This window comes from Clinocottus analis, unplaced genomic scaffold (genome assembly GCF_023055335.1).
Source record: "Clinocottus analis isolate CAN_PGR_092001 unplaced genomic scaffold, fCliAna1.0.p SCAF_2, whole genome shotgun sequence".
NCBI lineage: Eukaryota > Metazoa > Chordata > Actinopteri > Perciformes > Cottidae > Clinocottus > Clinocottus analis.
In genome coordinates, this window is record NW_027175931.1 from 18002636 (window position 1) to 18286413 (window position 283778).

The 283778-nt window shown below is 42.0% G+C and overlaps 19 protein-coding genes, 2 non-coding genes and 3 pseudogenes across 35 annotated transcripts in view; 9 read left to right on the plus strand and 15 right to left on the minus strand.

Annotated features, from left to right (window-relative positions):
• Window positions 1-5730, minus strand: part of LOC137790137 (extracellular calcium-sensing receptor-like) — a 5979-nt pseudogene extending 249 nt beyond the window's left edge.
• Window positions 5731-6992: 1262 nt separating this feature from the next.
• On the minus strand, window positions 6993-13156 carry LOC137790135 (extracellular calcium-sensing receptor-like). Its single transcript, XM_068584117.1, has 8 exons — window positions 13128-13156; window positions 12483-12777; window positions 12100-12389; window positions 11564-11867; window positions 9128-9316; window positions 8769-8990; window positions 7984-8107; window positions 6993-7897 (listed from the first exon to the last, which is right to left on the minus strand). Exons 1-8 carry the CDS (start codon window positions 13154-13156, stop codon window positions 6993-6995), a joined length of 2358 nt encoding a protein of 785 aa, XP_068440218.1.
• Window positions 13157-14156: 1000 nt separating this feature from the next.
• On the minus strand, window positions 14157-20436 carry LOC137790143 (extracellular calcium-sensing receptor-like). The gene is made up of 7 exons (XM_068584122.1): window positions 18980-20436; window positions 18596-18885; window positions 18075-18382; window positions 16989-17182; window positions 16664-16885; window positions 15430-15553; window positions 14157-15344 (listed from the first exon to the last, which is right to left on the minus strand). The coding sequence occupies exons 1-7, from the start codon at window positions 19238-19240 to the stop codon at window positions 14440-14442; spliced, it is 2304 nt and encodes a 767-aa protein (XP_068440223.1). The 5' UTR covers window positions 19241-20436; the 3' UTR covers window positions 14157-14439.
• Window positions 20437-21952: 1516 nt separating this feature from the next.
• LOC137790139 (extracellular calcium-sensing receptor-like) lies at window positions 21953-27844 on the plus strand. Its single transcript, XM_068584119.1, has 8 exons — window positions 21953-22017; window positions 22422-22716; window positions 22811-23100; window positions 23319-23614; window positions 24931-25133; window positions 25268-25489; window positions 25711-25834; window positions 26752-27844. Exons 1-8 carry the CDS (start codon window positions 21968-21970, stop codon window positions 27654-27656), a joined length of 2385 nt encoding a protein of 794 aa, XP_068440220.1. The 5' UTR covers window positions 21953-21967; the 3' UTR covers window positions 27657-27844.
• Window positions 27845-31014: 3170 nt separating this feature from the next.
• On the plus strand, window positions 31015-35676 carry LOC137790136 (extracellular calcium-sensing receptor-like; annotated as a pseudogene).
• A 3083-nt stretch (window positions 35677-38759) lies between these two features.
• On the plus strand, window positions 38760-44400 carry LOC137790138 (extracellular calcium-sensing receptor-like). The gene is made up of 8 exons (XM_068584118.1): window positions 38760-38824; window positions 39231-39525; window positions 39621-39910; window positions 41388-41691; window positions 42480-42668; window positions 42802-43023; window positions 43287-43410; window positions 43496-44400. Exons 1-8 carry the CDS (start codon window positions 38766-38768, stop codon window positions 44398-44400), a joined length of 2388 nt encoding a protein of 795 aa, XP_068440219.1. The 5' UTR covers window positions 38760-38765.
• Window positions 44401-47690: 3290 nt separating this feature from the next.
• On the plus strand, window positions 47691-52072 carry LOC137790140 (extracellular calcium-sensing receptor-like; annotated as a pseudogene).
• A 3320-nt stretch (window positions 52073-55392) lies between these two features.
• On the plus strand, window positions 55393-59933 carry LOC137790627 (extracellular calcium-sensing receptor-like). Its single transcript, XM_068585028.1, has 9 exons — window positions 55393-55517; window positions 55610-55904; window positions 56169-56255; window positions 56529-56798; window positions 57504-57719; window positions 57805-58080; window positions 58411-58638; window positions 58743-58866; window positions 59020-59933. Exons 1-9 carry the CDS (start codon window positions 55408-55410, stop codon window positions 59931-59933), a joined length of 2520 nt encoding a protein of 839 aa, XP_068441129.1. The 5' UTR covers window positions 55393-55407.
• Window positions 59934-61170: 1237 nt separating this feature from the next.
• LOC137790184 (extracellular calcium-sensing receptor-like) lies at window positions 61171-65566 on the plus strand. The gene is made up of 9 exons (XM_068584167.1): window positions 61171-61313; window positions 61406-61700; window positions 61964-62050; window positions 62324-62593; window positions 63134-63349; window positions 63436-63711; window positions 64044-64271; window positions 64376-64499; window positions 64653-65566. The coding sequence occupies exons 1-9, from the start codon at window positions 61204-61206 to the stop codon at window positions 65564-65566; spliced, it is 2520 nt and encodes an 839-aa protein (XP_068440268.1). The 5' UTR covers window positions 61171-61203.
• Window positions 65567-67846: 2280 nt separating this feature from the next.
• Window positions 67847-73734, plus strand: LOC137790185 (extracellular calcium-sensing receptor-like). Its single transcript, XM_068584168.1, has 10 exons — window positions 67847-67890; window positions 69638-69790; window positions 70000-70294; window positions 70450-70536; window positions 70775-71044; window positions 71344-71550; window positions 71645-71920; window positions 72299-72523; window positions 72628-72751; window positions 72824-73734. The coding sequence occupies exons 2-10, from the start codon at window positions 69681-69683 to the stop codon at window positions 73732-73734; spliced, it is 2505 nt and encodes an 834-aa protein (XP_068440269.1). The 5' UTR covers window positions 67847-67890; window positions 69638-69680.
• Window positions 73735-75077: 1343 nt separating this feature from the next.
• On the minus strand, window positions 75078-80080 carry olfcr1 (olfactory receptor C family, r1). The gene is made up of 13 exons (XM_068584169.1): window positions 80074-80080; window positions 79067-79289; window positions 78729-78907; window positions 78464-78555; window positions 78009-78188; window positions 77432-77620; window positions 77112-77323; window positions 76787-76982; window positions 76416-76625; window positions 76217-76340; window positions 75941-76134; window positions 75577-75858; window positions 75078-75500 (listed from the first exon to the last, which is right to left on the minus strand). Exons 1-13 carry the CDS (start codon window positions 80078-80080, stop codon window positions 75078-75080), a joined length of 2511 nt encoding a protein of 836 aa, XP_068440270.1.
• Window positions 80081-81935: 1855 nt separating this feature from the next.
• LOC137790187 (extracellular calcium-sensing receptor-like) lies at window positions 81936-86773 on the minus strand. Its single transcript, XM_068584170.1, has 11 exons — window positions 86514-86773; window positions 86014-86249; window positions 85784-85866; window positions 85463-85642; window positions 85170-85358; window positions 84575-85078; window positions 84240-84449; window positions 84041-84164; window positions 83765-83958; window positions 83298-83579; window positions 81936-82358 (listed from the first exon to the last, which is right to left on the minus strand). The coding sequence occupies exons 1-11, from the start codon at window positions 86771-86773 to the stop codon at window positions 81936-81938; spliced, it is 2685 nt and encodes an 894-aa protein (XP_068440271.1).
• A 3745-nt stretch (window positions 86774-90518) lies between these two features.
• LOC137790188 (extracellular calcium-sensing receptor-like) lies at window positions 90519-94022 on the minus strand. The gene is made up of 10 exons (XM_068584172.1): window positions 93818-94022; window positions 93622-93713; window positions 93304-93483; window positions 93002-93190; window positions 92419-92913; window positions 92086-92295; window positions 91887-92010; window positions 91611-91804; window positions 91247-91528; window positions 90519-91162 (listed from the first exon to the last, which is right to left on the minus strand). The coding sequence occupies exons 1-10, from the start codon at window positions 94020-94022 to the stop codon at window positions 90740-90742; spliced, it is 2394 nt and encodes a 797-aa protein (XP_068440273.1). The 3' UTR covers window positions 90519-90739.
• Window positions 94023-95600: 1578 nt separating this feature from the next.
• On the minus strand, window positions 95601-143230 carry plch1 (phospholipase C, eta 1). Of its 6 annotated transcripts, none has more exons than XM_068584600.1 (25): window positions 143133-143230; window positions 137846-137961; window positions 123389-123535; window positions 121721-121964; window positions 121437-121566; window positions 118337-118507; window positions 117675-117768; window positions 115985-116188; window positions 115357-115477; window positions 112733-112904; window positions 110332-110439; window positions 107859-108014; window positions 106652-106714; window positions 105474-105568; window positions 104464-104561; window positions 104142-104321; window positions 103145-103252; window positions 102743-102867; window positions 102487-102571; window positions 101904-102050; window positions 101388-101467; window positions 101206-101265; window positions 100269-100662; window positions 99796-99820; window positions 99341-99427 (listed from the first exon to the last, which is right to left on the minus strand). In XM_068584600.1, the coding sequence occupies exons 2-24, from the start codon at window positions 137922-137924 to the stop codon at window positions 99813-99815; spliced, it is 3069 nt and encodes a 1022-aa protein (XP_068440701.1). In that variant the 5' UTR covers window positions 137925-137961; window positions 143133-143230; the 3' UTR covers window positions 99341-99427; window positions 99796-99812. The 6 variants fall into 6 exon arrangements, with proteins under 6 accessions (XP_068440697.1, XP_068440699.1, XP_068440698.1 ...); XM_068584599.1 differs by having other exon boundaries at window positions 99796-99823; XM_068584596.1 differs by lacking the exon at window positions 99796-99820 and having other exon boundaries at window positions 95601-99427.
• A 1813-nt stretch (window positions 143231-145043) lies between these two features.
• Window positions 145044-148038, minus strand: c18h3orf33 (c18h3orf33 homolog (H. sapiens)). 2 transcript variants are annotated; one of them, XM_068585347.1, is made up of 5 exons: window positions 147895-148038; window positions 147399-147458; window positions 146814-146973; window positions 145677-145837; window positions 145044-145536 (listed from the first exon to the last, which is right to left on the minus strand). In XM_068585347.1, the coding sequence occupies exons 1-5, from the start codon at window positions 148030-148032 to the stop codon at window positions 145273-145275; spliced, it is 783 nt and encodes a 260-aa protein (XP_068441448.1). In that variant the 5' UTR covers window positions 148033-148038; the 3' UTR covers window positions 145044-145272. The 2 variants fall into 2 exon arrangements, with proteins under 2 accessions (XP_068441448.1, XP_068441447.1); XM_068585346.1 differs by having other exon boundaries at window positions 145044-145533; window positions 147895-148032.
• Window positions 148039-148752: 714 nt separating this feature from the next.
• Window positions 148753-167721, plus strand: LOC137790460 (mediator of RNA polymerase II transcription subunit 13-like). The gene is made up of 30 exons (XM_068584717.1): window positions 148753-149611; window positions 150396-150630; window positions 151524-151692; window positions 154209-154354; window positions 154452-154649; window positions 154986-155180; window positions 155303-155459; window positions 155589-155696; window positions 155809-156525; window positions 156637-156853; window positions 157170-157197; window positions 157309-157430; window positions 157557-157647; window positions 157739-157935; window positions 158026-158225; window positions 158887-159779; window positions 159902-160069; window positions 160176-160399; window positions 160522-160717; window positions 160802-161180; window positions 162098-162314; window positions 163098-163289; window positions 163390-163613; window positions 163710-163852; window positions 163968-164126; window positions 164861-165043; window positions 165171-165316; window positions 165789-165953; window positions 166593-166693; window positions 166788-167721. The coding sequence occupies exons 1-30, from the start codon at window positions 149546-149548 to the stop codon at window positions 166918-166920; spliced, it is 6369 nt and encodes a 2122-aa protein (XP_068440818.1). The 5' UTR covers window positions 148753-149545; the 3' UTR covers window positions 166921-167721.
• A 6605-nt stretch (window positions 167722-174326) lies between these two features.
• On the minus strand, window positions 174327-179283 carry zgc:112083 (uncharacterized protein LOC550461 homolog). Of its 2 annotated transcripts, none has more exons than XM_068584121.1 (10): window positions 179226-179283; window positions 178597-178794; window positions 177634-177860; window positions 177432-177543; window positions 177187-177339; window positions 177017-177091; window positions 176517-176637; window positions 176201-176339; window positions 175990-176114; window positions 174327-175430 (listed from the first exon to the last, which is right to left on the minus strand). In XM_068584121.1, exons 2-10 carry the CDS (start codon window positions 178745-178747, stop codon window positions 174998-175000), a joined length of 1536 nt encoding a protein of 511 aa, XP_068440222.1. In that variant the 5' UTR covers window positions 178748-178794; window positions 179226-179283; the 3' UTR covers window positions 174327-174997. The 2 variants fall into 2 exon arrangements, with proteins under 2 accessions (XP_068440222.1, XP_068440221.1); XM_068584120.1 differs by having other exon boundaries at window positions 178948-179275.
• Window positions 179284-181015: 1732 nt separating this feature from the next.
• map6b (microtubule-associated protein 6b) lies at window positions 181016-188243 on the minus strand. 2 transcript variants are annotated; one of them, XM_068584824.1, is made up of 4 exons: window positions 187123-188243; window positions 185469-185682; window positions 184908-184950; window positions 182772-182845 (listed from the first exon to the last, which is right to left on the minus strand). In XM_068584824.1, the coding sequence occupies exons 1-3, from the start codon at window positions 187863-187865 to the stop codon at window positions 184912-184914; spliced, it is 996 nt and encodes a 331-aa protein (XP_068440925.1). In that variant the 5' UTR covers window positions 187866-188243; the 3' UTR covers window positions 182772-182845; window positions 184908-184911. The 2 variants fall into 2 exon arrangements, with proteins under 2 accessions (XP_068440924.1, XP_068440925.1); XM_068584823.1 differs by lacking the exon at window positions 184908-184950 and having other exon boundaries at window positions 181016-182845; window positions 187123-188233.
• A 242-nt stretch (window positions 188244-188485) lies between these two features.
• thap12b (THAP domain containing 12b) lies at window positions 188486-192311 on the minus strand. The gene is made up of 5 exons (XM_068584822.1): window positions 192006-192311; window positions 191390-191510; window positions 191196-191303; window positions 191068-191104; window positions 188486-190950 (listed from the first exon to the last, which is right to left on the minus strand). Exons 1-5 carry the CDS (start codon window positions 192092-192094, stop codon window positions 189041-189043), a joined length of 2265 nt encoding a protein of 754 aa, XP_068440923.1. The 5' UTR covers window positions 192095-192311; the 3' UTR covers window positions 188486-189040.
• Window positions 192312-192762: 451 nt separating this feature from the next.
• trnap-agg (transfer RNA proline (anticodon AGG)) lies at window positions 192763-192834 on the plus strand. Its single transcript has one exon. It is a non-coding gene; the product is annotated as a tRNA-Pro (tRNA).
• A 222-nt stretch (window positions 192835-193056) lies between these two features.
• Window positions 193057-193128, minus strand: trnap-cgg (transfer RNA proline (anticodon CGG)). Its single transcript has one exon. It is a non-coding gene; the product is annotated as a tRNA-Pro (tRNA).
• Window positions 193129-196179: 3051 nt separating this feature from the next.
• dyrk1ab (dual-specificity tyrosine-(Y)-phosphorylation regulated kinase 1A, b) lies at window positions 196180-205078 on the minus strand. Of its 5 annotated transcripts, none has more exons than XM_068584490.1 (12): window positions 204259-205078; window positions 202376-202445; window positions 200548-200744; window positions 200142-200234; window positions 199804-199992; window positions 199396-199543; window positions 199007-199293; window positions 198687-198833; window positions 198189-198329; window positions 197739-198042; window positions 197425-197549; window positions 196180-196933 (listed from the first exon to the last, which is right to left on the minus strand). In XM_068584490.1, the coding sequence occupies exons 2-12, from the start codon at window positions 202386-202388 to the stop codon at window positions 196346-196348; spliced, it is 2232 nt and encodes a 743-aa protein (XP_068440591.1). In that variant the 5' UTR covers window positions 202389-202445; window positions 204259-205078; the 3' UTR covers window positions 196180-196345. The 5 variants fall into 5 exon arrangements, with proteins under 5 accessions (XP_068440591.1, XP_068440592.1, XP_068440593.1 ...); XM_068584491.1 differs by lacking the exon at window positions 204259-205078 and adding an exon at window positions 203882-203944; XM_068584492.1 differs by lacking the exon at window positions 202376-202445 and having other exon boundaries at window positions 204259-205077.
• A 4957-nt stretch (window positions 205079-210035) lies between these two features.
• On the minus strand, window positions 210036-243090 carry LOC137790595 (CD166 antigen homolog). 3 transcript variants are annotated; one of them, XM_068584980.1, is made up of 16 exons: window positions 242780-243088; window positions 220677-220783; window positions 220220-220436; window positions 220010-220074; window positions 219519-219603; window positions 219132-219305; window positions 217744-217868; window positions 217494-217626; window positions 217045-217160; window positions 216823-216949; window positions 216135-216256; window positions 213992-214124; window positions 213217-213246; window positions 212680-212791; window positions 211702-211837; window positions 210036-211607 (listed from the first exon to the last, which is right to left on the minus strand). In XM_068584980.1, exons 1-15 carry the CDS (start codon window positions 242838-242840, stop codon window positions 211735-211737), a joined length of 1710 nt encoding a protein of 569 aa, XP_068441081.1. In that variant the 5' UTR covers window positions 242841-243088; the 3' UTR covers window positions 210036-211607; window positions 211702-211734. The 3 variants fall into 3 exon arrangements, with proteins under 3 accessions (XP_068441081.1, XP_068441082.1, XP_068441083.1); XM_068584981.1 differs by lacking the exon at window positions 213217-213246; XM_068584982.1 differs by lacking the exons at window positions 210036-211607; window positions 213217-213246; window positions 213992-214124 and having other exon boundaries at window positions 242780-243090.
• A 36047-nt stretch (window positions 243091-279137) lies between these two features.
• The window catches only part of zpld1b (zona pellucida-like domain containing 1b), a 5156-nt gene continuing 515 nt past the window's right edge, over window positions 279138-283778 (minus strand). The window contains exons 2-10 of the mRNA XM_068585612.1: window positions 283058-283278; window positions 282755-282936; window positions 282379-282451; window positions 281417-281514; window positions 281009-281089; window positions 280626-280797; window positions 280442-280547; window positions 279458-279487; window positions 279138-279310 (exon numbers count right to left, since the gene is read on the minus strand). Of these exons, the coding sequence (XP_068441713.1) occupies window positions 279138-279310; window positions 279458-279487; window positions 280442-280547; window positions 280626-280797; window positions 281009-281089; window positions 281417-281514; window positions 282379-282451; window positions 282755-282936; window positions 283058-283278 (1136 nt within the window). The remainder of the gene's footprint in view (window positions 279311-279457; window positions 279488-280441; window positions 280548-280625; window positions 280798-281008; window positions 281090-281416; window positions 281515-282378; window positions 282452-282754; window positions 282937-283057; window positions 283279-283778) is intronic.

Below are 283778 nucleotides of genomic sequence, written 5' to 3' on the forward strand. Positions count from 1 at the left end.
AAAATTATCAGGTAGTTTCCGGGCTAGAACCGCTAACACAAAGCAAAAGACAGCCAGCAGACCGATGTACCCGAGCACAGCCCAGAACCCAATAGATGAGCCTAATGCACACTCCAGGATGATTCTCTCCTTGTATGTGGTGAGGTTTTTCCTTGGAAAAGGAGGACTAAGAATCAACCAAAGAGTACATATTATAACTTGAATGAAGGTGAATGACACTACAGTCATCCTTTGCTGTGGAGGACCAAACCATTTCATAACATTACGACCTGGGAGTGTGGCTTTGAATGCCATTAACACAACTATTGTTTTTCCAAGAACACAAGACATACAAAGGACAAAGATGATCCCAAACGCTGTGTGGCGCAGCATGCAGGACCACTCAGAGGGTTCTCCAATGAAAGTCAATGAGCATAAGAAACAGAGAGTCAGAGAGAAGAGCAGCAGGAAGCTCAGCTCAATGTTGTTGGCTCTGACAATTGGGGATGTCCTGTGACGGTGGAACACAGCCGCTGTTATGATGGCAAGACAGGCACCACCAACTGAGAATGCAGCCAGGATGATTCCTAGGGCCTCGTTGAAGGAAAGAAACTCTACAAGCTTGGGGAGACAAGTGTCTCTCTTTGCATTCGGCCAAAATTCCTTGGGGCAAGGGAAACAATCAGGGGAATCTGAAAAAATACAACAAAAGAGGGCTTTTAGCACTCAAGCTCAATATTTGATGTTGTACAGTAGATATGCATTCAGAGAAACAATACCTGTAGCGTTGCTAATCTCTCCTTCAGGACACGGTATACAATCATAACAGCAGATGGGTTTTCCTTTCTGCAGCACCTTACGAGTTCCTGCAGGACAGCTGTCAGAGCACACTGACACAGGCACCTGGCACATAGATACAAACAAAGTCGCACATATTCAGATGTGCTTCAAAGCTCTAAGGATTAAAGAATATGTTTGAATTATTTTCAAGTCTGTCTAAAACATGTTAAACTCTCACGTTAAAATAAGTATGTGTTTTTGTCAATGCAAATGCTGGTGAAAAAAAATCCACAGTTGTGTAATAAATTATTTCTAATGTTTAGCAAAATGAGGCAGTCTGGTTGGACAAAGCAAGCAGTTGTCTTCCAAAGAGTAATTTTGTTCAACAACCTGTTTTTTTTTAACTTTTCCCAGCAAAAATTCTCCAGCAAAGATTCATTTTTGTTGAAACCATTCAGTGTGTTTTCAGACTGAAAATGCTGTAACATTAGAACAAAAATATTCCCAGTATATGTCTCTGTTATTGAACTGAAGGAACCGATCCAAAGACACATATTACCAAAATGTGAAATTAGAATGTGTTATAATATACACTTTGGGCTCTGTGTAGTTATTTCAATGTGTGACCCATGATTCATTACATTGAAATCAGATTCGGGACAGATATCTTTACTGCCATTATTTACTGGGGTAACAATTGCAGTGACCCAAAGTATGTGTTCACATATACCATTTAATATCATTTAAGTTTTAAATATGTAATACATTTTGCTCCTTACTTGTGTGCTACCCTCCACCCAGGTGAGGTTCCTGTCTATACGGAGTTCCTGGCCCACCGGCAGTGATGCATCGTAGTGCCCTACTGCCACCAACTCAATGCTGCCACTCTCAGTTTTTTGCCAGTTAACCAGCTCGTATGTGGCCACAGGATCCCCGTTGGCATCAAATGACACATCATAACCATTTTGGGAAAACTTAACTTTCTTCAACTGAGTAAGAACCTGTGAGGATGTTGTAGTGGAAGATGGAGAGGGCGAGGAAAGAAACAATGTATGATACAATGTATATTTTTTTGTAGGAAAATGTAAGGTATCGCAAAAAAAAGGACATTAGTGTTTTGACATATTTGTTTTGACTGACCTGTTTGGACTCTATGCTGGTGAGTTTATCACACTGGGTGATAGCATATGATTCCTGACACACTGCATTATGAATGGCATGTGCTATTGCATAAACAGCCTTGTACACCATGTTAGTGATTCTGAGCTGAGATGTGTCAGTGTACGGGCTCTGGATCGTCTCTATGTCTTCACTTCCATCACACACATTCTTGTCTGTGGTTGCTGTTAAAAACACACAAAGAGACAGGCAGGTGGTTTTTTATGTTCAGAAAATTATTTCATCATTTCAAATAATGTTCTTTTTAGTTTTATTTAACCTCCAAAACCTTTATTAAAGCTCCTTGTATATATCTACATACATAAATATCAGTGGTGGGCCATCAGGGCCTCCTACCAAGCCTTCTCTGCTGACCTAAATAATCACAAAGTTATAGCTTTTTTTTAATAATTAAAAGTTATAACTATCCCTTCACTTCCATCACACACATTCTTGTCTGTAACTGCTGCTAAAACACACAAAGACACAGGAAGGTGTTTTTTAGCCTTGATGATTATATAATTATTTCTCATGTATAATGTATCATGTATAGAGAGAGTGATGGAGACAGAGAGAGAGAGAAATATATTATTCTAATTATAAAACATGCTTATTTTCCATTACAATTCAAATCACTTTTTTTGTGTCATAATCTGTTTTTTCATGGCCCTACGTTCTTCCCTTTTTTCCCTTTTGTATATCAGCTCAAAAAGTATTTTCCTTGAATTGGATATTGACCTGTTGAAATGTCAAACGAATAAATGATCTATTAATGCAAGTCAATATAACAATTTATTGAGACCAACATACATATTTTGCCGCAATAATGCAGGATTGTTGTGTATCCATATATACAAACAAAGTCACACATATTCAGATGTACTTCAAAATTCTGATGATTAAAGAAGACTTTTAAGTTCTTTTTAGGGCTGGGCCAGTGAACTTGTTAAAAACGTGTTAACTCAGTAATCCTAATTATTAATAATTATTTAATCATGCAATTATGTACGTACGAACGTGCTTCCGTAGCCTCGCTGACAGGCAGTGTTGACGACTTGCAGACTTAAGGCCTGATGTCAAAGCACGTGTTGTTATGCAGTTTCTGTCCTCAGCGAGCAGCAGGTGCTGCCACGAGCTGCTCCGCTTACCAAAGCTCTCACAGGCGGTCAGTCTCACAGGAGCCCACTTGGCTTCTTGTGAGACTGATCACTTGGAGTCTCTGCAGGCTCTAAGTCTTGATTGAAAAGGAATTGTGCAAAGCTCCTGACCTTGCGGTCTGATACACTATGGCAGAGCACTTTAAGTCAGTATCACTTCTGGATCTTTACTCTTCTCTGAAACAGAAGAACTTTCCACACATGAGGAGCCACGCTAATAAAATGTTAAGTGCACTCGTTCAAGCCAACACATTCTGAACTTTTTTCACTGAGCAAGAAAAACTGAACTGGACTGGATAACATCCAAAGCACTCATTGCTTTTGTATATAGTTAATCAATTATTGGTCTTTAACATACATCTTTAAGTTAAGCAACAAACTACATCAACAACAACAATGAGTCGACCTATAGGAAGGAAGCCCGGCACCCGGCTGCGTGGTCCGCCAACAACAACCTGACCCTCAACACCAAGAAAACCAAAGAACTCATCTTGGACTTCAGGAAGACAAAATGCTGCACACACTCCTGCATCTGTATCAATGAAACAGAGGTTGAGCGTGTCTCCAGCTCAAGCTTCTTGGATGTCCACATCTCAGAGGACCTCTCTTGGACCCTCAACACCTCAACCCTGGTCAAGAAGGCACATCAGCGTCTCTTCTTCCTGAGGAAACTGAAGAAGATCCACGTCTCCTCCGATACTGGTGAACTTCTACCGCTGAATCTAATTTGTTGTAATGTATTACTCCCAAGGGGCCTACATACTGTCTATATAGTGTATGCTTGTGTTTAGGGCTTTAGTGTTGACATCTTCTCCAAGATAGCAGAGTGCCTCAACTTGACCTGAAAGATCTTTTTTTCAAGTTAGATTATTCACAGAGACCTTATTTCCACTTCATGTCTTTGTTAAATAACAAAAGATTTTCCTTTAAATCACTCGGAGATTGGCATGTTGATGCAGCTGCTTCTCCAGTCAGAGAGAATAACCCATCTAAGTGTTATGTTAAAGATCAGCCAAACTTTCTCACTTTTTCCCAGCCTGCAGTTGAAAGCATCCTCCCAGAACTCAGTAAACACTGGAGAGGCAGTCACTTTAGAGGGAGAGAGATCCAACAGGAAGTCTCTCAGACCTGGGATGACAGATCGCTCAATGCCAAATCCAACTGCTCCAGCACATAAACTGAACCTCAGCATGTCTGGGTCAGTTACCCAGGCCTCACTGCCGATCCACTGGCGAGAAGGAGAGGGCTTGAGCGATAGCTCTTCCAGCAGAATCCTCATGTCTCCAGGGGATGTAAATGCCACAATCACCATAGCTGTTGACCTTGAGAGAAATAAAATTGCATTGTATGAGATAAATAATGACATATATTACAAAATAAATTGTCTCTTTATATATTGAGATAATTTGAACAGTTTTTGGTCTCACTCAATTTGCCTCTAACGTGAGAAAATACTCTTCTGTCATATAATTTACAGAACATTGTTATGGACTTGTGTACATACGATCAGTGTGAACACTGGGAACAAAAGCACATAATCAGTGACTACAAATACCTGTTGATAATGTCTGCTACTCTCTTGATCCTGCTTCGTGGGTGGGTCCGATAGAAAGATTCTGAATATTCCACACAGATTCCCTCTTTGTGTGCTGCGTCCAGGAAAGACGCCATGCCATTGTTTCCATAATCCGTATCCGATCGGATAGCACCTATCCAAGTCCAACCAAAGTGTTTGACCAGCTTTGCCAGCGCGTCAGCCTGGAACTGGTCACTTGGGATTGTTCTGAAGAAACTCGGGTACTGCTGCTTATCGGACAGGCATGCACAAGTGGCAAAGTGACTAACCTAAATGAACACAACAGTGTAATTATTGAACAGGATAGACACAAAATAGCACAGGTCTGTTAATTCTTAAAGTCTGTAATTCACAATATTTACTTGAGGAATGTTAAAAGGTCCAATGATGCGAGACATGCTGATGGATGGCGTGGACCCAGACTCACCAACAACAGCCATCACCTTACCAGATTGTGAACAATTGTCACCGGTGTAAAACATTGGGTCCAGGCCGCTTGACAGCTGGAATGCCACATGCACTGATACAGGCACAGAGGCACACGAGTCGTAGATCTGATAACCGAGTTTGATGCCCGGCAGCAGCTCTGTGCTGTTGTTAATCTCCTCGATGGCGAAGATCATTGCACGTGAGAAGCGCAGTTCACGGGTATCAATGCTGCAGACAGACACTTGTGTCACTGTTTAAAATATGGTCAACATAGTGATGAGGACAGAATATTCAACTAATTTTAACAGAAATACATAATAGGTAAGCATTTAAAACCAAAATTCAACACAGATATCAGTACAAAATGCACAATAATCTTAATTCATGGATTAACAATAGTTGGATATTTTAAACTCTAATGTTAGTTTTCATATTGTTTTCAGTTAAAATAAAAATAGCTAAAATTCTCTCCTATATTGTTAACATAATACTTGCATATAATATCATGTTTTTTTTCATAACCAAACAGTAATGCATTCAAACTAGAAAAACATCCACTTAATCCCAACATCTTCCACTTACTAACCTCCCTGAGCATCTTAGTGGATCAGGCATGGTGGTGTAGTTATGCTTCATCGCGTGCATGGAGTAATGAATGGAGAAACTACCACCAATAACATAGTCACCATCCATTGAGAAAGCAGGTAGACGAGTGGTACCCTGGAGCTTACATTTCACAGATGAGGCTTCAGTTCTCACCCCAACACCAGTCCTATCCTCTGTGAGCTCATTCCTTTGTTTCACACCATCCACAGAACCATTCAAGGCAAGAGCTGAGTTCAGCTCACACAAACCCAGAGACAGGATCAGGCCAATGAAGAGAGCTGAGATCTCCATCCTCAACTGTCCTCTTGTGGGCATTCTGTGTATTTACTGGTTTATATAGATTTTCTGACTGAATCTTTCCTCCTCCTGTACGTCAGCTTCCTGTACGTCAGAGAGAGGATGCTCTTACCCTCTGGTGTTGATTAACTCTTGTACAAGTATTTTTTGTGAGCTTTGTGTACATTATAATATGCACCAAGTGCACATGTCTCTTTTCTCTTCTTTTGAAGTTACCATTGTAAACCTTAATATCTTCTAAATTAAGTCATTTACCTTTTAAATGTCTAATAAATGTCCAATATTAATGCATTGTTTGTTTGGTTGTATTGCATATTAAATATTGCCAACACAGAAATATAAATAAAGAAGCACTGAGTTAATACAAAAAAAATACATTATACTGTTAGTTTTCCTTATATATTTTCAGGCTGTGATGAAAGATTATTTTTTAAATAAGATAAAAACATTCTTGAAAGTACTTACATAAAATTAGATTCAAATTAATGTACTATTTAATGTATAAAAAAAAAGAAGAAAAAAGTAAATATTTGGTGAAACAAGATGATGACTGAATGTGCACATCATGAACTATATACTAAATGTTGCTGTTGGAGCCATAATATAGTTTTCTGTCTTTATTATATCCTCACTGAAAACACAGAGTACATACATGCAGTTCTGACATTGAACACAGATTGGAGCACTAACTCATGAAATGCACGCAGAGCTACAGGTGATGAGAATCAGGTGTGTTGAACAGTTCTTTAATTACGTTACGTGTTGGAGGGAGAACATGGCTGGCGTGCTTAGATTGTGAATATAATGAATTAAAACAAATATTTAATAAGCAAAATGCTGCTATTTACATTTTGCCAGTGAGCATAAATGTCAAACTACCAACTGAACGTTGGTTTATTTTTAGCAAAGAGCTCACATGTGAAACATGTGAGCTCTTTGCCCTTTGGGGTTTAGGCATTGGGATTAAAAGTTCCTTTATTGTCGTCTTTGTTTTCTCCAAACTATATATTTTAAGATTGACTTTTGTTCATTAAATGTTTCTTGGTGTTTTTCTCTGGCTTAAACAATATGATGAAACACTTTGGAGCAAATATACACAATATGAGTCCAAAACTGGAGGCAAGAATGGCAAATATCTCCACAGCCACAGTAAATTTCCCAGGAGAACTGACATATGCTGGGATGAAGGTGACCCAGACTGCACAGAATATCAGCATGCTGAAGGTGATGAGCTTGGCTTCATTAAAATTATCAGGTAGTTTCCGGGCTAGGACCGCTAACACAAAGCAAAAGACAGCCAGCAGGCCGATGTACCCGAGCACAGCCCAGAACCCAATAGATGAGCCTAATGCACACTCCAGGATGATTCTCTCCTTGTATGTGGTGAGGTTTTTTCTTGGAAAAGGAGGACTAAGAGCCAACCAAAGAGTACATATTATAACTTGAATTAAGGTGAAAGACACTACAGTCATCCTTTGCTGTGAAGGACCAAACCATTTCATAACATTACGACCTGGGAGTGTGGCTTTGAATGCCATTAACACAACTATTGTTTTTCCAAGAACACAAGACATACAGAGGACGAAGGTGATCCCAAACGCTGTGTGGCGCAGCATGCAGGACCACTCAGAGGGTTTTCCAATGAAAGTTAATGAGCATAAGAAACAGAGAGTCAGAGAGAAGAGCAGCAGGAAGCTCAGCTCAGAGTTGTTGGCTCTGACAATTGGGGATGTTCTGTGATGGTGGAACACAGCCGCTGTTATGATGGCAAGACAGGCACCACCAACTGAGAATGCAGCCAGGATGATTCCTAGAGCCTCGTTGAAGGAAAGAAACTCTACAGGCTTGGGGAGACAAGTGTCTCTCTTTGCATTCGGCCAAAATTCCTTGGGGCAAGAGAAACAATCAGGGGAATCTGAAAAAAAAAGAAAAAGAGGGCTTTTAGCTGTCTTGCTTCATATTTGATGTCATGCAGTAGATATGCATTCAGAGAAACAATACCTGTAGCGTTGCTAATCTCTCCTTCAGGACACGGTATACAATCATAACAGCAGATGGGTTTTCCTTTCTGCAGCACCTTACGAGTTCCTGCAGGACAGCTGTCAGAGCACACTGACACAGGCACCTGGCACATAGATACAAACAAAGTCACACATACTCAGATGTGCTTAAAGCTCTAAGGATTAAAGAATTAAAGAATATGTTTGAAGTATTTTCAAGTCTGTCTAAAACATGTTAAACTCTCATGTTAAAATAAGTATGTGTTTTTGTCAATGCAATTGCTGGTGAAAAAAAATCCACAGTTGTGTAATAAATTATTTCTAATGTTTAGCAAATGAGGCAGTCTGGTTGGACAAAGCAAGCAGTTGTCTTCCAAAGAGTAATTTTGTTCAACAACCTGTTTTTTTTTAACTTTTCCCAGCAAAAATTCTCCAGCAAAGATTCGTTTTTGTTGAAACCATTCAGTGTGTTTTCAGACTGAAAATGCTGTAACATTAGAACAAAAATATTCCCAGTATATGTCTCTGTTATTGAACTGGAGGAACCGATCCAAAGACACATATCACCAAATTTGAAATTAGAATGTGTTATAATATACACTTTGGGCTCTGTGTAGTTATTTCAATGTGTGACCCATGATTCATTACATTGAAATCAGATTCGGGACAGATATCTTTACTGCCGTTATTTACTGGGGTAACAATTGCAGTGACCCAAAGTATGTGTTCACATATACCATTTAATATCATTTAAGTTTTAAATATGTAATTCATTTTGCTCCTTACGTCTGTACCACCCTCCACCCAGGTGAGGTTCCTGTCTATACGGAGTTCCTGGCCCACCGGCAGTGATGCATCGTAGTGCCCTACTGCCACCAACTCAATGCTGCCACTCTCAGTTTTTTGCCAGTTAACCAGCTCGTATGTGGCCACAGGATCCCCGTTGGCATCAAATGACACATCATAACCATTTCGGGAAAACTTAACTTTCTTCAACTGAGTAAGAACCTGTGAGGATGTTGTAGTGGAAGATGGAGAGGGGGAGGAAAGAAACAATGTATAATACAATTTATATATTTTTTAGGAAAATGTAAGGTATCGCAAAAAAAGTACATTGGTGTTTTGACATATTTGTTTTGACTGACCTGTTTGGACTCTATGCTGGTGAGTTTATCACACTGGGTGATAGAATATGATTCCTGACACACTGCATTATGAATGGCATGTGCTATTGCATAAACAGCCTTGTACACCATGTTAGTGATCCTGAGCTGAGAGGTGTCAGTGTACGGGCTCTGGATCGTCTCTATGTCTTCACTTCCATCACACACATTCTTGTCTGTGGCTGCTGTTAAAAATACACAAAGACACAGGCAGGTGTTTTTTTTTAGCCTTGACGATTATATAATTATTTCTCATGTATAATGTTCTCTTTTAGTTTTATTCTGAAAACCTAGCTTGGAGCCTCTTGGAGAGAGAGAGAGAGAGAGAGAGAGAGAGAGAGAGAGAGAGAGAGAGAGAGAGAGAGAGAGAGAGAGGAATATATTATTCTAATTTATATTATTCTAATTAACTTATAAAACATGCTTATCTTCCATTACAATTCAAATCACTTTTTTTGTGTCACAATCTGTTTTTTCATGGCCCTACGTTCTTCCCTTTTGGATATCAGCTCAAAAAGTATTTTCCTCGAATTGGATATTGACTTGACCTGTTTAAATGTCAAACGAATAAATGATCTATTCATGCAAGTCAATATAACAATTTATTTAGACCAACATACATGTTTTGCCACAATAATGCAGGATTGTTGTGTATCGATATATACAAACAAAGTCACACATATTCAGATGTGCTTCAAAATTCTGACAATTAAAGAATATTTTAAGTTCTTTTTAGGGCGGGGCCAGTGAACTCGTAAAAAACGTGTTAACGCAGTAATCCTTTAACAGCGTTAATTATTTAATCATGCGATTATGTACGTACGAACGTGCTTCCGTAGCCTCGCTGACAGGCAGTGTTGACAACTTGTAGACTTGCGGCCTGATGTCAAAGCACGTATTGTTATGCAGTTTCTGTCCTCAGCGAGCAGCAGGTGCTGCCACGAGCTGCTCCGCTTACCAAAGCTCTCACAGACGGTCAGTCTCACAGGAGCCTCGTGCCTCGTGCAGGACTTGAAGCCTCTGCAGGCTCCAAGTCTTGATTGAAAATGAATCGTGCAAAGCTCCTGACCTTGCGGTCTGATACACTATGGCAGAGCACTTTAAGTCAGTATCACTTCTGGATCTTTACTCTTCTCTCAAATAGGAGAACTTTCCACACATGAGGAGGCATGCTAATAAAATGTTCAGTGCACTCGTTCAAGCCAACACAGGCTGAACTTTTCTCACTGAGGAAGAAAAACTGAACTGGATTGGAAAACATCCAAAGCACTCATTGCTTCTGTATAAAATTAATCAATGATTGTTTTTTAACATACATCTTTAAGTTAAGCAACAAACTTAACATGGACAAAAGAAGGAGTGGTTTGTCCCTCACAGAGACCCTTACTACTGAACACACTGTTTATGTTGTTCTCTGATAAAATACAAATGTTTCTTCTGGTACCTGCTCAGAAAAAAAGAAAAGTGATCCATATACTATGTATGTATGCATATTAACTTGCTGTTGCTCCAGAGTGTCTGTCATATTGTTCTGATGACATTACTTTGAAATAAAAGCGTGCAATACACTAGTTTTTACTGTATTGTTGAATTTGGCGCAAAATGCAATTAATCGCAGAAAAATCATGAGAATAATCTTTTACATTTCGTAACTTTGCTCAGCCCTAATATTTAAATAAATACTGGGTCTGATACATACTTAAAAAAAAACATTGACAAGATGTCGGCGCGTGCACAACATGAGGCTCTGCGTCTCTTCGGACTTTGCAAAACAGTAGTTATCTGCCTATTTGTCTTAAGCCTATTTACATATTAGAGTCATGCAAACATCTTCTACAGCCAACAAGAACTTCTGGACATCCTTTCCCATAACTTGTTCCACTATATCGTCAATCTACAACTCATGCCTGAAATCTTTAGGAAACCAGATACAATCGATCAAGCTCCGACGGCAGGAAGGGCTCGCAGGCGGGGCCAAGATTGTAAACAAAGGCAGGGGGCGAGAGGAGGCCTAAGCTAAGGCTAAGGCTAAAGCTAACGCCGCATCGGCTGTCTTTACCCAGCATCTTCCTTGCCAATGTGCGATCTTTGTCGAACAAATTGGATGAGCCGCAGCTGCGGACCATCATTCAGTAAAGGATTATGGAGTGCAACTACATGATCTTCACGGAAGGTGTATGCTTGTGTTTAGAGCTTTAGTGTTGACATCTTCTCCAAGATAGCAGAGTGCCTCAACTTCACCTGAAAGATCTTTTTCTCAAGGTAGATTATTCACAGAGACCTTATTTCCACTTCATGTCTTTGTTAAATAACACAAGATTTTCCTTTAAATCACTCGGAGATTTGCATGTTGATGCAGCTGCTTCTCGAGTCAAAGAGAATAACCCATCTAAGTGTTATGTTAAAGATCAGCCAAACTTTCTCACTTTTTCCCAGCCTGCAGTTGAATGCATCCTCCCAGAACTCAGTAAACACTGGAGAGGCAGCCACTTTAGAGGGAGAGAGATCCAGCAGGAAGTCTCTCAGACCTGGGATGACAGATCGCTCAATGCCAAATCCAACTGCTCCAGCACAGTAACTGAACCTCAGCATGTCTGGGTCAGTTACCCAGGCCTCACTGCCTATCCACTGGCGAGGAGGAGAGGACTTGAGTGACAGCTCTTCCAGCAGAATCCTCATGTCTCCAGGGGATGTAAATGCCACAATCACCATAGCTGTTGACCTTGAGAGAAATAAAATTGCATTGTATGAGTCAAATAATGACATATATTACAAAATAAATTGTGTATTTATATATGGAGATAATTTAAACAGTTTTTGTTCCACTCAATTTGCCTCTAACGTGAGAAAATACTCTTCTGTCTTATACTTTACAGAACATTGTTATGGACTTGTGTACATACGATCAGTGTGAACACTGGGAACGAAAGCACATAATAATAGAATATAAAAACCTGTTGATAATGTCTGCTACTCTCTGGATCCTGCTTCGTGGGTGGGTCCGATAGAAAGATTCTGAATATTCCACACAGATTCCCTCTTTGTGTGCTGCGTCCAGGAAAGACGCCATGCCATTGTTTCCATAATCTGAATCCGACCGGATAGCACCTATCCAAGTCCAACCAAAGTGTTTTACCAGCTTTGCCAGCGCGTCAGCCTGGAACTGGTCACTTGGGATTGTTCTGAAGAAACTCGGGTACTGCTGCTTATCGGACAGGCACGCACAAGTGGCAAAGTGACTAACCTAAATGAACACAACAGTGTAATTATTGAACAGGATGGACATAAAATAGCACTGATCTTTTAATTCTTAAAGTCTGTAATTCAAAATATTTACTTGAGGAATGTTAAAGGGTCCGATGATGCGAGACATGCTGATGGATGGCGTGGACCCAGACTCACCAACAACAGCCATCACCTTACCAGATTGTGAACAATTGTCACCGGTGTAAAACATTGGGTCCAGGCCGCTTGACAGCTGGAATGCCACATGCACCGCTACAGGCACAGAGGCACACGAGTCATAGATCTGATAACCGAGTTTGATGCCCGGCAGCAGCTCTGTGCTGTTGTTAATCTCCTCGATGGCGAAGATCATTGCACGTGAGAAGCGCAGGTCCCGGGTAACAATCCTGCAAACAGACGCTTGTGTCACTGTTTAAACTATGGTCTACATATAATTCGGACATTAAACAAATTTTCATAATACATAACAGGTAAGAATTTTAAAACAAAAATCACAAAACAGATATCACTACAAAATGCACAATAATCTTAATGCATAGATTAGCGATAGTTGGATATTTTAAACTCAAATCTGAGTTTTCATATTGTTTTCAGTTAACAAATTATACATAGCTACAATTCCCTCCTATTTTGTGAATATAATACTTATATTTTATGTATTTTTTTCATAAACAAACACGAATGCATTCAAACTATAAAAACATCCATTTTGCCCCAACATCTTCCTCTTACTAACCTCCCTGAGCATCTTAGTGGATCAGGCATGGTGGTGTAGTTATGCTTCATTGTATATATATAGTGGTGTATAGAGAAAACACCACCAATAACGTAGTCACCATCCATTGAGAAAGCAGGTAGACGAGTGGTACCCTGGAGCTTACATTTCACAGATGAGGCCTCAGTGCTCACCCCAACACCAGTCCTGTCCTCTGTGAGCTCATTCCTTTGTTTCACACCATCCACAGAACCATTCAAGGCAAGAGCTGAGTTCAGCTCACACAAACCCAGAGACAGGATCAGGCCAATAAAGAGAGCTGAGATCTCCATCCTCAACTGTCCTCTTGTGGGCATTCTGTGTATTTACTGGTTTATATAGATTTTCTGACTGAATCTTCCCTCCTACTGTACGTCAGCTTACTGTACGTCAGAGAGAGGATGCTCTTACCCTCTGGTGTTGATTAACTCTTGTACAAGTATTTTTTGTGAGCTTTGTGTACATTATAATATGCACCAAGTGCACATGTCTCTTTTCTCTTCTTTTCAAGTTACCATTGTAAACCTAAATATCTTCTTAATTAGGTCATTTACCTTTTAAATGTCGCACAAATGTCCAACACTAATACATTGTTTGTTTGGTTGCATTGCATATTAAATATTGCCAACACAGAAATATAAATAAAGCACTGAGTTGATACAAAAAAAAACATATCGTCAGTTCTCCTTTTATATTTTCAGGCCGTGATGAAAGACTATTTTTTAAATAAGACAAGAAAATATTTAAAAGTACTGACACAAAATTACAATAAAATGAATATAATAGTTAATGTAAAAAAAACTGAATATTTGGTGAAACAAGATGATGACTGAATGTGCACATCATGAACTATATACTAAATGTTGCTTTTGGAGCCATAATATAGTTTTTTTTGTCTTTATTATATCCTCACTGAAAACACAGAGTACATACATGCAGTTCTGACATTGAACACAGATTGGAGCACTAACTCATGAAATGCACGCAGAGCTACAGGTGATGAGAATCAGGTGTGTTGAACAGTTCTTTAATTACGTTACGTGTTGGAGGGAGAGCATGGCTGGCGTGCTTAGATTGTGAATATAATGAATTAAAACAAATATTTAATAAGCAAAATGTTGCTATTTACATTTTGCCAGTGAGCATAAATGTCAAACTACCAACTGAACGTTGGTTTATTTTTAGCCAAGAGCACACATGTGAAACATGGTTTCCCTCTTTGCCCACTGTGGTTTCGGGATTTGTTTTAAAAGTCCCTTCAAATGTCGTCTTTGTTTTCTTCAAACTATATGTTTTAAGATTGACTTTTGTTCATTAAATGTTTCTTAGTGTTTTTCTCTGGCTTAAACAATATGATGAAACACTTTGGAGCAAATATACACAATATGAGTCCAAAACTGGAGGCAAGAATGGCAAATATCTCCACAGCCACAGTAAATTTCCCAGGAGAACTGACATATGCTGGGATGAAGGTGATCCAGACTGCACAGAATATCAGCATGCTGAAGGTGATGAGCTTGGCTTCATTAAAATTATCAGGTAGTTTCCGGGCTAGGACCGCTAACACAAAGCAAAAGACAGCCAGCAGGCCGATGTACCCGAGCACAGCCCAGAACCCAATAGATGAGCCTAATGCACACTCCAGGATGATTCTCTCCTTGTATGTGGTGAGGTTTTTCATTGGAAAAGGAGGACTAAGAACCAACCAAAGAGTACATATTATAACTTGAATGAAGGTGAAAGACACTACAGTCATCCTTTGCTGTGGAGGACCAAACCATTTCATAACATTACGACCTGGGAGAGTGGCTTTAAATGCCATTAACACAACTATTGTTTTTCCAAGAACACAAGACATACAGAGGACGAAGGTGATCCCAAACGCTGTGTGGCGCAGCATGCAGGACCACTCAGAGGGTTCTCCAATGAAAGTCAATGAACATAAGAAACAGAGAGTCAGAGAGAAGAGCAGCAGGAAGCTCAGCTCAGAGTTGTTGGCTCTGACAATCGGGGATGTTCTGTGACGGTGAAACACAGCCGCTGTTATGATGGCAAGACAGGCACCACCAACTGAGAATGCAGCCAGGATGATTCCTAGGGCCTCGTTGAAGGAAAGAAACTCTACAGGCTTGGGGAGACAAGTGTCTCTCTTTGCATTCGGCCAAAATTCCTTGGGGCAAGGGAAACAATCAGGGGAATCTGAAAAAAAAGAAAAAGAGGGCTTTTAGCTGTCTTGCTTCATATTTGATGTCATGCAGTAGATATGCATTCAGAGAAACAATACCTGTAGCGTTGCTAATCTCTCCTTCAGGACACGGTATACAATCAGAACAGCAGATGGGTTTTCCTTTCTGCAACACCTTACGAGTTCCTGCAGGACAGCTGTCAGAGCACACTGACACAGGCACCTGGCACATGGATACAAACAAAGTCACACATATTCAGATGTGCTTTAAAACGCTGAGGAGTAAAGAACATGTTCAAGTTTTTTTATGGATGGGCAAGTTAACTCGTTCAAACGGGTTCATGCAGTAATCTTCAACAACGTACATTTTTTGATCATGCGTAACTGCATTTTTTTTATTTGTTATGTATTGTGGGGGTCTAATCACTCGGTCAGTATCACTTCTGGATTTTTACTCTTCTCTCAAAGAGGAGAACTTTTCATGAGGAGACATGCTAAGAAGAGCTTCAGTGCACTTTTTCAAGCTAATGCAGACTGCACTTTTCTCACTGAGGAAGAAAAACTGAACTGGACTGGAAAACATCCAAAGCACTCATTGCTTTTGTATAAAGTCAATCAATTATTGGTTTGTAACATACGTCTTTAACGTAAGCAACAATCTGAACATCGACAAAAGAAGAAGTGGTTTGTCCCTCACAGAGACCTTTACTACTGAACACACTGTTTATGTTGTTCCCTGATAAAATACAAATGTTTCTTCTGGTGCCTTTTAAAAAAAAAAGAAAAATTATTTATATAATATATATGTATGTATGTTAACTTGCTGTTGCTCCAGAGTGTCTGGTATATTGTTCTGATAACATTACTTTCAAAATAAAAGCGTGCAATTTATTAGTTTTCACTTCATTATTGAATTTGGCGCAGAATACGATTAATCGCAATTAATCACAGAAAAATCATGAGATAAGTTAAATTTGTTCAACTTTGCCCAGCCCTAGTTCTTTTCGAGTCTGTCTAAAAACATAACTCACATGTTAAAATAAGTAAGTGTGTTTTGTCAATAAAACAGCTGGTGGAAAAAATCTGAATTGGACAAAGCAAGCAGTTATCTTCCAAAGTTAGTCTTTTTGTACTTAGTCATGTTTTTGTTACTATTCCTCAGCAAAGGAAGCTTTTTTGTTGAAACTATTAAGTTGTATTTTAGACTGAAAATGCTGTAACTTGACAAAAACTCTCTTCACAACCATTATGGACTGGATAACCAGGGACCAAAGACACATGTCACCAAATTTGAAATTGGAATATGTTATAATATACACTTTGGGCTCCCTACTTGTGTACTTCCCTCCACCCAGGTGAGGTTCCTGTTGATGTGGAGTTCCTGGCCCACCGGCAGTGATGCATCGTAGTGTCCTACTGCCACCATCTCAATGCTGCCACTCTCAGTTTTTTGCCAGTTAACCAGCTCGTATGTGGCCACAGGATCCCCGTTGGCATCAAATGACACATCATAACCATTTTGGGAAAACTTAACTTTCTTCAGCTGCGTGAGAACCTGTGAGGATGAAGTAGTGGAAGATAGAGAGGGGAAGGAAAGAAACAATGTATAATAACATTTATATTTTCATTGGTGTTTTGACATATTTGTTTTGACTGACCTGTTTGGACTCTATGCTGGTGAGTTTATCACACTGGGTGATAGAATATGATTCCTGACACACTGCATTATGAATGGCATGTGCTATTGCATAAACAGCCTTGTACACCATGTTAGTGATTCTGAGCTGAGATGTGTCAGTGTACGGGCTCTGGATCGTCTCTATGTCTTCACTTCCATCACACACATTCTTGTCTATGACTGCTGTTAAAAACACACAAAGACACAGGCAGGTGTTTTTTATGTTGAGAAAATTATATAATCATTTCACATGAATATATATATATATATATATATATATATATACATATATATATATATATACATATATATATATATATATATATATATATGTATATATATATATATATATATATATATATATATATATATACAATATTATATTATAATATATATATAATATATTATACATATTATAATATATATATATATATATAGAATTTTAGAAAAAAAGTATTTTCCTTCCTGGATACTGACTTGACCTGTGTAAATGTCTTTGAAACAAATAAATTATCTATTATCCATGTCAATATATCAGTATATTTAGATTAACGTACATCGTTACATATATACTGAAACTGATACATACAAGTAAATACAATATGTTGTACTTTATTTCACTTAAAGTGGCCTAAAGACTGTCTTTATAGTGTGCCCTTGTGTTTAGGGCTTTAATGTTAAAATCTTCTCCAAGACAGCTGAGTGGCAAAACTTGGCCTGAAAAATACTGTTAAAAAATTAAATAAATAAAAGTTATATTATTCACAGAAATCTTATTTACACTTCATGTTACATTACATTTCATTTAGCTGATGCTTAGAAACAAAGCGACTTACATTAAGTACCAATCGTTCAATCGTTAGAACAAACTCAGAATAATACGAATCAGGAAAGTACAATTTCTTCAATAAAGTCAAACTACAAAGTGCTATCAGTAAGTGCCATCTGAGTGCTACTAAAGTGCTGCTCTGCTCTACCTTCTTGATGTTTTTGTTCAATAACAATAGATTGCCCTTTAAATATCTGTCACAAGACACAACTGTAAGTGTTATATTCAGAATCAGACAAACTTTCTCACTTTTTCCCAGCTTGCAGTTGAATGCATCTTCCCAGAACTCAGTAAACACTGGAGAGGCAGCCACTTTAGAGGGAGAGAGATCCAGCAGGAAGTCTCTCAGACCTGGGATGACAGATCGCTCAATGCCAAATCCAACTGCTCCAGCACATAAACTGAACCTCAGCATGTCTGGGTCAGTTACCCAGGCCTCACTGCCGATCCACTGACGAGGAGAAGAGGGCTTGAGCGACAGCTCTTCCAGCAGAATCCTCAAGTCTCCAGATATTATAAACGCCACAATAACCATAGCTGTCGACCTGGACATGAATAATATTGCATTTTAAGAGAACTATATTACAAAATATTTGTGTGTGTATCTCTCTCTCTCTCTCTCTCTCTCTCTCTCTCTCTCTCTCTCTCTCTCTCTCTCTTTATTTATGTATATATATATATATACATTGTAACATATATATATGTCACAAAATCATTAACACAGGGAACAAAAGCTCATAATAATAGAATATAAAAACCTCCGGATAATGTCTGCTACTCTCTGGATCCTGCTTCGTGGCTGGTACTTATTGAAAGATTCTGAATATTCCACACAGATTCCCTCTTTGTGTGCTGCGTCCAGGAAAGACGCCATGCCATTGTTTCCATAATCTGAATCCGACCGGATAGCACCTATCCAAGTCCAACCAAAGTGTTTTACCAGCTTTGCCAGCGCGTCAGCCTGGAACTGGTCACTCGGGATTGTTCTGAAGAAACTCGGGTACTGCTGCTTATCGGACAGGCATGCACAAGTGGCAAAGTAACTAACCTAAACGAACACAACAGTGTAATTATTGAACAGGAAGACACAAACTATTCCTGGTCTGTTAAACACCTTATTTTCAGAAATTTAAAATATTTACTTGAGGAATGTTAAAGGGTCCGATGATGCGAGACATGCTGATGGATGGCGTGGACCCAGACTCACCAACAATGGCCATCACCTTACCAGATTGTGAACAATTGTCACCGGTGTAAAACATTGGGTCCAGGCCGCTTGACAGCTGGAATGCCACATGCACCGCTACAGGCACAGAGGCACACGAGTCGTAGATCTGATAACCGAGTTTGATGCCCGGCAGCAGCTCCGTGCTGTTGTTAATCTCCTCGATGGCGAAGATCATTGCACGTGAATAGCGCAGTTCACGGGTAACAATCCTGCAAACAGACACTTGTGTCACTGTTTAAACTATGGTCTACATAATGATGAGGACAGGACATTCCACTAATTTTAACAGAAATACATAATAGGTAAGAATTTCAACACAGACAGCAGCACAAAATGCACAATAATCTTAATGCAAAACAACAATAGTTACTAACCTCCCTGAGCATCTTAGTGGATCAGGCATGGTGGTGTAGTTATGCTTCATCGCGTGCATGGAGTAATGAATGGAGAAACTACCACCAATAACATAGTCACCATCCATTGAGAAAGCAGGTAGACGAGTGGTACCCTGGAGCTTACATTTCACAGATGAGGCCTCAGTGCTCACCCCAACACCAGTCCTATCCTCTGTGAGCTCATTCCTTTGTTTCACACCATCCACAGAACCATTCAAGGCAAGAGCTGAGTTCAGCTCACACAAACCCAGAGACAGGATCAGGCCAATGAAGAGAGCTGAGATCTCCATCCTCAACTCTCCTCTTGTGGGCATTCTGTGTTTTTACTGGTCTATATATAGATTTTCAGACTAAAGATTCCCTCCTACTGTACGGCAATTAACTGTACGTCAGAGAGAGGATGCTCTTACCCCTCCTAGGGACTTTATGACAACCGGCGTGCATCACCCAACAAATGGGACAAACCCTTACCACTGTCTTCGACCTCCCCCGGCGAGGGGAAGGGGGGTGGCCACAATTAGTAAAGCGCACGGGGGCATCGGCCTGGGCCTGTGGCGAACCGCCTGGAACAACCCGGAGGCCTCTGGGTTCTACGGTCGCAGAGTTATGATTTTTCTAAGTCAACACACATTGCTATTGTCATGGTACCTCGCTCGGCCACCAGGTGGCAGAGTGCGGTTGACAAACAGAACAAATCCTGACAATCGGGGACAACAGGCGGGCCCAGTTGCTCGTTTGTCAACCGCCATTGCCATTTCCTTATAATACGGTTCTTGGTCCAGGTCTACTGTAGGGGGTCCTGATGCTGGTCCTGGTCCTCATAAGGCTCTAGATCACTCTAACACACCCAAGGAATGAGTGCTCAAGTCCGGGTACTGGTCTGGATGCACAGAAAAGATCGTGAAATTAACAACATGCGAACCGAAGGAAGATAAGGGAATCATCGCTTTGCCCCCCTGATGTCAGGATTTGTCATACTTGTCATTCTGGAAAAGCTCTGTAGAACCAGACCCATGTTTCAATGAACTCATGCCAAGAATCAAGCACTTTTCATGGGTAAGTGACTGGCAAAGGCGGCCTCTAGCGTATCAGAGCCATGTTTCAATAAACTCATGGCCAGAATCAAGCTCTATTCCTGGGTAAGTGACTAGCTCTGGAGAACCAGACCCATGTTTCGATGAACTCATGCCAAGAATCAAGCACTTTTCATGGGTAAGTGACTGGCAAAGGCGGCCCCTAGCGTATCAGAGCCATGTTTCAATAAACTCATGGCCAGAATCAAGCTCTATTCCTGGGTAAGTGACTAGCTCTGGAGAACCAGACCCATGTTTCGATGAACTCATGCCAAGAATCAAGCACTTTTCATGGGTAAGTGACTGGCAAAGGCGGCCCCTAGCGTATCAGAGCCATGTTTCAATAAACTCATGGCCAGAATCAAGCTCTATTCCTGGGTAAGTGACTAGCTCTGGAGAACCAGACCCATGTTTCAATGAACTCATGCCCAGAATCAAGTTCTAATCCTGGATAAGTGACTAGCACAGGCGGCTCTGGAGAACCGGAGCAAGGGGTCTCGATCACTCTGAGTGACCAAAGAAGGAGACCCCAAGTCCGTGTACTGGTCTGGATGTGGGTCCTGGTCCTCAAGGGGGTTCCACATCACTCAGAATTACCCAGTCAGAGTCCACAAAGTCTGACTGGCGACTTATCCAGGGTGTGCTCTGCCCTTGCCCATTGACAGCTGGGATCGGCTCGAGTGCCCCCGGGACCCTAAACAGGATAAGCCGTTCAGATTATGGAAGGATAACGGGAACCATGGATTCGGCTTGATTTTCTTGTCAGACCACTTGACCGAGGACACGCCTCAGAGAAGGCCAGAGACCTTGGCATTTTTTAATATGCAATTCAAACAAACAAATAACACATTAGTGGTGTGCATTTGTTGGACTGAAATATTCGATAAAACTGGAAGGGAATTACTAAAAAAAGATGTACGACTTAATTAAGGAGACATTTATGTATACAATAGTAGTTTTACAAGAAGAGAAAATATACAAAGAAAAATAGAAACTTAGTGCATATTATAATTGTACACAACTCACAAAAAAGAAGAGTTAATCAATAGCACTAGGTCAGATCATCCTCTCTCTGACGTACAGTAAGCTGACGTACAGTAGGAGGGAAGCTTGAGTCAGAATATCTATATAAACCAGTAAAAACACAGAATGCCCACAAGAGGAGAGTTGAGGATGGAGATCTCAGCTCTCTTCATTGGCCTGATCCTGTCTCTGGGTTTGTGTGAGCTGAACTCAGCTCTTGCCTTGAATGGTTCTGTAGATGGTGTGAAACAAAGGAATGAGCTCACAGAGGATAGGACTGGTGTTGGGGTGAGCACTGAGGCCTCATCTGTGAAATGTAAGCTCCAGGGTACCACTCGTCTACCTGCTTTCTCAATGGATGGTGACTATGTTATTGGTGGTGTTTTCTCTATGCACCACTACGCATATACAATGAAGCATAACTACACCACCATGCCTGATTCACTAAGATGCTCAGGGAGGTTAGTAAGAGGAAGATGTTGGGACTAAGAGGATGTTTAAATAGTTTGAATACTTTGAATGTGGTCATTAAAAAGCATATATATATATATATATATATATATATATATATATATATATATATATATGTATATATATAATGTATATATATATATATATATATATATATATATATATATATGTATGTAAGTATTATATTCATAAAATAGTAGAAAAGTAAAACTAGGGTTTAAAATATCCAACTTCTTGATATATATATTAAGATTATTTTGTATTAATATCTGTGTTTCGAATGTTTGTTTTAAATTCTTACCTATTATGTTTTTCTGTTAGAATTAGTGGAATGCCATGTTCTAATCATTATGTTGACCATATTTTAAACAGTGACACAAGTGTCTGTGTGCAGGATTGTTACCCGTGAACTGCGCTACTCACGTGCAATGATCTTCGCCATCGAGGAAATTAACAACAGCACAGAGCTGCTGCCGGGCATCAAACTCGGTTATCAGATCTACGACTCGTGTGCCTCTGTGCCTGTAGCGGTGCATGTGGCATTCCAGCTGTCAAGCGGTCTGGACCCAATGTTTTACACCGGTGACAATTGTTCACAATCTGGCAAGGTGATGGCTGTTGTTGGTGAGTCTGGGTCCACGCCATCCATCAGCATGTCTCGCATCATCGGACCCTTTAACATTCCTCAAGTAAATATTTTGAGTTTCTGCAAACTATGTGTTTAACAGACCAGTGATATTTCGTGTTGTCCTGTTCAATAATTACACTGTTGTATTCATTTAGGTTAGTCACTTTGCCACTTGTGCATGCCTGTCCGATAAGCAGCAGTACCCGAGTTTCTTCAGAACAATCCCAAGTGACCAGTTTCAGGCTGACGCGCTGGCAAAGCTGGTAAAACACTTTGGTTGGACTTGGATAGGTGCTATCCGGTCGGATTCAGATTATGGAAACAATGGCATGGCGTCTTTCCTGGACGCAGCACACAAAGAGGGAATCTGTGTGGAATATTCAGAATCTTTCAATAAGTACCAGCCACAAAGCAGGATCCAGAGAGTAGCCGATATTATCCGCAGGTTTTTATATTCTCTAATTATGTGCTTTGGTTCTCCGTGTTCACACTAATCATATGTACACAAATCTACAACAAAATTTGTGAAATGTAAGATATATATATATATATATATATATATATATATATATATATATATATATACACACACAGACACACAAATATTTTGTTATACATTTTGATAATATTGTTCTCATACAATGCACTATTATTTCTCTCCAGGTCGACAGCTATGGTGATTGTGGCGTTTATAATTTCTGGAGATTTGACGATTCTCCTGGAAGAGTTGTCGCTCAAGCCCTCTCCTCCTCGCCAGTGGATCGGCAGTGAGTCCTGGGTAACTAACCCAGACATGCTGAGGTTCAGTTTATGTGCTGGAGCAGTTGGATTTGGCATTGAGCGATCTGTCATCCCAGGTCTGAGAGACTTCCTGCTGGATCTCTCTCCCTCTAAAGTGACTGCCTCTCCAGTGCTTACTGAGTTCTGGGAGGATGCTTTCAACTGCAGGCTGGGAAAAAGTGAGAAGGTTTTGCTGATCTTTAACATGCCTGACACTCACAGTTGTGTCTTGTCTATGCTGTGTTTTCTAGTGATGTAAAGAGAAATATGTTGTCATTGAACAAAGACATGAAGTGGAAATAAGGTCTCTGTGAATAATCTAACTTGAAATGAAGATGTTTCAGGTCAAGTTGAGTTACTCTAGTGTCTTAGAGAAGATCAGAACACTAAAGCTCTGAACACAAGCACACACTATATAGACCAGGGCTGTTCACACTTTTTTGGCTCGCGAGATACTTTTAAAATTGCCAAGAATAGATCTACCTACATCAATAATGGTAAATATCCACCGTCGGGGCCTTCTAAGCCTAAACAGAATCACAAAGTTACAGCTTTCATAATTGTGTGGGTATATATCTATATATATATATATATATATATATATATATATATATATATATAAATATATATATATATATATATATATGTATATATATATATATATAAATAGTTTTTTTTGATAATTAAAAGTTATAGCTTTTTTTAAATAATTTAATTGTTTTTCACAAATGCACTACATGTATTATAATTATTTTTGCCTATTACCTTACTTTCTCATATCACAGCTGCCTTCATCTGTTCCTCCTTTTTTTACATTTACAGTCCTATTTAATCATAAACAAGCCACAGTGCTGCAGTTGTTGCTGCACCTGGGGCTGCTGGTGAGGGAAGAGGTTGTCGCCGGCACAGCTGTGCTGCAATCTCTGTACACTGTGCAGGGTCCGTGTCACGGTTTTGCCGATCGATTTGGACAATATGCATTGTTTTTGACATGACAGGCTTGGGCTCTCCCCTTGCTGTGTTGGCCCCTATCTGCCAATGTCGGCAACCTACCAGACTGGTGTTGAAACACGGACCAAGAAGTGGTGCTTTTTTTTCTTTCTCGTCACATGGAGAGGCTCCGAGGGTCAGTCCCCTCGCCCCGGATGCTTGTGGCGGAGCGGATGGTGGACTGTATGAAAGCGCCGTGCATTGGTCTGTGGCAGTAACTGCAGGGACACTTTTTTCCCCCAAGTCCACCCGTGATGTGAACTGGCACTCATTGAAGGCCTAGCTCTAAAACCACAGCCCACCTCTGATATATATATATATATATATATATATATATATATATATATATATATATATATATATATATATATATATATATATATAGGCTCTAAGAAAGATCTTTCGTGTTAAATAAAACAAAAAAAGAACATTATACATGAGAAATATTTATATAATTGTAAAGGCTAAAAAAACACCTTCCTATGTCTTTGTGTATTTTTAACAGCAGTCACAGACAAGAATGTGTGTGATGGAAGTGAAGACATAGAGACGATCCAGAGCCCGTACACTGACACCTCTCAGCTCAGAATCACTAACATGGTGTACAAGGCTGCTTATGCAATAGCACATGCCATTCATAATGCAGTGTGTCAGGAATCATATGCTATCACCCAGTGTGATAAACTCACCAGCATAGAGTCCAAACAGGTCAGTAAAAAAAAAAAAAGTCAAAGCCAATGTCCTTTTTTTTTGCTATACCGAACATTTTCCTAAATGAAATATACATTTAATATATGTTTAATTTTTCCCCCTCTCCGCCTTCCAATAATTCATCCTCACAGGTTCTCACTCAGTTAAAGAAAGTTCAGTTTTCCCAAAATGGTTATGATGTGTCATTTGATGCCAACGGGGATCCTGTGGCCACATACGAGCTGGTTAACTGGCAAAAAACTGAGAGTGGCAGCATTGAGTTGGTGGCAGTAGGGCACTACGATGCATCACTGCCGGTGGGCCAGGAATTTCACATTAACAGGAACCTCACCTGGGTGGAGGGTAGCACACAAGTAGGGAATCCAAAATGTATATTCTAACATATTCCAATTTCAAATTTGGTGACATGTGTTGTTGGTCCCTGTTCCTCCAGTTCATAGTGACAGTGAAGAGATTTGTTCTTAAGATACATCATTTTCAGTCTTTCCACCAAGTTATAATGACCTATTCTTTAATCCTCAGCGTTTTGAAGCACATCTGAATATGTGCGACTTTGTTTGTATCTATGTGCCAGGTGCCTGTGTCAGTGTGCTCTGAGAGCTGTCCTCCAGGATCTCGTAAAGTGCTGCAGAAAGGAAAACCCATCTGCTGTTATGATTGTATACCGTGTCCTGAGGGAGAGATTAGCAACGCTACAGGTATTGTTTTTCCTAGTGCAGATTATACAGAACCTGGCACATTTTAACGGTGTTTCGTTCCTGAACCTTTAGCATTTTGCCGTGGAAATGTTTAAACACTTTAACTGAGCAGATACAATTGTCCTGCGAGTCTGCAGGTACATGCTACCTATTATCTTCTTGCAGATGATCACATCATCCTTGTGCCCTAAAGCCTTCACTGGCTCCCTGTCCCACAACAGAGCCCATTCAAAGTCCAATATCATCACTCAAAAACCCCTCCATAATCAACTCAGCCATAGCTGCTCAATCCGCAAACAATTCCAAAAACTGCACCAAATGCCCATTTTCAAATATAAAATCGAACCTTGTTATCACTTTATATTTTATATAACTGAACACTATTTAGCACTAGTAAAGCAGGAGTAAAGACTTAATTCATCATTTATAAAGCATTGTTTCCACATGAACACATTCGTAACTCATTAGTAAACAATTCATAAAAACAGTTATACATGTTTTATTCTTGATTATTAAGCTTGACTATTATGCATTTCATTATTAGGTTTTCATACTTTATAAATGATGGATATCCCTTTAATTAAGTATTAAGGATGTATAGATGATTAATGAGGTAATTTATAAAGTGTTAGTAAATTATACAAAAATATTGAAATGTCATTTATTCATGCAATTATTTATACATATGATTATTTAAATATGCACTAATGTTTAGAGACTATGTTAACATGTGCTTTATGAACAGATTTTATTCCTGCAATTCATGATCGACTTAGGCAGTTACTGTTCATTAGTTAAGTTCTCTAAAGGCTCTTAAAATATGATGTTTTTACCATTAATATTATTGTTTTATTATTTACAACCAATCAGAAATATATACTACGACTAAAAGCCCTATTTTGTTGTATTTTTTTCAGATTCCCCTGATTGTTTCTCTTGCCCCAAGGAATTTTGGCCGAATGCAAAGAGAGACACTTGTCTCCCCAAGCCTGTAGAGTTTCTTTCCTTCAACGAGGCTCTAGGAATCATCCTGGCTGCATTCTCAGTTGGTGGTGCCTGTCTTGCCATCATAACAGCGGCTGTGTTTCACCGTCACAGAACATCCCCGATTGTCAGAGCCAACAACTCTGAGCTGAGCTTCCTGCTGCTCTTCTCTCTGACTCTCTGTTTCTTATGCTCATTGACTTTCATTGGAGAACCCTCTGAGTGGTCCTGCATGCTGCGCCACACAGCGTTTGGGATCACCTTCGTCCTCTGTATCTCTTGTGTTCTTGGAAAAACAATAGTTGTGTTAATGGCATTTAAAGCCACTCTCCCTGGTCGTAATGTTATGAAATGGTTTGGTCCTCCACAGCAAAGGATCACCGTAGTGTCTTTCACGTTCATTCAAGTTATAATATGTACTCTTTGGTTGGTTCTTAGTCCTCCTTTTCCAATGAAAAACCTTACCACATACAAGGAGAGAATCATCCTGGAGTGTGCATTAGGCTCATTTATTGGGTTCTGGGCTGTGCTCGGGTACATCGGCCTGCTGGCTGTCTTTTGCTTTGTGTTAGCGGTCCTAGCCCGGAAACTACCTGATAATTTTAATGAAGCCAAGCTCATCACCTTCAGCATGCTGATATTCTGTGCAGTCTGGGTCACCTTCATCCCAGCATATGTCAGTTCTCCTGGGAAATTTACTGTGGCTGTGGAGATATTTGCCATTCTTGCCTCCAGTTTTGGACTCATATTGTGTATATTTGCTCCAAAGTGTTTTATCATATTGTTTAAGCCAGAGAAAAACACCAAGAAACATTTAATGAACAAAAGTCAATCTTAAAACATATAGTTTGGAGAAAACAAAGACGACAATTAAAGGGACTTTTAATACCAATACCTAAGGGAAAAGGGAAACCATGTTTAACATGTGTGCTCTTCGCTGAAAATAAACCAACGTTTAGTTGGTAGTTTGACAAATATGCTCACTCGCAAAATGTAAAACAGCATTGTCCATGTTAAGCCTCTGGAGTTGGGTCATTTTCTTGATTTTACATAATTTCTTGAATTCACTTTTTAAATCACTTGTACATGATAGATACCTATGTGTTTTACATCAAAAAATGCAGAACAATCTTAGCTCTCTATATAATGAGGCAATTGAAAATGAACATGAGCAAAGCTTTTGAGATTACAAAAATGAAATTTCACCTATTTTACATCGTCTCAAACTGTTTTGTTTGCATAAAGCATTCAGTGTCCATGTTATAGGCTTATATATGTGTCCATGTCCAGACGTTTTAGAGATTTGTTTATCTCCCTGAACCAGTTCCTGTCTAGCTGACACATATCCCATTATTGCACTCCTCACACATCCACGCAGCTTTTAAAGGCAGCTAGTACAGTGTTTACCAAGAATGGCCGTCTGTCTGTTCTTTTCCCACTGTCCTTTGTGTTTGTGGGGTCAGGAAAGTGGCCTTTAGTGGGGGGTTTAGGTGGACCAGCAAGTGGCTGAACTCTCAGAAACTATCCATCCATCCATCTATTTTCAGCCGCTTATCCGGGGTCGGGTCGTAGTGGCAGCACACCCAGCAGACCGACCCAGGCTTGACTCTCACCCGCAACATTTTCCAACTCATTCTGGGGGACCCCGAGACGTTCCTAGGCCTGTCGGGAGATATAACTCATCGAGCATGTTCTGGGTCTTCCCCGGGCCTCTTCCCAGTTGGACGCGCCTGAAAAACCTCTAATGGGAGGCGTCCAGGAGGCATCCGGATTAGATGCCCGAACCACCTCAGCTGACTCCTTCTGATACGGACGAGTAGCGGTTCGACTCTAAGCTCCCTCCTGATGTCCAAGCTCCTTTCCCTATGTCTAAGGCTGAGCCCGGCCACCCTACGGAGGAAGCTCATTTCAGCCTCTTGTATCCGCAACCTCGTTCTTTTGGTCACAACCCAGAGTTTGTGATCATAGGTGAGGGTTGGAACGTAGCCCGACCAGTAAATGGAGAGCTTCACCTTTCGACTCAGCTCCCTCTTCACCAAGACAGACTGGTACAGCGCCTGTTTTACTGCTACAGCCGCACTGATCCGCCTGTTGATCTCCTGCTCCACCTTACCCTCACTCGAAAACAAGACCCCGAGATACTTGAACTCCTTCGCTTGGGGCAGGCATTTTGTGCCCACCTGGAGGGAGCAAGCCACCGGTTTCCGGAAGACAACCATGGCCCCAAATTTGGAGGCGCTAACTCTCATCCCTGCCGCTTCACACTCGGCTGCAAAACGCCTCAGCGAATGCTGGAGGTCACGGTCCGAGGAGGCAAACAAGATCACATCATCTGCAAACAGCAGAGAGGCGATCCTGAGGCCCCCGAACCAGAATTCCTCCGCCCCTGGCTGCGCCTAGAAATCCTGTGCATGAAAATCACGAACATGTCCGGAAAGTAGCCTTTAGTGGGTGGTTCAGGTGAGCCAGCAAGTGGCTGAACTCTCAGAAACTTTACTAATACTAAGATTTACAACCCCAACATATTATTTTCAAAGAAAACTCTGCATGCAGCCACACGCCAGTCATGCTCTCACTCCAACATGTAACATAGTCAAAAACTCCAGTGCTCCAATTTGTGTTCAATTTCAGAACTGCATGGATGTTCACACTGGGTTTTTAGTAAGAATACAATAAAGACGAAAACCTACATTATGGCTCCAACAGCAACATGCATGAGGCTCATAATCTGCACATTCAGTCTTCATCTTGTGTATCATGGGGCTCAAACTATTGTGGCTCAGTGGTTAGCAGGTTCGTCTTTCAATCAGAGGGTCGGTGTTTCGAACTCTGCTGATGTCGATGTGTCCTTGACTTCAACTAAATGTAATGTAATCTAAATATTTAGGGTCCAAGCGACTGACATAGTCAGTTCGAAGGACCCTGTTAAAACTGTTGATTTTTATTTTCCCACATTGGGCGCCTTTTTGGGGGACTTGTCGTTCTCCAAAACTCACCAAATTTGGACCCCTTGCCAGGCCTGGTGAAAATTGCCATGTGATATAGTAAAAAAAAGTACCACAAAATAGCTTTCTAGCGCCCCCGAGAAGATAGTGCGCCAATCTGTGTTAAATTTCAAAACAGCATGGATGTTCACTGTGTTTTGAGTAAAGATACAATAAAGACAAAAACCTACATTAAGGCTCCAACAGCAACATTTATGAGGCTTATAATCTGCACAGTCAGTTTGTATCTTGTGTATCACGTGGCTCAAACTATTGTGGCTAAGTGGTTAGCTGGTCCGTCTTTCAATCAGAGGGTCGGTGTTTCGAGCCCCGGCTCCGCCGATGTCGATATGTTCTTGACACTTAACCCCTAATTGATCGCTGTTGCTGTGTCTGCGATGTATCGAGCAAAAATGCTTTGGATTAAAGTGTCAGCTAAATGTAATGTAATATGACGATATATATATATATATTATATTATATATATATATATATATATATATATATATATATATATATATATATATATTATATATATATATATATTAAATATTTTATGAAAATGTAATGTCATTTTTCAGTGCTTCTTTATACATATTTCTGTGTTGGCATTTCTTAATATGCAACTTACCTAAACAGTATTAGTGGTTGACATTTGTTAGTTTGTAATATTAGCTTAAACACAGAAAAAAAAAAGAAGGTATATGGGCATTATTTAATTAAGAAGAAATTCATGATTACAATGGTCGTGTCAAAAGAAGAGAAAAGAGACAAGGGCACTTGATGCATATTATAATGTACACAAAGCTCACAAAAAAGACTTATACAAGAGTTAATCAATACCAGAGGGTAAGAACATCCTCTCTCTGACGTACAGTAAGCTGACGTACAGTAGGAGGGAAGATCTAGTCCAAAATCTATATAAACCAGTAAAAACACAGAATGCCCACAAGAGGACAGTTGAGCATGGAGATCTCAGCTCTCTTCATTGGCCTGATCCTGTCTCTGGGTTTGTGTGAGCTGAACTCAGCTCTTGCCTTGAACGGTTCTGTGGATGGTGTGAAACAAAGGAATGAGCTCACAGAGGATAGGACTGGTGTTGGGGTGAGCACTGAAGCCTCATCTGTGAAATGTAAGCTCCAGGGTACCACTCGTCTACCTGCTTTCTCAATGGATGGTGACTACGTTATTGGTGGTAGTTTCTCCATTCATTACTCCATGCACGCGATGAAGCATAACTACACCACCATGCCTGATCCACTGAGATGCTCAGGGAGGTTAGTAAGAAGATGTTGGGGCTAAGAGGATGTTTATATAGTTTGAATACTTTGAATTTGGTCATAAAAAACTATATATATATATATATATATATATATATATATATATATATATAAATATATATATATATATATAAAATATATATATATAAAATATATATATACACATATATATATATATATATATATACACATATATATATAAAATATATATATATATATACACACATATATATTCATATTTATATATATATATATTTTATATATATAATATATATATATATATACACATATATATATATTCATATTTATATATGTATATATATATATAACAAAATAGTAGAGACGTCCTTTGTTAACTGAAAACATTCTGAAAACTACAACTAGAATTTAAAATATCCAACTTGTTGATCTATACATTAGGATTATTGTGCATTTTATACTGATATCTGTGTTGTGAATTTTAGTTTTAAATTCTTACCTATTATGTATTTCTGTTAAAATTAGTGGAATGTCCTGTCCTCATCTTTATGTTGACCATATTTTAAACAGTGACACAAGTGTCTCTGTGCAGCATTGTTACCCGTGAATTGCGCAACTCACGTGCAATGATCTTCGCCATCGAGGAGATTAACAACAGCACAGAGCTGCTGCCGGGCATCAAACTCGGTTATCAGATCTACGACTCGTGTGTCTCTGTGCCTGTATCAGTGCATGTGGCATTCCAGCTGTCAAGCGGCCTGGACCCAATGTTTTACACCGGTGACAAGTGTTCACAATCTGGTAAGGTGATGGCCATTATTGGTGAGTCTGGGTCCACGCCATCCATCAGCATGGCTCGCATCATCGGGCCCTTTAACATTCCTCAAGTAAATATTTTTTTTAACTTCTGAGAATAATGTGTTTAACAGACCAGTGATATTTTGTGTTGTCCTGTTCAATAATTACACTGTTGTATTCATTTAGGTTAGTCACTTTGCCACTTGTGCATGCCTGTCCGATAAGCAGCAGTACCCGAGTTTCTTCAGAACAATCCCAAGTGACCAGTTCCAGGCTGACGCGCTGGCAAAGCTGGTAAAACACTTTGGTTGGACTTGGATAGGTGCTATCCGATCAGATTCAGATTATGGAAACAATGGCATGGCGTCTTTCCTGGACGCAGCACACAAAGAGGGAATCTGTGTGGAATATTCAGAATCTTTCAATAGGTACCAGCCACGAAGCAGGATCCAGAGAGTAGCCGACATTATCAACAGGTTTTTACATTCTCTGTTTATGTATCTTTTGATCTCATGTACACAAATCCACTACAAAGTTCTGTAAAGTATAAGATAGGAGAGGATTTTCTCCCCTTGGAGGCAAATTGGAAAAGTATTTTTTTTTGTGCCACGTGTCTTTATCTCTTATTTTTTAATGATCTTTGTTTTGAAAATACTCAGTGACACCAAAAACTTTTTTTCCAATCATATATATACAAACATTTTGTAATATGTTATTATTGGTCTCATACAATGCACTATTTTTTTTCTCCAGATCAACAGCTATGGTGATTGTAGCGTTTATAGCCACTGGAGACATGAAAATTCTGCTGGAAGAGCTGTCGCTCAAGCCCTCTCCTCCTCGCCAGTGGATCGGCAGTGAGTCCTGGGTAACTGACCCAGACATCCTGAGATTCAGTCTATGTGCTGGAGCAGTTGGATTTGGCATTGAGCGATCTGTCATCCCAGGTCTGAGAGACTTCCTGCTGGATCTCTCTTCCTTTAAAGTGGCTGCCTCTCCAGTGCTTACTGAGTTCTGGGAAGATGCATTCAACTGCAGCCTGGGAAAAAGTGAGAAGGTTTTGCTGATCTTTAACATAACACTCACAGTTGTGTTCTGTCTATGCTGTTTTTTATTCTGTCTGACTGGAGAAGTAGCTGCTTTAACATCCCAATCCCTGAGTAGTTTAAAAGGAAATATTTTGTTATTGAACAAAGACATGAAGTGGAAATAAGGTCTCTGTGAATAATATAACTTGTAATGAAGATCTTTCAGGTCAAGTTAAGGTGATAACATAAACAACACACGGCTGTTTTGGAGAAGATTACAACAAAAAAGTCCTGAACACAAGCACACACTAGACAGTCTTTAGGCCATTCAGCTAAATATATTTTACTCAATACTGTAAATCAGTTACAGTATATAAATATGTATGTTGGTCTAAATATACTGTTATGTTGATGACCATTTAGAGATTTTTTTTTTTCGTTTGAAAGACATTTAAAGTTCAAGCCTGTATCCAATTCAAGGGAATTTCCTGACAACATAACCTGATATAGAAAAGGTTAAAAAATAAATAAATTTTAAAAAAAAACATAGGACAATATACAAACTGAAACTGGACACATTGAAACAATAAAAAAAACAGATAAAGACATGTCGGGAACAACATGTTTTTAAATGAAGATAAGCATGTTTTACAAATGAATTAGAATTATACATAGATGTGTAGAGAGAGAGAGAGAGAGAGAGAGAGAGAGAGAGAGAGAGAGAGAGAGGTTCTAAGAAAGGTTTAACAGGTTAAATACAACTGAACAATAACATTAAACATAATAAATTATCAAATCTATCTAATAGTCTATTGTCTAGACTAAAAAACACCTCCCTGTGTCTTTGTGTGTTTTTAGCAGCAGCCACAGACAAGAATGTGTGTGATGGAAGTGAAGACATAGAGACGATCCAGAGCCCATACACTGACACATCTCAGCTCAGAATCACTAACATGGTGTACAAGGCTGTTTATGCAATAGCACATGCCATTCATAATGCAGTGTGTCAGGAATCATATGCTATCACCCAGTGTGATAAACTCACCAGCATAGAGTCCAAACAGGTCAGTCAAAACAAATATGTCAAAACACCAATGTACTTTTTTGTTATACTGTACCTTTTACTAAATAAACATAATAATTGTATCACACATCATTTAATTTCTCCCCCTCTCCGTCTTCCACTAATTCATCCTCACAGGTTCTCACTCAGTTGAAGAAAGTTAAGTTTTCCCAAAATGGTTATGATGTGTCATTTGATGCCAACGGGGATCCTGTGGCCACATACGAGCTGGTTAACTGGCAAAAAACTGAGAGTGGCAGCATTGAGATGGTGGCAGTAGGGCACTACGATGCATCACTGCCGGTGGGCCAGAAATTCCACATCAACAGGAACCTCACCTGGGTGGAGGGTAGCACACACGTAGGGAGCCCAAAATTCATATTTTAAAACATTCCAATTTCAAATTTGGTGATATAGAATTTTTTTCCTCAACTATGGATTTTTTCCACCGGCTGTTGCATTAACAAAGCACGCATACTCATATTGACATGCGAGTTATGCTTTCAAACAGACTTGAAAGGAACTTGAACATATTCTTTACTCCTCAGCGTTTTAAAGCACATCTGAATATGTGTGACTTTGTTTGTATCCATGTGCCAGGTGCCTGTGTCAGTGTGCTCTGACAGCTGTCCTGCAGGAACTCGTAAGGTGCTGCAGAAAGGAAAACCCATCTGCTGTTATGATTGTATACCGTGTCCGGAAGGAGAGATTAGCAACTCTATAGGTATTGTTTTTTCTTAATGCATATCTACTGCACAACATCAAATATTGAGCATGACTGCTAAAATACCTCTTTTGTTGTGTTCTTTCAGATTCCCCTGATTGTTTCCCTTGCCCCAAGGAATTTTGGCCGAATGCAAAGAGAGACACTTGTCTCCCCAAGCCTGTAGAGTTTCTTTCCTTCAACGAGGCCCTAGGAATCATCCTGGCTGCATTCTCAGTTGGTGGTGCCTGTCTTGCCATCATAACAGCGGCTGTGTTTCACCGTCACAGGACATCCCCGATTGTCAGAGCCAACAACTCTGAGCTGAGCTTCCTGCTGCTCTTCTCTCTGACTCTCTGTTTCTTATGCTCATTGACTTTCATTGGAGAACCCTCTGAGTGGTCCTGCATGCTGCGCCACACAGCGTTTGGGATCACCTTCGTCCTCTGTATCTCTTGTGTTCTTGGAAAAACAATAGTTGTGTTAATGGCATTCAAAGCCACACTCCCAGGTCGTAATGTTATGAAATGGTTTGGTCCTCCACAGCAAAGGATGACTGTAGTGTCTTTTACCTTCATTCAAGTTATAATATGTACTCTTTGGTTGGTTCTTAGTCCTCCTTTTCCAATGAAAAACCTCACCACATACAAGGAGAGAATCATCCTGGAGTGTGCATTAGGCTCATCTATTGGGTTCTGGGCTGTGCTCGGGTACATCGGCCTGCTGGCTGTCTTTTGCTTTGTGTTAGCGGTCCTAGCTCGGAAACTACCTGATAATTTTAATGAAGCCAAGCTCATCACCTTCAGCATGCTGATATTCTGTGCAGTCTGGGTCACCTTCATCCCAGCATATGTCAGTTCTCCTGGGAAATTTACTGTGGCTGTGGAGATATTTGCCATTCTTGCCTCTAGTTTTGGACTCATATTGTGTATATTTGCTCCAAAGTGTTTTATCATATTGTTTAAGCCAGAGAAAAACACCAAGAAACATTTAATGAACAAAAGTCAATCTTAAAACATATAGTTTGGAGAAAACAAAGACAACAATTAATGGTACTTTTAATACCAATACATAAGGGAAGAGGGAAACCATGTTTAACCTGTGTGCTTTCAAGGGACTTTTAATACAAATACCTGAGCCCCAGAGGGCAAAGAGGGAAACCATGTTTCACATGTGTGCTCTTCGCTAAAAATAAACCAACGTTTAGTTGGTAGTTTGACATATATGCTCACTCGTAAAATGTAAAACAGCATTGTCCATGTTAAGCCTCTGGAGTTGGGTCATTTTCTTGATTTTACATAATTTCTTGAATTCACTTTTTAAATCACTTGTACATGATAGATACCTATGTGTTTTACATCAAAAAATGCAGAACAATCTTAGCTCTCTATATAATAAGGCAATTGAAAATGAACATGAGCAAAGCTTTTGAGATTACAAAAATGAAATTTCACCTATTTTATATCGTCTCAAACTGTTTTGTTTGCATAAAGCATTCAGTGTCCATGTTATAGGCTTATATATGTGTCCATGTCCAGACGTTTTAGAGATTTGTTTATCTCCCTGAACCAGTTCCTGTCTAGCTGAAAACATATCCCATTATTGCACTCCTCACACATCCAGGCAGCTTTTAAAGGCAGCTAGTACAGTGTTTTACCAAGAATGGCCGTCTGTCTGTTCTTTTCCCACTGTCCTTTGTGTTTGTGGGGTCAGGAAAGTGGCCTTTAGTGGGGGGTTTAGGTGGACCAGCAAGTGGCTGAACTCTCAGAAACTATCCATCCATCCATCTATTTTCAGCCGCTTATCCTGGGTCGGGTCGTAGTGGCAGCACACCCAGCAGACCGACCCAGGCTTGACTCTCACCCGCAACATTTTCCAACTCATTCTGGGGGACGCTGAGGCGTTCCTAGGCCTGCCGGGAGATATAACTCATCGAGCATGTTCTGGGTCTTCCCCGGGCCTCTTCCCAGTTGGACGCGCCTGAAAAACCTCTAATGGGAGGCGTCCAGGAGGCATCCGGATTAGCCACCAGTTTCCGGCAGAGAACCATGGCCCCAAATTTGGAGGCGCTAACTCTCATCCCTGCCGCTTCACACTCGGCTGCAAAACGCCTCAGCGAATGCTGGAGGTCACGGTCCGAGGAGGCAAACAAGACCACATCATCTGCAAACAGCAGAGAGGCGATCCTGAGGCCCCCGAACCAGATTTCGTCCGCCCCTGGCTGCGCCTAGAAATCCTGTGCATGAAAATCACGAACATGTCCGGAAAGTAGCCTTTAGTGGGTGGTTCAGGTGAGCCAGCAAGTGGCTGAACCCTCAGAAACTTTACTAATACTAAGATTTACAACCCCAACATATTATTTTCAAAGAAAACTCTGCATGCAGCCACACGCCAGTCATGCTCTCACTCCAACATGTAACATAGTCAAAAACCTGTTCTACACACCTGATTCTCATCACCTGTAGCTTACCTATGTGCACTTCATGAGTTAGTGCTCCAATTTGTGTTCAATTTCAGAACTGCATGGATGTTCACACTGGGTTTTTAGTAAGGATACAATTAAGACGAAAACCTACATTATGGCTCCAACAGCAACATGCATGAAGCTCATAATCTGCACATTCAGTCTTCATCTTGTGTATCATGGGGCTCAAACTATTGTGGCTCAGTGGTTAGCAGGTTCGTCTTTCAATCAGAGGGTCGGTGTTTCGAACTCTGCCGATGTCGATGTGTCCTTGACTTCAACTAAATGTAATGTAATCTAAATATTTAGGGTCCAAGCGACTGACATAGTCAGTTCGAAGGACCCTGTTAAAACTGTTGATTTTTATTTTCCCACATTGGGCGCCTTTTTGGGGGACTTGTCGTTCTCCAAAACTCACCAAATTTGGACCCCTTGCCAGGCCTGGTGAAAATTGCCATGTGATATAGTAAAAAAAAGTACCACAAAATAGCTTTCTAGCGCCCCCGAGAAGATAGTGCGCCAATCTGTGTTAAATTTCAAAACAGCATGGATGTTCACTGTGTTTTGAGTAAAGATACAATAAAGCCAAAAACCTACATTAAGGCTCCAACAGCAACATTTATGAGGCTTATAATCTGCACAGTCAGTTTGTATCTTGTGTATCACGTGGCTCAAACTATTGTGGCTAAGTGGTTAGCTGGTCCGTCATTTATCAGAGGGTCGGTGTTTCGAGCCCCGGCTCCGCCGATGTCGATATGTTCTTAACCCTAACCCTAACCCTAACCCCTAATTGATCGCTGTTGCTGTGTGTACTATGTATCAAGCAAAAATGTAAATTGCTTTGGATTAAAGTGTCAGCTAAATGTAATGTAATATAACGATATATATATTTATATATATATATATATAAATATATATATATATATATATATATATATATATATATATATATATATATATATATATATATATACACAATATTTTATTAAAATGTAATGTCATTTTTCAGTGCTTCTTTATACATATTTCTGTGTTGGCATTTCTTAATATGCAACTTACCTAAACAGTATCAGTGGTTGACATTTGTTAGTTTGTAATTTTAGCTTAAACACAGCAAAAAAAAAAAGAAGGTATATGGGCATTATTTAATTAAGAAGAAATTCATGATTACAATGGTCATGTCAAAAGAAGAGAAAAGAGACAAGGGCACTTGATGCATATTATAATGTACACAAAGCTCACAAAAAAGACTTATACAAGAGTTAATCAATACCAGAGGGTAAGAACATCCTCTCTCTGACGTACAGTAAGCTGACGTACAGTAGGAGGGAAGATCTAGTCCAAAATCTATATAAACCAGTAAAAACACAGAATGCCCACAAGAGGACAGTTGAGGATGGAGATCACAGCTCTCTTCATTGGCCTGATCCTGTCTCTGGGTTTGTGTGAGCTGAACTCAGCTCTTGCCTTGAATGGTTCTGTGGATGGTGTGAAACAAAGGAATGAGCTCACAGAGGATAGGACTGGTGTTGGGGTGAGAACTGAAGCCTCATCTGTGAAATGTAAGCTCCAGGGTACCACTCGTCTACCTGCTTTCTCAATGGATGGTGACTACGTTATTGGTGGTAGTTTCTCCATTCATTACTCCATGCACGCGATGAAGCATAACTACACCACCATGCCTGATCCACTAAGATGCTCAGGGAGGTTAGTAAGAAGATGTGGGGGCAAAGAGGATGTTTATATAGTTTGAATACTTTGAATTTGGTCATAAAAAACTATATATATATATATATATATATATATATATATATATATATATATATATATATATACACATATATATATATATTCATATTTATATATGTATATAGTACTATATTCACAAAATAGTAGAGACGTCCTTTGTTAACTGAAAACATTATGAATTTAAAATATCCAACTTGTTGATCTATGCATTAGGATTATTGTGCATTTTATACTGATATCTGCGTTGTGAATTTTAGTTTTAAATTCTTACCTATTATGTATTTCTGTTAAAATTAGTGGAATGTCCTGTCCTCATCTTTATGTTGACCATATTTTAAACAGTGACACAAGTGTCTCTGTGCAGCATTGTTACCCGTGAATTGCGCAACTCACGTGCAATGATCTTCGCCATCGAGGAGATTAACAACAGCACAGAGCTGCTGCCGGGCATCAAACTCGGTTATCAGATCTACGACTCGTGTGCCTCTGTGCCTGTATCAGTGCATGTGGCATTCCAGCTGTCAAGCGGCCTGGACCCAATGTTTTACATCGGTGACAATTGTTCACAATCTGGTAAAATGATGGCCATTGTTGGTGAGTCTGGGTCCACGCCATCCATCAGCATGTCTCACATCATCGGACCCTTTAACATTCCTCAAGTAAATATTTTGAATTTCTGCAAACTACGTGTTTAACAAACCAGTGCTATTTTATGTTTATCCTCTTCAATAATTACACTGTTGTGCTCATTTAGGTTAGTTACTTTGCCACTTGTGCATGCCTGTCCGATAAGCAGCAGTACCCGAGTTTCTTCAGAACAATCCCAAGTGACCAGTTCCAGGCTGACGCGCTGGCAAAGCTGGTAAAACACTTTGGTTGGACTTGGATAGGTGCTATCCGGTCGGATTCAGATTATGGAAACAATGGCATGGCGTCTTTCCTGGACGCAGCACACAAAGAGGGAATCTGTGTGGAATATTCAGAATCTTTCAACAAGTACCAGCCACGAAGCAGGATCCAGAGAGTAGCCGACATTATCCGCAGGTTTATACATTCTCTAATTATGTGCTTTTGTTACCTGCGCTCACACTGATCATATGTACGTAAATCTACAACAATGTTCTGTGAAGTGTAAGATAGGAGAGTATTTTTTCACCTTAAATACACATTGTGTGAGACCAAAAATAAATATATATATATTAGGGCTGGACATGATAACGTGTTAACGCAAGATTAATCTGGCAATACTTTAACGGCGTTAACCATTTGATCATACATTAACTGCCTGTTTTGTTTTTTTTTGCATTGGGAGGAGCTTATCACTTTAAATCTCTCCGTAGTTCAGACCTGGCGTCTCACGGCTCTCCCAGTCCGGCCCACGTGATGTCAGTCAAACATGAAAAATTAATAAATAAGATGCACGCTATGAACGCATTACAGCGGCACTGCTTTCACTTTGAAGGCGATTCATAGATGTGCGCACGCACGCGCTTCCGTAGCCTCGCCGACAGGCAGCATGACGAAGTGAGTCTGACGTGAAAGCACGTATTGTTATGTAGCTTCTGTTCTCAACGAGCAGCGGTGCTGCCGCGAGCCGCTTCACACGTGCTCACAGACGGGCAAATACACTACATGCAGGCAGGCTCCGCGTCCAGATTGAAAGTTAATCGCGCATGTGCAAAGCTCCTGACCCCGCGGTCTGATCCATGCAGAGCACTTTAAAGCAGCATCACTTCTGGATCTTTACTCACTCACTGATGAAGAAAAACTGAACTGAAAAATCTGAAAAGCACTTATTGCTTTTGTATAAAGTAAATCAGTTGCTGGTCTTTAACATACATCTTTAAGGTAAGCAACAGACTGAACATGGACAAAAGAAGAACAGTACCTGTTCAAATATATATATCTATATATATAGATATATTTATATATCTATATATATTTATAAACTCTATATGTTAACTTGCTGTTGCTCCAGAGTGCTGTTATATTGTTCTGATAACATTACTTTAAAAGAAAAGCTGCAATACACTAGTTTTTTACTTCATTATTGAATTTGGCGCATAATGCAATTAATCGCAGAGAAATCATGCGATTAATCAGTTAATTTTTATCAACTTTGTTGTTAGTTTATATATATTACACCACATTTGTGTGTGTGTGTGTATATATATAAATATATATATATATATATATATATATATATATATATATATATATATATATATATTTGGGCTGGGTAAAGTTGAAAAAAATTGAGATTTAAAGCGATAAGCCCCTCACAATGCAAAAAAAACCCCCATACAGTTAACACATGATCAAATAGTATTGGATTGCCAGATTAATCTTGCGTTAACTTGCCCAGCCCTATATATATATATATATATATATATATATATATATATATATATATATATATATATATATATATATATATATGTATAAACATACACACACAAACATTTTTGTTACATATTTTGTTAATATTGGTTTCATACAATGCACTATTATTTCTCTCCAGGTCGACAGCTATGGTGATTGTGGCGTTTATAATATCTGGAGATTTGACGATTCTCCTGGAAGAGCTGTCGCTCAAGCCCTCTCCTCCTCGCCAGTGGATCGGCAGTGAGTCCTGGGTAACTAACCCAGACATGCTGAGGTTCAGTTTATGTGCTGGAGCAGTTGGATTTGGCATTGAGCGATCTGTCATCCCAGGTCTGAGAGACTTCCTGCTGGATCTCTCTCCCTCTAAAGTGGCTGCCTCTCCAGTGTTTACTGAGTTCTGGGAGGATGCATTTAACTGCAGGCTGGGAAAAAGTGAGAAGGTTTTGCTGATCTTTAACATAACTGACACTCACAGTTGTGTCTTGTCTATGCTGTGTTTTTATATTTTGTCTGACTGGAAAAGCAGCTGCATTAACAATCCCTGAGTGATTTAAAGGGAAATCTGTTGTCATTGAACAAAGACATGAAGTGGAAATAAGGTCTCTGTGAATAATCTAACTTGAAATGAAGATGTTTCAGGTCAAGCTGAGTTACTCTAGTGTCTTAGAGAAGATCAGAACACTAAAGCTCTGAACACAAGCACACACTATATAGACCAGGGCTGTTCACACTTTTTTGGCTCGCGAGCTACTTGTGTGTGTGTGTGTGTGTGTGTGTGTGTGTGTGTGTGCATATTTGAACATGGACAAAAGAAGGAGTGATTTGTCCCTAACAGGCACCCTTACTACTGAACAGTATCTGTTCAGAAAAAAAATGTATAAACTATATATGTATGTTAACTTGCTGTTGCTCCAGAGTGCTGTTATATTGTTCTGATAACATTACTTTAAAATAAAAGCTGCAATACACTAGTTTTTACTTCATTATTGAATTTGGCGCATAATGAGATGAATTACAACTAATCACAGAAAAATCCTGCGATTAATCAGTTAATTTTTTTCAACTTTGCCCAGCCCTAATATATGTACACAAGAGGCTCTGAGAAAGATTTTTCATGGTAAATATAACTAAAAAAGAACATTTTACATGAGAAATATTTATATAATTGTCAAGGCTAAAAAACAGCTTCCTTTGTCTTTGTGTATTTTTAACAGCAACCACAGACAAGAATGTGTGTGATGGAAGTGAAGACATAGAGACGATCCAGAGCCCGTACACTGACACATCTCAGCTCAGGATCACTAACATGGTGTACAAGGCTGTTTATGCAATAGCACATGCCATTCATAATGCAGTGTGTCAGGAATCATATGCTATCACCCATTGTGATAAACTCACCAGCATAGAGTCCAAACAGGTCAGTCAAAACAAATATGTCAAAACCAATGTCCTTTTTTTTCTATACTGAACATTTTCCTAAATGAAATATACATTTTAATATATGTTTTTTTTTCTCCCCCTCTCCGTCTTCCACTACGTCATCCTCACAGGTTCTCACTCAGCTGAAGAAAGTTAAGTTTTCTCAAAATGGTTATGATGTGTCATTTGATGCCAACGGGGATCCTGTGGCCACATACGAGCTGGTTAACTGGCAAAAAACTGAGAGTGGCAGCATTGAGTTGGTGGCAGTAGGGCACTACGATGCATCACTGCCGGTGGGCCAGGAACTCCACATCAACAGGAACTTCACCTGGGTGGAGGGTAGCACAGAAGTAGGGAACCCAAAATGTATATTATAACATATTCCAACTTCAAATTTGGTCACATGTGTCCTTGGGCCCTGTTCCTCCAGTTCATACTGACTGTGAAGAGATTTGTTCTCAAGTTACATCATTGTCAGTCTTTCCACAAACTTATAATGACAAGCAAGTTATGTTTTTAGACATACTTGAAAATAATCTGAATCTATTCTTTAATCCTCAGAGTTTTGAAGCACATCTGAATATGTGCGACTTTGTTTGTATCCATGTGCCAGGTGCCTGTGTCAGTGTGCTCTGACAGCTGTCCTGCAGGAACTCGTAAGGTGCTGCAGAAAGGAAAACCCATCTGCTGTTATGATTGTATACCGTGTCCTGAAGGAGAGATTAGCAACGCTACAGGTATTGTTTCTCTGAATGAATATCTACTGCATGACATCAAATATTGAGTATGACTGCTAAAAGCCTTTTTGTTGTATTCTTTCAGATTCCCCTGATTGTTTCCCTTGCCCCAAGGAATTTTGGCCGAATGCAAAGAGAGACACTTGTCTCCCCAAGCCTGTAGAGTTTCTTTCCTTCAACGAGGCCCTAGGAATCATCCTAGCTGCATTCTCAGTTGGTGGTGCATGTCTTGCCATCATAACAGCGGCTGTGTTTCACCGTCACAGGACATCCCCGATTGTCAGAGCCAACAACTCTGAGCTGAGCTTCCTGCTGCTCTTCTCTCTGACTCTCTGTTTCTTATGCTCATTGACTTTCATTGGAGAACCCTCTGAGTGGTCCTGCATGCTGCGCCACACGGCATTTGGGATCACCTTTGTCCTCTGTATCTCTTGTGTTCTTGGAAAAACAATAGTTGTGTTAATGGCATTCAAAGCCACTCTCCCAGGTCGTAATGTTATGAAATGGTTTGGTCCTTCACAGCAAAGGTTGACCGTAGTGTCTTTTACCTTCATTCAAGTTATAATATGTACTCTTTGGTTGATTCTTAGTCCTCCTTTTCCAATGAAAAACCTCACCACATACAAGGAGAGAATCATCCTGGAGTGTGCATTAGGCTCATCTATTGGGTTCTGGGCTGTGCTCGGGTACATCGGCCTGCTGGCTGTCTTTTGCTTTGTGTTAGCGGTCCTAGCCCGGAAACTACCTGATAATTTTAATGAAGCCAAGCTCATCACCTTTAGCATGCTGATATTCTGTGCAGTCTGGATCACCTTCATCCCAGCATATGTCAGTTCTCCTGGGAAATTTACTGTGGCTGTGGAGATATTTGCCATTCTTGCCTCCAGTTTTGGACTCATATTGTGTATATTTGCTCCAAAGTGTTTCATCATATTGTTTAAGCCAGAGAAAAACACAAAGAAACATTTAATGAACAAAAGTCAATCTTAAAACATAAAGTTTGGAGAAAACAAAGACAGTAATTGATGTCACGGATTCCGGCTTATGTTAACTGTTTTCATCCTGTCTGTCAGTTCTAACCACTCTCCTGTCATTCCAGATCTTGCCACTCACCCCTGATTACCTCTCATCACCGTAACCTGGTCCTCACGCCCTTCTTACCTGCAGCCCATTCCCTCATTAGCGCACTTTGTCTGCACAGAGGTAGACTTCTTTCCCTATCGGCTCCTAAGATTAAGACCATGGAGAAATATATTAATGACTCCTTAGCCGCTGGCCTCATTAGGCCGTCTTCTTCTCCGGCTGGAGCTGGCTTTTTCTTCGTCAGCAAGGACAAGTCCTTGCGTCCCTACATAGATTACAGAGGACTTAACAACATCACTGTCGAGAACAGGTACCCCCTCCCACTCGTTTCCTCTGCTTTCGAGTTGCTCCATAGGGCAACCGTCTTTTCCAAACTCGATCTCCGCAATGCGTACCACTTGGTGAGAATCCGAAAGGGGGACGAGTGGAAGACCGCATTTAATACGTTATGAATACTTGGTAATGTCATTTGGACTCACCAATGCCCCCGCGGTTTTTCAGGGGTTGGTTAACGATGTTCTCCGAGACCTGCTTGATGTTTCTGTGTTTGTATATCTAGATGATATCCTTAACTTCTCTAAGTCACCACAGGAACATGTGGTACATGCACGGCAAGCTCTCCAAAGACTCCTGGAGAACCACCTGTTCGCGAAAGCCGAGAAGTGAGTTCCACACCTCTGAGGTGTCATTTCTAGGATTTGTTATCAAAGCAGGTAGCATTCAGCTAAGACCAGCGCAGTGGAGAGCTGGCCTACGCCTGCTACGCGTAAGGAACTACAACGCTTCCTCGGCTTCCCCAACTTCTACCGGTGATTTATCTGTAACTACAGTTCTGTGGCTGCCCCGCTCACTGCTCTCACCTCCCCAGCGTGTGCCCTTCAGGTGGACCTCCGCGGCGGAAGAGGCCTTTGGTCAGTTAAAGACAAGTTTCTCGTCTACTCCCATCCTGATATTCCCAGATCTGACCCGCCAGTTCATTGTGGAGGTGGACGCCTCGGACACTGTCGTTGGGGCTGTTCTCTCGCAGCGCGCTGCCAGGGATCAGAAGGTTCATCCATGTGCCTTCTTCTCCCGGAAACTGTCGCCTGCAGACAGGAATTAGGACATTGGGAATCAGAAGTTGCTGGCAGTGAAACTAGCGTTCGAGGAATGAAGACACTGGCTGGAGGGAGCGCAGCAGCCGTTTGTAGTCTGGACAGACCACAAAAAGCTGGAATATATCTGCTTGGCGACGCGGCCGAACTTCAATCAAGCTAGGTGGGCTCTGTGTTTTAACCGTTTTGAGTTTGCTGTCTCATACAGACCCAGCTCCAAGAACATGAAGCCCGATGCCCTGTCTGCCCCCAGCGAATGCTGGAGGTCACGGTCCGAGGAGGCAAACGGGACCACATCATCTGCAAACAGCAGAGAGACGATCCCGAGGCCCCCGAACCGGATTTCTTCCGCCACTTGGCTGCGCCTAGAAATCCTGTACATGAAAATTCCGAACATGTCCGGAAAGTAGCCTTTAGTGGGGGGGTTCAGGTGAGCCAGCAAGTGGCTGAACTCTCAGAAACTATACTAATACTATTATGTACAACCTCAACATATTATTTCCAAAGAAAACACTGAATGCAGCCATACGCCAGCCATGCTCTCACTCCAACACGTAACATAGTCAAAAACCTGTTCTCCACACCTGATTCTCGTTACTTGTAGTTTACCTATGTGCACTTCATGAGTTATTGCTCCAATCTGTGTTCAATTTCATAACTACATGGATGCTCACTCTGGGTTTTTAGTGAGGATACAATAAAGACAAAAACCTACTTTATGGCTCCAACAGCAACATGTATGAGGCTCATAATCTGCACATTCAGTCTTCATCTTGTGTATCATGGGGCTCAAACTATTGTGGCTCAGTGGTTAGCAGGTTCGTCTTTCAATCAGAGGGTCGGTGTTTCGAACTCTGCCGATGTCGATGTGTCCTTGACTTCAACTAAATGTAATGTAATCTAAATATTTAGGGTCCAAGCGACTGACATAGCCAGTCCGAAGCACCCTGTTAAAACTGTTTTATTTTCCCACACTGAGCGACTTTTTGGGGGACTTGTCGTTCTCCAAAACTCACCAAATTTGGACCGCTTGCCAGGCTTGGTGAAAATAGCTATCTGATATAGGTGTAAAAAAAAAGTACCACAAAATGGCTCTCTAGCGCCCCCTAGAAGATAGTGCTCCAATCTGTGTTAAATTTCAAAACTGCATGGATGTTCACTGTGTTTTGAGTAAAGATACAATATAGACGAAAACCTACATTATGGCAACATTTATGAGGCTCATAATCTGCACAGTCAGTTTGTATCTTGTGTATCACGTGGCTCAAACTATTTTGGTTAGCAGGTCCGTCTTTCAATCAGAGGGTCGGTGTTTTAAGCCCCGGCTCTGCCGATGTCCTTGACACTTAACCCCTAATTGATCCCCGTTGCTGTGTCTACGATGTATCGAGCAAAAATGTAAGTCGCTGTGGATTAAAGTGTCAGCTAAATGTAATGTAATCTAACGATATACTTTTTTTTTACATTAAATATTTAATTAAATTGTAATGTTGTTTTTCAGTGCTTTTTTATACATATTTCTGTGTTGGCATTTCTTAATATGCAATTTATCTAAACAGTATTAGTGGTTGACATTTGTTAGTTTGTAATATTAGTTTAAACACAGCAAAAAAAAGGTATATGGGTATTGAGAAGAAATTCATGATAACAATGGTCGTGTCAAAAGAAGAGAAAAAAGACATCGGCACATGGTGCATATTATAATGTACACAAAGCTCACAAAAAAGACTTGTACAAGAGTTAATCAACACCAGAGGGTCAGATCATCCTCTCTGACGTACAGTAGGAGGGAAGATTCAGTCCAAAATCTATATAAACCAGTAAATACACAGAATGCCCACAAGAGGACAGTTGAGGATGGAGATCTCAGCTCTCTTTATTGGCCTGATCCTGTCTCTGGGTTTGTGTGAGCTCAACTCAGCTCTTGCCTTGAATGGTTCTGTGGATGGTGTGAAACAAAGGAATGAGCTCACAGAGGATAGGACTGGTGTTGGGGTGAGCACTGAGGCCTCATCTGTGAAATGTAAGCTCCAGGGTACCACTCGTCTACCTGCTTTCTCAATGGATGGTGACTATGTTATTGGTGGTGTTTTCTCCATACATTATTCCAGGCACGCGATGAAGCATAACTACACCACCATGCCTGATTCACTAAGATGCTCAGGGAGGTTAGTAAGAAGATGTACTCTGTGGTGATGGAAATGTTTACATTTTTCATTTTAATGTATTAGTATTTTGTATTAAAACAAATATGTTTAAATTGTCAAAATTGTAGAGAATAGAGTAAATGTTTTTTGTCTTTTAATACTGAAAAGAATATGAAAACCAAAAATGTAATCCATGTATTACAATTAGTGTAGGATAAGTGTCTAATTCAGTTCTCCGTATTGTGTTTTTCTGTTAAAATTGTGAATTATCCTCATATGTAGGCCATATTCATACAGTTACTCAACTCTGATTGTGTTTGTATCCATGTACAGGTTTATAGCTCGTGAACTGCGCTTCTCACGTGCAATGATCTTCGCCATCGAGGAGATTAACAACAGCACGGAGCTGCTGCCGGGCATCAAACTCGGTTATCAGATCTATGACTCGTGTGCCTCTGTGCCTGTAGCGGTGCATGTGGCATTCCAGCTGTCAAGCGGCCTTGACCCAATGTTTTACACCGGTGACAATTGTTCACAATCTGGTAAGGTGATGGCCATTGTTGGTGAGTCTGGGTCCACGCCATCCATCAGCATGTCTCGCATCATCGGGCCCTTTAACATTCCTCAAGTAAATTTTTTTTTTTAACTTCTGAGAATAATGTGTTTAACAGACCAGTGATATTTTGTGTTGTCCTGTTCAATAATTACACTGTTGTGTTCATTTAGGTTAGTCACTTTGCCACTTGTGCATGCCTGTCCGATAAGCAGCAGTACCCGAGTTTCTTCAGAACAATCCCGAGTGACCAGTTCCAGGCTGACGCGCTGGCAAAGCTGGTAAAACACTTTGGTTGGACTTGGATAGGTGCTATCCGATCAGATTCAGATTATGGAAACAATGGCATGGCGTCTTTCCTGGACGCAGCACACAAAGAGGGAATCTGTGTGGAATATTCTGAATCTTTCAATAGGTACCAGCCACGAAGCAGGATCCAGACAGTAGCAGACATTATCAACAGGTTTTTACATTCTCTGTTTATGTATCTTTTGATCTCATGTACACAAATCCACTACAAAGTTCTGTAAAGTATAAGATAGGAGAGGATTTTCTCCCCTTGGAGGCAAATTGGAAAAGTATCTTTTTTTTTGTGCCACGTGTCTTTATCTCTTATTTTTTAATGATCTTGGTTTTGAAAATACTCAGTGACACCAAAAACTTTTTTTCCAATCATATATATACAAACATTTTGTAATATGTTATTATTGGTCTCATACAATGCACTATTTTTTTCTCCAGGTCAACAGCTATGGTGATTGTAGCGTTTACAGCCACTGGAGACATGAAAATTCTGCTGGAAGAGCTATCGCTCAAGCCCTCTCCTCCTCGCCAGTGGATCGGCAGTGAGTCCTGGGTAACTGACCGAGACATCCTGAGATTCAGTCAATGTGCTGGAGCAGTTGGATTTGGCATTGAGCAATCTGTCATCCCAGGTCTGAGAGACTTCCTGCTGGATCTCTCTTCCTTTAAAGTGGCTGCCTCTCCAGTGCTTACTGAGTTCTGGGAAGATGCATTCAACTGCAGCCTGGGAAAAAGTGAGAAGGTTTTGCTGATCTTTAACATAACACTCACAGTTGTGTTCTGTCTATGCTGTTTTTTATTCTGTCTGACTGGAGAAGTAGCTGCTTTAACATCCCAATCCCTGAGTAGTTTAAAAGGAAATATTTTGTTATTGAACAAAGACATGAAGTGGAAATAAGGTCTCTGTGAATAATATAACTTGTAATGAAGATCTTTCAGGTCAAGTTAAGGTGATAATATAAACGACACACGGCTGTTTTGGAGAAGATTACAACAAAAAAGTCCTGAACAAAAGCACACACTAGACAGTCTTTAGGCCATTAAGCTAAATATATTTTACTCAATACTGTAAATCAGTTACAGTATGTAAATATGTATGTTGGTCTAAATATACTGTTATGTTGATGACCATTTAGAGATTTTTTTTTTCGTTTGAAAGACATTTAAAGTTCAAGCCTGTATCCAATTCAAGGGATTTTCCTGAAACATAACCTGATATAGAAAAGGTTAAAAAAAAAAAAAAAATTTAAAAAAAAAACATAGGACAATATACAAACTGAAACTGGACACATTGAAACAATTAAAAACAGATAAAGACATGTCGGGAAAAACATGTTTTTAAATGAAGATAAGCATGTTTTATAAGTGAATTAGAATTATACAGAGAGAGAGAGAGAGAGAGAGAGAGAGAGAGAGAGAGAGAGAGGTTCTAAGAAAGGTTTAACAGGTTAAATACAACTGAACAATAACATTAAACATAATAAATTATCAAATCTATCTAATAGTCTATTGTCAAGACTAAAAAACACCTCCCTGTGTCTTTGTGTGTTTTTAGCAGCAGCCACATACAAGAATGTGTGTGATGGAAGTGAAGACATAGAGACGATCCAGAGCCCGTACACTGACACATCTCAGCTCAGGATCACTAACATGGTGTACAAGGCTGTTTATGCAATAGCACATGCCATTCATAATGCAGTGTGTCAGGAATCATATGCTATCACCCAGTGTGATAAACTCACCAGCATAGAGTCCAAACAGGTCAGTCAAAACAAAAATGTTATAACACCAATGTACTTTTTTGTTATACTGTACCTTTTACTAAATAAACATAATTGTATCACACATCATTTAATTTCTCCCCTTCTCCGTCTTCCACTACTGCATTTTCACAGGTTCTCTCTCAGTTGAAGAAAGTTAAGTTTTCTCAAAATGGTTATGATGTGTCATTTGATGCCAACGGGGATCCTGTGGCCACATACGAGCTGGTTAACTTGCAAAAAACTGAGAGTGGTAGCATTGAGATGGTGGCAGTAGGGCACTACGATGCATCACTGCCGGTGGGCCAGAAATTCCACATCAACAGGAACCTCACCTGGGTGGAGGGTAGCACACAAGTAGGGAGCCCAAAATTCATATTTTAAAACATTCCAATTTCAAATTTGGTGATATAGAATTTCTTTCCTCAACTATGGATTTTTTCCACCGGCTGTTGCATTAACAAAGCACACATACTCATATTGACATGCGAGTTATGCTTTCAAACAGACTTGAAAGGAACTTGAACATATTCTTTAATCCTCAGAGCTTTGAAGCACATCTGAATATGTGTGACTTTGTTTGTATCTATGTGCCAGGTGCCTGTGTCAGTGTGCACTGACAGCTGTCCTGCAGGAACTCGTAAGGTGCTGCAGAAAGGAAAACCCATCTGCTGTTATGATTGTATACCGTGTCCTGAAGGAGAGATTAGCAACTCTATAGGTATTGTTTCTCTGAATGCATATCTACTGTACAACATCAAATATTGAGCATGACTGCTAAAATACCTCTTTTATTGTATTCTTTCAGATTCCCCTGATTGTTTCCCTTGCCCCAAGGAATTTTGGCCGAATGCAAAGAGAGACACTTGTCTCCCCAAGCCTGTAGAGTTTCTTTCCTTCAACGAGGCCCTAGGAATCATCCTAGCTGCATTCTCAGTTGGTGGTGCCTGTCTTGCCATCATAACAGCGGCTGTGTTTCACCGTCACAGGACATCCCCGATTGTCAGAGCCAACAACTCTGAGCTGAGCTTCCTGCTGCTCTTCTCTCTGACTCTCTGTTTCTTATGCTCATTGACTTTCATTGGAGAACCCTCTGAGTGGTCCTGCATGCTGCGCCACACAGCGTTTGGGATCACCTTCGTCCTCTGTATCTCTTGTGTTCTTGGAAAAACAATAGTTGTGTTAATGGCATTTAAAGCCACTCTCCCAGGTCGTAATGTTATGAAATGGTTTGGTCCTCCACAGCAAAGGATGACTGTAGTGTCTTTTACCTTCATTCAAGTTATAATATGTACTCTTTGGTTGGTTCTTAGTCCTCCTTTTCCAAGGAAAAACCTCACCACATACAAGGAGAGAATCATCCTGGAGTGTGCATTAGGCTCATCTATTGGGTTCTGGGCTGTGCTCGGGTACATCGGCCTGCTGGCTGTCTTTTGCTTCGTGTTAGCGGTCCTAGCCCGGAAACTACCTGATAATTTTAATGAAGCCAAGCTCATCACCTTCAGCATGCTGATATTCTGTGCAGTCTGGATCACCTTCATCCCAGCATATGTCAGTTCTCCTGGGAAATTTACTGTGGCTGTGGAGATATTTGCCATTCTTGCCTCCAGTTTTGGACTCATATTGTGTATATTTGCTCCAAAGTGTTTCATCATATTGTTTAAACCAGAGAAAAACACCAAGAAACATTTGATGAACAAAAGTCAATCTTAAAACATATAGTTTGGAGAAAACAAAGACGACAATTAAAGGGACTTTTAATACCAATATCTAAGGGAAGAGGGAAACCATGTTTCACATGTGTGCTCTTCGCTGAAAATAAACCAACGTTTAGTTGGTAGTTTGACATATATGCTCACTCGCAAAATGTAAAACAGCATTGTCCATGTTAAGCCTCTGGAGTTGGGTCATTTTCTTGATTTTACATAATTTCTTGAATTCACTTTTTAAATCACTTGTACATGATAGATACCTATGTGTTTTACATCAAAAAATGCAGAACAATCTCAGCTCTCTATGTAATAAGGCAATTGAAAATGAACATGAGCAAAGCTTTTGAGATTACAAAAATGAAATTTCACCTATTTTACGTTGTCTCAAACTGTTTTGTTTGCATAAAGCATTCAATGTCCATGTTATAGGCTTATATATGTGTCCATGTCCAGACGTTTTAGAGATTTGTTTATCTCCCTGAACCAGTTCCTGTCTAGCTGAAAACATATCCCATTATTGCACTCCTCACACATCCAGGCAGCTTTTAAAGGCAGCTACTACACTGTGTCCACCCAGAATAGACTTCTGTCTGTTCTTTTCCCACTGTCCTTCTTTGTGTTTGTGGGGTCAGGAAAGTTGCTTTTTGTTCGGGGTTTGGTGAGCCAGCAAGTGGCTGAACTATCAGAAACTATACTAATACTATGATTAACAACCTCAACCCCAAAGAAAACACTGAACGCAGTCACACGCCAGCCATGCTCTTACTCCAACATGTAACATGGTCAAAAATCTGTTCTACACACATGATTCTCATCACCTGAAGCTTACCTATGTGCACTTCATGAGTTATTGCTCCAATCTGTGTTCAATTTCAAAACTGCATGGATATTAACTCAGTGTTTTTAGTAAGGATACAATAAAGACAAAACCTACATTATGGCTCCAACTGCAACATGTATGAGGCTTATAATCTGCACATTCAGTCTCCATCTTGTGTATCATGGGGCTCAAACTATTGTGGCTCAGTGGTTAGCAGGTTCGTCTTTCAATCAGAGAGGGTCGGTTTTTCGAGCTCTGCCGATGTTGATGTGTCCTTGACACTTAACCCCTAATTGCTCCCCGTTGTTGTGTCCACGATGTATAAAGCAAAGTTGATAGTCACTTTGGATTACAGCTAAATTTAATGTCATCTAAATATTCACATTTTATATATTTTTTTACATTAAATATTTAATTGAATTGTAATGTCATTTTTCAGTGCTTCTTTATTCATATTTCTGCGTTGGCATTTCTTAATATGCAATTTATCTAAACATTATTAGTGGTTGACATTTGTTAGTTTTTAATATTAGCTTAAACAAAGCAAAAAAGTTATACAGGTATTAATTAAAAAGAAATTCTTGATAACAATGGTTGTGTCAAAAGAAGAGAAAAGAGACAACGGCACTTGGTGCATATTATAATGTACACAAAGCTCACAAAAAAAGACTTGTACAAGAGTTAATCAATACTAGAGGGTCAGATCATCCTCTCTCTGATGTACTGTAAGCTGACGTACAGAAGGAGGGAAGCTTCAGTCAGAAAATCTATATAAACCAGTAAATACACAGAATGCCCACAAGAGGACAGTTGAGGATGGAGATCTCAGCTCTCTTTATTGGCCTGATCCTGTCTCTGGGTTTAAAATATCACACTTGTTGATCTATGCATTAAGATTATGGTGCATTTTGTACTGATATATGTATGCACGTAGCAGAGCGGGTAGGTGGTGGACTGTTTGAAGGCGCTGTGTATTGGTCTGTGACAATAACTCCAGGGACACTTTTTTCGCTCAGTCCACCCGTGATGTGGACTCATTGAAGGCCTAGCTCTAAAAGCACGGCCCGCCTCTGATAGGTGTATGTGTGTGTGTGTCTATATATATATATATATATATATATATATATATATATATATATATATATATATATATATATATTTATATATATATATATTCCCAGTGGTTGCAACAGGGACAACAACCAGCATGACATCCAGTGTAAAAAACTACAATTCCAACTCAGCAGTGCAAGCAGGCCAAGGCTGCTGCACAGCTGAAAGGGATGAGGCTGATGACCGTGAAGGCTGTTCATACTCGGGTTTTGCGCAGACACGCAAGCACGCAAGACACGCATGGACCCCCTTGCGTAGTCAAATCAGCCATTTTGCATGCGTCACCCAAAATTTCTGACTATCTGTCAAAACTACGCGAGCCGTTCGCAGCCAGGCTGTGATTGGTCTGCCAACCAGATCCTTTCTGAGTCTCGCACTTCCGGTTTCATAGCATAATACGGCTGTTTTTTAAAGCCATAGCAAAAACACAAACAATTGATCCCGTTGAAAAACGTTTGGCTGAAGAGGTTCACAAATATGAGCATTTATATAACCCATCTTTGACGGAGTATAAGACACGCAGATGACGGTGAATTCCTGGAGGGAGATATCGGTGAACGTCGGCGTGCAGGTCAACTCTATGGCCGTTGCGCAACCTACTGTTCTGGCGTATGGAAAACGCGCAGGAACTATAAACCAAAAGGAGTCCGTCAATCCAACTGCGTGGCCAGCCGCAGTTGTAGTTGCAGGAGTATGAATTGCCCTTGAGGCTGAAGAAAGGACAGGAGCACAGGAGAGGAAGGATATTGTAAATTATGTTAAAGACAATAAACCAGGAGAAAACTGAAGCAATTATGTTTGTTTTTTCCAACGACTTTTTGTTGGAGTTAAGTTTACCTTTTTGTTAAGAAGAATCTGAATACAGAACTTTGAGTTAATGAAACCCTCGCCTTGATTTATGTACCCACGCCTCACCTCACGATCCCATCCTCTCAAGACATCACTATATATATATATATATATATATATATATATATATATATATATATATATATATATATATATATATAAGATAAACTCAAGATGAGCTCCAATAGCACAAAATAATTTTAAAAAATGAAAGCGATCAACGGACAATAAATCACATAAATTATGTTATTATATTCAATGTCTGGTGAGCTAATTTGATATGGGTTTGTCTAGCCTCCCACATGGCTGCTTTTCCCCTGATAAGTGGTGTGAAATGATGACCAAAACCACCAAAAGGGACGACTCAGACCTGCATATAAAAGTAAATCATTCTTCATGAAGCTCAGAAAGGGAGGAGGGCAGATATGGGGGCATTTCTAGACAGGTTTTTATCCTTGTATGTCTACCTGATCTTGACTCTGTTCTCTTCCTCCTTTTTGGTATCAGAGTCTTCCTCTCTTTTCTCATCTTGTAAATTAGGGCGACACTTTTATCTTAATGGGATGCACAAGCCTGGCGATGTGGTTTTGGGTGGGCTGTTTGAGGTCCACTACACCTCTGTCTTCCCTGAGCTCTCGTTCACCTCAGAACCAAGTCAGCTCAGCTGCCAAGGGTAAGTTTCTTATTCATGTAGCATACAACATGTGTAGATGATTATAAATAATGAATTGCTTTGTAATCGTTAACCATTACATTGTGTCTTAGCTTTGACAATGCAGGGTTCAGGCATGCCATGACCATGGCCTTTGCCATTGATGAGATCAATAAAAACTCAAATCTTGTACCTAATGTGACTCTGGGATACAGTCTTTATGACAACTGTGCCACACTTGTAATTGGATTCAGTGCTGCATTGTTGCTGGCCAGTGGTCAAGAGGAGCAGTTTCTGCTTCAGGAAAAATGTTTGGGGACCCCTCCAGTTCTGGGAATTGTGGGTGATTCCTTCTCAACATTTTCTATCGCCACCTCTGATGTGCTAGGTTTATTCAATCTGCCCATTGTAAGTTCACCTTCTTTAGTCTTGCATCGAGCTGAGCATTTGATGTGCCATATTTGTATGTATTTAGACTTGTACAATGATTGGACAGGAGATATACGTTCATTTTCAGCTTCAGCTTCTCCAAAAAGCTTGTATTTGGTAAGAAGGAACCGTCTTAGTTTAGATTTGAAAAAGGGGAATCGTAATATAAGGTTAAATTGTTTACGTGTTTCTGTTAATTTGCATGAGAAGTAAAGCCTGCATGTCTACTATGTTTCTTCATAGGTCAGTTACTTTGCCACATGCTCCTGCCTGAGTGATAGGCAAAGGTTTCCATCCTTCTTCAGAACAATCCCAAGTGATGCTTTCCAGGTGAAACTCTGGTCTAGAAATAGCAAATGCAAAATATATTTTAGATAAAGTGAAATAAGCTTTAAAACATGTTCTGGCAATGAAAGGGAGATTGTGTCTTGAAAAGTAAATTACTGTATGTCTTTGTCCATCGTTAAGGAAACTATATGGATTTAGGAAAAGAGTATAATTATATCAACTAACTGTAATTTTTTGTGCGACATGAATGGGTATGTTTCCTCTGAATGATCATTGAAAACCTTGCACTAATATTACTACTTTCTATTCTATAAGGTGCAAGCTATGATTATGATTCTTAAACGCTTTGGCTGGACTTGGGCTGGTCTGCTGGTCAGTGATGATGACTATGGACTCCATGTTGCCCGAACTTTCCAATCAGACTTGGCTCAGTCTGGAGGAGGTTGTCTAGCCTACTCAGAGATTTTACCCTGGGGTGAACACCCTGCGGAAGTAAAGAGGATTGTGGAAATAATGAAAAAATCCACAGCTCGGGTGGTCATTGTGTTTGCTCATCAGATCCACATGATTCAACTCATGGAAGAGGTATCTTATTTTCTCAATATGATCTCACTTCCGACTCGTTTAATACTGGCCCTTGGTCAGTGCCCCTCAACACTTGATACTGATGTACGGAGGGAACCTTTAGCGTCTGTATGCAAACAACCAAGCTTTCAACTAACTTTAATGTAAACCGATGTGCTTCAATATTAGCCTTTTGAGGCAACTGATGTAGTATAAAGTGGGTGGTCAATCAAATGCAGAACTTTCAGCCAGAAGACCAATGACTGTGTGAAACAAAAAGTCAACGTTGATGTATTGTTTCAGGTCGGTCTCGTGAGCCATTAGTCACGTGAATCGCTAGTGAAGTAACTCATTGGGAACTTGCTAGTCACATGTGTTGTTAATCACTTGGTAGTCACATGTGTTGTTAATTACTTGGTAGTCACATAGGTTGTTTGTCAGTAAAGTTAATGTTAACCACAAACTTCTCCTAACCTCACAGAGTGGTTTTGTTTTTAAAAGCTACTATGCATGTTGCGACTGAAACTGACACTTTGTCGCTGACACATCCAAAACTGACACCAGAGGGCTACCAATAGGGTCATAGTTTGAAGCTTAGGACCAATGACCAAGTATTTGACGAGGTGGGGTGAGAATGCGTTGATCTCTTTTCTAATTCAGTCCGACAAAGTAGTAGTAATAATTGTTGCATGAAAATAAATCAATTTGATTCAATAAAATACACAGGTGGTGAGGGAGAAAGTGACAGGCCTTCAGTGGATTGCCAGTGAAGCCTGGTCAGCATCGTCTGTGCTCCAGACTCCCAGCTTTATACCATACTTGAGTGGCACACTTGGCATTGCCATCCGCCGAGGAGAAATACCAGGGCTCAGGGATTTTCTATTAAAAATACGTCCTGACCTTCATTCAAGTAGTAGTAGTAATAATTATGGACAAAGCATGGTAAGATTGAAACTTTACAATCAGATCTGTAATAACATTAAAAATATTGTCATTTCTGTTAAGACTTGTTATGAATACATTTCAGGTCATGCAGTTTTGGGAAAACACGTTTGATTGTAGATTTGCACCACCTCCAGCAGATTGGGTGGCGGCTGGGGGAGAACTTTGCACTGGACAGGAAGATCTAGCGAGTGTCGAGACTGAGTTCTTGGATGTTTCTGATCTCAGGCCTGAGTACAATATTTACAAGGCTGTGTATGCCCTAGCATATGCATTTGATGACATGCTGCAGTGCAAACCAGGAAAAGGGCCTTTCAGTGGACACAGCTGTGCAACTTTGCAAACATTGGAGCCATGGCAGGTGTGATATCCGTTTACACTCAAGCTGTTTAGTTTTTGAAAAAAGTCGTTGCATTTTGAGGTGTAACTGAAATGTATTCTGTGGAAAGAAGACATTATAAACAATGCCAGTAGTAGGCCATTTGACCCCTACTGAATGTCTTTGAATAGATGAATAAAAGTTGCAATACAATATAAAATGTCCTTTATTGATCAAATTTAGAGACCATATATTGCACTGTTTTTGGAAGCTTACAATCTATCACACAGAACATCTGAAAGAATATACACAATTAACAAACGTATATTTGTATTTGAGTGGACCCATTCATTTGAATTTCCCCATGTATAGCTGATGCATTACTTGGAAAAGGTCAACTTCACCACATCATTTGGTGATCAAGTTTCCTTTGATGAAAATGGTGATGCCTTACCAATATATGATGTCATGAACTGGCTGCAGCTTCCTGATGGTAGGACTAAAGTTCAGAATGTGGGGCTTGTTAAGAAGTTGGCCTATAAAGGTGAAGAACTCACACTCGATGATGACAAAATCTTCTGGAACTTTGACTCCAAACAGGTTACACGTTTGTATTGTTGATTTTATCCTAGTACTGTATGACACAGAATAACTGAATGAAATAGTTTAAAATAACTGTGATGTAACTCTAACAATCCCTTCAGTCACCCCTGTCAGTGTGCAGTGAGAGCTGTCCTCCAGGTACCCGGATGGCCAGAAAAAAAGGGCAGCCTTTTTGCTGTTTTGACTGTGTACCATGCTCTGAGGGAAAGTTCAGCAATGACACAGGTGGGTATCATTCTAAAACCATATGTTGAATTATCGAAGATGAATTTTATTTGGGAATCTTGCCCTTTTTGGTGACCAGGTGATGCATAGCCATTGTGTTTACAGGTGGGAGAGACAATGTTCTTGATGGTCTGTTCTTGTGTTTTCATGTAGACTCCATGGAGTGCACCAGTTGTCCAGAGGACTATTGGTCCAATGTCCAGCGTGACCACTGTGTTCCTAAGAAAACAGAGTTTCTCTCCTACCAAGAGCCTCTGGGTATCTGCTTGACAACCACCTCATTATTGGGATCATTTTTCTGTGCTATTGTCTTGGGAATCTTCACCTACCATCGCAGTACACCCATGGTACGCGCCAACAACTCAGAACTAAGTTTCTTGCTCTTGGTGTCTCTTAAATCATGTTTCCTGTGTTCACTGCTGTTCATTGGCCGTCCCAAGCTGTGGACATGCCAACTGAGACATGCAGCATTTGGGATCAGCTTTGTGCTTTGTGTCTCATGTATTCTGGTAAAAACCATAGTGGTTCTGGCTGTGTTCAAGGCCTCCAAGCCAGGAGGAGGAGCCGGTCTGAAGTGGTTTGGTGCTGTGCAACAGAGAGGAACAGTTCTGGTCCTGACTTCTATTCAGGCAGCAATCTGCACTGCTTGGATTGTCTCTGCCTCACCAGCTCCCAATAAAAACACTCAATACCACAACGACAAGATAGTTTATGAGTGTGTCGTTGGGTCCACGGTTGGTTTTGCAGTGTTACTCAGCTATATTGGCTTACTGGCTCTCCTCAGCTTTGTGTTAGCATTTCTAGCAAGGAACCTTCCAGACAACTTCAATGAGGCCAAGCTCATCACTTTCAGCATGCTGATCTTTTGTGCTGTGTGGGTGGCCTTTGTCCCTGCTTATGTCAACTCTCCAGGAAAATATGCAGATGCTGTGGAGGTATTTGCTATTCTGGCCTCCAGTTATGGTCTCTTGTTGGCACTGTTTGGACCCAAATGTTATATAATCCTGCTGAGACCAGAGAGGAACACAAAGAAAGCAATCATGGGCCGCAGCATCACCAAGACATAAAGCAGCACTTATAAAAGCGTGCTCTTGTTAATTTACATTTATTTAAGATTGATCTGCTCATAATTGATCTACATTCAAAGTAGCTGTTGTTTCAGCATCAGAACATTATTAATCTTACATGAAAAAAAAAACACAAGAAAATGAAAAGTGATGAAGCTGTTCATAAAGAACTAAGTCAACCATCATGATTGCCTATGTTCTGATTATTTACGCTTTCTTGGGATTTGATAGAAAAGTGCTTGACTGTCGGACTCTGTTGGATAGTTATACTATTGTCATGTTGACATAATATATGACATACTTTCATTCCACATGGCCTGGCACTAGTATTTCACTTACTTACCTTTGTATTCATCTTTACTCTTTCCGAGATATAGGCCGATTCCTAATTGCATGCTCTGAATCCCATTATGTCAATCCAAAAAGGCTAACACCACAAACCCTCTTCCTAGGTTTATACATGACTACGAAGAACCCACACTAAAGACTGAATCCACCAAAGAAGGCGCCGCCACATACTACGTCTAAAATCAAATAATTTGTGTTAGAACATCCAATTTGCTTTGACGCAAATTCAATTCATAGAAATTATCCTAAGGAGGTCCCATGAAGTGACCACACCGGGTGGGATGTGTTTGCATGCCTCGTGGAGGCTGTAAATCATAGCTGTCAAAATCCAGCACAATAGCGGTTAGTCTTGAAAACACCTTTCTAAAATTACTTAAAATGCTGCACTATTTGTCTACAGCTTGCTGAGTTACTGTAATGTATATTACAACACCTGGAACTGTTATGTTTATTTATTGTTCAGTTATTGTAAGAAAAAATTCCCACCTCAATATATCGCACACATCAAAACATATTGTTACAAAATCCAGATGAGCTCCAATAGCACCAAATAATTTTGAAAAATGAAAGCGATCAACAGACACTTAATCACATAAATTATGTTATCACTATATGCCTTGTCTGGTGAGCTAATTTGATGTGAGTTTGTCTAGCCTCCCACATGGCTGCTTTTGCCCTGATGGGTGGTGTAAAATGATGACCAAAACCACGAAAAGGGACGACTCAGACCTGCATATAAAAGTAAATCATTCTTCATGAAGCTCAGAAAGGGAGGAGGGCAGATATGGGGGCATTTCTAGACAGGTTTTTATTCTTGTATGTCTACCTGATCTTGATTTTGTTCTCTTCCTCCTTTTTGGTATCAGAGTCTTCCTCTCTTTTCTCAACTTGTAAATTAAGGCGACGCTTTTATCTTAATGGGATGCACAAGCCTGGCGATGTGGTTTTGGGTGGGCTGTTTAAGGTCCACTACACCTCTGTCTTCCCTGAGCTCTCGTTCACCTCAGAACCAAGTCAGCTCAGCTGCCAAGGGTAAGTTTCTTATTCATGTAGCATACAACATGTGTAGATGATTATAAATAATGAATTGCTTTTTAATCGTTAACCATTACATTGTGTCTTAGCTTTGACAATGCAGGGTTCAGGCATGCCATGACCATGGCCTTTGCCATTGATGAGATCAATAAAAACTCAAATCTTGTACCTAATGTGACTCTGGGATACAGTTTTTATGACAACTGTGCCACACTTGTAATTGGATTCAGTGCTGCATTGTTGCTGGCCAGTGGTCAAGAGGAGCAGTTTCTGCTTCAGGAAAAATGTTTGGGGACCCCTCCAGTTCTGGGAATTGTGGGTGATTCCTTCTCAACATTTTCTATCGCCACCTCTGATGTGCTAGGTTTATTCAATCTGCCCATTGTAAGTTCACCTTCTTCAGTCTTGCTTCGAGCTGAGCATTTGATGTGCCATATTTGTATGTATTTAGACTTGTACAATGATTGGACAGGAGATATACATTCATTTTCAGCTTCAGCTTCTCCAAAAAGCTTGTATTTGGTAAGAAGGAACAGTCTTAGTTTAGATTTGTAAAAGGGGAATTGAAAGTAAGGTTAAATTGTTTAAGTGTTTCTGTTAATTTGCATGAGAAGTAAAGCCTGCATGTTTACTATGTTTCTTCATAGGTCAGTTACTTTGCCACATGCTCCTGCCTGAGTGATAGGCAAAGGTTTCCATCCTTCTTCAGAACAATCCCAAGTGATGCTTTCCAGGTGAAACTCTGGTCTAGAAATAGCAAATGCAAAATATATTTTAGATAAAGTGAAATAAGCTTTAAAACATGTTCTGGCAATGAAAGGGAGATTGTGTCTTGAAAACTAAATTACTGTATGTCTTTGTCCATCGTTAAGGAAACTATATGGATTTAGGAAAAGAGTATAATTATATCAACTAACTGTAATTTTTTGTGCGACATGAATGGGTATGTTTCCTCTGAATGATCATTTAAAACTTTGCACTAATATTACTACTTTCTATTCTATAAGGTGCGAGCTATGATTATGATTCTTAAACGCTTTGGCTGGACTTGGGCTGGTCTGCTGGTCAGTGATGATGACTATGGACTCCATGTTGCCCGAACTTTCCAATCAGACTTGGCTCAGTCTGGAGGAGGTTGTCTAGCCTACTCAGAGATTTTACCCTGGGGTGAACAACCTGCGGAAGTAAAGAGGATTGTGGAAATAATGAAAAAATCCACTGCTCGGGTGGTCATTGTCTTTGCTCATGAGATCCACATGATTCAACTCATGGAAGAGGTATCTTATTTTCTCAATATGATCTCACTTCCAACTTGTTAAATACTGGCCAGTGCCCCTCAAATACAGAACTTTCAGCCAGAAGACCAATGACTGTGTGAAACAAACAGTCAACGTTGACGTATTGTTTCAGGACGGTGTCGTGACCCATTAGTCACTTGTTTGTCACGTGAATCGCTAGTAAAGTAACTCATCAGGCACTTGCTAGTCACATGTGTTGTTAATTACTTGGTAGTCACATAGGTTGTTTGTCAGTAAAGTTAATGTTAACCACAAACTTCTCCTAACCTCACAGAGTGGTTTTGTTTTGAAAAGCTACTATGCATGTTGCGACTGAAACTGACACTTTGTCGCTGACACGTCCAAAACTGACACCAGAGGGCTACCAATAGGGTCATAGTTTGAAGCTTTGGGCCAATGACCAAGTATTTGACGAGGTGGGGTGAGAATGTGTTCATCTCTTTTCTAATTCAGTCCGACAAAGTAGTAGTAATAATTGTTGCATGAAAATAAATCAATTTGATTCAATAAAATACACAGGTGGTGAGGGAGAAAGTGACAGGCCTTCAGTGGATTGCCAGTGAAGCCTGGTCAGCATCGTCTGTGCTCCAGACTCCCAGCTTTATACCATACTTGAGTGGCACACTTGGCATTACCATCCGCCGAGGAGAAATACCAGGGCTCAGGGATTTTCTATTAAGAATACGTCCTGACCTTCATTCAAGTAGTAGTAGTAATAATTATGGACAAAGCATGGTAAGATTGAAACTTTACAATCAGATCTGTAATTACATTAAAAATATAGTCATTTCTGTTAAGACTTTGTATTGAATGCATTTCAGGTCATGCAGTTTTGGGAAAACATGTTTGATTGTAGATTTGCACCACCTCCAGCAGGTTGGGTGGCGGCTGGGGGAGAACTTTGCACTGGACAGGAAGATCTAGCGAGTGTGGAGACTGAGTTCTTGGATGTTTCTGATCTCAGGCCTGAGTACAATATTTACAAGGCTGTGTATGCCTTAGCATATGCATTTGATGACATGCTGCAGTGCAAACCAGGAAAAGGGCCTTTCAGTGGGCACAGCTGTGCAACTTTGCAAACATTGGAGCCATGGCAGGTGTGATATCCGTTTACACTCAAGCTGTTTAGTTTTTGAAAAAAGTCGTTGCATTTTGAGGTGTAACTGAAATGTATTCTGTGGAAAGAAGACATTATAAACAATGCCAGTAGTAGGCCATTTGACCCCTACTGAATGTCTTTGAATAGAAGAATAAAAGTTGCAATACAATATAAAATGTCCTTTATTGATCAAATTTAGAGACCATATATTGCACTGTTTTTGGAAGCTTACAATCTATCACACAGAACATCTGAAAGAATATACACAATTAACAAAAGTTTATTTGTATTTGAGTGGACCCTTTTTTATTTGAATTTCCCCATGTATAGCTGATGCATTACTTGGAAAAGGTCAACTTCACCACATCATTTGGTGATCAAGTTTCCTTTGATGAAAATGGTGATGCCTTACCAATATATGATGTCATGAACTGGTTGCCGCTTCCTGATGGTAGGACTAAAGTTCAGAATGTAGGGCTTGTTAAGAAGTTGGCCTATAAAGGTGAAGAACTCACACTCGATGATGACAAAATCTTCTGGAACTTTGACTCCAAACAGGTTACACGTTTGTATTGTTGATTTTATCCTAGTACCGTATGACACAGAATAACTGAATGAAATAGTTTAAAATAACTGTGATGTAACTCTAACAATCCCTTCAGTCACCCCTGTCAGTGTGCAGTGAGAGCTGTCCTCCAGGTACCCGGATGGCCAGAAAAAAAGGGCAGCCTTTTTGCTGTTTTGACTGTGTACCATGCTCTGAGGGAAAGTTCAGCAATGACACAGGTGGGTATCATTCTAAAACCATATGTTGAATTATCGAAGATGAATTTTATTTGGGAATCTTGCACTTTTTGGTGACCAGGTGATGCATAGCCATTGTGTTTACAGGTGGGAGAGACAATGTCCTTGATGGTCTGTTCTTGTGTTTTCATGTAGACTCCATGGAGTGCACCAGTTGTCCAGAGGACTATTGGTCCAATGTCCAGCGTGACCACTGTGTTCCTAAGAAAACAGAGTTTCTCTCCTACGAAGAGCCTCTGGGTATCTGCTTGACAACCACCTCATTATTGGGATCATTTCTCTGTGCTATTGTCTTGGGAATCTTCACCTACCATCGCAGTACACCCATGGTACGCGCCAACAACTCAGAACTAAGTTTCTTGCTCTTGGTGTCTCTTAAATCATGTTTCCTGTGTTCACTGCTGTTCATCGGCCGTCCCAGGCTGTGGACATGCCAACTGAGACATGCAGCATTTGGGATCAGCTTTGTGCTTTGTGTCTCATGTATTCTGGTAAAAACCATAGTGGTTCTGGCTGTGTTCAAGGCCTCCAAGCCAGGAGGAGGAGCCGGTCTGAAGTGGTTTGGTGCTGTGCAACAGAGAGGAACAGTTCTGGTCCTGACTTCTATTCAGGCAGCAATCTGCACTGCTTGGATTGTCTCTGCCTCACCAGCTCCCAATAAAAACACTCAATACCACAACGACAAGATAGTTTATGAGTGTGTCGTTGGGTCCACGGTTGGTTTTGCAGTGTTACTAAGCTATATTGGCTTACTGGCTATCATCAGCTTTGTGCTAGCATTTCTAGCAAGGAATCTTCCAGACAACTTCAATGAGGCCAAGCTCATCACTTTCAGCATGCTGATCTTTTGTGCTGTGTGGGTGGCCTTTGTCCCTGCTTATGTCAACTCTCCAGGAAAATATGCAGATGCAGTGGAGGTATTTGCTATTCTGGCCTCCAGTTATGGTCTCTTGTTGGCACTGTTTGGACCCAAATGTTATATAATCTTGCTGAGACCAGAGAGGAACACAAAGAAAGCAATCATGGGGCGGGGCATCACAAAGACCTAAAGCAGCACTTATAACAGCGTGCTGTTGTTAATTTACATTTATTTAAGATTGATCTGCTAATAATTGATCTACATTCAAAGTAGCTGTTGTTTCAGCATCAGAACATTATTTCTCTTACATGAAAGAGAAAGGCAGAAGGAAATGGAAAGTAATAAAGCTGTTCATAAAGAACTGAGTCAACCATCATGATTGCCTATGTTCTGATTATTTACTCTTTCTTGGGATTTGATAAAAAAAAGTGCTTGACTGTCGGACTCTGTTGGATAGGTATACTATTGTCATGTTGACATAATGTATGACATACTTTCATTCCACATGGCCTGGCACTTGTATTTTTGGTAAGGCCAGCCAATCAATTTCACCAAACATCCCTGTATAATTTAATGCAAAAAAAAGCTATCATGCATTGCGACTTTGCAGTTAAATATTTAACATTTATTCCAACACTTTGACATATGAGTTTGGCATATTATAGTTAAAGATGGGTATAGTTTAGGTTTTTTTCAATACCGGTGCCAAAATGGTGCCTGAACAGATTTTAATTTTTTTATTGCCAAGGCAACTTTTTTCTCTCCAAATTGAACAATATATCAACTGTTTGAAGTATAGTATGAATACAAATAAATGAACACAAAACACTTGACTTCAAACTATAAACAATATATATATATATATATATATTTTAAAAAAAAAGATAGTCTATGATGATCTTATAGAAGTAAATTGACAAACTTAAATAACTTAAATAAATAATAATTATAATTAGTAAAAGAAGATACATTTAACAAATTCCTACAAAAAGTCCAATCAAAATGGCCATTAGGAAATTGAATGGTTGTGTGTATGTAAGCAGCTTTGTCAAATGTATTACTAATAATTAAAAAGGAACAATCCTGGATCAATTGCAGTACCACCTTCATTTTCTATATGCTATCCTTGTGGAAAACTATAGAACAGCGGTTCCCAAACTAAAGAATGCCGCGGCCCAATTTGAAATCTGCGGCCCATCCAAACCTTTAATCCCAACTCCAGAGCTGCCAACTTTTAAAAAAACCTTGTAATGAGATTTTGTCAACGGAGGGGTGGGGGGTGACGAAGACAACAAATACGTGCCGCCAAAGAGCTGACAGCTGGCAACCCGACTTAAAGAAGACCGGACTCGGCGCGACAGGGGCTCTTACTGTCCCGGACCCGGCAGGACGAGGGCTGTTACCTTCAGGCAAGCGGTCTTCAGACCGGTCCCGGGCCGTTACCGGCACATCAACCTCACACTGGCGGCCAACCGGCCCCGTTACCGGCCTCACACCGCCCCTTTTCTTTTCCTCCGCAGAGTTTAGAAATTCAAATATGCTTAAATTCAGTGGGAAAGTAAGAAAACAATAACACAAGCACACGATTATAAATGTCGGCCAAATACGCCAATTTACAAAACCACTTGAAGTCACAGAATTGGTCTGACAGTTCAAACCGGGAGTTCACAAAAAATGTCCTGACTTCGTCACACAGTTCAAAAAGTCGGTGAGCACCTTACCAGTAAAGCCACCGGACTTCAGTGTGCAGGATAAGCTGCCGGTGGTCGCTTCCCATCTCCGCGCATAATATGGCAAACAGGTGCAGGGGACGACTTTTGATGAAATTTACTGTTCTCACTGCTTCATCCAAAACCGCCTTTAATTCATCGTCTTTGTTGCCAGTGTAAGCTATTTTATTGTGTTTCTGGGGCTTTTATTTTGAAGGATGAAAACGGAAGAAGAGGTGCTGGGAAATGTTGGTGGTGAAAATGTTTATTAGTACCACACAGTATAGGCGCAAAAAAAAAACCTCGGTTACACCAGTAAAGAATAACACGTAATTCAAATTATAAATATTTTTATATTAATTTCAAACTTTTCAAAATTGAAAATAAAAACGTTTTATTTATTTATAAATGATCTCTCAAATGACCACTGATGGACCGCGGCCTACACTTTGGGAATCGCTGCTCTAGAGAAAAAAAACAGAAAACACTTGAAACTGGATTTTTGAAGGCCTGAAAATAACAACTATGCAATAGCCAAATAATAATAATAATATAGTAATAACAAAACTATCCAACAACATTAAAAACCTGCACACACACACACACACACACACACACACACACACACACACACACACACACACAAACAAACACACACAGCTGCTGCCCCTTGGAGGGCAGAGCTGTACCCTGGATTGACCAGCAGCAACAACAGCAGCAACCGCAGCAACAACAGCAGCCACCGCAGCAGCAACAACAGCAGCAACCGCAGCAGCAACAGCAGCAACAACAGCAGCAGCAGCAGCAGCAACAACAGGAGCAACAGCAGCAGCAACAACAGCAGCAACAGCAGCAACAACAGCAGCCACCGCAGCAGCAACAACAGCAGCAACAACAGCAGCAGCAGCAACAACAACAGGAGCAACAGCAGCAGCAACAGCAGCAGCAGCAGCAACAACAGCAGCCACCGCAGCAGCAAAAACAGCAGCAACCACAGCAGCAGCAGCAGCAGCAGCTGCAGTGCTGTGTATAATTAAATATGACTGCACATGTGAAAAATAAGTTACATAGCCAGCATTTCACTTACCACATTTCTGTAATCCTCCGTAGGCCTCATCAGTACACAAGCAAGTCATAGTTCACCAGTAAGCTAGCTTTTTGGTTGTAGATTAAAGCTAGAAGTTTCTCGCCTTTCCTGAAACGTCCGCCGTGAGAAAGGTGTTGCCAGTCTACTCCTTCAATCATAATCAAGCTAAACTATAAAAATGTAATTGCTTCTCTAAATATGTTTCAATAACTTACTCCTTCCTTCCTACTGGGTTCAGCCAGCTAGTTTTCTAGTAGTCAGAGGTCACGGTGCCCCATTGACCAATCACAGCGCATGTTAATGGTCACGCGGGCTCTGTGACCAATCACACGTTCAGGGTCTCCAGAAGGCTCTGCTATGTATTTTAACCAGGCTGCTCTTACGTGGAGGAAGACAGGTGAAATGTCATTGGATAAATAGCCATACAAGAGGCCTGAAGGAGCAGAGGAACAGATGAAGGCAGCTGGGACATGAGAAAATAAGCTAATAGACAGAAATAATTCTAATAGTGTATTTGTGTAGAACAATTACATTATTTAAAAAAGCTATAACTTTGCATTATAACAAATAAAAATAAAAACTATATATATATATATATATATATATATATATATATATATATATATATATATATATATATACATGTATGTATATTATATATTTTAAATTATAAAATAGTTATAACTTTGTGATTCTGTTCATAAGTACTCACCCTTCCAGTTGTCCTGCCTGTAATCCTAGAAATACAAATTTTACAGACGAATGTGGAAATATGTCTTTCCCACATTCTTCTGCAGAACTGATCATATTTAAGCCAACCAGATACCCTTCCACCAAACAGACAGTCCAAGGAAAGATGCATTATTTCACAAAATATCTTGGTATGCTGCTACCATCTAGTGGACACACATGTCGTATACACATTCATGGACATACCCAGGGCTGAATTGAGTTTTTGGTGTTTTTATTTTGGTTTCCTTGTCACACACATTTGGGATTATACTCAGTGTAAAGTAACTCTTCCCATACTCAACATGTATTAAACCAAAGTGACCCTTGTATTTTACAACAAGGCAAGTACTAAAAGGTGAAACAGCCTCAATAATATCTGCAACCAGATATAGCTATCAAAATCAATACACATTCAAACAACCTAATAAACAAAAAATATAACATGGCTGTAGTGCAAATTTTAATAAACATGTTAAATGGCTCATTAAAAATTCGGCTCATTAATTCTACAATGATATGCAATTTAGGTCCTGCCCTTACTTCTGCGTATGTCTGATGGGTGGCATGTAGGATTAAACAATACTGCAAGGGAATAAAAGGACTTACGATTGTTCAGCAAAATGATAAACAGGAGGAAAGTCATGAGGGCATTTTTAGATATTAACTTGCTCTTGTTCGTGCACTTCTTTTTGTTGTATTCCTACTTTTGTTCTTCTGTGCCCTCCCATCTTTATTCCAGCTCCTGCCGGCTACAGGGACAGTTTCATCTAAATGGGATGCACAAGGCTGGAGATGTGGTTCTGGGTGGTCTATTTGAGATCCACTTCTTTTCTGTCTTTCCTGACCTGTCTTTTACCTCAAAGCCCCAACAGCCTACCTGTCACAGGTAAGTCTGCCAGGGAAACGTAATAATAATAATAGTGCATCTATTGTATTTATGCCATTTTGGCCACATAGGTTTTTTGCATAGCCTTTTTAGTATTGTAAAGAGTTTTGCTATTCAACTGGTTAAACTGTTTTAAAATATGTAATTGTGCAACATGTACATGTCTATATGATGTTGTTATTTTTTCAACTGTGGTATTTTTGTGTTAGTTTTGATGTTCTAGGATTCAGGCAGGCCCAAACCATGGCCTTTGCTATTGATGAGATCAACAGAAACACCAACCTGCTCCCTCATGTGACTTTGGGATACAGTCTTTATGATAACTGCGTCAAACTAGGAATTGGATTCCGTGCAGCATTGTCATTAGCTAGTGGTCAAGAAGAGCAGTTTATATTAGACGATACCTGTGTGGGAACCCCTCCAGTCATAGGGATTGTAGGTGATTCTTCCTCTACACGTTCTATTGCTATCTCCACTGTCCTTGGATTGTACAGAGTACCGATGGTAAGGTTTCCGCCGTAATTTGTTTGGATTATTTTCATTTAGTTTCAAATTTAAAGTCAATCGTAAACATGAACTAAGCCACTTTAAAGGTTGAAAGGGCTTATAAAAAAAAAAAAGAAGGCATTTTTAGGCTGTACAGTCTGTGTCTTTCACAGGTGAGTTATTTTGCCACATGTTCGTGTCTGAGTGACCGGCAAAAGTTTCCATCCTTCTTTAGGACGATCCCGAGTGACGCTTTCCAGGTGAATAAAAAAGCATTAAAAAGAACATTTGCACTTAAACCTTCCTCATAAAGAACCTCCCTGTATGGCAATGAAAACAACTATCTCTTGTGTGTCACATTTCTTGTGTCATTGATGAAGCTGTTTTGTCTGAGCTAACAATGCTAAAAATGCAAAAATTAAACATGGTCCAGCGGGGAACCTGTTCATCAGATTGTTCCAGTCTTGGCACTAATCCCATCCCTTTGTATTTACTTAGGTGCGTGCAATGATTCAGATTCTCAGGCACTTTGGATGGACTTGGACAGGTCTGCTGGTCAGTGATGATGATTATGGACTTCATGCTGCCAATTCCTTCCAATCTGACTTGGCTCTGTCTGGTGGAGGATGTCTGGCCTACCTCGAGGTTTTGCCCTGGGGCAATGACCCAGTAGAACTAAGGAGAATTGTGGATGTGATGAGGAAATCTACAGCTCGTGTGGTCATTGTGTTTGGACATGAGAGTCACATGATTAACCTCATGGAAGAGGTTGGGCATGAAGTAGTTTAATCATAATGTAATATAGTTATATTAATGTTTTATTTATCAAACTGAAAGATTTTAGTTGCAATAAAACAGATTTTATGTAATAAATCACGGTGTTGTTAGCAGGGTATTTATTAGACTGAAATCACTAACTGAGACAAATTACATTGACCGCCATATAATGAGATCGCTTTGCTCGTGATACTGCATAAAACACAGGATTTGACATATGCTTGAATGACTATGGCAAGACACCTGTTGACAGTATAAATTTACAAATGTTTGCATCACGCATTACACAGGTAGTGAGGCAAAATGTGACAGGCCTGCAGTGGATGGCCAGTGAAGCCTGGATTGCAGCTACTGTGCTTCAGACCCCGCAACTCATGCCGTACCTAGGTGGCACTCTGGGCATTGCCATCCGTCGAGGAGAAATACCAGGTTTCAAGGACTTCCTGCTAAAAATACGACCTGACCTACAACACAACAACAGCTATGGAAATAGCATGGTGAATTTAACTTTGCAATCTGATCCGGTATTTGTAATACAAATACATGATGTTGTCATCATTTACGACACTCTTTTTTTTAAATGTATTTCAGGTAAATCAGTTTTGGGAATACACATTTCGGTGTAGATTTGCATCACCTCATGCAGCTTGGGTGGAAGCTGGAGGATCACTTTGCACTGGACAGGAAGATCTAGAGACTGTGGGGACTGAGTTTTTGGACATTTCAAACCTTAGGCCAGAGTACAACGTGTACAAGGCTGTGTATGCCCTGGCGTACGCTCTTGATGACATGCTGCGCTGTGTGCCGGGGAGAGGGCCTTTCAGTGCGCATAGCTGTGGTACTTTGCAAACACTGGAGCCATGGCAGGTGGGATATCAGTTTACACTCCACCTGTCTAGGTGACTAAATCCTGTGCTTTAGCAGTTCTTGTGGAGTAGTGTTAGGATATAGAATTAAATACAAAGCTATGTGTTTACTAATCCTGAAGAAATTCCTGAAAGGATTATCTCTACTGCTAGGATAACAATATCAAGTTGGAGGCAGCGACTTTTGTCACTGGGTATAAGGTATCATCAGTTATGTGACTTCTCTTTAAAGTAAATGCTGTGTTTGAATTGTTAGTTTTTTCATACGTTTGTGAGTATTCAGTTTGAATATTGAATACTAAGCACTAATGTGTTCACCGTGGTTATTTTTTTCCATCTTATTTTTATTTTCCTCTATCCCTTATTTTGATATTTATAGCTTGTGCATTATTTGAAAATGGTCAATTTCAGCACACCATTTGGTGATCAAGTGTCATTTGATGTGAACGGTGATGCCATACCAATATATGATGTCATGAACTGGCTGTGGCTCCCTGACGGAAGAACAAAGATTCAGAATGTGGGTCAGGTCAGAGAGACAGCCAAAGGTGAAGAACTCACACTTGATGAAGACAAAATCTTCTGGAACTCTGAATCCAAAGAGGTAACTCCTGAGTACTCTGACAACGATGCCGTGTCCGACGGATGACTTAGTATAGCATTTGTAAAGTAGTCTAGAAAAACCTATATTTAATTTTCTACCTACAGCCCCCCAGGTCAGTGTGTAGTGAGAGCTGTCCTCCAGGAACCCGGATGGCCAGAAAGAAGGGGGAATCTGAGTGCTGTTTTGACTGCATCCCTTGTTCTGAAGGAAAGATCAGCAATAAGACAGGTTGGTAATCAATTTTAAACAGTTGGAGATACATTTTAAGCTTGTACCTCAACACTTTCCCTGTTTTTTTAGACTCCATGGGGTGCACCAATTGTGCTGAGGATTTCTGGTCCAGCCTCCAGCGTGACCACTGTGTTCCCAAGAAAACTGAGTTCCTATCTTATCAAGAGCCTCTGGGTATCTGCTTGACAACCACCTCGTTGCTGGGCACATTCATCTGTACTTTTATCCTGGGGATCTTCATCTATTATCACAGCACCCCAATAGTACGCGCCAACAACTCAGAACTAAGTTTCTTGCTCTTGGTGTCTCTTAAATCATGTTTCCTGTGTTCACTGCTGTTCATCGGCCGTCCCAGGCTGTGGACATGCCAACTGAGACATGCAGCATTTGGGATCAGCTTTGTGCTTTGTGTCTCATGTATTCTGGTAAAAACCATAGTGGTTCTGGCTGTGTTCAAGGCCTCCAAGCCAGGAGGAGGAGCCGGTCTGAAGTGGTTTGGTGCTGTGCAACAGAGAGGAACAGTTCTGGTCCTGACTTCTATTCAGGCAGCAATCTGCACTGCTTGGATTGTCTCTGCCTCACCAGCTCCCAATAAAAACACTCAATACCACAACGACAAGATAGTTTATGAGTGTGTCGTTGGGTCCACGGTTGGTTTTGCAGTGTTACTCAGCTATATTGGCTTACTGGCTCTCCTCAGCTTTGTGTTAGCATTTCTAGCAAGGAATCTTCCAGACAACTTCAATGAGGCCAAGCTCATCACTTTCAGCATGCTGATCTTTTGTGCTGTGTGGGTGGCCTTTGTCCCTGCTTATGTCAACTCTCCAGGAAAATATGCAGATGCAGTGGAGGTATTTGCTATTCTGGCCTCCAGTTATGGTCTCTTGTTGGCACTGTTTGGACCCAAATGTTATATAATCTTGCTGAGACCAGAGAGGAACACAAAGAAAGCAATCATGGGCCGCAGCATCCAGTCATAAAACATGCACTATAGGTTTCCAAGACATGATGTATTTTCTCCTTACAATAGAAACATACTAATAGCAATGTTTATTTATTGTGAAAGCAATAATAACTATTTGTGTACACTTTGAGAACAAAGGCCAGATCTAAGAAGAACGTTTTTGCTCTTATAAACAATAATGAAGAGTACTACTTTCCACTTTAGGTTACTTTATTATTCTAATCCAATATATCTTAGATCCAATTTTGATGCATTATTGAGTAGTATATAGCTTAATTATTAGGTATAATGAGTGAGAGATTACTGTCACTGATGAAGTAGAAGGTGACGGAAAAACAACAAAACTGAAAATAAATATCTTGTGAGTTTCAAAATATCAAAAGAAACTATTTGGTTTTAAAGAAACAGTAATCCATGATTATCTTGTATAAAGGCAACTTAATGGAATTATCCACTATCAAATACAAGCGTCTGAGATAAAAGATGAAAACAGTTGCATAACCACACAGAGCCTCTGGCTTCCACAAAGTCAGTGTCTCCCTCTGGAAAGACTGACACTGTTGCGGGGTCAGAAGGCTCTGCTTTACACATAGTATACACTGTGCTCAACTTACCGTCAACGCTGCCGTCTTTATATGCTTAGAAAATAAGACTCCATATGTTTTATTCTCACATAACAATGAATGCAATGCAACAATAATAAAATGTCTTGCCATCAAATGAATTGCTTTAATTGGTTTCTCTACCATGTCAACTTTTTTTTTTTTCTTACAGTGAACATGGGATATGTATCAAATGCACACCTGTTCTTTACTCAAAACACTGTATTTTGTAACTTGCACTGGCAGCGCTTCAGTACATGTTTTCGAGACCATTGCAGTAAAGAGTATTTGTCTTCCTGATATTGATCACAATCAATTCACGACAACATATGCAGGTATCAGGTCCAGATACATTTATTTTTCGATGAAAAAACCCTTGAACATACATCCATGGTACAATCTGAAAATTCCGAACTCAGTATAAAAGCAGACTCCGATATTCAGATAGGAGTCTGCTTTTATCCTGTGGTTGGTCTTTTGACAGAGCCTACAATAAAGAATGACATTTTGTTTTTCCAATTAATGTCAAAGGTTTAATATCTTCAGTAATTATAGATATGGCATTCAGGCAATGTACAGATATGCTAAACACTGAAGCAACAATATTTACTATATCATATTTTATTTCCTATTTTTGGAAAATCTAAAAGAAAATTTTATAGTTGCATGACACTAAACTTGAGGAATGATAAACGCAAAGAAATCGAAAGGAAAGGAAAACAAAAAGGACCTGAAGAACTCGGATTGGATTGGACTGTCATCGGGCCATGAGGTGTTTCTTAGTGTTTTTCTCGGGCCTAAAGAGAATGATGAAACATTTGGGGGCAAACATGCAGAGCAGTAAACCGTAGCTGGAGGCCAGGATTGCAAAAATCTCCACAGCAACAACATACTTCCCAGGAGAGCTGATGTAAGCAGGAACAAAAGCTATCCAAACGGCGCAGAATATCAGCATGCTGAACGTGATCAGCTTGGCCTCGTTGAAGTTGTCAGGGAGTTTCCGAGCAAGAAAGGCCAGGAGGAGACTGGTGCAGGCCAGCAGACCGATGTAACCCAGAACCAGAGAGAAGCCCACCACAGAGGCCATGGCACACTCCAAGGTGACCTTTGACCCTTGGAAACCCAGATCCCATTGAGGCACAGGGGGGCTGAGGGTCAGCCATGTCGCACAGATGATAATCTGGGTGAAAATAAAATTGATGTAAAATTTTGTGTGCCAAAGTTTAAGCACATAAATTAATATAGAAATGTAGTACCTGTACACAAGTAAGAAAACAAACACTTCCTCTCTGTTGACCCGGACCGAACCACTTTATCAAGGCTCCAGCACCGGGCCGAGCTGAGCCGAACGCTGCCAGAACCACTATAGTTTTGACTTGAAGACAGGAAACACAAAGTACAAAGCTGATCCCAAAAGCTGCCTGTTGGAATCGACAAGACCAGACTGATGGACGACCGATGAACACCAGAGAGCACAGGAAGCACAGCTTCAGCGACAGGAGAAGCAGGAAGCTCAGTTCTGAATTGTTGGCTCGCACCTTGAGGGCAATCAGATGAACAGACTAAGATATGTGGAAGAATGTTTAATGCATACTGTGTTATATCACTCAAGGTTCTTACCATAGGTGTTTGACGGTAGTAGAGAAACACCAGAAACACAACTGTTGTCACCGCAGCACCAGATACAGCTGCTGTCGTCAGGGTGATGCCCAAGGTTTCATTAAAGGAAAGGAAGTCCAGCTGGCGAGGGATGCAGGCAGTTTGCTCTGCATTGGACCAGAACTCATATGGACAACGCTCACAGTGAAGGGAATCTAGCAGAGGAAAAGAGAGGAGGTGAGGAAAGTACAACTCAGAGAGGAACATGGAGGGGTTCTCATGGAGTCGTGTCCTCACCAGTTTGATTGCTAACCTCCCCTTCAGCACATTGGATACAGTCAAAGCAGCAGACAGCTTCTCCTTTCCTGGTGGCCTTTCGGGTCCCTGGGGGACAGCTCTCACTGCACACTGAAGTTGGCACCTAAGCAACAAGTAAACATTCAAACCATATTCTCAGGACATAATGCCTCAATCAATATTGTTCTTTTTCAACCACCTGATTGGATCCTGTACTCCACTGAATGGCTGATTCATTAAGGTGGAGGTCAAACCCGTCCACACGACCGATCAAAACCAGTCTGAGTGACCCCTCAGGGGTGTTTTGCCAGTTGATGAGGTCGTACTTTGCTGGAGTGTCACCCCCTTGGAAATAAAACATCTCCCCTTGTGGTGTGGTGAAATTCAATGTGTTCAAGTGCTGCAACAGCTGAAAGTATAAAGATATAATAAATACTCACATTGACACACTGACACAGCATGTGCAAAATATTGGCTCTCACAAACTTATTTTGGGGATTACTATTATCATAATTAATTATGGAATTTTTAAAAGCAAAGTGTTGGTTTAACGCTGATTATTATGCTTGCCTCAATCGGTTTAATATCTTTTGGAGAAGAGCATCTGGAGCTGTGGTTTCCGGGTGAGCTTTCTCTGTCAGGGCAGGACAAGAGGCTGTGAAGGGCGTGGGCTGCAGCGTAAACAGCAAGGTAGACATTATAGGTCACTCTAAGCTGGGAGATATCAGTGAAGTGACTCTGCACTCCCTGCAGGGACTCTGTCCCACTGCAGAGTGGCAGAGAAGCTTTCTGAGGAAATCCAATGGCAGGAGATGATGCAGAATTATTTATTGGGGTTCCAGATTTGAAAGATGGAGAGGAATGTGAAAAAATAGGTGAGGCCCCAGACCTGCACCCAAATTCTGTCTCCCAGAATTCTCTTAAGAACTCATCTTCCGGACGATGAACCGGGTTCAGCCCTCTGATATAATTTTCTAATCCGGGTATAGCAGAACTTCTAATGGCAACACCAAACACTCCTTTTGCTACTTTAGTTGAGACAACATTTTGGAGAAGATCACCACTGGTGCTCCAAGCCTCACTGGCCAGAAACTGCCTGTCAGTCACCTACAGACGGTGAGAAGACAAGATTGCCATCAAATTCAGAAATATTTCTTAAACCTATATCAATTGCGTTCACTATATTCTAAACATAAGTGTCTTTCACTGGCTCACATTGATCTTGGCTAGTTGCAGGAACAGTTCCCTCACATCTGTGTACCAGGTAAAGATCAGAATCACTTTCGCAGTGGAGGCCTGAATCGTGAGCGCTGCTCGTCTGGCATCACTCACAATGTTTTCCCTTCGGAGAGTCTCTACGAATGCCAGACACACGCCGGCACCCCGAGTCTGCTCCTGAAACACCTGACACACACAGTCGAAAGGAGCAAAAAGATTAGATTAATAGAAAGTATTGAACTGTTGTGTAAGGCAAGGCAAGTTTATTTGTATAGTGATTCAAAGTGTTTCACATAAAACTATTAAAAGCATAAAAGAATTATGCAGAAAAAAAAACAGATTTAAAAACAATTAGGAACACTCATGAAAACATTTTTTTTAAAACTGTCAAAAAGCTCAAATAATACAAGTTGCAGTGCAGTTTAATAAAATACAGTAGTGAGATGCAGAAATTAATAAAAGAAAATCTTTCAAACTGGTTCAATCAAAGGCAACAGAAAACAGAAAAGTCTTCAATCTGGATTTGAAGGAGCTGTGAAGATGTGTAGATGCCTTCTACAACAAATGGAAACACCTTCATTGCCACGAGGCCGTAATCGTTGTTTGCTACAACTGCTCCGATCCAGGTCCAGTGGAAGCGAATGGAAAGCTGGGCAAAAGCCCGGGCTTGGTAGATATCACTGGGCATGGTCCTGAAGAAGTTCGGAAATTTAATCCTGTTGCTTAGACACGGGCAGCTCGACAGGTAGCTGATCTGAAATATCGGAAGAAAAAAAGTTACATGAAAAATATGATTTTCTTAAAAGAAGCAGTTGCGTTCAAAGTGATTTCCAGCCAGACTCATTGTCTTCATTCCCAAATGCTATCGTTTTCCTTCCCTAAAAGAACACTTTTCACTGCAGTTTCATGTAAAATAAGGTCCTCTCCCAGAAGTATGCCAAGAATAATGAGTAAATGGCACCACATCCCTGAAATGAGGAAGAAGAAGTTACAGTAGAGTGATTATTCTGTATTAATAATGAAACTCACTAAAGGTACAGAGAGTGGCCCCAGGGTTCTGGAGAGTATCTGCCCTGTTACGGATGAAGCACCACCAATGATCACAGGAACACGACGAGCACCTAAAGGCACCAAAAAAAGATCAAGCTAAGAGTTTGCTCCATGAAAAATATTGTTTACAGCAACAAAATGCATAATTTAAATGATGCTATGGACAGAATATAGATACACAACAGGCTACCTTTCTCTTCTATGAATCCTTCTCCAGCAGAATCTGGAGCGTCGTTTAAATCACAGCTGGCGCTGTCTCCTCCGACCAGTGACAGCGCTGTCAGGAGAGCCCATGGTGGTCGGCCACAGCTATCTAAGATACGGTACCCCAGCTTCACACCTGGCAGCAGCGTTGGACTGTAATTGATTTCTTCCACCGCAAACACCATCGCATATATGTACTGTAATGGAACATCTTCTAAACTGAGCCCACAGAAGAGAAGAAACAAGAGAAATATAATTTTAAATGTGGAAGCCGCCAGTATTGAAGTTTTTGTCTTATAAAAAAAGACCCAAGATGCAAAGATGCTAACTATTGTTATGCCAACATTGTCAAATAAGGAGTGCAGAGCAGAGTTTTACCCGATGCATGGCTTGAAGTGCGGCAGCTGAGTGAAGTTGTTGTCCATAGCTGGAGGTTGGTAGTGAAGATTAAAGAGCCCGCCAATCAATACATCTCCATCCTGGAGCAGACCTCGGTTGTCAGGCGCAGCCCACCGAGAACAAGACACCGTCTCAACACACTGCAGTCCCAGCCTGAGCCCCAGCTGCCTGCCCACAAGCCCGACGAGGAGCAGGGATGGAGCTGAGGAGGGCCACAGAGGGAAGAGACAGAAGAACCAACACATGGATGCAGACGTTCTGGACACTTGATTATTACAATATATCCAGTTAGATTTATCAGAGGCACTTCATTCAACATGTATAAACAGTTGTGCAATGAAGAAGTTAAATATTTTGCAAGCAGTAGGAAAAAGTAATATTTTTTTCTCGACTTCCACCTCGAGCAAAACAACCCTTTGAAGTTCAGTTGCGTTGCCAAATGACACAATATCCAAAGTGTGACATGCCCCTCTGTAGCCTGAACAGTCGATGTAAGTACTTATAATACATGGAAAGCCTTTTGCAACCAAGTAAACAGGATGACACACAATCCCAAATTACTCCTCTCAAGAGTGACAGTAATACAACAACAGCGTGATTGCAAATTATTATTATTGTGTGTGTGTGTGTGTGTGTATGTGTGTGTGTGTGTGTGTGTGTGTGTGTGTGTGTGTGTGTGTGTAGGCGGTTGAAGTGTGAAGTGTGTGTACATGCAAGCCAATGTATTTGTATTTCCTTTATTACATTGAGTTGTTCTATACTTCATTTTATGTGCAGGATCAAACTTATGTTTTCTTGATATTTGGTTCTATGGGACGTCGCACAAATTCACATTTCAAGCAACAGCTGATCAAGGTCATACAGATCTCTTTTTTTTTTTTTGAAGAGGCATCTGTAAGGCTAGCATAACTGTCGTTATTAATGCGTTTACTGGTCCAGCCCTTGTAAATTCACATATATACAGTACGTGACACTTATGTGCATACAGTACATCCTCATAAGTATATATTCATTTGTATACGACTGCCAGCGGACACATTTCATCTTTTGAAAACAATGCATTCAAATCTTCTCACTCCCATTTTAAGTCCCAGCATGCCCCATTCTGACAATCTTTTGGCATAAAATACATATTTTTTTAAATTTTTGAACTGAACAACAGTTTTTTAACTGAAACTCCTTCCTAACAGGGTAATCTTTGTTTTATTGTGATCTTTGTTGCAGATCCCGATTTCTTAGGTCCTAATCTTTCCAAAAAGGTGTCTTTGTCATGGGTTGAGTTTTTGTTCCTGTTTTATTTTGTAGTCTTGTGTCCCCTGCGTCTCTGCACTTCCTGCCCTGGTGATTGTCTGGGATTGTCTGTCTACTTGGTTCCTGATTGTGTATTCCCTTCACCTGTGCTGCCCTCATTGTGTCCACCTGTTTCTCGTTACCTCCCTCTTGTATTTAAACTCCATTTGTCTTCTGTCTCCTTGTCGGTTCATACTGTTTGTCGCCCCGGTGTAACGCTGTTGCTTGTGTCCTGGCTCTGGTTTTGATCGTGTTTGTTTTTGATGAGTGGTTTTCTTTTGATGTTAAATATTATTTCAACTGGTTTTGGAATCTGGGTCCTGCTTCCAGTATCTCACATAACAGTCTTATTGACGCTCCAGGAGGCATTTTGGGGGAATCTGGCTCACATCATGCTGGATGTTCATAGTTACGATCAAAATATATATTTTTTGGCAGATATACATTTTTTTCCCAAGACTTTGCTGAATAAATACAATAAACACAAGTATTGGAATTAATTTGGGGTTCCTACGACGACTCAAACACAGAGGAAATGGTGGCCCGGAGCCAATATTTGTTCCACAGTTTTCAATAGGTTGACTACATATAAATTTTGTTTGAGCTGATGACGGACTAAAAACTAGCCGATAAATTCTCCCAACCCTGACGCATTAACCTTTTTTTGCGATGCTCACGTCTAGACCCCGCAGCGTGGACGTGTTAAGCTGCGTTCACACCAGCCTTTTTAGTGTCGACGCAGCATAAGACTTTGCCATGATTAAGGTCTGACATCCTTATATGCGATCATGATCATCTCCTGCACGAGAGCAGAGGAAAAATGTGTCTTGTCCTTTGAGTTTATTTGCCATTGTAGCGTTAGAAGATCATGGATTCTGTGCTCGATTCTGTGTCCTTTTGAAGCAAACGGGCCCGCGCAATTATCCAGATGACTGACGTCTGGTTTGAATTAACGAGATCGTTTGAGCACGGAGCAGCCATTGAGGAACCGAGTTAGCCTGATGTCAATCATCTCGGTAATTTAAGCTGGATAATAGAACATTTAATCGATTTTGTTGAAACACGGCCCTAACCTACTCATACATAACAACTCTGTAAATCATTGTGACATTTAAACTGATGCAACTCCTTTTCACTTTGATTATCTGCTCAAAATATACGTGGATGGAAGAAGCTGTGATGCAAATAGTTGCATAACTACACAGAAACACAGAAACACAACCTTAAAATGTTTTTATTTATGTGTATTAATGTTGCTGTTTTTTTCAAGCAGTACAATGTTTATTTCATTATTAATAGTTAATAATGTTGAGGTAATAAAATAGGCCTATGTTTTGATTCTTGATAACATAAACAAAAAATAATTGTTTGGTTTTTATAACACAAACTATTGAATTGGCTGTGTGAATACACCTGACATTATTGGTCAATAACTGATAGCAGCAAGCAGAAAGTGTAAAAACTGAATAATTTCAGCACATTTTAGTCAAATCTGAATAAAACCACCTGATATATGTACATAAAATAAATGCAAGGACGTATGTTGTTAACTTTTCTGCTACCTGGCCATCAGATGTTTCTTAGTGTTTTTCTCAGGCCTCAAAAGAATAATGAAACACTTTGGCGCAAAGATACAGAAAAGTAAACCATAGCTAGAGGCAAGAATTGCAAAAATCTCCACAGCAACAGCATATTTCCCAGGAGAGCTGACATAAGCAGGAATAAACGATATCCAAACAGCGCAGAATATCAGCATGCTGAACGTGATCAGCTTGGCCTCGTTGAAGTTGTCAGGGAGTTTCCGAGCAAGAAAGGCCAGGAGGAGACTGGTGCAGGCCAGCAGACCGATGTAACCCAGAACCAGAGCGAAGCCCACCACAGAGGCCATGGCACACTCCAAGGTGACCTTTAACCCGGGGATCTCCAAGTCCACTTGAGGCACAGGGGGGCTCAACAGCAGCCAAACGATACAGATGAAAACCTTTGAGAGAAAAAACATTGTACATTATCAAGTTAATGGAAGCAAAATATGGTCACACTTGATGATAACTACACTATTTAGCATCAGTAAACACTTAAGTCATCATTTATAAAGCATTGTGCCAACATTCAAACACTTAATAGTAACTCATTAGTTATACATGTTTTATTCTTGATTAATAAGCTTCACTATTATGAATTTCATGATTAGGTTTTCATACTTTATAAATGATGGATTCCCCTTTTGTAAATGAAATAATATATATTACAACTAATTATTAAGGACTTATAGGTGATGCACTAACAATTAACATGTGCTTTATAAACTTGTTTTAATATTGCAATTCATGATTAATTCAGGTAGTTATTAGTGTTGTGTCTATTTCCCTTTTCTGTTGAGAAGATAACTGAGACTTGTGTTTGCTTTGAGACACTGCTGGCCTGTCAATGTCATTTATAAATGCTTTGTAAAGCACAGACAGTCCTCACTTTAGATGGGGTCACATACAATACTTAACTAATAGTTAACTAATGACTAATAACTACCTGTATTATTCATGAATGACAATATTAAAACACGTTTATAAAGGGCAAGTTAACCAATAGTGCATCATCAATAAGTCCTTAATAATTAGTTTGCAATATATATATATATATATATATATATATATATATATATATATATATATATATATATATATATATATTACATTTATTGGGGAATACAGAATGTATACAATTTGAAATGCATAATAGTCAAGCTTATTAATCAATAAAAGTGTTTATGAATTGCATATGTTGGAATAATGCCTTATAAATGACAAATGAAGTGTTTACTCATACTTTACTAATGCTAAATAGTGTGCAGTTATTATAAAGTGTTATCAAATATTGTAATAAGTATTAATTTTGTTGTTAAAAAGCTTTTCCGCATGTTGACCTGTATAAAAGAAAAGAGGCAGACGCTTCCTCTCTGTTGACCCGGACCGAACCACTTCATCAGGGCTCCAGCACCGGGCCGAGCTGAGCGGAACGCTGCCAGAACCACGATAGTTTTGACTTGAAGACAGGAAACACAAAGTACGAAGCTGATCCCAAAAGCTGCCTGCTGGAATCGACAAGACCAGACTGATGGACGACCGATGAACACCAGAGAGCACAGGAAGCACAGCTTCAGCGACAGGAGAAGCAGGAAGCTCAGTTCTGAATTGTTGGCTCGCACCTTAAAATAAGAATTGGGATTATTCTAAAAAGACAAGCACATTAACAACAGAGAGATTAATTCTGATCATTTCAAACACATTCTAATGCACAGTTATGCACAGTTTTATTTTGTCTGAGTAAATGTACCATATAACGACACATTGTTAGGTTATTATTACAAACCAAAAACCTTTTGGCTCTTACCATAGGTGTTTGACGGTAGTAGAGAAACACCAGAAACACAGCTGTTGTCACCGCAGCACCAGATACAGCTGCTGTCGTCAGGGTGATGCCCAAGGTTTCATTAAAGGAAAGAAAGTCCAGCTGGCGAGGGATGCAGGCAGTTTGCTCTGCATTGGACCAGAACTCATATGGACAACGCTCACAGTGAAGGGAATCTAGCAGAGGAAAAGAGAGGAGGTGAGGAAAGTACAACTCAGAGAGGAACATGGAGGGGTTCTCATGGAGTCGTGTCCTCACCAGTTTGATTGCTAACCTCCCCTTCAGCACATTGGATACAGTCAAAGCAGCAGACAGCTTCTCCTTTCCTGGTGGCCTTTCGGGTCCCTGGGGGACAGCTCTCACTGCACACTGAAGTTGGCACCTAAGCAACAAGTAAACATTCAAACCATATTCTCAGGACATAATGCCTCAATCAATATTGTTCTTTTTCAACCACCTGATTGGATCCTGTACTCCACTGAATGGCTGATTCATTAAGGTGGAGGTCAAACCCGTCCACACGACCGATCAAAACCAGTCTGAGTGACCCCTCAGGGGTGTTTTGCCAGTTGATGAGGTCGTACTTTGCTGGAGTGTCACCCTCTTGGAAATAAAACATTTCCCCTTGTGGTGTGGTGAAATTCAATGTGTTCAAGTGCTGCAACAGCTGAAAGTCACAAAGTTGTAATACGTATGTTTTCAATCTAAAAGAAGATGAAGCAGCTGCATTGGTCACATACACAATTCAGTGATACTGTTGATGTACATGTTGAAGTAAACATAATTGTTTACCTCTATGGGTTTGATGTATTTAGGAGTGGAGCATCTGGAGCTGTGGTTTCCGGGTGAGCTTTCTCTGTCAGGGCAGGACAAGAGGCTGTGAAGGGCGTGGGCTGCAGCGTAAACAGCAAGGTAGACGTTATAGGTCACTCTAAGCTGGGTGATATCAGTGAAGTGATTCTGCACTCCCTGCAGGGACTCTGTCCCGCTGCAGAGTGGCAGGGACTCCTTTTGGAGCAACATGTCTTTTTGAGGCGGCCGTGAAGATGTATTGTTGGAGAGACGCGTGGCCCCAGGACTACAGCCAAATATCTTTTCCCAGAATCCTCTTAAGAATTCATCATCGGGACGAGCAGATGGGTTCAAACTCCTGAGAAAATGTTCAAATCCGGGTATAGCAGAACTTCTAATGGCCACACCCAGAACACCGCTGGCCACTTTAGAAGTGACAGGATCTTGCAGTAGATCACCACTGGTGCTCCAAGCCTCACTGGCCAGAAACTGCCTGTCAGTCACCTACAGACAGCGACAGTCAAAGATCATTATACAAAGCTTTTGTGTATCTCAGATAACATCGACACAATTCTGGTGTCTTTCACTGGCTCACATTGATCTTGGCTAGTTGCAGGAACAGTTCCCTCACATCTGTGTACCAGGTAAAGATCAGAATCACTTTCGCAGTGGAGGCCTGAATCGTGAGCGCTGCTCGTCTGGCATCACTCACAATGTTTTCTCTTTGGAGAGTCTCTACGAATGCCAGACACACGCCGGCACCCTGAGTCTGCTCCTGAAACACCTGACACACACAGTCGAAAGGAGCAAAAAGATTAGATTATTAGAAAGCATTGAACTGTTGTGTAGATGTCTTGCATAAATGCCTTCGACAACAAATGGAAACACCTTTATTGCCACGAGGCCGTAATCGTTGTTTGCTACAACTGCTCCGATCCAGGTCCAGTGGAAGCGAATGGAAAGCTGGGCAAAAGCCCGGGCTTGGTAGATATCACTGGGCATGGTCCTGAAGAAGTTCGGAAATTTAATCCTGTTGCTTAGACACGGGCAGCTAGCTGTGTAGCTCACCTGAAGTAAAACACAAACACCCATAGATATTTTAAAATCACATAATTCTGAAATCGGTTACACATAGAGATCGCTATCATTTTCTAAAAAGTTGTGTTCAATTAAACATTTTGAGATTTACACATAACTCACTAAAGGAACAGCGAGCGGCCCGAGCATCCTGGAGAGAATCTGAGCTGTTATAGATGAGGAGCCACCGATAATCAAAGAAACGGTCTGCTCACCTGAATAAATGGAAAAATACAATGAAATAAAGTCATTTGTTAAACTTTTGGTTTCGTTTTAGGAGCAACATTGTGGTGTTTATGCGTTCATCATTGTGTTCACTTGTTGTTCATATAGAAGGAAGGATGGGAAGCTTAATGAAGTACCTCTCCTTTCTCTGACTCCTTCTGCAGCAGAATATTCTGGCCGGGCTGTTGAGTTACAGCTGCCACTGTCTCCTCCAACCAGCGACAGCGCTGCCTGCATAGCCCAAGGGGGAAGGGCACAGCTATCACGGATGTGGTAGCCAAGCTTCACACCTGGCAGCAAAGTTGCACTGTGATTGATTTCTTCCACCGCAAACACCATCGCATATATGTACTGCAAGGGAAGATTTCCCAAACTGAGACCAAGGAAGACAAGAAATGAGAGAAATATCAATTAGAGCACGGGAGTGACTGTGACAATTTGTAATCATTTGTAAATATTACATTTAATTCCTTTGTGCCCTCATTGTATAAACTAGTATAATGACACGCTCTAACAAGAAAATTAACATGTGAATGTGAAGAAACGACCAGTAGTTTTCTGCCAATGAAATAGAATAGATAATAGATTTGTCAAACAGACGCATCCACAGTTTTCACAGTAAATCGTTCAGTTTTACCCGGTGCAGGGTTTGTAGTGGGGCTGCTGAGTGAAGTCGTTGTCTACAGCTGGAGGCTTCAAATAAAGACTAAAGAGCCCACCAATCACTACGTCTCCCTCCTGGAACAGACCCTCGCCGCTCGGTGTAACCCACCGGGAACAAGTTGCTGTCTGCAGCGCTTGCACCCCCACCCTGAGCCCCAGCTGGCTGCACAGCAGGCCCACAAGGAGCAGGGGTGAGCACAGCCTCAGAGCGAAGAACCAGGATGACGAAGACATGGACGGAGATGCTCCCGGCACTTTGAAATGTGCAATAAACTCAGTTAGATACTTTAGCTTGTTGTTGGAAAAAACAATAAATAAAAAGGAAAAATAAATAAACTGTCAACAGTTCCTGAAATTATAAAGTAGAATTTGATTAAATCCTCCAAACTCCATCTATAAGACATCCAGCTGAAAATCTAAATACAATTAAATGACAAAATGTATATTTCAAATACAAGTAGCACTGACAACTGACATGGTATATGACACACATACATACACGTACACACAACACACACACACACCCTCCTACTCTGCACAACATAGATGTTGTTCCATGTATTTATACGGGAACATGTGTATTCACCTGCAGGGCAGTGGCCATAGATATCCCAACAGAGTTGCATTTTAATCTTGAACATTTCGTTGAAGTAATTCACAGTGACTGAGATACACAGCCACGCCTCTCACACCGGGGCCCTGCAGAACGTTTAGTATGAAGACCACTTGAGAAAGTGTAGTTTAAAAGAATGGATCATGCATATTATGAAGCTAAGTCAATATTTGGTGGATCTACATATTTGTTTTACTTCTTTTTGGTATAGTAACTTTCATAATAGTTATGACTTATTTTTCCAGGTTTGTAGATATTAAGTCAACAGCAACATCTCTTTGGAGTCTCTGAGTCATAACCATGGACTATTTTCAGAGGAAAAATATGTTTTTGTAGATGCAATAATAGGCAGCCATTGCTGTGTGGAGTTTGCGTTTGCATATTTTCCACGTGTCAGCGTTGGTTTTCTGCAGTTTCATCAGTTTCCTCAAACAGTACAAAGGCATGCCTCTCAGATTAAATGAGGACTTTACATGGTGTCAGCCCTACGACGGCCCGGCGACCTGTCCTGGGTGTATCGTGCTTTTACCCAATGTCAGCTGGGATCGGTCTGTGTTTCCATGGGAATGAATGATTTGCAACAATGGTCTTTGCAACTAAAAGTTAAGCAATGCCACACAACATTCATGAAGATGTGTAAACCTTCATGTCAACATTTGCTCCAGTGTCTCCTTTCTGGCTCCCAACTGTGATGCGTTCATGTGTGGTTCAAGATGGCTGTTTGTTTGTTTTTTCAAGATGGCTGCTGCTGTGCTTCTGTAATCTTGTGGTTGGCAATTCTGTCCAACACTAATCTGAGGAATCCTACCTAGAACTAAAATCCCAGTCTTAGACTGAACTAAGAAGTCTACAAACAACCTTTTTACAGCAAAACTGTGGACATGTATTGCTGCGTTGTGAAGGTTTCTGGCTTCATCCTGCTGATCTTTGGGCCTGTAGGCCTTGAAGCATAAGAACGAAAAGTACTGAAATGAAAAGTACTTTATTAATCTCCAAGGAACCCAAAGCTTCTAACAATGCTAATAAAGAATATGTTATCATGGCTCAAGTGTGTGAATTATTGGACCAGAAAAAAGACTTCTACAACAGGAAAAAAGCTTTAAAACCTGTGTACAGATAGTTGACTCTCCAAACAGGAGGAAGCGAGGCTCACTTTGCTCAGGCTCATGAAGCCCAGGACGGCCCTCCTTCAGGACAGTAAAAGGTCATCTCGTCTCAAAGGACGAAGTTACATCACAATTAATTCTACAGAGTTAAGTGAGGATGAGACGCAGGTGTGCAACCGCTCACCTCCATCATTCATCAACAATCCTACTACACACTGAGAGAGCGGAGGCCCAGAGGGGCTGTGTGCATGTTTGTTGTTTTCCTAAGGTGTTGTAGATCACAGCTAACACACGGCCATCATTGTTTTAAAACTCTGCGATAGATACATTATTATACTATCGCTGCTGCGTGCAACTCAACCTTTTGAACAGATTTATTTACAAGATCGCTCAAACCAAAGGCTCTGGCATTCATAGTTGGCTTTATAGAACACATGCCTATTTCATGGCATAATTAAACTAAAAATGGCATGTAGGTTTCATCTCCAAAGGCACGTGAACAAACCTTTTCATCAGACAGACGGTAGCCCTTCGCGGGCTCTGGCAGTTGTAAAGGCCACACTCAACTCTCCTGATCGGCATTACGCACACGTGAATAGAAGCAAACAACTCTCTCACGAACCCATCTGGCTCCCCGATGGGAATAGATGTGGAATGGGTGTTTGGCATCTGAACAGTCAATGCATTGTACACTAGTCCCATTAAACATGCGTTACTTTTTCTTTCTTCTGACTATATGGTGGACAATTAATGTATGTAAAGTGCTTGATCTTAACAAACATCACATTGCCTCATTCTAACAAAGTTGATTAAGAATGTTGAAGGGTACAGTCTTTTAACCAGAGTTACTGTACACAGAGCTAATGCTTCACTTAGCAGGAGAGAAAGAGAAGGATGTTGCACGAAGGAACGCACATCTTGAGTGATGAGGAGAGAAGCAGTAGAGCAACATTAATGGTATGATACTTCCATCTAGTGGTAGGGATTTAGTACACGTACATTTAGCACATGCAGCAGAAAAAAATAGGACAACAATATAATCACCATATTAATCCTTCTTTAAGTGATTCAGCTATAAACTGCAGTTGGTATGATTGGTAGCCAATTTTCTTTTAAATCACACATTAACCTAACTTTTAGTTTAGTTTACATATTTCTTCTGCTCATTTTTTCACAATACACAATTTGGCCATGTAAAAATGATCACATATATCAAATAGAATTATGTTATTTATGATAACCTAAATTCTCCCCAAAATAGCACTGAAACAAAGCAAACAAAAATACAATAAAATGAATTAACTAAATTATTGTAATTAAAATAAATAACAACAAAAAAAAAGAATAGTCAGTCCTTTTCTTAAAAATAAAGTATAATCAAGAAAAGGCCTTATAAATTAGAGACAGTCATTTCCTACTTTCTATCTTTTAGTAAAAATAATTGAGTTAATTTTCTTAAATTTACTGAGAGGGAGGACTGGGTATTTTCCCACATTGTAAACTTGTGAAACTGTTTTACTTCATGTGTTGTAGTGCGTCTTGTTTGAACGGAGCGCAGACAGACAGGCGCTGCGTCCTGTTTGTGGCTGTTTATCAAAAGATAACAATTTACTGAACCATCTGACCCACTTCCCACTTTGCTTTCTGACACATGGAGGTTCGTGGCGGTTGCTTTTTTCAGCCTCTGTTCACCGGAGAGACTCTCGTTAGTGCCGCCTGTGAGCAATTGAGGCAACAAAAAAAAAAATGCATTTACATCGGAGATCAACCTGAAAGGTATTTCTTTGTCATGTATTTTTACACAATATATCTGTTTTTTTCCAAGGTTCAAAGAACATTAACCATGACATAACAAAAAACTGCTCTGTAGTTTTATAGTTTATTATGTAGTAAACTGTCTGAATAGTGACTGCCACTTCACTTAATGAAATGTAAATGGAAGAGCGCTTAGACACACTCTTATATATCTTATATCTATGCTGGTAGTTGTTGGTGGTCATACTGTTCTTGTATTTCTGCCATTACTGATTTTATTGGTGTCACTAAAAGTATAATTTCTGTCATCCCATTGCATCCGTCCATCCTGAGAGAGAGAGAGAGAGAGAGAGAGAGAGAGAGAGAGAGAGAGCGGTCCCTCACATGTTTCCACAGAGTATTTTATATTATGGTGTGTAGTAAAAACTGAAGCGCCGTTTGATTCAGTTCAGTTTATTTAAAACACAAAAAAGAGAACAACCAACCATATTAATGAGCAGATTTTAATTTAAAGATGTTTTTCTTCAATGGTTGATGATATATGTTTACATTTCTATTACCAATGAAAGCCAGAATAACGTGTAGCTGCGAGGGGGTTTGCTATTTCAAACAAGCATTAAGAAGCATTGATTAGATGAAAGGAATTGACAAAGCATACACATGAAACACTGTCGTGATACCGGAGCTACTGTTATATGCAGTATGCTCATGTTCAAGACAGAAAAACTACCTGGCCATCAGGTGTTTCTTTGTGTTTTTCTCGGGCCTAAAGAGAATGATGAAACATTTGGGGGCAAACATGCAGAGCAGTAAACCGTAGCTGGAGGCCAGGATTGCAAAAATCTCCACAGCAACAACATACTTCCCAGGAGAGCTGATGTAAGCAGGAACAAAAGCTATCCAAACGGCACAGAATATCAGCATGCTGAACGTGATCAGCTTGGCCTCGTTGAAGTTGTCAGGGAGTTTCCGAGCAAGAAAGGCCAGGAGGAGACTGGTGCAGGCCAGCAGACCGATGTAACCCAGAACCAGAGAGAAGCCCACCACAGAGGCCATGGCACACTCCAAGGTGACCTTTGACCCTTGGAAACCCAGATCCCATTGTGGCACAGGGGGGCTGAGGGTCAGCCATGTTGCACAGATGATAATCTGGGTGAAAAGTAAAGTGTTATCATTGTTTATATCAGGTGAAGAAATGTTCTCATCACTAAATAAATAAAACAATATTCACACCTGTATAGATGTAAAGAGGCAGACGCTTCCTCTCTGTTGGCCCGGACCGAACCACTTCATCAGGGCTCCAGCACCGGGCCGAGCTGAGCGGAAAACAGCAAGAACCACGACGGTTTTGACCAGCAGGCAGGAAACACAAAGTACGAAGCTGATCCCAAAAGCTGCCTGTTGGAATCGACAAGACCAGACTGATGGACGACCGATGAACACCAGAGAGCACAGGAAGCACAGCTTCAGCGACAGGAGAAGCAGGAAGCTCAGTTCTGAATTGTTGGCTCGCACCTTGAGGGCAATCAGATGAACAGACTAAGATATGTGGAAGAATGTTTAATGCATACTGTGTTATATCACTCAAGGCTCTTACCATAGGTGTTTGACGGTAGTAGAGAAACACCAGAAACACAACTGTTGTCACCGCAGCACCAGATACAGCTGCTGTCGTCAGGGTGATGCCCAAGGTTTCATTAAAGGAAAGGAAGTCCAGCTGGCGAGGGATGCAGGCAGTTTGCTCTGCATTGGACCAGAACTCATATGGACAACGCTCACAGTGAAGGGAATCTAGCAGAGGAAAAGAGAGGAGGTGAGGAAAGTACAACTCAGAGAGGAACATGGAGGGGTTCTCATGGAGTCGTGTCCTCACCAGTTTGATTGCTAACCTCCCCTTCAGCACATTGGATACAGTCAAAGCAGCAGACAGCTTCTCCTTTCCTGGTGGCCCTTCGGGTCCCTGGGGGACAGCTCTCACTGCACACTGAAGTTGGCACCTAAGCAACAAGTAAACATTCAAACCATATTCTCAGGACATAATGCCTCAATCAATATTGTTCTTTTTCAACCACCTCATTGGATCCTGTACTCCACTGAATGGCTGATTCATTAAGGTGGAGGTCAAACCCGTCCACACGACCGATCAAAACCAGTCTGAGTGACCCCTCAGGGGTGTTCTGCCAGTTGATGAGGTCATACTTTGCTGGAGTGTCACCCCCTTGGAAATAAAACATTTCCCCTTGTGGTGTGGTGAAATTCAATGTGTTCAAGTGCTGCAACAGCTGAAAGTCACAAATGTTGAAGAGACTATTCACATTTAAATGATGTAGTCTGTTTTCAGAAGATGCATTGATGATATTAATTAGCCCTTCTGGATAAGATGACTAAGAGACAATCGTCTTTACCTCTGTGGGTTTAATATCTTTTGGAGAAGAGCATCTGGAGCTGTTGTTTCCGGGTGAGCTTTCTCTGTCAGGGCAGGACAAGAGGCTGTGAAGGGCGTGGGCTGCAGCGTAAACAGCAAGGTAGACGTTGTATGCAGCCCTAAGCTGGGAGATATCAGTGAAGTGACTCTGCACTCCCTCCAGGGACTCTGTCCCGCTGCAGAGTGGCAGAAAAACCTTCTGAGAGGACCGCTTCTCAGAGAAGAGGGATGCTGCAAGTGATTGTTTCGCTCCAAGACTGCATCCAAACTCCTTTTCCCAGAATTCTCTCAAGAATTCATCATCAGGACGACGCGATGGGTGAAAACTTCTGAGATAATTTTCAAATCCGGGTATTGTTGAACTTCGAATGGCCACACCAAGAACCCCGCTTGCCACTTTGGAGATGTCAAGGTCTTGAAGAATTTCATCACTGGTACTCCAAGCCTCACTGGCCAGAAACTGTCTGCCAGTCACCTACAGAAAGAAGACAGTGAAATAAACTTTGACAAGAAAAACATGTTATTTACAAACTGTATGTTTGGTGATGAATCCCTTTGCTTACATTTATCTTGGCCAGCTCCAGAAACACTTTCTTAATCTCTGTGTACCAGGTGAAGACCAGAATCACCCTGGCAGTTGAAGCTTGAATTGTGAGGGCGATACGTCTGGCATCACTCACAATAGTTTCTTTAAGGAGCGTCTCTATGAATTCCAAACACACCCCTTTCCCCCGGGTCTCTTCTTGAAATGCCTAGAGGCCAAAATAACAAACAATGTTCATAAAGATATTGTTATCTTCTATTCAAGGAAATCCACAAGATACTTTTTGAAGGCGATCCACTGTAAAATAACAAAGGCATACACCTGTATTGCCAGACGACCATAATCCTTATTCACGATCACAGCTCCCATCCACGTCCAGCGGAAGCGGATGGCCAATCGGGCCATGGCCCGGGCTTGGTAAATGTCACTGGGGATTGTTCTGAAGACATTAGGAAAGTTACGCCTGTCACTCAGACAAGGGCAGCTCGCCAGGTAGCTGATCTGAAAGAAGGACGCAGAAATATTACTTTGCCGCTGCATTTCTAGCAATAACACAATCGTACCTTTACTTAAAACATGTTCAAACAGCGTCCGCATGAATACAAATATAGGCTTATTTCCTTTGGTTTTGAAACTCACGAGTGGCACAGAGAGAGGCCCCAGGAGCCTGGACAGGACGATGGTTGTTGTTGACGAGATGGGCCCAATGAGCAAAGGAACAGGCTGACCCGCTATAGTGAACATATAATCACATGACGTTAACCTTTTTATACTATAATGATGGAAGTTCTTGTTTTCACGGATATGGTAAATGTTTAATTAGATCACATCCTACCTGCTGCCGCTCCAGGTGGTCCATAAACTGCAGCATGAGGCGGAGAGAGTGTCACGTTGCAGCTGTGTGTGTCTCCTCCGACCAGTGACAGCGCAACTTGCTGAGCCCAGTAGGAGCTGACGCAGTTATCAAGTATACGGTATCCCAGCTTCACTCCTGGCAGCAGGATGCCGTTTCTATTGATTTCCTCCACCGCAAACGTCATAGTATAAGCATTTTTTAATGACTCTAGATCTAAACTGAGACCACAAGAGATTAAATAATTAAATACACTACAATATCAGTGAAAGATATAATATATATATATATATATATATATATATATATATATATATATATATATATATATATATATATATATATATATATATATATCAAAATGTCCTTTATACCAACATAAACGTACAGCAAGTGTTGAAAATATTATATGGTTTTACATTAAACAAAATGTGCTTATCTCAGATATATGCAACTTTAACATGTTTGTTATTAATGAACACATTATAAAACACAATGCATATTAAAAATATGATAGAACATTATAGCTCAACAGTTTGTAGAATATATTTTATCCGTAACAGAAACACATGAGCACCATAATGACATATTACCCTGTGCAAGGTTCATAGTGAGGCAGCTTGGTGAATTCCTGCTGGACAGCTGAACTTGTGGAATAAAGATTAAAAAGTCCACCAATAATCACATCCCCATCCTGCGAGAGGCTCTTGTTGATCTGCACTCCCCACCGGGAGCAGACGATCGCCTGAGCCACCTCCAGCCCCGGCTGTCTGTCCATGATGCTGAGCAGCAGCAGAGCTGAGGGGGACCACGGCGTGAAGAGCCAGGGGAACCGAGACATGGAAGCAGCTGTTCAGGAACATTGAGCACACATATAGGTTATCTGAAAGTCAGAACATGCATTAATATGTTCCGTCACATCTAACCTACGATGTCAAACCTGACAACTGAGTGAATTCAATTCCCAAAACGTGCTATACCTCATAGTACCTAAGACAAATCCCATTGAATTTCACATCTATATCTAACATCGTAGCCGACTGTCAAAGAGAACAAACAGAAACATGTCTCACTTGGTTAAGCTCCTATCACAAGGTCAATAGCTGACTCTGAATATGACCTGAACATAACCACCCCTCTCTGCTCAAGGTGCGTGTTGATGTGAATATATATAATAGGTGTAGAGCCTTTTGCAAGGAACTAAAACTGATGACACAGAAGCCAAAATGACTCCTCTCTAGAGTGATGGTGGAAAAACAATTGAATGTTAGCAAGTGATTAGCGCTCTCTTTGTGTGTGTGTGTGTGTGTGTGTGTGATGTATAGTACGGTACAGACACACTATTGTATGATTTCATTCAAAAGACCCAAGGTAACTGTGATACTGTACCTCAGGATGAACAAGTATGTGTCTGAAGGCTGTTTTTATGTAAATGAGCTGAAAAGTGGAGGTAAAACATAAAAGAAAACATCCAACGTAATGGATCCATTTCTCTATTTACAAGGAATATTGTCCTGTGATTGATCTCTACAACATACCAAAGTGCGGCAGTCTGGTACGGGGAATTGTATGCCCAGAGCAACAGGTGTGCTGTTAGTCAGCTCTATTATACAGTCATTTCATGAGCAATTACATCACATTATGGTGGAGGTGGCATATGGGGAAATATCAGGCTGTTTGTGAACTTCAATGACTTGATTTTGAGCTTCATTAATCATATTCTGTGGAGCCTTTTGAGTGTAACAGAAAATAAACATAGAATATGTTGAAATCAAATATTTCAATATTTTATTGCATTGGTAGGAAAATGCTCAGAGTTCGCCGATGAGCAACAATACAAAGAAAATAGGATGGCGTAACACTGTAACAATAGAAAACAGACTGCTGCTTTGCCCCCCTCCCCCGCCTGGCCCTGTGTGGTTGTCACTGTGTTTTTTCATTCCATGAAGTTATACAAAATAAAACAACCGTAACCAACAAGAGATTATTTTTGCAGTCTGTATCAAAGCAATTATAAAAATAAGACTTTTAAACTCCAAATCTTTCAAATTTGCAATCATGTTTTTAAATCCTACAAATCATAGAGAGCAACAAGTCCAAGTAAGGAAGTTAATGTACTGTATTGCACCTAATACAAACAAGCCTTCGTCCTCTTGTATCCAATGCAGCTATTTGTTCTGTGCAAATGTTGTTCGGCGATGCAACATCTATTTCATGAGTTGGTGCATAGTCATGCTTGACATGTTCACAGGTAACATGCACAAACAAACATGTTCAGTTCGAATTCTCAACCAAAACCCATCTCCATGTTAAAACAATGACAGAAATATTACACACATCACACATGAAGAAATACCACTGAAAAGAGAAGCAAGACTTACATTTTGTCCTTGGACCCCATCTATTAAAAGAGCTGTTTGATTATACTACACATTCAAATGATACAAAGAAAGACATTCCCTCTCTGCTTGAAACCCAATTCTTTTTTTTGCTTCATAGTCAAAGTTTGCAGTTTGGAAAGTACATCACAGGGACAAAGATAACAAGTATCTGTACAATCAGTCGAGGAAGCCTGGAGGAAATCAAAGTTCCCAAGTACATTTACACATGAAGCAGAATAGACAATACACTGCCACACTAGAAAGACCATTCACTTGAAATGAGGGCATTTCATACACAAAGTTCATGCTGTCAGATCCAGCTATAGGTTACAAGTGATGTTTGACATACATTGTACAGACTATATCTTTCTCTAGAATTAGCCCAGAATAAGATTCACTGTCATGATGGAAACCTACTGGTCTTTGAACATGGGAAAAAACAATGGCTAGTATATATATATTTCCTTGATCTTCTGGCTTTTTGTGTCATTGAACATCATCAAGAGTCACAGCGTGATCAATAACCTAATTTTAGGTGATGGTCAGAGCTACAGTCTGAGCAGAAAGTAGACCTCAGGTTCGGAGTGGTGGGAGTCAGCAGGTGGAAGAGAGTCATCTGTGTAGAAGTGATCTCCAAAATTATCCCCGTTTCCATAACGCAATGATGTACAAGCTCCTTCAGGAAGTCCCCTGTCTTCCAGATGACCCAGGTAGCCCGCTATGTAAGAACCAGTGGAGTGTCTGTTTGCTGGTGGATTTTGCGAGGCTGGTTTATTCCTCAGCACAACCCCACCAATGCCGGCAGTGCTGTTGATCACCCCGCCTGCCCGAGGCTTTAGAGCCTCTTGCAGCTTTTCACGAGCGCGGTTGTTAATGTGGCGCACTCGACTTTGGCTCCGAGAAGATAGGCGACGGGTGAGGAGAGGAGGGGAATCATCTACAGAGGCTGCACGTGTTACTGTGTGTGGCTGTGGCAGTGGGGGTTTCGCTTCCTGATGCAACAGAGGAGGCTCAGGTCTGTCACTGTCGTCCCCTTCTAGACTGACTAGCCTACGCAGCTGTGCTGTGAGTGGATCACAAGACTGTGATTGGAAAGTGACTTCCCCCATGGTGCCCATCCTCTTTTGCTTTCTCATATGGGGAGTGATGAAACTGCGACTTATAATGTGGTATTTGCTCTGGAAGTTGCATGAAATATCTTCTGAGGTCAGGTCTCCTAGGGACTTGGATTTACATGGACTGGGGGCGGTGGTGTCATTGGTAACAAACTCGGGTCGTGTTGGTGTAGGGCCTACGTTAGAGAGGAGAAGATCTCTGGATTCAGGGTGTGTTTGGTGTCTCGTGGTGATGAGGGCAATGTTTTGGTTCCGGGAATGAGTCGGGGTGTATGATTGTGTTTGCTGGGTGTTTGGAGGAGCCGAAGACTCTGACGAGGGCGTAATGCAGTCATAGTCCAGCTGGCTGTACACGGCATCGCAGTCTGAAGAAGGGGAATACAGGCCTCTCTCTCTCCCAATGTTTGCAGACGCAGCAGATTGCCCAGGGGTTTTTTTGTCAGAAGAGGAGATACAATTATAGAAGGACCTTCCTTGCTCCATCTCCATTTGTTTAAACCCCAGCTTCTCTTGATCGGACCTGTTCATGTTCTGGCTGCTGTAGCTCCTTTGTTGTGCGTAGGAACTCCTGAAGTCATTGCTGTTGTTCAAGGCATCAGATTTGCCCTGCTGAACAGAGTAGCTGGTCGAAGATCGAGAGTCGACGGGTCTGTGAAAGGATGAAGCCTGGGAGTTGTTCTGGTGTTGGTGGCGATTGGCCAGCTGAGAGGAAGGTTGATTCATTGGAGGGGGACGCTGTAAAAATACATGCGACGGGTACTGCTGTTGAGGATCACGGTATGACAAAGGCTGTTTTTGTTGGGAGTGCTTTGGAGTGGACTCGTGATTTTGGTAAATAGCATGCCGTTTGGTTGGACTTATAAGTCCCTCCCATTGGTTGCCATGTTTCGGCGAGGTCATCATCTCCAATGGATCCTCATCGACATTTATCTCCACTTCTGTGAAAGCATTTCCAGCTGAGTCATGGGGAAACTGGAAACAGCTATTGTTCACAGAAGAGCCTGTGTACCTTTTAGAAGTACTTTGCTCGATTCCTGGTACTGACGATAGTGTTGGTGGATCATACACCTCCTCGTACACACTCTCTTCTGCCTCCTCACTTTCTTCAGCCCCGCCCCTCTTGTTGTTCACGTCATCCCAGCTCAGATTGTGCCTTTTCCCTAAACCCTGGACCACCTTGGCTGGAGAGGACCACAAGCTATTTAAAGGTGTGCTCTCCCTCGTGTCTGTCTGAACATGGACCGTCTGCTTTCTCAGGTTGTACACTGATACAGGCGACAGTACCTCCTCATCAAGAATGGTGTAGACCTCCTCCAGCTCAGCGGTTTCTGGGCTGGAGAGGAGAGCTGGAGCGGTTGCTCCTGCCTCGGAAATCGTGTGTGGTGATTGGATTTCATGCTTTGTTTTTTCAGCTACTTTTTGGGGAGTTAAGCGGTTCTTTTTAGTCGATGTGGTCTTCAGAGGTGACCTTACATCATGCAGTGTGATGGGGGTGGTAGGCATGTGGCTTGAATGATGGACCGGGCTGTTAAGATGAGACAATGTGTGTGATTTGCTTTGGTCAACAGAGCTTTCAAACTGACCAATCAGAGCAGAAATAGAGCCACAAGTGTCTTGCTCGTTGCCTAAAGACACAGCGTCGATGAGTCTGGAGATAGTGCTGTCATGCAAAGAGCTCGGACTCTTCAGATCACAGTCCAGACTCACGGGGGAAAGAGGGGGCAAAGAGGAGGGGGCGGAGGATGAGGAGATGGAAGTTGCAACTGTAAATGTTGTGCTGTTTGATGATGTTTCTGCTTTATCTAATCTCATCTGGCTGTTCCTAGAAGGCGAAACAAAACACCTTTTCTCTGCTCCTGTGGTGATGTTCTTTGATTTGACTCTATTGTCTTCTGACTGGTAATTGGCATAATCCTCTTCCTTTCTTTCTTTGCCTCCACCAATAACCAGATAAGAAGTCTCCTCTGATGGGTCAAAGTCTTCATGTCTATTGATGTATGTCTTAGAAGGGGAAGAGATGTTTGGTTCAATAGAAAATGAGGATTCAATGAAAGGGTCCAAAGAAGAAGACCTGGGTCTGTTGAAGGGGCGAGCTCCTGTGGACACAGATAATTGAACAATAGATTAATAAAGATAGGCTCATATATACACCATTTGATGTAGAACACTAAGCCAACCAACAATTAAATGACAACAATAAACAGTCCAGCCAATACAACGCAATAGCAATACACAGACAAATGGACTACCAAGTACAACGGTGAAGGGAAAGTGGGAAATGAGGTAAAATAAAAAAAGAAGAATCCATGTTTGAGGATATCAGATTAGGAAAGAGATGGTCAAATGGGATTTCATGACAGCAATATATTTCTCAGACCACTTTTGGACAAAATACACTGGGTGGACGCAATACTGGTATGTTTTTGGACGATGCAACCTTCAGACAATACATATTTTAGATTACCTGCTGGAATATCCTAGTCAGTTCTCTACTATAAAAAAGCACAACAAATGAAGATAGGACAGAAAAGGCATGTTAAGATATCATGGAGAGAAGGTATGTCAGTTCACATGGATATTGTACATGGATTTTAGATAGCTGTAGCAGAATATGTAAAGCAAAGGAGTGAAATTTGAAAAAAAACAAACACTTTTCAATGTGCAAAACCAGTCGATGCAAAATGCTGCTTTCAGACACTCTAAGCATTTTATCACAAAGAAAGTAGCACTTAAAGAAATTACTTGAATAAAACAGCACAACTGTTTTCATAGCCAATAGTGACTCTGTTATTAATCAGATCGTGAATCATCAGATTGATGTGGCTTGGTTACGAATTGTACAAATTTCCTTTGCTTATTAAATAGAGGTAATTTGGGTGTATTTGCATAATTCCAAAAGTACTTAATTCTTTGACTGTGATGATGAAAAATACCCACCGATGACCGTGTCTGAGCCCATGTCACTTTGTTCCTTGTCTGGGGAGCAGAGGGACAGCTGCCCTTGCAGAAGCCGGTCTAAGGGCATGGACATGGGTCTGTGGATGAGGGGCCCACGCGGCTCGTAACCTTTCTCCACACCTACTTCCTTCCCTGACATGCCCTCTCCTCTCGCTCTCGCTCTTGCGCCCAAGCCGTTCTTTTGCTCTGATATTGAAGCCACTGACTCCGACAGCGCCATCTTGGTCTTCTTCCGACCCTTTGCCGGGGCGCTGGCTGTGCGCCGGAGGAGGTGATCGCTGATTGAGCGTTTCCGGGGGCCGCCGGAGTTCGTGTCCACACAGGACTTGGACGAGCGGTTAAACAAACCCCGGATACCTCGCAGCTGATGACCCTGAGGGCAGCAGGAAAAAGAACAGGAAAGAAATAAGAAGTGTGGGGGGGGGGGAAGATAACAAGAAAGAAGCGAGACGTGCCACTCAGAAACACATTAACAACAACGGTGCACTTCAGACAAAGACTGGACAAAACAGTTTGAAGTTAAAGTGTCAACTTCAATGAGAACAGTCAAAATACATACCAAGTACTGAACTTAACTCACAGCTAATAACAAGTGCATGCTATTAAATGAATTGCCTACAGATGGCACCCTCACACCTGAGGTAACCACGACACTGTGCAAGAACCCATTGAGGATTAGGAATGCCGGCTTCCTTTGCAATTATTCCGTCTTTGTTGAAAATGAGACAACCTCAGTTGATTTTTGTTGTTGTTCGAGTTTTCATAATGATGAGGTTATTAGCTAACTTTATTCCTCAGTGGTTCAACGTAACACACAAACATGTCATTAGAGATATGGAGACACACAATCTGCACTTTTACATCATGCATTGCTGTTTCATGCAGCACCACACAGAGCCTCTGGGCATCAGGATACCTTGTTAGATCCTAGAAAGTGCATAATGGTAAAGCTGGGGTTCAGGACTAGAGGACTCCACTAGAAAGACAAAGGATGGGGCTTAAATAGATACATGTGTTGAGGGAAACACATTTCTTTCTGCTTGACAAAAGTGGGTCACAGGGGCAATGCTCCAATGAAGACCAGGATCCAGCACTCACCTTTCCATACACATCGTGCACCGACACGTGCACAAAGATGGACGCCTCTGTCAGCCCCTCCAAGTAAACATGTCGGTAACCTGTTGTTTGAGATGAAAAGAGAAAGCGTGTGAGTGGGATAGAGTGAGCCATAGAGTGGTTTAAAGAAAGATGTGGGTTGTCATCAGACTGGTGATTGCGTGGTAGTTGCCTGCGGAGAGGGCATTGAGAGTTCAGGGACTACTCTGATGGATGTGAACAACACAAATAACCTAACAAGCCAAAGGTCTTTTACATACAAATCACGGCTCACTAGATAACTTGCCCCACAACCGCAGCCCTTCCAAAACCTTAAAGGGAAATCATGTGTTTAATTGTAAGTCTGTCGGTCCGTTGGTGTTCATTAAATAGCAAAACTATAATGATTGTGACTCGCAGTGCCACGTTGTACTCCCTCTTAAGTTCATATTATTCACACACAACAAGTTAATTTTGTTCCCAAGGAAAGCTGAAAACACTGAGGATTGCTGCACGTACCAGGCATCAGGCTGCTGAAGGCAACAGTCCGTTGACCAATAAAGTCTCTTCCAATTGGGTCATGGTCCCAGACCAGGAAACGCACCAGAACCACCTCAGCCATGTGAAGTGTGAAGGACAGAGTCTCCTCCCATACTGGATTAAAACCTGAGAAAAACGCACTTTGTTTAGCTTTGTTTCATTATCATCAAAACACATATAGAGTATACGAGACAAAAATAACTAAAAAATGAAAGAGATTGAGGTAGTGATTTGTAAAATTATGTATTTCACTATTCGTATAATATTGTTGTGGTTCCACCTCCGCCCTGCCGGGTAATGATCTAAGCTTTATAGGTAAACGGTGTGCAGAGGTTGTTGCCATTCCTTAAATGTGATCAATAAAATGATTTATCCCGTTTCACAATTTGACTTGCAATAGCAGCCACAGCTCAAGTGTCACTAATGGCATTAACGACGGCTCAGCTTTCTTCAAATAGACGTTCTGTTGGTTCATCACCACGAGCGACTTTCTAAAACGTGCTCTTCCTCAGTGGTTCAGTGCCAGGCGTTGTGACGCTGTTCAAGTCTGTGTGTGTCTAACCGTTGTCATCAACAACTCGCGTCTGTTCCTTGCAGCAATCAACTGGCAGGCCGATGATCTCTACTTCCACGAATGGATCGATAATCTGATAAGAGAAAAGAGGTTAAAAAACATGAATTGTATATTATTTTATGATGCTGAATATATTTGCAGCTGAAAGCAAGTTGCACATTTTTCAATAGTCGTTTGTGTGTGTGTGTGTGTGTGTGTGTGTGTGTGTGTGTGTGTGTGTGTGTGTGTGTGTGTGTGTTTATACCTCTCCACGGTCCCCCAGCATGGAGTCTGGTGGTTTGGGCAACTGCTGTCCACTGATGATCTTGAGGATGAGTTGTTTCTTGGGGTAAGCGGGAAGCGGGTCGTCACTGAACGGGTTGAAGGAGCCTTAAAGGAATAAAAGACACCAGAGGAATAACTTTGATTCATGTCATCACTCCTACAGTCCAATCTTCTCGCATTGTTCCTGTCAAATACAATATTAATTAAATAGAAAGGTGAGAATATCCTATGTACAAACACATTTCTGTAACTAACCTGCTGTTGTTGTCTTATCGCAACACAGACACCTTGATCTTCACATCAGTTTTTACTTGTTTGAATAAACAAGGACTTGCATGTTTGGGTGCTGGTGTGAGTGTGTGCGGCCTGTCGGTCGCCTCACCTTTACACATGGGAGGGGGCTTGAGGACGTAACCGATGCCTCCGTTCACCATGAACTTGGCTCTGTTGAGCTGCATCATCCGGCCCTCTGTCTGGTAGTTCAGAGCAACTGAAGGAGAAACACTTCTTAAGATACCAAACGTCACTGAATCTCCACTATCTTCAATTCTTATCCAGACATAGTTTTTTTATTATACATAAACTGTGAAAATCAGAGAGAATGCTCAACGATGGGGAACAACAATGATATGAGGAGATTTATTCATTAGGACTGTGAGTGAACACAACCTTGAAATCGTAATTAGAAAACACAGATGAGGAAGGGAACCAGCAACAAGGAAAAGGAAACTAAAAGGTAGATTCACAGTTGCTTCAATATTATTCTGTGTTTGCTTTTCATTTATCAGTTTGACTTCCTTTCTCCGTTGTAACGGTTTCTATTTGAGCACCTGACAGACATTTCATAGAGATGAAGAGACCAATACTGCTCTCTGAATTCAATTTTTTTTCTTCTTTTTTTTAATTGGCAGTGACCGGCAGGGATTCCTTGGATCTTGGATTTCCTGACGCTGCTCATTTCAGCAAAGATTACAAATAATAACGATCAGATTTTTTTTGCCGTTGTCTTTTTATTTATTCATGTATTTCTCCCAAATCCTCCAAATGTCCTGTTCCAACTGCAGCTCGACAAACATACTTGCACATACTGAATTATACACGACATGCAGATACACACAGCACAAGCACATATTTTGCGTATTCATGTGCAATTACCAATTACCTTCACTGGCAAACTACACATGTGATATCTGTAAATTATTTGTGTGGTGGGCAGGCTACAGATGAAATGTGTGTGTGTGTTTGTGTGTGTGTGTGTCGTATGGAGTGTTAGTTAATGTGTCATGACAAGTACGGCTGAAGGGAAGGAATCCGGCGTTGTCATTAACAGTGAACCTCCGTACACGTCAGAAGCTTGGAGCGACAGACAGACGACTTACCCAACTGACAACCCACGTTCCAGTAGAACTGGGGGTTGAAATTTGACGAGTCGATGCGATAGGCTGAGGGATAAATCCGGGACAGCTGCCTCTGGTTGAAAGCCAGGAATTGTTCGGCTCTGTGGTTGACCAGCGACTGGGCTCTGGTTTCGCTGAATGAAAGAACGTCACCTGGAGTACCTGAAGAGAAGGGAGGGTTAGTCGGGAAAATATCTTCCAGGTGTGACTGTTGTGACGGTTGTGTGTGTGTGTGTGTGTGTGTGTGTGTGTGTGTGTGTGTGTGTGTGTGTGAAGGTGCCAGAGCTGTGTGAAGGCGCTTCACCTTCATTCAGACACTCCTGGGAGGCGACGGAGTTGGTGAACACCACCAGGTTTGACAGATCTCTACTCAGTTTCATCGTCTTCCTCTTCCTGCCACACCTACAATGATTGCCAGACGACAGAAGACAATTGCGAGAGAGGACATAGAGGAGCATAAGTGAGATCTTTTTTTTTTTTTTTTTTTTTAAATACGGGAAAGCAGGAAGACGTGCTTGAAGATTTTACAGTTGCAAAGCAAGCAAGACGATTGTCCATCATTGAAGGAGAGAGCTTCTAAAGCAAAAAGCTTTACAGGGACCAGAGTGCATGACGTGGATCCACACACACACGCACACGCACACACACACACACACACGCACACACACGCACACGCTTGCAATCAGTAAGTCAGTCACACAGACGCATGCTCGCCATAATCTGCACTGTGACATGCATGTATTAATATTATGCAACCGTAACAAAGACAGATACCGTGATAGACAAAGAGAGACTAAGGGAGGAAAAGACAGCTGAATTTACATACTTCTCGCCCAATAAATACTCACGAAAAAACAAAACACATGAAAGAGGTGTGTGTATGAAAGAACGAGGATATATTCAGGGTTTCATCTGTTTTCCCTGTGTTTGTTTGTTTAATAACAACGGGATTGGGGCGTGAAAAAAAAGATGTGATCGGATATGTTGAATTCTATTGTGGGTCTCTTCCATGTGTGCATATATCCAATTTGTATGAGCGGGACGTTGTGATCAAGCAGCAAGGCTCGCAGAGTAAACACAGCCTGTCCTTCATTTAATGTAAACATATCAAATATGACACATAAGAGGAGGGGGAACCAACCAGTCTGCCCTTTCTTTGCAGTCTGCGGTACCTCAAACATAAATGAATGCTGGAGGTAGCTTTAGCGGTTAGCATGGCCCTGCTGATGCCCTGGACCGTTCAGTGCTGCCAGCAGTCAGCAACTATCAAACCTCCCAGCTGTCAGTGTTGTGGTGAAGCCGGTCAAAGGTTACCTGTTGAACTGTCCTCCGGCCTCCCTCCCAGACCCCTCCTGAACGTCCTCCTCCTTGTCCATGCTTTGACATGACAGCCTGGATTTGGAGTGCCTCTGGACAATGGAGACACACACACACAAATATATATACATGAATATATATATATATATATATATATATATATATATATATATATATATAAACAAACACACACTAGAATAAAGGCATTGGGTACATCCTTGTCTTTAGTTGCCGTCCTGATAAATGTGTGATACTGCCTACACACAGCTCACAGCAAAGTGTTCTTCAGTGCTCATGGTTGATAATGTGTCTTTGGCTAATTGTATGTGTTGTTGTAGTTGTTTTAGGTAAACCCTATGTAATTATATTTGGTAAAGTGCGCATTTTCAATATTTCTACTAGGGCTAAAGTGGAGGAGCGGATGAGGGTCACTGTAATTACGGGTTTTAGGCCGGTTGCCAACACATGCACCCGTGTAGCAGACATATACACGCACACGTGGGAGGATGCATTATATGCAAAGAGGGAGGCATAAAAGAATGAAGAGGAGACGCGAGTGGGTAAACTGCACAGAGAGTAGAGGGAAGGTGGAATGGTGCAAATGAATGGAGAAAAACAGAGTAGGAAATAATCCGGCTGAGAAATGAGGGAATGTAAAGGACATGTCTTGAACAGAAACCCCCAGCAATATCCAGACCTATACCATATTGTCAAATGAATAAAAGGAAGGGATCGATGCAACATGCATCTCAAGAAAAACCCTGAAGGAACAGAAAACATCTTAATCAATTTCACTGTGAGAGAAAAACACATTTAGTGAGGAACTGAATCATATCGGCTACATGCTCTGCGTCTGTAATTTACACACACACGAATAACGCACACGTCCAATGCATTGATCTGCAGTGTGGGATTGAAAGATACGTAGGAATCTTAATTTTGATATACAGCAGAACAATGAAGCACGTTTTCTGCTTCCGTTAAGGAAAGTGTGACGGGAACGTATAGCAAAAACACTAGAGTCACCAACTCGTGTCAAGTTGCAGACTACGTCTACGTCCGAATCATCAGAAGCAGTGGAGCGTGAAGTATTTTATTACCTGCATTTGCCATTTGAAACCTCAGAAAAAACTCAAGAATCGAGCACAAAAAGTGAAACCTCTCTTTCTCCTCACCTTTTGTTTCAGCGTCGTGATGAAGGATCTGCTTTGGGATTTCTTCAGAACCCCTTTGGAGCTCTGGAGACAAGAACACACATTATGTGATGGGTGTTTGTTCGTGTGCAAGTTTACATCCATGTGTGTGGATCATTGGATGAGAGTCTAATCCCTCCCACAGGTAGAACAATAACGCTTCCTAACGGGTTCTTTAAACGGCTGTGTGGTTCCACGAAGGACCATTGCATCAATTGGATAGTTCTACACATTTGTCATATGATTCTTTGGGATATTAAAGGATTGGTTTAGTTCATGTTTGAGTTATTGGAGAGTGGTTTGCTTTGTTCTTAGAGAACCTTGAATTTCATCAAATAATCATTTTTGTATTGTTCTTCGAAGCACCTTTTCTGGTGCTTTGAAGTTCTATTTGAACCTCCTGAAACATATTTTAAAGAATTGTTTAAGGAAATGGTTCATTACAAAACCATCGGTCCGAAAGGTTCTTCGTGGAACCAGAAATGGTTCTCCTGTCACATGACTCTAAAAACCTATTTTTGGTGCCAGATGGCACCTTTATCTTTCTCGGTGCACATGAGCACACATGAACCCTGGAGCTCAATAGCTAGCGGGGCTGCATCAGACATTAGCTACACAAAAGCAGAAGAAGAGAGTGGGTGAGAAATGAGAAAATAGAGAGAAGCTGGTAATAAAAAAAAGAAGAGGAAAATTACAGTCAGGAAGACCGGGAGAAAGAAGGCGTCAGAGACAGATCGATGGGAGGGGGATCACCAACAAAGAAGGAAAGAGCGAAGAGAAAAGGAAACCCTGATGCACACCCACGACATTAAAATGGCTGTCAGGAAACCGAAGCTTCTAAAAATAGCACAGGAGGCGAGCTGGGAAATTAAATATTAAGTAACACTGCAGACGTTTAGTTTCTCCTCACTTTCGGTCGGTTTTGACACGCTTTGGATCAAAACAACGCCAAGCTGGGAACGCTGGAGTCCCTGCAGACCGGCCTGAGGAGGCGCTGCTCAACTGCACTTTTACATTGTTCAGTGAGCGTGTTTGACCTGTGAGTGCTGCTGTAACTCGTCCACTCTTTTATCTCCCCACTTCCGTCTGTGACTAACAGCGTGGCCTAGTTTTACTCCCCAACCCTCCCTTTGCTTTCTCGCTTCCTATCCTCTGCACGCGGCTCTACACAAAGCCTCGGGTGGTGTACCTGCCGCAGGTTCTTCTGGAGACCCTGGTGAGTCGCCCTGAGCAGCGCTCTGATGCTGAAGCTGTCTGTATCTTCCTTGTCCCCGATCCGAGACTCCTTCAGCAGAGAGTCCAGCTTTTTTCTGATGTGAGATTCCACCTGGTGATGCCCGTTGTCCTGCGTGAAAGAAGGAGAGTCGTAAGGAAAAGGGAAAGGGAGCCGGTAAGTACGGAGGTCATTTTCAAGACGGACGCAAGAACACACGTATTGCAGGAAGAGGACGCAGTGTCGCAGCGTCTTGGTACAGCGGCGCACGACGATGACGGATGTGAAGGCGCGGTCAACCAAAACCCAGCAACGGCAGAGCGACAGCAACGGCAGAGCGACAGCAACGGCAGCGCGACAGCAACGGCAGAGCGACAGCAACGGCAGCGCGACAGCAACGGCAGCGCGACAGCAACGGCAGCGCGGCCCGTAGACAACAGCGTTCACTCCAGCAGCAGTTCAGAGCTGCAGATGGAGACGCATAGATGTGCTATCTATATTTTACATTATATTTTCTGCGTAATATTGAATAGAACAAAGTTTCGACGACTCTGAGTTCCTGTGTGTGCTGAGAAAGCTTAATGTGAGCTTTCTTTCATTTTGAATTTAGAAAATAAACATATAACAATAATCTGCATTGTACTTCAATGGCGCGAGTCTAAAATGACAAACATTACAACTATACAGACACACAAGCTGTGTCCAAAACCACGCACTTGTCTATAGGACAGACGCTGAGTAGTTTCATCTGTTGTGAGCTATGAATTGAGATTTGAGACATGATAAGTGGTACAAGTGGGAGAATACAACTGTAATTTTCATATTCTTCTATTTTACTGCAAATTTTTTTCTTCTTCAATCCTTAATCTGTTTATTACCGTTCTACTGTTTATTTATATTACTTGTTTATTTTATCTTATTACTTGTGAGCAGTGTTCCTGTAATCCTGTAATTTCCCCACTGAGGGACTGATAAAGAATTATTTTATCTTATCTTATCTTACAACAATATACAAGTCACTCAGTTTATCACTATTAGACAAAAGCTTGAGCACAATATTAATGCGACGTTAGTTGTGACTGCTGTGAAAGTATTTTGGTTTAATGAGCTCAATACAAAAGCTCTCATCAGTGAAAACCTGCCACCACCCTGTTATTAAAATGGCAATGATCATAAGTGGCATCTGCAGCCTCGTGCCTCCAGCTAAATGTGGAAGAATGATGCCATATTCTGTTACACAACCCAACCATCTGGAAAAGAACTGGGTGTTTTCCTTCTTTAAACGTGGTGAGGAGGACCCTGGCACTATAAAGGAATAAATAAACAGGATTAGGAATGATTATGAAAGTGGCACAAAGCAAGTTTAGGAGTGATTTGCATACAACAAGCAGCGATGAGATCCTCTGGCACGTCTTACATGTTTCTGAGCTGCTCATCTATTAAAAACAACTTTAGATGCTTGTATATATATGTAAGCATGAAGCATTGATTATTCCCAAACTTCACTGCAGTGAAGATCAGTAAATCCAACATTAATAGCCCAATTACTGAAGTCATTGTGCACAACAATGTCGTTAAGATCCCGTGTAACGGACGGATTAATATCATTAACATTATGGATTAAGCAGCTGTTTAATAACTGAAAAAGAAAGAAAAGAAAGAAAATAAAGCGAGAGAGAGACAGACAGCAGTTTGGATTAAAGGTTAAACTGAGTTATTTTCATGTCTTTCTTTTTTTAAAAGGCATTCTGTTGTAAAGGTACAGAATAAAAATAATAATCAAAAGTTCAAAAAGCAGAGTTGTGTTTCACTCATAATCTATATTTAGCAAAATATTGCTCTAATTTGTGAGAGAATACATTTTTATTAAAAATAAATTCAGTGGTTTTCTAAAGCATGTAAAAAAAATAAAATAAATAAAAATATTTGAATCACCTCAAGTGTGCAATATAAATACATGTATTTTGTCTGTATATATAATTTGTATATATAATATTGTTTTTGTGCATTCTTTACTGTTTTTCTTACTATTTATTTATATTACTTGTTGTATTTAATTGTATTTCTCTCCTGTGTGAACCTTTACCTCAAGTTTGCTGCTGTAACCTGCAAATGTCCCCACTGCGGGACGAATAAAGACAAATCTAATCTGATGTAGAAAGACAGGTACATGAAAATCAACATGCAGCCATTTTAAAAAAACACAATACATTGCATTATTACATTAAAACGGCCTGCCTGAGCGGCTGGTTACCCTGCCATTGCACATCGCTGTCTGACTGATGATAATAGTGAATAAATGAATGCCAAAAATAAAGAGAGAAACCTCCATTGATGGGCACGACTGGCCTATGAATGACAATACTACCGTGAGGCAACGTGTCTGTCCGTGACTCGCTTGTTCAAGCATTGCTGTGTGCATATCTACAGCCACAATCCTCTCTCTTACATTACTGCTCTTAAGCTTGAAGTCATCCTCAATTTCATCAGCGCTGTCATCATCAGACACTTCGCCTTCCTCGGCGTCTGCAGACAGATAAGCAGGCAGACTCTTCCCCTGGAGAGAGAGAGAGAGAGAGAGGGAGGGAGAGAGAGAGGACAGACAAAGAGCTGAGCAGAGACAAACATTTAAAGCATGCACATGTCTTCAGATCGTCTCTAACATACTAGAAAGCCCACGCAGGTTGCGCCTGAAAGCATGTTTTACTTATTTATGTAACGGCACACATGCACCTTGAAGTGATCTCTGTTATGTGACACCTTTCTCAGTATTTTTAGGCAGAGTGAAAGCCAATACTGCCGTATAGAAGCACACAAGAGTGTACAAAACACACACTTGTGTGTGCACAAACACCAAATTATACAATCTGCTACAGATTCTCCTCGAAGCTCCCGAGCAGCCTTTCCAGCGGCGTGGAAGCCCATTAGTGGATCGTTCTGAAGGTGTGAGTGGGAGTCGAGATTTTCTAAGGTTCCTCCAAAATCAATGGCAGACTTCCCCGCAGTACATCGAGTGTCTCACGGGCTGACATCACCGCCCTTGTGACAACCACTGCCACCAGCTGTCTATCTCCTCTTCCTTCTATATCTGTGACTGTCAAAAATGTGAGGCCATTTTTCTTTATTGCGTTGTGGCTCTCTGCTCTTTTGCTCCGCTGAGGGATGGAGAGAGGTTAAAGGCTCTCAAACGAGGGCATGAAGGGGGAAGAGAGATGGAGGGAAAGTGGTAGAGGAGTAAAGGTCTTTATAGAAAATCAATAATGCTCTTTCACTTTCCAGACATCTGGCTGGAGAGGGACAAAGCCCGAGCTCCTTTTGTCCCGGGGAAAATGATGGCTATTTTTTCCATTACAGATAAAGTCAATTTGATTTTGTGCTTATAAAAATAAAACAAAATCCATGAACGCTGAAAGCTTTTGACCAACAAGATGCTCTCTGTTTCTGAACAACATCTTTTTTTTGCGAGGACATTCTGACTCTGAGTCTGTCAAAGTGAAAGCTTGTATTAAAACAAAAAACACATGCTGGGTTTTCATTCCTGTTGAGGATGATCATGTCACTGTGGGGCAGGCGCTACACAACCGCTTCACACACACCTTTCTCACCAGTCATCAAAGCCCGTTACGGCCAACAAATAGAAACGTCTAAAACAGACAAGTCAACCGCGTCGCTGCCGTGAATATGTCCTCAGCACTTCCCCTGCAGAGCGCAGGTACTCTGTGTGGAAGTGGAGGGGGGGGGGGGTCTCTTCCCGCCTACCTCCAGGCTCGAGAGACGCAACCACAAAGCCGGCAAAGCGCTTTTCGGATAGGGCTTTACCGACCGCGCCACCCCGAAGCACACAAACATCTTTTCAGTGTGTCTGATGAGGGCCGTGCACTCAAAATATAATGCCTTCGCATCAATTGTGCAAAGCATCGCGGAGCTTTGCCTCCCTGCCCCCGGCGTGGGGTGGGATTTGGTTTGAGTGAAGCCTCCTCTGCGGTCACCACGGAGCACCGGCAGGGGGATTATTTCACACGCTCTCTGAGCTGAGGTTAGAGCAAGCCGCGACGTTGTCTTGAACAACAACGTCTTAGGAGAGGAGCGCTCCAGAGGCTCGAAGGGACCCGTCACCGAGGCCTCGTTTCAGCATAATACGGCATAACGTGGCGACCTGCAATGACTAAAAGCTGCTCCTGCCTCGCTCTCTGAAGAGGAGGGACGAGGAGGAGCAGCGGAAAAGCGGAAAGCAGCCTTCTTAGCCATGACACGTGTGCAAATATGTCCACCCCCGGGATTGCCACGCTAGTCACGGGCAGTGGGTGTTGTGGCGGTTGGTGGGCAAATCTAAAAAAAGCTAACCTCACAGCTAAACTTTAAACTCTGCTGGGTACCACCGTGTCTCGTGGAATGCAATCCCTTTAAATATGTTATCCATTTGTCGTGGTTAGTTAGACTAGCAGCAATTAATAGTTTGAAAGCCCCAGCTGACTGCAGGTTGTGTTTGTGCTGTGTGTGTTTTCCTGTTTGTGCATGGATGTGTTCGAAAAATAAAAAACCAGCAATCTGTTTTGTAATTATCCTATGCCAGCATCTCGTCCTTATCTCCTTTCCCCACCATACAATGACCTAGTTTTGTCCTCCCTTTTTCCTCTTCATCTGTTTATGTGCAATTATTAGCTGCCTTGCAGTTCCTCTCCCTCTCCCCGTCTCACACATACAGTAAGTAAACATGGTCCTCTGCTTCCTTCACTCAAATAACGGAAAGGAAATGGAGACGTGCAATGCAGATGGTTTGATTTGCAAGCAAATTAACAATTATTTTTCAGTCCACCCTCCATCAGCAGTATCCACAGATGTGTTCTTACTTTGATGAGTATCTTGCCCTGCAGGCTTTGAGGGCTGGGGAGTGTTTTTGCATCTCTGCTCAGTGCATCTCTCACATCTAGTTTGTCTCCAAAGATTTCTCGCAGGTACTGAGCAATTTTCTTCTGCTGCTGGATGCTACAGTGGTTCTCTATGGACAGAATCACTGGGTACCTGTAAGAAAAGAAGGAAATCAATTCAGATTTCTATAAATTACATCGCTGGTAACACGGAAGACTCGTCTTGAATGCAACTGATCTCATACGAGTATGAGCCACATCTCTAAGTGTACTTCAATTTCTAAGGTCCAACCAACAGAATAGCGAGAGGGTAAATTATTAAATTAAGCCGCATAAACACCTCTTCACCTCTGTGGCATGGTGTGTGTGTGTGTGTGTGTCAAAGTAGTGTGTGTGTGTGTGTGCCTGTGTTTTCATTAGAAAAAGGTGAAATGACTTGTGGCCACGCGTCAGCACAGCTCAAATGTCAGATTTGTCAGACTGACAGCTCTCCCTGAGGGGGACACGCACACACACACACACACACACAAACACACACACACACACACACACACACACACACACACACAGAGACCCACACGTCTATCGCCAAAGTAAAACAAAAGACAATAGAAAAAACAATATCCAGTCATTTCTCTTCGACACACAGACATTGACATCTAGGAGGGGGGAGAGAGAGAGAGAGAAAGAGAGAGAGAGAGAGAGAGAGAGAGAGAGAGAGAGAGAGAGGGAGAGAGAGAGAGAGAGAGAGAGCAGAGAATCGCTCCTTTTTATTACAGCCGAGGCGCCATTAATCATATTAACAGGTGGCACTGATAATAAAATATCAGCTAAATGTAAAAGGTGAGAACAGCAGAGAGGAGGACAAGAGATGAAGGAGGGATGTTACATTTATTCATCTGTTCTTGCTGTCGGGAATTAAAGATTAGGAAATAATAAGGCATTCGTTTTGAGAATGTAGAGATTCCTGTTTCATGATTTCTTTCAGGGGGACATTGAACATAAGTTGTTTGATTTAATCTACAGAGAAATACAAAGTTACGCCGAGGATAAAAAAAGAAGAAGAATGATGCAATTTTGTCAAAAAATGCTTAAAGGATAGAAATACCTAAATATTATATTCTATTATTTTTTCTATTATTTTATTCCTATATTATTTTAATTTGAGAGAAATCAATCAAATTATTTCTCAATGAACTAAATAATCATTTGGCTAATTGAATAATCAGTTTATAAACTAATCGTATCTGCAGAGTCAAAAGACATTCAGAAATTAGTTAAGAGAAAATAACAAAAAAGTGAAGTGGGTTGTGTGTGTCTTTGGTTCTCTTTCCTGTTCAGTTAAACGTTTATTGATAAACCCATAAGATCAATACTGTCATTTGTCAGTTAAATATGACGCTAAAGCTCGCATATTAGCATAGCTTAGCATAAATAATGGAAAGAGGAAGTCTGTCCATAGGTTGTCCAAAATCCAACTAAGCTCCGGTAACACATTTGTGTCGCCTGCTCAAAAACCAAAGAGAAAAACATGACAATGATTTCATTTAGTTTACGCTACGTATGGCTAATGCTACGTTATGCTACGTTAAGCTTATGTTACGAGTTTATAGTACGTTAGGCGGCTGCTCGCGTTAGCGAGTTGTCTCCATCGTACCATCTAACTCTTTGTAAGAAAGCCAATACGCACATTTCTCAAAAAGCAGAATCATCCCTATGATACCGTAGTTTACTGCGATATTGAAATTTTGAATATGAATGTCTATAAGTTGACAACTAGAAAAAAGAAGATTTAAAAAAACCAAACAGATACACAGATATTCTCCCAACAAGCTAAAGCTAAATGTACTTCACTTTCTAGTTCAACTACATGAAATATATGAACTAATTCTGCTTTTATTGAAAATGTTTTTATAACACACATGCTGCACTTATAAGAAGCTGCAATAGACGTCAAAGTGAGCCAATGTAACAGCAGGAAGCTGCATCATTCATCACTTTGTTTGGGTATTGTTGGCCCCAGCAGAGACTAACGGTGGCTCCTGGGGGAGCCAGAGGAAACGCTGCTGAGCAGATGGTTCAGTAATAGGTGCTAATTACTGCCAGAAATCAGTGTTCTCTGAAAAACAGCAACCTGGCTGTCTAAATGTTGCAACTTTTTTGTTCAACATTGTCGGAAAATCCTTCCATTAAATTCAGAGATATTTCCTTAAAGCTGTGTGAGAAAGACTTGTTTGATGAACATTATAGAAGTCTACCGCTTTTTTTATGATGCAATCATATCCCATCCTATAAGGGGGGCATGTGTGTGTGTGTGTGTGTGTGTGTGTGTGTATGAAGAACGGTTCTGCCATTTGTCCTGGTGTAAAGGATATTATCTGCTCTATCCTGTATGTCAACCAGAAATGATTCAGCCATATTTATATGAGCGAGTAAACTGAAGGAGAAATATGTAAAATGGCATTTCTATTTGGCATTCTGGGCCATTTTCTCACAGTACTATACCTACGGGATAATGGAAGTGTCGAATTTCCATAAAGTGTCACAAACAGTCACATGCTATCACACGCACAGACACACACACAACAATGATGCTGTTGACTCACTGGTTATTTATGAAGGCATATTTATTGATGGTCCCGATGACAGACTTGAACGGTATCTTGGAGGTCAGAGTGTAGCCGTGTTGGACCATCGGCTCTCCGTCGGGGCCATCCCAACAGTCCACTGCAGGGAGCAACGGAAGAAAGGATGCATGAATAACACTGCATCATGTTACTGTCGTCAGCTTCCTTTTTCCTCTTATGGTTCATCTTTGAATATTGGAAAGACGGTCTCCTTCAATGGAAATGTACGTCTCAGCTGTGTCTTATTCTGGCGTGAAATTATTCTCTGACACAAAAACATCTTCCATAAACAACCCCGGCATCGTTTGTTTTATTCCACTTTCAGCACATACCATTTGAGGGCGATAAGCCAGTTTGGTGCAATTAAAAATCCTCTTGTCCAATTAAAATGGACATTTTTTTCCAGCTGCCTTTTTGATCTGGCATAATAGGAAAAGCAACTCTGTTGTGTGGAAGTATCCCAGTCAGTAATGCATGATACCATGAAACCAGCAACTGAAATGCCTAAACAGAAAGTGTCACGTTCTACTGTGACATTTTCAAATGTCTTCCGGGTTAAAGGCGTAATGCATCCGCAGTGACATTAGACTCAGGTCCATATGCATACCTTCTACACAGCGGCAGCCCGACTGCAGCACCCAGGCATACATGTCGGTCTTGGAATGGGAGAGGAGCTGGTCTCCGGTCAGGTATGTGTTGTGAGAGGAGGCGATGAAGTAGTTGCACAGCGGCTGCTCCATGTCCTGATTCACCTCGTGGTGCAAAGGGTTGAAGATATCACACGTTGGACTGCGCATGAAACTTGTAAAGCCTGAAGGAAAATACACAATTATTGAGGGGAAAATAAGATGAGACTAAAAACAGGCACTGATGAAGAACATTGCTTTCTTTTAATGATGTTTTATTGCTTTGAATATTTAACATTTGTTTCAGTCGGACGGCAACGCCGTTGCTGAGTGTCAGTCCGGACTAAAGTATTGGATGTATTGCTATGAAATGTACATTCACTCTTGCATAAGATCTACATTTAGATGTAATATCTTGGAATAAAAATGAACAATGCAACAAAAATGTTCCATTTTCAAACTACCAGCTTCGAGGTCATATCATGCACCTTCTAACAGCTTCCAACAGAGAAAGCTAATGTCTCTCTTCTGTCTCCGGGGATGACAGACAAGCACATTCAAATCAGAGCGCTGTGGTCGGGGGTTTGAAACCATGCCACAGCGGATATAATTCACACATCCAACTTTTTTTTTTAGGCGGAAAAGCACGAGAAGGAGTGAGAGGGAAGAAAGCAGCTTTCATCCAGAGAGGAGGGGTACAAAATGAGACAAGAATACCAAGAGCATGGGGAAAAAAAGGAAATAAGCCTGAGAGCAAAGGAGACAAGGGGAAACTAACGGCTAATGTGGGAAAGGAGACTTAAAATGTGTAAAGAAGGATTTCTTGGTCTGGAAAGTCAGTGACACAGGATCTCTCTATGGTGGCTAAGTCCTGTACACAGGATATGACATGAAATACTGCAGGTAACAGCTTGTCACAATGTAAAAAGATGTGAATGTGGATTTGTTTGTACATTGCTGTCACATGTGTGCACAGATGTTGAAACATATTCCTGGCCTGCAGGCTCACTGGTCTGATCAGTCAGACACACACAGTGTTAGCCTTCATGCCTCCAACAACAGGATTAGTCTCACCCTTCTCCTACCCCTCTCATCTCTTTTCCTCACACTCCCTTCTCTCGTTTCTGTCACACGCTCATTTTCTCTCTCCCACCGCCCTCATTCTGACTTCCCAATTGTGTCACTCCAGCCACCTTCCTCAAGCCTCGCTCACTCCGTCTTCTTCTCCCTTAAGCTCACCCTCCAGCTGTATGCGGCATTACTTTAAATTGTGAGAGGAACGCTTGCCAAAGACAAAAGTCCCAAACCATTCACGGCCATCCTTCAAGTCAGGGTTTGAAACACGGTATTTCAAAAAGAAAACATGTAATGGTGATGAGGTGTGTTGAGGTCAAGGTGAAGGTCAAGTTCAGAGTCAGAAGGGGGGGGGCTTTACGCCTCTGGACCGAGTTGACAACACAAAACTTTACAGGTGTGTGGTTGACGTCACAATAAATGGTGCCATCGCAAATCGGTTGTTAAAAACTAAATTAAGGACATATATGCATAAGCAAAAGTGTTTTTCTGAATGATATGTTACATTTTAATGTAAGATGAATGACTGCCCAGGTTGAAAGAAGGAAGAGAATTGTGGGAGCGTAAATAAAGAGATAAAATAACAGTAAAATTTACCATCAATCCCCAAGACGCCACTTTGTTTATTCTCATCAGACATCTCAAACTTTTCAATGATTTCTGCGACATACTCTGGAGTCACGTTGGCCATCTAGAGAAAAAGAGATGAAGAAAACATTTTACCTTTGAGATGTATTAAACCCCTTGTAAATGCTAAATGGAGTCAGGCGGATCTCCCGTCTTCATAACATATTTGTGTTGCTATAAATTAATTACCAGCCATGTCAGTCAAGCAAGCAGCACAGACTGAGAACAGTAATAATGCCGAGTATCAAAGGCAGGAGGCGGTAAATGCAGCATGATGAAAACTGACACCTTCGCAGTGTAAGAAAGAAAGGAATTGTCAGATACACAAAAAAAAAAACACTGAAAGAGAAAACGTGTGAAGAACAAGAAATGGGCTCCCGGGAGACACAATTTTCGGCGTGATGGATCGGCTTAGTGGAGCAGATTCTTCTGGGTCGGCAGCTGAGACAGAGGGAGTTAACGTACATGTTGGACTAAAGGGAGGGAGACGGGGAACCCGATCGTTCTCTTCTGAGCGGCTGGATCTCAAATTGAACGGCTTCTTGGGGAGAAAGTAGTTTGGACGTGTTGGGTGTAACGTCACCACCTGACTCTTTCATTGCCTCCGGTCTGGCAGAGGCGCGACCTCTCACCTTCTGTTCGATGCGCAGGAAGTTGGCCAGCTCATCCGCCGTCAGGTGATCCTTCCTGTCGCTGTACGCCATCATCAGCAGGAACAGATCCCGCCGCAGAGACATCATCTTGTAGAAGACGGAGAACTCCTCGTAGGTCAGCGTGCCCTGCTGATCGTCTGTGTCTGCTTCCTGCGAGGACGACCGAGTGACATCTCAGGTGTTATATCTTCATTCTGTATTAACTCATGCATGCATTCAAACATATATAACTCAATTAAATAGCTTCAACACATAATAATATAAATAATAATAAATAATCATTATTTATTTAATATACCAAGGAACGCTTAATTCAATTTTTTTGCAGTAATTATCAAATTGTTGTAAATTACATCCACACAAACAAATATAGAGCATCCCAGCATGCACTGGATTTAGAGACAGAAGTGTCTTGTTGTGTGTTTTCCTGCCTTGTTGATGGTGTAATTGTGTTCTCAACTGTTTTTTGCTTCACTCTTTGCATGAATGGGGTTCAACTGGGAATCATGTTGTGTTCAATGGTTCCTGTTAACGTGAACGCCAGGAGGGTTCATTGTTGTGCCGACGATCGACTGCAACCAGTAAAGTTGCTGTTCATTGTGACATTTCCTCCTAGCTTTATAGATCGTATAAAAATGCAAGTTATAAGAAGTTTCAAATTTACTTGACTTCTTTTTTTGCATATTTAACAATCAATTAGTCCAGAATGAGAATGTCTTCGTACGTATGCTATATAGCTAGCTAGCTGGGTACACAATAGCAGCAAAGAAAATGACAACAAGTCTGTAACAATTTCACACTCCTGAAGAAGACTTTTACAAACACAAATTATTAAATAATAAAAAATTTAAAACGTAGATGTGAAAAACCTTGAGACACTATCGCGAAATATGGCGCTAACACTCACAAAGGTCGAAGCGAACACATTTTTACAATGCTAGAAATGGCTGTTAGCTGTTAGCTCCAGCACTGGAAATGGCTGTCACCTCCCACCCTCCCTCCAAAAAAAAGAAGTCCATTAGCCACAGCGGCTGGTTAAATTCAACGTATTTTAGGATTTTCTGTCATCTCAGAAATCAGCTACCATGAATACGACGTCAAGCTGAGTAGATGTCAAAAGAAACGGCAATTCAGTCTCCTTATTGTGCTATGATATATGCCCAAAAGCAATAAATGCTGAAAGCGATAAGTCAATATCAGTCCAGTCTACTGTCGGTCAACGCATCGCTGTGAGATTAGAATAGACCTGCAAGCAATGGGCGGGGCAATCTGCAAACTGTCTCCTTGTTTGTTTCTCTCCTTCTCGATGCATCTGTCTTCATGAGACGAACACATTACTTCTTCAACCAGTATTTTCTTCGCTAACCTCATATCTTACGACATAATGCCCGAGGACACCCGCAGCCGAGCTCGTTCTCTGGCGCTGTCTCGCCGGGCAGCGTCTCATTCCACCTGCGTGTCACACGGGGCCCCGTCGACTCTCCACCGAATCTAATAAGACCGGCTAATGCATCCATCACACTCCCGTAATGAGCTCGCTGTGTGCATTGGGGATTCGATCAGAGAAATAATCTACAAACAAGCAGCATTATAAATCACTGTGATGGACTTCATCAGAAATGCATAGAAAGAGAACAAAGGGAAGCCGGGTATACTACACAACCTGTGCCAGCCTGCTGCCACGTTATCTGCCAGTGCTTCAAATATGTAAGAGATGAAGTAATGGAATTTCCTTCATAATCTCGACCCAAAGAGGGATTTCTTTAGAGAGCAAAATTATAGTTTAGTTTATTATGAAGAGACACAAAACACTTTGAAATCCACTGGGTCAAGTGGGAGGAGAAGCCTTTAAAATAGTTTCAATGAGGTTTAGGATCACTCTGAGCTGAGTTACAGATATTTAGTCATCCGTTTTCTTTATATTTCGGTATAGGCTGAAATAAATTAACATTATAATTCTGTTAGAAAGCACATGGAGCAAAAATGTGGCATTCTAATCAATTTAGAAAAGGGCATTTTTAACACGGGGTCATTCATGAAATGACCACATGACCCTGAGGTCTGGAGCAGATGACTGATGGCATATTGTCCCATGCAGGCGAGCTTTCCTCGGCATGGTTTCATCTGATTAATCAACAACTGACTTTCATTGCCGCGGTCCCTCTCGTACAGGACTAACCTCTCCTGTTGTTCTACTTCTGGCCATTTTAATGTCGGCCTGCCGCTTCACCAGTCACTCTGCTTCCCGCTTCAGAGCCAGCGTACTTTCTGCTTGTTGGCTAATCTTTGCAGTCCGGTTTTTGCTTCCTTGTGCATTGCTTGGTCCCTAGGGTCCTGAACGGTGACTTTCTTGCAGGAATTGACCATATGTCTGATCTGATGAACCTCTAAACCTCATGCCTTGTGAGTCTGCTTCAGCCATCACTTCTGTGCCAGCGTCTTGAACCCTCAAACTTCTGAGCGCGCTCAGTTGAGACGGCCAAAACAAGTTTTCCCGTCAAAATTGGGCCTATTCTCCAGGGTCCAAATTAAAAGATCAAAAGAAATACTCTCATCTCGTGATTAACTATCACTATCAAATTAAAATTGCTGGTCAAAGTCAACCATGACTCCTCGAGCAAAGGTATATTTGTATTTCTGGTCAACAGATAAAAGAAAGTAAAAAAAAAGTTTTCCTGCAAACTATAAACTTCATAATAAAAGCTAGTCGACACTATTTGGATTCCTGACATTACTCAATGTGACATCACTTTTAAAAATTAAATCAGCCCTCTCCACACCCTTATTCATCTATTTCCTCTTAAGTGTCTCTCTCTCGCGCATGAACATATTAAATATTTCTCACACATGAATTTGAATTTCACAAATGTGCACGAAAATAAAAAATGCAACAGTAATGTGACGTCGGTGACCTTAAATACTTCAATTAAAAGCAATGTTATTTTCCAACAGGGCTTCTTCATACATGTATGCACATGTTTTGATATTTCATTTCTACTCACTGATACAGTGATATTAATGTGAGAACCGTTTATTGGATTTGAAACATAAAAATAGTGAACTGGCTTCATATTCTGACCTGAAACATTTGTTTGACCTTCCTTCGTGGCAGGTTGACGTTCAGCTTGTGGAGAAGTTGGTAGATCTCTTCGATGTTCAGGAGACCGTCTCCGTTCTTATCGGCCTCCTCGAACGTCTGCTTCAGCCACGTCACACACACACACGTTAAGGACAATGAGGTGTGTGTGAGGTGAAGGCCTGTGTACATAAAACCTGTGCGCGTGCAGAATTAAATGATGACATTTTAGGGATGGAGCCGCTGAGTCTGCACAAACAGACTCTGAACAGCGGGCTGAAGGATATTGGTCGTGTGTACGCTGTCGTTTCGCCAGCGAGTCCTCGTCGCTGATGCCGGCCATCAGGTAGCGGAGGCCCGTTATCCATGTTCTGGCCTCCTCCGCGTTGGACGTCACCAGGTCGAGAGACTCCATGTGGTTCCCGTGGTACACTGTGAAGCAGCAGGCTGGGTCGAAGCTGCCGTCTGCATGCCGATGAAAGATGTCTGACTGACTGCCCTCGGTCACTTTGTAGAGGGAATCAATGGTGACTGAGGAAGTGGGGAGGAAAGGAAAAGCCCAGTTTGATTATTGGGAACAAGAATAATGATTTCTGTGTTGGCTTGAACTAAAACATTGTTGGTTTTCCTCCAATTTGCTGACAATAGGACAAAACATAACACCAGTCTTATCCATTAATTCTTGGCTCTTCACCTCTTTTCCTCTGTGTTTGAGTTGTCGTAGCAACCCCAAATTAATTCCAATACTTGGTTTTATTGTATGTATTTGTTCAGCAAAGTCTTGGGAAAAAAAAAATCACTTTTAAAAGATATTTTGATCGTAACTATGAACATCCAGCATCGTATGAGCCAGATTACCCAAAAATGCCTCCTGGAGCCGTCAATAAGACACCTTTTTGGAAAGATTAGGTCCTAAAGAATCACAATCTGCAACGGAAATCACAATAAAACAAAGTCTTGGTTTGTTAGGAAGAAGTTTTAGTCAAAAAACTGTGTCGTTCGGTTCAAAAATGGAAAAATTATGTATTTTATACCAAAAGATTGTCTGAATGGGGCATGCTGGGACTTAAAATGGGAGCGGGAGGATTTTCAAGCACGGTTTCCAAAAGGTTAACTTGACTAATGAAGCTGGTTTTATGCTTCAGGAAGTCAGGAAGTGTTGAGAGGTGGACTAAAACATGGTTGGTTTTCCTCCAATTTGCTGACAATGGGACAAAAAAAACACACCAGTCTTATCCTTTAAGACTGTAACCAAGTTCTTGACAATTCCCAGCACAGAATATTTATACAAGAATTGAGCAGACGGAATAATTACATCCATTTAAAATGGAAGAGCAACAAAAGCAGCTTATCTTTTTGAAAAATAGTAATGACCAACATTGTGTGAGTTCCTCTCTTTCCCTGATTGTCTCAGGTTGTCTCTGATCTTGTTAAACACATGGAGTGTACAGTCCCTGTATCACAGACTAATGAGAGGATAAACTTACATTGATTCTGTCGTTTTGTTAGAAGTAAACTACATCCTGTTCAGTCTCTTCTTTCAGATGTGTCTCATTCCATTAAACAGATTAATTAATGTCCTCATCAATGCACTAATGTGTTTTCCTCAGGACAATGGACCTTCATGATATCGGAAACATAATTATGTTTGAATAATTGATTAAAGAATGAATGATATGATGAGTCAATTTAATTAATCGACTTCTTAACCAAAAATACTATCCACTCCACAACGATCCCTGTTCGTTTCCCATCACACTGTCATCCCGTTACATAATCTCATCCCTGAAATATGTATACACACACACACACAGGTCTCTAGACAGATGTATGTTGCAACATGAAACCAGTGATGCTTTGAGGACTGTGAGGGTGAAATGCTTCCAACGTGTTTTGTTAAACCCGCATCTTTCGACCTCCACATCGTGTACGTGCGTGTGCTCATGCATACTCACTCTTGGCCTTCTCACTCTTCCGTGAGGGCTTCCAGCGAATGCAGGAGCGATGATCATCCAGGTAGAAAAGCCTCACCAGCCCTTTAGATCCTGCTTTCAGCTTCACCATCTGTGTCCCGGACTGCATCACACCCATGCATCGCTCCACTGCGGAAGAAAAGGCACAAAAACACAAACACTGGGCTCAGTGGAGCACTATATCAGGACACAAATGGAACAGGTGTCTGTCCTGACTTGTCTTTTCTCAGGAGGAAGTAAGGCCAAGTGTCACAGAGTTGGCCAGTTAGCAAAGCAGCCAGCAGCTGACGTGGATCACAGTCCAAACGTAGACAGAGATGCTGCTGTGTGGACGCACAGGGCTGCCTTTCTGTTTCCCGCTGACCTGCTACTGGAAGCAACGGAGAGAGGGAAGAACGAGAGGATGGGAGAGCGAGAACTGATGTGTGTCTCTTTGATGTGAGTTTCACAGAGAGCCTATAAGCTGTTCAAGGAGAAGAAATCTACACATCACGCTGAGGCAGGTGGGAGCTTCGGCTGGTAAAACATAGTGAAACAGTTTTAGTCTCACAGTGACGACTCAAGATGTCGGTTTACCCAGACAGAAACCCCAGCAGAGCATTTTGGTTTCCCCGGAGAAAAGCAAGAAGAAAAAAAACACATCACAGTCTGCGACTTGTCTCAGCAGATCATTTGGGTTTCGTGTGATTGGATCGTTAGCCTCTTTGTTAGTGATTGTGATTTAGTTGGCATGAAAACATAATCAAAAAATTGAAAGGGAAAATATCTTTTCCAGAATCGTTGTCCCAGCGACGCTGTGTTATCCACACACCTCTGTGTGCATTGGAACTCTGTCTTTTGTAGAAACTTGAAACTGCAGGCTGATGACCGCTCACTTCCTGTTACTGCAATGCATTGCTGTGCCGCAGCATACAGTCTATGCAATACACTCTGAAAAGTAAACTTAATTACTAGAAGTCATCTACATGCGACGGTTCAATTAAAGACACTTGAATTTAAAAAGAGGAGTGTTCTGAAGAGAAGAACACAGCGACTGAGAAGTGACTTTGTGTTTGTTTGTTTGCCGCCTGGCTCTGTCCAGTATGAATAAAGGATGAAAGACAAAACTTAAAACTTTGTACTTTCTGTGACAGCTTGTGGCTGTGATACAGACAGAGATGGCAACAGAGAGATGGTGGCATTTCCATCCTCATTAGTAGAGCATGTGCATGCAAGCCTGTGTGTGTATGTGTGTGTGTGTGTTTGGCTATGAATGTGTGCACGCAGCGTAGCACGTGTTTGAGTATGTCTTCATGTCTACAACATGCATCAGCACACACAGACGGCACATCATTTGTCTTCACAGTAAGTAAGGAGTTTAAAGAATACATTTTGTTTTTTTACCATGATGTAATAAATGTTCATATTTAATCAATATTTACTCCATACAACCTTGGCTGTGAAGTATTCTGTGGACTCCGCGTCATTGTAGTGAGTAAAAGGTGAGGAGCAGATGATGGAGACGAGGGAGGAAATCAGGTTGCAGCTTGGCCACAGACAAAGAGCTTTTATGTCACAAGACTCTCTTTCCTCTCTTAAACATCAGTTTCGTTTGATTTCATCTCCTGACTGCAGTAAAAGAACATACATACATAAAAGGAGAAAACTGCCTTATACCACTGTGCAAAACCATGTATGCAAACAGGCATGGGAACTCTAACAAGGGAGCCCAATGACTCTTCAGGGTTCAAAACAACAATAAAAGACTATTAGCCCCTTGGAAATATGTAAAAGGTTAAGTGGAAGGATTTCTAATGTAATCACAGAAACACACACAATCAGACAACAATATAAAAATCCATTTCCTTGGATGAAATGGCAGATTATCTTCAAAGACAACTAAAGTCAAACATCTCAATATCCATAAAACATATCTAAGAATACATAGCAGAATACACGCTGAGTAAAGTACTTTCTGTCCTGAGGAGAGGCTTAGCAATGACACAAATGTTATTCTTGATGTTAGATGACTTCTTTGCGTCTCCAGAGACAGTATCAAACACACACAAGCTAAGCACATGGCCCTGGGCCCCGTGCGTCATCTCGCTAGGTGCATGGCGAATGCATCATAATGGTCACGCAACGTGCCATATTGATAACACAAAGGAGTACGTGGGAGGAGAAACAACCATCCCTGTAAACAAGAGATTAGGCTTAAGCCACGTTGGATAAAGAAATAACACCACTATGGGCAAAAAAAAAAACTCAAATTAACTCAATACGTTTTTTTTTTTCTGAACCACACTTAAGCACGTGCATTTCTTTGTATCATGGTCATTATTATTTTTTCAACATCAAGCAGACATAGGGCAAAACTGGCATTCAATACGTCTAATGTTAGATTGTTTTAGCTCCATGGTCTCTATACCGACTCTTCAGGGAAACACGAGAGCTGCTAAATGCTGCATTACGTTCACGAGCTTGTCGCTAACTGTCTCTGCCGGGTTGGGGATAGTTCTCTGTGCGCTCATCACTCCGAGCGACCCTATTTACATCGCACATTGTCATTTGTGCAATTAAAAAATGGAACAACAATGAAAATATTAATTGGTGCGGCTTTAAAACTCGTCAGCAACAGCCAAAGTTCACAATTTGCAACTGCTTTCTGTTGCACTTTAATAACAAAGAATTGAATTTGTCCGGTCTTTCCCGATGACAGAGGATCAGAAAAATATGTAATAGTATTGTTGTTTTATATTTTTTGTATATTATGAACAAAAAGCACATCATTCCTTGAGTGCCACTGCGATTTCCTTCGAGTATAATGTACACCATGAAGCAGAAGAGGATCTTAACCTAAAAGTATCTGGTAAAGATTGACACTACTGGTGAAGAGTAAAAGTTAATATTCTTCATTTATTACAGTAGATATCCTGCTCTTAAGGATCATGTATCACATTGTGGGAATCGATTCTCTCTGCTCATATCCTATGGGCTCGTATCGTATAGCATTGTGACGACTCTTCAGCGCTGCAGAAAACAATGGGACACCGAAGATTCAGGGGAAGAGAATTAATCAGAAACAAGAAAATAGGTCGTTTTAAATTATTTATCTCACATAGTCACTTCTGAAATTCACAGCTTCATTAACGACGGAATTCAATGGCGGTCACTGTCACGTCTGAGTTTACTGCGGTATTGATCACCGACAGGCTCGGCTCCAGCGAACAGACTTGTGCTTCTGGGATCTTTGATCTCACACCATTTCAAGCTGAAAAGAAATCAATGACTCAGACAAGACAAGCCTTTTCCAGCACTTACATGTTTGCTCACATGTGTGCTTACATGTGTGCTTACATGTGTGCTCACATGTGTGCTTACATGTGTGCTTACATGTGTGCTTACATGTTACAACATAAAATCTGGCCCAAAGTGCACATTCTCCCGCAATTCCCATGGAGTATAAATATGTAAGAGTGTTTTTTTTCCCAAGAGGCAGTCAGATATATTTCCCAAGAAAATGCTAAAAGGGAATAGAGAAGTCTGCTTTATTTTCTTTCAGCTCAACAGCCAACATGAACATCTCTCCAGAAATAGAAGACTGACATGTACAGGTAGTCATCGTCTGTTGGTCTGTTTCTTTGTATTGAAGCACAACTTAAAAGAAGGATACTCCTTATTGTTGGATCTCGTATATCTGTCTCTGGTACTGCTTGACATTTCGACAGACACTCTCCAGTCACTTTACTCTTCATCAGCTATGATAACAACCATAAAGAGTGAAACCCTTAAAGCTATCGAGGCCGACGATGGCGAATCAAGAGAGCAAAGAGGAGTGATAGCAGGATTAATACCCGCCCAGGAGAGGGGAGCCGCCTCGTAATCAAAGATGAGAACTGATGTAAGTGGTTCTGGGAAGAGCCGCAATGGCTGAATCAAAGACCAGTGAGTGCCCTTCACATCTTCATCCCCATCTCTTGTCCCGCTTTCCCTTAAGCAGTAACACTCAAACTATCTGAGCGTGAGGATTTAAATGTACAGTTTAGTTTAAACTTGCAATTCTGGTATTTCTTTGGACGTCTGAAAAAAAATGAATTGATGTCTTCTAGTAGGCAACCTAGTAGGTAACCTACCTAGTAACCTAGTAGGTTATCGCTCTTTGTGCTTTGTCGGCAGCTACAGGATCCCTGCGTTGCCATTTCTCTCCTTGCAATCTCACGGACAAACTCAACCAAAGCATGACAAGAATGGGACTTTCAGTAAAAGAATACAAATATATGTAATACATCTTTTTTTCTTTGTGCCATCTCTACTTTTTTTGGACACAGAGTCCGTGCGTGCGCACTCACTGTGTGTTTGTCTTGATGTGAGCGTGTGCATGTGCCTCGGCTCATCATCTCGGTTGGTGCAGAGCAGAGAGGGCACATCAAAGCGTTGTCTTGCCACAGAGGCCCAGGCAATTCAAACATATTGTAATGGGGTCGGTGATAGAGACCACTCTGTGGTAACCTGATGAGCGGAGCCGTCGTCGCTGGGATCCGTACAACAACGGCGAGGCCGCGACAGCAAACAGCAGCATCCACAGCCGTTTCCGCTCCACATTTTCAATCTACTCTTCTCATCTCAACATGATGAGACGATGATGAGAGATTCCTCTCAGCGATCCCCGTAGTCGTCATACTATGAGTTTATTATCTGTCCAGTCATATTTCAATTCTTAAACAGCTCCGTGTGAGATCTCTGTTAAGATTTGGTCAGAGGCCGATGGCTTGAACGGACCACCAAAAGATTTCTCATGAGTTATTCATAGCTACATAAATTCATATTCAGCAGCATCTGTCTGATCCTTCATGCACTATTCATGTGACATAAGGCAGCACCACCTGAACTATTCAAGCCAGTCTGACTGTTGAAACACAAACACGGCAATCAAACCAGAATATAACGGTCTGAACGGAGGCATGGCCTCGTGGTTTTTCCCTCGCTGCTCCGTCAACGCTCAAGACCTAAAGGTTTGTTTTGAGTGCTGAAGTTTAATCAAGCGGTGATTCAGTTTTGGTTGACTAACTGTCCACGGGACATAAATTAATGACATTTACACATAATTATTGCTCTGACGAGTGGCAAAACAAACAGAAATCAACACACAAGACACATCTTCTGCGCACGAGCAACATCTCATTAAGACATGCTTCACAGGTTCAACGTTACAGGAGTGAGCAGGTTGATCGTCCCGGGGATATTCTGATCCATAAACATGAGCTCTTTTACTGGGCTATAAATAGTACCGACAAGCAGTATGTTCAATATGCAGTGTGTTTGTCCACACACGTACATTTAGTCTGTAAAAACACAACCCGCTGAAGAAGAAAAACAGACGAACAGAAGGATTTCACACAAGATTTTACACAAAATATCAATCTTAGTGTTGAGGGGTAGAAAATGCAATCGCTTATGTTTGTTATTTTGAATGAGTTTTAATCTGTGGAGCATATTGAGTTATACTGTTTAGACTCCCCAACACGCACACACTTACCAATTTGTGTGAGCCTGCATTTCTGTGGCACGGCCACGGTGCCGCCAATATGGAAGACGTTACGCGCCAGCAGAGTCGCGACTGTTAAGGCTGCCGATTTTTCAGCAGCACCGTGAAGAAAAGTGGGTCGAACTTTATTTGCAGGTAATGCAGTGGGACCGAAAGAAATTTCCTCCATTTTCTCTGCAGAAAACTCGGAGCCAGTAAGGAGTCCTCCTTTGCTCAGTCCCCGTGTGCAATACACTCCACCTGTAGCTTGAAAAACTCTTTAAAAAAGAAAGAAAAAAGGGCTTTTGGTTCCCCTCACATTGGACTTGATAGACCCTCCACACTGACAGAAAGCCTCCAGGCTGCAGACAACAACCACACCAGCCCTCCTGCTGTTGGTCCTCCTCAGTGCCGTCCTGTGATCTGTGGCGGCACCTTCAACTGGCAATCTTCTGTGTGCAAACACACACACACACGTTTCCAGCTTTCTCCTGGTCATCTGTTCTCCACTCCCCCTTGCTACCACTCTCTGATGTTTGCCGCCTCTGAGAATATGTGCTGCTGTGCCAGTGTGCTGCCACCCTGCCGCCCTGATGCACAGACTTCAATTAATGCGTGTAACAGCTCCAGCATTGTTGTGTAGTTTATGGCGCGATTATGAAGAGCGGAGTGCAGCAGATGTGTGTCTCTGCACATCATCTGGGTTCATTGAGGTCATACAGTGGGATATGGGGATAAGGGGATGACATAACATGCATGATAATGCATTACTCAAAGTAAGATTTAATGGGTTGACCTGTGGGATGTGTGTGTGTGTGTGTGTTTGTGTGTTTGTGTGTGTGCTGTCCATCTGTTCATCGTGAACTAAATGCGCTTCTATTTCACGCTTTGCCCTCCTCAAGGGGAAGTCCCCTTTGCACACTTTCCACTATGTGTAGCTTACTTATATTTCCATTACTAAAGCCGGGAAAGCCCATTCTTTGGGGAAAACAACATACTATTACGAAAAGAGACTCACATTTGACTTTGACGGAAAAGTCATGGAGCTTTATTTTCTGTAAAAAGGGCGAAATGGCAAAATGGCGAGCTATTATCCAGACGCAGAAACAAATGGGCATGATTAACAAAATAAGCAATTTTGTTAACCAGGCTCAGCTGGACGCATCAAGGAGGAAGTGAATATATTACCAGGGGGGAAAGTTATATATGAGGCTATATTATATAGTTTAGCAAGCAGCTTCATGTTTAAAATCATGGCAGGAGACGGCGTTGCAAACTATGACGTTCTCGCTGCAGTTTTGGATCGTTTTCCGGTTGTCTCATCACATCTTCTTCTTTAATATATAGTTCTGAATTTAAGAGTTTACGTCATCAGGTTCTCGGCCCCGTTTCCCCTGATCCTCTCGGGACATTCAACAGCTTGTGAAATTAAATTAGTCAGGCGCGCAGCTTCAGCTTGATGACTTTGGGATAACCGTGCCGGCAAATCAGGATCCACAATGGACGGACGAAAAGCCAGGAGCACATTTGTGACAGTACTGAGCTCGAGTCAAAATTAAAACTCCATCCTCTGCTCCACCAGTGTGAAGGCCAGATGAGTGACTGCCGGGTGGTCATATTTCTGTTTGTATTCAGGGTCGTGGAGCCTTTGACAGCATTGCATTATGGGTGGGGGGGCCAACCTGAATCAGTTGTCAGTCAGAGCTCACACAGATAGACACACGGTCATACGCCTGGCGCCGCTGGAGTCTGATGTGTGTCATTGGAAGGAAACACAGAGGAAACCTGCATGGAGGCAGAGATAACATGCAGACTGCATGCAGGAGGGAGTGGAGCTCAACACTAAGCCACCATGTCATTCATTAGCTCTTTTTGTTAGCCACTGGAAAAATAAATGGGTGAGCGCACGTCCAAAAAATGTTAACACAGGTAAACAATCCAACCTCTGGGATGTTGATACGTGATGAATTCTGATTGGTGCATGAAAAAGCGTGAAATCGCCATCCTCAAGCAAGTAGAGGACAAGAGAATATGTTGTGTCAAATAATCCGTATGGTTTTAACTGTGACAGATATAAAGCTCCCCAAGAAGGATCCAGTCACTCACAGAAAGAAGCCGATAAAGAAAATGAACTCCTTTAACCTAAACGACATATCAGGGAGTTCATAATTGCCTCCCGTTGAGATCCAGTTGAGCATTTTCTCATGTGGCCCCCCATCAGCAGTCAGTGCGATACAGGATTCCTGCAGCACCCCTCTTTGTGTTTGGTTACACATAAGCAACTATGCTTTGTTGAGGCCATGGGGGGAAATCGCGGTCTTGGTTATAAGAAACGTACTTTGACACTTCATGGAACACGACGTCTGTCAATCAAACCACACAAAGTCGTCAGTCATCATTCACGACCGCAAGAGGCCACTCGTAGGAAAACGGAAGCAAGGAGACGCCTGTGGTTTAGAGGTCATGATGTCGACCTTGAACCACAACATCTGGTTGAAACCGACGTGGGAATACTGGATGGCCTGCTCCAGCGTCAGGTTTTCTACAGGCATTCATGTCTTATTGTGTTAATTTGATCTCCTGGCTTTTTATCTAGCTCCATAACCTGATCAAACGTGTATTCTTTTACTTTAATTATTTTGTTTTCATCGAAAGAATAACACCAGCCTCAGCTGTACTCTGTGCTAATGAAACGTTTGTTTCATGTTAAACACGGTGAACATGGGTGACATTGTGCTTGCTCACCAGCAACATGGTCGTACATTATCATTGCTGATGTGAGCTCAATTTGGTTTTCACACTGCACAGATCATGAATAACATGAAGTTCTTGGTGAAACAGCTGCTGTATGACTCGCAGTGTAACAGCTAATCCATGATGATGGAGATGGCAGCTTATCATTGTAATCTTTGTTTGTCTCCTCACTGCCTAAACGCTTCATATTCTACAGCAGCATAACAGCAGGGAGTCTTAAATGTTCACACCCATCGGGGGGACAAATTAAAAATGTAAATTACACAATACCTGCATGGAAGTAGTCATAATTATGTTGGTGTTTCCTCTTCTTAGCGACATAAAAGGTTAGGACACACAGAGAAATGACGAGCGAAAAGCGGGAAAACACACACCCTTATCTTGCAGTCGTTCACTTCGTCTAATTAAGAGCACCCAAGGCAGCGCTCTAACCAGCCACAGCTACAAATGGATCCCCGGGTGCCCCCAGGGTGCAGAGGATTGCGCAACACCGGAATGAAAATAAACACATGACAACTGCAGCATGATAATGCATTCACCAAAGATGCTACCCGGGGCTCCCAGAATGGCCGAGTTCAGCATCAAAGGAGGGAACTGAAGCCTTGTGTGTGTGTGTGTGTGTGTGTGTGTGTGTGTGTGTGTGTGTGTGTGTGTGTGTGTGTGTGTTTGTGTGTGTGTGTAGAGGGTATGGATTAATGTTCATGCAATGTTCTAGCTTCTTCTTTCTGCCTAAGCCAGCCTGCATGAGAGTGACTAGATTGAGATACACTATCTTTGGCAGCAGAGCTATAGGCTGCCATGCAGACTGCCACTTTAATGTTGGAGTGAAGCTGCGCTGCTCGAGCTGCTTGAAACTGGACCTAGCTTCTGGGTGGTGGATGAAATAAAAGCCAGTGGCTATGGATCATTTTTATTTCTCGCCTAGACGCAGGCATGGGCGGCTGGAGCTCATGCAGTCGTCCTGAAACAAGGTTTCCGAAAGCCGGTTCGATCTCCGCGCTAAATTAGCATGTCTTAGCGTCCTTGAGCAAGGCACTGTATTTTTAGAAATGATTTACCACCACCTGAGTTCCAGCACCGGTTTCGTAACATTACTTTCTTTGAAACCTTACTTTGCAATTTGCAACAGTGAAATGTCTAAAATTGGAAAGAGACGATATCTTATTGGTCAGATATTCAACACCAGATTTTGGCACTCGACAGTTTATCATTAATCGGTGCCACAGAAACATTTCAGTCGCTAAAGGTTGAGGTTAGATAGGAAAGGAGAGGGGAAATATTCATTGAATTATTCTAGTTCTTACATCTTACTTTGAGAAATGTGTCTACATTTGACATGAGTAAATCATAAATCAGGAGCTATTCCACATTCAGTGCCTGCCTCTTACATTACGGCTTTCAAGACTCATACTCAACACATTTCCGTCAGAACCAATGAAGTATTTAGGAGAGGAAAGGAAATGAGATTGAAAATAACCAAAAAAGAGAGCTGAAATGATGAGAGTGTGTTCCTCCCCTGGTGTCTGTTAGCTGTTTCTCTGCCCTGGAGCGACAGAAAGAAAGAGGCAGAGACAAAAGGGGGCGCATGCTGAGATTCATCATCATCATCAGTACAGGAGAGACACATGAGGAAAAACCCATTTTACATAGAAATGCCATTTCCTTCATGTGGAGGAGATTAGCAGCCGTGCATGTGGCTCCAAACATTCCTCCCGCCATCATTTTCTCTCCTCTTCTCTCTCAGCAGGGGCTCCTCAGCACAAGTGTTGCCAAAATGAATTAAGAGGCAGCCCTCTTGGCCGTTGATGAAAGCAGGAACCTCCCGCTCACACCCCGACGCTCACATGGATAAAGAAAAGCAGGCGCTGTAGGGGTGAAGACTGACAGTTTGACACAGCCAGGTTTCAAAATGCCAGGGACGCGCCAGATTTCTTGACAGCGTACAGGGGAGAGCAGAGGGGGTCACTCCTACAGCCAGGGGACAGTTTGGACTTAAATGTTGTCATCAAAGCTTGAGTCATCGTCACAGTGTGTGGTTCTCAGCATGCCCCGCTCGGAGTTCCTATTTCTGCTGATGCCAGTGACAACAACAATGCACCCTCTGACTTTTGGCATGCGTTAATGCGATGGGGGTCTGGCAGTCTCCTGGTGCTGCAGAGACAGGACCCATAAGCATCTCAGTTATTTCTGTGACCAGTGCAGAGGAGGCGGGACAGTAAAGAGCAGGCACATCCACACCTAGGTGGTGTTGTATGGTCTGAGGGCAGAGCAAGTCCTGCACAATCCGAACCAATTAAGAGGCTTTCCTGCCCCCTAGTGACAAGAACAAAGGGGCATGTTGAGGGACAGATCCCTGCTACTCCAATGATGATCAAGAGCTTTCATATAAACTGACAAAAACTGTTTATAAATGTATTTCACTTCTTCTTTTTAAAAAACAATTCGGACGTTTTGTACCCCACCTGTCCATAAAACATTAAGTATTGCATAATCAAGCCGTCATGCTAATTGACAATCCTCAATTAAGATTCATTTTGAAGCTGTTTCTTGCAACGCGGGAGATGAAAAATCTCCACATAAACAACTACAAGGGAGAAATTACGCATGGGCTTCTGCTGGTTAGCAATGTAGGATTCTGGGCATCCACGTATGTGCCCCACACAGTATTTCTCTCCATATGTGAGACTGAAAGATGAAATAACCAAACGGGGGAGAGAAAAAAAAGCTTGACAATTATAACTTACCCTTCTCCAAGCTGAGATTCCTGCAAACTTCAAGTTCTGCCATTTAGGACTCGAGTTGTTGGTCTCACTAGGTTCCTCCATGCGTCTTGGACATAATTGTTTATCTCCTAATTGCAGCAGCTCGAAAAACCATCAAACGGTGCCTGACTAGTCAATGTCTCCATGATGATCAGACGTTCACATGAAATGCGCCATGATAATGAAGTGTCACTTTTTTGGTGCTAAAAAAGAACGGACCCAAGAAACAAACCAAAAAAAAAAAACTGCTCCTCGGCACCTGCCTCCCCGGAACGATGTGTGGAGTGGCTTCCCAAAACCATCAAACCTCTGACATCCACAGCCGCCGCGCGCACATCCTCTCCTCTCACCCGCCGCAGCGCACAGGCGATAAGCCGATTCCTCACGCGCTTGTTGGACCGACGGAGTGCTTGTTAATGAGCAAGGGATTAGCCAATGCGTATGGCATGAGCGAGAGTGGACAATGGCGCACAGAGAAGCGGCTCCCCCGCCAGAGTTAAGGCATTTGGGGCATTTTTTATTAGCTTTGTCCGGCGGTCTGGTTTGAATTCTCACCCAACTGAACTCGTGCTACTAACGTGTGTGTGTGTGTGTGTGTGTGTGTGTGTGTGTGTGTGTGTGTGTGTGTGTGTGTGTGTGTGTGTGTGTGTTTGTATAGGTCGGCCAATCCTCTGTTTACGTCCTAAACAGTCACCATTGCGCAGGGATGCCAGCGCTATGACCTACTTTACACTCTCGGTGTGTGTCTCGTTGTGTGCTTCCTCAAAGACGCAGCGGGGGAAACGCAACATGAGGCTCTGTCGCTCTGCGGTGCGCGCGCTGCGCGGGCCGCTCGTGCAGAGAGAGAGGGAGAGAGGGAGAGAGACAGAGAGAGAGAGAGAGAGAGAGAGAGAGAGAGAGAGAGAGAGAGAGAGAGAGAGAGAGAGAGAGAGAGAGAGAGAGAGAGAGACGCAAATTCTGTGTGAACATGTATTAATAGTGCCGCCTTTAAAAAGTGAGTGTGTGCGCGCGTGCGTGCATGTGTGTGTGTGTGTGTGTGTGTGTGTGTGTGTTGTATGTATCCTAGTTTAGTCCATTAGTTTTGGTCCATGTAGAACTCCAGATGAGTCTTGCCCATTGGACCATGTTAAAGACATTTCATTGAGGATTGCAGGAGACAATTATGGAGTGACCAAGCTCACTCAGCAACACACACTTGTGCATGCATGTGCACAAACCCATGCACGCACACACACACGCACACACACACACACACACACACACGCACACACACACGCACACACACGCACACACACACGCACACACACACACACACACACACACACACACACAGGAAGGCGCAGAGGTTACCAAATCAATACGTGCTGTCTGGAGAAACAAAAAGACATGTCTGACCACCAGTGATACACAGTTCAGTGTGTGTGTGTGTGTGTGTGTGTGTGTGTGTGTGTGTGTGTGTGTGTGTGTTTCATGTGCATGTGACGGATATTTGGTTACATGAGGCTTTCCCCTGATTGTTCACTTTGGTTTAAGTTGTAAACCTCTTTTCATTCCTTTTTCCACAGACGGCCTCCTCCCTCAAACCTCTATCTGATTCATGTCCAAAGAACGAAATATCAACCAGTCTGTCAGTCACAAGAGCGTGGAAACACTGGAGGAAGTGAAAGAGGCAGAGAGCGTGAAGCTATTTCATGTGGAAAATTGTGAGGAAGGGAGGCCAGAGGCAGATGTTTTCAATACGCTTTGTGTGACAATAAAGGACAAACTGTCTGGGAAAGAGATCCGGATCTTAAGTTTGTGAAGATACAGACAATTTATTCCATCCTCTGTTTTATTTCTGCTCGATTAATCCCTTTTAGCAGCCAGGATATAACGCATGTACAGGTGATAGATAAGCATCATATGTGTTCTTCTAAAAGAACAAATGGATTGGAGCGGGTTCTGGCTGGTGCAGCTCACTCTTGTGTGACTTAAAAAAAAAAAAAAGACATTTGCATTTCATCCTCTGCATTCTTTCACAACATAAATGAATCACAGATTCTCAAAGAAAACTCTACTTTGATTTGGAGAAAGAGATTTGCAAAAGGGACAATTATAGGAAAGTCTAAGCATGAACACAAGGGAAGCCGTCACTCTCTGCCTCACACAGGTCCATCCATCATCCACAGCAGAGTGAGGCGGGTCTGATTTGTGTGTGGCTCACTGACACGCTAAAAGTACACACTGGTGCAGTCTGCAGGGGTGGAATGTGGACACTAGCTACAGGAAGTCAAGGTGAGGCTTTAAGTCAAGGTTGTCAAACATAGGGTCCGCCAGGGTGTCCAGTCCAACCAAAACTACCAAAGATGAGCTTCGAACCTCTGATCCTCTGCTTATAAGACGGACATGCAAACCATTGCTCCACAGTCACAATTGACGTGCGCACTGATATGATTGTGTTGGAAGTCGTTAAACATGGATCACGTCATGGAAGTGGCGTCACAAACGTGTCACAAAGCGAGGGAATCTGCAGAGGAGAGCGGGCAGATACACAGAGGGCTGATGTCTGAATTTTGGCTCTTTATGTTTCTAGTTAATTGTTGAATGAGGTTAAAATCGAGTTTATCATCTAAAAACCTTCACCGATGATTTAAACATCGAGAAATATTGTCGTTGTTTATGCGTCATTATGCTGTGATGTTACTGGTCCGGCCCACTTGAGATCACAATGGGCAGCATGTGGCCCCTTCACTAAAATGAGTTTGACACCCCTGCTTTAAGTGGTCTGCCTGCTGAGTGTGTGACAACCACAAAGGCAGACCGAGATCAGAGATTTATACTGGATTTGTCTGACGGATCTGTCAGCGTCTGCAGCCTGACTGCCTCGGAGCTCATAAGTCGTGATCAAATTGACGCCTGGATTATTGTCAGCTTCGTGGAGAACGACCAATGCACGATCTGCTGGGGTTCAGTGAATCATGCAACATACTGGTGCGAGCAGCTATGCATACATGTGTCAGGGTACTTAAGCCGGTGCATGCCAATATTAAGTGGAAGAGCAGTGTGCAAATCCTCTTGTCTATATTCTTCTTCAACTTTCCACTGAATGTACTCATATATAGGGGTCACACAAGAGGAGAAACATGGCGACACCATGCAGGTGTTGTGGCCCGCTGCTGCACATCACACCCTGTCATGATTACCATTCATGTCAGAGTCACACAGTGATTGGGGTTGAGGTTTTTTTGAACACGGTCGGCACAAGACTGAATCCTGGCTGCAGGCTGCAATATAAAAGTGTTTGAGGCTCAATAATGGAAAAGAGTCTCCCTCTGCTGTTCACTTCCATGACGTACAGTTATCAGAGAATGTGGACCGTCCGTCCCAAGAGAGAAAGCACCTGATTGTGTTGTGTTTGTGTGTGTTTTACACTGTATTTACCATGAAAGGTGCTGTTGTCTGTCAGGAAGTGCCGGCGGTACTTTGGCTCTCCTTTCTTGTTCACAACCCAGGCGCTCATGGTGGGAGGAAGAGGAGGAGGGGGACAAGATGATGACCTGAAGAGGAGAAGAGAGTTGCACTGTGAGTGTCCAAACATGTTTCAAGATAATTTTACTAAACATGTTCTATAATACAGTGGTTCTCAACCTTTTTTCTGTAAAATATTTTTTCAGCCAAGTACCACCTGACCAGCGCAAATCATCTCTGGTTAAAATAATAAACAGTGCTGGTTCACAGCACAAGCGCGAGAGGATTCAGAGCATTAAATCCTCTCGCTCTTGTCCCATGAACCGACTCACGACTCTCAAGACAAACAGCCCGAGATGCAAATTTAAAAAAAACTGGTTTAGAGGAGGAACAACATCATATGTTTAAGGAGAAGGAAACAATCGCTTCCTTCCTGGACAGAAAGACTTTGAGTGGTGAGGAGAATCCAAAAAACTCTAATTACGTTTTCATGAATTGTGGATTCTCTCGAGAGTTAGGTTAGAAGAGAGTTTAATATTTCAGGGCTGAGCGACCAATACAATTTTAGAAAACTTGATTTTGGGCGCAAAGAAGACAACGTATGCAACTCGAAGGAGGAGAACAAGCAAAAGTATATAGAAGGATAGAACAAAACACTTTCCCTTTACTGCAGTTAATTATAATTTATTATAATTTTAATTAGAATACATTTGTCCAGTTTGACTTTCATTTTGAAATGCATTCTCCTCGTGTTAGCGGCGGCATCGCCACCTCTTGTGTTTCTTGAAGCGAGTTGTGTTTTGTGATCAAAATCAAGCTCACAGTGACAGTTTATAGCTGGTTAACATCTCAATGTCTTTGCTGTCCTACCAGCTCTCGTGCAGACATGATCTAATCCCTCTAGTGGATCTATCCCACCTACGTTCACCCTTTGACATTATACATCTTTCTCAATGTCTTCTTATTCATCATACTTTTGTTTCTCCTGGAACATTATTCCCAGATTCCTAAGTTTCCACTATTTGGTCCTGATCACTTTTCATTCCTCCCTCGCCTCGTTTGACCGCTTAGTGTTTCCCCACCTGTTGCTCATCTGTCTTTCTCTCTCTCTCTCTCTCTCTCTCTCTCTCTCTTTCTCTCACACACACACACACACACACACACACACACACACACACACACACACACAGGAGATGTATAGATCCGGAAAAGCCTGGAGCCTCTGAGACAGTTATTGGCGTCTGGTGCCGGCTGACCGGAGTGGAGGTGACTGTCTGGTGGAACATGTGGAGCTCAGTGGTCGTCTGTCTTTGAGGTGAAAGTACTTCCCTGTGACCCTGTGACCCTGCCACCGCCTCACTGTAGAACACATACGTCTGTGACGGGACTCATTCTGGTGATATGACGCCAAACGTCATGACACATTTGTGTGTGCAAGCAGTACAGAACTCCACTAAAATATGGATAACTGCATAGCATGAATGGATAAAGCAATGAATCTCTGCTCTCTTAATTGTAGATTCGATAAGCAACGTTTGATGTCCGTTTCTTTGAATGACGTCAGCGTATCCATTTTATCAACAGGAATATTTCATTATTGGCTATTAAATATTAAGTTGAACTTGGGTGATTCAAAGTTGGAGCTGGTGGAGGAACTTAAGTTGGAGGCCAAAAGATTCACTTCGACAACAACACATGGAGAAAAACACAAAAGGTGACCATGTGAAAGCAAGAAAAGTAAAAAAAAGACCTCTAGAACAGTTTCTCTCGTCGTCTTGGAACCAGAGCTTTCTGATAGCATCATATCTGCTTCACTATAAATCTTTGCAGTGAAGTTTGACTGTTCGGCGTTGCCTTCGTGTTACACGCGTATCGTCATCGAAGGCTTTTCTTCGTCGTCGTTCACCTCTCCTTCACCTCACGGCCTGCGACGCCTCTCTGCTGCTGTGAGCTCTCTGGAGCGCTCGGCCCCCTGTGGCTCACTGCTTGATTACTGAACGATGTTTCAAAATGACTGTTTGTTTTCATAACAGAGCCCACATTAGAGATGGGAGTCGAGGTAGATGAGAGACACTAAGCAGCTTAAATTGCGTATCAGGTTACGATACAGCAAGATTATATGAAGCCACCATAAACATTGAAGTCACATGACACACGTTACACAGCAAACACCACCAAACTTTATCACCATAACGTGTAATAGTGCCGCAACTAAATATAACAACTAATTTATTGTCTATTACTGTACTATACTGTCGCAAACATAGTCGATAATCAACTTTATCACCTGCGATGATCATACTTTTGAGTCAGTTGAATATAAATAATAAAAGAACTGCGTTGTTACCGTTAAGCATAACTCTGAACATAAGACTCAAGTTCAAACCATAATTCCTCTTCAAGCGGCTGTTGCATATTGATGACACATGTGCCATGGAACAAATAGCCCCTCATATAAACGTGTGTGTGAGTAACAACGGCACACAGACACACAGAAAGCCGCTGTCGACCCACATGTACGTATGAGCACTCTATTAAGGCATGAATAATCAGATGCACTACGGTTATCCTCCTTCATGTGACCAGATGTCAGACATGCTGAGTGATTAGTAACCAGTATTCGATAAAATAAGGATAATGTCTTTTTTTTAATTGCAACTAAGTTAGTGGTTATGGCTTTTGTGAAGCACAAGCACATGTTTATATCCAACATGTTGTACTGCTTCTCTGAACGTGACCTGATGGACGAGGATCCTGTTCACATTCAACCAGTGAAGCACTTTGCTCTTCTCCAGTCAATGAGTAGCTTGTAATTGCTTGTTAAGGTCTCCAAAGAGAGCAAACTGTCTTGGTATGTTTCCAGAAGCGCTTCACTCACTCACTGGGGTGGCCACAAGTTGCCTTTTTTATTATCTCTTGTAAGATGTTTGTGTCTGCATTAGTCCACTTTGTATTCATGCTAACAATTTATATGACTTTATTATCTGCTTGTATACAGTCAATTTTTAGACTGCAGACTATTATATTTCTTATTCTTTAAAACTCACATTTTCTACCTCAGGTTCAATAAAATCTGCATGAAATATCATCCTGTTCAAATCTCCAGAGATGCAACGGAACCATTAAACAGATTATTTTCATCATTGATTCCTTTTCATAATAATTTCAAGACATTATTTGTCAATTTAGCTTGAAAAAGTTGAAACAATGAAACGATAATTATCATTTGAGCTCTACAAAACAGCTCTAATGTGTCTTTACCTGGGAGAGGAAGTCACATGAAAATTGCCCAGCCTGTTTCTTAGAGCCTTTGACCTGATAAGGAACCAGAGCAAGGTCACTGGGGGGTCAGAGCTGTTACCAGGAGGCACTGAGGCTATCTGCGGCTGTCGACACGCTGTGACATCACAGAGTCTTAAAAGTGCTGCAAACTAACACATCTCCTCTGAGAAAGCGCTGCGTGACCAACCCGTAAATGTAGCGTCTACGTGTGAAGCCGAAATAGAAACTCCTATAAGGTCAGAAGTCTAGAGAAGAGAATCATTAAGTGATGTTCTCGTACAGCTTGAAATTATGAACACAAATAAAAATATGCCATTGATAACAGATTCATCCATTTTAGTCTTCATAGCCAGAACATCATGTGTATACGCCATGCTTTTAAACACTTTGAGAGCGCAATCTTTTTTGACTTTCATGTGCACATGTGTGTGGTGGAGCATGTGTGTGTGTGTGGTGGGGTCGTCTTGATTTACTGTGAAATTATGGGTTGGGTAAGGTCATGAGTCAAACCTGCAGCTCTATTTCAAGCAGAGACACCTCTTAATCTCTCCTTTACTTTTACTCTCAGGCTTTAGACTCAAAATATCTGCTTAATGTCCCCAACGACAGAAGAGAGCGGTTCATTTCAGTATTCGTAAATGGGTACGAGTATGTTTGTGATGGGCCTCGGACATACAGGAGCACAAAGTGACAGCTTTATCATTGCTTTTTCACACACACACACACACACACACACACACACACACACACCAACAATACATATACACATATCTTACAAACAATTTGACCCCCTCAGTCCTTCTCTCTTCCTTTCCACCAAAAAACACCTTCAATTATTCATGAGGGATCACAGCACCCACGACGAGTCATGTTCCCACTCCCACAACCCTACACCAGCAAGCCGATACACTGTTCACAATACTTCTAGTCACATAATAACAAGGGAGTCACTTTACGACCGATGCATTCTTGCGCACACACACACACACACACTCGCACACACACTACAGTGCATGTGGCTGTGTGATGGAAAAGCTACTCGCTGTTATAGTTGTTTAACAGTAAGTGTTTTGGCAGCAGGTGAAATCAAATATGGGACCTGTGTCATGAGACAGTTCAATCAACAACTGCAAACGGCACATACAGAAGTGAGTGAGTTTGAACCTGAGGCCTTTATGCCAGTATCATTTGGCAAATAAGCTTCACCATCTCTGCCTGACAAAGAGCCTCCTTGTATGAGATGTTGTCAACACTCAGATGGAGAGTCACCTTTGTGGGTTTTTTGTGCCAAACCAGCTCTCTGTCTCTTTAAATCTCTTTGTCTTTCTCACCCAGGCGGCTACACACAACCACTCAAATCAAATCAAAGAATCCCCAAGGACCCTGCTCTCGGACGGGGTGGGAGGGGGGATTGCCCCATCTCTTTCTCTCTCTGGTGGCTGCTAACTGAGTTTAATAAAGGCCATTGTTACGCTGCCCTGCTGCAGATCTCTGTTGTTAAAGCACAAGAGGGAAGGAGCACCAACATGTGAAACCCATGCAGCAGAAAATGCTTCATCAATCACACAAAATAAGTATTGACTGTAGTCGAATATCAGCCAATGCACACGACACATATATACCTGATCACATCAGCTCAGGCAGTTTGTGGTTGTCAAAATAATCCAAGATTAAGGAAATGTTTTGTGCCTGAGTAGCTGTGGCTTACTTACCTAAAGAGGTGCAATGAAGATAAGGACCGTCTTGAGCTGCTATACAGAGCTGTGTCCATGCACACAGGTTTAACAGGTGCACATTTGCTTGGATACTGTATACAGCAACATGCCAACAGTACATTTAAAGTGACAGTTAAGTGGCTGCAGATTGCCACAGTCAGAAAAGTGCACAGTTAAGGGTCAAGAAAGTCTTTTTAAGTTCAGAAAAATGCCCCTTGTGAGGTATAATGTCCCTGTTTTTTTCCCATCGCAGGTTTACTCACTTGTGCCAATTCACTTTCAGATTTTGAAACCACGTTGTCAGCTTCCTCACAGGATGTTGACACTTTCACCAGAGCAGCAGTCCTCCAGCCGCTGCATGCCCGCACCGTGCGCAGTCCGGCTGAGAGAGTCCCGGCTGCGGCTTCAAGGAGAGAGAATGTCCCAACAGCTTCACTGCGGCGGGCCAGTAGCACCACTACATCAAACCAGTGCCTTTTCAAACGACTACTACTGCTGTGGGACGAGGGGAACCAGGAAAGACCTGGACTGGATTGAGGAGTGGACAGTTTCCCCACGAGACACCAGAGAGATGGATTACTCATTCAATCCATCATTTCATTCAATACTAGAAACAGGAAAAAAAAATAGAAGAGATTTAATTATTGTATATAATTTTTATTTATTTATTACCAGTAAGGGACAATACTTTATGTTCTTTCTATACGAGTAGTTAGTTCTTTATATTATTATTGCTTATTATATGTATATAATTTGAACGTTAATTTATCCGGTAGTATTTAAAATAGGATTAAGACGTTCCAACATTTGTTTTTGTAATGGTCTTCTTGGTCCATTACATCTTCTTCAAGCAGTTTTGATGAATAGTGAGTAATGTACAATAAACACCATGGCAGGTAATCATGCAGCACATTGATGACCATAATCCTACCTGCACACATATTCAATAATAATCTGCATTAAGAGAAAACATGACAAGTGTAAAACCTCCTCATTGAACAGCATTGACTGTGTGATGCTCAGCTTCAGAGTGGTTTTGCCCTTCCTTCCCCCTCTTATCTGTCCCGTGGTTTCCTCCCTACTCCTCCCAGTGTGCCAGTTCAAAGTCTGGCAGCAACAGCCATCAGCCTGAAATGCACCTTACAATTTAAACCAGCCCACCAATCACGAGCCTCCCTGACCAGTAACAGTCGCTAGTAACATTTGCACAACAAAAGAGAGCTGATTCATCACCCCCCCCCCCCCCCTTTCTCATTTCCTTCACTCCCTTTCCCTTCAGCTGTGACTCCTCCTCTCCTGTCTTTGTGCTTGGACCCAAAAAAATCCCCTTCTACCCCCTGCAACCCTCCTCCCCTTTGCACTAATCTCCTTTAGCCCATTGGATTGACTGGTCGGTGCTCAGTGCATGGAGACCCCCGCACCCTGCACCCCACAGGACACACATTACAGTCTGGCTTCATTTGCAGACCCTCCTCCTCCTCCTCCTCCTCTGTCGTGCTTGGTTGAAGCATGGATAGCAACCACAGCACATGGAAGCACAAGGTGCAATGTTGCCAGTGGACTTGTATTGCAAACAATAATGACAAGCACATGAGTGTAATCTTAGAAATACAGGACATTTGCTATGGGGCTTAATCTTCAGGAGGGGTTGAGTGTGCGCTCTTCATCCATTGCAATGATGACACCACATGAAATCAATGCAGTTTGCTGGCTCGGTCTGGTTTCCCCTTTATTTCAGGAGTCAAATGTCTTGATCATGTTACGGCGAAAAGGGCCCTCTTTGTAGCCCCCCCCCCCAACACACACACACACACACACACACCCACACACACAACGTGGAAGGCTCCCGTGGGGTTTGAGGGCAGTCATGTAGAGTTTAGCCTTTGCTTGGCTTTGTATTTCACATTTGGTGTTTCTATAGTAACAGTGAGAGCCCCCCCCTCCTCCATTTTGAACACACCATTAACATACCTCGCCTTGGTTTTGTGATCAGTGGGGTGTCCCGCACACCCACACACACACACACACACACACACACACACACACAGACACTGCCACAGAGCAGGCTGTGCTAAGATGTGGTCTAAAGGGGTAAGTGAAAGCCAAAGGATGAGTACCGGGGTTTGAAATATGTTTTTAATCATTTCAAACTTCTGTGAACACACAGCAGAACTAAAACACAAACTAGTGCAACAGGTGTAATGAGAAATAAAAAGTCAAATCAGGGGAATCTAGTTTTTATAGCATGAATAAGCACATCTATCATACATGACCGATTAGTGATGGGTGGCCCTTTTCATAACCCGAGGTGAGATATATCACTCGGCAACAACTGGTATCCAGAATGAATGAGACAAATTGTGCGCCGTCACATTTTAATTAAACAACTCTGTCTTGAAGCGATCAGTCTCCGGTCTTCTTCAAGATCCTCTTCATCAGTCTGAATAAAGCGCTGTCCCTGACCACCTTGGACGCTCTCTCCCACAGGCCGTCCTGCTTCCACAGGCCCAGCCTCCTCCTCTCGGCTTTGACCTCTGCCCTGTGCAGCCGCTTGAGGAGACGCCAGTAGAGGCGAGAGGCAGGCAGGACCCCGACCACGGGCACAGTGCGAGCCAGACCCAGCATGAGGACCTCTTCGTTCATACAGTAGCTCCACATCGACCTCTGCTGGAGAGACAGAGAAATGACCTGCTGGAATATACACTATCGATCTGAAATCAGGTGTTGGTTTACTATACATCTAGACATGTACGTTTTCCGGCACCTGCTGAGAGACTGACTCCACTCCCTTTGTCGTACTTACTCACCCTGGTTGGAGACACCAAACAGTGAAGCACGTCGTCTTCTCGGCTGATAAGTTTGAGCCAGACGGTTTGGGCAGGAGCCAAGTTTTTCTGCAGCCATACCCTGCCCTCTGGAGTCAACTCCACTCCAGCAAGATGCACCAGCAACGGGGACGTGCACCCACCTAAAGAGGACATAAAAAAGCTATTTATTATACGTGTTACAGTGATGCTTAGGCTATAGCTGTTCTGTAGTTATGCACAATGTAATGATTATCACTAGGGATGTGTTTTCTTTGATGATTTTTTTGGTGCCAAAACAAAAATGATACCTTGTTTTTGTTTTTAGAAATATGAATGTGTTTTTCTCCAATATTGTTTTATAAATGTAAAATGTGGTCAAAACAAAGCAGCTGTATAATAACCTTGCCTCGATATAATAGTATAATATTAGAAAAGATGAAGCTTCATATCAGTAACTTTCTAAGAAAACCAGACTACAGATTTGATGGTTAGTACTGACACATTTTGGTTTGGTTTTCGAGATTCAACTTTTCTCCCAAACTGTGATTGGCCGGGGCCTAATATGAAAAATAGCACACGCAGACCAACCGTACCTATGAAAGACATGCAAGTAAATCATCTTTGTGTAGCCACAGTCCCAGGGCGATTGGTCTAACCAGCTTTAAAATGTGGGAGGTCAAGTGGGACAGAGGTAATATTTGAAATAACTTGAGAAATGCCAATCTGTTTATGTGAGTCCTTCACACTGAAGATGCTGATGGAGCACTCTGTATGAAGCAGCAGCTGCTGGAAGTTATTGGTCAATGAATACCATAATTTGATAACACAGATAACAAGCTTACCTGTCACTCTCACTCATGAAAAGATGATGAAATGCAACAGTCTGACATTCACAAAGTAAAGATGTCACAATAAAATCTTTGGGTATAAAAAAAAGAAAAGTGCACGCTATAAAAAACTAATGAGACAAGCATCAGTGTGCTGATTGGACCATTTTAATTGTCTCTTAATAGGTTATTCTTGAGTACGGCTGTATGTGTGTACGTGTGTGTGTGTGTGTGTGTGCGTGTGTGTGTGTGTGTGTGTGTGTATGTGTGTGTGTGTGTGTGTGTGTGTGTGTGTGTGTGCTACTCTTACCTTTGTGTTTTGTAAGAAACGGGGAGACAATCGGCAGATAAATTGGGACATGTTCCACTTCAAGTCCTCGCTCTGTGATTGAATGAACTTTCCCACAAAGGCTGATGTTCCTCTCAATAAAACGAGCAGGGATCTCAGATGCGGCTTGAAATTTGGTGAGCTAAAGAGGTGAAATGAGACAGCCGAGTGGCACGTTAAATGACTAATTTGTCTTAAAATGTCAATGTATTAACATACTATAAGTTTAATACTAATAGACACAATGCTATTTGGAATTAAGTGAGTGAATAGACGCTGATGGACTGCAATAATATATACACTATAGTTCCCACTTTACTGAAGAGTATTAGGATAGGATATATACTTTATTCATCCCTTTATTCATCCAAGAAATTTGGCCGTGGCAGCAGCAAGTAGAGTAACATATAAAAAGATTTAAGAAAATTAAATAATACAAGTGCAAAAATGTGTGTCAAATTTGAACTAACGCTCATTAAATCCAAAACGCAACCATTAACAGAGTCTGCAACTTGGGGTCCATTTGCTCCAAAGTGTGCCTTTATGTGTCCGCCTTTATTCTCTTACCAGTCTGATACTCCTGGCAATTACAATGACACCAGCAACTGCCAGTCCTGTGCTTATGTTCTGCGTGAGAGACAAAAGAGCAACGCAGGGATCACAGTGATATCATTAATACAATAAAACATGTCGAGGGTAGAGACAATGAAAACATACTTTGACAGAGTCATTAGTGACACAGAGAGGCTTAATAATAATAATAATAATAATAATAATAATAATAATAATAATAATAATAATAATAATACACCACTGGGAACAACTGTCTAACAGCGTCTAATTAGTGTGGTGACACCATTTCGTTCACAGGAACAGTTTGGGAGGAACTTGAAAGGTCCTGGATGTTCTTTTATATATATACCGTCCAGATGTCTTGTTGTTTTACGTTACCACTCACTGACAGATTAACCGTAGATGCACGTGCTTTACGTACACCATCGCAATGAGGTGACTATATTGCATGCTCAATGTACAGCCGGGCTCACACAAAAGAGACTCCTACCCGCACAAGTGTTAAATGATCATCTGCTAACTGAGATATTAAAGACGTGATGTTGTGAAACGACGGGTTTCCTTGATCTCTTTGTTGTCTGTCCGTCAGTCTCTCGGCAGTTTCTGTTTCTCCGGAAGACTCCGGCATGTTGTTGACGTTTGCGATGCATGCGACGCCCCGCCTCTGTGGGAGGGGCGTGCAGGAGGATAGCTCGCGTAAAGTCCCCGCCCTGTGGTTTGGGTTGGATATGACAGGATGGCGTTTGACGTGCGTCTGAATGCATAATGTGATAAAAATTTTTTTTTAAAAAAAACACAAAAAACCCCACAAAAAAACGAATTTGCAATAATTTTCACTTGGCAATGTAAATGTCAAAGTTATTCTGGCGAAAGCTAATTTGGACTAAATTATATAGCGGAGGGCAAAAATAGTTCATGAGATGATCGACCTATTAGCCCAAAGCCTACCGGTGGGATCAGGTCCCCATCTTTGTCTGCACAACTTGACCTAGATAACTTCATATTTGCCGCAGCCTTATTTCAATGCACAAAGGAAAATGCTTCGACAAAAAAATACAATGTACTTCTTATTGATATGCAAATTTATAACGATTTATATTTAGTTGCAACACCGCACACGTGTCCCCATCAATGAAAACAAATGCCGTTCTTTACGGCAGTCCCATGCGGCAGATGTTGCACAATGATCCATATGTTTAGTAACAGACATCGCTGAGGAGTGACCACTGACTGTATGACAGATGCACCGGAGCTCTCATCTTGTAAACTGTGAAGTCATGGAGCTACTTGAAGACGGATGACGCCCCCATTACCACAAATTGGCCAATAGGAGTTGAGAGGCAGAGTTGTCCTCCTGGCCGCCATTAAAGAATTCAATCCATGAACTGAAATAATGGAAATCTGCAGGACCCATGGATCAAGCAGAGAAAAGTAGTCGATGAGTAGTGTTGCTAATTGGGCATTACATCTGTTTTAAGGGCAGTTTTACTATGACGGAGCACTGTGGTGGTTTTAGCGAAAAGGAGGGCGGTGTAGCTAATTGTTTTATTTAGCTAGCAAGCTAGCGCTGGAGCTCTGGTATGTTAGCTTTTGTGCTAGCAGGCTAGGAGAGATCAGGGGGAGGGGAGAGTTCCTCTGCTTTGAAATTGTTTCAGATCAGCTAGCTGGCATTAGCATTAGCACACCGGGAACTAAAGCTTTCGGGGTGAAGTTTTTTTTTAAGTTTTCCAGCTCTTGTTTTTATTGCGCATCTAACTTTTCTGGTGTTTGATCCGACGTTAGTCCTCTCGGACTGATGTTCACGTTGACTATTTGGTTGTTGGGGTAATGTAGCTTCCAAGCTTGCAGCTAACCAGATCAGACAATACGTCTCAAATAGGGATTGATGAATCGAATAGCTAAACGCTCACAGTTGACGCTCTCTGGCTGTCTATCGTTAGCTTAGCACGAGTGGCGGCTAGCGCCGGATAGAAGTTGTCCGGCTGACTAGCGGTAGCTCGCTGGAGCTAGCAAGTTGATCAGCGCTTTAACGGGGTAATTACGACAGAGCAGCGCTCCGCCGGAGACGCAACTACACCAGCTACTGCCCCGACGGTGATTCAGACAATGGACTTTAACGTGACGACCACGCAGTGAAAAGGATGAGTTCGTGCTTTGTACCAAACGGGGCCAGTTTGGAGGACTGCCACTCCAATCTCTTCTGCCTGGTAAGACACACACTGCTCTCTGCGCGAGCTAGCGTTAGCTGTGACACCGAGAGGCCAGAAAGCCATTTTGGCTAATCAGGCAACAAGCTTTGTAACGTCAGTTGCAGACTGGCGTGAAGGCATCGGGCCTGCAACTTGCAGATCGTGATCCAACTAACTTTCGTGATGCACAAAGCACACACCGCTAATCAACTATTTTCAAGAATTGGCCGTGAAAAAGGCATGATGGTGTGTTTACACTGCGTTGGTTAGAGAAGTACCCGACAAGCGTTAATGGTAGTAACGTGATGGTAACAGGTCAAGCCAACAGGCGAATCATTGAAAACCTGTCAAAAGATTACATTTTCTTACAATTGAAGTGACACTGCAATATTAAATGATAAATATTATGAAAGGTAAGTCAAATAGTTGGTGTTTTTAAATGAGAAAAACGAACCTCACGTTAGACAGTGGTCTGTGTTACTAATAGTAATTAATAACTGCTGACTACATTGCTGAATGACAGTTATGTTTGAGCCATGATTGTGGTGTCACGTGTACAAAATATTGCACAACTTTCCAAGATGCCAGCAAGTTTTTTTTATTATTCAAAATGATTTTTTCTGGTATGACAGCAGTCTTCAGCTTTTTATGGTGTGTTGGTGCAGGAGAGGACAGACACACACACACACACACACACACACACACACACTCACTGAGTTATGCAGTCAACAACAGATGATTGGCTTAATGCTGTGCCGCTATGCTGTGTTCATTCTCACATTGTTTTTCTCTTTCTTTTTAGGCCGATTTGACTGGAATAAAATGGCGGCGTTTTGTATGGCAAGGACCCACCTCTTCGCCAATCCTGTTCCCCGTGACCGAAGAGGACCCTATCTTGTGTAGCTTCAGCCGATGCTTGGCAGCAGACGTTCTGAGCGTGTGGAGAAGACACCACACTGCTGGTCGCAGAGAGCTCTGGCTTTTTTGGTGGGGGGATGACCCCAGTTTTGCAGAGCTAATCCATAATGAGCTCTCTAGTAAGTGCATGCAACATCTCCATGTTTATTAGAATCGGTGACACTAAAAATAGATTTCAGTCCCCGAGGTAAATTGCTACAATATTTGTACATCTACCGTTTTAAATTATCTGCATGTGCTCATGCATTGCAATCTTAGTTATTCCACTGCTTTGGAATCAGTGCCTCAATGTTGAACACAAAAATTCAAGTGTGTCGTAGTTGATGTTATTAACAGCTGCGGGCAAAATTGGTCCATTTGTGGAAATGCTGTTCCTGTTTAAACATGTTTAGTTTTTCAAGACTACGCCAACCATTGTAACTGGCATCAAATAATTTATATGCAGTTTTAATGAAACATGGTCTGATGATGATACGATTTGATAGCCTAACTGGTTTGTTTGTATCAGGTCTTATGAAGTTTAAAGCCTTGTGAAATTCATTGACTCTCCGCCACGGAGGTTGGAGTTTGTGTGGTAGCATAATGGCGAGGTGATGTGCATCAGAGTCGCCTAATTTAGGACGACGGTTTAGTTCTAGCTTTGTTTGTCTTCATATTTGTGAAGGAATTCCCCTCAGGTGCTGTCACACTGACCAGGTATTCTTTCTCCTGTCTTAAGGAGCTATACGTGTAACTAGAAGACAGCACAGATTGGTCAGAGAGCAACAACACTTATTATTTCTTGATTAAACATTGAGCAGAGCAGCAATAAAAAAATCATGCGGGTAGGCTTCATCCGCAGCACAAATTTAAATGTTTAAATGGGTCACTTGTTTACAAATCAAACTATGTCCGTTTCTAAAGGTCAGAAGCATTTAGCACGCCACCTTTTACAATCGACACGAGACGGTTCTTCAGGAAAAAGAGAGGTCTGTCTGATAGGATCTGTTTTAATGTATGTGCCTTGTTTCAGGTGAGGAGGACGGGGAGTGGGAGAGCGGCCTGTCCTACGAGTGTCGAACGCTCCTGTTCAAAGCCATCCACAACTTGTTGGAGCGGTGTCTCATGAACCGCGGCTTTGTTCGCATCGGCAAGTGGTTCGTTAAGCCATACCAGAAGGAGGAGAAGACCATTAATAAAAGGTATGCTCCGTTTCCTCATGGCCAACAACGAAGTTATATGACTGACCATAAATTGCAGCCAAGACTCAACTAATTGTGAAGTTGTCAAGACGAGTCATAGCTGGGCTTTCTTTCTTTTTGAATTTGCGGGAATTACCTGTACGTCTACCTGTTGTGTTGCTATTCAAAATGGTTATGCCTTACTCTACTGTCTGTTTCTGTGGTTTTTCTCTGCTTAACAGAAGTACTGTTCTCACTTAGTGATGGACTTTATAATCCAAACATTTTTTTCTTTTGACATTGTTCAGAAGTACATCTTCTGCAGATGTTTCACAACAAAATCCTTCCAGTAAAAAACGGCACATTCTGCTGCCTTGATAGCCTGATAGCTCTGACGATAAACATGCTGCTGATGTTACTTTGAGGTGTCAGAGTTAGAAAACCTATTTGAAAGTCAGAAAATCGGTAAGCTGAACTAGTGAGAACAAGGTTGTTGCCATTACCGCAGCTTTTCACAGGCATCATCCAGGTCAAGCTTGCGTGTACCTCAAGGTAGTTTGTTTATCACACAAAATATGCTGTACAGCCACTGGAGACTGATGTGGCAGAGGAGCAGGTGTGTACATGCAGGGAAGGGCTGAACATTAGTCAGTACTTGGTCTGGGAACTGGTAAGGAAGCTTTGCAGCATTACAGCTGTCTTTCTAAAGATGGGGATTTACTATGAAGTGTGGCATATTGGTTGTGAACAGTGTTTGAAGCACGCATGAAGCATTTTCCGCTTGTTTAAGACCGATGGCTGAGTGTTTACTGCGTTGTGTGATGTCTTCGTTGTTCTGAAAGTTGTGCTTTAAACTTAATAACAATCCCTGACCCTTGGCGGCCTTTAACTGTTAAAATTACCATTTGGGATTTAACTGGAGAGATGTGTTGTTATAAGCTGATGGCTGTTTATAGGAATCAAAGATCATCTTCTTACAAACAAATAGCTTGAACAAATCCACAAAAGGCTTTCCTTCAGCAGTGTAACTATGACACTACACTGTTGACTGCATTTCTGCTGCTGTTATAATCTGTGGGCAGTTTGAACTCATGTTTATTAAGCCTTTACAACAAGATTCATGTTGCCTGAAGTCCCCAGAATCCTGTAATTTTCTGAGAAAATGTTTATTTCCAGTGTTAAATCGTATGTGATGGAGTACAGCAATGTTATAACTACATCACCGTGACACATTTCCCACATAGTTTCAAATCAAGCAGAAGTCATCCAGCATGTTGCATTTTTAGTCTTCACCTTCACAAACTGTGTTGTAGGAATACATGCTTGAAGTGAACCAACAGCAGCACATCAATAACTAGTGGGGTTCGGCACAGCTGTATTTCCTTTTTGTACACTGGGGTGGTGACATAGTTTAAGTGTTCCCTTGCTCTCCAATGAGGGGCCTGCTGTATCCTGGAGTTCCCTGACAAGCTAATTTGAGCCAGTACTTTTGGGCTCTTTGATCCAAGCTCATTTGTGTTTGATGTGTGCAGCTCCTATTGGCTCGGTTCCCTCTGGAAGCTTTGTCAATGAGTTTTTTGCGGCTATATAAAAGAGTTGTTTGTATAAAATAAGACCTGATTTCTTGCTTATATATGTTATAAGATGTGTTTCTTTTCGTTTATTTTGAACAGAAAGTATAGTGCAAGTGTCAAAGACTTGAGACTGACATCCAATTTTTTCCCACTGGGTAACATTAGTTTACTCCAACTTTAGTAAACTAATGTTATTTTTATTATTTAAAAAAACCCAAACATTTTAAATGCTTTTGTATTATACTAAACAAACCCTTTCCCAAATAGGCAACAGATGATAGTAGTAGCTAGAGAATTGAAAATACCAAATAAGACTTGTGCATTTGGATGGAGATTTATAATTAGTTCCACCATGACAATATTTAAAAACCTTCAACGCACCCAAGTGTGTATCACCCCAGTGGTTGGCACATCTGGGTGACTCTGTCTAATGTGAGTTTGCAAGTTGGATGTGTTTGCGTTAACGTAATCCTAAAAAAGGTGGAGCAACACCGACACATCGTCCTCTTCTAATACACAACTCGAGTTGCGTTGCTGCTTTAACTGACTGGAGACCTGCAGACGGGTCTTCCAGCTCCACCGTTTCATTTACGCTGAACATAGTGGGGCTGACTCGCTCGGCAATCTGCTTCTTGGGCTCACATCAGCATAAGTTGCCAACGGCATGTGGCTAAACGTTTCTAGGTTTGGAAGTTTGGTTCCACATGACTTTGGTGCATCAATCTACACACACGTGTGTGTGGGTGTGGGTGTGGGTGTGTGCGCGCTTGCAACCGACAATGGCGTTCGGCCCATGACGACATAATGTAGCTTTACAGCTGTAGAGACCTCAATAGCCTGAAATGATTTACATGAGCCATTTGGTGCTGACTGCAAAGTAAATAAATAAAGATAATTATGCTTTGGGACAAATCTCTCTAAACATGACACCGTCTCTTTTTTTATCTTCGACCCTCCCTGCAGCGAGCACCTGTCTTGTGCGTTCACCTTCTTCGTGCACGGTGACAGCAACGTGTGCACAAGTGTGGAGATCGCTCAACATCAGCCTCTTCAGCGACTGAACGAGGAACATATCAGCCTCGCGCAGCAGAACTCCAGCCCCTTGCAAGGTAGGAGCACACCATGTTTTTATACATCTTTGAACTAGCAAAAAACAACTCTATTTGGGTTTATTAGTAAGTATTATGATTCCTCTCTGCCCGCTAGTCATCCTGAGTCCGTACGGCCTGAATGGGACCCTCACCGGTCAGGCCTTTAAGATGTCAGACCACCCGACGCAGAAGCTCATAGAGGAGTGGAGGCAGTTCTATCCCATCAGCCCTAACCCCAAACGGGTCCAGGAGGACAAAATGGAGGAGACGGACTGGGAGGATGACTCCGTGGCAGCTGTGGAGGTCCTTGTCGGTAAGACGCCATAATATATATATATTTTCCTGTGTCTGAGTGGTACAGGCTGAGAGGTTTGAGAAACAAATTTCATTTTTGTAATGTGATGACTCATTTGACAAATGTTAGTAAATAAGTATTCAATTCATCTTTAAAAAACATGGTGGTCTGGAGTTTAACACGTAGCTGCAACTGAGCCCAAAATGGTCTCCAGTTATCTGTTTGATTCTCCTACCATATCTTGTTGTTCAAACGATCAATGGTTGTCTACATTACGAAAAGAAATTGAAACAAACCATTTCTGCATGCAGAAGTTAAAAAAAAAAATCTTTAATTGTGTTTGTTTGGTTGCAGCGGGCGTCAGGATGGTCTACCCTTCCTGTCTGGTGCTTCTCCCCCTGTCGGACCTCCCCGCTGTGGTTCCTCAGGGCTCCGTCAACACCTCAGGAAGCCTGTGTGGCGCTCCGCAGGGCCCGGCTTCTCACAGAGATCCTGCCATGTCCTCCGTCACTCTGACTCCTCCAACGTCGCCGGAGGAGGCTCAGACTGGTACGACATGAAGCTGCAGATTGATCACAATCAAACCGATTCATTGCTCCGCCTCCGCCGAGCAATTCTGCATACCAAGTTACTTTTAAAAACATTTTTCTTTGGTCTTCCCGCCTGCATAGATTATCAGCCTTCCCAGAGGTGGCTCAAGTTGTCTTCTGCGTCGGATGGCTACAGCTCTAACAACACTCTTCATGGGGGGAAAATCCCTCGCAGGCTGGCCAGCCAGATGGTTGAGTCTGTGTGGCAGGAGTATAACATTAACCGTACAGGAAATAAGTATGTTTAGTGACATCTCTTCCTCAAAATCACCATTGCAAGTCAAATTAGTCCCTCCATGATGACCATTTGTTAACTATAAATGTACATGGCCATTAAAGCTGATTCTGATCTGCCCTTTTCTAATAGGAGAAAGTTCACTACCTTGACCAATGGGACCTGTGAGGAGGAGTCGGACAACACTGGACTTTGGGATTTTGTGGAGTGCACACACAGGCCACATTGCAACTGCTCAAGGTATGTTGCATGGGATGCATTCACAAGTTACTCTAGACTTACTGCGTGCTTTATTAAGGATTACAATTAAAAATAAAGAATCTCGTAAGCATCATTTGTTCTTTTCACACAGACACAAGAATCTGAAACAGCGGTCCAGCAGCACCTCAGGACACCCGCCTTCATCGGGCCAGCCCGCCCAGCTGGCCCCTAAACACAAGCTGGGCGAGAAGCTCGAAAAGGGGGACAAGCAGCAGAAGAGGCCGCAGACGCCATTTCACCACCGCAACTCCGTGAGCGAGGAGCAGTCCCTGGAGCCGCAGACCCAGAGGCTCTGTTTGCGATCGCAGGAGGACGGCTCGTATCCCAGCCTGCACCACGTGGACACGGCGCCCTCCAAAGCCCCGACGCTGCACACGCACGGCCCCCCCGCGGACCACGCCGGCTCGCCGCCTCCCCCGCCACTCAGCCCGCATCCCTGCGACCACGTAGACGGCGACATGACTCCTAGTGAGATGAAGAACTCGTCCACGCCCATTCACCAACAGTTCTACCCGCCGTCGGTGGAGCCCTGTCTGCTGCCGCAGAAGGGCACGTCTGAGGAGCCGCAGCTGGAGAACATGCCTATGCCCATGCCCTTCGCCCCAGCCTACAGTGACACCTTAGAACCCACCGTCTTTGTGGGCTCCGCCATCAACCCGAATGAAGATTGCACCCACAACCCTTGGAAGTATTTCAACCTGCCCAGGAAGAAGGCATCCAGCTTTCTAACTCCCCAGCTACCTGTGGATAAGATACGAGATGATTCAGGGAGAAGCGGAGGAACAGAAAGTGTCGTGTCTGTCACGGAGTAAGTGTTACATTCTTCATCCTGCGCCGCATTCCAACGCACAAAGTTGTTTGTTTGAACCAAATATCTGTCGCTTGTCTGAGCGTCTGTGCACTACTTCTTTCTACTCAGGTTGATGTCGGGCTCCACGCAGAACCTGAAGGTGTCCCAGGAGCTGGTCAACACCTACGCTCAGCGAAGAAACAGCCATCTTGCCTCAGCCACAGGAGACGGAGATTACAGTGACGAGCCCGACCCTTACGCCTTTGAAGAGGGAGACGACGAATTCAGCTTCAGTGACAAAAAGGACAAGCCTGGAGCTGAGAGGGAGGGCAACAAGAAACACAAGGTGCACAATCTGCTCCTATCTTCTCGTAAAGTACCGACTGGAACCTGAGATGTTCAGCCTGTGTGCTTGTCTGGGAAAGTTTGTTGAAACACAATATTTGCATTGACCAAAATATGTTACTATAAAAAATTGGCAGGTACCAAAAGTCAACAAATGCATCACATTCTGGTCTTGTTTCCTTACTCCTGCCTCAGATATGTACAGAAATTATAGTTTGGACAGTTTCAGACTGGATGCTTTTTCAGCTACAGTTGTTTTGAGGCTTGTATCGTCATGTCTTGCCACAATTGTGATTGTTTTATTTTTTTTTATGCAGGTGGACGACGATGCTGGAACAGCAGACGGTAAGAACGCCATCCCTTTGTTCGTTTGGCCCAGAGCTCTAAAAGACATTTAATCATATTTAATGTTTGCAGTCTGGCGTCTTATTCAAGGTCAATTGTTTTGCGTTACAGATGGTCAGGGCCAATCGGGCAGTAAACCTTCAGCCTCCACCAGCCTCATCCACGAGAACGACTTGGCTGTGTCCTACAGTGACCTGGATAAAATATTCAATTCGGATGAAGATGAACTCGCGGTACGAGCAACTGCATGGCTTACAGTACTGTTTGTTGAAAGTTGTACATCTTAGGGGAGGCTGTAAAGCCTGTTTATACATTGATAGTGAATATTTGGTCGTTGTATGTTTTTGCTGTCTACACAGCCTGGATTCAAAAGAGCTGGTGTTGGAGCAGAGGACAAGTTTGGCTGTAAAGACAATAAAGCCGCCTCGACGGACCCCCTGTCTTCCATAAGTAAGGGGACCGGGCATCATCTAATCGGTGCTCATTGCCGCTGTTTACCGTGTGTTTTCAAGAGAAGTCATACTGTCTTAAATCTCTGAAGGCTCAGCAGACCTGCACCAGATGTTCCCCACCCCGCCCTCCCTGGAGCAACAGGGCTATTCTCCCATGAACTCCGGGAGCAAGGACAGCCTGGAAACGGGGACGGGCCTCGCCCTGCTGGATGGCAGCCAGCTCAACAACCACTTCAAGATGGAGGTGGAGGAGGGATTCTGTAGCCCGAAGCCATCCGAAATAAAGGTATGTCACGTCGCACACCTGCAATTGTAAAATGTTGCAAATCAGTGTACTTCACCATTTAAACCTCCTTTTTTTCTTCTTTACCATTAGGACTTCTCTTTTGTATACAAGCCGGAGGCGTGTCAGTTGTTGATCGGCTGTTCCATGTACGCACCCCTGAAGATGCTCCCCAGCCAGTGTATGTTGCCCGTCAAACTGCCAGAAGACTGTGTTTACACGCCCAGCTGGACCATGGGTAAAATGGAACTAATACCGCCAGTGACCAACGTCAACCACCTCACCAAAGACAGGTCGGTGCATTTAGCATTGACGTTGGCAAAGGGGACCTTTTGGGGATGAGCCCACAAAGTAAATGTGTGTTTGGAACCTTTTAATAGATGCCGACTATTACTTAAGCTAACATGTTTATTAACATGTTTATTGTTTAAAAGCAACATGTCACTTACTGCCGGTTTAGAACATCCTATAATGGTGTAGAGAATTCAAACATATCAACATGTTCAGTTTAAGATGCTCCTGAACTCTACAGAGATGCATTACACATGAAAGATAACTGATGCTTTTGAGTACAGTTTCTGTACTGTCATGTGTTATGATTTCATATTTATGATTAAAACATTTCACTTTATTGCTGACATTTTTTTAAATAGAGATTTGGGTTCAAATTAAATAAGTTTAGAGGATGAAACTATTATGCTAGTGGTTGAAATGGTTGACATGTTTTAATTAAGTCATTTTGTGAATATTTTCAAACTAATTATCACACTATAAGCCTGTAGAAAAGACTCTGCTCATGTAATATCTTGTTATAGTGACTAAAAGTTACATTGACGGGTCATTACAGATGATACCGACTAGTATCTTTAAATGTAAAACATCTATTCTGGAAATAGCATTTGTATTTATTTTTTTTCTAACAAATTTTAACCCCTTGCTGTGTCTCCGTGACAGTAACGTCCCCAGTGTGGAGCCGGACTACAGCCAGACCTACACCCCTCAGACGCACACGCCCTTCATGTCCAGCAGCGCGCCTCCGAGCAACAGCGGCACGGGCATCCTGCCCTCCCCGGCCACGCCGAGGTTCTCCGTGCCCACGCCCCGCACACCGCGCACTCCAAGGACTCCCCGCGGCCCGTCGAGCGTCCAGGGTTCGCTCAAGTATGAGAACTCTGACCTTTACTCCCCTGCCTCCACTGCCTCCACCTGCCGACCTCTCAGCTCCGTGGAGCCGGCCACGGTACCGTCGATCCCCGAGGCTCACAGTCTCTACGTCACCCTCATTCTCTCGGAGTCGGTGATGAACCTCTTCAAAGACTGCAACTTCGACAGCTGCTGCGTGTGCGTCTGCAACATGAACATCAGAGGAGCCGACGTGGGCGTGTACCTCAAGGACAACGGCGAGGCTCAGTACCCCTGCACTTGCGGCTTCAGCGCCGTCGCCAATCGACGCTTCGGCCAGTCGGCCGGGCTGTTTCTGGAGGACGAGCTGGACGTGGTGGTGCGAGGCTCCGACGCCAGCCGGGACACCGAGCGGTGTTTCGAAGAGCTGCGATCTTCCACGGCGCACAACAAGGCCGGCAGCCTGACGGAGAAACCGCCGGACGAGCTCATTCTGCTGCTGCAGGACCAGTGCACCAACCCGTTTGCGCCCATGGCGGGCGTGGAGTACCCCAAGCAGGGCTTGGCCCCGAGTTCATTTCTGAGGGTGGAAGAGAGAGACTGTTACAACGACTGCTACATGGCCCTGGAGCACGGCAGGCAATTCATGGACAATATGTCGGGGGGCAAAGTAGATGAAACGCTAGTGAAAAGCACCTGTCTTCATCAGTGGCCAAAATGCAAATGTATGTATCTTTGGATTCCCGTTTCTTTGTACTGCACGCTTCTGTTCTACTTTCTGGTCCACTGCTAAACTCACACTTGGTAAGTTGAGACATTTTTCTCTGTTTTTTCTTTCTTTTTATAGCGGCAGACATGAGCAAGCTATTCTCTCAGGACGTCCTGCGGGTGTTGTTGTCCCTCCAGCCTGTGCTACAGGACACCATTCAGAAAAAAAGGAGTGTGCGCTCGTGGGGCGTTCAGGGACCGCTCACTTGGCAACAGTTCCACAAGATGGCTGGGAGGGGATCATATGGTACGCGGACAGTGTACCCAATCAGTCTTTTCTCCAAATTGGAGATCCTGTTCTGGAATATAGTGATCGTTGAAAGAAAGATGAACCTGTCTTCTTTTCACCACAGGTACAGACGAGTCTCCCGAGCCGCTTCCCATCCCCACCTTTTTGGTCGGTTACGAGTATGATTTTGTGGTGCTGTCTCCTTTTGGGTTGCCCTACTGGGAGAAGCTCCTTCTGGATCCTTTCGGCTCCCAGAGAGATGTCGGATATGTTGTCGTCTGCCCGGAGAATGAAGTTCTGCTCCGCGGAGCGAAGGCCTTCTTCAAAGATCTCAGTGCTATGTATGAGGTATGCACCTGGCAGGGGGAAAATCATCTTGTCCTGACATGCTCGCAAAAACTGTTCACGCTCTTATGAAGTGATTTACAGTGTTTCATTTTTGCATTATCTCCCTTTTTTTTTGTCCTCAGGCGTGCCAGCTTGGGCAACACAGGCCCATCTGCAGGAGTCACCCAGAGGGCGTGTTGAAGGTCGGCACCACAGAAGGCAGGAGCATGACGGAGCAGCCCCTCAGCGACTGGTTCCTTAAGATGTCTGCCAAAGACGGAAACAATGAAGCCTTTAATAAGCTCAAACTCTTTGCTCAAGTGTGCCGCTACGATCTAGGTAACAGCTTGATTCACGAATCCTAAAATCACCACTTATCGTTTGTGGATATGATAATTAATCGTTTTCTTTTTCCCTCCTCAGCTCCGTACCTATCGGAGCAGTCTTTGGATAGCTCCTTATTGTCCCAGCGCAGCCCCGTTGTGGCCTCTTCCTCCTCCCAGACCTCCAGCTCTTCCAGCACCTCCTCAGGACCCCAGAGCACCAACACTACCAGCTCCAGCACCAGCGCTGCACCTCCTGCCCAGATCAACAGCACCCCTCCCTCTTCCACCTCAGGCTCCCAGACCGTCGGGGGGATGGCTCCGGCCAAGCCGGGCTCTTACACGCCGTTCGGGACTTCGGGCTTGCTGGGCGGCGCGTCTCAGAACGGACCCCAGTCAAACCCGCAGGGACCCGGGGGGCCGGCAGAAAATGGACCCTCTGCCAACCAGCCTCAAGCGCCCACTGAGGCGCCAGAGAGGTAGGGTACCGCTCTGGGAGTCCATAACGCATCCAGACGGAGAGGTTGCTACTCCTCGCAAGTGTTTTTACTCATTTTGTTTGAACCCTTATTGCTCCAAGCTCCCCAGCGCCTGATTTTTGAGAAAACAATTCTCTTCTTTCTTTTTTTTTAAACGTCAACTTAATTATCTGCGCAACCACAACGTTTATGAACTTCATTTAAAGTGTTGCAATACTGTAACCCGTGTGAGAATATACATATGGGTAAAAACAATTAAAGTAACTGTTACATTTAAGTACTTGCGTTAACTCCATACACGACATATCGCAACCGATCTTTATGGCAGCGCCGTGAGACAGCGATGGAAAGAAAGGATGAGGATCGTATGGATTCATGACATTCTGGCTGACAGAATTCTACAAGTTGTTCACATTTTTCAGGGTGCACTTATTACTAATTACCAGTAAATCAATATCTTTTATACATTATTTTAAACCATTTTCTACTTAACAATGTTGTTTCAATGGGCCTGTTTTTCAATTAAAACTGCTCCAATATTTCTGAGCTGAATGTCTCCTTCCAACAGCTGGGAGAACTAAATACTACATCCTGTTAGGGAATACTGTACTGAATACTACATCCTGTCAGGGAATACTGTACTGAATACTACATCCTGTCAGGGAATACTGTACTGAATACTACATCCTGTTAGGGAATACTGCTAAGTATGTAAAATGATATTTCTCACTGCGCTATCAAGCACAAGTGATATTGGAAGACAAATGTGACCTGTAATCTAATCACATTGTATTTTGGATCCTTCGACAAACACACACGCCACTCCTCTTTTTCGGTTGGCCTTTTTGTCGTAATAAAATATTTCTCGTGGTTGTTTAGTGATTTTTCTAAATCCCCGTGTGTCTTTTCATCCACAGCACAATGGACCGAGACAAAGTGGGGAAGCCGACAGACGGAGAATCCCACGCCGTGTCTTACCCGCCCGCCGTCGTGGTGTACATCGTGGACCCCTTCAGCTACGAAGACGCCGACCGGGAAGTCCACTCCAGCGCCTACACGCTGGGCCTGCTGCGCTGCTACATGGAGATGCTCCAGTTCCTGCCGTCTCGCATCAGGAACGCCGTCTCTGTACAGGTACGGGCCTACAGGAGCGTGTCCGGTGTCTTTTAGGTTCAGGAAGTCTTGGCTTGGTGTTACTGGGTTAAGATCTGCTCATCAGCGGTGGTGGAGATTTTTGAGGTCACTCAGATTTGGTGCAAAGTTGAACCAATCCAAGAGAAGGTGTTAAATTATAATACAGCCTAAAGTTGGGATTTGATTTCACCGAAACGGGCAGAAGATACGTACACTTCTTGTAACACTACCCATTAATAAAAGCATGAATACTGTTTATTTTAAAGCAAAGCTCCAGTTGAATCTGAAAGGTACTCGCTCTGTATCGCCGGTGCCTTTTCACTGCTTGTTAACGCGCCGGTGTGCACGTGCACAGTTTGGGATTCACGATGCTCGATGCGCTGCTGGTGGTTACGCCTCTTGTGCAAAAGGCAACTGACTCATTAATGTAAGATGTAACCGCTTAGCGGAAGCTGAATATTCTTGGTGAACCCAGGCCGACGCGTTACAATCATGAACGTGAAATTGCCTTTTTAGCATTTTATTCATTTAGTTTAATAGTTTTCAACCCATACCACTTTGCAAGAAAAACTGGACATTGCTTAGTTTTCCCCCAATATGTATAATGTCTATGTATGTATATCCCAAACGCATAAGCTTTTCAAAAAGCAAACTAAAAGTGATGTTTACGTGAAGATGCTGGCGGACAACGGTACGTATTCAAACAGCAGGTAAAGCCGGTGCGGACAGCATGTGTCTTCACGCCCCTGTTTAAAGTTTAAAGTGTTGTTGTTTCCTCGTCAGATTGTTCCCTGCCAGTATCTGCTGCAGCCGGTGCGCAGCGGGGAGCGCCATCTCTACGGCCAGCACCTCAAGTCGCTGGCCTTCTCCGTGTTCACTCAATGTCGCCGGCCTCTGCCCAACTCCACCAACTTCAAGGCGCTGACGGGTTTTGGTCCCGGTCTTGCCATCGATATGGCGCTCAGGAACCCAGAGGTAACTGGCACTCGGATCTGCTCAGAACAGAGTCCGGCGTTGCAATGTGGTGTCCTCTGTCGTTTCTCCTCTTAAACCAAGTCGTTTTCGTCCCGCGCAGAGACCCGAGTGCCTGCGTCTGTACACGCCGCCCTTCATTCTGGCTCCCGTGAAAGACAAGCAGACCGAGCTCGGGGAGACGTTTGGCGAGGCCTCCCAGAAGTACAATGTCCTGTTTGTCGGCTACTGTCTGTCCCACGACCAGCGCTGGCTGCTGGCCTCCTGCACGGACCAACACGGGGAACTGCTGGAGACCTGCATCATTAGCATCGACGTACCCAACCGGTACGTGCGCTCGTGCCCGCGGTTCTTCGCTGGTGTGGTTGTTGATTAGATTGTGTCCGTGCATGTTTTTGAGTAAACGCGTTGTCTCCGACGCAGGGCTCGCAGGAAAAAGGGCTCGGCCAGGCGAGTGGGTTTGCAGAAGCTGTGGGAGTGGTGCCTCGGCCTGGTGCAGGTGACGTCGCTGCCGTGGAGGGTGGTCATTGGCCGACTTGGTAGAATGGGCCACGGCGAGCTGAGAGGTACGCACACACACACACACGCACGCACACGCACACACACAACAGCAGTGTTTGTCAGATGTTGTTTCTTTTACGTGCGTGTGTACAAACTCATGAGCTCTCGTCCTCGTTCCAGACTGGAGTATTCTGCTGAGCAGGAGGAACTTGCAGTCTCTCAGTAAACGTCTGAAGGAGACGTGTAGGTTGTGCGGCATCTCTGCAGCTGACACTCCCAGCATCCTTAGCGCCTGTCTGGTTGCCATGGAGCCCCAGGGTTCCTTTGTCATCATGCCAGGTAAAAGAAAATACCAACATGTTTATTAAAGCTTTGTAACCAAGTTTGTACGTTCTCGTTTCCCGATTATTCATTTTTTTTGTGCCTCCTCGAATCCTTTTCTCTGCCCCTTGCCTCGTGTCCTCGACCTGCCCAAGGAAGATGAGAGGACACGAGGAGTCAAGGAGGCGAGGCAAGAGGAGAAAGGAGTCGAGGCAACAGGCATTTAAAAGATGAGACGTCATCACCTCAGAGCCAGCATTAAACATTCAACATGAAATATGTCACAGCTGCTTCAGCTGTCCATTGATTTGTTATAACTATGTATTTTATCTGTCATAGCCTATTTTACACAGACTTTATATGCATTTATTTATTTATCGGCTTTAGAAATTTTTGTGTGGAGCTTAAATGTTTGAATGAAGTACTATAGGATTAAGGCGGAGCAGATCCTGTTTATCTATACAACGACCGTTCATTTTTCAAGTTTGATTGATCATCATAAATTAATACAATGTCTGAAAACAAAAGGACGGGTTACGTCTGTGGAGTTCAGCTGTGGTTTGAGATGATCACGGCTGTGTGTCACGCCTTTTTTTTCTTTGGTAACGCAAAGCTAACGCCAGTGTCTTCTCGCTCCTCGAGCTCAACATGGAGCGCTGAGACCACAGGAGGAGGAGTCGAGGACGAACAAAAGGAGAGAGACCCATCACCGATCTGTCAAAAATCTGACGGTCCGTCTTTTGTCTCTGCAGATTCGGTCTCCACGGGTTCGGTGTTCGGGCGCAGCACCACGCTCAACATGCAGACGTCGCAGCTGAGCACTCCTCAGGACACATCCTGCACTCACATCCTGGTGTTCCCCACCTCCGCCATGGTGCAGGTCAACACGAACACCTCAGAGCCCATCGACATCAACTTCAACCCTATAAATCCTGGTACGACCTGCAGCTCAAAGAAATGCATCACTTCGGTGTCCGCCTGCTCATCGTCATCATGAATGTTGCATGCTGCTTCACGCGAGAGACAAAACCCTGAGCTGTCTGCATGTTTGTGTTCCTGCAGACGGATCTGATGGAATGGGCATCTTTGACCTGTTTGACAACGACATGGTGGATCCAGACCTCATAAACATCTTGCCCAACTCGCCCACCACCTCTCCTGTCCACTCGCCCGGCTCCCACTTCCACCAGGGGGGGGATGGAGGCAAGGTGGGTCGCCTTTTCATCGCTCCAAAGCCCGTATTAAATGTCTGTTAAACATCATGAAGTTAGTTTACGTGTCCTTGCTCTGATGAGAACCCAAAAGACGGGTTGTCTCCATTAGAAAACGCTTGTTTTCTAATTTTAAGGAGTATAATTTACAATTTGGTGTCAAAATGTCCTATTGTCTTTAAAACTTTGAAGTTGCTTCATCTCAATAAATGATAGAACAGTGTGACTGTAAGGCTCAGGTGGAGCAGACGTTCTGCTTCTAGATGAAGTTTGAAACAACTTGTTTGAGTGACAACTATGTGCTCACACAATGAGGCAACTGCAAAATTATCACTATATTTGCCCCGAGCGAATATATTATGGCTTTACAGTGATACGTGGTGCCATACAGGATAGAAGTAGCATATAATAAACCTGACGACTAGGAACAGAGCGTTTAAGAGTTCATTGATCGCTGCTTGTGTTTCAGGGGCAGAGTGCCGATCGGATGGAGTCCCACGAGGAGGCTCTGAACATCCTGCAGCAGCCGATGGCTCTGGGATACTTTGTCTCAACAGCTAAGGCCGGACCGCTGCCCGACTGGTTCTGGTCGGCCTGCCCTCAAGCCCAGAACCAGTGCCCGCTCTTCCTCAAGGTAACGTTTGATTCAGTCGGGACTACAGATGAGAAATGGCCTCTTGGCTAATGGAGGGCGAGAACTGTTTATTTTTTATCATAGATTAATTTTTCATGAGAAGGAATTGTTGGTATTTTTGGTGGACTGTTGCCTCTTAAAGGCCTTGTAGAGTTCATACGCTCAGGGAAAACCTGGAAATGTCACACTCTTAAAATGGTTGTTTCCAGGCCTGAAAAAAAGTCCTTGAAAAAAATATAATCCCCAAAGTGTAGTAAAAGTCGTGTAACTGTGTTGTATTCATGCGTTCATGACGTTCATTTGAGTTTGAAATAAAAGAAAGAGGCTCACAATATAAGCAGCATACACACAGGCATCTATATAAATGTTTATCTTTTATTCAAACTATTGTTTATCATTCATTCGGGTCATTTAAGGTTTACTCTATGCTTTAAATCCTCATTGTTAGTTTATATACTACATTTTATCACTTTACTGTTTACACACAGATTTTACTACATGTTTGCTCGTGGACATTTGGTTAAAAGTCATGGAAACACACTGGTCATCATTTACATCCAGGTCAGCTCAGGTCTGTCTCTCAAAAGCACAAATGAACCTCAACTTGGACTTCCTTTGGGTCTTGATCTTTCTCCCCAGGCCTCTCTGCACCTGCACGTGTCTTCTGTCCAGTCAGACGAGCTCTTGCACAGTAAACACTCCCACCCCCTGGACTCCAACCACACCTCCGATGTGCTCAGGTAAGAAGTCCGTTCACTGCACATATTAAAAAAAAAAAAAGAGTAGAACGATGCGGGACGTGTATGATCTACATCGCCGTTTCTGCTTTTCTAGATTTGTTCTCGAGCAGTACAACGCCCTCTCCTGGCTGACGTGCGACCCTGCGACCCAGGACCGCCGCTCCTGTCTGCCCGTTCACTTCGTGGTGCTCACCCAGATGTACAACTTCATCAAGAACATGCTGTGAACTCTAACGGGATCAAACTGCTGAGACGTGATTGGATAGCTGGCTCGACTCTCGGATCGCCCGCTGTGAAGGATGCCCGACTCTTTCGACTGTAGAGGAAGATTTAAAGGGCTTCCTCCACGTGTCCAGACTCGACCCCGGTGTGTCTCACACAACACTGACTGACGACAAGTCTCCAATCAATCTATCAATCAGATGCCAAGAATCCATTTTAGCATTTTGGAAGATCAAGGGACATTTCATAAAAGAATAAATTGTCTTTTTATTGACTGTAGATTGCAATCTATGAAATTTTATCTTATTGAAATGCCGGCATATATTATTTATTGTAAGTTTTTAAATGTGGAATTTTTAATGCTTAATATCTTTTATATATTACAAATCCTAGAGGGTGTGTACATCTCACTGTAAAGGAATCGGTTTAAAAAGTGTAATTGTCTCAATTACAACACGGAAAAAACCTGTTCAAGTGACTTTGCTGTAGATTGCTTTTAGAATATTATTTTTTCAAAGGGTACAGACCTTTTTATTGCCATGCTGTAAAAATGAAGTAAAAGCTGGCCCGGGCATTTGTGTCCCACCCGATGAGCGGATGAGACTTACCTCTCTCTCCGCTTTGGCTCCAGAGGCTCTCGCACAGTAACTCAATGAGCTCTGAAGAGGAATTAAAAGGTACATTGTCAGATTATATATTTTATATAACAGATTTAGGTAATTGTGTGTGTATATGTGTACATATAATTGTGTGCCGCTACTGATGGTGCAGCTTCTGTTTTAGGAATAAAGTGCGTCTACATTATGCTCTTTTGTTCCTGAACGTTTTGTTTTTGACATGTTTGAACAATATTAATCATCCAAAAATAGTTATTTTGCACATCAATATGTATACATTTATTTTATAAACTGTTGAAAATTAACATGTAAGACTTTCATCCATTCAGAGGTTTTATGGTTCAGTCAAAAATACAGAAATATCAGTTTTTCGATTGAATCTTAAAATGAAAATATGAGCGAACCAAAACTCAAATTCTGAGCTGATTTCAATTTTTACCAAATCATTTTTGTTTTTTCTTTTGAAGACGCAAAAAAACGCACGAAGACGCGTTCACACACACAAAGCAAGAGTTTCTAGAGACCTTTCATTCAGAATAGGATGAACAAACGCAAACATTTGATGAAGTAGACAAAGTTGAGTTTTTATTTTTGAGTCTTTAATAAAGAAAAAGCCTCTGTCTTCTACAGCAGCGCCCTCTAGTGGGGCCGAATGCAACGACATGAAGATCTCAAGCCTGGAACCAATGTTGACCTTGTGTTTGAGTTGTTGAAGGAACCCCAAATTAATTTCAATACTTGTGTTTATTGTATGTGTTTGTTCAGCAAAGTCTTGGGAAGAAAATCTGTATCTGCAAAAAAATCACTTTTAAAAGTTATTTTGATCATAACTATGAACATCCAGCATGATATGAGCCAGATTTTCCAAAAATGCCTCTTGGAGCGGTCAATAAGACACCTTTATGGAAAGATTAGGACCTAAAGGATCAGAAATCTGCAACAAAAATCACAATGAAACAAAGTCTTGTCCTGTTGGGAAGGAGTTTCAGTCAAAAAACTGTGTCATTCGGTTAAAAAATGGAAAAATTACGTATTTTATGCCATAAGATTGTCTAAATGGGGCATGCTGGGACTTAAAATGATGCATGAACACTCCTACTGAGTCACTTATTGGATCAAATCTCAGCCCGTTGTGTAATTCAGCTAAATGTCCTGTAAGGTGTCCTGAGTCAGACGCAGCATTCAGGACCACGAACATCCTCGAATGTCTTTGGCATTTCTGTAAATATAGAAATACCGTCCAGATTGATAATGAGCCAACTAATTTATCAGCAGTTCTTTGTGAATTAAGAATATTTTGGAAACCGTGCGAAACTCCTCCCGCTCCCATTTTAAGTCCCAGCATGCCCCATTCAGACAATCTTTTGGCATGAAATACGGAATTTTTCCATTTTTAAACCGAACGACACAGTTTTTTTTGACTGAAACTCCTGAAACGCTTCGTTTTCTTGTGATTGTTGTTGCAGATTCTGATTCTTTAGGTCATAAACTTTCCAAAAAGGTGTCTTATTGACCGCTCCATGAGGCAATTTTTAGAGAATCTGGCTCACATCATGCTGGATGTTCATAGTTACAATCAAAATATATTTTAAAAGTGATTTTTTTTTTTTTGCAGATATAAAAAAAATTCCCAAGACTTTGCTGAACAAATGATATAGTATTGTAATTAATTTGGGGTCCCTGCGACGACTCAAACACAGGGAAAAGGAGGTCTGGAGACAACATTGGTTCCACAGTTTTCAACGGGTTAAGATGCTAGAAGTTTGGCTCGGTGACCAGTACCACAGCAGCTCCTCGTTGGAGACGCTGCTGCGTCCTGGACCAGGCCTTGGCACACACGCGCATCCGGGTTGTAATGGCTAATGGGTTGTGGCGAGACGAACACGGTTCCTTTAACTCTGCCCGTACTAACATGATTTAGATGGTTAGTGCGAATGGAATTAGCTAATCAAGGAGAACATGTCTTCCCAAAGCCTCATCCAATCACCGTCTTATGTTTCCGTCTAATGGGATCCAATTGAACGGGAGCTTCATTCGTCTCGGGGTGATTCGGGACAAGCTTGAGCCAGATCGCAGAATTCAAAGAATCTGTTTTGAATAATTGAATCAGGGCACCGACACAGCAGAGCTATATTGGGAGTTCATATGTTTGCAGCCAGAAAACTAGATTTTTAGGGGATGAAAAATCGCTCTGCATGTTGTCCATGTGAAACAGGAACACGTGGAGGCGATGCCTTTTGTTTTGAGCAACAACACGGAGCCTTCCTGCTTTTACACTGGTGCTTGCAGATATTACTTATGAAGGTGATCCAATGCTGAATTAATGACGTCACATTTTATTCATATTTTATCAACCCGTCTCTCATTCCTAAAAAGCAAAGGGACAGTGAGGCGTTCACACCTCAGTGTTCTGTAGTTTTGCGTTGAGGAAGCTTAACTTTATATTTTATTTATGTACAACAACAAAACAGCTGTGTCCCAGTTACAGACTACTGAGAGTTTGAAAAAGGGTATGAGCTGGAATTCATTCAATTTTTTGAAGTGGGCTTCAGATGCCTTACAATGCAATACATATATTTAGATATGCAGGCAGACATTATTTAGGGACGTGCGGTGCGTCTCCACACAAACTCCCAGGTCCCAAACTGAATCAGAAGGGTTTAGGGGGCTGAGGCGATTAGTTTAAGCCGTTAGGAGTAGTTAATGGTCTTTCCTGGTGTTAAGTAACACTCAGTGATTGACCAAGAGGCAGCTGACGCTCACAGCAGCGCGGCGCCAGCGGATGGAAGAGGCGTTCAGGGTCTGCAAGGGGACGGGAAACAGGGCTCGCTTTCCTGTTCCTGTTTGCTGGAGGGGCTGGTTGGTGTTCGCTGGATAAAACCCCTCCAACATCAGGACTGTTCACCTTCATCACACAGGTAAGGCACGCGTTGAAAGTAGTAGGACAGGTGTTGCTTAACATGATGCCTGCATTTCACTTTCTAACGTGCTGTACAAGTACAAGGGTTTTTAGTCTTTACAACTTTTAAACACGCTTTAAATGTAATGTAATTGACATTGTCTGTCAAGCAAGGAGGACATGTGAAGTACCTTTTCCCCTCATTGTCGTAATTGTTTCAGCACCACAAGACATAATCATTTTGATCATTAATTAAAAATGTATCTACCAAATGATCAAGACGCTAGGAATCACACATTAATACCCAAAGATATGTCATTTCAGTTATACACGAGTAAGAAAACCAGAAGATATTCACATTTCAGAAGCATCTTTGCTATTTAACTCAAGTCTTACTAATGTTACAAAAGCATCTTTGCAGATCAATGTTATTATAAATAAATAGATTTCATAAATATTCAGATCAGTTGTGTGTCAAACATTAATTAAAGAGTTAACTTCTGACACCCCGAAGCGGTTGAGAATGTAAAAAGGCATCAATACATGTCAGGAAGTTGTAAAGTGTTAAGATTCGTTGGCATAAGATAACCAGCGAGCTGATGCCTCATTCTCTCTGTTTGCGCTCCTAACAAAGAGCTCCTTCATGAGATTAAGAGATTTCTATGGCACGCTGACATGGACGAAATTCAGAGAACACAGGATGTGTAACCTCCAGCTAATCTTGTCTTTGTGAGAAAGGAGGGATCAGACTATGGGATTAGGAGTATTGGAGTTAGGGCGCCACGCAAGACACTGAATTCATATCACGGCCTCTTCCCGAGTTTATATTCAACTCAAACACGCAGCCTATCACATCTCACTCACAGCAGCACTAATCATGTGTCCTTGGAACGGAGGGATCTTGACTTCATTAAATGGATCGGCACACTGGTTACTCAATTGGATTACTGTCTTTAATGCAATCTAACGAGATACTGTCACAGTGCGAAACAAATTTAAAAAAAAATAATAAGCTTGCGAGGCACGATGGAGTTGATAAATTCTGTTCATGTTCATCAATTCATGCTGTTTGTACCTCAACTATAAAAGGTGATCCCAAATCAGGAGAGAGGAGTAAGAGCAGGCCTTCAACCAGCCTCATCCATCCTGGGATCAAAGCAACTGATTAATGTTACATAAGAGATGACCAACCACACTGTGTTACATAAAAACATCACTTTCTATACTGTTTCTCAATAGCAGGGGAGCCGTGTGCCGCTCTAGGAGCTGTGAGGTCACGGCTCATAGTGCATGTGTAACATCCTGTTAGTTATTTTTTTTCTGCCTCGAACATCTCTGCTCTAGACTTCAAGTTACTCCAAGTGAAAAAACGATCGTTTCCTCTGAAAGCTGTCCACTACGCTGTGTTTTTTAAAGGACTCAGAAGTTCATTCAGGGAGATTCAGGATGCCAAAGAGTTCGACCGAGCGACTCAGAAGCTCTTTTGTCCCGGAAGCAGTTCCATTTTTTAATGAACACCTTGAGTTGTGTTTTTTAGATTTAAATGTAGCATCTTTCTCAGTCGGTTGTGCGTCTTGTTGTCTTGTTACATATGGCATTTCCTGCTGTTTGTTCTTGTCATGTGTTTTTTGTCTGTTGTGCACTGTGAACCTCGTCTGCTGTTGTCCGTATGAGTCTGTTGTTGTCTGTGGTGACAAATGAGTTTCCCCACTGGGGATTAATAAAGTTTCTGTCTCTCTGTCTATCTACCGACCAACCATCCTGCTCATGAAGTGACCGCACCATTTCCTCCTCTCTCCACAGTCGCTGATATCCTGCCTCATCGACATCTCACCCGCAGGCCTTCCCTCCCATCCTGGACTCCCCCTCGACCATCCCACCTGGTCCAATGGCTACGCAGGACAGTGACGTAAGGAGGCGCATCACTACATGTGTCGTTAACGTGGTCGTGATGTTGTTCACGACTCCACCAACTCCCACCTGGAGCCACTTCTTTCTTTTACCTCACTGCCACTCAGGCACCAATGATAATGTCCCGTTGTCTCTCCCGTCTCGATGCAGCTCGACGCGCAGCTTCCCGCAGCATCGAGGCCGTCTTTTGCTCCCGTCACCGCCTTCCACAAAGCCACACAGAAGCCCTTCAGGTCCACGGTGAGGGCAATGTGCAAGGATCCAAACTCTCAATACAGCTAAAAGTCGCCCTTCTGTGTCCTTTTAAAACAGAACAAAAGTCAAAGATCAATCAGGGTTGAGAGTTTTGATTAAAAATACATTCAGCGACAAATGTTTTCACTGTTCTTTCAGAAACGAGGAAGATGGGGAGCACAGCACGTCTGCATCGCATGGAAGATCTATTACGACCAACAACACAAAGTAATAACTAACTGCACCCACACTTGAGTTCTGGAAAACAATATTTACATTTTCAGGCATTTTGTGTCCGTTACCACGGCTGAACATGTAGAAAACATCGAGGAAAACAGTTCAAAAGTTTAGAAAAAAATTAAGATTGGTTGTCATTGTGACTTTAATACTTTTGTAACTCATTCCACGACTCACGTTGTCTTACAAACTATTTTTAACAGAAGATGCAGCAAAAACCCAACAGTCTCCAAGGAGAACTCGTACCAGAGTACATTGCTACCGGTCTCCCTGGCACAGTCCAACACAAGGAATCAGGCAAGCCCTCCTGCATGCCCCTGAATATCAACGTGTTTAGAGTCAGCAATGTAGGAAACTCCTTCAGCAACAGCACGCGTGTCCAACTAATGCAGCCGATCTGCTTCTCTTTGGTTTTAGACTCTCCAGCTCTCCATTCCTCTTCTGAGAACACTGACAGGAGGGAACCCAAACAGACAGCAGAACATTTGAGCCACTTCAGCAGAGGTTATCCCTCTGACCTTCACACGTCTTCACCTGCGTCTCGCCTCCGCCATCAGACTGAGAGGGAGAAACCAGAACGGACCCCGAGCCGCTGGAAAGAGAGGCTCAATGGAGAGGAGAAACGGGTCGAACCCACGGATCATTTACCTCCCGGAGACGAACCCTGGGTCGGAGCGACGACTCCTGACCTCGACTGCAGACGCGGCGGCTCGCTCGACAGGAAAAGGAAGCGCGAGTGCGACAGCTCCACCAAGGGGAAGATGGTGAAGCAGGAGACCGTAGAGGACCAGTTTGATCCCTCAAAGACTCTGTACACTGATCCGTCTCCGTTCAGTACAACTCGCACACATCCATCTTCACACCCCGTGCCGGTGCAAGATTTGATCAGTGGCGTGTCGGCCGTGTACTCTAACAGCAGCACATGTAATGTGATGAGAACACCGGGGGGGCTCCTCTCTTACCCAGGAGCTGACATGCAGCCCTACCACACGGCTTCATGGGAGCCAATGTGGGACATTATGGATCTCCACTCCAGACAAAACGTCTTGAAAGACTATTCATTGAATACCTGCAAAGCAATCAGGATACCTGGTGCAGCACGGAGGCCGAAAGAGGCTTTTCATTCTTTCTTTACGCCACCTCTTTATCTCCCTCTTGCGTTACTGCAGCAGGAGACGGTGTACCTGAGGAGGAGGGAGTTTCTACACTCCAGTCACGAGAACTGTCATCTCCACCATGCTGACTACCGGGCAGCGTCCTACCTGGAGCCCTGAGTCTCCAGCCCGAAGTAAAAGAAGAGCAGCAGTGTGTGTGAAGCTCGCTGGTCTTTCTGGTCGGTGCATTAATGCAATGGAGCTCCACATGGAAGAAGTATAAACAAAATATAATGTATGGACTAGAACAGCTTTAATTAGACACAAAGACTCTTAGTAAAGCATTGTGGTGTTGGAATATTACATCAATTTCTTGGTTTGATTTTGACAACTGTACAGTTAAACTTGCATTTCATTGATTCCCTTTTGTCCAATAGTTGTTTTAATTAAATATATTAAGACGTACGTGCTTGCTCTGTTTTTTAAAGAAAAATTCAGGTGATAACAATGTTTATGTCTAGATGAAGAAGAACGTTACAAAACTATTTATAAATCTGCAAATTTAACATGTATTGCAGCTGGTTAAGAGTTGATGGCGTCCTTGCTCTCTCACAGGATCAAAAGTCCAGTTTGTAACAATAAAATGAAACGACTTTCCAAGACTACTTTAAAAAAATGTCTTCCGAATTCTTTTGTCAGTCGACATCATGGAAATATGAAAACAATGGGACATGGTGTGTAAAGAACGCGTGGAACAACACTACAAAGAACTGGGAGTGCTTTTAATGTAAGCTTCATTAGAAACATTAACAGGATTAACAGCCAATCCCATAGAGGGGAGACGTCACAAAGCCAATCTGAGGCGTAAGAGTTAATAAGCGCTGCTATAATAAAAAGATGGTCTTCAAAATTAGTGCAAACAACCATTTCAATGTCCAACCACTCAGAAAACACTGGAGACCATAAAAAAAAGGCTTTGGCTTGAAAAAACAAGTCTCCACTGGTGGCTTCACACAGTAACACACACTACAAGAGACAAACCAATGTCATTGCATAACAGCTCCACGAGCTGCAGTGCAGCATGCGGGGCTCACACCACATCCATGCCCAAGCCCCTCGCAACCTCCGTCAGGGCCTGGACCGCTCCGGACGTCCCGCTGCCGTCGCAGTCCTCCTGAGATAATCCTCCAGGCTCCTCCTCGATGTGGGGGATGGTGCTCATGACACAGTAGACGGGAGAGTCGCTGCCTCTGGGGCTGGGCTGAGCCGAAGCGTCCTCGGCTCCGGAGAGCTCCGAGGAGTACGAGGACGAGGAGCTGGAGGAGGGCGAGGAGGATCCCGCCGGAGAGCTCCGGCCGCTCTCCGGCGTCACCGCGGCCCTCTTGTTCCGGATGCTGCTTCTCTGACTTTTCCGGAGGCTCTGCGGCTTCTTGGCCATGTTCTTCATGATCTCCTTCGTCACCTCCACGGTCTCAAACCGCACCATGTTCACTTTTTGGAAGCCGTCGACATCCTTTCTGTATCTGTGAAGAAAGCACATGGAACCACCGCATATAAATATCTTGTTTATTCTTATTTCCGTCTTTGCTAATAATTACTTGGATGAGCGTCACACCAGGACGCTGCGTCTGCTGCACCCGTTTGTTTCAAAACAAAATTTCAACGACTTCAACCATCGCAACCTGAAGAGCGTCCTCTTAAAATATCATCAACACGTTGCAATGTATTACCAATACATAGTGTATAAAGATACAATGAGCAATACTGCTATCATATTTATCATAGGACTACTATTATCATATTAATCATGTTTTACATAGCAGTACTATTATCATATTTATCATAGCAATACTATTGTCATATTTTTGTGCAATACTATTGTATCTTTTAAAATCTGTGCCTTCTTTTTTTATTTATTTTTAACCTTAAGTTTATTGTAATTCTGTGTTAGAAGGACAAAGCAAAATAATCTTCTCATTGTACAGAATAACTGTCTTGTATCTGTGCTTATGACAGTAAAACATCTGGAATGAGACCACAGAGCGCTGAGAGAGGATCTACAGTTGTTTCAGAGGTGATCACCTGAAGCGGGAATGTCCAGAGGGCCATTTCAGCTCATGCTTCTTACGAAGGTGAAGAGTGAGCGTGTAACACCACGAGAAGACCTTATCGCAGATGTGGCATTTATATTTGGACATTCCCCCGACCTGTTGGTTGAACATCGTGTCACAACGTTAACAACGAAGCATCACAACCGAATCCGAGAGTACCGCGAGCAAATGATCTGACGAACCTCGTGCACTCGCTTGTAGTGGTGGCTCATGGTTTGAAACGTGTGACAGGAATAGTCACAGCCTTCCACCGTGCAGTGATACACAGCGCCCTCGTTGTGAACCTCAGTGTGCTTTTGTAGATCAGGCTGGTTCTTAAATCTGTGGATGGAGGGAGGGGCGGAAATGATGATAATGAACCTTTAACGGCTAGTTTTAATGTCAAATTTACACGAGGACACAATTTAGAGGTGGTTAACGGTGTCTGACAAACTATTCCTTGATTTAGCAAAAGCAAAGTTGTATAACGGGACATAATCGGCTATTTTGAAGGCCTACCTCTTGTCGCAGAAGTCGCATGGGAAGGGCCGCTCGTCGCAGTGTCGGAACCGGATGTGGATCTTCAAAGCTGCCAACGTGGTGCAGGTCATGTCACAGAAGGGACACTTCACCTGATTCACTGAGAGTTACAGAAAAGGTAATAACTCAATATTATGCTGGCTAAATGGTTCATGAACAACATCAGTGATGCCTCATTCATCTTTTTAACGGCAGATCATATTCACAGTGTCTGATTATCACTAATCAATCCAAGGAATGAGGCATTTTTAAGAAATGGCGTGTTAGAAAATAAGGTGTTACAATTTAAAAAAATCGGAAATGGACCAATGATCAGGACAGGAAATGAGGTATATTAAAAATGTTACTGTTTTCATCAACTTTAAAATAATATAGTGCAATAGGTACGACATCAGGGTGTCATTAAACTGTCAAAAAGACAGAAAAATACATAAAACAATGGAACATATTTAAGATTAAAACTGTAGAAACATGTTTACCGTGCTGACGGACATGATCCCTCAAAAGCCTCTCGCTGGAAAACGCTTTGCCACAATGTTCACAAACCAGCGACTCTGCTCAAATGAGAGAAGTAAACGTACAGACGTCAGCACTCAAACCAACACATTTAGCGCCATCGGCATCCGAGAAAACAAAGAGTCCTTCTCACCTACTGGCTCGGCCTGTCTGTGGAGGTGGTCGAACAGCTTTGTGTTGCTGGAGAACATGCTGCCGCATGTGGGACAAGCCACAAGTCTCTCCTGAGTGTGGCTCCGCATGTGTTCTCGTAAGCGGTATTTGATTTTAAAGAAAGCGTCGCAGCCTGTAATAGAAACATGATGTGTGTGGATGAAGTTAGACATGAAGTTAGAGATACCAGGAGCATCACTTTGCCCTCCTCTCACTCAGTCGTACCTGTCCAGTGGCAGAAGAGAGCCTGCAGCTGTTGCGGAAGAGACTGCGGTTCGGCACTTTCAACATGGTTGTCCACATGTCGGTAGAACCACTCAGGATTGTTAAATGTGCTCTAAATAAAGACAAAAACATGAATTCTGTAATACAGGTGCTTAGTCATTTGATGACAGATGAATAATATTATCTAAAAAGAAATACCTACATCACAGTGCTCCCACTGGCAAACATATCCATCGGATCCTTCAGGAACCAGGTTGTTGCTGTGCAGGCCTTGGTTGCAGCTCGGCAGATCAGGACGGGACTTGAGCAGCTGCGAGCCGACAAACTTGAGCTTCCCGTGGTAGTTGTGGAAGTACGCGTGGACCTCCAGCTCCGCAGGGCTGCCCATGGACAGAAACACACATCCATTCCAGAGACACGCATACTCATCTAAACAAAAGAGAGGGGATGAGTGATTACTGCAAAGAAGAAAGGACCGTTCCTACAGTTCTTTATAAGGTGTAAGACTGGGCCAATAACTGAACATTTCAACTATATTAAGGCATTTTATTTGTAACAAGTCATATGTTTGTGACTCGTAATGTTCCCACTTTCCATGCTGTGTTGAGGAATGTTATATACAAATGTAAATGTTGATTAAATGACTGACAAAATGTAATCTTAACTGAGCCAACACAGAGTAATAGGAGGTATTCTTCTTGTTTCTGGAAATATTTGAACAAGTGTTTGTATGTTTTTAACTGCAATGATTATACCTGTGTCCTCGTATTGTGGTGTATCTATTGTTGTGTTTATTGTTATATGGACCCATGAGCCTGAAATAAAAGGAATATGTAACAAACGTTTCATTTAAAATAATCTCAGAGTGCCGCAGCACCAATAAAGAAAACAAAACAGTTAAAACAAACTATAGGGAAAAAGAAAATGGCGAATATTTTAACCAACTGATGCCAGTAAGCTCAATAAATGTCCTATAAGATGTAAGTTTTTTTCTTGAGTTTGAAGATACTTATCAGTTCAATTTTGCAAAGTTCTCTTGTGCAAAACACATCTCGATCTCAGTAGCATGTACTGACAACACGAGGGCGAGAATGACTGATTTGTTGGATTGATTTTAGGTAACATCTCCCCCACCCTGCTGCACCTCCTCTTCCTCCTTACTCACCCAGCTCCTCTAAGGCATCGTTGTCTCCCAGGTAGTCTTTCAAATGCAAAGACATGTGATCGCTCAGCTCCTCCATGGTGCGGCCCTTGAAGTTGCATGAAGCCCACTCACACACCACCTCAAAATTGTCCAGTCTCTTGGTTGCCATCATGACGGCGATGCCTGTGTGCTCAGCTGCTGCCGCACACAACCAACAACCTACACAGAAAGGCATGTAACAACAGACATTTTGGAAGAGATACAATAGATGTGCATACCGTATAATGCTTTTAAAACATGCTAACTAACTATAACATGTATAAACCGACGTTAGCTTAAGTTAGCTGAGAAGTGGACGAAAAGTATATTTACCAAAACACACGTTTTCTTCCGGACTGTGCTCGTCAACGGAACAAGTAACACGCTAAGTCCAGTTTATTTCACTCTCACTATGTTATATAAGTATAAGTATATTTGAACACGGAAACCGTCACAGGTTCGAGCACCACTTGGTCGGACTATTCCTTCACGTTTTCCATGTGTTAATCTTTTGACATGAACAATAACGTGGCATCTAAATGTGGAAGTTGTCAACACACACAAATGTTTCCGACACTTGCGATACACGAATTTGTGTAGATGCTTCTTACAAGTATTAGTGTCAGTCTGTTATCTGAGCAAATTCTCCTTCCCTCCTTTGAGCTTGTCTGGTTTTGTTTATTTCCGGTCAGCGCGAGCCTCAAAGCGGAAGTTGTTCTTCTTCGTCTGTCTTTTAAAAAGAGACAAAGAACAGTACTGCCCGCTACGGCCGTGGAGTCACTTCCGCAACTGACCATCTAAAAAACGAAAAATAGAAACTATTTAATTTGAGAGATATTGGAAAATGTATCTTAATGTGCGCAGTGACGTGAAACTTGATAATTGAGAGCCTGCCTCTCTTTTGTTTTGCTGTATGAGTGTTGTTAAATCCTTCAATCGTCATTCAATTCAATCATTTGTTGATTATAGTTTTCTGATATGTAACATTCTCTTTGTTTTATTTCATTTGCATGTGGCAAAACGTATCAATGTTGCGCTCTCGCATTTGCCTTGTTGTATTATTAGGTTCTTTGCAAATATTGTGACAATATTAACGGAGATAAGAAGGAAGAGAAAAATAACGACATATTACATGTGCTTTGGACACCTTCAAGTACCGGATGCTGAGAAGAAGAACATCTGAGTTACTTAGCTGAGCCTGCAGCCACTTGAGTTTGTATCCTGTTAACGTGATGCTTTGTGATTGTGCAACACTGGCTCTTTTCCACTAGAGGTCCACTAGTGTAAAAATACACTATTTACACTAATACACAAGGATGCTTGTCTCTGGATATGAAGTCGAAACAACTCCAATGAAGTAACACAATATTGCACAGTGATATCAACAATGCAGATGCCATCCATTCATGTTGTGGTGCACATTTCTTACACATGTTTATCTGCGCGTCAAATTATATACTGGAAAAGGCTTTCTCTATAAATTGTCTGAATATTTAGCATATACACCAAATGGCCTTCTTTGTACTTTTTTTTGGTTTATGACAGTAACTAAGAGTCAACATTAGAACAAAGGCCATCCAGAAATCATAGCATATATTTCATACTTGAAACAAGTGTATGAAATCTCAATTCTACCCTTTCAATGGAGTATTATATATTAGTATACATAGTATTATAAGCTTTGTAGGTGAGACTGTAATCAGCCAGACTAGTCTGTTAGAGGGACACAAGGCTGAGGCAGCCCTCACGCCATTGCTGATCTGTTATTCAATATTTTATGCTGCTCTGCAAACGTAAGGGCCCATAACAACTGAATTATTCATGCAGTTTTATGTCAGGATGACTGATTCACAGGAAAATGACCACCAGCATCTTAAAGCTAGCCAGTAAATAAACTGAAGAATGATTCAATCATTTTTACATTTTACTTTTGAACTTTGAATCTTTTGTTTCAAGACAAGGCTGTTTTGCATTTAAGTTGTGAGAAACATGAAGAAAACAATGTAACAATTACATATCAGAAAAACAACAAAATGGTTTTAAGAACACAATATGGTTTCTCTTAAAAAAAAAACCTAAAACCTCTCATGCTGTGGAAATAGAATCCAGGCCAAGAATAGTTTTTAATGCTGAATCAGGCTAATTTTTAATTATCTGCAATACAACTACCATATCCTGCTATTAATTGAATGTAGAGTTTATAAATTACTCCTCATTGCTGAAGTGATCAAAGGCAGCAAATGCAAACACAATATACAATTATTCATTAAAAAACAATTTAAAATCACGATTTCAAAGAAAATCATTTTCATATTAAACAGTTCTGAAAGTAGAATATACTGTTATATGTTATTTTTAAATGTATTAAAGACTAACGTCAAACAATAAGTCACAATAGGAGTCGGTATCATCATTTTAATCAGAGTTCATTCAGAGCGAGATGAGAGTACAAGCACAATATCACAACATGTTTGCAGCGGTATGACGTCGTCATACAACATCGTTACTGTCTGGTCTGACTCCACTCAGCCCAGACCAGCCGGCACATTGAGAGATATAGCACCGGGGTGTTGGAGTGCACAGCAGCACGTCTACTGCTCGGATCAGACTCGATACTAGCAGGCAGCAGAGGTCGTACACAGAAAACTCTCTTACTTGTTCGCTCTCTCACTCTCACTCACACTCACACACACACACACACACACACACACACACACACACACACACACACACACACACACACACCAAAACTGGAAGCAGAAACACTGTGGTAGTGCTCGAATGGGCTCTCTCACACACTGCAGCCAAAGGTTTAAGTACAAACACTTCATGTCATGTCTAAAATGAACAGATGGTTTTTTTTGCGCATGTTCACAGCAGCAGCAGCATTTCAGAGGGTTGAACTTCAAGTCCTGGCCCGTTCCTTGTCCTTCAACACCGGGAGAGATTAGCCTCTTCAGAGTGACATTTATTGTGTAACTACAATAGGTTCTCCCCTTTTAGACCAATATGCATATCTTTTGTTTCTTATTTAGCACAATTACAGCATCACAGCTCAGAGGATGGAGCACGACGTCACAAAATACTGAGTCATCCTGAAACTGCAGCATCCCCATTGAATCTAAGGAGTGGATCTTCATTTAGATTGCAAGAAATATGTCCACGGGTGAATCCATATTGGTGTGTTTAGTTGATAGCTTTAACAGCCACCAGACTATGATTTTACTTTGTGTACTTTTGTTTCTACGGTGTGGCCAGAATCTATTACTACACATGCATTATATTTGAAAAGGTCTCGCCCTTGTATATTAATCATTAAAGGCTCCATTTACAAGCTAAAATATGGCATAAAGTAAGCTAAAATGTGGCTACTCAACCAAAAGCGGGGTCCTGCATGCAAGCTGTAGTAATTATATTACAGTTCATTTGGTTTCTTAGCGACCAAACTGATAAAATCAGATATGATCCAGAACAATGAGATGGAAACCAGGACCACAGCGGAGGCACTGTAACTAGAACACGCAATTATAAAACAGATTTTGTACTCTCACAAAACCTCTTATGTGAGAAAAAGCATCCCTTTGACATTTTATACAATCATATTTATCTCAATTGTCATTCAGAGAAAGGTAAAAAAAAATGCCCTTTCATACACATGTGCATGTGTATTAATGGCTCTTTTTTATAGTTCAATGTCAAACAGAACTAATATTAATAATGTGCAAATGATGTGCTCAACAATATAAAGCGGTGTGCAACAAAAAACAAGGAATCACACATTAACACACACACTCACTCTCTCTTCCTCTCCCTCTCTCTCTGTCTCTCTCTCTCACACACTTTAAAGTGAAATTATTTGCATTATTGTAAAAGCTTAACACCAGTGCCCATTCGAAGGTGAGGAATATACGACAGGACAGCAAACACAACAGGTCGGGGAAATAAACCAAACGGAAGAGATTTGCCTAATTTGTCACGTCTCCTTCGATCACCCAGATAAAAGCGTAGAGATGAACTACTTTCACTGCTGGGCTTCAGCCAGTCTGTTGCTGATCTCTTTGCTCTTCTTCGTGACCGCTCCGTCTGGTTTGGGCTCTGCGGCGCTCGAAGACGCTTTCTTCTTGGCCGACAGGGAACTAGCAATCTGCTTCTCTTTGGATTTTTTCACCATTCTCCCCGTTGTTGTTGTCGGTGTCTTTTTTGGTTTGGTGCGAGACACGGGTTTATCCACCTGGAAGAGAAGAGAGGTGAAAACCCCTCAGAGTATAGGCCAAAATGAAACAAAGTGACGTCAATGCAACAGTTTGACATGTTGGGAAATGCACTGAATCGCTCTCTTGCAAAGAGTGAGATGAGAAGAGTCATGCTGGTCTCATGTCTGTCCATTAAATACTTAGTTACAGCAGCTGAGCAAAATTAAAAGGAACGTAAAAGAGAGGAAGACAGGTGGAAGAGAGGAAGACGGGTAGAAGAGAGGAAGACGGGTAGAAGAGAGGAAGACGGGTAGAAGAGAGGAAGACAGGTGGAAGAGAGGAAGACGGGTAGAAGAGAGGAAGACGGGTAGAAGAGAGGAAGATGGGTAGAAGAGAGGAAGACAGGTAGAAGAGAGGAAGATGGGTAGAAGAGAGAAAGACAGGTCGAAGAGAGAAAGACAGGTGGAAGAGAGAAAGACAGGTGGAAGAGAGGAAGATGGGTAGAAGAGAGGAAGACAGGTAGAAGAGAGCAGCATCCATCTTCTCATCTTACTCCTGACAAGAAAGCAAATATTGCCCCAAATCTCAAACTATTCCTTAAAACGATGACTTGAATAATGGAGGACCTAAATGATATCAAAGTCATATTTTAGCATGCTAATACGTACCTTTTTTTAAATACCCTTTTACTTAATATAAAGACAGGCAAATGACACCAGATGGTTTAAGTGATGTTTGCAATATGTGGTTAGTGCAATGGGGATAAAGGAAAAAAGAAATACAGCACTCGGTGTATTTGTGCCTTTCCTTTTATAGAACAGCAGCACGTGCAGTTTTCTATTTAAGTTCCATTAAAGAAACTACAACATTCACTGTTGATGGTTTATATTCGTACATGATATAAGATGCACGCCTTGAAGAAAGAATATTTTGTTAACATTCAACCATTCACAGTGGTGTCAAAACCTTGATGTCTGAGAAGCAGGCGTGTGACTGGAGGGCCGCTGGTTCACATTCCCATACCAACTGGGGAAATTGAGCAAGGCACTTAGGTTCTCTCTGTTCTCAGTGAGTGGCTCCCAGATCCATTTGTGTAAATGAGTTGGTGGACAGCAAAAAGGTTGCATGCTCAACTTTTGCTGAATAAATAAAACTTAAAATCTTGTAAGAGATGATAAATGTTTGTAAAATATTTTTTTCTGACACTTATAAGCAAAAGGCTTCATGTCTGTGAATATAAAGGATGTGGTGCACAGACACGCTGGTCAAGGTGGAGTGCCGTGTGTTGTCGGTGTGGGAGGACGAGGTGTCATTCATGACTCTGAGCTATGCTGCTTATCACAATACAGTCCAAATTAGATGAGACACATTTGCTTATTTTAGGAACACATCCTTGATACTGTGCACCTTGAATAATAACGTGAGATCTTCATGGCTGCTTCATACTGAATCAATCAATTAAAGCTGATTCCAATCAGACAGCAAACGCCAAACGGATAACATTGTCTGCAAACAGGTGTTACCAGGTGTTGACCAGTGATGGCCCCCTGCTGTGCCTCTCTTCCCACGTGTATGCAGTCTAATCCATGGTGAGCCAATAGTGGGTGTTAGTTTCCAATTGTAAAACAAATTAAAATATCATTTTCTACATACATTGTTGCCAAAATAGAGGCATAAACAGCAAAGTTTAAGTGTGCGATGGGATGTTTGTCTTATTGGCCTCCACTGAGGTAATAACTCCATCTCTTTCATCACTTAGAAATATCATCTCAGCTACTTTGTTCCTTCCATTTCCTCATGAATCCACCCTCTGTCATAAAGCTTCATACGGGTGGTGGAGGGGGGGGGGGGGTGCAGGCTGAACGGTGGGCAAACAGTGAAGATGTGGCTGATTGTCTTCTGCAGGGTTGCGTCTAGCGGCTGCGTGATACACGTGACTGTGCCTCGTACTGACCAAAGCGCATACTGAGTATGTGTGGGTGTATGTCTTGTGTGTACGTCTCTGTGTGTGTGTGTGTGTGTGTGTGTCCAGTTTGCACGATTGCGACTGCTTAATTTGAGGTCAGCCTCCATGCCTTCTAGAAGAAACAGTGAACACACCTGTCTACAGCAGATTTAGAACAGAGCTGCTCTCTGAGACGTCCTACAGGAACGAGAGAGGGAGCGGCCGTATGAACACTCGAGACACATCATTAACCAACTGTCCATAACATGCACCAACACACCCACCTATGTCACTCGCTGCTATGACCCAAATATCGGACATTATAGATTAAAATGCCAAACTGACGCAACACATATTTTTTGTTTTGTTTTGTTGAAAAGTCACAGACTAGCCTTTAAACTTTTCACTGGCCGATTCATATGCACGATGGCAAGAATATGGCACAGAAAACTGCTTGTTTTGTGATCTAAAATGTCTTCAAATGTAAATATGAAGCCATTTTGTTTGTGTATAATAAGTCACATGCCATCAAAGTGAATAATTAACACTACGCAGCAGGACTACGTCATTTTAAAGTACTAAACCATTCGGTACATAAGCAGTTTTAGACATGACTATAATTCATTCCACTTAAAGGGAACTGCTCGAACGATAACTGGCAGCAGTATTCTACATCCTAAAGTGACAGCGGCGGGTCTGTGTGGGCGGGCTCTCACCTTGGCGGCGTCCTTGCCGGGCTCGTTGTACAGGCTGCGTATCCTCCTGCGCTCCAGCAGCTTGTTGTCAGTGGGGTGAGCCTTCACCTGCTCGCCCTTGTACGTGGCGCTGTAGCTGGTTTCCTGACTGCTCTCCTCCACTGGGGGTTTGTATTGGGATGGAGCTTTGATGGCCTTCACTGGTTTCACATCCTTATAAGCTTTGAACTCCGTCCTACGGACAGCGGGGAGAGCAAGCAGAGAGGTTTCTACGGCCGCAGCGTGTGGTCGCCTTCATCACCTTGTACAACCAGACAACAAGTGTGCGCACTCGACAATGCTCACATGGACGTGTCATTGTTCACTAGTGACGTGAAGCAGTAGCCAGTGTGCACACTATTTATTGATATCTTCATGCCACCAATTGTTTTGATTCAAGATGAAAAAGAAAAGCAAAAAACCCTCGTATTGAAGAGAGATTGATACTTTTAGGAGTGTACATGAAGAAAGTAGCACATGTTTAATGGATCAACTAATATCATTCATCTTTAAAAGTATCAATGTAACTGAAATTGTTGAAAATTAATTTTGCATTGTTTCCAACCTGCCTTTCGCAAGTCCCAATAATTGGCTGGAGGTAACAAAGTATTGTTAATCATAAGTGTGAATATGATTGTAAATCATAATCCATGCAGCTTGGTTAATGCCTGTGCGAAAAGGCAAGAAGTCAAGCAGCAATCTAAATATTATAATAATAATTTATCATATTCACATTAACTCAGGTTTATGGACTTTAAGACACACAATTATGGATAATAACAAGTACACTTGTTAAAAACAAAATAAATTATATTTGTGTAGTTATTGAAACAATGAATAATGCTACTCCACTTAACTGCATTGTACATTCCTCTTTTCTTCTGATTGTCTGAAATAAAAGCTACACAGTTTCTATTCAGTGACTAAGAAACTATTTGTAATCGGCTATTTTAAACTGCTTTAATCCACACATTAGAAATCCTAGTTCAAAGATAACTATCAAAGCCTTTCATTGTGCTTCATGCCATCTCTAAAGTGTCTGTGTCTCTTCCTCATGAGCACATCACAATTTCACTAATAGCTGGCACGTATGGATTATTGGTCAGTTGAGTTAATGTCAAATAATCCTTTGGAACAAGTTCCTCTGAACCCCAAACTGAAGGTTAACGTTAACATTTCTTTGGAGCCGACTGACGCCAGCAAGTCATCGAGTTCACGTGCATGAATCATCTCTAATGCAACTCAGAGGCAGCCTGCTGAACCCACGTTGAGACACGTGATTACATTCAGATCGTGTGACTGGCTGTTCTCATTCACAGGCTCCTGCATTGATTGTGTAGTGCTCTGAGGGGGGGATGGAGCAGGGCCAGATCAATAATGCAACCCTCATCAGTGGCACTATCAGTTTGCTTTGCAAGTCGCTGGAGATTGTAACAAGAGACCATGCAACACCACATGCACCTCGACGGTCTCCAAATGTTCTCGTGGAAATACTGTCACACTTTGAAAGTGGAAATGTTTGAGGTGCAACTTGCAAATGTTATTTAAAAAAAAAAAAAAAAGGCCCAAGCTGGAAGCCTTTCTTGCAAAAGGTTGAGCACAACCAGCCCTCATGCTGCACGAGCAGCAGACCTACCGGTAGCTGCTGGACGTCGACATGACCTGCTTGATCTGTCTGTTGAGCGCGTCTGCGGCTCCTCTGCCTTTTCTCTGCTCTGCGTTCACGTCTGCGGCCACCTGCGCTTCCGTCTTCTCCCCCGCGGGTCTCTCCGCGGACTGTTCCCTCTTCACGCTCCTCTTCGCCGGCTCTTTCAACTCTTTCTCCTGAGTTTTCTCCTCGATCTCGCTCTTCTCCACGCCGCTGTCGGCCTCTGTGGCCGCCGCCGCCGCCGCCGCGTGCTCCAGCTTTCCGCTCCCCGCGCTTCGCTCCGGCCCGGGGCTGGGTTTGGGTATCCAAGGGTGGTCGTGCTTCTTCGGGATGGGCCAGGGCTTGTAATCCTTCTGGTACTGAGTTTCGGTGTTGAACGGGGCCGCCGAGCGCTGGTACTCGTTCCTGGGCTTGCAGCTGGGCTCGGGGCGCACTCTCCACGCCTTGAAGTCTTGGCGCATGACGGACGCCGCGGAGCCATCTTTGCCCGCCGCTGCGGCACCCGTCACAGGGTACGCCTTTCCGGGCTCACGCTCGTCGGGGTGATGGGGCTGGGTTTCTATGGCTCCGGCCCTCTTCTGTCTCGGCTGCGGGTGATGGGGGAGATGGTGCTGTTCGTCGGCCACATCGGAATACTTGGTGAAAACCAAAGGCACCGCGATGTCCGCTTTGTCCAGCTCGCTCCAATAGCGGTTGATGCAGCAAGCACGCGTGATGCACGGCCACGCCATGGTGGTTCACACTAGGAGGCTGAAGAGAGGAAGATGCGCAGAGAAGCTCGAGCTGGAGCTGGGGAGGAGGGAGGTAAACGTGGAAATTAACGTCCGACTATTGCAAATGCTCGGTCACTCACCCTGCACCCTCAGTTTCTGTCCAGTCAGGTTATTCCTCTTTGTAGCTTTCTATCATGCTCTTTTACACGAGACGAACGGAAGCAGAGCCCCAACAACTCCCCTCCTGCAGTGTCTTCTTCTGAAGTTTAGATGGACTTTGGGGTTTGGTGTGGAGTGCACATCGCTGTCTGGTTGCGCATCAAAGCGACCCCACCCACATTCGTGTGATGCTTGGAGATGCCCGGGGTCTGAGTGTGCACGGTGAACTCTCACCTGAGCGCGTCAGTCCGGCCAGCACAGAGGAGGAGACGAGGTTAACCAGTGGGCTGCAGACTATAAACCAGCAGCTTCATTCTGGTTCCAACTGGAGGGAATGGCCGCTTATGCTGCTGAAAAAATGTTTACTTCCTCATGAATCTTTTTTCCTTTATTGGAAGCGTCCGACATTTAAGTCGGCAGACAACTGGAGAAAGAGGAAACATGAGACTCAAAGTGCACTAAATTTGCTTTATATACATGTTTTATTAATAATCCAAACAGACTGTGGAATTTATGTAAAATATGACATGTTGATTGACTATTTTGTGGCAGAAAAAAAGAGAACACAATAACACAGTTACAGACTTGTCTATTTTTTTTGTTGCTGAAGAGCTATTGCAAATCTGAATGTAAAGATATGAACATTCTACATACTGGACTTTATATCCAGAATATGCACACAGCAGTCTACACCAAGTCTTCGGCTGTATTGGTGTAACAGCGCCCTCTTGTGCTCTTCCTGGCTCATCGTCAGTGGAAAGAAATCAATGGGCTGAATATCAACAAAGCTACTTGCTGTTATCTTGTGAATTAAAAGCACATAATAAAGAAAAGCTAACAATAAATTAGCTGTTCATGGCAGTTTCTTCCTACCAGATTTTTTCTTACGACATACAACACATCGGGGACTGAACAAATGCATTAAAATCAATAGTTCTTACGCACATACACAAAAAACATGAATGAGCGTGTTTATGACTGGCAGCATAACAGTTTCTTTCAGTTTTTCTCCCAGAACAGCTGAGCAAATGAATTCATTTAGTCTCAGCTTCTTCCACAGCGTCAGCCAATTCATCAGCCTCACCTTCAGCCTCGTCCTCTGGATACAGTCTGCAATATTTGTCTACCATGACATCCAAGTCATGTTTGACGTGGGTGTTGACATTGAGCATCGCCAGACTTTTGTTCCACTGCGTTGCGGACACGCTGTCCAGATAAGCCTGCAGCCGGTCGCTCGCCTTGTCACTCTGGCTGTCCTCTAGTTTCAGCACCGGCAGGGCGGACAGCACCTTGAGGAAAGAGTTTACGTTGGGGAAGAACTTGACGTCTGGCAGCTGAAGGGTTTCGTGGATAGTGGTGGGCAGGCGCACCTCTTTGCCCCGGTGCTTCCACTTGATTCTCCAGCAGTGGAGCTCTGCAGGAAGCGTGTCTGGGCTGGGGAGGTCGTTGCGGTACACATCTGCGTAGTTCTCCTCGGTGGTGTTGAACTTCATCTGCCCCATGACAGCCGGGACCAGTGACAGGCACTTGAGAGCTTTGAGGTTGGTCTCAGAGAACATGTCCTCCACCTCCTGCATAATGCCATGGATAACCGGGACGGTCACATACTCCTTAAAGTACGCCTCCGCTTGGATTTCACCCACCTCGGCCGCACGCTGCTTCCTTAGAAACAACCTAGGCACCTTCACAGGAATCCCCATTACGTCGGCCACGTTCACCGCCTCCTCGTACCAGAACTCATGGTAGACCTCGATGTTATCGTTGACCTCGTTTAGAGAGTGTAGGACGGCGGTTAAGCTGTTGGCAGCAAAAAACACATCAAGCGTTTCTCCTTGGAGATTCCTCCCGAAAGCTCTGGTAAACGTGAGAACGTTCTTTAGGATGACGACGGTGACGATGATCTCAAAGTCAGACAGAATCTCTGTGACTGAATGCGCATTTGCCGCGAGGGTGTCGTCAAACTTTCCGTCGCCATTTTCCCGGATGCTGTCCATGCACAGCAGCAGGGGCGGCAACATGTCGAGCAGCAGGTCAAAGACGTTGTGCTGCTCCGTCCAGCCCGAGCCACAGGCCTGTTTGAGTGTGGCTCCTTTCTCTTCGTTCTTCTGGTAGTGAGTGGAGATCGCCTTTTCAAGCTCATCCTGTGTAAACGGGGTTTTAAAGAACGCGCCAATCCTTCTAAGAGTCTCCATAACCACTTGGACGTTGGGAAAAGGCAGACTGTTGGCCAGGTGGACGTTCAGAGCCAGATGGGAGCAAGGCATGTGCAATGCCAGAGGATACTTCTCCATCAGCAACACCGCCACAGCCTTCATCTTGGTGGTAGACGTCCCGGTGGCCTTGTGGGCCTGACCGCGGCAGTCCTCCATGCTAAGCCCCCAGCGGTCGGTCAGCTGGGCCTCCAGCCGCTCCACCAGCGCAGACTCGTCCCCATCAAAAGACATAAAGTCCAAAAACTCTTCTCTGAGGACGTTGTGCTGATTCACAAAGTGTACAAACAAAGGCAGGTGCTTCTCATTGGAAAATTCAACGAGGTCACCTGTCACAAGGGAGAAGAAGCGGCTCTCCCTCACCTCCATCAGCATCTCCTCCCTCACAGTGTTCTCACAGATGTCCAACAGCTGGTTCTGCTGGGTTGCAGAGACGTATTGTGTGTTCACAGCTGTCGCCTGAAATTTCTTGTTCAAAGCTTCATCGCCGGCATTCATGCGGTAATCGAGAAGTGCCTGGAAGTTGTTGGACACGAATTCGGCTTCAGATGGTTTGCCGACGACTATTGGGATACTCTGTTTTCCCAGCATGACCACAACCTCAAACAACGAGCGTAGGTATTCACGGAGCTCCTTTTCCTCGGTGGACAGTTGAGGTTCATCCTCGGCGGTGCTCGTGCTCGCCTCAACTGTTGCATCTTTTTTGGAACCAAGCTGATCAATAGAAGACGCCACTGGAGGAAAGAGACAAACATCATTTCATCAGTGATCATTTTTCTTTAAATAATGAACAGAATTGACATGTGATTATTTAACTTTATTGGCAACAAATAATAGACACATTTACTTACATCTCCTTTCTTTAATCTTCCTCAAATCTTCTTCAGTCTGAAAAGTAGAACGCGTGTTGTTATTTCGTCAGCTTACCAAGGTTAAGATGTACTCTTAAAACAAGAGAACTAATAAATAATTTTCTTACAAGTTCTTTAATCCGCTTGCGATGTCTGGTGTGTGGATTTTTTAGATGGCTCGTCAGATCAAATATGGTGGGAATGGCTGTATCCTTCAACACAGTCCTATAGGGGCTCTGAAAAGCAATACACTTAAATATGTTATTTTTAGGCAGATCAGCTGTTAAGAAACAAGTGGAAACTGAATGTGGTAGTTACTTACCGTTTTGCACACCATCGCTGGGTCGAAGTGTTTGGCACATAATCTGTAGTGTTTGTTCAACTGGTCCGATGTTTTGGCTTCGAGGTCTGCTCTGCGGCAGTTCTCTACCCAGATCCGGCATCTGAAGACACAGAGCAGCTTTATGGGACATTGGAACATCAGTACAGACTTCAACATACAACTCCTGGAAGGTTCATTTTGGGATCAGTGCATTGAAAATGACAACATGCATCCGACAGAATGCGAAGACTAAATAAAGATTCAAATAAAGCAAAAAAGGTTTAATTTTTAGGAAAGAATCGATAGTGTTTTAAAGTGGCAGGGTGTACGTTATTGCTGAAACACATTTTACATGAGTGCTCATTATTTGTGTGCAGTTTGCATGTTGAAGCCTAAATTTACTCATGGGCCAGGTGAACTTACCGTTAAACAGCGTCGATATTTAACTCTAAATATCAGTGTACATGACGATTTGCTATACACAATGTGAACATGAAGTTGGCTACGAGGCTTTGGTTAGTAGCTCACGTTAACCTGGCATCTGTTATGATTTCTCATCCATTCTATGAATAGCAATTAATTAGCTCATGGGTTAACGGTATAAAGGACGCCTTACCTCTCAGGGTCCCGTGGAAACCGAAAGAAAGCCAGGTCGGACTGTGTGCTCTTCCGTGTACAGTTCGGGGCCGCGCAAAAATTCGGCATGCTTCAAGCTAGCTAGCTAGTTAGCTTCGCTAACTTAGCTGACTATTATCATCTAAAAACTTTAGCGCGTTCGTTTAGAGACTCGAGAGACTTGTAACGCAAACGGAGAAGAAATACGACCTCAGATCGTGTCACACAGGCGTTTCCATAAACAACTATAAATCGGCTCCGACTGGATTCACGATCAGTCAAAACAGTCACAAAGGTTCAGTTTGGAGTAGAGTTTTGCCGGACTAGGTTCAGGTCCCGCCTACAAGGTACCTGATTGGCCGAAACTAAAGTCTGGGCTGCAACTATTGGTCACTTGTGCCACAGTCCTATGGACCAATGAAAAGACGTCTTCACGCTTGAATATAACGACAACAGCACGTCCAAGAGCACTGCTGCCCCCCACTGGGCTGCTCAGGCCACTACAACACAGGAGCAGCTATCTATCTGAAAGGGTTGGCCGATCCTAGTCGCTATTGCTAGTAGTCGGTAGCTATGTATTAGCGTTAGCCAATGCCATACCTTGACTCATTCCTCCCAGTCGCTATTAGCTGCCTACTTAGCGAGCTCAATCATGTAGCTTTTTTGCGTACAGTCAAATATCATACAGAGATAACATCAGTATCCAGCGTGTTTAAGATGAACTATAACTTACCAGAATTTGGAATCTATGTCAACGCGGCTCGTTGGTCTAGGGGTATGATTCTCGCTTAGGGTGCGAGAGGTCCCGGGTTCAAATCCCGGACGAGCCCTGGTCCTTTTGTTTTGACTTAGTACTAAGAATCGCAGTGCTCTCGACACGCCCTTCATCCCAAAACACGAGTGGTACATAGTCCAAACATCAGCTTCCTGAATGCTATCGCCACTTACATTTAACGAGGGAGGTGCGTGATTGTTTTTCTCCTTTTCCTTCGAAATTATATTGCATAAATGTTTAAATAAAAGTATCAGTCATTTTTTAAATAAAATGCCAAGGGCTCGTCCGGGATTTGAACCCGGGACCTCTCGCACCCGAAGCGAGAATCATACCCCTAGACCAACGAGCCAGAACGTCATAATACCGCCTCTTTGCCGTTACAAACTAAATACACACGACAGAGTCCGTCATTACAGGTGAAGCAATTTTCTAGTCATATATTTTTGTGGGCAAGTAGATTTCCAAGAATAAGCCAATGTAGATAGAGAGCAATAAAGACACACAGAAGAATTCAATTAACTTCTTTTTATATATCATACATAAGACTGTCTTAATATAATACAAAGGGCATTGTCATAAACACAGCAAAGTCTTGACTAGATCTTACAATCTGTGGATACATGGACTTATCCTTTCCCCCATGCTGTTCAATTCTATAGTGCATGTTGCATGTACAAAAAAAGTGAAAAAATGTGAAATCAAAAATGACAAGGATAAATCCAAATTAAATAAGAGGATTTCAACTTCTGTTGGGTGTTCAGATATGTCGACAAGTATACGTGTTTGTGTATAACCCACAAACTGACCAGGCTTATGAAAGATGGAACCTTATTTTCAACCATGTGCTTCTCATATAACCAAAAAGTAAGGTTTGTGATGTACATGCACTTACAATATACCCTGTGAAAATTATTAAGGTTTGAAGATCTAGCTTTCCCTGTTTGATTCAAACCCTACCTCATAGTGTTGTCCTGATGTAGTCAAGTACCTTTGCCAAAAGGCAAGGTTTTGCCACTAAGAAAACAGGAGTTCCTGCCCACTGAATGGTCACCAAATTGACAAACATAATCAACATACCAGCAGGAGCAAGGTAGTGAGTTCTATACTTCCTTTATTAAAAAAATATAAATATATACATAAATTCTATTTCAACTATTAAAAAGGGGCTGCATTTCATGACAACTGCTCTAAATAAGAGGTCAATCAGCATGATCTGAAATAGGCGCACACTTACGAGTCACTGCAGTCAATTTTTTTTCTTTTTCAGTCTTTATTTTTGGAATGTTTAGTACCAGTATGAGTGCCAGTAATAAAACCACTGGCAATTTCTAAATGTCTCAAATTCTGCGGGGTATGAAAAATGATTGCAAATTTGCAATTAACCTTGACATCCAGATAAAACCCCAATCTCAATATAGGTAGCTTTACATTTGTGTTTGTGGAAATACCAAGCATGGTCTCTTACGATGGTTTCTCCTTTAAAATGGCAACAGCATGACCTGTGGCCTGCCCTTTAATTTGAATGGTGGCTGTGGGCAGGTTTTTCTGTTTAATTTCAAAGCTGGTAAAATGAGCAACAGAAGAAAGAAAGCACTTCAAAATCCCTGATATAAAAAAAAATCTGGTTATTGACTAATGTTTTGAGGACATGCATTTCAAAGCATGTGATTGTGGGCTTACGGACACCCTTTCCCTTTGAATAGGACAACAATCATGGGGGATCTGCCCTACCAAATCAGAAATATACCATTCAACGCAAACTGATTTGCCACAACTATCCTTACCCTGCCAAGACAATGACGTTAAGTCATGCTTCACAGCAGAAACTAGCCAAGTTGACCAAATGATGTATGAAAGGCAGCAAAACCCTTTGAAATAGTATGATGGGGGCAAAAGAAAAACGACAACACAGAAATAGAACGCATTAGTCTCCTTTTTTTTTTCTTTTTTTTTTTTAAACCATCAGCTTCTATCTTGCTACTCCGGAGCCTGCAGAGTAACTACCAAATTCTCTAACATACCAAAGTTTTAAAAGACTCCCAAAATAATCTACCAATTAATATGGAAACAGTTTTGGTAAAACGTTGCAAACAAATCTGGCCAGAATACACGATAGCCAACGGTCTCAACAACGGTCTCCAGTTTTGCTAAAGTAATATATTGCAGCTGTTTGTATTGACGTTAAAATAAGATCTTGATAAACTTTGCGTCAAAGTGGTGAACTGCTACATTATTGGTTACAGACACCTATATGCTATAAAACAACTGCTTTGGTATAAAAACATATCCAAAGGGAAAATAAATTCTTGTAAAATTCACAGCATAATTTGAGGAGAAAAAAGGCAGTCACTTAACTCATTTTTTTCTTCAGTTTCCATGTTTTGGATGGAGAGACTTGTGCAGGTGGTTCTGATGAGGAACTACATGCAAAAGGGAAAAATAACAAAACATAAAAGGGTAGACTCTGGAATAGATAGTTCTTCCCACTGCAAAATCCTTAACCAGTGAATAAGATTTTCAAGGAAGTAATGTTTAGGAGGTTGTTGTGTACAATAAGACCCTGTTATGTGGGGCCCTGCTGAAGAAGAAATCTTTGTCAAGAAAGGCCTCAAATTACCATTCTTATTTACCTTTTTCTAAGTTGTTTTAATTTCCTTAAAGAATTAAGGGCTGTCTAGAGAGAAAAATAGAGAAAAGCCATCTTAATTCAAATGATAATGTCCAGCTCCATCCCAATTCCAAGTCCATGAGTCATAAGGCCAAGGGGTTATCTAGAACCAGCCACTGACTGTCTTCCTTTAACTGGGCTGGATCCTCTCGTCTCCGGCGCCCATCGCTGCTCTCATCTGTGCCGGGCCGTGTTGCAGCTTGCAGGACTACGGGGCCACTAGGCCTGAGGGGTGGTGCTTCCCTCTCCTTTGACCCCAGTTGGTGTCAGTATCCACCTACAGGGTCTCGTCTCCACCCGGCCAGCACACGCTATAGGGACTCCACTGCCATGTGCTCCCCTTTAACAGAGTTACACAATACCGACCAACAACAAGAAATATCACCGCAAACACTTCCCCTCATTGTCAAGCTACAGGATTTACAAGCAGCTTTTACGAGAAATTTCACTTAAAAAGGGCAAAATAATTAAGAACCAGTGGAACAATAATGTCAGGCAATCCACAGTTTGAACCGAAAGAGGACGCCAAGCATTTCATCACCAACAGTTACCTGCAAAACAGCTTCAAACTTTGCTCTGAAATGCTCCTTAGAAGATTTTGCCACATAATACCATATGGTGATTACTTGGTGGTTACATGAAACTGGTGAAATGGTAAGATGGATGTCTCAATCTCACTATGGTTATTCCGCAGTATTATTTTGTGCCTAATGATTGCAAAAGAAAAACTGATGAAAATTACATATATACTTTATAACAAAGCTTTTTCTCTGTAGTAGCGGTTCAGTGATATCTCCCTTCTGACGTGAGCAGCTTTTGTTCTCAACACACCTTGTAGTAAAAAACACCACCTTAAAAATGACGCACAGGGGGAACACACAGCCAAATGTCAGTGCAGTCACGAGCTGGCCATAGAACTCTGCTGCACACACACTCCAGTCATTGGAGATTCCTCCCGGTCCATGCCCTGCCTCATGCCCAGGTGGCCTTCCGCTAGGTAGTGGGCAGGCCCTGTGTTCGTGCCCATTGAGAATGCAGGGTGCGCTGCCATGCCAGTCTCCTGCCGTGGGTTCGAGAAGGCACCTAGCCCCATGCTCAGCCCACCGTTCTGACCAAAGTCAAGGGCTCCGGCGGGCAAATGGCGGAGCTGGTAGGCCTGGTTGCCATGGTTCCCAGTGGAAGAGGACGATGTAGAGGAAGAGGAGGCAGAGGAAGACAGGGAGGTCATGGACAGATGGCCATGAACCACCTCCATGGAGTCCTGTGTTGAGGAGCTGTGTGTCGGGGAGGTGTAGTGGCGTGGGCGTGGTCGTGTAGCCATCATCTGCCCGTGGTGGTGATGAGCATGTGAGTGGGGATGCAGGGCCTTAGGGTGCTGGGGGGGAACATGAAAGGTGGTCTCCTGGACTGGGTGAGTCTCTCCAGTGACTGCTTCTGGTCCAACACCACCTCCCCACACCAACGGGGGTGGGTAAGGCTGTCTTACCTGCCGATGTTAAAAAAAAAGAAAAAAGAACAAGAGTCAGCTGTTGAATATGACTGCACCATTTTACATGTTTTAAAATAAGAATTGTTGTATTGTTATGGTCCTGACATAATGCCTTCCAATTTAGGAAGCATACAGTATGTTACATTCATTAAATTCTATTCAAAGACCACCATTTTTTTAAATTTGATTTTGTTTATTCATTCATTCTTGTATATAAGGATCAGACCATCAGCAAGTGAATCAAGCAGCATGAAAAAAATACAATATTTCTTTAATGGATTTTTCAAATGTAATAACGTCTTTTTAAATAGTTCTGAAATTATCTTAATTAGGAATGGTTTTAATAAAAAGGGCTGACTTTATGCACATACTGAATGAGAAAAAATGCTCACAAAAAGATGTGGGAAATACACCGAAAATAAAATACTCAAATTATAATTTACCACGAACACAATATTTCCCCTCATACGAAATGGCATCGTACTGACCTGTGGGCAGAGGCTGTCACCATCGATGGTAGGCAAGGCCGCGCCAAAGTGACCTCCACTGTGCAAGTGGTGATGGGTGGGGTCTGACCTCGCTCTGCCACTGGTACTTGTCCCAGATGATCCTCCTAAAAGGTTAAACAAAAGTGTCACAAGTGCACAAACTCAAAACTCCATACCAAATAGATAAGTGTAGTGAAGTAATAGGATACATTTCTCTAGTAAACCCAATAACTGATTTAAAAAAAATATATATATATATTTATTTAAAGAATTTACAGAAAGGACAATGGAGCCGAGTTGTCAGGAATAGTTACCTGAACTAGAGGAGGTGCTGGAGGTGGTTCCTGAAGACTGGGACTGCTCCAACGCGGGGCTTGTGGACACGCTGCTGCTTGTATTGGTCCCCTCATCCGCAGTCTTCTTAAAGAAGCTGTGCTGCAGGGCATAGTAGGGCTGGATGCGGCTCTTAGGATCATAGTCCAACATCCGGAGGATCAGGTCCTTGAACTTCAAGTAGTCAGCAACAGCATGGCCAGACTCCCCCGCCCGCCGGCCACCTGGACCCCCAGTCTCCACACCTAAGATGGAGTGGAGCTTCCGAGAGGCTGGAGGCTTATACTGTTTAAGGCAGAGTACACAAAGATTAAGAGATTTACTTAGCCAAGGCTTCTGTATGTTATTTACCTTAGTTTTCACTATAAATCACAAAAACACAATTTGTTGTCAGTCTAACTGCAGCAATAAAAACAATATAATGTGCTCACCCTTTTGCCATCTTTGGTCTTCTTAACACTCCATGTACCATCTGAAAGCTTCTCAAAAAACTTCCTGGCTTTTGGGGCTAGGTCCATTATGTGATTAGGTGGGATACCAAGAACCTCGACTATTTTGTTCATCTGGTCCACCTGGGTGACAAATAATTCCTCAAGTTACTTTAACATTTACATTGTACATTTGCAACATTTAAAAATGAATAGATTGTATACCCAGATGAATATCACCAAATGTTATCCTAAATTGACCATACTATCAGAAAATATAGACTCAGGCAAATGGCCAAAATTAATAGAAACGACTATTTGAACACTTGACAATCAAATATTGCGAGATATGAAATTCACTTCTTAATCTTTGAAGTCTAAATGACATTTGTAAGCTACATATCAGGAGAAAAAAAACCATCAAGTTGAATAAAACCATTACCATCCTAAGTTCTAGTACAGAACACAATACAGCACAAAAAGTATTTCAGTTTCTTATACCTCATTGGCTCCGCTGAAGAGAGGCTCTCCAGTGTGCATCTCTACCAAGATGCAACCCAAGGACCACATGTCAATGGCCAGGTCATAGGGCATTCCCAGCAGCACCTCTGGGGAACGGTAGAAGCGACTCTGGATATATTGGTATATCTACAACAACAACAAAAATACATGGACAGTTAGACTTATTTTTTTACTTGAAATCTCTGAATGACCTTTTTATTACACCCAACGTCTCGCAGCAACAACTATCACACACTTCTCAGAGACATTCTGGCATACATTAATTTTATTGTTGATAAGAAAAATCTGCAGCTAGATACCCTTTGTCCCAGTTGGCATGAGCTGCCAAAGTCCACTATTTTGATGGCACTCCTCTTGGGGTTACAAAGGAGAATGTTTTCAGGCTTCAGGTCACAGTGGATGATGCTGAGCTCAGGCGTGGCCAGGAAGAGCAGCGCCGTGCATAGCTGCTGGGCAAACTTCCGGGTGAGGTTGAGTGAAACGCCGCGAAAGTTGGTATTTCGGAGTAGGTCATACAGGTTATAGGAAAGCATCTCAAACACGAGGCAGAGGTGGTTCCGGAACATGAAGTGACGCTTCAGGTGAACTGCAGAAAAAAAATTGCATCCATGTTAGTAAAACACAAGAAACACCTTTAAATGTATTTGATGTCTTATCAGATTTTAGGGAAATTTCAAGAGTGGATTACCAATGTAGTATTTCATCTCGGTATCATGTTTGTTCATGAGCTCTAGGAGGCGCACTTCAATCTGAGCTTGATTGAGGAAAGCTTTCTTGTTCTTGATGATCTTAATGGCAACCCATTCCTGCTCAGCACGGTCATATGCTTTCACTACCTAAAGATGCCAACAAACGCAAATTTGAATCATCACTGAAGGATTTATAGAAACTGTTCTTTTGATGACAAACATCAACATTTCAAAAGTTATCAGCATATGAAAAGTATTCAGTAAATAGCTAATACTTTGCTGTTATTTATAGAGAGGAAAAACACCACCATCATTTTGTTTTTTCAAGTGCAAGACAATCGTCTCCGTCACATAATCAAAAAATGAGTGTGTGTGTGCGTGTGTGTGTGTAATATATAGTCACGCACCTGGCCAAATGATCCTTTTCCTATCAAGGAATCAATCTCATAGCGGTCCATCCACTTCTCCCCATTCTTGACAATGTAGTCATAGTTATCATCGTCATAGCCATCATTGAAGACCTTCCTCTCTTTTTTGTGACTGGAGTCTTCACCCTGACCCTGTTGGTGCCGTCGCTTCTTTTTTGCATAATACACCTATAAATTAACAAGTAAACATTTCTCATGATCACATTTGAAGGCATTTTATATTACCGATACTCAATCATTTTCAGCATTTGGAAAATCCTTACAATGTAACGCACAGATCATTAAGATAAAGATATTTAATGAAAACCAAAACAAACCTCATTGATGTGTTTGTATGTTTTGATAAGGTCAATGGAGAGCTTCCTCAGGGGAGCTGCAGTTGGGTCACGAAAGCACTGGGGCATGTGCCTCTGAAGTATCAAATAAGGAAAGTAAAAACATTCAATAAACAAACAATACACACAGTACATTTGCAAGTAGCAGGGCTTATCTAATTTGTGTATGGTTAAATATTAAAGGCCATTTATTAAAATGTATAGAATATACATTGCACAATTTAAAATGACTAGACTGAAAGAACATGTAGAAGCAGCTACTCTGCCTGGCGACAGCAGCCAAGAGGGAAGTATACTTTAATATCACATTAAGTATTGCAATTCTTGTAAAATTAGACACTAAGACTAACAGAAATGCAAGCGCTGGAATAGGGTAGGGCTAGTGTACCTGATTGGCAGTGAGCTGTGGTGTCTGGTCGCTGTACGGTAAGGCCGTAACAGATTGGTCAGTGCTTGGCTGGTGGCGGTCACTGTACTGCTGGTGCGTATGGGGCATTGGAGCAGCCATCTGAAGACCAGCAGTGTGTAAAGAAAAAGAGGGCGCAAGCCGGACGGACGAAGGTTTGCATGCTGAAGTCTCTCCTCCTAGAAGAAATTAACACTGCTATGAGCTGCATATTACCTTAAATCAACATTATATGTTACGAAACACACAAAAGGAGAAAAAAGGCTAATGGTCTTAATGTAAAACAGCTCAATTTCCTCTTCAATATAAGCCATTAATGGCCCAAAAATAAAACAGGGAAATATATTTGCTTCTTTTTTTGTACAGATTTAATTGTAAAGGGCATTCTTTTCTAGTTTGTATAACCATGGAGTATTTAACACAAAAAAGATATATATGCAAAATGCAAAGTATGCATTTGTATTATTTACATGCATGTTGAAATGATCAAGCTCACACCTAAACAGACAAAATTAATACAAGATGTTGAGAACAATAAAAAGGATGAATTCATGGTTGAGAAAAAAATCGAAAATAAATACAAAGTTTCTTTTGTTAAGCATGTAAGGTCAGGAAAATGCATCAAAGGAACACCACAAAATAAATTATAGCAGTAATATATCAACCTTTGTGAAGAAAAAGGAGCAAAAAAGCAGATTTAACAGTGAAAAGGGGTGAAAATAAAGCATCTCCACACTATACAGTGAATCATCCTTCATTTTAAGCCAGAAGGAATCAAAAATTATCAAATAGCATGTGCAGCTATCAGCATCTCTCACCAGACAACACAATTCACCAGTGCTACACAGTAACCACTATTCAGAATCCCAGCAACAGCACCTAATTAGCATAGCCTATCACCACAGAGATACAGCGTGATTTGGCAAGCCCATCAATGCACAGACCAATCACAACGCAGTATGCAAATAGCCTACTTTTGTTGCCAGGGCAGAGCTGCTCCCATTTTCCAATGAGAAAACAAGAAATAAACAAGAAATAAAATTGAACTTTGGCACACTTAGACGCTGCTTTCAACACAAGAGCCTGACAGCAAAATAGCTGCACATCCCAAAACCTGCACTCCATTTGAGAGCATTAGAAAGCTGACCCAGCTTTGGAAAAGGAAAATATACACACATCTACTGACAGGAATAAGAGGAACTGTAAGATGATAGAGCACAGTCAAAGCCTGTATTTAACACAAGATATGTTATGTACCGTTAAGTCTGTAATAAAAACAAATCTCTCTATGTATATACACATAAATATAAATATAAATATATATATATATATATATTATTTTATTTACAAAAAAAATAAGACCTTGTCTTACAATGATGGTACAAGTGATACTTTAAAACAAAAAAATATTTTGTTGAATTAGATGGACCAAATATCCAATATTTCTTTTTTTAATCTTCTTTTAGACAAATATATTTAAAGCACTAAAATAATAAGACTGACATTTCATTATGACTAATGTGTCTATGTTCATGCTTGTTCAACTAAGACCTTACAACAATTTGTCAAACAAATTGTATTGCTCTGTCATTAAATATAAAGTTAAACTGCATTAAATTGTTGTTTAAATACTGCATTGACCAATTCTAATAAAGATTTTAAATTGTTTTAGTTTTTCCCCACTTAAGAATGCCCTAAAATGTGAGAGTCTGGACATCTGATTCAAAACAGCCCAATAACTAAAAGAAAAGAAGATCTTAGGTGCAACACTTCCCACCAAGGGGTTAAGGCTAAATATAAAGAAGCTAACCTGGATGCATCATCTCCTGCAAAATGTAATATCATCCTGGGAGGAGAGTCCAGCAGCAAACGACACCCCACTACAAAGAATACAAACTGATCATTATCATTGTGCATCTTTAATGGAGATTTAACTTTAGAGTTGTAAAACTTTTGTTGAGAAGAAAAGACAGAAAACACCCCAAAACTTTTAAAAGTGTGCTTGGAGGTAATAATTATAAAATTCCATAAAAAAGCGTCTGGTGGTTAGTGCCTAGGCAATGGCATTTTCAAAACAGAGAAGATCAGAAGCTCTTGTGAAACTGTCAAAAGATTAATAGTTCACTCAGACTGGCAAAGACTAAATTGCAAATAAGAAGATTAATATTGTTGTGATCTTGGTTGTTGTTCTCCTCTCAACATGCCTATGGTTAATAGACCTTAGTTATAGTGGATTTGTATGACATGATATATACTTAATATACTTAAAAATAAATGAATTGATAGCCCAACTTAAGTTACTGTATACACGTCATAATATAGTATTGTGCATTTCTGTATCATACAAATTCCCAAATGTCTAAAAAGGTTGCTTTTTAGTCCATTTTACAAACAGAATGCTTGATATCAGACCAACCGACTAAAGTGAATTTGGCTTTTTAAAATTACTAACCCTAATGGAAAAAAGCAAGCTTTATTTGACAATGAAGCCATTTTGCAAGCGCACTTGTAGCTCTTTAGTTTCCAAAACGTTTCAATATTCTTCATTTTCAGTACTGACATATGAACAGTTCCTTTTACTGGCTCTACTCACCACGGCATCAACGGGCCTATTTAGGTGTAAATATAACGACAGCTAGCATGCTATTAGTAGCTGTATCATATCATAGGTGATAGCTGAAGACCTCTGTAACAAGCCTATGTGTCATCTCCTTACGCCCAACCGATACGATCCATTACAAAGCTAAATCAAATGCAACCCATCCAAAACAATTAAAAGCCCACCGTCCGCGCATAAAGACGGTACCCGAGCAACTCCGTACTTACAGATGATGGGGTAGATCTCGTCATGGTTGGAATTTAGAAAGCATATTCAGTGTTAATTCGCGTCCTCTCTGCCTACATTTCGTTCGTGTATGCCTCCAATTCCCCCGAATTAAATGGCAATCCGTCTGACGTTACCGTTAGCAGTCCGACTAGCTAACGTTGTCGTCGTTAACGTTACCGTGAAAACTGCGGGACAAGCAAGCATATCTCTCACCAATCCAACGTTAACGTTAGCTAGTGACGCTGCGTTCAGCCAGCGGGTTGCGGGGCCCGTTCAGCTGGTTCGTCAACAAGCCAGCGTTAACCATTAGCCAGGTTAGCCGAATTAGCGACCAGGCGTTAGCCAGGTTAACGTTAGCTAGGTGAGCTTCCGTACTGTGCAACTCTGAACCCAAACTACACCCAGCGTTGATGTTTAAACAATGAGACATAGCGAATCAAAACGGGGCTGCTAGCCAACACGGCAGCGTTGGCTTAAAATGTAACTTACAATGACAGTGTCTAATATCGCAGGGTTAACGTTAGCTGTAACGTCCACCGTGCCAGCATGACTCTCCGTCCAAAGCACAGACAATCCGTTGCACTCTCGAGGTCAAAACAAGCGACAAAACTGTTCTCGGTTCTGATTAAAATTAGTCCGTTGACCTACTGACTGAACGCGAATGGTAACACTGGCTTCGGCGGTGTCGGCACCGCCATAAAATGTAAGCTAGCCGCCATACCATAAGCTACTATTCTCAACTTCGCTGCCGCGTCCATCATTGTTAACCATTCACGTTACATATGATATACAACTGCACAAGCGTTAACGTGACATTTTAAACGGATGAAGGCGAACATAAAATATAACATTTCACAATTGCTCACCTCTGATGGCACGATCTTCATTTAAAGTCCAATAACCTGTATGATGAGGAAACTTATCCAGTTTGAGATTCTCCCCTCCCTGCACTGTTAGCGAGTATTGTTAACGTTGAATCCAATCCCGTCCTCTGATCGGCGAACTCTAAAATAAATCGCCAGCCAGATTCAATAGGCGTTTCATATCCCACGCTTTGAAGAACATCGTTGGAGATCGAAGCAACTTTGACTACCGTTACCATCAGCTGATGACTAGCAACATGCTAACGTTAACTAGCACGCATAACTCACTAGCTAGACCTTAGCTAGCTAGTTGACAAAATGAACGCAGCCAACATTAGCTACGAGCTGTAGCTTCTTTGGCTAGCCTCAAGCTAACGATTCGAGCTACCGCTAAATAAACGTTGTGCCAAATTCCGATTTTACCGTGTCTTTGTAAATTTAGCGTCGGCCACTTCGATGATTACGACAATGCCGTTAAATCCAGAGTATTTGAACATGAAACAGAAACCGTGTCCTCTGATAATTTTGGTTAAGAATTTTGTGTCAATTTTCACAAAATGGCGCGCGGTCCAAACCTGCGCAGTGAACCGGCCCGGTGGACCAGAGACACGGACAACTGAGTTAGTGCGGCGCCGCCTAATTATTTCAACTATGTTAAAACGTCGGCCTCTTGATCTTCTTAATCCGGTCCACTAGACGCATTTCGATATCCAAAAACGTCAAATATATATCCACTGGCAGCATTATTCCGGCGGGAAGGGAGAACATTTGAAAAGACTGAGCTGGGAAAAAAACCCTCCTGACAAAATGGCGATGCTCTAGCTTGTTGCCATGGCAACTGTCAATCAAAAAAAATTAAGTCCCCGGATGTACCAATGACGAATAAAATCTAACTGGCCAGAGTGACAGGACACATAACTCTGGCGGTGTCCCTGTCTGTCTTGTTACCGTGTTTGGCCTGTTGTTACCATCCAGAAGAAATGTTAATTTTTTTTACAAATTTTACAACTTACCGTTGCCTTTTGTGATTGTAGCCGTATTATGCCTTCTCTCACATTTAGTTTGTCTGTGTGTTTTCCTATTTTATTTCTGGGGACTTGTTGATTCACAAAATAACTAAGCCCCCAAAAAAAGGTATAGCCCCATTATTAATCATATACATATAGGTTTTAACATGCATATATATATATATATATATATATATATATATATATATATATATATATATATATATATATATATATATATATATATATATGTGTGTGTGTGTGTGTGTGTGTGTGTGTTTATTCAAAACAGCTATACGTCCTCTTGTACTTTACAATTTTTAATAAATATAAAATCCCCCCCTGCATGCTTCAACAGACGGTTTTACCCTGAATTACAGTGGAATAATAGTGACAAAACAGGGGATTTAACTAACAAAAACCATAACTTTGGAAGGTATCCACATATACATCTGAAGCCTCTGATGAGTCTCAGATTATTTTTGCGATATATTTTACAAATACAGAGGTATATTTAGGTATTTTGTCCAAGAGGGGCTCTGTGAATATCCAGAATGAACAAGAAGAATGATTAAAGCCAGACAAACCTCTTTAAAAAAAAACATGAAGGACCCATGACTATTGTTTTAAGACATAAAACATTGTGAACCAATCCTTTAAAAACTTCTTGATTCTAAAGATGTGCTAAACGTTTATAAACTTTTAATCAATGTTTATCCCAGATTGGTTTGTCACCTGTATTAAACGGTCTGTATTTCTTCTAAAAAAAATAATTTTTAAATCACCTTGAAAAACTGTTCAACTTGAAGGCTTTCTATGTGAGGTTCAGAGCTAAAAAAAACACAAAATTGTTGGCTCTACCTACAATTACAAAAAATATGCCACTGCAGAATAAGAAATAGGGATGCTTTAATTATAATGAGTAAAAAAAAATACATTTTGTAGCTTTTTTGCTGCAGGCATACATTTCTTTCAGATTGATAGATTTATCACATGCATTCTTCACATAAACTTTGTTGCTACCCCAAAACACTTGATATTCCATCTGAGACTGTCACGACAGTTAACTACTGCACAGCAATTATTTCCATGTATCCTGCAGGCACAAGAGATATCTATGATCTGAGTGAAATTGTCAACTTATGACATCTGCTGGCTGTTTGCAAACCCCATAGGGTGTTTTGTGTAGCTACCATTCACATCAAAGGGGAATGTGATGACTTTCTGTCCCCACAACAGTTACTGAGGATTGTCTGCCGAAATCGGACACTGACAGACACATGAAAGACTGGACGAAGCTGCTCTCAGAGCACAATGTCCTTCTGGTCCCTGCACATCCCGCCATAACTCATAATTAAATACACTTGCCACTTTATCATTACACTTGTCTCCTTCACAGTTACATTCCATCTCAATGTATTGAGGAGGTCTTTAGACAAAAAAACTGTGTCGTTCAGTTCAGAAATAGAAAAATTACGTATTTTAAGCCAAAAGATTGTCTGAATGGGGCATGCTGGGACTTAAAATGGGAGCGGGAGGATTTTTGCGCACGGTTTCCAAAAAGTTAAATGTTAAACGTTATGCACCTCCAAGAGAAAGAGAGAAAGAGAGAGAGGGAGAGACAGAGAGAGAGAGAGAGAGAGAGAGAGAGAGAGAGAGAGAGAGAGAGAGAGACAGAGAGAGAGAGAGAGAGAGAGAGAGAGAGAGAGAGAGAGAGAGAGAGAGAGAGAGAGAGAGAGAGAAATGGGCAGTTAGCTATATTTTTTAGATGATAAAAAGCAGATTTGATGACATCCCGATATGAGCCCCTACATTTAGTTCTAAGTTAAAGACAACACAAAGGTGTCTCTGTTGCCTTCAGGTAAGATAATTAGATTCTCCCTCTGTTGCTCTCTCTGATACTTTAATTAATTTCCAACTACTTCTCTTCACCTGTGAGAAAAGCAAATCGATTGACTAAAGCTTGGTAGCCTCCAACAGGTACAGGCAATTCATGTAAATAACATCCATATATTCTCTCAACAAAAAACATAATCTGTTAACAGCACTCTTGGGACAAGAGGTTAGGTTCACCTCAGATGGGTTGCCAGTCTATCATGAGGCAACGTGGGAAACACACTCACACTCATGGACAATTCACGTATCGTGTTATGAGGAAACTCTTGCTGACGGGACAGCGTGAAACAGGACAGGCCCAAAAAACATTCGACTGTTCTTTGTGACTAATGACTGTCCAGTCCATTATGTCCCCACTGAAGAGCACAACAAATATGTGGATGACATCAACCCGGTTGCACAATCTAGAGCCTCTAAAGGTATATACTAGATATGTAACTCTACACATGAATATTGTTTTAATCCTAATCCAAATCACAGGGAATTTCTCGGATCTATTCATTGTTTATCTAATTAAAACCCACACATGTCGAATGTTCACATTTTGAATGTTCACGTGTTGAATGTTCACGTGTTGAATGTTCATGTGTTGAATGTTCATGTGTTGAATGTTCACTTGTTGAATGTTCACATGTTGAATGTTCACGTGTTGAATGTTTACGTGTTGAATGTTCACGTGTTGTGCTATGGTTTAGGTTAGAGTTGGACCTCATATCTGCATCTTTTCAAATAAATAATCATCCTGAAAGTGTTTTTTTGTCTAGACGGACCTAAAACCTTTTCATTTTTGCTGTGTTTCATCTTCATTTACTCTTAACCAGTGTATATATAGACTGATGTTTTCACAACTGAACTATGTGTACCTTTTTATTATGACACCAACATTATTCAAACAGCCCTAGTGGTTGCAGAGATGCACCCTTTTAGTTTAGGCAGGACATTTTCCAGCAGAGGCCTAAAGATAGGTAAGTTTTCAAAGTGGTATGGACAGATTTCAAAAGATTATATGTAGATTTTATGAAATATTTACTTGGCTACTTAAGAGCTGCTTTAAAAGTGTGAAATCGTTTAAACTTTCCATTCTGAACGAGATTTTAGAGAAAAGTGTTACCATGACTCCACTCAACCTTTTGTATAAATACCCTGGCAGAAATTAATCAGTTAATAATTCTAATGAATATATTGGATCTTCTTTATGTTCCGTGTTTCTGTAAATGTGTTCATGTTCCACTTGGTTCTCATCCGTGACGCAACATGTCTGAGTGTGTCATACATGTACAATGTTCCCCATTCATCTTCACCAGAGACTTCCCATGGTGAACATGACGCTTGAGATTGTACTATGACATCGTTTTTTCAGCAACAAAATGTTTAAAATCTTGAATAAAAAATGTTCTTGCGACACTGAAAAATATTGAAAAATAAAAACCACAAATGCAGCTATTTTTCTAATAACATAATGTTTTTCCAATTTTAGTAAAAATCTGCAACATAGTTTTAATTTATTTTTCAACAACATAGGCAAAATAACTTTTCTCTTATAATTTTTTTTTTATTATATAGGCACAGAACCTGGTCTGTCTTTTTTTACTGTTGTTCTTTTCTCATTTTGTTGTAATTTACTTTTCTACTTTAGTTGACTTGTCTGTCCTATTTTATCTCAGCTCACGCTTGCAGACTTTAACTGAACAAGGTGTTTATTCCCAGAAAAAAACACAAACGTTTTCCTCGACTCCAACACCGATTGTTACAGTATTCTTTCTGAGCACAGGATGGCAGTATAAGCTCATTTGTTTAGTAACATGCAGTCATGGTGTAACATGATAGTTATGACGTCTAGTTTACCATCTTTAGGATATACTTTATGTATAAAGTCGTTTTTATGTATTTAATATAACAATATTTACGACGTCCATGCTTACAATTCTTAGTATACACTTCATGTGGAGGTTGTACTGTTGGTACTGAACCAACTGGTAACATTGACCTGTATATTATCTTGCATTTCACGTGATTATTAAAAAAATTAAGTGTTTTTAGACAGTGAAAAAAAAGCATTTACTTAAACTGGTTCAAATCAGCGTGCAGGCCTGCAGGAACCAGTCAGATTTAACATTCACATCTTTCCTCTTCAAGAGACCTCATGAGCCTCCTTTGCTTTCCACGGATCTCGTCCAGACATGATGTTAAAGCCCCTGCAGAGGCAAACTGTTGCTTTGCTATATACAAGTGCATGGTAGTGCTGGAAGAAGTATTCAGATTCTTTATTTCAGTTTTAAGAAGTAATATCATAGTTAAAACACTGCATTCAACATGTTGACTCCAGTAAAAGTATTAGCACAATATATTTAAGTAAAAGCATTCATTCAAAAGCATGATATGAAGTACAATATTTCCCTCAGAACTGTGGAATAGAGGGATTTAGTGGAAAATAATGGAAAGTGAAGTACAAGTTTATCTACAGTGTGCTTCAACACAATACTTGAGTAAATGTACTTTCCTAACATGGTGAAATGCTTTTGAATCTGATGAGTAACTTTCCGTCCATCTATTTGTTTCCCAGTTGTTTTGGTTGCACTGGCAGCAGCTTCAAGGCTTTGTGTTTCTATTTCCTGATACCTCGTCTCCTTGAGATGAGGCGAGTTATAACCTGACATTGTAGACAGAAAAAAAAGTCCCATATAATTTTCATAATTAATTTGGCATCAAATCTTTCTACAATATTCATTGTCTTGTTACACTACTGTAAACAACAACTATGATCTCACGGTCATCCAGCAGCTTTTTTCTTCCCAGGAGTGAGAAACACTTCGGTTGTTTCTTTGGTTTAAAAAAAGGAAAACTCAAACAACATAATCACCATTCAGTGGACATAACTTTTCCAAATGTACACTTTATTTTAAACAAAAGTACAAAAACAAACATCAGGTATTTACAATACTTGCATGGCAATGTTCACTTTCTTTGGTCAGTCTTCCAATTTGATGGTTTTACAATCAGCAGCCTGGGGGTGTGAGGTGATCACATGCTGATCTGTTCCACCAGATGCTGAGCAACCTACTGATGACTCGCAACTCAATTACACTGTTGTAACGTCTGCAAGCAATTTACCAAGTTATGAATTATATGGACATTATTGAATTTGCCTACCTGGACATATTTTTACAATATAAATAGGAAAAAAAAAGAAAATTAATTCACATACTTCACAATTATATCCTGGTCTTGGTATATTTTCCAAATTAGGAAATGCTCCTAAAAGGACCGAATGTGTGACATGTACAGCTGCGCGTATCCCATCGTACTCTACACAAATCTGACATGAAAACATGAACCCTAGTGCACGTCACAAACTGAAGCAAGTACAGGTAGATTTTCCAAAGAAGGTGAATGTATCATGACGGCGACTTTGAGATAAACACCATGTCCCCTCTGTGTGCTCCGTCACAACATCATGCCATAGCTACACAATAAACAATCATACCTCAACACGGATGAAGAACACATTTTGAAGTAATTTACAGCCTTGGAACTTTCTTTCACTACTACGGGCTTAGTGAGTTCTTCTTGCAAGGAAACAAACAATGTAAAACAATCTGTACAGCCAAATGAAAGGCAGTAATATGAGTTACCCTAAACGTTCTCTCAATAATCTACCTGCCTGGGTCACACAGTGGTTATGTCCAATGCACAGTACGTATGGAAAAAGAAACTGTGTTTCTGTTGTTATCTGTGGAACAAACAAAACAAAGAAAATCATGTAATGCCGAAGAACTCGTGCCACACCGCCTACTTCCTGCAACGTAAATCATATCACCGTCTATAACTAATGCTGAGTGTTACCCCCATCACCCATAGCCCTTTCAGGAATCCCATCTCTATTTCATTCAACATTGTTTTCACGCCTGAACGAACAAACAGAGACGAATGCGCCAATAAATAGATTTAGTACACCGACGTTGAAGGCAGAGGTTGTTTGACTGTGATGGCGTGAGGAAGCGATGGCGGCGATGTCCTTCGGGTTCCCTCCACGGCTCCGAGGGCCAAAGAGTCAGTATGCGCAGGCCGACACATCCTGACAGCAAAGGCAACTGTTGTAATTCTACTTGCAACAACTAACAAAACCAAAAAGATCAGCATTTTCTCAAGTTTCCCAAATTCCATTCTAACAAACATGAGTCCTAATAGTAGACGAGTTTACACGTGTATCAGTCGTGCAGACAAGTTATGTATATCACACACAGTATCCATTCTTTTTTTATTTTTTTTTGTTTTTTGTTCAGGAATGAATGGAGGGGTGATGGTTTAAGGTGAGGGGGGTGTTTGGATATGCTTTTTAGTCAAATTTTCCCTGAAACCAAATCCAAAGCGTCTTCATCCCAATGTACACTTGTTTTTTTCCCCCAAAGACAAAGGTGAAGAGAAATGTGCAAAAGGTCCACGTTCCCACTGAAAAGAAGAGAATGAAAACAATGTTGTTTAAAAAGAGCGTGACTTTGGTTCATCTTTATTTCTGATGCACACCAATGAAAATGTTTTCTACCTTTCACACTTGCAAAGGATGGTTGCCGTTTCTTTACACCTCAGCTTTTTGGCTGTTCTCCTCCACTTTCTCCTCCAGCTTTTTCTCTTCCTCAGAGGACCCGTCCTCGTTCTCTCCGGTCTTCCAGCTGCCTTGCCTGTTTAGAAGAAGACATTGTTACCCAATATGTATGAAAAATAAACTCCATATGGTCGGATGCTGGATGTAATATCTTATACATACTGCATTTGATCTTACCTTAGTAGTGAATAGGGATACTACTACTATACTACCTGTATGTACATCTGTCGTTATACTACTACTATACTACCTGTATGTATATCTGTAGGTATACTACTACTATACTACCTGCATGTATATCTGTAGGTATAGTACTACTATACTACCTGCATGTATATCTGTAGGTATACTACTACTATATACTATCTGTATGTTAGAGCATTAGATTGGTTTTCTGCCATAATACTCCGCTTATGTATATATATATATATATATATATATATATATATATATATATATATATATATATATATATATATAGAGAGAGAGAGAGAGAGAGAGAGAGAGAGAGAGATATCTATATATATAGATAGATAGATACTTTATTCATCCCCAGGGGAAAATATTTCTTCTAGCAGCCGCAAGCAAGTTACAGAGTAAACATAAAAATATTAAGTATGAAAATACTCAATATATACAATACAATAAATCAATAAATTAGCAGAGCAAAACATACATTTTAAGAAAATGTAATGGTAAAGAAAATGCAAAAATGTATATATATATGCATATATATATATATATATATATATATATTCAATACAGTATTTTGTACGTGTACAATTAGATACCAAAATATATTTAAAAAAAATCTGTCACACAATATTTTAACCTCATGCCTAAATGACACAATAATGAATGAACCATAACTGTATAGCAGTGTCGTGATTGGTAGAAAGCTCAGTGTCCACGTCTTACTTGGATTTCTTCATGTAGACCCAGTATGCCAGGCCGATGACTATCGTGGCGACGAGGAGACCGACCACGACGCCGACCACCAGCTTGGTTTGGTCGTTGTCGTCCGATGGGCCTGGAAGAGAAAACAGACGCTTGAGGCTTCAGCGCCGAAAGACTGCAGACTGACAGCGGCAAGCAAACAAGTCACGATGTGCAATAAATGCGCCGATGAATGGTCACATCCGCTCTGTACATGGTTATGACTCATTGAGTTCAATGTTAATGACAGATATTAAACGTGATTCACTCCATCAACCAATGGGGTTATGGACAATGTGGACATTTAGTTAGGATGCTGGTAGCTCCTCTCCTCTCAGTCCTTCATGTCTGTGTTTTATTAACGACAACACACTGGCCAAAAGATTGATTTTCCTGTTCAAGAGTCCAAGGTGATGTGAAAGGTAAATATTACATCAAGAGCCTTCTTCCAGTGAGCAACATTTGATCCCCATACCCCTCCCACCCACTCTTACAAGCAAGAAGACCGCTACAACTTACCTTGTTTATCCATTCTCACCTCCCCATTGACTGAAATCAGATATAAAATAAAATTAACTTCCAACAAAAAAGAAAAATAACAAGCGTGATGTCCAGAAAGAATACCACTCTAATTCTATTCTACTGTTGCATGCAGAGAAGTTCAACAGAGGGAACAGATCAAATCCAGCATCCCAACACACACACACACACACACACACACACACACACACACACACACACACACACACCGCTTTGTGAAGGGGGGGGTAAGAGAGATGACCATGTCTCAACCACGCAGGAATGAGTAAGCAAGGGAGAGCAAAGCATGATGTTAACACTTCATCAGTGTCTACAAAGAGAAGAGCATGCAGTGCTGATGCGTTACAAGTCAAATCATCAAAAGGCGAACAACAGAAATCTGTTAACACCTCAAAAGATGCAAAAAATAACTGCTTATAATGTATACATCATGTGTTTATTCAGCATGTGTTTTATCCACTTATCTTCCCCGAGTATGGATTAACATACACTGGTTGGGTTGATTATAAAAAGTAGCGTTCACGTCAGCGCTAAATTCTGTGATTTTTAAAATCCTTGATTATGTGTGTTGACTCTTAAGTCAACAGAGTAGTTTTACTCAAGAAACGTTAGCGTGGTGTAAAGTCAACATGCAGACGGGAAGAGTTAGTGAGCAGAAGAGGAAAACACCAAAACAAAAAGACAGGTCCAGAGTTAGTCTTTAGGAAGAACACCGAGCGGAGAGGAGAGGACCACGCCGCCACTCTGTACTTACTGGAAGACACATTTATAGTCCGACTGTCAGCGCCAAACTCATTGGACACCGAACAAGAGACAGACAGATTCGCAGTAGGCACAACAGTGATCTTGTGTGTTATCTTTCCGTTGACGAATGGAGTCTCATCAAGCTGAACGATAGGAGAAAAAAAAGCAAAAACGTTAACGTCATGGTTTCTAATCCTGCCGCACATGTCAAGGAGTGCATGCTTTGTACCACTAGGGGGCAGCATTGGATCGATATGAGCCTCTCCATGACAAAGACACGGCACGTGCCTCTGGGATATAGACACTTGAGTCCCACAGGAAAACCCCAGACACAAAGACGAAGTGCCAACACCCTTTTTTATGTCCTCTACATAGACAAGAGGATTTGGTAATTACCCATAACCGAGCCTGTATTCAAGGCTAACATTATAATCTCTGTGAATAAGATGGATTAAAAATAAACTGTGAATTGAGACGTAGACATGTGTGTTCCCTCCAAAATGAATTATCCTTCAGTGAAAGAGTGCTTTTGGAGTTGATTAATTAGACGCACAAGTTTGCGTTTTGTGGTAAAAAAAAAAAGAAAATGGACTGAACGGCGTGAAAAGAAGAGTAACCAACCCACACACCCTCAGGTTAACAATTCAAACTGCTTCATTGAGCGGCTCTGCTATCAGTGTTCACACAGGTACACCACGGAAACAAAAGAGGAAAAAGAGAGGTCCATTTTAAGAAAAGAAAATTGTCTTTATGACAGTCTGGTGCAAAACAGTGTGTTTGAGCCTCAGAGAAAATGAGGAAATGTACTCTTTCGAAACACTGAGCACAACCGCCTGGAAATGTTTGGACTAGATAAGTGTGGTGGTCGGTGAAAACCTGCACAGTGCAAACTGCTATGCACATAACATTCATTCAGTAGCAAAAGCACGACACTGGCAGACCTTGGGCTTTTTAGCTTCCTCACATTGGAAGCATACCTAAACTGATTGCTTCTGTTTAGTTGCAACAACCTCTGCTGATGTTGTTCATGGGTTTGTTTTGTGGGAGAAAAACAACATTATACTTTCACAGCCATACAAGTGTCTCACTGCTGCAAATAAACATCACGGCTGGGATACTTTATAACATTCAGATGATGTTGCCTGAAGATTGCAGCTTCGTCATTCATATGATTTATATCAAACGTTGTTTCAACTGTGATTATCGGCAGTCAGAAGGGCCTGAGGAGGAACTGGGTCGTGCGGTTGGTTACTTGTTGAAGCTGGTTTTCATGCCGTCTAATCAATAAATTGTTATAGCCGACTGTGGCAGAACACACATCTTAACAAGCACACGAGGGAAACTCTTTCTCCGTAATCTAGGATTGAGAAATTGTTTTTTTTAACGGTTCATTGGGTTGCGTAACTTCTGAGGTTCAGTTATTGGAGTTAAGCAAGAGCCAATTTAGGTTATTTTGCTATTTTCTTTAAATCAAGAAATACAGATTTCATTACAGTTTAAAAGTTAGAATCCTTGAGCGTTTGATTAAGACGAACCCTTTTCTTGATGCTATTTATTGTCAGCAGTTTTTTCAGCAATATCTCTCTAATGTAAAACTATTCATTAGTAACTTCTATATAGCTGCTTTCCGTGTTAGTGGCAGGACCCAGCATTCCCACGCTGGATTAAAACTCACAGAGGATTCACAGGAACCGATGCAGCAGAATGAGATTCAACTTCACTGCTTGTAAATGACGCTAAATGACTCAGCCTCTGCATTACAACATTGTGAGTCTGTTTAGCTGCACTGTAAACAGACACATACAGTACATACATACACTAAATGAGTGTTAAAACCAAATGTACTGTTACTGTTATAACCAGGACTGGAATCTCAGGGATTATAATTTTAAACATTGCTAATTTATCCACAGCTCCCCATTACGTTCCAAAGAACTACATGCCGAGAGTTTCTTTGTCTGCAAGTTATCAGTTTATTTTCTATATTAAAAAATGTTGTGAGTTGTATCCGCCACTAAAACTCTGGCATGGACATCATAAACCACACCATACAGGACGGTTCACGTTCGGCCCGGTACCAAAAATCTAATCTGGACCGCCTCCGCGAGGCCGATGTCCGATACCTTGGACCACGAGAACACGATGGCGCTTACCGACGTGCCGTTGATGCTCCAGGAAACGGCTGGCTTTGGAGAACCTTCGACCTCGCAGATCAGGACTTTGTGTCCGTGGTCTGCTCCGCGCTTTTTTGACAGCCGCCTGATAACCGGAACACCTGTAATGGGACGTGACTCTTCAGATACGTTTGTGTGTGTGTGTGTGTGTGTGTGTGTGTGTGTGTGTGTGTGTGTGTGTGTGTGTGTGTGTGTGTGTGTGGAGTGAATGCTTTTCAAAAAAAAAGAAGAAAAAAAAAAACGGCTTTTTTTTTGGCTGAAAGATTGAAACTATTCTAAATGTCTGGAAGGAAAGAATGTCGCAAAAGTTAGCTTAGCTTAGCATACAGACAGGAAATCTTGAAACAATTAGAATGGCTCTGTCCAAAGGGAACAAAAGGAGCCTCTAGCGCTTCTATTTCTCACTAAATAACAGGTGGTATCTTGTTAGAGATGTACAAAAACAACACATTTTACAAGTTTTTACACTTCTGTATATTCTTCAATATAACTTTTCCCTTGTTCTCTCGTGTTTCCTATATATCTAAGCTAAAAACATCTAACCTGCGGCTGGCTGCAGCTTGTAGAAGCAGGAGAGTGGTAAGAAGCTTCTCATCCAACTCTTACCAACAGAGCAAATAATCACATTTCCCAAAAAATCTCAGATTATCCTTCAAGCCCTTCTTACCTTCGACAGCCAGCTCGAAAAAATCTTTTTGGCTCAGCAGCCCCATCGTCACCTCGCACTCATAGCGGCCAGAGTCAGCGTAAGTCAGCTTGGTGAACGTAGGCTCTTTGTTCAGTTTAACATTGTCCTGAAGGAAGAAAAAAAATGGATACCAGCGTGGTCAATAACAACCAGAAATGTTTCGTCACGGATTTAGACTGTTGTATAAAAGATTGCTTTTACCTTTGTCCAGGAGACCTTGACGCCTGCAGAGGCGTCAATCTGCAGAGTTAGATTCAAGGCCTGACCGGCCGTTTTCTTGACGTCGGTTCCAGAGTGGCTTAATTTGATATCTAGGTCTAACAAGAAGAGGAGAGGATGGTGAGGAGATTGTTCAGAGGCCTGACAAGGGTGGAAACATTGCTGTTGTTAACCGCACAGCCCTGCACTTTGCTCAGTGCCTTGCAGACACAGCTTATGAGAGGCGGAGCGGTCGACACAACACGTCTCTTTATGAAGCGCAGTGAGACAGGCAAGGCTGGCACGGAGAGACATCCGGACGCTCTTTTCATTAGCAAACAGCAAATTAGCTTTCATAGTAACAAAAAAAAACAGATTACAGGTAGAGAAAATGACACTGAAGAGTACACTGATGTGAGGCAAACACTGGAGTAACTTCTGGTTTCTCTTACAGCTGACTGTGATGTTCTTCGATGCTTCCATTGTTGGGTCGTCAACAAGAGAGCATTTGTATTCACCGGTGGAGTCGCGGGACACATTCGTGATGGTGTAGGTATCTGTGTTTTCCACTTTCACCAACTCTCCCTTCAAGCACATACAATCAAACAATTAGTTTTCATTGACTCATTGAAGAGAAACAAGACAATGCATGTGATGGATGAGTGGAAAACGTCTGGATGAGATATTGATGAGCGTGCGTACCTTGAGGTGGAAGTTGTAGGCGGTGGGAGCTGGGTTGCCGTCTGCTAGGCACTTCAGACTCACGTTGTCTCCTTCAACAAGCGGGTCCTGAGCGGTCACCTGAAGGACGATGGTCTCCGTGGAGTCTGTGCAGAAAACAGGAGGCGGGAATCAGAGCGGGGATGTATGTGTGAGGCTGGAGCGCGTATCGAGTAAAGCGCGTGACTGCAGATATCGGCTGCGTCAGCACGCTGCAGAGAAACTCGCTGCATTTGTTATGAGGAACTTAGAAATGCAGCCGAGGAGATGGTTGAATTGTGGTCATATTCTAAAAGACCAAACAATGCTTTCAATGCCCGATGTTTCTGCTCCATTTCAGACAGACTCTCTACATTTATAGGACTGGAGTGTTTTGGCACAGATAAGTTTGACTTTGAACGCCAGGTTGAGCAGATAACGTCCATTTAATGCTACATTTGGTATAAATCCCACCACAGAGCTACAGAAGCCACAACTCATTTTTAAACTGTCCGCTTTAAAAAAAAGTGTCGTTACTGTTGTCTTTCTTGGCTGGAATTTAAAAAATGAAATAAAACAATATAATCTGGAAAATAACACATGCAGTCTTTCTCTTCTGGCTACAAACGGGGTTTATAAAATCAGGCTACTGATGGAAATTCACATTATGTCATATTAAGTTAAGTTTACAAGCAGTTTACTCCACGAAATCAGAGAAAAATCCTATGGCTGTAAGTAAAAACATCACCGCTTAAATAATTGAAGAATTAAACTGAAAAACAATTTCTCCGTTGTCAATATTTAAAAATAAAGTTTTTAAGATGTGAAAGAATATCTGCTCACAGAGGGAAAGCTTGGCTACAACCAAGAACATTCGTCAACAGATCGTCCGAGTATAAAATGATTGTGAGTGATTTTCTACAAGTGAAGAAGAATTCCCAGTTGCAGTGTTGTTTTCCTAACAATCCTTTTAACAGCAAGACTGCAACGCATTCAGACAGAAACCACGGCTTTAAGTCTCCACAACGCTCTGCTTTTTGTTTTTGTTTTGAAAAAAAAAGAGAAATATTTATAAAATTCTACAATGCATCAGAATCTCGACCAAAATACCCAAGCCAATATACATTTTGTTGTTGTTTTCATAATTTATATGGCCATAATGAGTAAAATAAGACAACATATGTTTATTCCCTTTCTTACAGATAGATGGATGAGAGAATCAATACCACTCTCTTATAGTTCTGGCTAATGTGAAGCAGCAGAGCGTCGGTTTAGTTTAGCGCGAAGACGGCAAACAGGGAGAAATATCCATTTTGTGCAGAAGTTAGTCGGACAACAGCTTGTCTGCAGACAGGAGCCGCTGCGGTTGTTAAAGGGGTCGGAGGGCTCACAGGTGATGGTGAAGGTCGCAGGAGAGGACACCAGCTCCGAGCCCACAGCGTGCCGAGTGCTGCAGGAGAACTCGGCGTCCGTGTCTTCCTTCTCGGCCGAGTACTCCAACACGGAGGAAGTGGTAGAAAGGCCAGTAACAGGGTCCACCAGCACCGAGGCTTGGATGGAAATCCCTAGACAGAAAACAAACAAACTCAGTTCGAAAACTCTAGAAAAGTTAAATATAGTGTCGTGACAGAAACACTCGATACACACAGCCACCGAGTTCAACACTGATGGAGGATTAACGGTCACCGGCAGAGAGAATAAATACATCTAAGTAACATTTGAACATGTCAGCGCTCCAGAGAGCTGCGTTGTCATCCAACAGAAAACAGAAAACACACCTTTCCCGTTAGCCAGAGGTGTGTTGTTCTTCCGCCAGGTGATATTTGCAGCTGGATTGGAGTCTTTTGCGACACATTTCCCAAGCTATGGAACCAAAAACAAAAGAACAAAACTTGAGGAAAAGTAGCAAAAAACTACACTTGGAAACAAAAACATTGGCAAAAAAAAACATTTAATGAATTTAGAAATGTAATCTGCATATTTTTAAAGGACCAAACATCTGCGCAAATTGGCTTTTTTGGAGCCTTTCCGACCATGAAATGCCGTAAGCATTTCTAAAGCCCCTCCGATCCTTTAGGTTTTTTTTAATTGCAGTAGAGGAGATTCTGCTCTTTAGTAATTCATGAGAATCACTTCAAAGAACTCATTACTGTAGTAACATGCTCTCTGCTGCGCCTCAAGTTACCTTAGCTCTAGTGAAGGATTTCCCTTGATGCTTTACTGCGTAAAATAATGTAGGTATAAGCAATGTTTATCATTAAAAACCCACCTTAGTAAGTTTGCCAATCTCTAGGTCCTCCGCTTTGTCAGAAATCTCCAGGCCTGCCGCCGTCTCTGCAATACATTCAAACACGTTTTAATTAATGAACAGGGTGTTAGTGCGGGGGATATGCCTGCTGCACGTCAGTCACTACAGCACTTTAACTTAAGTAATCCAAATAAGGAAAGTTAGTCCAGACACGCGCCAGCTCGTACTCACTGTAGATCAACACGTTGACGGGATACTCTGAGATGTCGGCACCAGCCACCACCATGCAGGTGAAGGTGCGCTGGTCGGTCAGCTTGGCTGCAGAGAGCAGCAGGCTGGAGTTTGCGGCCATGCTCACGCGACCCTTGTATTCGTCGGTGGCACTGATTGAAACGTTCTGGTTTTTCTGCTTGACCAGCAGGTCTCCAGGAAGTCCCTCTCCTTTGTCCTAGAGAGCGGAGCAGAGTGCACTTAAAACACGTCTGCCACTTACAGCGTTGACTTCCAGTTCCAGTAAAAAGCCCCACGGCGTTTTGTTCCAAACCTTCTGTTCATTACGTGTCACATGCAGGGACAGATGAGCGGCCTAATGCACACAGGCACTCAGACTGGGCGTGGCTCAGACGTGATAAGCGGGTGTCAGACGGAGATCGCCATTTTGAATCTATCGACCTTCACTGTGACTTACGTATTTCCATTTAGTGATCAGGATGTCTTCGGCGTTTATGGCTGCATTGTTGCAGGGGATCTCGACCGTTTCCCCGTACAGGCCGATGACCGTCTCCAGACTGTTGGCTGTGGAAGAGACACAAAAAAAATAAAGATTTCAATTACTTCTTCAGAGCGGCTGATGTGGTCAGCTTCAACACAGCGTGGCATTTGCTTCCGATGGAAATTGAAGTTGTCCCCTCTTTCTGTACTTATTTGACTGAGATTTATCAATACCACTTAGTGTTCGCCTCCAGACACTGACAACAGTTTCCATGGAGTTCTGCTAATGTTGCAGCCCCCTTGGTAAAAAAAACAAAAACCTTGCCTGCCATAAATTTCCTGAAAAACATGCCATGGAGACAGAGCGCTTGAGAGGGTGGATAGGAGGAGGAGGAGGAGGAGGACGGCAGAAGAGTCTCACCGGGCTGAGAACTCCAGGGAAGAATGGGCTGCTACGGCCCGACTGGAAATGAGTCGCTGCTCAGTTTTTTTTGGTATTCAGATTCACTTTTCAGACCTCTCCGGGTTCAGGCCGAGTCCACGCACGAGCGGGCGCGCCGAGACAGAAATCTGACAGCTGAAAAGCCCCAAACAGCTCATCAGCTGTTCAGTAACGTGTAAGAGAGGCAAAGCGGCGGCCAAAACACATTCCATCTGTTGAAACGGCGACAAACAACGCTCGTCAATTTTACAGGATAAGCGCCAAACAATGTGTGCGTTCGACCCTGAAATTGTGTGATTATATTCACGCACAACAAAACCGCGGCAAACTAAAGTTTCCGTCTCACTTTTCCCCCTCCGAGCTCGACTCGGGCATTGAGCGGTTTGGTGCAAAGACGAGGGCGCGGTAAATTCATTTGCTGTGTGCGTGACACTCATTTGAATCTCGTTTTGAATGAGTGTAAATGCTTTTACTATGGTTACCATTGTCCACACCGGGACGGAGTAACCACTGGGACTTGGACGGCACGGTGGCTGCTGATGTCAGGGATGAGCACGAATGTGTGCTTCCTCCTCCGTGTGTTTGCTTTCCCACACGGTGCAACTCCTCTCGTCGAGTGTCATTTTCACGGGGACAATTAGACGGGCTGCTAAGTGTCTGCTGCTCTTATAATGTTGTCACAACTCACAACGATCATCAAACCGTGAGCCTCAGCCGAACACGGCGAGCCGCCCCCCTCCCCCCTCCCATCCCCTCCCTCCCTCCTGACACCGAACTTCCCACTCTCGACACTCGTCACTCATCTTTACGAGGTGTCAGCTCTGAAACAACACCGAGTCTGACGCTGAACTAACCAGAGCCAGTAAAGCCTGTCAGGGGAAGCCAACACAGCAAGCAGTCGACACACAACAGACGATTTAATAACGTCATTTCTACAGGCGTGGTTGGGCTCGGATGCATTTTCCTGATAAGTTGTTTCCTGACTGCTCTGCCCTTTGGCCACTTGTCTCACTTTAAAGGAATAGTCCCACATTTGGGAAATATGCATATTTCTCTCGAGGAGAGTAAAATGAACAGATTGATACCGCCCGTTACAGCTGAAGCTACAGCCAGCAGCCAGTTAGCTTAGCTTAGCTTAGCTTAAAGACTGGCTCCGTGCACCTCTAACGCTCACTCACAAATTGTGTCATTAATTTGTACTACAACATAAAAAGAAGCAGGCTGGTTGTTTTAATGTATCCAGTGTTTATGCTAAGCTAAGCTACGCTGGTGGTCTCCTGACAGTATGGTAAACATATGAAGGGGGTATCAATCTTCTCATACAGTGCTTATGAACAGAAAAAGCGTAAATGTCTTCCCCTTCAATAGCCTCAATCCGTCGCCGGCTTCTTTGTGCACATTCACGAGTGTAACGCCGCATTTTAAAATTGTTCTATATTTTGTAAAAAAAAAAAAAAAAAAACAAGAAACATGGATATAATCAAACAAAAAAGACTAAACAAAATAACAATTTTCAGTGTTTTCTAATTATCTTATGACATCCATTTAGAGCTAGATTGATGGCCGCAACAACATCAGAAATGACCAATAGAAACACAAATATACACAGAAGAGAACGACAAGGCCTTAAAAAAGCATTGGATGTTTGCTGTGGTGATGACTATCATCAGTTTTTTTGGGGGGGCTCTATCTGTGAGCATCGAAGCAATGTCACACAATAAAACATCTATTAAACACTGGTACTGCTGCACGTCCCCCACATAGAAACAATTCCTGCATTTAAATAAGACTCAGCGACATTTAATAGTGACAGCGAGGGATGAAAACAAACCTCGCCACATTTCAACTGCTGACAGTTTGACCAGGAATCCTTCAGCAGACACGGGGAGACGCTCCGTCATTTGTCACCTGCATTACAATTAAAACCCTCTGCTGCATTGATTCCTCTCATTATGTGTGATTTTCCACACCTCCAACCGGTTGCAAGGACCACAAGCTTCCTTAACAATCAAGCATTCATTGATTCAATAAGTGATTTTGCTTATATTACCAAACCATAAGCACATTTTCTGCATTTCCATATGCATGAGTATGCCAGAATAATAGCACTACGTGGGTCTGTATTTCACAGAGTCTGGCGGACATCAAGATATCGGCAACTGGGCGTCTCATCCACTTGAAATGGTGCTGCAGAGGACTGGTTCAAACGCAGTATGCTAATGCGGCTGTCCAACACTGCCTTGTTTCGTCTTTCTAATGTATATCTAATGAAACTGACTGTCATGCTCCAATGTGCTTCGGCTACACGTTGCAGGTTTCTGGTCGAGGCAGAAAAGATTGCACACGCTGGGGCGGAAAATGGAGACGTTGTGAATCTATTAGGAGGCCGAGTTAATGAGCTCTCAGTGAAGGACGTGGACACATGTTTTGCATATGTGTCAGATCCAATGATAGCCCGCTACATTTCATATTTGGACTTTAATTTACAGTGCCAAAAATAACCTATCAGAATAGATCATGCGTTTACACCTGGCCGTGTCAGCGCCAGGATGCTCTAATGGTCGAGGACCCGTGCAAACTTGGAGACAGTAGCTGGTGGCCGGGGCCACGTGTTGAGCCTCTATCTTCAACCTGCTCTGCTGGCTCTTCCAGTTGTTAAGCAACGAGGGTGAGTTATATCCAGGTTACAATGCAAAGCCCTGAAGGGTTGGAAAGGTTATCGCACTTCCTGGATAATACACTCCTTACATTTCAAATTCAAATAGGTAGTTTTGAATATTCAAATAAAGCCGTGTTCAGCCTCTCTGAGAACTTCACGAGCATCTGTATGGAGGAAGAGGCTTCATCTGGGCAGATTACACTGCTGCACAATGAGTATAAATCACACATGTAGAGTAACAGAAGACAAAGCTCCTGCTGCTTTCTGAGATAAGCTAATCCGTTGCCACATAAGTAGGTGAACAGCGAGACTTTACATTGACAAACACTATGCATACAAAATAACATCACTTCTAAAAGTTGTCTATATGACGAGGGAGCAATGGAAACAGAGCGTTCTGTTGTGTCTGGCTTTACTTCCAGATCCTCTGCAAAATAGTAATCAGAATTACAATTTCTTTTCCTCAGATCTAAAGCCTGATTTGTAGAATAGCATTGAAATGGTGCTAATTTTATATCTTTACCCAAAACTGGCAATGGCATATTTGAGGATGCAAAGCATTGTTATGCTTTGTAATACACCACATTTTACCTTCAACTTTCAGATTCATTCACAGACAAGAACCATAACAGTATATCGTCATTCATTCTGATATTAAAAAAAGACAATAAACATACTGTTAGAGAACTCCAATGACAGAAAAACTGAAGTAAAGATGAACAATGTTGAGGACGTTAAGATGAAGAAGGCTCTGGGTCTCCAGTGCACTACATCCGTGTTTTTTCAAATCGTTTATTGGCACTTGAAATCCCCTGAACCCAAAATAGCTGGGTTTGATGTAATTGTCTCTACTTTATAAAGAAGAGTTCGCATACTGGACAGAAATAATAGCTAATATGTTGGTGCGGGTAAATCAAGTAAGAGGCAAGGGACAGGGACAGGAGGCAGCGCGACAGGAGACACTTTCATGTCCCTGATTAAGGCGCCTCTATCGCTGGGAAAAGACAGGTGACGACAGCTCAGATATAAGCTCGCCAGGGAAATCAGCTACCACCCAACACTAGTCTCTGTATCCCTGTTTTGCTACCTTACACCCTCCCTTTTGTGTGTGTGTGTGTGTGTGTGTGTGTGTGTTTGAGTGTGTGCGCACGTCCTTCAGCTGCAACATCCAAAAGAAAACGGAGGCCCAAACGCATTAAGGGCTGAAAATGAGGATTGTGCAGTGAATGGAGATCCCATGGCGCATGTCCACAAAGACTTGATGGCAAATAGCCTCGCTTCAGCGGCGAGGGAGCAGACAGAACCACTTCAGCTAGATCAATAATACTAAAGGAAAGGCAAGATTCTTATAGTGAACGACACTTGCCTAAGGAGCGAGGAATCAAGGTAAAGCTAACCCTCCGTGACATTCTTCTTCTCGTCCTCATCTTTTCTTGAATAATTTAACAAGCGTTGAGATGAGGGGAGATCAGAGATTTAATAAGCCCAAATGTCTCATTATTTGCTGTCAAGAAAAATAAGAGTGCTGTCGTATTGGAAAGGTGAGAAAGTCTTGGCGCCGTCTCCCAGCAGGTTCCCCAAAGCATCCTTGTAGCCACGAGCTCGACAGGCTTTAGTTCATATTCTACTATGAAAAACTTGCTGAAGAGTTTTTTTTTTACCTGGAAAAACACGGAGCTACATCCTCACTATCTCCGTCCGTGTGTCTCGGGGGAAGGGGCGTTATCATGTGACTGATGGGTGACTGACAGCACCTTGCACAACAGTCCTTTCACACCGTTTCCCTTTACGTTGAGAGCTGAACCATGGAGGCACCATTCCAAGCGTCAACATTGTGTGCTCTATAATTTAGACAACTGTAATTGCCTTGTCAGGTTTTTATTCTGTAAAACTAAGGGCATCAGCTTGTATTTTTTTTTACCCGGCTGTCGAGAGCTGTTCGGCAAAAAAAAAACACTAATGCCCATAGCTGGGTGGATCTGCTGCTGAAGCATGTAATAAGGACTCATGCACAACAAAATTGTCCTGCTGTGTATGTTGCAGTGAGAGAGATTAGGCCTCTCTCACTTTTATGGGTAGGCTGCAAACTTTTTTTTAGACATGCTAGCAGCACGGCTTCCTTGGACGACAAAGGTGCTCTGTCAGGAAATTGGTCGGCTGATGCCTTAAAATTTGGTGTTTTGAGTCAATTTCGACAGCCGTTAGAAGTATTGGCACAAAACACAAAACACAGTCGCAGTTCCAACACAATGAAGCCCAAAGGCTTTGATGATCCCTTAACTTTTCATCTCATAATAGCGTTAAGCTCAAAGCAAAACAGAGCAAAAGTACGAGCTGGAGGAGCTGCAACGACAGCTCTCTTTCCACACCCTGGTAACTAGTCTTGTCTTACAATACCACAAACACAAAATTTTGTCAGTCGTCCTTCAAATTGCTGCTGATTTGAGCTGAAAAAAACCACTCTATTTCATAAATCTGCCGTTTGTTTTTTTAATGAATCGTTTTGAATTCCCTCAAAATCGCACAAATCCACAGAGCCAAAACGTCTTTACTCTCCTGGTTTTCAGTGTTTACTTCAATAGTTGCTGAATCATTGTTGAACATTGTTTCAGCTCCTGTGGTGACGTTGTTGACTTCATGCAGCAGGCATGAGTTTGTGGAAGCTCCTTGCGGTTGACAAAAGGCCGCATTGTGTGAAATGAGTCTGTGACGTGGCAATTTTCTAGACCATTTCTCAAGCCTCATGTTTTGCTACGCCATCTGTTTCAGGGCACAGAAACACCCTAAAGATGTCTCCCTGCACCTCTTTGACCTTCAGTAGGGTGTGAAGGTCGTTCAATCTGAAAAGAGAGCCCCTTTATGGACAGAAACACAAAGAACAAAGGTTTCCTTTTCTGCAATGTTCCCCCGTCGGCTCCATCTGCAAGTCCAGCTGAATTCTTCTTCTTTTGGGTGTTCAAGTGATCAAGTTCCTGCAGATTCTCATCGGCAAGTTCCCAAAGAAACGTTGCCATGAGTGTAACATATTTATTAGTTTTATGGCAAACACCAGAGAGAGATAGTTTCTGACATGCACAGCCAGGCGATGAAACATATTGAAATGGGAAATGATTCTCGATAATGACCATCAGAATGAAACCAAGGTTTCTTTGTCTAATCAGTAGTCCAAGACCAAATATATTGAGTTGATCAGCATGACATATGTTTATGTTTGAAGTGTTTGCTTGAAAAATAGTTATCATTAATGGATAAATCTACTTATCAGTTCAGCTCTATGATTGATGTTTTTGTCGTTGTCAAAAAACAGGCCAACCAGAGGAGAATAAAACAAATAAAAACCTCTTACATTTGAGCACAGCCTTGTTTGTCACCTTGGGGCAAAGCGCTGCTGAGGAGAATGGACAGCAAATGGAGGATTATGTACAACACACAATATTAATGTTCTGAGTATAATAAGCAGAATGGCTGCCGTCCTTCACCCCGGCAGGATGGGCACATCTTTAGAACACTGTGCAACCAAACCAACAATAGGGTTAATACTTTGCAAACGCGCGGTCACAGGACTTGTGCTAATACTGCGTGCTATTCAGGAAAATAAGACAAAAAAATCTAATGTGCATGTAGGAGTTTTTTTATACAAAATATAAGAATGCAAAAGCGCAGAGGAGCAAAGCTCACCGAAATAGTCCCCTTCAGTGCTCTCTCTTTGTTTTTTACTTCAATATACCTGAGCAATGAATAGCCAAACCTGCATTAAACTCTTCTCCCTTCCTGAGATGTACAATGTGGTTTCCAGAGAGAGACGCATCGCTCGCTCTCTGCCCCCGAAGCAAAAACACCAATGTTCATTTGCTGCGTCGCGTGTGGTCAACGGACACCTACACAGCGGGCGCTAACGCAGCTAGCCCGTTGCCTGCGGTCCCACCTGCCGGGTCCCCGTTGTTGCCTCGTAACAAAAGAAACTCTGGCTTCATTTGCTCTGGTTTGAGACTGGTCTCGAGGAGAGCCTCCAGGACCTGTGCAGACCTGCCGCTGAGGGATCAGGTTGCTGCTTCCGCCTTTCGTTCGGGGTATTTAGAGGAAAAAAGGAGGGAAGGGCTCAAGGAGGAGGAACAGATGTGTTTTTCCCTCAGGTGTTTCAAGCCACTTGTGTAATTGATGGCTGCCTCCCTGAAGAAATACCATGTTGTTATCTTTCACATCAAAAATTCTTGATGTTCAATGCCGGTTTGAAAGAGGCTCAAAACATGTTTTGTAATCGGCTTCTTTCTGCGACTGATGGGGTCTTACATGAAAACAATATGTTCTGCCAAAGGTAATCCATTTTTGCTCATTTCATCTTTAGGATTTGATCGCAGGTGTGAAGTGGGTGAGGCTTAGATGGAAAATGGGACGTCACATCCCCATGAGCACCAATCACAATATTACACGGCGATATTTGAATCAAAATATGACGACAGAGGCGGGTGAGCTGGGTTGTTGACCGTTTAATATTCTCTTTTTTGCATAACAAGAGCTAATTCAAGAGAGCGACTTGAGTGCACGGAACATCATATCTTGTTTGCTTTCACCTCTGTGGGTTGCTATAATTCCCAGAATGCCTGCTGCCAATCCCCAGACAACCAGTGGAAGCACTTTGTATCAGCTGTGGGTTAGCCGTGTGCAGGCGAAGACAATAATAGCGCTGGAACAATAAGCCCAAAGGAAGCAGCGAGTCCTGCTCTGCCGCTCAAAACACAGGATGTATTGCGACCAAATTGCATTCTGGTCCATTAAGGACGCCGTCCGAGTAATTGCTTTATTTAGTATTGCTTTATTGCATTGGTTTAAGTAATGGGAGAAACATTTGAGTCTAAAAGACTTGTATCAAAAACGAGCTTCCTGTTGATTTATTAGAAAGTGGAGTTTTCCATTTCATCGAGGCTTCGGTGGAAAAACATTTCAACGCAGGCACACGTTGTCTGCGTTTGACTCGTTATGCAAGGTAATGAGAAACAATGCAGTGCCAAGAACCCAAATAGACCTCGGACTGCCAGGTAGATTGCCAAGACCATGTCCCATTAGCTTCTCCGTTGGAGCTATGCTCTCGTACCTTCAACAACACGCACAATAAATGGACTTACTCTAACCAACATTCACTGTCACTCAAGCCCTGACGCTGCATGAGACAACAGAAAGAGTTACAGAATACCCGGACATCGCTGCAAATAATTTAATAACCCTTTGCATTTTTCCCTTTGATTAGCAAGTGAGTTTAATATGAGACTTTAAAAAGGGAACCATTTGTCAAGAGATTTTTAATAAATGATGTTTAAGTTCCTTTAAAGAATAATAACGGTCTTACTATAAAGATGCAGACGGCACAATCAAAGCAGACAATTCAGCTTTGATTTTGCCCTAAAGTGTTCTGCGAAACTTCAGCAAAACGCTAAAGAGAGCTAATGTCTAGGGGAAAAGCTTCCGTTGGTGCTGGAAGCATAAATAAATGTTACTATAAGGCTTAAGAACATATGTACATACAGTACAATAAGGAGAGACAACACAGTTTTATACAGTGCGTCTGAAGAAGAGGAGCCAAAGCGTTGTGTATGCCTCTGCACATCATTGGCCGCATCACAGAGCCATTTTGTGACCAGCGAGACAGATGGGGAAAGATAAAAGTACATTACAAGAAGGGTGATTATCACTCTAAATGACTCGCCATAAGGTTTCCTAGAAATTGATCCTGGGGCACGATCATTTGTCTTTGAAACGTTCTCTTTACACTCGACCACACACGCCTTCGTATAAAAAAAAAAAAAAAACCTCTTTAAAAAAAAAAGAAGTCATAAATTGCGTAAGCAGATGAGCTGCACAAGTGCGGGGACTGCTCTTAAGACAGCAGCCAGCTGCCGGAGTGATCGGGTGCTAAGTGCACTCAGAAATCACGTCCATTATATCGTGAATTATGTATTTGAAGGGCGTAGGCCAGGGACCGGGGGGAGAAGTGCTTGTGAGGTGCCTGTGGGAAGACCTGGGGCAGATCACAGGAGCGCTCGCAGCCCCGACTCTTACCGTCCGCCAACAACTCCCATTAACGAAGTGCCATTAAAGGCAACATTAGGCCATTAACAAAGCGCAACCGCAACGCTTACTACTTATCCATTAACCTTTGCTAATGCAATGCATTGCCTAACATTACTTCATTTTCCTGTTTCAAGAAGAGAGGACATTGAGCCACCAACGGCTCTGGGCTGTGGACAAATAAGATGGAGTTTCAGATTCCCCGACAGCACCCAAGACTATAGGGGAAGCTAATGGGTTCCTGAGTCTGTGCTATAAAGACTCTGTTTCTCAGGCAGGAACTTGAAAAAGCTCTTCCTCCACAAGTGGAATGCGAACTCAAATGGATACTGTGTCTTTGTTTTCATATATAAACAAATTCATTTCATTCCCTGCCTTTCTTCGACGTAAAGGAACCTCAGTTCAACTGACATTCAATGCTCTTCACTTCAATACCTGAAAGCATCAAAGGGAAGGACGTGTCTCAAATTTGCTGATGAATTTAAATCAAATGCTGTTATTGTGTACAGGATTTCAAAGCTGGAGCATAATAACTTCCAAGCCAGTCAAATTAGACGTGTGATTAGAAAGCACTCATTCATTCTTACAGCTGAATCATGACCATGGGAGAACTTTCTCGGATGCCAAAGAGGCTTCAAACTTCACGACGCTGGAGGAGTGTTATTGAATTTGTCCCGCTCGCCCGAGCCTAATGACGAGCTTGCATCCACACGCAACACCTCTGCCCGTAATCACCGAGGCTTTGAATCAAAATTTATCTCACGGTTACTTAAACACTTCTAAGACTTTCTTGAAAAAAAAATAAGTTGAGCTCTTAAATATGTGCACAGTCTTGGTGAGTCTTCAACAATGTTTTCAGCAGCATTGACACAGCTTTTACAATAAAATAACATATTCCATCAGCTCGGATTGATCTGAGTGTGTTCAACACTTTAGTTGCATCTGAGTTGATCTCATGGTTCAATGGATGCCAAATGTTTGTGAGGGTTTGACATTATGAGGCGCCGATCAATGCACAGAAAGGGTCCAACTTGCTGTTTGACGCATCTATTTTCAGCCTATGTAATTACAATCACCCTTTTCCTCCAGCAATCACTGCGATGTATAATCAACCCAATTAAGGCTTAAAAATGCAGTCACACTGATAATTAAATAAATATTTACTGCCTAATAAAATAAACGTCGGGGTTAAAGCGATGCAGCAGATGGTGTGACGCACCAGATGGAGCCCCTAAAAGTGAGTAATGCTTCTCACTAATGAATATAGTGCCCTTTGAATTACTGTCGAGTTTGAACTGATACTCATGAATCCAAGTCCATGAAGTGAATCTTCAAGTTGGTATAAGCTTTTTATTTTTTTCTTCTCCGGCCTGTGCGGTTACATGTGTTAATAGGCAGTTTTAAAATATTCCTGACACATTCAAAACAACCTTCTTGACATCAAAGTGCTCGTCGTTTTCGGCAGGTCTCTTCAAGAGGTATCACATCAGACGGGTGGTTTCAGTTTTATGCAAACACTCCATGAACCCGCGAGCCTCGCCCGCCTGAAGCTACGAAGGCTACTGGAGCAGGACCGACTTCCAGGATGTCCGATTATAGATTGGACATCGTTTGTAATCAGTTTTATTTATAGCCCACTGATGTCATCCAGCAAAAATGAGAGAAAGAGAGGCAGACTAATAATGGAACGATTAATCAATGACAAAGTGAATCCATCCACTGAAAATGTCATTTATCAAGCTAAAAAATGTCAAACATAATGCTGATTCCAACTTTTGAAGTGTAAGGATTTCTCTCTTTTGTAGATCTGTACATAGATATCTTCTTGCTCTTTGTCAGACAAACCTAGCAATTTAAAGAATTGCATTTTATTTCACCTAAAAATTAATTAGTGATGAGAATAATGATCATAAACAGCTCGCTTTGTGTTAAAATGATCCCTCTTGCAAAAACAATGGTGACTAATGAAGATTTTGCAGTGAATAATAAAATATGTATTTTGTATTTGATGTTCGGTCCATGAAAGAGTTTTCTCAGAGGTCAAGGTGTTAAATTAAAGTCTTGTTTTGTCTGACCAACGGTCCAATTTTATTTTACTGGGATAAAAGAAAGAGACAAAGCACCAAATTGCCATTTGAGATGGTTGAACTAGAGACTGGTTGGCATTTGAGAAAATACAAATTGCTCATCGTTTCAACCCCTAATTGTTGAATTTAATCGTTTCTAAAGGTAGGAATGTCCAACACTAGTATTCTCTGTTTTGTATCTTCGTAAACGAAACATCTTCAATGTTTTGGACCGTCATATTTGTGATTTAAAATCATTGATTGATTGGGTATTTCTACTTTATTTTTTTCGGACAGAAATAACAGCTGAATCTGCAATGATAGTGATAGTTAGTTGCAGCCTAGACCAAAGCCAAACCCAAATGCTCAACATATTATAAATGCAAACAGCCAGAGCACAACAGGAGGGCAGATTAAAACATCCACTGCACCATCAGACTCGAAGCATCCTCACACTAGCAGAAAAATCTGTTGTATGCTTTTACCCTAGGTAGCGGTTACACATCCCACTATTTACTCCAACTGCAATACACTTTATGTTTAAGAACCTGCAGGTCTGTCTCCACCATAAGTACTCCCTCTCCTGTAAAAGTGGCCCCACCCTGTCTTTGCCCCTTCGCCGCCATAAATCGGAAATCCTTTGAACATCTGCGGCACATTGGGCCTCGGGGAGCACTTGTGTTTACTATTATACTATCTGTTTGTCCATATTACAGTTGCCTGAGGATACCAATCAAACCTGCTGCCACAACAAAGCCCCCGTCGAAGGCAAAGGCGGCCTTGTCCACACGGCAGAGCCACACACGGTGGAGAAAGAGTGGGATGGACTTCTCCACGCGGGTAAACAAGAATGCATCGACTCATCGATCTTAAAGAAGTGCCTCATTAGACACCGCATGAGCCATAGACAAATAGTTTCCTCAACACAAAATGGATGATTAGTGGCAATGTGTGCAGAAGTCTCAATGTAATGCACAGCGCCTACTTTGGCGTATCAATAATGCATGCCGGGTTGCGCTGTGAACAACAGAAAACATTAACAGGTAGATATTTTCATTTGTTCGGCAGATGGCTTTCGCAGCTTTCATCACTGGTAATTGTCCTGCCTCTACTTTCACATTAGTTGAGCACAGAGTCATGTAGGCTGTTGTGCGCTCGTAATGACGGGCCTGACCTTCTAACCCTTCACTGTGAAACAGAGCAGGCAGTGCTCCCCATTCCAATAAGCCAAACAGCCTGGTTGGTATTAAGAGGGCATGACGGTTTCAAATTGTGTCCTGCGTTAGCTTCTGCCTCTGAGGGGGTCCCGAAGCCTCGGCTGGCTAAACAGAGCGGAGAGCGATGGGAGGAATACATGGAATGCAGATAATACATACAAAGGATTATGTACCTGCTTGCACATCAAATCTGTGTGGTTTCACATTTAATACCCACGGACCAACGTCTGCTTTGATGGGAGGGCTGTGAAAGGCTGGAGATTAACATGCGCTGTCCCACCACGGCGTCTCTCCATGGCTGCAGAACGCTCACATTTACGTGGCGGGATAACCGCTATCATTATCCGGCTGAAAGGTTTTACCAGCGTTAACTCCGATGGCGCCAAGCTGTTTTTTTTTTTCTGTATGCTGAATTTGTGTATTCCATAAACTTTTTGTTTGTGTGAAACAAATTAACTTGGGTACAAAAGACACTTTATCTATTTTTAAGCAAGGTCACGATAAGCAATATCCTACTTTTTTCTAAAGATACATAAAAGATTAACCAAGCCAATCTTGTGCTTTTTGTTTGCGTCTTTTGTTCCTGTAAAATTAGATGACCACTCTCAGTTCATGTCATTCCACATATGTCACCGTCGTCTCGGGTAGGCGGGTCCTTTAAGGCATGATAATTTAATTAAGAGTGGCTATCGCGTTGTCTTTTTCCCAATATGACATGAGGAGAAGCCATACATCAGGGTAAGTGCTTTAACCCTCCAGCCTGGCGTTGCACATCTTTAAACGCTGCCACTGATGTTGTACATCCCGAACAAGAGCAGGACGAGCCCTGCAGATCTAACCGATAGTGAGCAGCACACAAACACCACACACAAACACAACATCCGACAATGAGCAGCTCTGGAAGATATCTACAAAATATCTACAATATGGCGGTGAGCTCGGGGGTGTATGTATCTCCATGGGACCGCTCTGCACAGACCATCCCCTTCAAGCAAACTGAGTCAACACGTTCTTCAGAAGGTTCTGACTGCAGGGTCAGACAAAAATGCAGGAGCTCGGGGCAACGGCTGCTCTGAAAGCACAGAAAGGGCTATAAATTGCACAGGAACAAAAGAATCGCTGATAAATAAGGACATTGGCTGGGGTGTAAATTTACAAAAAAAACAAAAAGGCACAGTTGTAGAAACTACACACGTATTTGGAAATACGCCACGCAAATGTACTTCGAGCTACGCTAGCGCCACGACGCTACAGATGGCGATGTCGGTCGTTTGGGCTACCAATTTGTTCCAGACTGAATATCTCAACAACTATTGTATGGATTGCCATGAAATGTTGTGCAGACATTCATGTTACACCGACAAATAAGGCTTATTAACTTTAATCGTCCCATTGACGTTTACTCTGGCGCCACCATGAGGTCAAGATGCAGCTGTTTTTAAGGACTTAGCTTAACAACTATTAGAAGATTGCATTGAAGTTTGGTCCAGACGAGAACCGTGGAGTCGATTGTTTGATTATTAAGCTCAGCAGAAAATTAATCAGTAATTCTTTTGCTACTCAACGAATCATCACTTTTGCAGCCCACGTACAGACATTCATGGTCTCCTCAGGATGCATTTTAATTTCCTTGGGGACCCCTTATCTTTCCCTATAGTGCTTCTTTAGGTCACACTTGTAATATATCTGATACTTTAATGACCAAAAATAATGGCTTTCTCGTCATACTCATCTGCACTCAAGCTTTTAGTGTCTTATGAATTAGCAAATGTTAGCACGCTAAATGGTTAGACTACGACGGTTAACATGATAAACATTATACCTGCTAAACATCAGCGTGATGACACTGTGACCATGTCACTAGAACTTCTCATCAGAAGGGAAAAAAAGATGTACAAACTGAGCAAAGACAGAAGATCATCTTATAACTAACTTTCTTTGGCTTCTACTCTTGTGTTGATATTAAAAACATGCATTTTCGCAGATGTAATGACCTGAGATATGAAAATGCAATGAACACAAGACATCACTGAGGAAAATAAGACATATATTCATTCAAGCATGCCATCAGAGGAAATGACACCCTGAGCTGAAAGGTGACGATTATTTGAAACCCAGTGGGAGATATTATTGGGTGAACAAATGACAAACGCTGGCTCTGATTTGCTCTTGGTTTGGTGTCGGCTGTTTATACGAGAGCCTGTGACAATGAGACAGGTAATCCTGAGATTTCCTCAGAAAAAGAGCATTGAATCTTACTGAAAAAAAGAGTGGTTCCAGTGTCAGAGTATTTTTTGCTGTGCGACCAGACCCTGCACAAAATGAAATGAAATCACCATCATTATACGAGGAAATGATGTGTCATCTCTTCCTGTATGCACTACCTGTATGTGGGGTGAATTGAATGGCAGCATAATGGGTAATGGCATCTTCATTACTCAAAATTAAACCCTGCAAAGTTCATTTAACAATATCCTCACTCTCAACAAGACAGGCACTGTAATAAAGCGACTTTATATGGCAAAAACCTCGGGTAGGCAGGCTGCTTGTGAGTATGCTCTTGAACGCTCCTACTTTTTCTTTTGCGACCACCTTGTCGCCGACACAGTGAAATAAGAGTAATGCGCGTTGTTTTCCTGTGCCAAGGGTACATTCATTATAAAAGTAGGTGTTTAAAATGCGCCAGTGAGATGTGTAGTGCATAGAGATTCTCCCCAGGAACACAAGGCTACTTGACCTCTTAAGACGTTCCATTAGAAAATTAAGTATTGCATCTAATTAACAGACAAGCATCTCTTCACCTTGCGTGTAAGGTCTGGCAGTGAAACAGCTGAATACTTAAGCGCAAAGAAGAGCATCTTATTACAAAACATCCGACACATCCACCATTTATTAGCCAGAGCGTAGCCACCAGAACAAAATGTTGAATCTGAGGGGATGATGCTGTTTGGTAACGAGATCGTTTTGATGGAAGGATTACATTTCTTTTCATTAGATCATGTTTTGTTGCACACCAGAAAGTGGCCCTGCGGCCACAATGGAAAACTAAGTTTTCAAGGTCTGCAATGTGAAAACGTCTTTCATTGGATTAATGATTTATGTACAGTTAAGAGAGCGAGCAAACTTCCAGACAGATCATAATAATAACTTATGTTTTAATGAATAGAGTAAACATCTTCTTTGAAACATCAGTTATTTAAATGGCTTATCCCTTAGTTTTTGGATATATGACCTGTACAGAATTTGGTAAATATTTTAGGTACCTATGATCTCTTATAGGGTCGGTGTGTATGATTTGTATGATTAGATGTTGCAGTTTGCCGCCAACTGAATGTGCCAAGCGTGTTGGAGGACTACACACACAAGACACACAAAGCCAGTCTTTGGTTTGTTCTTTCTAGGCTACTGTAGAAACATGGCAGTGCAACACAGTGGACTCTGAACATTGGGCCCGCGCTGTATGAAGTTATGAATGGCTCAATCTGAGCTCACGAAAATACAACCATTCTCATTTTCATGGGATCCAGGAAAACATGCTTATTATATTATATCACATTCCTACCAAACTATTGCCCTAAATGCTACCCGCTGACAGCCTTTGAACCCTATTTATTTAATATTTTAACACTTGGTGTTTAGACAATTAACTCAGGTTGGTGGGAGGTGTGGAGCCACAATTATCAAAGATCAGCATCACATCAATTAGGAATCTAATAAACAGAGCAGCATGAAATCTAGTAAAAGAGTAAAGCTTTAGTTTTAAATTCCAAGGGTGGCATCCAGCATGTGAGAACATGCCTGGGCTTTCCCATGAGCATATTCTAGACCTCCATAAAGGTTCAAGGGTAGTCCCAAGTGTGTTGCTATATGGATGACCCAGAGAAGATGAGCCAACCATTCAATCTTCTATCTTTTTCACACGTAGGCACTAACTGTTAATGACTAGCAGACTGTTAGGCTTTTAATACCAATCAGAGATATAGTCTTGCTATACCATGTGAAAGAGGATCTCCTTGAATGAGAACTCCTGTCTCCGGCAAGTTCAACCGAAGCAGTATATAATCAAAGATCGCTCCGGGCGCTCGCAGAATGCCGCAGCGGTCTATGCGGGAAGAATGGTGGACACCAGCACAACACAAAGAAACAGCTTTTAAAATGGCGGGAATGTGAATACTGAGGTCAAATGGAGACACAAGACTGTTCTGTTGAGTCCTCAGGGCAGTGCGTAACAGCGAGCAGTGCAATGTTTCATGAAGGAAGAACTGCTAAACAGCGTCTGAATGAATAGAGAGATTTCTCAGTACTGCGGACGAGCTTTTGGGCCAACAGAGGATGATTCAGAAATGAACGGAAGACAAATCTCTGTGTCATTTTATGAGTTGGCCCGAGGCTCCAAATGGATGTTTCACCTTTTGTTCAAAAGCTGTGTCAACCCGCCTGACTTCTTTGAACCTCAAAATAAAGGCCTGACACAGTAGCAATGTCCTGTCTTGCCACTTTGAGTCTCATAAATAGGCAGGGATAATGATTTTATGGAAGTGGAGGCATAAACAAACGAACCCCCGTCATGGGTCAGTAGGAGCCCCTGCTGCTGTCAGTGGTGGGAAACAATGTCTTTGTCTTTGCCTAATCCACAAGATACATTTTAATGAGAAAAAGAAGTTCATTAAACGTAATTCACAAAAAAACAAAAGCCACATAAGCACCCACTCTCTGACTTTTCGTACGCCCTCTTTCTGGAATCCCTTAAATATTCTCTAACGTCGGTCGATTACCATCACAGTTAATGGAGAGCTCGCAAAGAATTCATTAAAACACAGCAATGACTCTCATGGAGAATTTGAACAAAGATCCAGGCGCTGCTGAAGATGGGTGTGGCCACAGGCTTTTCATATGGAGGAGAAACCCCCACCCTACCCAGTCAGGTTGCACATGTGAAGTGCAGGGAGAGGCAGCCGCTACTCTGTGCCCTCTCCGAGGGGTGTGTGCTCCTCCATATTAATGACAAAGAACAGAGCGGGAGCAAGAAGTCACTATCATACACTCATTTGTTCCAAAAAAGAGCCGGCATCACAATACAGTCGGCGGGAGTCCACAGGAAATCCAGTGGAAGCGTGGGGGCTGCGTCAATGACAAAAGAGAGAAACAACCTCACTTTTTGTCCCCGAGACAAGGGCTGCCCAATCTCAGGGTGCTGTTGGGCTTTTACCAAAACCAAGGATACCTTCATGCATTTCAATAGGGATATTCCTGCATAAAGAACGAAGCACTACTGCATAGCACAGTCACCCCTCTCCTGTTGTTAAGCCTTTCTTTATAGCTGAAACAATAGAACCCTGGTCCCACCCCTTGAATAACAAATAAACCATTATTTTGCACGGCAGAGCGAGGAACCTGTGTGCACAATAAGAAAAGTGAGCAAACTGAGACGATAGCCTGTTTGGTAAAACACTACAACAACTCAGTTCAACCATGTAAAGTATGCAGAACGTCGGAAAAGTCCACAAAGGGGATAATTCAAGCAAAATACACCGAGAAAAAAAAAATCAGCAGCAGAAGAGGCCATTATAGCTGAGATTATATATATATATATATATATATATATATATATATATATATATATATATATATATATATCTCACACTCTGGTCCTGAAAGTGGGAAAAACCAGTCACCAAAGTGTAATTAAGATTCAATTGCTGCTGTTTTACTGATAATCATGTGCGTAAAACTGTCACAGGCGAACAAAAGACCCTTTTTCTCATTGAATCATTGCCTCAGAGTGATTGCTTTTGCCACACAAGTCCTTTCATTTCCTCGTTTCAAAAGCGCTCACACATCTCCCAGCTCGGTGAGTCCAGCTGAGGGTGAATTGCTCTCTCCGACACGTAGGAAACCCAGCATGTTCATGTGGTTGCTCATATTTTTCCACCGAGGCCTCGCTACATCTAATCTAAAAGGTGAAGTTTGATTTAGAAATGAGACTTTTAGAGCCAATCTGAAAGTCAATACAACAGTTTTAAACGTCATAATCGAGTGAACAAGGCGAAAACGGTTAGAATTTAGCGTAATGTGTTTTTAACAACTGCACAAATACAAGAATCCTAATGAGACAGCGGGCCTCTTCACGGCCCCACAAACCTCATCCACCTGTTCAGTGGTAGATGTGTGTGTGTGTGTGTGTGTGTGTGGTGGGTGGGGGGTTCCTCCTCCAACCCACAAGCTCTACAGTATCTGAGCAGCTACTCCACCATATGCTCCAGATGCATATGTTATAAGCATCATTTCTCAGGGGAAAAGCTGATGCATCGGCCTAATTTCTTGTAAATTGTCTTATCCACAGATTTACTGATCGACCCTTATATTGTATTTCTGAGTTGCACTAAAAACCTGTTCTTTGCTTTTGTGTAGCATCAAATAGTATATCATGTTTCCATTTCATTATAACTTTTGGTTATTTTTAGTTGTACGTTCCCCTTTAGCTTCCTTTTTTCTTTTTATTCATTAGTAATTTAAAGCTGGTTACCATGTCAGTAGTTAATTAAGCTTGAGCCCCTCTGCTGCCAGGGGCGCTGGTAGGAATCCTGCACCCCCTGATGGGGGGAGCGATACTGGGCTCCCCACCCTGATGCTGCTTTAATTTACAGGAGGATCTCGCCTGTCTGCACGGCCCCCTCCTGTCGGAGGAGCCCATGAAAGTGATTGTGACCGAGGCCGGAGGAAGACATGGTGTGCAGAATGATCCTCGTGGTACACCTGTGTCTTTCAGCTTTGTTATTCTGAGGTGAGTAATGGCATATGTCTCACTTCCTACGCAATGCTACATTTTTTTCCTCCATCAAAAACACAAGTACACTAACTATGTGACGGCAGGGAAAAAAATCCACTTCACACTTCAGTTTCACACACACGACAGAGTGCTCGCAGCGCTTTTTAAGTTAAGCATCTGGTTAAGCATCCAGCAGTGGAATGACTTGTGTCTGGACGTCACATTTGGGGACTTTTTTAAGCGTTTTGATTCCAAAAAGTAAGAGAAACTATGAGTTAATAGAAGCTGGGTTTCCTTGGTTTGTTCACGATCTTTTGTACTCACAAGAACATCTTTCAATGCTGCAGATTTTCACACCACCTCATGTCTTTCCTCAACTATTCAAATAGTTCATCTTGATGGCACCATTTGATTACATTCTGGAGCCAGCCATGAGCTAAATCTACCAAGAAACAACTAAACTACTTCAAGAGAGTACGTTTTAAAATGACAGCACCAAGATGCAGCACTTCTATTCAAAGTCGTGATTCGGCTGAGTTGCCAGACTCCTCAGGAATGCATTTGAATTTTGCATGAGGAGATACAATACAAGTCACAAAGAAATCTCTTTTCAAAGACGAAACAACCACAAGCAGTCTTCAGACATCAAGAAGAAGGCGCTTATAAACAAGACGAGACGTGCACACGCAACAAATACACAGTTGTACGCGATCTTTTAACGGAAGTGTACAATTAAAGCGGCTCTTTCCGGTTCTTGCACGTCAACGTCACAACATTTAAGAGACAGGTCTGAACATAACCTAGTTAAGATGAAAGAAAGGAGACAGACTCCATCTCAGGTGAAATTGGGTGACCCCCCCACCCACCACTACCACCACCCTCCACACACACACACACACACACACACACAAGAGATTAGACCATTAGCAAAAGAGAGAGCCCCACTCGCTTGACAAGTAATACCAGCTGTGACACCGAGTGCTGCCCGCCTGCTCAGAGGGGCGAGGGGGGTGGGGGAAGGGTGCAGACAGGGAGTGAACAAAAAAACAGATGCATCTTTCTGACTATTTGTTCTCAGAGTTATTCAGAGCTCTGTTTTTCTATTCTATCCGGTTGTGGCCGAGGCTCGGCCTTCACAGACGAAGCCCCGGGAGCTGTTATTTTTTCATCAGTTTCAATATAATAAACACAGGCCTGTTTTTTTTTGTTTTTTTTATTACAACCATCAATGCAGCTTTTATTGCAAATCCCAAATTCAATAAAGCCTTTCAGTCAGATTTTGTTGTGCCTGTGTTGAGCAAATTGAAGAATCACTGGAAAAAAAAAAAGAAAATTGTCACAACAACTCAAGAGAAACCTGCAGTTTGTACAAGACTGGCCATCTGTTGTGTAGGCTAACACACACACGCATCTTGACCATCGCGCCAACTAAACACACAGTAGTGGGGACGACCATAAAGTCTAACCTCATTACCGACTCAGTGCACTCCTCCTTGTCTCAAGCACACAGCGCCGCAGCGGCACAGCGGTGTAAAAACCCTTAAAAGGGCCATTCATTTCCTCACAAATAAACCACCTGAGCCTGACTGATAGCTGCTGCATGGTGTTAATTTTCAACAACAGGCGCCACCGGGGTGTGACGGGGTGGAAGAAGGGAGTCTGGTTGGATCAACCTCTCCACCCTTCTTCTTTCCAAGGGAGTACTTTGGGCTCATGTGCAGCTCTGCTTAATGGCCTGGCTGAGTGATGTGAGCACATGGTGCCGCTACCTGTTGGCCTGACAGAGCAGACAACAAGGAAGAGCCTGGAGAAAAGGCTTAACCACCTTCTGCACGAAATTATTAGGACGACGAAAAATAGCCCGTATTATCCATATTTGAAAATCACCACTTAATGGCAGGTTGCTGCATTCACATCACACCCCAACGAAGTGTATTTATTTTTTCTGTACCTTGGACGCATTCACTTGAACAACCAATTCCAACTGTTCACATCCACAATGAATCCAATCCTGCATGTAATTACTAGTGGGGGAAACTGTCGGGAGCGCTTTCCCTGCAGCCAACAGGCAGCCCATAATTACAATAATTCAGACAGGATGTAAACGCGGCATCATTCTGGTCCACAGGCTGCGTTCCCCGAAATGAAGCAGAGAGAGAGGAGGCATCATCATGACGTCATGGCATGAGCCATGAGCACATGTGAAGACTACCTCACTGCCTCTCCCACCATGAAGGGGATCAACAAAAAAGGGTTGCACAAAGGACAATATTTCATCTCACATAAGCCGCTTATACACAAGAAAAGTAACTTTTGCAGATATGACCAGGAAGGTACAATAATAAAACATTCACTGAGGTGAGTTAAGTTAAACAAAAAAAAAACAACGGCCAGGTCTTATTTATCTGGACTTTCTTTGAATGCATTATAGATAATTAGAAGTAGATATTTTTTTTTGATAATGAACACAATTGCCATGGATACTAATAACCACTGCATTATATGTGGTGAATACCAATAAACAACAACAAGATACTGTTTTTACATGATTTAAAAACATTCATTAAAAACAACAGATGCAAAATGAGCATTCATGACTAGCTACTTGATACCGGTAGCGTGAACTATGTATTACAGCTTTCTAACTTAAACATTAAAAGAACAAACACCAGCGACACTGTTCCACTTCTACCCCGGAAATGTGATCGATAACCCCGGCTGAAGTTTTGGTCGCACGCAGGTGCGACTGCCGGGACTCCCTCCCCCCTCTGCCCGCCCTCATGTGGGCCACTTGCAGCCTCAGCGCACGGACTCAGCCCGCGTGAGCGCCACCGCAGCCCAGATACCGGGAACAAAAAGCTCACCTTGGCGGAGGAGCGCGGCCACGAAGAGGGCGCACACGCAGCTGGCGGACAACAAGTGCATCCTTGCGGGTCTCTCGGGTCCTCAAGTCGGCTGCTTGCCTCGGAGGTTTGTTAAACCACTTGGTGGAGTTTGAGTGTCTTCGTTGGCTGGGTTGTCGTAGAGGTGGATACAACTCAAATGGTCCTCGCGAGCCCCCGTTGGCTGGTGTTCTGTTTAGGTGTTCTTGTCTCAACGTGGCATGTGCGCTCGCCAATTTGCGCTCGCGTCGGTGCAGTAGGAACAGGTAACTGCGAGGAGCGCGCAGACGAGCACGGGGGCGGGGGATGCTGTCTGCGGCTCCGCCCCCCCCCCCCTCCTCTCCCCTGCCTCCAGACCTCCCTCACTCACACCCCTCCCTCGCTTTTCCCCTCCAGCTGCAACCCCCCCCCCTTCCCCCCTCCCTGCCATCCTCCTCCCACACAAAAGTGTACCCCCCCATCACCCCATCCTGTTCTTAGACACCCCCCCCCACACACACACACACACGCCTCCCACACACAAGTGTGCCCCCCCCCCCCCTCCCCTTCACACACACACACACACACACACACACACACACTCCTCCCTTTCACCCCCTTTACTTGCTCTCATCTTCAACTCTTCCTTCCCCCACCCTTCTCTCTATCCAACTCACCCTGCACTCACACACACACACACACACACACACACACACACACACACACACACACACACACACACACACACACACACACACACAAACACACTGGAGAAGCGTTCAATCAAGCAGCACCTCAGACTTGTCTCATGCAGAATACCCAGAGGGACAATAAATACTCTAATCCTAAACTTGCATTTAAAACTTAACTGATATAAAGTACACATTAGTACTTGTCTAGAAAAGCTTATTATTGTTATTAATTTTCTTCTTCTAATCATTATTAGTAGTAGCAGTTGTAAGTGTTAACATGTATCTAGCAGTAACCTGACAATTATTTTCGCAATAAATTAATGACAAGATCAGTTGATCTATTAAATGTCAGAAAAACAGCAAACCATCACATTTGAGAAGCTGGACCCAAAGAAATGATCCTTTTTGCTTTTAAACAATTAATTAATTATTTCTAAGTTGCAGATTACCGGTTCCGGATGAGCTCAACGCGACTGCTTTCCTCCCGCATTCAATGTCAGCTCGATGTCACAAAGCTGTATGTCATCAAGATTGACACACGGCTGTTTTTATTCCAGAAAAGTTGACATTTAGAATTTTTTTTTGTCATTTGCTATTTTTACCTCACGACAGTGACATTTGATGAGATTATCACAGTGAGAAATCTGCATCTGGCAAAGTAACTTGTAGTGCTCGCTGTATACAGCCGTCACAGGAACGCAGTGAAGGAATCGAAGTGCAATGCCGACATCTGAAGAGGAGAAGAAGTCAAGATGGAGAGTGACAGAAGCTCAGAATTGTACTTAACTGCTGTAACTGAGTAAACATACATGCTACTTTCTAGCTCGGCTGTCTCCAGCATGCACTCACACGCACGCACGCACGCACGCACGCACACACGCACGCATACACACTGAGGTAGACTTTCAATCATGCCGCCTCAGACTGGAGGCAAGAAATGACACAGAGCTTTGTGCCTCACTGGCAGAGGACAGAAGGTTTAATGGTGAAACATATAGAATGTGGGTCCAAGGTTAATTATAATGAGGAATTGTCCACATTCATAATTTAGCTGTAATTAATTATTCATGTCTCTGCTCATATCTCCTTAGTTTTCAATTATTTCACGCGGCCCATTCAAGAGCAGCGCCACAATAATTAACACCAATACAATAACTCTGTTAATAATTAGGATTAATATGAGTGCTTTGGCACCGACTTCCCTGCACGTGCACTCGTTTACGGCTCCGTGTAATCTCACAGCCGTGTGTGTGTGTTCGCTTGCTTGTTGTGTCGTGGCTTCAAGTCGGGAGCGGTTTGTCGTGCGATGACTGACAGATCGTGGCGATAGACGGGGGCGGCTTTCTGTTCCACGCTCCAAAACGGTCAAAACGTCAAGCGTCTCATCGAGTCCATTTCAGAAGTTGGTAAAAAAAACAACATCAGAGCACGTAGAGTGTCATTAAAACCACACTCGCTGCAAATAAAATAAATTCCCCCTGTGCTGTAACTGCATGAGCACAAAATGTGTGCGTCTGTGCACAATGTGTGTTGGAGCTGGGGGGGGGGGAGGAAATCTATCGGGGTGAAGAAGTATTCCTCACCCTGGGTGCGGAATTCATGTCGGTCTGTGGTGGTTTCTGCAAATGGAGCGAGGGCACAGGCTGTGAAAACCTAATGCAATTTGATTAGAAACTAACCGTAAAGCAATATTTTTTTCCCGCCTCAGTGCGCCGACTGCAAAAGAGAACTATACTTTGCTTTTTTTTCTTCCTCCACGCGGGTGAAAGCAAACAAGACTGACTGATGACCGAGCCCGGAGCGTTGCATTTACCAAAACAATGACTTCTTGGTCATAGTTGTGATTTTAGGTGAGGCGGCTAGTCAAGGACTACATATTTGAAAAAAAAACAAACCACCAAAACAGAATCCCCATAATCAAGGTCTTAATCTGAGGGGAAGAAAAAAAAGCAGTGCTAAAACTTCAGTGGAATAAATGCAGCTGAAGCTCAGGTTTACTTTGTATTCCCAGGAGAGCATTTTCTGTCAGTCCCCATGACTGGAGAAAGAGATTACACACACACGACTAATGAATTACACTTCATCCTGTCTTGTTGGAGAAACTGTAGCAGCTCCGGCTTTATTTATTTGATGAGAGAACGAGCGCTGCTATTTTGACATCTTGCGAGACATCTTGTGACACGGCTCCCGCTATGAGCATGGAAACAAACAACCTCTCAATGCTGTGGACCCAGCCAATGAAAGTACATATTTTTGACGATTCAGAGGATGCAGCAGACAGGAAATCTTTTTTCTTCTTCTTCTTCTTCTTCTTCTTCTTCTCCTCCCTCACCTCCACCGGCTCATGTTGCAGCTCTGCACTGATACTCACAGCTGTGTTTCAGGTCAAAATTTGGCTTAGTCAGAATAAACGCAACAGCAGCAGTGACCCGAAAATTGCGGCGTGGCGGAGGTGACTGAACGGGATATTGCTCGTTTACAGCCCCCCGTGGTGGTCGGTTCTCTTGTCCGATGTGTCGCGTTCGCCCCGCGTTGAAGCAGCAGATATGCTACACGTTTGATTTGGCTCTTCTCCAGGTGTTGTGGAAATCAAATTCCTCCCCATTCCCTTGGAGGTGTTGGACACTTCACAACAGCTCCTGGGAGGCGGACAAGTGATTAGTCTCCCACAGATTGGGCTTCAGTAAACTGTGTCAAGCAGCGAACACAGTGACCCTGACATTTTCAGCATGGCCAAGGGAAGGGAAGATCCACTTAATGACTAGTCCTGTGTCGGCCAGCAGCCACAATTTGGATCGATAATTGCTTCATTAGTTAATCTGATTGAGTGTGTGAGCAGCCTGCAGTCGATGCAGAGTTACCTCTCTTTCTGTGAGGAGTCTGCGTTTTATTGATTTCATTGTTCTCTGTAGAGCCTAACTTTTCCCCCCAAATGATCCTCACATTTACAGAAAGAAAAGGAGAATGGATCTCTTTGTTTTGAGCTCCTCATGCCATCCATACTTCCCTTGTATTAACGCCGATCAATGGAAACTGCTTTTTGATAACAACAGTGAAACAAACGAGGGGACCGAAAGGCATGTCTCGTGTCGCTCCGTGGTTATGTCGGTGGTTTAAAAGGGCAACTGTGTCAACATTAATTAGCATGCAGCTAATGTTCTGTTTGTATCTAATCCTAAAACCTTTGTTTCAGGAGAGTGGGAGCTAATGATGTTGTGTGCATCATCATCTTTACTAACTATCTGACTCAGAACATGTGTTTTCAGCTATTAGGCAGGACCTTTAAATCGACATTGACTGATAGCCTACGAAATAACTGAAATAAGATGACATTCACATGACAACCATCGTAGTTATCGCTTGCCTATTTCTCGAGTACGTCATCAAGTAACATTAGTGCTCATAAGTTGTGTTTTTGGCCACCTGAGTCAACAACACTGCATTTCATTTGGCTCCACGTTGGTCTCCACCACATCTGGCATTGACTTTTATATAATATAATCTGTGTTCTTTCTTCACAGTTCTTTAACATGGTTTTTCCATATTTAATAATACTGTAGTAGAACAGTAGAAATACAAATATAGGACAATTTGTGACACTGGTCTCCTTCTAGCTGACAGTAAAAGGAGTTTAAGTCCATTAAGGCTTAAACATTTGAAATCCTTCAAATGAAAAATGTCATTATTTCCACCACTATATCTGTGCACGAGTACTTTGGTGTGTTGTCGGTGCATATTGAACCTGATGTCACACTGGTACAGCTTCTCAGTTCTTAATGAAATGTCTTTCCGCCCCGTGTGGGTGTCCTGCGTGGCGTCAGCTAATCCTGTCCCGTGGAACCGTGTTGCAGCGTGTCACTGCAAATCTACCGAGACAAAGTCCTTGTGGAAGCATTATACTCGCTGAAAGGATGCGATTCCTGCAGGCCTTGCGTGGAAAGATGCTCCAGAGAAACTACGGCAAGTATGAGGAGATAAAAGAGAATTTTTAAAAAAACAAACTAGTCTGCTGATTGTATTTGATGATCACTCTTTTTGTTCATCATATTTTTCTGAAGAGAAAATGACACACATTTTTGCTTGGAGTAAACAAAACACTTGCGTGAGACATTCGCTTCACCCTGACATTCAGATCAAGACACAACTTCAAAGACCGCGTAGTCTCGCTCAACAGTGATGTCTTTGATGAAAACATATTCATATTTGTCGTCTTTGTTGAACCACATTCTGTGTTTCAACACTTTCCTACCAAACAGGAAGCCCGGATATTACCTGGTAATAGTATTTCAAGTAACATAGATTATTTGATAAGTTAATATAGAGAGGCCAAGGAAACCCAACTGCTTGAGGATCAAATCTGTGAGGCTGAATCATTTACACTGAGGGCTGTGTGGGAATAAATAGAGTTCAGATGTATTACAGGTGAAATGTGCACAGTCTGTCCCTGTCTGCCTCCTACGCTGCATGCAGCTGTTGCTGTGTGATACATTCGACAAAGTCTGGGAGTCTTGGCTGCTAGTTTTGTCTCTTTGTTTTTTTTTTGCCCAATCACTTGATTGTGAATGCATGAATGTAATTTACTAGCGACATGAAAGGCAACGAAATTATTCATGAAGATGTCGACCATTCTGCTACAACTCAGGCATCTGTCACCTGTCAGTATTGTTTATTTCTCACCTGAGCCTGAAACTATTTGTTGGTTTGTCAGTTAATGGCAGCTCATTGCCGGTGGAATCGGTGCTTAAATGCCGCCTGCTGCAGGCTGACGCTTTGAGCAACAACCCAGAATAAACACAAATGGCAGATTCTTGTTATCCCTCTTTAATATGGCAGCGAGCGTTTCGGGAATACGTCCTCTGCCGTTTCCTCATAATGACAAGCTGCACCCAAATGTTCCATGAAATTAACTCTTAAACAAAAGATAAGTCATGTTACAGCAATTCTGTTATTAGAATTGGAGAAAATAAGTTAGACCTCCTCGCTGTGCGGGGATTTCAAAGGCAAAGTTGTTGGAATAATTTGTCACTTACTTGGGATTTCTTCCTCGTTTTTATTTCTTTTTACAATAAAGTGGTGAAAGCAGGTTGACATTCTGTCGCTGGTTAATCTTTGAAGCAGGCGGGGTAGATACCGGCCCCACCGAGATACAATCTGGATATATTGGAGTGAAAAGGGCATGTCAGGAATATAAAAAAAGATGACAAAGTAATTACATATAAAAAATCGAGAAAAGAATTCTCCAACAACAAACGAATCATGTGGGGCCGTTTAAGGTCCGGGAGTGAAGACTTCTGGGATTTCATCGAAATGTAGTTTGTTCAACGTGAGCTCCTTCTGCGTTCAGCATGTGATGCTTAGCATGCACTACAATAATCCTGCTCTCAAATGTGTCACCAGACGGCGTTTCAGGTTGGCAAGGTTATGTGTGAAATAGCTATAATCATTGATTATTGTCACTTTTAGAAATTTGTTATTTTAATTTAAGCGTAGACAAGTTCCCCATACCACGCATTTACAGACCTCATACACAGACCTCATACAAATACACACAACAAAACAGTACAAGAAAGACATAGACTAAACAATTTAATGCTCATCTATGATATCTGATGCTGACACAATGCTTCAACTTGAATTCCTACATGGATGCAAAGAGATATGTTTTATGGCGTCTGGAAGCCCCTGAGACGCCCCTGAGAGACAGCGCCAGAAAGCCCAAGAGGGTTCTCTCTGCCACCGAGTGCCTGCGGAGTCTGGTTATGTTGACATTTACATATTTGAATAGTTTAATATTAGCACATTTCAAATTAAGATGTGAAATCTTCTCAGCAACCTGTGTCAAATCCTAAATGCAGTGTACAAGTTGCATAATAACCCGAAGCCGGTTTGCGAGACTTTTTCCTCTAAATGAACGTTTGTTACATTAAAAGCTTTCCTCAAACAAGCTCACACATTCTGATTAAGCCAATCGCCACCAGGGAAAGCTCTCTGTATGTCTGAGTTGTTTTGGCTGGTATCTGCGGCGACTTTCCCGTGCCGGCGTGCCACAAGTGATGCGCTTCATGTCAGCCGGCCAGAGCTGAAAGGAGCAGGAAGCAGCAGCGAGTACGGCCATAAATCCTGAGAAGCGTCCAAGAAAATGTTGTGGGCTGCATGCATCAACTAAAACAAAGAAAGGGGAAAGATTAAAGCCTATTCATGTTTTATTAGTTTAAATGTCAACTTGTACAAGGCGTGTGATGCTTTAGGACCACGCTACTCAAAACTGGTGTTGGGGAAAGGTTTATTCGGAACCGTTCGGTTCTTGAGCTGGAGAGGGGTGAGGAGGAAAGGGGACGCGGGGATGAGGGTGGAGGGAAGAGGGGATGAGGGTGTGGGATGAGGGGTGGGGGACAAGGGGTAAGGGTTCGGGAAAGAGGGGTAAGGGATAAGGGTAGAGGGAAGAGGGGATGAGGGTCGAGGGAGAGGGATGAGGCGTTAGGGATGGGGGATAAGGGTTAGGGATGAGGAAAGAGGAGTAAGAGATAAGCAAAGGGAGTGAGGGATGCAGGGTGAGGGATGGGGAGAAAGAGGCGGGTTTGCTGCGCCAGTTGAGGGGTGTGGCCATCGGTGGCATCGGGGGGAGTAGAGACTGTGGGTGGGCGTCGTCTCCTGGCGGCTCTGCTGTGGTTCAGAGTCCCCTCTTTGTTCCTGTGTGTGAGAGAGAGAGAGCGAGAGAGAGACAGGGAGGGACTGAGTCAAGGAGGAGTGGACGGTTAATTGCGTTTAAGTATCTAAGGGTGCGCGGGACAACGAGCTGCGTGCTGGGCGTGGTCCAAGTGCCCGAACTACATTTCTTGGAAACATCATATACATCTAACCCATTCTTGATTTATTCCAGTTTGGCAGGAAATAAACATGGAGCAGTGTCTAAAATAGCCGGAGCTAGTTTGCAGTGAGAGAACAACATGTGTAGCTCCACAACCTTCTCTGAGTTTATGTTTGTCTCCAACTAGGAATAGGACTTGTCTTTTTATTCTGAAGGGGTGTCAGATTCCTGAACGCACCACTGCTTGCTATCCTTGTGCAGGTCCCAATTGGTGACACTCACACACAAATACAAACACATTCCCTGCATTGACAATACTTTTTTTTTCTTTCCTCCCTGAATTAATTGGTTCTGTGTTCCTTCGTGGTGAAGCAGTTTTTTACGACTGCATTGCTTCTGCCTCTGACTCAAGATTTCAGTTTCCTCATCGCAAAGCGTCTCTGGCATTAGATGCTGTTTGATTTCTCTCCAGACTCCTCTGATTGCTGAATGTTCGCTAGATGTCTGAGGTGAATCCTCGCAAAGACAATCACAAATGAAGCATCTTCCAAATCAATCGGTTTATAATGCCAGGAACAGAAACTAAAACCGGCACCAACCAATCATTTTACAGACGGAACTGCAGTGTGTGGCAAAACCTGTGGATTTCAAACCATAAAAATGGCGACAAATTAAAAAGAATGAGGGCATACTGAGCTTCTAATTAAAACAGTGTTTTACTGTAATCATATCAGCGTTTAGCCGAGATGATGACTTTTATATGTTCTGGATTTAACATCTGTGTGCATATTTTCTTTGTGTGTCGACCTTGATGTCCTTTCTTTGGCCTCGGTCTGGAGAGCACTTTGTAACTTCTGTTTAGAAAAGTGCCACGTATATTAAGTTTGCATACCTAATACCTTGTTTGCAGGGTGTGAAAGAAGAACCTTACAGGTGTCACCTCACACCGCCGCAGTAAAACCGGCCATTGTCTACGGCAACAATGCGGATCCAGCCCTACCCCTGCACAGTCCGACACACAGATCTGACTACGACTGTTTAAACACAGGCGGTCGCACTGCAGAAGAGAGACGACGAAAGCCCCCTGACGCTGGAATGTGGAGGGGTTGGAGCCTCTTTGCCCTGGAGGTTTAATGCCGGTCCGGGGCAGGAGCGGTGGTCTGTTTGTTGGCTGACATTATCACTTCAACGCCCTCGGGCTCTGAATAACAAGCCATAGTGTTTATGCTCGCAAGCGCTGACCTACCAGAACATTAGGACAATTAGCCCCACCTCCATTTACAACACACCTCCTACCAAACGGTGATGTTAACATAACAATCGGCTCCCCTTTCGAACCTGTTTTCCCTTCGCCTCATGCCGTGCCCATGACAATGCTACTCCAGCTGCAGAGAGTGACAGCTGTGTGGTGCGGGGCCGCCGTCGCGCTGCAGAAGAGCGCTGTGGAGTTGTAGCTCGCAGTACAGGAGAGCACAGCGTTTGGGATAGTTTTAATTCAAAAGAATGCAAAGGACCCCCGATATCTGCCCGAGGGCAAAAAAACCCAGCACATATCTGAAATCTGGCCTCTGTCTCTGTTTAGTGTTGACATGTGTTACTCTGTTGCCCGTGTTTACATTTAGATAACTGTGACGTGCCTCAGGTAGAACTGACTTGTTTGATTTGTGTTGGCCTTCGGGTGTACTTTTAATGACATCATGTTGTTGTGTTTAGTCTCTCTGGGAATTTATTTCTTGGGATGCGATGAAAATAGTCAAATGAAATGACTCCATTGAATACAAATGGCGTGGAATACTTTTATAGACGCCGAAGCCTTTCATCAGCTTTTTGATTGCAATACTCCAGGCTCGAATCTGCATTTTCAACGTGGAACTCATCCTGCTGAGCACGTACTCTGGACATATAGATGGACACTTTGGGCAAAAACAGCATGTGCGTGTGGACTCGTGGGACATGAACAGTGGAGTTCATCGCTTGACTGACGTTGTTGTGTCCCTGACCTGCTGCCCCGAGTCTCTTGCGCTTATTTCCTCCAAGCCCATGACAACTACTCTTTGCAGCTAATTTCCCCTTTGTTTTATGCATTTCATATGTAGATTAGCTCGCTGTGCTATTCAATCCAAACCTGCTCTGGCAAGACAGCCTTCCATAACTTTGTATTACTGACTTGCTCTATATAACTTTTTTTTTAGAAAGTAAAGCAACTGGCAGCAAAATCAGATCATTCGAGACACAGAAGCTGTTTATTTGAAACACTTGGGTTGTGATGCCTGCCTGTCATTTCCAAGCAGTTCCTTTAGCCTGTAGTTCAACTTCTACATATTATTTTTTGATGAGAAACCATTGGTTGGCAAAAAATGTCACACAGACTCAGATGAAACAGTTTGTTGAATCTGTTTTCACCAACTTAAACTGACCCAAACCCGTTCTTTAATTTAAAAACCCAGCACTCGGTTCAAACAAACTGCTGCAAAAATGGCCCTATAGATAAAACATGATGAGAAGGTGGCCTCTGACGTTGGGGAAAACATGATGAAGTGCCCATCCAGTGTAGAAAATAGGATGAAGTGCCCTCTAGGGTACGTTCTACATGCTGGTGCCCCAACACAAGCAGCTGGTGTCATTTTTTGTGTGCCCCTGCCTCTCAGACCACTATGTGTGTCACCTTTTACAATATAACAACGATTTGATTGTAAAACAAATATACTTATATTTATTTAGCTTCATCCTATTGAACATGTTTTCATATATGTGCTATATCTTTACATCCATTTAAAACAACTAAAAACATACAACAGACTGATGCATTCTGCACTTTCCATGACTGAAAGGGAAAACATTTAAGGAAAGCTGAGTCTCGTAGCTTGTCGGCTGCTGTCAGGCGGAATCAGGAGCTGCAGCTTATCATGCACTGCAGAGGAAGTTCTGCAGTGTCTGAGTCAGCCATGTAAATGTCAGTAATAGTATAGCAATTTGTCTCTAAAAAAAGATTCAACGGTCCTATTTTTAAAAGTTCTTGGCATGAAAGATACAATTTTTAGATATCCATTCAAAGCTTTTCTCTTGAGGTGCCCTTTACAACTGTTAAAGGTAAACCGTCACCGGCTTTGTCCCTGACTCATTTCTGTGATAACCACATTTTCAACAATTGAATTAATTAGTCAGTAATTTAACCAGCTTAACCCTAAATTTCATGAAAGGTCTAAAACAGGGCAAACAATCGCTCAGATTTGTATTTTGATCCACTCACAGCCGGCTCGCTGCTGCAATTAAGTACAAGCAAATGCATTTGCAGATTAAAATTAGATTAGCCATCTCCAGCGAGGCCGGGTTGCTCTCATGGATAATGGGTCGCTTACACCTTCCGTGAACCTGCAACGCTTCCATGCATGTACACGGCAAATAATATCAGGGCTAATTGTACTGCTGCTGGATGAGATTCTCCTTTAAAGCAGCAGAATGTTTTGTATCTTCCGAGCCACAAATCATGTACCTGTGCATGTCCTGTTGCCAGAGAAACTCTAAGATACAGATTGATTTTCTATCTCAGCAGCCATTATTTTCCAATCATTTCAGTGTCCTATTAATATGAGATTGCAGAGATTTTGAGACCTGCTCTTGACCAGTAATCCATCTCTGTGAACAGCTTCCTGGGTGAGGGGCTAAAATATTCTTTTGAAAAGTAACCATTCAAGGACATTCTGATATTGGACAATTAACATGCTGGCTGGTGATCTTGAGCTGGAACTCTTTTGTTAATCGAATAATTGTTTAATGGAGTAACTTTTCTAAAGGGAAATGTTCCTTTTCAGCTATTTAGATGGGTTGCGTTTTCATTTTGTTACAGACTTGAATGAATGATTTGACTCTTGATTGGGACTTTTTTTTATTTTTCAAACTCAGCTGCAGGTCTTGATCGACTTTTATCACTCCTTTAAAATAAACATTTATAAATCAAAGTTTACTAGATTGTGGGTCAATAAATTCTCACTCGTTTTCAGGGTTTTGTTGTGTGTCTGTTTTGAAATTGAATGAAAAATGAAATGAAATGAAAAGTACTTTATTAATCCTCAAGGAGAAATGTTTTGTCGTAGTAGCAGCCTCCCACACTTACAGACATCAAATGAAATAAACCAAACTAAACACACAAAATAAAATAATAAAATAAAATACATAAGCACAGGGATAACAGATATATACAACAATTAAAAATATATATGTAAACAAATGAATATATATATATATATATATATATATATATATATATATATATATATATATATATATATATATATATATATATATGTATAGAATACTAATAATGTATAGAATAATTTCCACACTCGCAGCTCCGCCGGTGGCATAACTTCCTGTCGTAGCATTTATGCGTTAGTTCACTTTCAGCTTCTCTTTGAACTTCACAATAGTGATGACATAGTGATGGATGTAGCCTCAGACAATCAGGTCCCATTTTATAAAAAATGATCACCAAACGATTGCCCGATGAGTAACACAAACATGTTCACGCTGGAAAACGGTAACGTTACGACAAGTGGCAGATTACAAAAAAAACATCCGTATTTTCCTTGGCTTGTCACACTGAAGTGGTCCATCTTACATCCTGCTCACACCTATTGCACATTGCTCCAGTACATATGGGAGATAGGGCTGAAGGGTAATTCAATTACTCAGCACTGTCAACCCTGTGTTCATGTCGGGTGTCTGTATGGATTGATAATGACTCGCACTGCATATCTCTGTCTCTAATTAGACAACCTCTTTAAGCCCTTCTTTGTGCATCCCAGTGTCCATTTTCTACAGGCATAAGTCACATTTCATTTATCCTCCAGCAGCCTTGGCGACTGCCACAAGGACAACAAACCATTAATCTGGTGTGATGTATACGTGCGCAGCATAATGACTCGTTTGCATTCCTGAGAACACCATGAAGTGCCTCCGCTCTCGACGCTTTCTCATATCTGGTAACCAGAATGCCAAATCTGGCCTTTTGCTTCGATCAGTAAAAGTTGTGTGAATAATTTGAAATAGTTATTTGTGGGAAATATAACTCCTGTTTATGCAGCACCGCTACAGGTATGAATATCTAACATTACTCTGAGCAACTGCTTTGATCTATCTACTTTGCGCTTTCACGCTCAACATCGTGCATGAGTTGATTAAAAATGCATAATGTTTTTTTATGAGCTGAGTCATACATTCACAGTTTTTGTCATCATTGATATTGGTTATGAAATATTTCACTAAACAGCTACTGCTGCATCTAATAGCCTAAAGTGTCCCTGTAGATAATAATAATAACTTTATTTATATGGCCCTTTTAAAAACAGGGTTTACAAAGTGCAAAGCATAGACACAAACCAAATGGACCATACCATGAAAGCGTTGAACACAACCAAACCAAACAGGTAGTAGAGAACAAAAAACTATATAAAATATACAAACAAAACCACGGGAATAAAGGAACTGCATAATAGATCATAACACACAAAAAAGGACGATATCAACGAAAAGCAATTCTATAAAAATGGGTTTTAAGAAGTGATTTAAAAGAAGTTATTGATTCTGCCGGCCTGATCTCCTCCGGTAGATCGCACATAAACCCATCCTCTTATTTTATCTTTAAAGGAACATTTTATAAATGTTACACCTTGGTTAATATCTCACAACAACGACCGGCTACAATGTTTTCTGTGGTATTCAAGGGAGCTTTGAACAGCTTTCTAAAAGTCGAATGAAAGATGCCACGACTTGCATTAAGTGGCTTTGGGGCTTAATCCATTTGGGATTAAAAATCAGGTTATCTCAACCGCTGCTGCATCCGTTTTCATTGTTCACTGGAGTAGCCCGTAATAAATACGACACACTTCGATGGTGAAAGTTAGCGCAATATTTAAAATGACATAATTTAGGCGGTGATTGTGTTTCCTCCACAACCTTTTTGGCAAAACAACATTGCTTACAGTGTGTGATAATCTCACATGCTTCTCGTCTCACTGGACCCCATTGTAGCGTTGGAGCCGTCGCGTCTCAATAACAACGTCACTGAGTAAAATGTTATTGTAGCCTTGAAGGAATCATGACTAAAGCTACGAAAAGGAGACAGGTAGTAACAAGACGCAACTTCCTTGGATGTCATGATATATTATCTCCAGTAAACGATCCCCGGGGTGGTGTTTCTGCTTTCAGCAGCGGTTTAACTACTGAGGCCCCCGCACGGCCTTCTGGGACTTTGTTCTCCCTCTCGACGAGGCGGCCTCCTTCGCCGACATTCCGCTTAAAGAGGTCGAAGGTCGGCTCTCCGGCTCTCCGGCTCTCCGGCTCTCCGGCTCTCCTGACAGCCGGTACCCTCTCTAATTCAGAGAGGAGACCTTTTATTTCCAAAGGCTTTGCAGCAACAATGACGTGCTTGTAAAAGAGTCCATCAAGTGTCCTCAGCGATGAATCACCGGCCACAGCTTTCACAGTCATCGCTCACTTACTCACGACTGCAGACAGCACATATTATACACAACGAAATGAACTCAGCCTGAGGCCAACGATCAAGGTTTTTCACTGCATTTAATATTTCACCTCATATTCCAGTTTGCTGAGATGAGCTGATTGTGTCTGTGTTGCTCTTTAGAGCTGCTGCACGAAAAAAAACACTAACACAATTAATTAAACAGCTAAAAATGGGTCAGCCTGATCTCTGACATTGCTCAGCAAAACGTCACCGAAAACAATTTGACATATAATAGGGAAATGTTTGCGAACGCATATTCATTCTGTACTTGCTCATTTATATATTGTGTGACTTAAAAAACAACAACAACAACAGAGCTTCTTAAAGCTTTTACTCCTGCAAACCAGCTGATAATTAGAGAGCTGAGAGCAGGATTTGCATTTTGATTCTCTAACAGCAAGAGACCAATTAAAAGTCACCGTGTCGTCCGAGGCTGCAGGGCACAGACAGACGGACACCCTCAGGTGGACATGAACCAACAGCCTGTAAAGCAAAATGACTCCTCTCATGCATCATCAGTAGGTGCTGTTTATTGATTTCGATGAGGTAATTTGTGTCCAGAGCTACAATATATACTTGTTGTTTTCCCCTCACCTCTTTACGTCTCTCTTATTTCAACCACAGCTGAGAAACACTTCCAACATTCTGCACAGAATTTGCCCGGACATGTAGATGTAGAACGACAACTAGTTTTTCCTGTTGAGAACAAATGAAAGGAACACATCGAGCTCGTGGCTGCAGTGTATGAATTATATATGTATTATAATTATATATCTAGATACATATTTACATTGTATGTACATATATCTATATATATAAAGATATAAATATATCTATATATATACATATATACATATATATATATATATATATATAGTTTAATATATAGTTTTCAGTGGGTTAAGACAAACTGGGAAGAAGAAGGTAGTAGCAGATCCTTCAACGTAGGATCCATATAGTGAACCAAAACTTTAGTCAGGTAAAAGTCTAAGATGTAGTCAGAGTTTGAGTTTGATAAACTATGAAGTCGATGATGGCTGAATTTCATTTAGCTGCTTCCGTTTCGCGGTCCTGGTCTTGTTATACAGCTGACTCAGTGTCAAACTGTCACGGCTTAGTGGGACACTCGAGCATGACATGGCCATCGTTAATATTAACAGTAAGACCTGCACTCCTCACACGATGACACGTCTCAACATGTGCTTTAAAAAATGCTTATTTAGTAAAGGGCGTGGCGAAGCCTGCCGCTCCTCGGCGTGCACTGTAAATGCTTTAGTGCCGGGTAATAAAAACAAGTACTTATGAAGTAACATATTTCTGCAGTGGGCCCTTCTGCATGCAACATAGTTACCCCCCCTTACTGAATGTGTATCTGTTACAAGACATTCACGAAAAGATGTACAGTATAATTTGCAGTCTGTATTCTAAAGCGTGATTATGTACCCTTGTTTATTCTCTAAAACATTTCACATTGACCATGTTTGCCATCTGTTATCTGAGCTAACCAGAACAAACAACAACAACATGAATAAGGACCGCCAGGTGCATCCTCAAATGTACCTTTAATGTTTCGTGACTCTTAGAGATCACACTCGTCACTGTTCTGTCTTCAATGTGTCAGGATGCACAGACGTTTCTCAGAATGTGATTTTGTGCTTCAGGATGTTTTTCACATGAATAGGGCTTGATTAATCTGTTTATTGAATGGATGTGAGGGGGGAAACCCACACGTACAGCAGCTACAACAGTGGACCGTGAGCTGCAGACATTCAAATGCTAATTGGCTGAGTGGAGGCTTTTAAACATTTGTTTAGAAAAGAGAGCGAGTGGAGTTCAACTCTGGCCCCATCATGAAGATTGTCTTCATCAAGTGAAGACAATCCAAACCTCATAGAATTTTTAAAATGTAATGATTTGAGAAAATGTAAATACCTCGATTCCCATTACATCCTTTATGACTGCATATTAAACTCTGCCAAACTGAACACATTTATTGAAAATCCACAACTCTTTTGTTTGACAAAGGAGCTGAAAAAAGTATCAAAACAATTGAGTTGAATTGAATTGAGCCTGTGGGTAAAAGCTGTTTCGTAGTCTGTTTGTGCGTGTTTTCATTGTCCTGTATCTACTTCCAGATGGAAGTGGAGCAAACAGTGCATGCCCGGGGTGGATGGGGTCTCTGGAGATGCAGCTGGCTTTCTTACAGAGCTGGCCAGCGTATAGGTCACTGACGGGGGGGGTAGTGTGGTCCCAATCACTCGTTCTGCCATCCTCACCACCCGCCGCAGGTCCCTCCTGTCCTCCACTGTGCAGCGAGCAAAGCTCACAGTGCAGCAGTAGGTCAGGAGGCTCTCAATGGTCGCCCGATAGAGGTTCACAAGCAGGTGTTGAGGAAGGTGAGCCTGCTTCAGTTTCCTGAGGAAGGAGAGCTTCTGCTCGGCCTTCCCCACCTGGTGGGAGATGTTTTCGGACCAGGTGAGGTCTGATGACATGTGGACTCCGAGGTATGTGAAGCAGTCCACCCTCTCCACCTCCTCTTCACGTACACGGAGGGCAGCGTGCTCCACCCGCCTTGCTCTCCTGAAGTCTATTATCACTTTTTTTTTATTTTGATGTATTTAAGTCCAGGTTGCTTTGGGAACACCATTGTGTCAGATGTTGTATCTCCTCCTTGTAGGCTGTCTCGTTGTTGTTGTTGGTTATCAGTCCTACTACAGCAGTGTCGTCTGCAAATTTGACCGTGGTGTTAGCGGGGTGAATAGCTGTGCAGTCATATGTGAAGAGGGGATAGAGAAAAGGACTGAGGACGCACCCCTGTGGTGTTGCAGTGCTCAGGGTGGTGTAGGCGTGGTCCCCCATCCGGACACACCGAGGTCTGTTCCTGAGGAAGTCCAGCACCCATTTGCTTAGTGAATGCCCGAGCCCAAGTTGCTCAATTTTTAAACCAGTTTGTGTGGTTATTGTGTTGAAAGCAGAGCTGAAATCAACAAACAGCATCCATACATTTGCTCCACCACTCTGATCGAGACAAGAGCTACTCCCTCAACTTAAACAGCTCTCAGCAAAACGCAGGAGATATGGCTTGCGAAAAATGAGAGAAAACATGTCTGAAAGTGTATAAATCTTTAATCAAATGGTGGTGATGTGCCTTGCCTCCAGCACTCACTGTGCCAAGCTGGAGAGCAGATGCTGAGATCTCAGATCTTGCTTCCCTCCCAAAAACAGGATAAATCCCCTTCTCCAGTACAAAAGTGTCATGGGAGCCGCTCTCTGTGCACTGAAGCTGCTGTGTTTCGGGTTCCCTCCTCAGAAAATCCCACAGGGACGCTGCACTATTCCAGCATTTTAAAAAGGGTAAAGAACAGGAGGTAGCGAAGCACATACTTAATCATTTTGCCTCCAGTAACAACTCTAAAAGAGTCCTCAAATGAAATTGCAAAAGTGAGAGTGTTTAATTTAATACATTTACAGCAGATTGAGCATGAGCTGAATATGAAGATAATGCAGGAAATGTGTGTATGAGTCATGAAAAGAAGATTTTTTTTTGACCAAGTATTGTTTTGCAAACATACTAGGTCCTGTTTTCTAATGATCTGGCATTTTAAAAAGTATACATCACCCTTTTTATTATATGGAAATATATGTTTCCTTTATTACTTCCTGGAGTGCTGACCATGAGAGTGTCTCTCTCCTCAGTAGTTCAGCTTACCGGCATCTTGACAGTTTATAGATTTTATGATAAGTGCTGCTTGCAAACATGCATTACAGCAGCAGTAAAGGAAGTGATTATTTATGAATGAAACACGTTAATGGCAGCAAGAGACGGAACCTTCAGCAGATAACCATGAGGTTCATTAGACTGGAGACATGGTTTCATACGGCCACGCTGTAACCGATGCATCAGTGAGTTCGGTTTGTGTTACCGCATCCACGCAAAGTGTTATGATGCACTGACGATACATTCATCACGGGGAAGTATTTTTGCAAAGCAGAGGCACTTAGTCACATTATGACGTTTTCATGGAGCTCAGAAACACAAAAAGATTGCAAACTCCACACAGGAAAGCAACGTTTATCTTCCCCTGTTGTGCCGGTGCTATTCAAGAACAATGAACGTCATTAAAGCACATATTCGGCTGCACACTAATTTGTTCAAACACACAATATAACATGTCATCATTTCCCTCGGCGCAGTGAACACTGACTTCAAAGAGGTTGCGTTCTACTCACACACAGTGTTGGCTTTTGCAAAATTTGAATTAGTATACACGTGCACCCACAGGAGCAGACGTGTACATATAAGAAAGATGAAAAGAGAACTTACATAGAAAACACAGGATTACCCTCTTTATGCAAATGCATGTGTGCTCAATTTCAATCCACATGTATAGAGAATTAAAGAGGGGACTTGATGTGCAATCAGCAAGCAAAAAAGACTGTGTCAGAATTAGCATGCACATACAGATATTTAAAATATACAGAAACTATATAAAACTAAATCGGAGACAGATGCTCCAGGTGGAACAAGGAAAATAAAATAAATAATACAACTATTGAATATGTGAGAAATCCTTCTTTCACACTCCATCAGAGAGAAAAATGAGAGGATGTATGAAAGATGCTGATGAAGACAGAAGAGACAAATGAGGAGCATAATATGCAATTCATCATTCTGCTCAACTAAAGGTGGAATCAAATATCTTTATGTGTGAGAGAGTTGTGCAGCGGGTGATCGCCAGACAAGCAAACTTTGTCAATCTGGACGATAATGGAAATATGTTATTAGCTATTATGTCGGCTGGTTATTGTTGGCAGTGATAGACACGAGACGTTAACAGCTTCTTTTTGTCCGTCCTTCCCAATGTGCTACAAGAATCAGACAAAATCATCAGATGAATTCATCAATCGACTGACAGCCTGGAGGAAATGCCAACCGAATGCAAACAATACATTATTGAAAGCAGTGCAATGATGATGTGATATTTAATTGGTCCTGTTCGAACATGTGTGTTTCACTTTGCACACATGAGTCAATGTGCACAGTGAGCATCAGACTACAGCGCTGATGAGGCGATGCTAGCTCAAGGACACTACAGCAGGTCCTGGTGGATGTGAAGTTCATCTTGCAGGAGTTCTTCTGCACAGTGCGAAAACTGAAAAATCCATCATAAAAAAAACACCAATAACTGAGTTTTTTGATCGCTTGGAAGCAGTGCAACAAGCGATAGTTGTTATACAATCACATGAATTGAAATATGATCACCTTTACATCGATATTGAGAATGTGCACAGCGGCTTCATTAGTGACACAGCCAGCAGATAGAGAGCAACACTAGCGTTCATGTGGAGTTGTGTTTCCAATAGTGACTTTCCTTCTGACTGTGTTTGTGGTCTCCAACAACTCCAGAAGGAAATTCAAGATTCATGAGGTTTTTACTGTCATATGTACAGATAACAGACAGTTATTCTATACAATGAAACTGAGTTGGCTGACTGTGAGTTCTTTATCACGAGGGACCACTTTCACAACACACACAATCATTTGATCCATTGCCAACATAAAAGTATTGATAGGAGCAGCTTTAAAACCTGTACAAGCTTCCTGGAGACTCAAAGCTATATCTTGCTTCATCACATCCATGACTGATGGTTAGCTCACACGCTGACTACACTTTGTCGATTTTCCTGTTGCTACGAGGGATCAAAAACAAAATAGAGAGACAGCTGGACAGTCAGAGAGAAAAAAGAGACGTCTCTGAATGAAAAAGATTTGAAAAAGACTAAACGCAAATCCTTGCCTTTGTCACATCAAAAATATGAATGCAATAAAACACAACTCTATTTTCCAATGGAGTCTTTTTCTTTGACGACAACTCAGCAGCGTAGAGATGAGACATTAGAGACAACAATAATCTTAAGCATGACTGAGGTGAAAATGTAGTGTAATTCATTCTGGCCTCCAAAGAATGTCTCATCTCGCTTAACCTTTTGAAAACCGTGTGCGAAAATCCTTGCGCGGCCATTTCAAGTCCCAGCATGCCCCATTCAGACAATCCTTTGGCATAAAATCGGTAATTTTTCCATTTTTGAACCGAACGACAGAGTTTTTTGACTGAAACTCCTTCCTAACAGACCAAGACGTTGTTTTATTGTGATTTTTGTAGCAGATTCTGAATCTTTAGGTTCTAATCTTTCCAAAAAGATGTCTTATTGACCGCTCCAGGAGGCATTTTTGGGGAATCTGGCTCATATCATGCTGGATGTTACGATCCAAATATCTTTTAAAAGTGTTTTTTTTTTTTTTTTGCAGGTATACATTTTTTCCCAAGACTTTGCTGAACAAATACATACAATGAATACAAGTATTTGAATTAATTTGGGGTTCCTACGATGACTCAGGAAAAAACACTCCAAATTGGTTCCACAGTTTTTAAAGGGTTAACTCCTGAGAATGCAGCTCTGCAGGATATAAGAAGTTGGCGTCTGACTTCATTAATGGGATTCATCAAAACCTTTAGTGCACTTCTGCTCGTGACTACTTTACATCCTGAGTTGTGTAGCTCATCCAGCTTAATCACTGACCTATGCAAACGCCAAGTGGACTACTTTACCTAGGAGTTTATGCAATTACTGTATATTTTGCATATCCTGCCAGCCCAGAGAGTGTGACCGTGTGCACATCTGACAAAAAGCTAATAACCCTGATTCACGGCTCTCCAAAAAAAAAAAAAAAATCACAGAGCACCTAGAGTTTGCTTTCTGAGTCTTGGTGTTAGAGATCCAATGCATAATGAAAAGGCCCTGCCTGGGGTTGTCTCTCTCAGTATGTATGGCTTCCCATTATGAATTATGAACCATGATCCTCATGCTCCCCTGTGGCCGCAGATGGATTGGGGGCAAAGCTGCCCATCTCGGCCGACAGTGTGGAAGGGCATTTGTCTTGTATGAGGGGGATGCTGTTGTTTGTGTAAAGTGGTGCATGTCCCCTTGCCCTCGGTGTCGGGTTAGAAGAAAGGTTAAACGGGTCAGAGATTCCTTCTTGGGAACAGGTGTGACTGCTGTTTGGCCCTGTAGCTTGCGCTGGTAAAGAAAAGGGAGGGTGTTAAAATATATTTCATGGCTTTTCGACAGCGACACAGGAAATATGTTTGGCTTCTGGCCACCAGAAGCCAAACATATTTACATGAGGTTCATCCAGGTCACCACTCGAATGTCAGAGCAGTGTGTGAAACTCCTCCTCCAGCCTGAAGAGCCAGCCTCAAGTATGCCTCTTTAAAAAAAGAAGAGATCGACAATCAGCTGATTGCATTCAGGAATAAAATCAATCAAGGTTTCAGTCTGGCTTTCAAACTCACAGTCAGGGAAGTTCTAAATGATCATCGTTGACACTCTCCTTCACATTCTTCATGACCTTCAATATTGAATCTCACAGCTTCATCCAGACAAATGGGAGCTCCTCATTGTGGGACTCAATACTGTGATTGTCACAAATGGCAAATGGTTTCGACAGATGTCACGAAACGTTGTCTCCTATTTTTAGACACGCTAAGAGGCGACAAAGTCAGTTAGTCGGTCCACCACTTACATCCAGACTGAAAACTCAACAACTATTAGAAAGAGTGCCATCCAAGTTGGCATTGATAGACTGTACATGCCGCTCAGAGGATGGATTGTAATATTTTTGGTTTAAGAATAACGACTGCAGATAGTGCTTCATGCTAATTAGCTGTGTTTGTTGTTATCCCAGCTTCCCCTTGCTTTGTTCAAATCGCCCATCTGTGCACGCTTTTAGTTCATGTTCGTGCACGTAAGCATGCCCCATTGGTTAGCTGACGGCCGTTGCTCTCTCCTTCCGACCGACAGCATCGTTGTGAAAGTGCAGCACCCTCCAGTTCCCCCTCAGCACCCATAATACCCTTTGCCGTAGTTGTACTGCTAGCGCTGTTAGCACAATTAGCTCTGTTACCGCTCTTAGCACTGTTAGATGTGAGTGGCAGGCCGTGTTGAGAGCCATCGAGAGGCCTTCGAAATCTTCCCAATCTGAAATCTTGCACCTTTAAAGTATTTTACTATCTACTAAAAAAAATCAAAAAGTGTTGGTCCTGCTTTCATCACATCCCGTTTCTAACACTGCAGCGTTCTGTTCTCCTTCTGTCGCGCAAAATGTTTGTACAAGTGTTTTGACTGACACAAAACAGATAACATCATCCACCGTTTCTCTTTCCATTTTAGAGATATTGATTGTTTTTAAAGCCCATCTGAGTTCATCCACAAGCTATGAGCCCGACCTCGAAAAATACCCGTCACTTATTGTGTGGAGAGTCTTAAATTGGGTGCACTAAAGTCAAAATCTTGTAATGTCATCTAAGTCTTATGTGTTTTTGTGATTTTGTATCTTGATAGTTTAATGATTGCTGACTTTGCTTTCTTTATTATCCCTTCATTGCTGTCTTTTTTATATAGAACAAAATGTCATATTGTATAGACAGCTCTGCTTAAAGCGAAAGCAGTTTTTTTTTTAATATTGTTTTTATTTCGATAGACAAATAGCAGCAAAAATGCATTTAAACTGAAACATCCATTGTTTTCTATCCTTTTTTTTTTTTTACACAAACAAACATACAACATACCTCTCCCACCCACCCCTCCCACTGGTACACCCACCAAGAGTACAGGAAAATATATACATAGGAATATAATATGAAATAAAAAACAAAGAGGTCATCTCATTTCGCTGAGCTGGACGTCTACACATACACGCAGCTAAACGCACATATCTCCATACTCCTACGTAGATCTGCACGTAGACATACCTGTTTCACTCTACACGGCAAACAGTCATCACATCTCACAAACATATCTATAAACTAAGACATAACAGGTTTGGTCGATTATTAATTGTTGCCTATTATTCTCAACAGACAAGTTGATACATGAACAAGAGAAATTTTAAAAATTTAAAATTAAAAAAAAAATTAAAAATGTATATATATGTACATATATATATATATGTATATATATATATATATATATATATATATATATATATATATATATATATATATATATATATATAAAAACACATATTAAAATAATAATAAATAAGTAAATAAAAAATTATGTCTGTTGAGCTCCTAATGATTTAGGGACTATACCAAAGGATATTGCTGAGGTATCAGGCATAGTTTTGAGTTTTTTTAAGAACGTCCCAGGTGGAAAAGAATTTTTATAGACAGCGTTTGTGTAAATATATGACATGGATGAGAAATAAATATAAAACCATGGCATTCCTCTTATCTTGCTTTTGACATATTCTCCAGCAGCAGGGCTGCAGCTCCAGAGAACAAAACCGCTCCAGAGAGCGCTCAGACGTCACAGCCGCGCTGCCGTGCGACAATGAATGAAACGATGAAACCCTACATGAGTCATTGTAAAGATCCAGAGATAATAAACCGATAGAAAGACCATTTCTATACTACAACAATGACCCGGCCCTTACAGAGCTCCTCGAGCAAAGGGCCTCCTCAGCTGTACATTATTGATGGGGATTAAATTGAGCATGCCTTTGTTCCTCCATCGATGGACACCAGGCGCGTGTCTCACACGGAGAGAGATGTGGTGAGTGGTTGGGGAGGGGAGCAGGGGTGTGTGTGTGACTCCCCCTCCCCCCACCCACCCCCGTCCCATCATGCAGCAGGAGATTCATCCATCACATTAAGAGGTGCTGCATCAATCATTAACAAGTAGCCCCCTGTTGAAAGGATGATGGACAGCTTGACAAATAAGTTAAGATGAAGTGGGACAAGGTGATGCTGGCCTTTTTTCACTTTTCAAGCAATTTATTCCAGCCACAACAATGGAATATCCAAATGCAGGCAATGAAATGATCCTGAATATAAATTGCCATGATTCTCAGAGGAAGGAAATAGTGGATAATGGGTTCTCTCTCAGAGAGCTTTAAAATCGACTGAACTGAACTGGTAGAGCGCATTTGGAGACGTTTTCAAAGAGTCTGAGTTGCTCTGGCACAGAGGAACCTTAATACTTTTCTCATGGGTGGCCAAACCCCTCTTAAAAAAGTTCCAGATATATTTTTTTTGCACTCACCCAGGTGTAAGGGATGCCTACACTCTGATAATCTAGCAGTCCTGGAAATACCTTTGAGGGGATTTTAACTGAAGGTACAGAGAAGGACGGGAGTTGTTCATCCAGAATGGGATTATTCCCCTTTTCGGAGGGATTTGCCATTCAGCTGTCTTTATTCTGATTTTGCACGAAGACCGAAACCTCAAACGTGTTCCCCGTCAGTCAGCACGCCGAACACTCGCACCTACTTGTAATTTTACCCGATGAGCTGTGTAATCAGGTGCAAAATAGACAATATACATTTGTGTTTAAAGTGGAACAAATCAGAGGGCTGTGAACGGAGTGAGCTACTCATTACAGTTTACCCGTGCTCTGCACAGTCTTTTGGCATCCATTAGTTAATTGGTTTTACAGCCTTATACTTACAATTGGTTTGATTCACTCTCAATGCTCTCACCGGCATTTTCATTTGCATGTTCGGAAAACGTTCTGCACGAAACAGAAGACACATTAGTGACCTGCTGGTTAACTAAGTTGAGCATTCTGTGTGTTTGTAAAGGACTCAGAAGTTCATTCAGGGAGATTCAGGATGCCAAAGTGTTCGACTGAGCGACTCAGAAGCTCTTTTGTCTGTCTATCTATCTATCTATCTATCTATCTATCTATCTATCTATCTATCTATCTATCTATCTATCTATCTATCTATCTATCTATCTATCTATCTATCTATCTATCTAAAGACTGTTTGATTACGAACAGAAACACAGAGGCTAAAAACATGATACAGGCTTGAATATTAAAGGTTATAATCCCATGAAGGTGAGTCAGTCCGTCCCAGTGGTTCCTACAGAAGGCAAAATCTTTATAAACATCAATATATACTTCAATTTTTAAGAAACGCTATACCATTTCAGGGTTTTATTTAAAATAGTTTTTGTTATTTCACATTATAGCTCATTTTATTGCCAAATTTTCCTGCTCGTTTTGGCAATCAGCGTTCCTGATTCAGAGCCAAGGAGCTTGTCAAACCCGCAAATATTTATAGTTAATGTGTTGTTTTTGATGACTAAAACTTTTCTTGCTTAAATAAAAATGTGTTCTCACGACTAATTCCATTATTGGCATTTAACCAAACTGAACTGACAGGACTCTGATTGGCTCCAAGTTTACTTACTATCTCTTATATCTTACAAGTCAAAATTCCCTCACGGTAGCCGATGTATTTTTCAAGATGATCGCTAATCAGAGGCTCAAGCTCTCAGACTTTCTTCTCTTGCTTGGATGTCTATTTGTCTTACATTTTGCAGTAATCAGCGATTGGAAATAATCTTCTTTTGTAAAACGTTTAAATGGTCCAGCATTGACTCACCAGTGTGTCCAGTGTTGTACATTCACTGTATTTCACACTAAAGATGGCTAATGAACACATGTGACAGTATCTTCTCATCTGCGTGACTCAGCAAGAAAGCAAATATTAACTAAAACGTTGAAGTATTCCCTTAAACACGTACAGGATGTTGCACAGAAATGGTGTCGCGTTCGCACTTCTTCTGCTTCGTCTAATATGATTTGAACATGACATTACACTTTGCCCACAGTTTCACTGTCTCATTACAAAAGGTTAATGGAACAGCTGGACCTTCCAGCGTGACTTTGCCTGCTCAGCAGTCCAGCAGAGTCTACCTTTGTTAACTTTTCCACCGTTACCTGCCTTGAACCCGTCACATCTTTATTTATTTAGCACATGACATCATCCCATGGCACCACTCTGACCCTGTTTATTCAAAGCCATCATGTCCCCAGTCTTCGTGTCCATATGCCAGCCCAAAATTATAGCTGATCTATCATTTTCTTATGATTGTGCTGTCTACTAAAGCTAATGTATAGCCCTCAGACTGATATGCATATTAATTGGAGTGGAAATGACAGGACAATTATTCTTTCAGTTGAGGACAAAACCGGCCAAAATGTTAAGCCCTCGCAGACAGAGGTTTCTCATTTTTTGCAGATAATAGTCTGAAATAAATAGAGTTTTGAACCCAGCTAGACACAGGCTGCCAACAGAGATCTATCACAACATGACTAGACTTTAAATATGGTATAATACAAAAAAATATCCGCTGTCCAAAGCAACACCCAGCAACAATGTGCATAACACATTTCTAGTAGCTCTTCACTCCAGTTCCCCCAAGGCTATTAACATTATAGAGAGCAAAGCAGCTGGATGCAAAGGTTAATGTCCACACCATTAGAGAGCGACAGTGCATGCATTTATCCCTGTTGGTCTAATTAAATTACAGCGAACTCATAAAGGAGGATTTATCCCAAACATACAGTTACTGCAGTCCTAATGGAGCACTACCTTGCAGCCCAGCTGATTTATCCCCCTCACGTTTCAAAGTGGGTCGTCTTGTCGTGGAGTTTGTCATGGCCTACTTAACAATACTGGAACTTATAATGAGATCATTTGTCAAGCCAGCTGATTGCTTTGCTTGTGTTTTTTCATGATGTGCAGGAGCACACATCTAGCTTATTGCCGGGTTACTTAGAACATCTGCCATCTTCCATCCCATACCATAGGAAGCTTGTGAACTTTGGCCCTTCAGAAAGAGGACATGAAGAGAAATAAGATGCTGTTGTAACTTCTTAGTAATAAAACTAATCACATCCTGATTGACTGAAATGTTCTCCAGTAGTATTTTGAATATTTCTGAGTGGTAAACTCCACACAAAATGTGTTATTTAAAGGCACTGTGAGCAGGCTCACTAAAAACAATCACAAGCCTTATAAAACATAAAATGATGAAAATGGTGAGTAGACACCCTCTAGTGGAGGGTTATTACAAAAACATCCATCCACAGAAACTTTCTGTTCTCTGTCCTAAGCACATCAAACGTCAAACTGAAGGAAACTCCTGGATTTGAAACACAATATTCATATTGAACGGCTCCATTTTTTGTACTATCTACATTCCTCCGCAGTTATAAAACAGCATAGTGAGCTTGTGTGCCAGTTATACTCAGTTCGATGAATTAATCCTTTTCATTTCCTTCAAATTCCAAGACTGCACTGAAGAATACCAAAGCCATCTTGTATAAAGGAATCATTTCATGTGGACTGTGAAGCACACTCGAACACATGATTGCAGTCAACAGCATGTTGAGCATACTTAAGGTGCTGTTGAAAGACAACCTTTTCTTTCATTTGTTGCAAGCTTTAATAATAATAATAATAATGCATGACATAGGGATATGACACACTTTTATTCTGCAACAGCCCTTCACTTTGTGGGAATATACGAACGTTGTGAGAACAGTCGCCACCATGTTAATATCAGTGTATTCCCTTGATGCAGGCTCGAATGCACGATTTAAACACTCAAATAAATAACAAAATGTACCCACTCATTCTCATGGCTGCATTGCATGTGATACCTTTCCCTCTCATTGTGCATCTAGAATATATTTACACATGCGCTTTTGCGTTTATTATGCAACATGTCAGCTCTGTCTTGCAGAAAGATAATCGATGCAGCAAATCGATGCATCCAGAATAGATTAGAGATTGTAACGAGGCGTGCAATACCTCTGTCTCATAATGCATTGCCTCCACCTTGTAAAAAGTAAGTAAGTAATAAGGAAATTGAAGAAATAGTTTAACATTGTGAAAAATATGCTTATTCACTAGATTTATGGCACTTCCATACATGCACTTCTTGGAGAAAAGCTAATAAGTAGCTATTCCTTTAAGATGACACATTCAAATGCCTTTTTTTCTTTTCCCTTCACAATGTAGTGCATCATGAAAGGTGCATTATCCAAACTTCAGCCTTCATAACGGCTAACAGTCTGTGAAGGATTGGAAAGAAACACAAAGTGCTCCAATCAATAGTTTGATTCAGTACAGCAGAGTCCTGCATACATACATTATGCACTTCCACCAGGATGTGAATGTTGTCCTGTCAAACTCATGTCACTTAGCCCGATCTGACCTCTGGTCCTTTATGTTATGGGCCGCTGCGAGCTTAAACGCTTCAATTTTTGATTAAAAAAAAGAGATGCCGCCATCAAAATGGCTGCCACACTTATCACAACGTGGATGGCCACAGCTGCTCCCAGGCCAGCAGACTGAGAGTGACATTATGGGATGCACGATTCCAGCATACAACAGAATACATTATTGACTTGCTGCTGTTGCAAAAAAGCTTTTAGTCAGTTCAGTAAAACTTTGTGAAAGGCAGTTCTCGCGGCAGTCAAGTTAATACATAACGTGCTTATGACTTTAGATTGAACGGCTGCAAGAAAGACGGGGTCAGTGTCTCATTATGCGGGGAATCTCATATTCGGAAAGATATTGTAAAGGAAAAAGAGGACAAACGCAGGAGAGAAAGGTTAGAAAGTTACAATTACTGCAAAACTAAAACCTTACACTGACTGTTTTTTATGATCATCGTCTTGGCTCATTTATGTGATTCAAGTATTACATTTCAGTCAATGTTCGTTATGTAGCTTAGTGGACTAAACATGTTCTTGTACAATATATATTACAGATCAACAGATAAGCTAAATACGAATCTACAGTTTAGCTTAGCATAGCAAAGGAGCCAGACTGTCATTGGCTTAGAAAAAGATTATTTAGAAAAACCATCAGCACCTAAAAAGCTTACGTACGTTTGCTACGTTAACACCAAAAGCGTTGCGAATATTTGCTATTTCAGGCGGAGCGACAGCAGTTTGATTCAGCAACAGCAGCACGGCGGCGAGGACGGGTGGAGCTTCTTAACGCTGATTGGCTGACGCAACTCAGCGTCACAGGAATTTTTCGCAAAGCGCCATTTGTGCCATTTGCGCCATTTGCGCCATTTGTGCCTTGGAAATGTGTGTTTTACAACAATTCACGTCCGTGCATTGACTTTCCATGTAATCTACTTACATGAATAATTTGCGACACTTTTGGTGTGAACGCAGAATTATACCATCTTGTTTGTTTAATACATTAAGAAAATACATTTTAAAAAAATGGTTTCTGTGCAGGATGTGCAGGATGAGCACTAAAGTCCTGCCAACCTTGGGGTGAAAACAAAAGTCACGGCCAGGAATACTAAGCTATCTCGCTGCCGGCTGCAGCTCTAGTTTCCACTCTGGAGAGTGGTAATGATCTTCTCATTGATGTCTCAGCAGGAAGGCTCATTCGTGCATTTCCTAAAATATTGTCAAACTGTTTAGCATATCACAATGTCTCAATTAAGTTTGTTTACTTGACAATGCCTGATGAAGAATTGTGTTCCAAAAACATTGCTTATACAAAATCTAGTGTCTGACTCCTTTAGCTGCTCATATGCATACAACAGAGGATGCATGTGGGACATAAAGTTATCTGTCTCGTTCATGGGCACAGATGGCTCAGTGATGCTTTTCTGGACAACGCGGCCTCCACTCTCTTCTTGCTGCATCACTGTGGATCAAACCAGGCGCAGAGACATGAGCTTTTGATCCGGCTGGAATTGGAGATTTCTGCTTAAAATGCATGCAGTGCCTTCCCATGTTGAAGCGGCCTTTTGGTCATCCCGGTTCTCTAACACGGTGGTAAGCTAATCAATGGAGAATCTTTCAATAAATGACCTTCTTCACAAGTGCCCCATTTGCACAGCACACGGATAAATACAGGCAGCGTATTGCGATAGAAATATGGAGAGACACAATCAAAACCACGGCCCCATTTTGGACATAGAGTTAACTGTGATAAGTTTTAATTTAAACTTCTAGACCGACAGATAGAACCCATTAAAAAGTCTCGAAGGACTGGAGGAAATGAACTAATTAAAAGTGTAAGCTTTCCAATATTTGTAAAAAGAATATGTTTTAAAAAAATAATTTGTGACTTACATGACAAACACTGGTCCAGATGTGGAGACACAACAAGGTGACTCCAGGTCACAGGTGAGAACCTCAAATTCAAGATCTATCAGGACACGAGCACATGGATGAGACAATGAAAGAAGGACAATGTCTTATAATGTAGACATCCACCTGAGTTTCTATGAAGGAAGTAGTCTACGACTAGAAGCTAACCTTTTGGAAACCGTGCGCGAAAATCCTCCCTCTCCCATTTCAAGTCCCAGCATGCCCCATTCAGACAATCTTTTGGCATAAAAAAAATAATTTTTCCATTTTTGAATCAGACGATACAGTTTTTTAACTAAAACTCCTTCCTAGCAGGCCAAGGCTTTATTGTGATTTTTGTTGCAGATTTCGATTCTTTAGGTCTTAATCTTTCCAAAAAGGTGTCTTATTGACGCTCCAGGAGGCATTTTTGGGAAATGTGGATCATATCAGACTGGATATTTACAGTTATGATTAAAATATCTTATAAAAGTGATTTCTTCGCAGATATACATTTTTGGTTACACAGTTTTCAACGGGGTGAACTTTAGAAAGATACAAGTATAACTTGTCCTCTTTAATATCTCTTAAACTTAAGAATGAACGCTGTTTACCTAATTTCTTACTTCAAAAAATTTGAGCTCCATATTTGAGACAACGCAGAACCTGCAGGTGTCACATGACGTAAAGGCTTCACTGTGATGTTAACTTGGATGCAACCGCCTGCACATACTGTAAATGCTTGTTCACGGTTCAATGCCCAGAGGTGTCCAGACAAGTTGCGTGGTATAATGTATATCCTGGCAAAGAAAGAGAATATACAAAAACCTGTCTTCCATAATATTAATGAGCTTGTGTTGGTGCCAGGCATAAAGGAAGACATGAAGTATGTGGGAAAGGTGCGCCTGGTACAAAGCCGCGCTGAGGGTCCTGATAAAGCTCCCATTGTTTTCCTTCAACGCAATGGAGGAGGATGACCTACGAGGAAGAAAAGAACAAGATAACACTTGGCACAGAAGCAAAATGTTTGAAGTCTGTATGTATTTTTGAAGCCACATACTATAACTGGACAGTGACGCATCCACCTGGGTTTTGTTGATACTCCAGTGGATAAGCACACAAACACTACTGCTGGAGCTCTGTGTGAGGACATCATAGTGGTTGGGGTTCTCCGCTGACGTGAAACGTCTTGATGCTGGAGGAGTCTGAGAATATTCCCGTCCTTGGCGTGCTCGTGGTCTGGGGAATTATTTACTGGAAGCATGATTATTTAAGAAATGCTTAAAAAATAAATGTCGGCCAAAGTCTCTTGCACAGCAGGCGGCGATGATGAAATCACAGCAAGGAAGTTGAACCACTCTCGCATTCTCCTCTGAATAGCAGAGTTGTGAGATTGCATGCGCCTGTGTTATATTGAGTCAAAATCTGTTGGATATTTTCTCATTTGGACCCTCTTTTTCACGTCTTTTTATCTGGCTTAAAACACAGAACTCAGATACTCTTTATGCGCCCTAAATCTGCTCTAAGTCTCCACAGCTAAAGGTTAACAAGTCTCACAAACACCACCAGAATATGAAATCAGAACACTTTATTGACGCAATGCACACAAAGTCCACATTGTCCTGGACGCCGTTGAGCATCAGTAAGCTCAAGTTGTATCCAGTGTCGACAACCGGGCTGATTTTAATAACCAGATCGATGGAAGATGTGCCGCACACCACATTAATATCAGTGTATTCTTGTGATGAAACAGCATATCTAAAGATACAGATTTTTCAACGAATCATGCTAGTCCAAGCTACTGGAGTCGTGACAGTGGCAGCCACCCAGGCCTTTGTAATCTGTTTCATATTCAAAATTATTTTTATATGACATAAACATGTCCTCTGTGAAGACATTTACCAGTGCAATTAAGTTTGGTGGTTAAATATACGGAACTAAAGTCAATATGGCCTCCCAATCTAATCTAGAATTGATTTGACTCCTTCAGTCCAAAACAAATAATTAAGATAGAAGGTCACACTAATCTTACCTGGTCGTCAGGCATACGCTGCGCAGACAGATATGCTGAGTGCCTCTGGGCTCGCAGTACACAGGGAGGTCAGGATGAAGGAGCTGAATGAAGCCGTCTCACTGCTCTGCCCTGAAGCAAGCACACAAATGTCAAAACACAGAAACTTTTAATAAAGTCAAATGGGGCCATCTTGAAAATATACAGTCGAAACCAGAAGTTTACCTACACAGTGCAAAAAGACACATGACTACTTTGTTCTCACAGTCTGAAGCTAAATCAGACTAAGCCTCTTCTGTTTCAGGTCAGTTATGATTACCAAAATTATTCATTTTTGCTAAATGCCACAATAATAAGAGAGAATATTTTAGAGAATTTTTTATTTCTTTCTTCAAGGTCAAAGGTTTACATACATTTCCTTAGTATTTAGTAGCATTGCCTTTGAACTGCATGACTTGGGTCAAACGTTTTGCGTTTCCTTCCACAAGCTTCTTACAGTACTCTGCTGGAAGTATGGCGCATCCCTCCTGACAGAACTGCTGTAACGGAGTTTGTTGGCCGCCTCGCTCACACACGCCTTTCCAGATCTGCTCACACATTTTTGATGGGATTCAGGCTTTGTGATGGCCACTCCAAGACATTGACTTTGTTGTCCTCAAGCCACTTTTGAACTATTTTGGCAGTCTGCTTCGGGTCATTGTCCATTTAGAAGACCCATTTGCGCCCAAGTTTTAGCTTCCTGGCTGACGTCCTGAGATGTTGCCTTAATAGTTCCAGGTAATGTTCTTTCTTCATGATGCCATCTATTTTATGAAGAGCTCCAGTTCCTGCTGCAGCAAAACAGCCCCACAGCAGGATGCTGCCAGCTCCATGCTTCACGGTTGGGATGGTGTTTTCAGGTCCACAAGCTTCCCCCTAATTCCTCCAAATGTAACGGTGGTCATTATGGCCAAACAGCTCCACTTTCAAGAAAATCAAAGTTAAAAGACAGTTTGCATAATCAAACCACAAGACCACAGGACATGTCTCCAGAAGTTAAGGTCTTTGTCCAAACTGTAATCTGGCCTTTTTTAAATGTATCTTTAGGAGCAATGGCTTCTTTCTTGCTGAGTAGCCTTTCAGCCCATGTCGGTGCGGGACTCGTTTTACTGTGGATAATGACACTTTCTTACCAGCTTCAGCCATCATCTTCACAAGGTCTTTAGCTTTTGTTCTGGGGTTGCTTTGCACATGTCGGACCTAAACACGTTCATCTCTGGGACACAAAGCCTGTCTCCTTCCTGAGTGATGTGATGGCTGGACATTCCCATAATGTTTATACTTGCGTATAATTGGTTGCACAGATGAACGTGGCACCTGCAAGCATCTAGAAATTTCACCTAAGGATGAACCAGACTTGTGGAGCATCATCTGGGCTTGCCCACGTCATACTTTTGGTGTATGTAAACTTTTGACCTCAAAGAAAGTAATATAAAATTCTCTAAAATATTCTCTCTTATTATTGTGGCATTTAGCAAAGATAAATCATTTTGGTAATCATAACTGACCTGAAACAGAAGAGGTTTAGTCTAAATTAGAATCAAATTAGTTATGTGTATTTTTTCATAGTGTATGTGAACTTCTGGTTTCAATTGTCGATCCACATTACGATACATAATCCTGTCAATCAGAGACACTTTGCTTGCGTCTTGGATCCTACTTCCTCGGTCTCTTTGCTAGGATAAGAGAGCAGTGGCCTGTATGGTGAATATGACATGACATGTTTTAGGATGAAACCGGGTCAATGCTACTCAAACAATTCACTTATCGTGGCTGAGGACCTTCTCCTGGAGGCAAACAATGAAACCCAACACAGTTCACGCCAACATTACATGCTTCAAAAAAGTCCTCATAAAGCTTTATTACTGTGTGGGTGAAATGCAGCCCCCTTTTCCTGCTAATATGAATCATAGCAAAGAAAGAGGATGGTTTCTATTCATCTGGGGCCTCACATGAGAATGGAGGAAAGAGGACCTGTGTTTAGTGGTTAAAAGTGACAACGCTTAGTGTGACAATTTGGCACAAAATACTTTTCACATGATGGCCTTTTTGTGATCATAGTCTCGTTATCATATTAGTCAGTCTGACAGAGCGACTCACATTTATTGTGGTTAAGCCTTGTGAATGTCTTGTTTTGAAAGTGTTAAGAATAAAGATTGTTTGTATTTGAAGAAGAGACATTCCCATGCATGCCGGCATTGAATAAAAAAATGTGTTAAGTGTTGAGGTTTAGCATAAAGAAAATGATCTTGTTAAATGAGCCACCTGGGAAGAAAACGCTCTGGTCGGGGTCGAGGTGGAGGATCCGTCAACGTTTTATCAAATGTGTAAAACCCGGGACACGTCATTTATATCACGAGTTGAAACTTAAACATGCCATGAGTCCTTCTGTCCTCTCTTCCACTCTCTCTCTCACACACACACACACACACACACACACACACACACACACACACACACACACACACACACACCCTCATATACATTCCTCACTCATGTCTTTCAAGAATATGTTTTCTCTGCACTTGACTCTCCTGATCTTGGCTTTGCCATTCAAAGCCAAATCCCAGCCTCATTTCCATTTTGGGCGGTGGAATCAATTATCGCCGGTCGTAAATTGAGAGGGGGAAATGATAGCATTTATTCCTCTCCTTTCAGCTATCTGGGGCTATTGTGGACGCTGAATACATCACAAAATGGCTGTTGAAATGAGGGATTACAGTGATAAAGAACAGTGAATGCAGCAGAGCTGCGTGGGTCACAAAAACAGTCGCAGAGTCAGATGCGTGAGATGCAACTGCCGCCAACGGACCTTTATATAGGTCATTGGAAAAGGAAATCAATACGGCAAAAATTGAAAGACTAATTGTTGCAGTCATCAAATGAGCTCTGGCAGTGTTTGGTATTTTGTTCATTTTTTCCTGGAGATTGTACATCAATGAGGTCATGACCTGTTTAAAAACTTTTCACAGTTGTCAATTTAAAGATAAATAAGCAAACTGGTAGTCGTCAGATACATCATGGAGAAAACGGCATTAAACGAAATAATTATTTATTTTTTAAGTACAAACTGTTTTTCACACATGTAAATATCATCACTGTCAGATATAACTGTAAGCACACTGTGTATAATGTCAGAATTACCTAACTCGTGATTCTAAAGCAACGTGTTACATTAATCATATAAGGTCTAATATAGCACCCTTTGCACTCTGCAGAGGTCATCTGTACATATGTGTAAACGTTAATATGTTTTTAGTTTAGTTTACTTTTAAGTCACTCTAAAACTAACTAATCCTCTCTAAGACTCAGCAACCTTTGTACATGAGTAGAGGTCATTGCTCCATAAAAACACAGAATTCTCTCATTGTTCTTGTTATTATCTTCTCACAAATTGTCTGTCTTCCACTGCAGATCAACTTATGCATAAAAACTGTAAACGCTGACTTCATTGGCCTCCATTTTTGCTTTTGCACGTCAGCCTGTAGCGTCTTTGTTGATGTTCTTTTGCAGAGTCATGCAGGCCAGTTCAGGATTGTGACCAGTTCACACTGGAATCTGATACTAGCCACATGATAACATATTATGACAGCGTACTGATTTGTAGCTTTGAGTCCTTTTATCATCATGTTTGTCTTGTTGTCTGTGTTGTTTGTAATGTGTGTGTTAGATAGATGCCTCACTTTCTATTGCAAACCAAGTCTACTATACAAATAAAAGTTAAAACATTTTTTAAGAATAATAATTTTCATATAAAACAACTTTATTACAAGATTCTAAAAATTGACGTTTGACCATTAGCATTGGAGTTATGAGTGTAAACCCTCCCTAAATACTGTAAAAGTCGGGTTACAAGCTGCTACTACCTTTGGTGGGTGTCACCGCTGTAAGAAGCTAGCGCTGCTGCTAGCTCCCCGCTGCCTGAGTCGGGCGTCGAGCCGGGGCTGGTCCCGCCACCTTCGGTGGTTGTCGGGGAACTAGCTTAAGCTAGTTGGGAGCTAGTGGGGATTTAGCAGCAGCACTAGCTAGCTACAGCAACGAGCTAGCAGGTAAACCCACCTAAGGTAGTAGTGGCTTGTAACCCAACTTTTACGGGACTGAAATTGACAAAATAATAGATGACGATGAATACCAAGAATACTGAGGTACTGAAGGCAATAAATACACAACACCTACAACAATAAAAAATACACATTTAATTATGCGTGTACAAAGAGAAGCACACATGTACACATTGTTCAGTTTGTGTACCTTAACATGTAAAAACATTCTGCATATATATTTTCAGGATCAACATGTCATTATGTGCAGATGTTTACTCATTTAAAGGTGGCGTTCCAAACACCTGAGGCTGTGGTTGTTGGGAGGCGGGACTTCTGCAGGAGGCGGAGTGACAGCAGCAGGAAGCCCACACTGAACCCACCCAGCATGACCACGCCTGAAATCAGAGCACTGGTCACTGGGTGCATCGGACCGGAGAGGTCTCCAGATGCTAGGGGGGCGGAGAACATCAGAAACTTAAAACAGACAAGTCATCAATTTTCATGGGTATCTACTATCTCTACACCTGTCAGGCCTTAGTCACACATGATAGTTGAAACCCTTTTTCGGTGTTGTAACATTGTATGAGGAAGCTTACCAAGTTGGGAGTTGTTGACAGGAGTTTCATCTGAAAAAAACATAGTGTCTATCATCATATTTTACAGATGTTTCATATTGGTCAGATGTTTAAATGGCTCTGTGGATGTATTTATATATATTTTTTTCAAGGGAACCGTTCAACATGTTGGGACGTACACCTCTTTGCTGTTCTTGCTTGGAGCCTTGTTCTGGCCAGAGGGGGATAAATATGTCTACCAGCACCTCGAAAGCACACTAATTGACACAATACATCAGGTTTCCCAGTTTGATCTCAGAATAATACGGGAAATAATGACCACGACCTCCTAATAGCACATTACTGGGTGTTGTCGCATCCTGTGCTAAGATGTGTCAGCGCTACAGCAACAGAAGCAAAGGAAAGACAATCCTTTGACGTGGTGGACACACAAATGAAATGCATCCACCTGAATATGCTCAGAGCTAATGATGTAGTACAAACAGTCAGAGGACTTCTTCAGGGAGAGGAGGTCCAAGGCTCAACAAACACATTTAACAATGGGCATTGGGGACAGAGTACGTGAGTTCAATAGGGTCATACATCTCAGAGGATGTATTGTTACCTGTGGACCTCTTTTCAGTGTTAAGAAGATCAATACTCACATGTGGTATTGATCATTACATTAATTATGAATACTACTGGCCATTTAGCTTAGTTTAGCATGGAAGCAGCTGGCATGGCACTTATTAAAGGTAGCAAAATCCACCTACCAACTCACTTGTAACCACAATACAACATTTTTTAAATTCGTTTTTTTCGTACAGATAAAACGAACGAGACAAAACATGTTAATGAGTGACGTTTTAGTGAGCTTTCAGTGAGGCTTTATGATAAGCTAACTTAATTAGCTTCTGGCATAACAATAAGTGGTATCAGTCTTCTCATTTAACTCAACAAGAAACCCAATCAGGGTTTTCCCAAAATGTCAAACTGTTCCTTTAACAGTCAGTTTGTCATCCATACCACTCCTGGTGATGATTGGTCCAGCTGTGATGACAGCGGTCCCAGATGCTGCTGGTGGGGAATCGAGGCTCTCCTCCCCATCCCGCCTGCGCCTTCGCCCACAAATCTGCCAATCACATCATCCGATTTCAGTCCTCACTGAGGTCACGAGTAGCAAACTGTGATTCATGATTTTAACGCTTACCGGCATGAGCATGATGCAGTCGTCTGTCCGGCAGAGCTTGGTGACGCAGTGCAGGAACACGGTTGACATCTTCTGGTGTGTGTGTTTCACAAAACGGAAAACCTCAAAGGAAAAACGGCCCGACTGACTATTCCCGTTTTCGAAAACTGTCGTCTGTGGGTCTTTGTAGCAGCTGTGTCAAAATAGTACGCAAAAGAGTTACATGTACACACATTAACATGATGGATTTGACGTCTAGATTTATGCTTTAAGCACTAATTAAGAGAGAGAAAAAAGTAGCATTCATTGGGGATAAGCCCTTTGGAGAGCCTGAATAGATAATGACTCCCTTTTGTGGTTTATCAAGTCATCATCTTGAAAAAAAAAAAAAAAAGCGAAATTACCCAAAGAAAAGGTCATAGCGGAGTTCATCATTAGGATTCCCTGAGGGGGTTGTGTAACAGTAGTCCATCAAGATGTTCCACCTGCAGACGAACAAAACTGTAAGCCGGGATGGAGGATAGAGATCTAACTGCACATGGGAAAGCACAGATCAGGGCTTTCTCTGCTGCAGACTGGCGCCTTCATGAAGAATAATAACATAATGGCATAATGAATGGAGGCAAACCATAGAAAAAAGAGGACTGAATCCGTAAAAATGATGGTGGGAAAGATGCAAATATTGTCTCTGCTTTACTGAAATTGTTCTCGTAATGGGAAAAAAGTATGTCTGCTAAATGAGCAATATTTGAGACCTAGAAATTTGGAGAAAATGAAGATTCAGTAATGAAAAACATGATGACGTCTCGTACCGTTTGTCTAAGTTTGTGGCTTTCACAGCAGCAAATACTCTGGTTTTCAGAGCCAGTCCCGCCATTGGTATAGAGAGAGGTTGATTGTATGTTGAATCCTGTCCAGAAAAAACAAGTTAAATAAAGAAAAAAGGAAAATAGGATTGTTTTTTCCACTTAAATGAAAATGGTAACATTAGAATTAACATATTGGCTCAGTCTCGACTTAATAAGAATTTAAATTGTAAGGTTTGCGGTATTTCAAGGAAGGATTTTCAATATTTTGTGTTATTGCCAAACCAACAGTGTGTTAATCCATGTCTTGCTACTTCCTAACTCTGAAAGCCTTAAGCTTTCAATGCTGTTTGTTTCTCCCAAAACGTCTGTAAAGGTGCAGAATCCCAGATTACACTAACATGGACGGTGCAGTCAGACCGGCTACGCAAATAAAGCAGAGAAGGTTTGATGATCTTACACACAGTATACTGGAGGCATTAATCCACTATAACCAAATGAAGCAAATAGATGTTTGCGGCTCTGATAATGGTCTTATCATCTAATGTATCACAAAATGTACTTACATTTAGATTCATCAAAGCAGCTGGACACTCTAGTTTTAAGTGTCACTCAAACAGAAATAGATATGATTGTACATTTGTTGGGGACTTTTTCCAGTGGCAGATTATATAAGAGATATTTTGTGCTTTGATGAGTCGGATTGTTTTCAAAACGAACATTGTGCCCATGTTCATGGTTAAAAAAAAGAAAAAATATATCAATGAATTGTTGGTTCTGATCTTTTTATGGTATTTGTTGACGAAAAAAAAATGTTTAAGTATATAAATCTTGTGATAGTTCAGTCTGGCTAACTATGCTTTGTAAACAGTTTACAGATTCATAAAAAGAAAACAATTCCTTGATTAAAAGATGCATTAAAATGGAAATGATTGCATATAAAAGGCTGAGCGCAGCTGTGTACTCACGTTGTACAGAATCATACTCAACGTGCTCACAAATGTACCGTTGCTGTCCTTCACAGTGACAGCAGCAGAGGAGCTGAGAAGAGATTCAAGACATTTATTTCAATGCGTTTTGTGGCAAAACATTTAGCAGAATCCGTGAATGTAAATTAGCATCTAAATCATTAAGAAAATATGCATATTTTAAAATAAATGGTTCTCAGAATACCGTATGACACAAACCCACTCAGGCATTTTAACCAGGCGCGTAATTGTCATCGCCGTTTAGGAGAACAATAAACAAATCTTAATTGATTTCTGATTAAATGAATAAATATTAATATTAAATCCACTGAGTCATTTTCTGAAGGTCAAGGACTTTTTTTGTGCCGCAACTTACGATGCCAGCTGGGAGTTATTGACCAGGTACTCCAGTGGGTAGCTGCAGCTGAACTTATACAACAACCCGGGCAGGTAGCTGATTATAGTTGGCGGGTCAGGGGTGTCGATGTAGCCGGAGACATTCCCAATTTGTACCAGAGACATGTTCCCATAAGCATTGGTCCCATAGGCTGTGCTGACCTGCAGAGAGGAACGTCTCAGCCACATCGCTTTGTTTTTTCCCTCAAGTCAATAAAACAACACGATGAAATAGCTTTTGGATTATATTAGCACCGTGTGCTTGTGTTGGCGTGTTCTTTACCACCAGGCCGTTGCCGCAGGCCTCCAGAGTGCTGAGACTGATGCTGAACAGCACCGCCGTGGGGAAGGTGTTGTTGTTGATGAAGCCACGGCACTGGGCGTCAGTGTGGCGGCCGTTCAGAGCCAAATCCGCGTCGGTGTAGCCGGAGAAGAGCACGGGACAGAAGTTGATCTTCAAGGTGATGGTCTGAACCCCGCAGTACACGCTGATGTCCCGCTCACCTGGAGAAACAGAGGAGAAAGAGTTAACACATGAAACATTTAAAAAAAAAAAGCTGTTAGACCAGTGGTTTAAAAGTCAGCAATTGTTAGAAGCAACTGCACTACAACCCAGATGATTTGAACATTTGCAGATACATTTTTTGAGTCTTCCCAAGCAATCACATGTTCGTGCAACTCTACTTTTTAAAAAAGAAAATGCGGTTTTGGTGCAGCGGCCCCCTGCTTCTTGTCACTCAGCGCACTGCTGCCGAGCTACAAGCATTCATCTGACATTTCAGCGGGAAAATAGTCTCTGATTATTTGGTGGGACTGAATCCCAGCAGAACTTGTAACTTAAATACAGGAGATGAGGATACAAATACGTAAATTCACAACCTAAGCTATAAGAAAGAGGTTTGACAATTAGTACTAACGGAGCTAAAATAAACCAAATTAAAGAAGAAACTATAATAAGTGTTCTAATCCATGAAGTGTTTATGTTATTTTGCCTATCCTCTACA

Bases quoted from the DNA above. Each gene is read 5' to 3' on its own strand.
- LOC137790188 (XM_068584172.1), bottom strand. From the start codon at position 94,022: ATGACGTTTGCGGTGGAGGAAATCAATAGAAACGGCATCCTGCTGCCA. The intron at 93,714-93,817 runs GTAGGATGTGAT...TGTTCACTATAG, and splicing joins ACCACCTGGAGCGGCAGCAG to CGGGTCAGCCTGTTCCTTTG. The intron at 92,011-92,085 runs GTGGTTGAAAAA...CTTGTTGCTTAG, and splicing joins GGAGTACAGGATCCAATGAG to GTGCCAACTTCAGTGTGCAG.
- LOC137790184 (XM_068584167.1), top strand. From the start codon at position 61,204: ATGCACAAGCCTGGCGATGTGGTTTTGGGTGGGCTGTTTAAGGTCCAC. The intron at 61,701-61,963 runs GTAAGTTCACCT...GTTTCTTCATAG, and splicing joins GTTTATTCAATCTGCCCATT to GTCAGTTACTTTGCCACATG. The intron at 62,051-62,323 runs GTGAAACTCTGG...CTATTCTATAAG, and splicing joins TCCCAAGTGATGCTTTCCAG to GTGCGAGCTATGATTATGAT.
- plch1 (XM_068584602.1), bottom strand. From the start codon at position 129,099: ATGGAGGAAATTTCTTTCGGTCCCACTGCATTACCTGCAAATAAAGTT. The intron at 116,189-117,674 runs GTAAATTTTACT...ATTTTCCTTCAG, and splicing joins TGGCGTCTTGGGGATTGATG to GCTTTACAAGTTTCATGCGC. The intron at 101,468-101,903 runs GTACGTGCAGCA...CTCAAACAACAG, and splicing joins CTTCAGCAGCCTGATGCCTG to GTTACCGACATGTTTACTTG.
- LOC137790139 (XM_068584119.1), top strand. From the start codon at position 21,968: ATGAAGCATAACTACACCACCATGCCTGATTCACTAAGATGCTCAGGG. The intron at 22,018-22,421 runs GTTAGTAAGAGG...GTCTGTGTGCAG, and splicing joins TCACTAAGATGCTCAGGGAG to GATTGTTACCCGTGAACTGC. The intron at 22,717-22,810 runs GTAAATATTTTG...GTATTCATTTAG, and splicing joins GACCCTTTAACATTCCTCAA to GTTAGTCACTTTGCCACTTG.
- LOC137790187 (XM_068584170.1), bottom strand. From the start codon at position 86,773: ATGTCTTCGTCATCCTGGTTCTTCGCTCTGAGGCTGTGCTCACCCCTG. The intron at 83,959-84,040 runs GTGAGGACACGA...TTCCTCTGCTAG, and splicing joins GGAGGTTAGCAATCAAACTG to ATTCCCTTCACTGTGAGCGT. The intron at 82,359-83,297 runs GTCAACATGCGG...TTTCTCTCAAAG, and splicing joins GCCTCTTTTCTTTTATACAG to GTTTTCATCTGTATCGTTTG.
- dyrk1ab (XM_068584490.1), bottom strand. The intron at 199,294-199,395 runs GTAATCCACTCT...TTTTTTCTGCAG, and splicing joins CGAGATGAAATACTACATTG to TTCACCTGAAGCGTCACTTC. The intron at 198,330-198,686 runs GTATAAGAAACT...TTTGTCACCCAG, and splicing joins TCTTCAGCGGAGCCAATGAG to GTGGACCAGATGAACAAAAT.
- c18h3orf33 (XM_068585347.1), bottom strand. From the start codon at position 148,032: ATGCCGGAGTCTTCCGGAGAAACAGAAACTGCCGAGAGACTGACGGAC. The intron at 145,838-146,813 runs GTAAGAGTAGCA...TGTCCTCTTTAG, and splicing joins GTTTCTTACAAAACACAAAG to GTGGGTGCACGTCCCCGTTG. The intron at 145,537-145,676 runs GTGAGTAAGTAC...CTGTCTCTCCAG, and splicing joins GTTTGGTGTCTCCAACCAGG to CAGAGGTCGATGTGGAGCTA.
- LOC137790138 (XM_068584118.1), top strand. From the start codon at position 38,766: ATGCACGCGATGAAGCATAACTACACCACCATGCCTGATCCACTAAGA. The intron at 39,526-39,620 runs GTAAATATTTTG...GTGCTCATTTAG, and splicing joins GACCCTTTAACATTCCTCAA to GTTAGTTACTTTGCCACTTG. The intron at 42,669-42,801 runs GTCAGTCAAAAC...TCATCCTCACAG, and splicing joins CCAGCATAGAGTCCAAACAG to GTTCTCACTCAGCTGAAGAA.
- LOC137790143 (XM_068584122.1), bottom strand. From the start codon at position 19,240: ATGATCTTCGCCATCGAGGAGATTAACAACAGCACGGAGCTGCTGCCG. The intron at 18,886-18,979 runs GTAAATATTTTA...GTGTTCGTTTAG, and splicing joins GACCCTTTAACATTCCTCAA to GTTAGTTACTTTGCCACTTG. The intron at 15,554-16,663 runs GTAGGGAGCCCA...TCCATGTGCCAG, and splicing joins GGGTGGAGGGAAGTACACAA to GTGCCTGTGTCAGTGTGCTC.
- LOC137790595 (XM_068584980.1), bottom strand. From the start codon at position 242,840: ATGCACTTGTTGTCCGCCAGCTGCGTGTGCGCCCTCTTCGTGGCCGCG. The intron at 214,125-216,134 runs GTAAGCGCCATC...CCTATCGTTCAG, and splicing joins GGAGCATCAACGGCACGTCG to CTTGATGAGACTCCATTCGT. The intron at 213,247-213,991 runs GTAAGTACAGAG...ATCTGATTTCAG, and splicing joins GACTATAAATGTGTCTTCCA to TCAATGGGGAGGTGAGAATG.
- map6b (XM_068584823.1), bottom strand. From the start codon at position 187,865: ATGGCGTGGCCGTGCATCACGCGTGCTTGCTGCATCAACCGCTATTGG. The intron at 185,683-187,122 runs GTAGGTCTGCTG...CGCTGTCCGTAG, and splicing joins TCGACGTCCAGCAGCTACCG to GACGGAGTTCAAAGCTTATA. The intron at 182,846-185,468 runs GTGAGAGCCCGC...CTTCTCTTCCAG, and splicing joins CCGGCAAGGACGCCGCCAAG to GTGGATAAACCCGTGTCTCG.
- LOC137790627 (XM_068585028.1), top strand. From the start codon at position 55,408: ATGCACAAGCCTGGCGATGTGGTTTTGGGTGGGCTGTTTGAGGTCCAC. The intron at 56,256-56,528 runs GTGAAACTCTGG...CTATTCTATAAG, and splicing joins TCCCAAGTGATGCTTTCCAG to GTGCAAGCTATGATTATGAT. The intron at 58,081-58,410 runs GTGTGATATCCG...CCCCATGTATAG, and splicing joins AAACATTGGAGCCATGGCAG to CTGATGCATTACTTGGAAAA.
- LOC137790185 (XM_068584168.1), top strand. From the start codon at position 69,681: ATGCACAAGGCTGGAGATGTGGTTCTGGGTGGTCTATTTGAGATCCAC. The intron at 71,551-71,644 runs GTGAATTTAACT...AATGTATTTCAG, and splicing joins ACAGCTATGGAAATAGCATG to GTAAATCAGTTTTGGGAATA. The intron at 72,752-72,823 runs GTTGGTAATCAA...CTGTTTTTTTAG, and splicing joins AAAGATCAGCAATAAGACAG to ACTCCATGGGGTGCACCAAT.
- LOC137790460 (XM_068584717.1), top strand. From the start codon at position 149,546: ATGAGTTCGTGCTTTGTACCAAACGGGGCCAGTTTGGAGGACTGCCAC. The intron at 156,854-157,169 runs GTGCACAATCTG...TTTTTTATGCAG, and splicing joins AGGGCAACAAGAAACACAAG to GTGGACGACGATGCTGGAAC. The intron at 157,198-157,308 runs GTAAGAACGCCA...TTTGCGTTACAG, and splicing joins CGATGCTGGAACAGCAGACG to ATGGTCAGGGCCAATCGGGC.
- LOC137790135 (XM_068584117.1), bottom strand. From the start codon at position 13,156: ATGCCTGATCCACTAAGATGCTCAGGGAG. The intron at 8,108-8,768 runs GTAAGGAGCAAA...TCTATGTGCCAG, and splicing joins GGGTGGAGGGTGGTACAGAC to GTGCCTGTGTCAGTGTGCTC. The intron at 7,898-7,983 runs GTATTGTTTCTC...TTTTTTTTTCAG, and splicing joins AGAGATTAGCAACGCTACAG to ATTCCCCTGATTGTTTCTCT.
- olfcr1 (XM_068584169.1), bottom strand. The intron at 78,556-78,728 runs GTGATTTAAACG...TGGTGCCTTTAG, and splicing joins CGGAGGAGACAGCGCCAGCT to GTGCTCGTCGTGTTCCTGTG. The intron at 77,324-77,431 runs GTGAGCCAGTGA...CACCGTCTGTAG, and splicing joins TGCAACTAGCCAAGATCAAT to GTGACTGACAGGCAGTTTCT.
- zgc:112083 (XM_068584121.1), bottom strand. From the start codon at position 178,747: ATGATGGCAACCAAGAGACTGGACAATTTTGAGGTGGTGTGTGAGTGG. The intron at 177,544-177,633 runs GTAGGTATTTCT...GTCTTTATTTAG, and splicing joins GCCAGTGGGAGCACTGTGAT to AGCACATTTAACAATCCTGA. The intron at 177,340-177,431 runs GTACGACTGAGT...TTTCTATTACAG, and splicing joins TCTCTTCTGCCACTGGACAG to GCTGCGACGCTTTCTTTAAA.
- thap12b (XM_068584822.1), bottom strand. From the start codon at position 192,094: ATGCCGAATTTTTGCGCGGCCCCGAACTGTACACGGAAGAGCACACAG. The intron at 191,511-192,005 runs GTAAGGCGTCCT...CTGTGTCTTCAG, and splicing joins TTTCCACGGGACCCTGAGAG to ATGCCGGATCTGGGTAGAGA. The intron at 190,951-191,067 runs GTAAGTAAATGT...TCTTTCCTCCAG, and splicing joins GAAGATTAAAGAAAGGAGAT to TGGCGTCTTCTATTGATCAG.